Source organism: Podarcis gaigeae (assembly GCF_964106915.1).
Source record: "Podarcis gaigeae genome assembly, chromosome: 3".
NCBI classification, from domain to species: Eukaryota; Metazoa; Chordata; class Lepidosauria; order Squamata; family Lacertidae; genus Podarcis; species Podarcis gaigeae.
This window is the reverse complement of record NC_139680.1, coordinates 110,560,480-110,848,837: the sequence shown is the minus strand read 5'-3', so window position 1 is coordinate 110,848,837 and position 288,358 is coordinate 110,560,480. Positions and strand designations below refer to the sequence as shown.

General features: G+C 44.7%; 2 protein-coding genes across 12 annotated transcripts; one reads left to right on the top strand and one right to left on the bottom strand.

Annotated features, from left to right (window-relative positions):
- The first annotated feature begins 54,833 nt into the window (after positions 1-54,833).
- Positions 54,834-118,799, top strand: RTN4 (reticulon 4). Of its 6 annotated transcripts, none has more exons than XM_083733090.1 (9): positions 55,108-55,998; positions 70,884-70,940; positions 72,416-74,752; positions 97,239-97,446; positions 102,263-102,401; positions 112,431-112,500; positions 114,006-114,052; positions 114,955-115,013; positions 117,617-118,799. In XM_083733090.1, the coding sequence occupies exons 1-9, from the start codon at positions 55,479-55,481 to the stop codon at positions 117,657-117,659; spliced, it is 3,480 nt and encodes a 1,159-aa protein (XP_083589216.1). In that variant the 5' UTR covers positions 55,108-55,478; the 3' UTR covers positions 117,660-118,799. The 6 variants fall into 6 exon arrangements, with proteins under 6 accessions (XP_083589219.1, XP_083589216.1, XP_083589217.1 ...); XM_083733091.1 differs by having other exon boundaries at positions 55,312-55,998; positions 72,524-74,752; positions 117,617-118,094; XM_083733092.1 differs by lacking the exon at positions 72,416-74,752 and having other exon boundaries at positions 55,326-55,998; positions 117,617-118,094.
- Positions 118,800-119,792: 993 nt separating this feature from the next.
- On the bottom strand, positions 119,793-287,370 carry EML6 (EMAP like 6). Of its 6 annotated transcripts, XM_083732978.1 has the most exons (44): positions 287,244-287,370; positions 282,972-283,861; positions 238,457-238,616; positions 229,752-229,850; positions 228,121-228,189; positions 224,177-224,362; positions 222,962-223,097; positions 213,719-213,920; positions 207,818-207,955; positions 206,463-206,719; positions 203,598-203,810; positions 200,500-200,667; positions 199,086-199,192; positions 195,765-195,883; positions 193,998-194,184; positions 191,788-191,893; positions 188,548-188,641; positions 183,728-183,828; positions 182,739-182,941; positions 179,742-179,853; positions 179,280-179,407; positions 178,284-178,425; positions 175,499-175,651; positions 173,656-173,787; positions 172,766-172,854; positions 171,106-171,282; positions 170,774-170,975; positions 169,521-169,647; positions 157,591-157,716; positions 145,318-145,396; positions 142,995-143,124; positions 142,317-142,415; positions 139,351-139,371; positions 138,800-138,973; positions 138,283-138,491; positions 137,641-137,798; positions 136,663-136,777; positions 134,743-134,931; positions 132,544-132,716; positions 131,233-131,395; positions 128,418-128,521; positions 126,711-126,864; positions 124,999-125,099; positions 119,793-122,334 (listed from the first exon to the last, which is right to left on the bottom strand). In XM_083732978.1, exons 2-44 carry the CDS (start codon positions 283,166-283,168, stop codon positions 122,310-122,312), a joined length of 6,024 nt encoding a protein of 2,007 aa, XP_083589104.1. In that variant the 5' UTR covers positions 283,169-283,861; positions 287,244-287,370; the 3' UTR covers positions 119,793-122,309. The 6 variants fall into 6 exon arrangements, 5 of the variants coding, with proteins under 5 accessions (XP_083589104.1, XP_083589100.1, XP_083589101.1 ...); XM_083732974.1 differs by lacking the exon at positions 157,591-157,716; XM_083732975.1 differs by lacking the exons at positions 139,351-139,371; positions 157,591-157,716.
- Between the last annotated feature and the right edge of the window lie 988 nt (positions 287,371-288,358).

Below are 288,358 nucleotides of genomic sequence, written 5' to 3'. Positions count from 1 at the left end.
GAAAACCATGGGAGTTGTCATCTGAGCAGCATCTGAATGAAGGCATGTAGGCTCCTGAGAAACTGAGCTGATGAACAGTTATACAAAAAGGCTGGGAAGGAAAATGCATCTGGAATAGAAGAATTTTTGAAAAAAGAAAAAGATCCCAAAGGAGAAAAAAGACCGACTGAATGAACCCATAGAAGAAGAAGAAATACAGCGAGCAATAAAAGATTTAAAAATGGGGAAAGCGCCAGGACCGGATGGATTTACAGCAAAATATTACAAAAAATTGAGTCAAACCCTAATTTCACCCTTGAAAGGAGTTATGAACAACATATTAGCAAAGGGAGAAATGTATTAGAACGTAAGACACCATGGTGGCTCTCGCCACTTGAGGCAATGAGTGTAAAAAAGACAAATATGAGTAAAAATTGGGCCACCTATGAACAATTAGTAATAGAGATGGAGAACAAATGGAAGCTAAAGCCATATGAAGGTGTAAAATGTATGGTGAATGATTGATTGCATTATCATCAAGTTTGTAGGGTTAAAAGTTTTGTAAGGAGTAATATATAAATTATTGAATTAAGAATAGGTATTAAGATTTGAATTTATAGCAATAACTAGTAACAAAATGCATAATTAGAAAGGATTTTAGAAAACCATCAGTTGAGGTTGAAGGAAGTCATAGGCTGTGATAGCCAAAGATTTTGAAATGATGTTTAAAAGGATGATATGCTGGAAAATGTGTGTAAAAACCAATTAAAAATTATTATTTTTTTAAAAAGAGAAACTGAGCTGATGGGAATTCATTGCAGATGAAGAGGTTCTTCCAGCGTAAACAACTGAGTGCAATAAATGCACACACACCCCGCTTTCATTGATAGCTGACAATTCACCGCCCACCTTTCGAAGCATATATTAGCTCTGAACTGAACACATCTTAACTTGGGGAAGAGGCTAGACAGAAATGCAAAAGGAACATATGACATTGGGATTCTTGTCCCTGAGCAAGCTCAGACAGTTCAATTAAACTCCACTGAATTATGCCCTCCATAAAGTCGGTTATTACCCTCGTTTGTCTTAACTTTTAATTACTTGTTTATTCAAATATTTATAAATTGTGCTGAGCACAGCCGAGCCTGATCGAAAACTTCTGAGAAATCAAACAAGGGAGTCGGGGTGAGCGGTGGACCCCTTTGCAGCTGAACCTAAAAATGCTTACTTGGAAGTAAGTCCCACTTCGCTGAGTGAGACTTACACTAAAGTACGTGTGCATAGCATTTAAGCTAAGGATAACAGTGTGAGGGCTTTCTTAGTTGAAGTATGCGTAAAGGAACCTAATCATGTGAAATATACTCAGAGTCGAGTGTGAATTTCATGCTCTTTATTCAGCTCATAGTAGCAATGAATGAAACTTTCCCCAAAACGTCTAGCTATATATACATTATTTATACAATGAGCCCCGCGTGATTTGCGAATTCTGGGCTGCTCCTGTAGGCCAATCAGGTTGCGGATTCACCCCCTCCAGAAGCCTGATTGGCTGCTCCTGCAGGCCAATCAGGTCGCTGATTCACTTCATCCAGGAGCCTGATTGGCTGCTCCTGCAGGCCAATCAGATCGCTGATTCACTCCCACCTGGAGCTGGATTGGGTGGCTCCTGCGGACCAGTCAGACTGCTGCATTCTGGATCCTATTGTTCTAGGATTCAGCTCAGTACATAACATCATGGTTACTCAGAAGTCAGTGACATTATCCTATACCTCCTGTGGCTCAGTGAGTCAGTGCGTCTGGCTGTTAACCAGAAGGTTGGTGGTTCGAGCCCACCTAGGGATGGCTGTGGGTAGGATTACTGCTTTCCAGGGGGTTGGACTGGGTCACCCTTGGGGGTCCCTTCCAACTATACAACTCTATGGTTGTGTAATTCAGTTCAATGCAACTTATCAACTACTACAGGGGTGAGGAACCTCAGGCCTGAGAGCCCTCTATCTGGTCCTCAGGACTCTCTCCAGGCCAAAGAAGTTCCCCAGCCACCCATACTAGTGACTCTGCTTCATACCCCACCTTGAGAGTTTTCATCCAGCTAGACTACACCCTTGAATTCTGATGCTGCCTCCTACTTCACTGGATAGAGGGCAGAGGGGGTTGTATGTAGAACTATAGAAGGGGAAGAAATGGAGGCAGTGAGAGATTTTACTTTCTTGGGCTCCATGATCACTGCAGATGGTGACAGCAGCCACGAAATTAAAAGACGCCTCCTTCTTGGGAGAAAGGTGATGGCAAACCTAGACAGCATCTTAAAAAGCAGAGACATCACCTTGCCAACAAAGGTCCATATAGTGAAAGCTATGGTTTTCCCAGAAGTGATGTATGGAAGTGAGAGCTGGACCATTAAGAAGGCTGATCACCGAAGAATTGATGCTCTTGAATTATGGTGCTGGAGGAGACTCTTGAGAGTCCCATGGACTGCAAGAAGTTCAAACGCATCCATTTTGAAGGAAATCAGCCCTGAGTGCTCACTGGAAGGACAGATCCTGAAGCTGAGGCTCCAATACTTTGGCCACCTAATGAGAACAGAAGACTCCCTGGAAAAGACCCTGATGCTGGGAAAGATGGAGGACACAAGGAGAAGAGGACGACAGAGATGGTTGGACAGTGTTCTCGAAGCTACCAGCATGAGTTTGACAAAACTGCAGGAGGCAGTGGAAGACAGGAGTGCCTGGTGTGCTTTGGTCCATGGGTTCACGAAGAGTCAGACACGACTAAACAACTAAACAACTAAACAACAACAACAACAACTGTTGCAAATGTACCCTTTGGCCGGCACTCGGGGCCAGTGGGTTCAGCATCCTGGGGATATTCTTATTTAATTGAGTTCTGGCTCAAGCCTCCACTTTAGGAAACCAGCGACTCCAGTTTGGATATCTGAGTGGCAGTCTTCTCGCACATAATACGCACACACTCCCATTGAACGCTGCTCAACTAGCAAGCAGCCACGGATCAAGAAATGAATGATGCAGCAAAAAAATGTATTTTAGTCTGGAATGTCCCATCTTTTCCCAAGGTCCAGCTATGGCACAGGAAGTCTGTGGGTACTCCGACCAGCAGGCGGCAGCAGAGAGGCTGCAGCAGCAACTCTGGTACATTGCAAGAGAGAACTCCAGCAGGTGGCAGCAGAGAGGTTGCAGCAGCAACTGAGGTGCGTTTCAGTAAGGCACAGCAGGTGGCAGCAGAGAGGCTGCAGCAGCAAGGTGGGGATGGACGTGTTGAAAGAAAGAACTCCAGCAGGTGGCAGCAGAGGCTACTGTGACTGCAGCTCCAAGCAAACTAAGGCCCAGGGGCCGGATCCGGCCCAATCGCCTTCTTGGTCTGGCCCACGGACGGTCCAGGAATCAGCGTGTTTTTACATGAGTAGAATGTGTCCTTTTATTTAAAATGCATCTCTGGGTTATTTGTGGGGCCTGCCTGGTGTTTTTACATGAGTGGAATGTGTGCTTTTATTTAAAATACATCTCTAAAATACATCTCCCTGGAAAAGACCCTGATGCTGGGAAAGATGGAGGGCACAAGGAGAAGGGGACAACAGAGGACGAGATGGTTGGACAGCGTTCTTGCAGCTACCAGCATGAGTTTGACCGAACTGCGGGAGACAGTGGAAGACAGGAGTGCCTGGCGTTCTCTGGTCCATGGGGTCACGAAGAGTCGGACACGACTAAATGACTAAACAACAACAACAACATCTCTGGCTTATTTGTGGGGCATAGGAATTTGTTCTCCCCCCCTTCAAAATATAGTCTGCCCCCCCACAAGGTCTGAGGGACAGTGGACTGGCCCCGTGCTCAAAAAGTTTGGTGATCCCTGCTCTAAGGTTCCCTCCACTTAGCTGGAGTTCAGCAATTCAGCCAGTAGAGTTTAGCAATCCTGCAACAAGCATTCAGCAGGAGACAAGTTCATCTCTTCAGTTGCCTCTCTCCCCTTCACAAAAAGAGTCTCTCCCTTTCACCTGTGTGGCATAGTGCTTAGAGTGTCCGACTAGGCTCTGGGAGACTAGGGTTCGAATCCCCACCCAAACATGAAGCTCCTTTGGGCTAGTCCCTGCCTCTCAGCCTAAACTACCTGTGGCGATCACACAGGGTCACTGGATGTTTGACGGTTTATTGATCCCTGTGCCACCACTGTGATCGCAACGCGTTACTCTCGGGTACACAGTGAGTCCAGGGAGTTGTTAACATTAAACCAAATAAACAAGTTTATTTTATAAGCATTAACAAGTTTATGGTTTCAGATGATTTTTCTTGTCAGTTTCTTAACCTTAGTTTCTTTACCTTCCTAGATTCCAGATTCTCTCACTCTCTCACATTCAGACTATCCCAACCCACAGACTTATCCTCCCTCTCTCTTCTCCAACTTCAGACTGACTTCTTAACAACTCTAACTCTAACTCCTCCCCTTGGGTTCCTATAGGTTAGTCCTTTTACAATTAGTTAACCCTTTCCTTGTGAACCCAGTATGATGTCACACACCTAGGAGGGCAAACGCCACACTAACACACAAGGTTGTATGGCTAAAATGAGAAGAGAGAGCACCATGTTCACTAGCTTGAGCTCCTTGGATGAAAACAGGTGGGTTATAAGTGCAATAAATAAACAAGGAATAAAGTTTTCCCTCTCCCTGACCAGATCTGTGACCCCTGCTGCCTAGAGGTCACTTAAAGAATATTTTGCACAACACAGGGCTTGAACCCACAGCCCTGAGATGAAGAGTCTGAGGCATTTCTGCATGGTATGGTTGGCACAAACCAGCATCAGTGCTCTTACTGAGGGTAGCTATCTCACAAAGAAAGCACAAAGGGTTTGTTAATTTATCTCAACAGTTACAATAAAACACAGGAGTGCAACTCTATCCAACGTGCAAAGAATACAGTACAGTGGCACCTTGGTTCTCAAACGCCTTGGTACTCAAATGCCTTGGTTCTCAAACACCTTGGTACTCAAATGCTTTGGTTCTCAAACGCCGAAAACCCAGAAGTAAGTGTTCTGTTTTTTGAACGCTTTTCGGAAGCCGAACGTCCAGTCTGGCTGTTGGCTATTGTTTCCGGGGCACCTACCCCAATCAGAAGCTGTGCCTTCGTTTTTGAACATTTCGGAAGTCAAACGGACTTCCAGAACGAATTAAGTTTGGTGCTTTTGTTTTTGCTATTTTGCATTTTTGTTTCGGAGGCTTTTTTGGTTAATTTGTTTTTGTGACTGTGTGGAACCCAGTTCAGCTACTGATTGATTGACTGCGGAAATGGATATAAAAGCAAACTGACTATCATCAGTGCAGGTATGAAAAAAAAAATAATTTTAATTTTTATCGTCTACAATACTGTCTTATTTATTTTATAGTACAGCACATTGATTTATTGCTTTCATTTTATGGATCAATGGTCTCGGTAAGTAGTAAAATTCATGTTAAATTGGTGCTTTAGGGGTTGTTTTTAAAAGCCTGGAACGGATTAATCCGTTTTGCATTACTTTCTATGGGAAAGTGCACCTTGGTTTTGGAATGCTTTGGTTTTGGAACGGACTTCCTGAAGGGATTAAGTTTGAGAACCAAGGTACGACTGTACTGGCTTCTAGGTTTCCTCTGTACTTTCTTGCTTTCACCACTTGGTGGAGGGTAACTACTGTATTTTTCGGTCTATAAGATGCACTTTTTCCCTTCTAAAAAGTAAGGGAAAATGTGTGTGCGTCTTATGGAGTGAATGCAGGCTGCGCGGCTAAGCCAGAAGCCAGAACAGGGAGAGGGCAGCTCCGTCTCGCTGTTCTTTCTTCAGCTTTAGCGGCGCAAAGCCTCCGCAGGGCAGCGGGGTGCCTCCGGAGGCCTCGCGGGCTGTCCCAGAAGCCTCTGCAGGGCATGGGCAGCCCATTGTGTAAATAATGTATATAAAGCAGATACTTTGAGGGGACTTTCATTCCTCCTCACCACTATGACCTGAATAAAGAGCATGAAATCCACTCGCAACTCTGAGTATATTTCAGATGGACTTTGGAAGGCTGTTATCTCCCTCTTGTCAAGATCAAAGAAGAAGCCCCGTTGGTTTTAAGAGAAGCTGGATTTCACCCTGCGACTTCTTCTTGAGAAATTCTGTTTGCGTTGTATCAAAACCCTTGGAAGCCTAACCCGTATTTGGGAGGGTGCGTGAGGAAGTCGCACATGACCTATTTATGGCTCTTGCTGGAACTTGAGCTAAACAAACAATTCCCAAAGCACTCCAGAGCAAGGAAGCTAGATAAACACAATGCAAGGTGCCAGAAGGCAGACATCTGATTGCAAGCAGTTCTCAGCATTCCTAAGCACACCCAACTAGAAAGTGAGTTCTGTTGAATTCAGTGGGACTTATTCTCCCCCCACCCCAAATTATTTTTATTAAGGATTTTATTGGGTAACAAAAGTACATGCAGTGTCTCTGCTTTCAGACCTTTCTACAGATCAGTTACATTTGATATGAGACAATAATGTCATGGAACAGTGTGAGGGGTGGAAGAGGGAAAAGGGGGGGGGGGTAGTAAACTATCTTTCTTTTACATAGTGCTTTTACATAGTGCCTGGGACGCAGGTGGCGCTGTGGGTTAAACCACAGAGCCTAGGACTTGCTGATCGAAAGGTCAGCGGTTCGAATCCCCGCGGCGGGCTGAGCTCCTGCCCACCTAGCAGTTCGAAAGCACCCCTAAGTGCAAGTAGATAAATAGGGACCGCTTTATAGCGGGAAGGTAAACGGCGTTCCGTGTGCTGCGCTGGCTCGCCAGATGCAGCTTCGTCACGCTGGCCACGTGACCCAGAAGTGTCTTCGGACGGCGCCGGCTCTCGGCCTCTTGAGCGAGATGAGCGCGCAACCCTAGAGTCGGTCACGACTGGCCCTGACGGGCAGGGGTACCTTTACCTTTTTTACATAGTGCACAGGGTTTTTGTGTCAGCATCATGTGGGCAGGATCTTTTTCTATTCATTTTTTAGTTTTTGCTGGTAGTGAGAGAGATTTGGTGGGGGGGAGACATGATTGGTTGCCTTCAGTTGACTGCAGTGAGTTGTGTTTGTGTGAGGGGGTTGTTGGGTCAACCATATTGATTCATATGCTATCAGAGGGTTTCTGTTGTTGTCTTGTTGGGCTGTGCATGTCCTGTTGTGCTGTAGCCTCTCAGCACAGCAGTTGTGTGGGGAAGCATCTCTGAACACCCAACAGAACAACAGAAAAAACGTGCGGCCGTTCTCGTACAAATCCACCAGGAATGCACTATTATTGCACCATTTAAATGTTGCAGAATATACCTGCAAAAGGAACACCCGTCTGGAGAGACTCCTTATCTTCCCCTTCACTGGCTAGAGCAGGCTTCCTCAGAGTCGGCCCTACAACTCCCATGATCCCTAGCCAGCAGGAAGGGGGACTTACTTTTGTTATGCATACATATGCACACACGGAACCAGAAGCCAGACTTCCCACAGGTATTTGGTTTGCAACTGCAACAACACAATGCTGGACTAGATAGGCCTCTGGTCTGATTCTGTAGGACTCTTCTTAAGTCCTTATAGGATTAGTCTGTTCCCCCAGAAGCTCAGAGAACACATAGCTTTACTGGTTATTTGGTCAGTATTTTCTGAAGATTGCTTCATAAAATCCTGGAATTGTAGAGTTGGAAGGGACCCGAGGGTCATCTAGTCCAACCCCCTGCGATGCAGGAATCTCATCTAAAGCATCCATGACAGACGGCCATCCCATGGACTGCAAGAAGATCAAACCTCTCCATTCTGAAGGAAATCAGCCCTGAGTGCTCACTGGAAGGACAGATCCTGAAGCTGAGGCTCCAATACTTTGGCCACCTCATGAGAAGAGAAGACTCCCTGGAGAAGACCCTGATGTTGGGAAAGATGGAGGGCACAAGGAGAAGGGGATGACAGAGGACGAGATGGTTGGACGGTGTTCTCGAAGCTACCAGCATGAATTTGACCAAACTGTGGGAGGCAGTGGAGGACAGAGGTGCCTGGCGTTCTCTGGTCCATGGGGTCACGAAGAGTCGGACACGACTAAACGACTAAACAACAACAACAACATCATATCTCCTCTCAGTCTCCTCTTTTCCAGGCTGAACATACCCAACTCCCTCAACCGTTCCTCATCAGGCTTGGTTTCCAGACCCTTGATCATCTTGGTCACCCTTCTGTGCACACATTCCAGCTTGTCAACATCCTCCTTAAATTGTGGTGCCCGGAACTGGGCACAGTATTCCAGGTAACCTGTGGCCTTACAGATGTTGACAGACTGTAAGCCACATCTGCTCCAACCAGTGATGGTGGGAGTTGGATTCTGCCCATGTAAGGAGGGCCATAGGGACGCGGGTGACTCTGTGGGTTAAAGCACGGAGCCTAGGAATTGCCGATCAGAAGGTCGGCGGTTCGAATCCCTGCGACGGAGTGAGCTCCCATTTCTCGGTCCCTGCTCCTGCCAACCTAGCAATTCAAAAGCACAAAAAAAGTGCAAGTAGATAAATAGGTACCGCTCTGGCGGGAAGGTAAACGGTGTTAGCATGCACTGCTCTGGTTCTCCAGAAGCGGCTTAGTCATGCTGGCCACATGATCCGGAAGCTGTACGCCGGCTCCCTCGGCCAATACTCTCTCTCTCTTTCTCTTTCTCTCTCTCTCTCTCTTTCTCCACCCACAGTATCTCAAAGCAAGGGGCTAGGAACCTGACGTGTGGCACCAGTGACACAAACAGATGCATGAGCACATCTCTGGCAGCCTAAACCCACCAAAGGGTTAACGAGGAACAAGGCAGCTGCCTTGCTAAAATAGACCCCATCTGCTAAAGCCATGACTTATAAATCATGCCAATTGATACTGCAATGGCATTTGCTCTGATACCAGGACAAACATGGCTTTATAGCTACTCTGTAAGGACCACATGCTTCCGGTGTTTTTATTTCAACTGGGGTTAAAGCCCATGGGTGTAGCCAATGCAAGATGGGGGGGCAGCTGCCCCCCTAGATCAAGTAAATCAATAGAAATATTTAAGTAACTGACCAATCAGGTCAGTTCTGCCACCCCCCCCCCCAAAAAAAAATTCTTGCTATGCCCATGATGGACAGAGCCTGGGCACAGTCAGGAGGAGGAAACTAGATGCAAAGTTTCTCATGAGGTTTGCTGGTGTATAATCGATCCTGTTTATGAAACAAATAACCAGCCTGGTGAGGGAGCCAGATCGGGATTATGGCAAAAGGACAAAGAAGCTTTAACCTAGTCAGGGAAGGGGTTGTTTTCAGGTTCCAGGGGCCAAATGCAGCCCTTGAAAGCTTTCTATCTGGCTCTCGGGACTTTCCCCAAGCCATACCCCTTCCCAGACCCTGCTTTGCATCCTCTTTCAGTGGCTTTGCCTGGGTGAAATGTACCACTGAACCCTGATTGTCTCTCTTGGTTGCCTGGAAGGAGCATAGAGGAAGGCTGTGTTTGTGTGTGGAAACCAGCCTAATGCAAAAAAGTAAAAACCCACAGGTCTGCTGAGAGCAACCCTGGTTTCTTGGTGCTGTGGTTAATCTTCTTGATCACAGTGTAAAATGCACCTCGGTTGTTGTTGTTTAGTCGTTTAGACGTGTCCGACTCTTCGTGACCCCATGAACCAGAGCACGCCAGGCACTCCTGTCTTCCACTGCCTCCCGTAGTTTGGTCAAACTCATGCTGGTAGCTTCACGAACACTGTCCAACCATCTCGTCCTCTGTCGTCCCCTTCTCCTTGTGCCCTCCATCTTTCCCAACATCAGGGTCTTTTCCAGGGAGTCTTCTCTTCTCATGAGGTGGCCAACGTATTGGAGCCTCAGCTTCAGGATCTGTCCTTCCAGTGAGCACTCAGGGCTGATTTCCTTCAGAATGGAGAGGTTTGATCTTCTTGCAGTCCATGGGACTCTCAAGAGTCTCCTCCAGCACCAGAATTCAAAAGCATAAATTCTTCGGTGATCAGCCTTCTTTATGGTCCAGCTGTCACTTCCATACATTACTACTGGGAAAACCATAGCTTTAACTATACGGACCTTTGTCGGCAAGGTGATGTCTCTGCTTTCTAAGATGCTGTCTAGGTTGAGAAAAGCAATAACAAACCTAGACAGCACCTCGGTAACAGGTTACAAACCAAACGGTTCTGAATTTATTTTAATTTCTGTTTCAAGTACCCTTTTTCACATGGTTCCGAAAGAGCAACAAGAGGAGCGTTTATTTGAAGAGCTTGCGAAGCATAACGAAGTGGCGCGTGCCTTTGCCAGAACCCATTCATCATGACAATATCCTGGCAACTGCTCACCTGCAAGCTGACCAGCTTCTCAGCGCAGCTGGGCTACCTGAAAGCTTGGCACCGGCAGGTAAGCCTCGGAGAATAGATATCTACAGGGATCTCATTATCTCTCATTTCTAACGTTGCTTGTTGAGAAACATGACCACGCAAACACCAGAACCGCCTCGCTGAAGCAGACAAAGGCCTGTCTAATTCACTGCTCTGTTTCCTTCTACAGAAGCTAACTCAATGTCTTGAGGAAGCTCCAAAACAGGGGATGGAGCTGATCGAAGCAACCCTCCCCACCACTTTTGCAGAATAGACCTAAAAAGGTAAAGGGACCCCTGACAATTAGGTCTAGTCATGGCCGACTCTGGGGTTGCGGTGCTCATCTCGCTTTATTGGCCGAGGGAGTCGGTGTACAGCTTCCAGGTCATGTGGCCGGCATGACTAAGCTGCTTCTGGCGAACCAGAGCAGCGCACGGAAACACTGTTTACCTTCCCGCCGGAGTGGTATCTATTTATCTACTTGCACTTTGACGTGCTTTCGAACTGCTAGGTTGGCAGGAGCAACAGGACCTCACCCTGTCGCAGGGATTCGAACCGCTGACCTTCTGATCGGCAAGTCCTAGGCTCTGTGGTTTAACCCACAGTGCCAATAGACCTAGGGCCTACTAAATACTTGGACCAACCCTGCCCACTCCCATTGAGAAGGTAACAAATGAATGAATAGCAAGCATGAATATAAGAAAGCAGAATTCATCTCCTTCTCTCTCTATCTGTGCTTTCTGTTTATTTTGCCATGCTGTTCTTCCTCACAGTTTCAGACAGCTTCACTTCCCACCCACTACTGAATCTCACAGCACTCTGGATCCAACTGCTCGAAGCAGGTCTGAGGCATCAAGATGGAGATTGGAGAGATGGCACCATGCTGCTTGTTCAGCTGTTTGGTCCTTTTGCAATATTTATTAGAGGTAGTTCTGAAGAATTCAGAAAAAATACAACCCTCGTCTGCACATGTATTTTCTTGGGAGCTTTACCGTTTTTTTCTCACCACAGCTCTTCTGTACGTTTTTAAAAATTGTTTAAGTGCATTGTGACTGCCATTTAATTTATTTGAAGCATTTTACTCCCAGTATTCAGCTTTTTTAATCCCAATATTCAGCCTCGAAAAGGCTCCCAGTGCAGACTGAGATTCTCAGTGAAAATGCAGCTCCTGCTCTCAGGCTTACACTCTAAAAGGAATCTAAAAGGAAAAGGAATTGGGATGGGGAGGGGAGGAAAAAAGAAAGTTCAGGTACAGTGGTACCTCAGGTTACATACGCTTCAGGTTACTAGGTGGAGAGAACCTTAGAGCAGGGATCAGCAAACTTTTTGAGCAGGGGGCCAGTCCACTGTCCCTCAGACCTTGTGGGGGGCCGGACTATATTTTGAAGGGGGGGGAGAATGAATTCCTATGCCCCACAAATAACCCAGAGATGTACATTGGTACCTTGGGTTACATACGCTTCAGGTTACATACGCTTCAGGTTAAACACTCCGCTAACCCAGAAATAGTGCTTCAGGTTAAGAACTTTGATTCAGGATAAGAACAGAAATTGGGCTCCGGAGGTGCAGCAGCAGCAGCAGGAGGCCCCATTAGCTAAAGTGGTGCTTCAGGTTAAGAACAGTTTCAGGTTAAGAACAGACCTCCGGAACGAATTAAGTACTTAACCCAAGGTACCACTGTACCTTGTTGAATATAACAGCTGAATATAACACCCAACATTATGAATGATATGCTTATTTTTTAAAGTAAACATCTGGCAGTTTAACCCCTGCAGACACATGCTTCTTCTCCTATATACATAACATCATCACACAGCCTCCATGGGCGGATTTGTAGTTTTGCATCACAGTCCTGGATTTCCAAAATGTTAAGGCAGGAGCAAAAAGAGCAGGAAGGTTTTAAAATGGCTGTTGTGAACAACCGCAGATGTTTGACTCAAGCAAGTATGTAGGAACACAGAGCAGCAGTCAGGATCTGGCTTCCAGGAGATGTGGGGATATGGGGGGGGGGTTGTGGGGGGTTGGCAAGGAATGCGAGCTGCAACAGCCCCTTGTAATAAGAATAAAAAGAGATCTTTTACATTTCAGTTTCATTTCCCAAACAGCTGCCCTTCTTGTGCTGCAAACTGCAAAATCAGATCCAGCTACCCCATGTTTCAAAAAGCCAGCAGACTCTCAGTGTTATCCCCCACCCCCCAAAAAAATAACCCCCTACCACTGTTAAGCACCACCCACAGACAGAGGGCCTACCGAATAAATAAAAGTGAATTTAAGGCATGGGTAAGCTAATGCAGCAAGATGGTGTTCCTTAAAATAAGGGATGTACTGTACAGTGATCCCATCTGCAACATGCACTCACAGGTCAATTTCTAGCCGCGATGATGAGGGTAGCCCTGATGTTGTAACAAGCAGGTTTAATGTTCTGGGAATGCATTCAGTTGTGAAACTCAGACATGGCAGGAGGTCATTATCAGTGGATCATTGCACTTAAAATAGGCCGGAGTTCAGCCTATGCATCAGTGGAACAAACAAAACCCCGGCTCCTATTTTCTGCTTGTTACGTTAATTTATTTCAAGCCGCTCCTCTGCGTATAGCAACTCGACAAATGCAAATGTTGTTTCCTCCGCATTTAGAACCGTGTACCAAATTTAGAGTGACTCCACACTTGGGGGAGGGGGCAGTAGGTAGCTCAGCCGTACAAAACACGCTTTTGCATGCAAGAGGTCCTGGGTTCAGTTCCCAGTATCTCCGGGTAAGGCTGGGAAAGACTCGGGCTGGATCAAAAAAGCGCTTCAGGAAAATGCATTATAAACTTCATTATGGGAAATCACGTTGGTGAAAGACGGGACTCCACAGCGCCACCTGGTGTCACAGTGTTATAACGCATATTTAACGCTTTTTCTTTACTAATGTAGCTGAGTCCTCAATGCCTGGAACCCTGGATAGCTGCTGCCATTCAGTGTAGACAGTACTGAGCCGGGTGGGCCAGTGGTCCAATGGGGGGTAAGGCAGTTTCTAATGTTCAGGCAGCAAATTTGATAGTTGCCATCGATGCACTGATAATGCTGCCCACTGCAGACACATGAACTGCGGGTGACTTATGCATGTCTTTGAGCACATGGATGCACTTGTCAAAGGGCCTCAACTTCACAGGTGTCTTCACAGGTCTCATGTAGGTCTAGGAATGAGTGAACCTGCCAATTTCAGTTTCTCTCGCTTTCCCATTGCTCCACTCTTAAACTCAGTTGTCCTCAATCCGTTTTGCAATTTAAAAAAAAAGTCCTCCAGAAAATTAATCAGCACAACTTTCTGCTAAGATACACACTATTTTTTTTTTGCAAAGCAATTTCCCCACATATAATGCTGTTCTGCATGTTATTCTCACTAACATATGCATTTCAATGCATGCTTATACATATTATGTGGCTGAAGAATTGCATTGCAAAATTCGGAGAAGTGCGAATTTTGAAGGATGGCTTTTTATTCAATTCATGTAGTGTTTCAGACAGTGCAAATTAAAGGCAAAGTGAATCAAATTTCTCTGCTCTGCCATATCCCTAGGTACATTAGCCACTCAATAATGTTTGTTCTATTGCATCTGCAATAATTGTGCTGAACATTTGAAGCTCCTTTTTATACTAAGTCAGGCCTGGGCAGGTCCTTCAAGTCTGACTGATCATGGCTTTCCAGAGCCTCAGAAAAAGACCCATCTCCCAGCCCTGCTACCCTGAAATCCCTTTTTCGCTGGAGATGTTGAGCATTGCACTGGGATCTTCTGAATACACAGCATGAGTTCTACCATTGAGATATCGCCTATGCCAGTATGACATGTAGAGTCACCCAATATGGGACGTGCTGAATTCCTATAAAGCAGATGCGATTGAAAACACAACAAGGATGTGCAAAATGCAGTGCTGTACATTTTGGGTGGGGAGAGTTTGTTTTAGGGGACAAGTACTTATTCCAGCACTTTTGAAGATCCCCTCTCCCCAGTCCATAGGGATTCTGCAAGCCGTGACCTGATTCTTCTCAAAGCATCGGCCGCCATCACGTTCAGTCTGGCTCTCCGTAGCGGCATTTAATTGGAATTAATCAAATCACAACGTTTGCTTCGATTCAGCTTCACGCACGGCACGGCTTCCTCTCCCGTCTCTTGAGCGCTTGGCTGGGTGTTGACACAACACGCTCCCTCACCCCTGAGCCGAGCTGAAAGTTTCTGAAAACTTTCTGTGTCACGTAGGAGTGTGTAAGGTGAGTTTTGCTGTTTTAACACATCACACAGCACCGTTTTGGAAGGAATTAAGGAAAAGCGCTTGTGAACAGGGCGCCCTGTGTACTTGGCAATTAAAAGTTTGTTGTTGTTTTCCCAATCCTGCTCTGTCACTCAGTCATTAAAAAAAAGGGGGGGGAGCTGTTTCTGTCAGGCTGGCAGGCGGGGAGCTGTTAATGAAGGAGTTATGAATGAACCGATTGTGTTACACTTTGCATAGGTTCCCCCTTCCAGTACCAGGCACAGATCCCAAGAATAATTCCCCCCCTTCTCTCCATTGTCCTTTCTTCTGCCCCCTTAGCTGACCTGCGCTGGCAGATTAATCGCTGGCTTCAAGAAGAAAAAGGCCCAGCATATTTTGTCCTCCCTTTGCCAGGGCAGAACAACATGTTTGTGAAAGTGTCAGTCAACATCTCCTGACAGTGATGGACACAGTTTTGAACTTGAGATGACCAGATTCAAATCACCACCAGCCACTAATAATGCTTTTTTTTAAATATAAATTTTTATTTATTTTCAACATATCATTTTCAACAGTAATTAAACACACTTTCATATCTTATACCATTTTTTTGACTTCCATCAATCACATCTGACAATTTTCCAATCTATTCACTTAATATACATTTCTTACTTCCACTATTACATTTAAATCTCCTAACTAATATCTCTATTCTTCCGGTACTTTGCAATGTTTCATGTATTTTTCCTTACAAAACTTCTTGTAGCGTAAACTAATATGCTAGGTAGAGAACTTGTCTGAAAATCTCTCTATGGAGCCAAGAGTCTGTGGTCTCACCTCCTCCCAAAATAATTGCAAAAAGCAATTAATTCCGATTGCCAGAGTTATGTACATTGCAGAAGGGCATTCTGTGTAATAATACATTTTGATTTGTGTTTTCAGGTAATCTGGAATTTGGTGGGAATGAAATGAGTTCCATAAAAAGAGGGAGAAAGGACAGAGGTGTTTTTACAGCATGCAAGAGGACCAGAAATGTGATTTCTTAATGAGTATCTTATGCCAGATAGAGTTATTGCCGTGAGTTTTGTTGTTGTGTTTACAGTACAAAACAACAACAACAACAACTTGTAGGGTTTGGGAATTACTGCTTCTCTCCAGCGGCCCCACAATCGTTTGATTTTCTTCCAGCCAGTTTTTAAATAATAATAATAATAAGAAGAAGAAGAAGAAGAAGGTTGCAAGAATGCATCCTTTGTACCATTCAGGAAACAAACCTCTCTTTTTGGAATGCTAGCAGAGGTGGATACTCAGGGCCTTTATGCTTCCATCTTTCCCTCGCTTAAGTCGGCTGCTCACAGATGCCCATTGAACATGGTCAACATTGGCGGCCGCTATGACAACCTATGACTTCATCCGTGTGACTCCGCATGCGGTTTTCTTCCTCTCTTGTTAGCAGGAGGCTCTTTCGACACATTGACAGTTCCATGGCGCAGGGACAACAGAGGATCCCTTTGTGAAAACATCTGAGCGTTGCACAGAAGCGCCGCAAAGTGGCCTTTCGGTTTCAAATTCCCCCACACTCGCACATCCTCCCGCATTCACGAACCCCCACGAATGTTTGTGCTAATGTTAGAAATCAGATTTCTACACGGACATGCAAAATCAGAAAACTTCGCTAGCTAATTTCACACAGCAGCAGTTGCTATCAATAGCTGCTAGCCATGACTGCAACGTTCTGCCTCCATGGTCGAAGGCAATATGCCTTTGAATAGCAGTCTCTGGGACTCAGGAGTGGAGAGAAGGCTGTTGCACCCGGGTCTTTGCTTCTGGACTTCCCAGTGCCTGATTACTTTTTATTGCAAATATTTAATTTAATTTATTGGGAGAGGACAGTGCTCATGCATGCCCCTAAAAATTCAGCGAGTACTTCCAGTGCGGTCAAGACGAGTTGGCAGTTGGCATCTATCTGTTTTGGGAGACAATGGAGGAGTGAGCCTTTGGGGGTGAAGTCAAGCCGTTGGAAGGTTGTGGTTCCTGCTGTGGCTGTAGAGGCCGATGCTGGAAAGACATGTTTTGTTGCAGCTGGGGCAGATGGAGGTATCACATTGTGCTGGACCAGCACAACAAATATGGATTTGAGGCACCAGGCCACGTTGGCCCGAGTCATTTGCTGCTTTGAGGCAACAGACAAGATTCCCACCCCACCTTACTTCAGACAGTGACTATGGGACTCCGGTTCTGTTTTGTTGTTTTTTGGAACTGGGGCCACGATTAAGAGGGACGGCAGGGGGAATTCGTATTGTGCAGCTTGAGGTGAAATTCTTGGATCAGCACAAGGTGAACCAGAGTGAAAGTATTTGCTAAGAATGTTTTCATTAGTCAAGAACGAAAGTCGGAGGTTCGAAAGAAAGAAAGAAAGAAGGAAGGAAGGAAGGAAGGAAGAAAAGAAAGAAAGAAAGTGTCTATGAGACAACACCACCCACTGGGTTTGGGGGCTCAGAGGCTCAGAATTCACCACCTGAGTGTTATGGGAAAATCTAGGTGCGAGGCTGCTCAGTCACCCAGCTCGTCGGGCAGAGCCCGCGGGTCCCTGCGGAATAAAGGAAGGAGTCCACCCACCAACCAGAGCAAATAGCTGTAGACCAAAGTTTATTGCGCAACAGGTTCAAAGAGGAATTTTGAACCCCGAGGATGGGGTGACAATGACTTTTAAAACTTTCCCACCATAACCCAGAATACAGTTCGTACAGCATCATTGCTACATCACTGACATGTCACAAAAGGGGAGGGGTAGACAGGGATTACACTAGTTTAACCTTGCCAAACATGTCCAGACAAGTCCTTGGTACAAGATTAGCATAAGCAGACATGTCAGGGCAAGACTCAGGTATAAGATTAGCATAGGCAAACACCTCTGAAGTCCCACCACCCAAAGTACAATAGGACTTCCTTTGCATGTCTGGACCCCTTGGCAAGTCTGGTGATGGGATTAAGCTTTCCTTGGCCAACAATCAGCTCAGCAATTGTCACCTCTGGAAACTTCCTGGAGTCCTTTTTCAAGGACAAAATAGCGTTGGAATGGAGGAAACTGGCAAAGGAGCCGATTTTATATGATTTTTAAAGCTAGGTAACTTTCCTGAGCTGTCAAGTCGAAAGGATGTTGTAGTTGTTGTTTAGTCGTGTCCGACTCTTCGTGACCCCATGGACCAGAGCACGCCAGGCACTCCTGTCTTGCACTGCCTCCCACAGTTTGGTCAAACTCATGCTGGTAGCTTCGAGAACACTGTCCAACCATCTCGTCCTCTGTCGTCCCCTTCTCCTTGTGCCCTCCATCTTTCCCAACATCAGGGTCTTTTCCAGGGAGTTTTCTCTTCTCATGAGGTGACCAAAGTATTGGAGCCTCAGCTTCAGGATCTGTCCTTCCAGTGAGCACTCAGGGCTGATTTCCTTAAGAATGGATAGGTTTGCTCTTCTTGCAGTCCAGGGGACTCTAAAGAGTCTCCTCCAGCACCATATTTCAAAAGCATCAATTCTTCGGCGATCAGCCTTCTTTATGGTCCAGCTCTCACTTCCATACAACACTACTGGGAAAACCATAGCTTTTACTATATGGACCTTTGGATACACTTATGCATTTTATTTGTAACATTTAACAACTTTAAAGATGCGCCCCCCCCCCCGTAATTTCCATAATATGAGGAACTTCCCCAGTCCGTCAGATGGTAGGGCCGGCTCTCTGAGCCGGTATCTCATCTTGTGGATCCTCAAAATGGCCTGCTACCTAACATCTTGAGAAACAATTGCATCGGCATGAAGCTTGTGCCCCTCTGCTGTGTTAAACACTTCCTGACTGCCCTCACGACAGGGAACAGAAAAGATTGCTTAGTGCTTTTTGTCCTCGTGAACCAGACCTGCTGAGTTCTTTAGCCTCAGCCGGTTCCTATAAGTCTGCATGGCTGATGGGCAATGGCAGACGCTGTGCAGCCTCCGAGGTTTATCTCCGGGCAAAAGAGTCAAGCAAATGGGTGATTTGGCTCCCGGCTGGCAGCACTGAGTTCGAGGCAAAACGCTGCTGGCCCGGTAACAAAATGGAGCCCGCAGAAATGTCCAGAGAGGTCAACAAACAATGGTTACCTAACAATCTACTTTGGAAATGGTGAATCATCTGCCCGAGGCGTGATCCTAACTGCTATTCCCTGTGCTGGAATGTGTACGAAACTGTCTCTCATGCCAAGCTACTCTGCACATGTCCTGCCTACCGGCTTTGTGCAGAACAGATAACACCCCTTCCTAGAAGCTAGATAATGGAGTGTAATTGTCATCCTCCCCCCTTTCCTTTTCAGACCACAGTCAACATTTGCTCAGGAGCAATCTCTGGCAATCATTAGGTATCTATTTTGCTTCTTCAAAGAGGAGGGAGAAATTCAATTTGGTTTGCATTTAAAGGTGAAAGTAGCATATGGTTACCAGATTTTTTTCAATGAATCCGGGGACACTTTATTATTATTATTATTATTGTTAATTATTATTATAATTGTTATTATTTTGAAGCTGAGTAGCAACAGTGGGAAATCAGCCCTGAGTGCTCACTGGAAGGACAGATCCTGAAGCTGAGGCTCCAATACTTTGGCCACCTCATGAGAAGAGAAGACTCCCTGGAAAAGACCCTGATGTTGGGAAAGATGGAGGGCACAAGGAGAAGGGGACGACAGAGGACAGATGGTTGGACAGTGTTCTTGAAGCTACCAGCATGAGTCTGACCAAACTGCGGGAGGCAGTGGAAGACAGGAGTGCCTGGCATGCTCTGGTCCATGGGGTCACGAAGAGTCGGACATGACTAAACGACTAAACAGCAACAGCAGCAGCAACAACAGGGAGTCAGTAGTGGGGATGGTGAGGCAAAAGACCCTGGGCCGAAACACACATGTATATTGTATAAAGGTGCAAAGCCCTTCTTTCACACTCTGTGAAACATAAATGCGCAGAGTTTTTAAAAAACTAGGGACATCTGGTAACCCTAACGTAGCACTTTCCATGACAATACATGAATCAAAACCCAGTCATCCTTCCCTGTTGGCACTTTACGAATTTGCAGCTGATTAGATTTCTGCGTGGAGAGACGAAATCAGATAATTTCACAATGGGAGATGCTCAGGCAATTTCACAACAGCAGCTATCAACAGCTACTAGTCATAATGGCTACGTTCTATCTCCGTTGTTGGAATACCAGTCTCTGGAAACCACAGGAGGGGGAAGCGATGTTGCGCTCCTGTGCCTCTTGCAGGCTGGCCTCTTTGAGAACCGGATGCTGGACTCTACGGGCCCTTGGACCTATTCAGCACACTCTTCTTATCATTGAATCACAGAGTTGTAAGGGACCCCCAATGATAATCTAGTCCAGCTCCCCCTGTTCTCACAGTAGCCAAAGGGATGCCTGTGGGAAACCAGCAAACAGAATTCAGGCACAAGAGCTGTCTCTCCTCCTGTGGTTTCCAGCAACTGGTATTCAGAATTATTATTATTATTAATAATAATAATAATAATAATAATAATTTATTTATACCCCACCCATCTGACCCCGCCCCAGCCACTCTGGGCGGCTTTCAACAAAATATTGAAAATACAGTACAGTGGTACCTCAGGTTAAGAACTTAATTCGTTCCGGAGGTCCGTACTTAACCTGAAACTGTTCTTAACCTGAAGCACCACTTTAGCTAATGGGGCCTCCTGCTGCCGCCGTGCTGCCGGAGCACGATTTCTGTTCTCAACCTGAAGCAAAGTTCTTAACCCAAGGTACTATTTCTGGGTTAGCAGAGTCTGTAACCTGAAGCGTATGTAACCTGAAGCGTATGTAACCCGAGGTACCACTGTAATGCATCAAACATTAAAAGCTTCCCTAAACAGGGCTGCCTTCAGATGTCTTCTAAAAGTCTGGTAGTTGTTTTTCTCTTTGTCATCTGGTGGGAGGGCGTTCCACAGGACGGGTGCCACTACCAAGAAGGCCCTCTGCCTGGTTCCCTGTAACTTGGCTTCTCGCACTGAGGGAACCGCCAGAAGGCCCTTGGTGCTGGACCTCAATGTCCGTGTAGAATGGTGGGGGTGGAGACGCTCCTTCAGATATACTGGACCGAGGCTGTTCAGAAGCATTGCTGGAGGGGCAGAGCATAGCCACTGTGTCTAGCAACCATGGTTAAATCTCTCCTCCTTGCATCTGTCTACTCTTTTAAGGTCATCCAAGTTGGTGGTCCTCACTGTGTCTTGTGGGAAGGAGTTCCACAGACCGGCTCCCTGAGGAAAATGTTTGCTGACCCCTGGCATAAAGCAATACTTTCTTTGATCTGTTCTGAACCTTCCCAAAGTCTGCTTCCTTGCATGTCCTTCTTAGAAGGCCCCACAGCAAACCTAGAGACATTTCACAGGTCCAACCACTTGATCATAATTGGATTTTGGGGTTGCGTGGCAGACAAAGATGGTTGAATACGTAGAGTTGGCAAAGCTGACAGGAAAGATCTGGAATTGGCGTGACGAACTGTTTAAAAGGACTGGAGCAAATTTATATTTTATACGAAAGAAAACTGTAAACATTTGAAAACGTTTGTAGGTTTGAGTTGAAATGTTTGTTAATGTGAAAATAAGGAGCTGACTTACATATAAGGAGGTGAATGTCAAAAGAAGATATAAGGTAAAAAAGTGGCTATAGAAGTGTGAGTAAAAGATGTTTGGAAGTCAGAAAGAGGGAGGGAAAGAGGTTGATGCTATGTTTGAGCAATGTTTAAGTTATGGATTTGTGTAATGAAAATATAGATATATGGAAAACTCAATAAAAAATATGTTAAAAAAGGTGTTATGTACTGAAGTTCTCACGCTGGGCCAGCAGGGGGATACTGTAGATAGTTATGCAAATAAGGGATCGAAAGTGACATTCAGTGATTGGATAGTTTTAGAAAATTGTTACAGTAACGTTGTACTGGAGCTCTATATAAGCAGGCTGACTGAACCCTTCAGTTCAGTTCTGTTCTGGCCTGTGAATAAACAACAGATGTTTGAACAATTGCTGTGTTGTCTGATATGTTCACCCACAACGTAACGAAAGGATTTTGGGGTTGCGGCGTGTGAAAAACACCAGAAGAAGTGTATGACTGACAATGTTGTGGATATAAAATGTGATGATTGCATGTGTGTTTGAGAGGGATGCTGCTGGAGTGTGCTATCAATAAGCTAGTTGACTGCGGAATGAAAACAGAGGCTGCTGCACCAGCAGAAGAGTTATCCTTTGGGGAAACGAAATGAAAGCGAACTTGGCAAGGAGGGAGGGATGGATGGAGGAGAGTTAAAATTACACAGCATTGTTTTGTGGTCCTGCTGAGTCATCCCCCTCCTACCCAGCTGCATTTTGGGAACTGCTATCAAAACCTGAATGTCCCGTGGCTCTTCAGCAGAAGAGGAATGCCAATGGCACAATGCTCTATAAATAGCTCAAAAAAAGCTGGAGACTTTCCAGGGTCTTTTTCTCTCATTATTTTTAATGCTGCTCAACTCAGATGTTCTGATACTGTTCTGGGGGGAAAGGCTCTGTTGTGGATAGAAAGGCAGAGCCGTGTGATATTATGGGGTGGTTAACAACAGTCTCCAGACTCATCTGTATGTCTCACTGAGCTGTCTGACCCCAGGAACAAAGGAGGGAAGGAACATTCATGATCTTAATAGTAGGCTTGTCACTCTGATGGTGTTTCCTGCTTGGCAGGGGGTTGGACTCGATGGCCCTTGTGGTCTCTTCCAACTCTATGATTCTATGATCTGTTTTCCTCCTGCCAAAGTAATCATTTGAGATTTATTTGTTTTGCAGCACCTAAACTTGGAAACTCCCTGCCTATTGACACCCGGCAGATGCCTTCACTGTACTTGTTTTGGCAGATGCTGAAAACATGGGGTTTTTTTAAGGCAGAGTGACCCAAATAGGTAAAAGGATGCAGTTGTTTTAGCTTATCATCAATTTAAATTATTGTTTGAATGTTTTAAATAGCTGTTTTTAACAGTTTTTTTTTTACTGATAAATTGTTTTGTTCTTTTTGTTGAAGGCTTCAAGTTTTTTTTCTTTCAATCAAGAGGTAACATAAGTGTGTGTGTGTGTGTGTGTGTGTGTGTGTGTGTACAGTGCTTTTTCTATAAAAAATGTTTAGGGGTACTCTCATTTTGACTCAAAAAAATCACCATTTTATAGTTCAAATCGGGAAAAATAAATACAGTAAATGGACAAAAGTACAAAGAACATGCATTACCCATATTGAAATACGGCCCCTCAGTGAGGGCAAACTTTCATCAGTAATATACCACACATCCACATTCCACACTGCTTCACTCATTAAACGCTCGCTTCCGTCTGAGACTCAGAAAACACAGGGAAAGGAAATGAGGCCGCCATTGGGGCGTAGCGTGGGTTGTCAGCACCCGGGGCAAGGCAAGTAATTTGCACCCCCTAACCCGTGGATTTGCGCCCCCTAACCCGTGGATTTGCGCCCCCAACCTGTGGATTTGCACCCCCTAACCCATGGATTTGCGCCCCCTAACCCTAACCCCCAGGTGTTGCATCCGGTGCGGCCGGCCCCCCCTGCACTCCCCACGCTACGCCATTGGCAATGGAACAGACAAATCGCCATCCTATTCAACAGAACTGGTGATTCACTGTGCTGGAGAAGAAACTAAAATTGTAATTTCTTTCAGTTTCTTCTCCCGTTAGATTCATAAAATGTTTTGGGGTATGCATCCCCCTGTGTCTTCCCAGAAAAAAGCACTGTGGGGGGGGGGCATGTGTGTGTATATGCACATGCAAATATATGCATGCATGCCTTTTGGTCCACAAGTCTAGTAGGTAACTCCCTGATCAATTAAAATTCAAAAGCATAATATTAAAACAAAACAACAAATGTTAGAAAATGTTTTAGCTGATTAGTTAACTAAACAATCAACCAGCCCAGTCTTGCAACACCGACTGGCAGCTACTCCCCCAGGGGTTCAGAAGGTGAACATTCCCAGGCCTACCTAGAATCATAGAATCATAGAGTTGGAAGAGACCACAAGGGCCATTGAGTCCAACCCCCTGCCAAGCAGGAAACACCATCAGAGCACTCCTGACATATGGTTGTCAAGCCTCTGCTTAAAGACCTCCAAAGAAGGAGACTCCACCACACTCCTTGGCAGCAAATTCCACTGTCAAACAGCTCTTACTGTCAGGAAGCTCTTCCTAATGTTTAGGTGGAATCTTCTTTCTTGTAGTTTGGATCCATTGCTCCGTGTCCGCTTCTCTGGAGCAGCAGAAAACAACCTTTCTCCCTCCTCTATGTGACATCCTTTTATATATTTGAACATGGCTATCATATCACCCCTTAACCTCCTCTTCTCCAGGCTAAACATGCCCAGCTCCCTTAGCCGTTCCTCATAGGGCATTGTTTCCAGGCCTTTGACCATTTTGGTTGCCCTCCTCTGGACACGTTCCAGTTTGTCAGTGTCCTTCTTGAACTGTGGTGCCCAGAACTGGACACAGTACTCCAGGTGAAAGTTCTTAGCTACCTGGAGTAGCTAAGAATTAAACTTGAGATCTTCCGCATGCAAAGCAAGCCCGCCACCACTGAGCTATGACCAGGGCCTTCTTAAGTATATCCGGTGCCATGGTGCAAAGATTTCCCCCCCCCCCATTTCCTAGAGTTGCCGGCCTTTTTACGGTGCTGTCGGAAGCTTTGGAGGCTGGAGGAGGCGGGCAGCGGCTGGAGGGCAGCTCCTCTGGTGGGGAAGAGGCAGGGGATGCAGGCGTGGCACTGCTTCAGTGAGATGGTTGAGGGTGGCAAGCTGATGCCAGGAGGCACCATGCCCAGCCTCCACCTCTTTCCTGGCGCCCTCCAGAACTTGACGCCCTGACGCCCTGCGCCACTAGCCTCTATGGGTAAGACGCCCCTGGCTATGACCCTTCCTCAGTAAACAATTTTAGTCATTATTTCTACATGCAATGGACTGGCTGAATGTCGAGGAGTGGTGGAAGGCACCAGCTGGGGACCCTGAACCCTCCCACAAGGGCAAACCCCAAGGGAAGAAGGCTCAGAGCCAGGGGATTGGTGGTGGGACGACATTGAGTGGTCAGAGGGAGCAGATGGGGAGGAGAAGGTGTCTGAAGCTGAAGAGGTAACAGGGTTTAGTGAGCAGGAAGAGGCTGGGGCAGAAAGCAGTTCAGAAGCAGAGACAGAAGCAGAGGCTGGAGATGATGAGGGGGGTCTTAGGCTGCCGGGAAAAGAACCAGGGGAGGAGCCTTAGAGAGAAATGGGAAGGCGGGGACCTCCAGTCTTCAAAACTGCTTCATTGCGGCAAGACCTACTGGGAAGAGTTGCTGCGATCACTAGGCATTCGCTGTTTCAGTTTCTTTGAATAAAGAGTTGACTTCACAGACACTGGTGTTTTTACTGCTGATGAGCTACTCCTCATCCTGGCTCCTGACAATACACATCTTCAATAAGCTTTAAGTAATCCTTAAGCCATTTCTTACTTATTTGCCCATGGGATTTCACACACTCCAGGGCTGGGAGCAGGTAGCTATGGACAACCCTGTTGTCTTAAAAAAAATATATATGGACATTTGCAATAAAAGAGCCCTGATGGGGAAGAGCTTGTAACGAGAGATAAACAAGACGTTTTGTTTTAAAGGCCAACTTCATGTCAGATTAATTGAACTTAATTACACTCTTATACTTGCCTCCTCAAAGGTAAATCTCCTTAAATTAAATGTGGCTTACTCAGAGGCACAGGTGTGTACAGGGTTGCCAAACAAATAGTTTTTTTGTGTACAGGTTTGCATGAAAACACAAATCAAAATTGGTATAAGAAGGGATTCAGGGATCCCTATATACGTCTGGGCTTGGCCAACAAGTTAAGTTCTCAAACCCTTCAAGCAATTTATTTTGGGCAGATTATTTGAATGCCTTGGGTGTATCCAATGCATGATTATTCTCACGCTTGTCTGCACCGTGGTTCGAAAGTTGTCGGAGAGCTAGGATGCTTAAGAAGAAGAGTTGTGAAACATAGCACACCTTGGCTGTGATTCTTGGCTGCTTTGGGAAGTCTTAAGTTTGGAAGTCTTACGTTCATGGGAACCTGGGGCACCGACAACAACAACCTCAGTAAATTACTGCAAGACAATCGGTAGCAGGTGACAGGTTAGATTTGTTCTACTTATATTTGTGTTTCACTTCCAGCTGTTGAGATTTATTAGCTTCAGTCACAGTCGACCAGGAAGTTCTCCAGGGCAGGTTCCATGGAAATAAATACAGTGGTACCTCAGGTTAAGAACTTAATTCATTCTGGAGGTCCGTTCTTAACCTGAAACTACTCTCAACCTGAGGTACCACTTTAGCTAATGGGGCCTCCCGCTGCCGCCGTGAGATTTCTGTTCTCATCCTGAAGCAAAGTTCTTAACCTGAGGTACTATTTCTGGGTTAGCGGGCAGCAAGGATACTCATCGCTAAATGCTGGAAAACTCAAGATTTGCCCACACTGGAAGAATGGCAGATGCAACTGATGGACTATATGGAACTGGCGGAGGTGACTGGTAGAATCCGAGACCTGGGAGAAGAACTGGTGGAGGAGGATTGGAAGAAATTTAAGGACTATCTACAAAAACATTGTAAATTGTATGAATGTTAAGAAAGATGTAAGATCGGTAATAAGATGGCTCCAACAAATTAGTTATAAGGAATATAAGTATAAATGCAACGGAAAGATAAGACAAATTTTGGATAAATAATATTCTAGAATTAAGATTTAAAGAATAAGAGTGATTTAAATTCTAAAATTTGAGACCTAATATTGGACAATTACATAATATAAATCGAAATAAGTAAATAATTTGCTAGAAAAATTTATGTGTTCAGAGTGCAGGAACAAGAGTTGTGGGGAAGTCCAAAGATGAGAATGAAATGTGGTTATTGAAAAAGAATATGTATTTATGTACGTTGTTTATTGTTTAAAAATTTAATAAAAATTATTTTAAAAAAATATATTTCTGGGTTAGCGGAGTCTGTAACCTGAAGCATCTGTAACCTGAAGCGCCTGTAACCTGAGGTAACACTGTATTTAGCCCACAGAATCATAGCACTGTAGAGTTGGTAGTGAGTCTCCAAGGGACATCAGGTCCAGCCTCCTGCAATGCAGGAATCACAGTGAAAGAATCCTTGACAGATGACTACTCAACCTCTGTTTAAACACCTCCAAAGAAGGAGAGACCACAACCTCCCAAGGGAGTCTGTCAGACAGCTCTTACAGCCATCAGGTTCCTCCTAATGGTTAGTCGGAATCTCCTTTTTTGTAACAAGAACACTCTTTCCTCCTGTGGTTTCCAGCAACTGGTATCCTATACTCAGGTTGTAAAGGTAAAGATAAAGGGAACCCTGACCGTTAGGTCCAGTCGAGACCGACTCTGGGGTTGCGGCGCTCATCTCACTTTATTGGCCGAGGGAGCCGGCGTACAGCTTCCGGGTCATGTGGCCAGCATGACTAAGCCGCTTCTGACGAATCAAAGCAGTGCACAGAAACGGCGTTTACCTTCCCGCTGGAGTGGTACCTATTTATCTACTTGCACTTTGACATGCTTTTGTCTCCGGTGACTGACAGCAGCTCTGGTTGATCTACTTGCACTTTGATGTGCTTTCGAACTGCTAGTTTGGCAGGAGCAGGGACCGAGCAACGGGAGCTCACCCCGTCGCGGGGATTCAGACTGCCGACCTGATCGGCAAGTGCTAGGCTTTGTGGTTTAACCCACAGCGCCATCCGCATCTGTCAGGGGTTCAGGAGCAGAGGCACAGGACTGGGCGGAGATGGAGAGCGAGGAGGAGGAATCCGAGGGGGGTGGAGGCAGTGACAGCGGTCAGAGGGATTCCACGAGCCTCTCCAGCGAATCGGAAGATTCACAGAAGGGAGCGCCGATGGCCAGGGCAAGGGGGGTGCCAAGGGGGAAACCCCAGAAGGAAGGGGCCAGCGGGGACTCCCAGAGCAGCAGTTGGAAATCAGGACCAGCTTCCCCACCAGAGCGCAGTGGGGGGGAGGAGTCCCAGGAATTGGGACCAGTGTTCTCACTACCAGCGAGAGGAGATGAGTCAGGATTGACCACGCCTCCATCGGAGAGCGGGGAAACGGTCAGGAGGAAGGTTACCGGCTGGGCGCGCGCGCCAAGTTCAAATGTACAGGCGAGCGGCACAGCAGGTAGCCCGGATAGGGAGCCAGGTCCTAAAGCCCGCCGGAAGGAGGGGCAAGACTCAGGGGGGTCAGCGTCAGAAGAGTCCAGAAAGGAGGAAACCCCAGGGGGCAGGAGGACCCAGAGGAGGAAAGAACAACGGAAGAGGTGGAGTAGGGCTAGGATCTTAAACTGGTGCAGAAGGGGTGATGAGTCAGACGGGACTTCGCCGATCTAAGGTTAAGACGTAGGGCTGCACGCTCTGGCGTTGGAATGGAAACCAAACTTCAATAAAGACTTTTGTACATTACATCAACCTGGCGTTGGTCCTCTGTGAGCTGGGACCTAGAGGCAGCCCTGACAGCATCCATATGCTCAGGTTGTATACATGTGTAAATGAAGCCATCTGTCCTAAAGATACCACAGCCTCCACATACTGTATTGCATTAGATAGATTGTTATAAGATGTACATTTTTTGTTTCTTCAGCTTGTAAACCGCCTTGAATATTGTAAGATAGAAAGAAGGTATACAAATTAAAAATGATGATGATGATACTTTCACTCCCAGGTAATTGAACCCTGCGTAAGTGCCGGCACCTGGAGTCTCTTGCTGAGATTGGGGCTCACACAACAATATTTTCCCAGAAACTCCAGCGGGTGCAGAATGCAGCAGCGAGGCTCCTCACGGGGTCTCTGCCATGGGAGCATATTCACCCAGTGCTTTTCAAGCTGCACTGGCTCCTGGTGGAGTACAGGGTCAGATTTAAGGTGCTGGTTTTGACCTTTAAAGCCCTTCACGGCCTAGGACCCTTGTACCTACGGGACCGCCTCTCCCGGTATGCCCCACGGAGAGCCTCAAGGTCCATAAATAGCAACACCCTAGTGGTCCCGGGTCCTAAGGAAGTTAGATTAGCCACAACCAGAGCCAGGGCCTTTTCAACACTGGCCCCGGCCTGGTGGAACGCTCTGCCTCATGAGACCAGGGCCCTGCAGGATCTGATTTCTTTCTGCAGGGCCTGTAAGACAGAGTTGTTCCGCCTGGCCTTTGGCTTGGAGCCAATTTGATTCCCTCCCCCTCTTTCTTTTTCCTTTCTCCTCCTGCGATGAGGCTGCATTTTAATATTTTAATGTTTCAATATTTTAATGTTGTATTTTAATCTTGTTTTTAAGTTGTATTCATTCAACTTGTTTTTATTATTGCTTGTTAGCCGCCCTGAGCCCGGCCTTGGCTGGGGAGGGCGGGGTATAAATAAAAATTATTATTATTATTATTATTATTATTATTATTATTATTATTATTATTATTATTTTCTGAAGTTGGTACCTTTTAGAAATGTCTCCAGCCTTTGCTAAATAGCTTGTGAGCGACAACATTGCTTTAACAATGGAACTCCTGGCATTGGTACACTGCAATTGCGCAGGGGAACACATTTAATAAATGTGGTTGCCAATGAAGGCCTGCCGCAGGTCTCCTTATCTGTGCTGAGCCTGACCGGCAGCCTTTGAACACTCTTGTATCTGCATGGCTTGAATATCTGACCTCATTTCAGAAACCTTAGTGCTTAAACAAGACCTGTCCCTAAAAATAAATATCCTGCAGACTTTCCTCAATCGCAGCAAACAAAAAACCTCCCACTCCAGAACCTCTGTCAAGTGCAAAATATATTATATCCTACTGAACGTTTTCACAACCCTCAAATTGATTGGTGGTACATCGCGGCTGCCCTGCACATAAGCCTCATTGCTTGTGTTCTTTTGACATTAATTTCCTATTAATGTCACCACGCACTGATGGAAAACTCGGCTGAAATGAGGAGGCGCAAGAAAAACAGAGGCTCCGACATAAATGTTAAAGAACAGGAACGATCTCATTTTCTTAACAGGAATTAATTGGATATTTCAGGGAGCGAGCTTGACGGCTGATTAGGAATGGCTAATTGTAGCAACAGTTGAAATTGAACCAACATGTTGGGTAGGATGGTAGTGGCGGGGAGCATGGAGATAATAGAATCATAGACTTGTAAAGCAATGACAAACCTAGACAGCATCTTAAAAAGCAGAGACATCACCTTGCCGACAAAGGTCCGTATAGTTGAAGCTATGGTTTTCCCAGTAGTGATGCATGGAAGTGAGAGCTGGACCATAAAGAAGGCTGATCGCTGAAGAATTGATGCTTTTGAATTATGGTGCTGGAGGAGACTCCTGAGAGTCCCATGGACTGCAAGAAGACCAAGTCTATGCATTCTTAAGGAAATCAGCCCTAAGTGCTCCCTGGAAGGACAGATCCTGAAGCTGAGGCTCCAATACTTTGGCCACCTCATGAGAAGACAAGACTCCCTTGAAAAGACCCTGATGTTGAGAAAGATGGAGGGCACAAGGAGAAGGGGACGACAGAGGACGAGATGGTTGGACAGTGTTCTCAAAGCTACCAGCATGAGTTTGAGCAAGCTGCAGGAGGCAGTGGAAGACAGGAATGCCTGCCGTGCTCTGGTCCATGGGGTCACGAAGAGTAGGATACCACTAAAGGACTAAACAACAACAACAGACTTGTAAAGCTGGAAGGGACCACAGGAGTTATTTAGTCCAACCCCCTGCAATCCAGGAATCTTTTGTCCAACATGGAGCTCCAACCCGTGATCCTGAGATTAAGGGCCTCATGCTCTACTGACTGAGCTATTTGTTTCACCCTTTTTCAATCACTGGCATATTCAGGTAGCCCTGGAAAAGACTTGTCTGGGACCCGCGTCTTCTTGTTTTTTGTTAGCCGTAGTTAGCCATGTGGCAACCAAAACATTAAACTGCGGCTGCTAGCATCTTGCCTTGAAACCACAACGTGAAACCATGGTTTGTTTGTGAACCATAGTCTCAAAACTAGTATGCCAGTCCAGACATTATGGTAAACCATGGTTAACAGAAACCAGGAAGTGTAGTAAGGAAGAATAAGAATAAGAATAAGAATAAGAATAAGAATAAGAATAAGAATAAGAATAAGAATAAGAATAATACAGCCGATCGAAAGGTCGGCGGTTCGAATCCCTGCGACGGGGTGAGCTCCCGTTGCTCGGTCCCAGCGCCTGCCAACCTAGCAGTTCGAAAGCACGTCAAGGTGCAAGTAGATAAATAGGGACCGCTTACTAGCGGGAAGGTAAACGGCGTTTCCGTGTGCGGCTCTGGCTCGCCAGAGCAGCGATGTCACGCTGGCCACGTGACCCGGAAGTGTCTCCGGACAGCGCTGGCCCCTGGCCTCTTAAGTGAGATGGGCGAACAACCCCAGAGTCTGTCAAGACTGGCCCATACAGGCAGGGGTGCCTTTACCTTTACCTTTACCTCAGGTTAAGTACTTAATTTGTTCTTGAGGTCTGTCCTTAACCTGAAACTGTTCTTAACCTGAAGCACCACTTTAGCTAATGGGGCCTCCTGCTGCCACTGCGACGCCGTTGCATGATTTCTGTTCTCATCCTGAAGCAAAGTTCTTAACCTGAAGCACTATTTCTGAGTTAGTGGAGTCTGTAACCTGAAGCGTATGTAACCTGAGGTATCACTGTATATTATTTATACCCTGCCCATCTGGCTGGGTTTCCCCAGCCACTCTGGGCGGCTTTCAACCAAATATTAAAATACAGTAATGCATCAAACATTCTGTGCATGAGGCAGGAGAAGGAAGAATTAGACATACCTCTAGGGGGCCTACTGATCACTAAACCTTGGTTGGGTGTTTCACCTGAATTGAGCGAATGGAGGAAGGAAACGGGATTGCTCTATGTCTAAAACCATATCTTAAAAATATCTGACAGCAACACTAACTCCTTCGATCAAAGTGCAATCTGCAGCGTCATGCTAGCAATGGGAAATAATGGGCAAAAGGACAGCGTTCAACTGCCTAGCAATAGAAGCTCTGTCTAGACATCAATATGCTGTGTCTGATGGTCCAGTCATCCAAGTGCTTGCTCATACCCTCCAACATTTCTCTGATGAAAATAGGGACGTCCTATTCCATGATGATATTTTTACTATTTATACCCCACACATCTGACTGGGTTGCCCTTCCCACTTTGAGTAACCAAAATAATATGCTGATTATTGGGAGTCACATACCCACCAAAATGTCCTAGAATGTTGTTGTTGTTGTTGTTGTTATATTGTTTATACCCTGCTTCCAAAATAAACAGCCTCAGTCCAGTATACCTGAAAGAGCATCTCCACCCCCATCATTCTGCCCGGACACTGAGGTCCAGCGCTGAGGGCCTTCGGGCGGTTCCCTCAATGCGAGAAGTGAGGTTACAGGGAACCAGGCAGAGGGCCTTCTTGGTAGTGGCACCCGCCCTGTGGAACGCCCTCCCACCAGATGTCAAAGAGAAGAACAACTACCAGACTTTTAGAAGACATCTGAAGGCAGCCCTGTTTAGGGAAGCTTTTAATGTTTACTAGGTTATTGTAGTTTAGTGTTTTATTGGAAGCCGCCCAGCGTGGCTGAGGAAACCCAGCCAGATGGACAGGGTATTATTATTATTATTATTATTATTATTATTATTATTATTATAACATAATAAAACATTAAAAAAAACCTGCCCTGTACGGGATTGCCTTCATACGGCTTGGGAGTCAGATAACTCCATACCCTCCAACGTTTCTCCAATGAAAATAGGGACATCCTAAGGAAAAGTGGGACATTCTGGGATCAAATCATAAACCGGGACGGCTTCTCTAAATCAGAGACATCGCTGGAAAATAGGGACACCTGGAGGGTCTGCTAGACATTTAGCCCGGCTTGTTCTTGGGACAACATGTAGCAACTGGATAAATTCTTGAGGCACTTGGGATTGCGGTATTCCAATGGCCATTTTGGCTTGAGATTTCACCTGGTTTAATTGGTCACAAGGAAGCACCTTAAAGCTACATGACGTTGTCTGGCAGCCCAGGCTAGTTGAGGCAGGAAGAGAATTAGGAGCTCACCGCAGCCGGTGCCAACAGGAATCTTGCCAGCATCCCCTTTCTGCCGCCACAGAAAATGAAGCTTCTTGAATCCTTCTGTTACTCACAGAATAAGAGATCTGGAGGGAGTGGGGGAGGCTGGAAAAGGAACAAAGCAAAGGCATAAATGAGACATCATTATCAAGAAGCGGCAAAGTGTTAGCCTTTAATACTGAAAGGTGCGGGAATTCACCTTGGAGCAAATATCGCTTTTAATTTGCAGCACTTTAAATGGTGGTTGTTGTTTTTTATAATATTATATTATTTCATTATTTTATTTTTGCTTGGGGTGGGATAAGCACTGAGTCAGCACTATTGTTCCTTGCTTTGTTTTGTTTTGTTCTGTTCTGTTTTATTATTATTATTATTATTCTGTTAAATTATTATATAGTTTGTATTTTGCCTTTTAAGGGGAAGGGTCATGGCTGCCTGGGAGTGGGCCTCAGCCAATAGATTGGGTGGGGCAGGTTCCACAGGGGGAGATGTATTGGGACACCCGATCTCAGTGATCACGGGCAGGAGGAGGAGTTATGCTAAGACCAGACCATGTCATTACCGAGGAGGCAGGTTTAGTCGTTGTTTGAGGACTATCCCTGCCTCCAGGTCTGGTCCTGACCGGAGGGATACAGTAATCAGCAAGGGAAACCCACATGACCTGAAAGTGTTGCTGTGCAATGCCAGGTCAATGATGAATAAAACCACTGCCATCCACGACCTGATTGTGGATGGAGGATTTGACCTGGCATGTGTGACAGAGACCTGGTTGGATGAAGCAGGTGGGCCTGTCCTTGCCGCTGCTTGCACACCAGGTTTCTCTTACGAACAGCAACCCAGGTCATGTGGGCGGGGAGGGGGGGTTGCAGTGATTTTTAGGAAGTCATTAGTCTGCACCAGGCGTCCTATTGGGAAGACCCAGTTTTCTGAGTGCATGTTCTGGAAGTTGGTCAATAGGGGCAGTACAGGATTCCTACTGGTGTACCGACCTCCCCGCTGCACCAAGGATTCCCTGCCCGAGCTGCTTCAGGTCGTGGCGGATATGCTCCTGGAGACACCTAGCTTGGTTGTCCTGGGGGATTTTAACATCCATGACGACACGACCTTACAAGGGGCCGCTCGGGACTTCGTGGAAAGCATGGCCTCTATGGGGCTGTCCTTGAATAAGTCTGGCCCAACTCATAGCCACGGACATGCCTTAGACTTGGTGTTTACCTCTACGGATGTTGGTGATCTGACATTAACTAAAAGCGAAACAAAAGAAGTGCCATGGTCAGATCACTTCCTGGTGCAACTGGACTTCTCCGCAACCCTTCCCCTCCGCAGGGAGGTGGGACCGATTCGGATGGTCCGCCCCTGCCACTTAATGGATCCAATTGGCTTCCAGAGAGTGGTAGGGGATGCTTTATCCCAAGTTGATGGCCTTTCAGCTGATTCCCTGGTGGCACGCTGGAATGCGGAGTTAACCAGGGCTATTGACTGTCTGGCTCTGAAGCGCCCTCTCCGATTGCATGGAGCCTGGACAGCCCCGTGGTTTTCCCCAGAGCTGAGGGTGATGAAACAATCGTTGAGACGGCTAGAGCGCCGGTGGCGGAAAACTCATTCTGAATCAGACCGGACACGGGTTAGAGCTCAACGTCGAGCCTACCAAGTGGCAATGGCAACGACGAAGAGGGCCTTCTTCGCCGCCTCCATTGCATCTGCAGAAAACAGCAGCAGGAGACTTTTTCAGGTGGTTCGCAGTTTATCGGAACCACCTGTACCACCGGGGCCTAGTAGGGACCCCAAGATCTCCTGCAATGCTTTTGCAAAGTTTTTTGCAGATAAAATCGCTCAGATTCAGAAGGAGGTAGACTCCACAGTGGGAGCAGGGCCAGGGCGGGAGAGTGCTAGAGTTCTGTCTGGTCCTGTTACATGGGATCAATTCCAAACTGTTGCCTCCGAGGATGTGGACAGCCTGCTTGGACGAGTGAAACCGACCACCTGTCTCCTTGATCCTTACCCATCCTGGCTGATAAAAGCGAGCCGGGAAGGGCTGGGCGATGGGCTTTGCGGGGTGGTGAATGCTTCCCTCTGTGAGGGAGCCTTCCCAGACCCGCTGAAAGAGGCGGTCATTAAACCGCTTCTTAAAAAAACATCTTTAGACCCGGCCAATTTGGCCAACTATCGCCCAGTCTCAAATCTGCCATTCTTGGGCAAGGTGATCAGAACCAGTGAAGGCGGTGAAGGTCCTGTGTGAGTGCCTGGAGGCGGTTGGAGGTTGGATGGCGGCTAACAGATTGAGGGTGAATCCTGACAAGACAGAAGTACTGTTTTTGGGGGACAGGAGGCGGGCAGGTGTGGAGGATTCCCTGGTCCAGAATGGGGTAACTGTGCCCCTGAAGGACCAGGTGCGCAGCCTGGGAGTCATGGAGCTGTCCATGGAGGCGCAGGTTAAGACCCTATCTGCCTGCGGACTGTCTCGCCAGAGTGGGGCATGCTCTGGTTATCTCACGCTTGGACTACTGCAATGTGCTCTACGTAGGGCTACCTTTGAAGCTGACCCGGAAACTGCAATTAATCCAGAATGCGGCAGCTAGACTGGTGACTGGGAGTGGCCGCCGGGACCACATAACACCGGTTCTGAGAGATCTGCACTGGCTCCCAGTACGTTTCCGAGCACGATTCAAAGTGTTGGTGCTGACCTTTAAAGCCCTAAACGGCCTCGGTCCTGTATACCTGAAGGAGCGTCTCCACCCCCATCGTTCAGCCCGGACACTGAGATCCAGCGCCGAGGGCCTTCTGGCGGTTCCCTCATTGCGAGAAGTGAGGCTACAGGGAACCAGACAGAGGGCCTTCTCGGTAGTGGCGCCCGCCCTGTGGAACGCCCTCCCATCAGATGTCAAAGAGATAAAGAATTACCTGACATTCAGAAGACATCTTAAGGCAGCCCTGTTCAGGGAAGTTTTTAATATGTAATGCTGTACTGTTTTTAACACTGATTGGGAGCCGCCCAGAGTGGCTGGGGAAACTCAGCCAGATGGGCGGGGTATAAATAATAAATTATTATTATTGTTGTTGTTATTATTATTATTATTATTATTATTATTATTATTATTATATGTGGAACTCAGAAACTCATACTGAAATTAAACACTTACCAGTAGTAAATACAGATTGCATTCTCTGTGGGAAATGGACATGCATTCCTAGCAGCTCCTCAGTCCCTGTCCCCCCCCCCCCCGCTCCCCATCCCAGCTAACACATATGAAAGAGCAAGGAAACTCTAATCCCACAGTCCAGTATCCCAGGCCCTAGGCAGTGTACTTTGGGTCTACAGTGGTACCTCGGGTTACATACACTTCAGGTTACAGATTCTGCTAACCTAGAAATAGTGCTTCAGGTTAAGAACTTTGCTTCAGGATGAGAACAGAAATCGTGCTCCGGTGGCGCGGCAGCAGCAGGAGGCCCCATTAGCTAAAGTGGTGCTTCAGGTTAAGAACAGTTTCAGGTTAAGAACGGACCTCCGGAACGAATTAAGTACTTAACCCAAGGTACCACTGTATGTAGCAGTGATGCCCTCTATCAGACCCTCCATATGTCCTGGATTTACAGAAGCCATCCCAGCTTCTGACTTGATCCCGAAATGTCCCACTTTTCCTTAAAAGGTAAAGAGACCCCTGACCATTAGGTCCAGTCGTGGCTGACTCTGGGGTTGTGGCGCTCATCTCGCTTTATTGGCCGAGGGAGCCAGCGTACAGCTTCCGGGTCATGTGGCCAACATGACTAAGCTGCTTCTGGCGCACCAGAGTAGCGCACAGAAACACCGTTTACCTTCCCACTGGAGCGGTACCTATTTATCTACTGTGGGTTAATCCACAGAGCCTAGGACTTGCCGATCAGAAGGTCAGCGGTTCGAATCCCCACGACAGGGTGAGCTCCCGTTGCTCAGTCCCAGCTCCTGCCAACCTAGCAGTTCGAAAGCACATCAAAGTGCAAGTAGATCAACCAGAGCTGCTGTCAGTCACCGGAGACAATTCTGATCTAGATGGACCACTGGTCTGGCTCAGTGTAATTTAATATAGGTTTACTTTATATAGGTGAAAAATGCAAGTAGTTGTGTAATTTTCCATTGGATTTGAACCAGTCTGTATTGATCTCTTTCAGAGTGCATTCCTGAGAGTTAGATGTGGCTTATTCCACTCATCAGTTAAATTCTGGCCGTAGCAGCGAATCTTCTGAGGTCTCTTGGATGCGATTCTTCTGCTGATGGGTCCTAAAATAGCATTTAGTCTCATGTTAATACAGTAGATCCTGCTGACTCACGCCTACTTTGTGAACCACTGCATAACATCCTCCTCTCTGCTGATGCTGCACCAGAAATGATGTGCAGGATTAATGTGCTTAATTTTTCTCCCAGTATGCAGCTGGCGGTGGATAATTCTTGTTCTTCACATCAAGGGTCCCCAAAGATTGCACAGAAAGATTTAATATGATACTAAAAAGTATTGATGTGGGGGGACGGGGATGGGACGGACAACCCACCTGAGTGACTTATTTATTGCACCTTCCATTTATTGCACCTTCTCCTTGTGCCCTCCATCTTTCCCAAGATCAGGGTCTTTTCCAGGGAGTCTTCTCCTCTCATGAGGTGGCCAAAGTATTGGAGCCTCAGCTTCAGGATCTGTCCTTCCAGGGAGCACTCAGGGCTGATTTCCTTCAGAATGGATCGGTGTGATCTTCTTGCAGTCCATGGGACTCTCAAGAGTCTCCTCCAGCACCATAATTCAAATGCATCAATTCTTCGGCGATCAGCCTTCTTTATGGTCCAGCTCTCACTTCCATACATCACTGCTGGGATTGTGTTCAGTGGGAAAGTGTGAACAGGACTGCAGTTAAGCAATGAAGGCATGGCCAGTCCTAGACCCCCAGGCAAGAAGCATCTTCAAGTCCCTTTTTCATTTGTTCATTGTTTCAATATGCGAATGTCAGAGCTGCCCGAGGTCCCAGCTCACAAAGGACCAACGCCGGTTCTTATATATACAAAAGTCTTTATTGAAATTCAGTTTCAATTTCAAAGCCGCGGCGCGCAGCTCTACGTCTTGAACTCTAGACCGCTGAAGCTCCGTCTGAATCTCCTCCCCCCAGACACCAGTTTAAGACTCTAGCCTTGCTCCACCTCTTCCTTTGCTCTTTCCTCCTCTGGGTCTGCCTGTCCACTGGGGTCTTGCCCTTTCTAGACTCTTCTGATGCTGAGTCCCCTGAGTCTTCCCCCTGCCTCCGGCGGGCTTTAGGACCTGGTTCCCAATCCGGGTTTTCTGCCATCCCGCGCCCCTGTACATTTGAACTTGGCGCGCGCGCCCAGCCGGCAACCTTCCTCCTGACGGTTACACTGCTCCTGTCACTGCTTCCCCCTTCGCGGGGGCTAGCTGGACCTGACTTCCCCTCCGTTCCCTCACTCTCTGATGGAGGCGTGGTCAGCCCGGACTCATCTTCTCTCCCTACTGGAGGAGACGCTGGCCCTGATACATGGGACTCTTCCCCCCCACTACGCTCTGGTGGGGGAACTGGTCCTGATCTCCCGCTGCTGCTTTGGGAGTCCCCGCTGGCCCCTTGCTTCTGGTGCGTCCCCCCTGGGACCCCCCTTGCCCTGGCCATCGGCGCCCCCCTATGGGAATCTTCTGAATCGCTGGAGAAGCTCATGGAATCTCTCGGGCCACTGTCATACACCCCTACGCTGCCCTCGGATTCTTCCCCTTCGCTCTCCGTTTCCTCTCTCCCCTGTGCCTCTGCTCCTGATATTGATAGATCCACGAGTGCACATTTATCATATTTTCTATTAGAGGGATGAATCATGAACTTAAATTATGCAGCAAAGCCGAGAAATAAGATACACATACAATTAAATGTAATGTGACTTGGGAAACACTGGTTTTAAATAGTAGATTTCATACTGTAAGGCTGCAGTGTTGAGATCAAAGCCCCTTCCCCATAAATCCATCCTTTGAATTCCACTGGGTTGCTTTTGCCGTTCTTCCACGGAAGGTGGATCAGTAATAGCTCTCCCACAGTGACCGCATTAAATGCCTTCCCGTCTCTCTCTATTGTTCTCTCTCCGCACATCAGCAGGAGAAAATATTGGAAGGTATTTACGAACTCACACAAAGGGCGGGGGGAGGGAAAGGATTATTGTACTATTTGAGTAGGAGAGGATCGGTTGCTTCTGAAGGATGCCTCTGCAGGCTCCCATGACATCACAGCACTAGAAAAACATGTACTTTGGAGGAAAGACTTCTACAGCAGACATAGGTGGAATCTACACACATATAAAAAATGCTGTGAAACGTTTTAAACGTTTTGAAAAATATATTGAATTTGCCATAGCTCACTTTCGCCATCTAGTGTCACATTTGTATACTGCACTTTACAAACACACTTGAAACGTTTTATTTGCAGCTGTATAGCTGAGACCACAGTTGGTCTACTGCCTGATATACTGAGGTTAAACCAACAGAGCGAACTCCCATCTCATCAACCCCAGCTGGCCTAGCCCACATGTGAACCATGAAGAGCCATGTAGACCTGGGTTTGAATCTTTCCTCTGCTCCCCAACTCAAGAGAATGCCTTGCAGGGAAGACATGTGATTTCCTCAGTCCCCCTCCTTCCTCCCTGGCCCACATATTTACAGTAGAGTCTGAGATCCTCTCAGCTGCCAATGCTATGCTGAGGATTAAACCTAGATAGAACCTTGTAATGTAGGACGCTGCCTTGCCCACCATCAGACCATTGGGCTACCTAACTTATTATTGCCCCCATATGATATCACAGATAGTCCAGAGCACAATTCAAAGTGTTGGTGCTGACCTTTAAAGCCCTAAACAGTCTCAGCCCAGAAGACCTGAAGGAGCATCTCCACCTCCATCATTCTGCCCGAACACTAAGGTCCAGCGCCGAGGGCCCTCTGGCGGTTCCATCGCTGCGAGAAGCCAAGTTACAGGGAACCAGGCAGAGGGCCTTCTCGGTAGTGGCACCTGCCCTGTGGAACGCCCGCCCACCAGATGTCAAAGAGAAGAACAACTACCAGACTTTTAGAAGACATCTGAAGGCAGCCCTGTTTAGGGAAGCTTTTAATGTTTAATAGGTTATTGTATTTTAGTGTTTTGTTGGAAGCCGCCCAGAGTGGCTGGGGGGACCCAGCCAGATGGGCGGGGTATAAATAATAAATTATTATTATTATTATTATTATTATTATTATTATTATTATTATTATTATTACTATTATTATTATTATTATTATTATTATTAATGGCAACAGCTGGGGGTGCATCATCATCTCAGGGTGAACCTCAGTAGATATTTATTTGTGCACTTTCTTATTTTGAAATACTAATAACAATAATAACTGTAGTCAAAACAAAAAAATTCCTTCCAGTAGCACCTTAAAGACCAACTAAGTCAGTTCTTGGTATGAGCTTTCGTGTGCATGCACACTTCTTCAGATACCTTCTGCATGCACAAGGTATCTGATACACACTTCTGCATGCACACGAAAGCTCATACCAAGAACTGACTTAGTTGGTCTTTAAGGTGCTACTGGAAGGAATTTTTTTGTTTTGACTATGGCAGACCAACACGGCTACCTATCTGTAACTGGAATAATAACTGTAGCTTGTTAAGGACAGACCCTCAAATGCCCCTGTTTTCCAGGGATTTATAGAAGCCGTTCCGGTTTCTGATTTGATCCTGGAATGTCCCACTTTTCCTTAGGACATCCCTATTTTCACCGGAGAATTGTGGGAGGGTATGGAGTTATGTGACACACACCCAAGCCAAGGAGATATGTAATTACAACCTATAGAAGACATCTGAAGGCAGCCCTGTATAGGAAGTTTTTTTTAATGTTTAATGTTTTATTATGTTTTTATATATGTTGGAAGCAGCCCAGAGTGGCTGGGGCAACCCAGTCAGATGGGGTGTAAATAATAATAATAATAATAATAATAATAATAATAATAGAATAAAAAGGTAAAGGGACCCCTGACCATTAGGTCCAGAATAGGACATCCCTATTTTCATCTGATAAATGTTGGAGGGTATGCAAGGGTGCTCTGTAAGGGGATATAGTTCTTAGCATTTTTTGGGGGAAGCCATGCAATTTAAGTGTGCTTTGAATGCCTGGTGTAGATATGACCCTAATATCCACTGCCTATCTCCAGTGTTGGAGGGAGTGTGGATACCAGTGGAAACCAGTTGCTTGAATTTCCAAGCTGGAGAACACTGTTGCACTCAGCTCCTGTTAGCGGGCTCCAAAAGGCTGTTCACCGTGAGAGCAGGACGTTGGATTAGATGAGCCTTTGGCCATCAGGGCTCTTCTCATGCCCTTATCTGTGCTGTTACAGCTGCAATGGATCATTCGTGCATTGCGGTCATCGCTTGACGTGGTTTGTCGTCAGCCAACCGGCTGGAAATCTTAGGCAAAGGGGGAACCTCTGACTTGGAACTGCTTAGACTGGAATCTGTTCTTCTAGGGTTCCCATACAGTGATACCTCAGGTTAAGTACTTACCGTATTTTTTGCTCTATAAGATGCACCAGACCACAAGGTGCACCTAGTTTTTGGAGGAGGAAAACAAGAAAAAAAATATTCTGAAACTCAGAAGCCAGAACAGCAAGAGGGATCGCTGCTTTCACTGCGCAGCAATTCCTCTTGCTGGTCTGGCTTCTGGGATAGCTGCGCAGCTTGCATTCGCTCCATAAGATGCAAACACATTTCCCCTTACTTTTTAGGAGGGAAAAACTGAGTCTTATAAAGCAAAAAATACGGTAATTCGTTCTGGAGGTCCATTCTTAACCTGAAACTGTTCTTAACCTGAAGCACCACTTTAGCTAATGGGGCCTCCTGCTGCTGCCACGCCGCTGGAGCACGATTTCTGTTCTCATCCTGAAGCAAAGTTCTTAACCTGAAGCACTATTTCTGGGTTAGCGGAGTCTGTAACCTGAACCGTATTTAACCTGAAGAGTATGTAACCCGAGGTACCACTGTATTTCAAAAAATAAGAACCAGGACACCCCAAAGGTTTTATGAAGACCCCCAAATTGTTGAGCTTTTTTAAAAGAAACCCACCATAGTGGGTTGCTGCTTTTTATAAACATGTTTTCCGGTAATTCCCCCCAGATGGGCACTTCTGCCTTTGAAATCCCAGCCTACTGAAGCATGCGACCACTGTCTCGAAAACCAGCAGTGCCTGACTGACTGAGCCACAGGCATGAATAACCAATTGAAGAAGAAAATTGTCATGGTGTCCAAAACACTACAGCTGCTACACTTCTTTCTGTGATACTAGTTGGCTTGGAGAGCTAACCTATTGCATCATCATAATAAGGCCCTCTGGAGCCCCAGAAAATTTTTCAACAATTATGTGCATCGCTAATTATGTTTTGCACACATCTATAAATATGCCCTGGGAGGGGACAATGAAAAGCCTCTAGGTATAAACCATGTCAGCAGACTGGTTGGGTTAGTCTGGTTTTTAAGGAGGGGACTTTGACATCTGATGGTGACTAAGACAGCAACTCCATAGAAATAGCTGAAGAGCACTGCAATTTCATGGGTATTTGCCTGTGAATAAGCCCAAGTCAACACGGTAATTGGATCAGATTTGTTTATTTGTATCTAGTCATTAGACCATCACAAAACAAAACTTAATAGTATGAAAGTAATGCCAAGTAACTTCAATGTAAACTACAGCTTGAACAAACTTAAAACTCCAGATTTCCTTGCCAGATCACAACACGCCCATTTCAAAAGGAAATGTTGTTCCTCTTTTAGCAAATATTAAAATGAAATCTTAAAAACTGAGATGCAATAAAATTAATTTATGCAGATCTGAATAGTATTATGCAAAATCTATGTGAATAACAACATAAAATAGAATTCTGAGTCACCCTGACAAGACACAATATTCTCTCTTAGTAACTTTCTCATTACTTCTGTATTAGGGAGAGATGGGGACGGGTCTGTCTTTGAGTCCGTAATTTATCTAATGGGTGGGACACAGACTTATGTTTGCATTTAGGATTAGGTTGCATATAGAAATGTCTTGCAAGGAGGGGCAGAGCTGCTACCCAAGCTTCTAAGCTGGTGGGTTGCTGTTGCTTCCTGGGGGCAGGAGGTGAATAGGTGAGATGTCAGAAAGGTCAGCACACTGCAAACACACCAACAGAGTGAATCTGGTGTTCCTGTGGGTGTGTTTGCACCATGCTGACCTCACTGCTGCCTTTCTTCTTCCACCTTCTATCAAGCAACACCTGCTGGGAATCTAGCATAGCTTGTTGGTAGGAGAAAGGCACTTAACTTGAAGGCAGACTCCCAGCAGGTCCAAATTCAGCTCGAACCCAGCTTCCTGTCCAAAGCATTGACGGCTGGGATCTTTTGCTTTTGGAATACAGTGGTACCTCAGGTTAAGTACTTAATTCGTTCCGGAGGTCTGTTCTTAACCTGAAACTGTTCTTAACCTGAAGCACCACTTTAGCTAATGGGGCCTCCTGCTGCTGCCGCACTGCCAGAGCACGATTTCTGTTCTCATCCTGAAGCAAAGTTCTTAACCCGAGGTACTATTTCTGGGTTAGCAGAGTCTGTAACCTGAAGTGTATGTAACCTGAAGCATATGTAACCCGAGATACCACTGTACTGTCATGGCTGATCTTGTAGCACACAGTAGACGCTGACCCATCAGTGGGGAATTCCATTCAGCTTAGTGGTGTCTTACAATAGTGGGGAATTTATTTACAAATAGAAGTTGGATGGGGGGGGGGAGCAAGTATCATCAGCCAGTGTATCAGCTGATCTGGGCCAAACTGTTGTTCCCCTGCCAAATACAAAGCGGGAGAGGGAGAGAGAAACAGAGAGGCAGAGAGAGAACATCTGTCTCTCAGCCCCTAACTTTGCATTCTTGCTGGCGATGCTCAGGAAGTAAACATTTTCAACTATCCAACTATCATGGAGGTGGGGAACCTTTTTCAGTGGGAGAGTTACATTATCATCATCATTTTATTTGTACTCCAGCCAACTGACTGAGTTGCCCCAACCACTCTGGGTGGCTTCCAACATATATAAAAACATAACAAACATTACACATTAAAAAGCTTTCCTATACAGGGCTGCCTTCTAAAAGTTGTATGGTTATGTACTGAAGTTCTCACCCTGGGCCAGCACCCTGTAGATAGTTTTCACTCAGGTCCACATATGCAAATAAGAGATTGAAAGTGACGTTCAGTGATTGGGTAGTTACAGAAAGTGTTACAGTTGCATTGTAGTGGAGCTCTAGATAAGCAGGCTGGCTGAACCCTTCAGTTCAATTCTGTTCTGGCCTGTGAATAAACAAGAGCTGTTTGAAGAATTGCTGTGTCGTCTGATATGTTCACCCACAACCTAACATGTATCTTATCTTATCTCCTTGACATCTTATCTTATCTTATCTTATCTTATCTTATCTTATCTTATCTTATCTTATCTTATCTTATCTTATCATCTTATCTCCTTGACATCTGATGGGAGGGTGTTTCACAGGGCGGGTGCCACCACCGAGAAGGCCCTCTGCCTGGTTCCCTGTAACCTCACTTCTCGCAGTGAGGGAACCACCAGGAGGCCCTTGGAGCTGGACTCAGTGACCACGCTGAAAGATGGAGGTGGAGACGCTCCTTCAGGTATACAGGGCCGGCCGAGGCTGTTTAGGGCTTTGAAGGTCAGCACCAACACTTTGAATTGTGCTGGGAAGCATACTGGAAACCAATGTAGGTCTTTCAGCACCGGTGTTACATGGTCTCTGTGGCTGCTCCCAGTCACCAGTCTAGCAGCCGCATTCTGGATTAGTTGTAGTTTCAAAGCCACCTTCAAAGGTGACCCCACAAGGAACACATTGCATGACCTTCTGGGAACCTTCAGAGGGCTGCATGCCAGCATAGGGTGGAACCAGTGGGTGAAACTACAAAAACAAATTTTTACATTGAAGGAGGTGGGATTAGATTCCAACTCTACAATTCTATGATTCCAAACCCTCCAAGTGTCCCTATTTTCCAGGGACAGTCCTGGATTTACAGAAGCCATCCCAGCTTCTGACTTGATCCCAGAATGTCCCTCGTTTCCTTAGGACGTCCCTATTTTCATTGGAGAAATGTTGGAAGGTATGGAGTTATGCGACCCTGAGCCAAGCAGATAAGTAACTATATAGTCGTACCTTGGTTCTCAAATTTAATCCATTCCAGGAGTCCATTTGACTCCCAAAACGGTTCAAAAACCAGAGCGCGGCTTGCGATTGACTGCAGGAGCTTCCCGCAGCCAATCAGAAGCCACGTCGGATGTTCAGCTTCAAAAAAAAAATGTTCACAAAACGGAACACTCAGGAGCTGATTTGTTTGACAACTAAGGTGTTCGACTACCAAGGTAGGACTGTACAACCTTTAGAAGACTTCTGAAGGCAGCCCTGTAGAGGGAAGCTGTTTTAATGTTTAATGTTTTATTATCTTTTTATATATGTTGCCTGCAGCAACCCAGTCAGATGGGCGGGGTATAAACAATAAAATTATTATTATTATTATTATTATTGACATCCTAAGACATGTTGGAGGGCAAGTGATTCCCAATAATCAGCATATTATTGCGGTTTCTCAAAGCATTTTTGCTAGCCAGTTCCATAAATTCTTTCTTGATCCAGGATACTTTAAAAAAAAACAACAGACAGACATAGGTGTGTTATGTGTGCAAAGATAAATAAATAAATAAATGTGAGGTTTGCTCCTTGATTCAGTTGATCAATATTTGTTGTTAGAAGACTAGGTTTTTCAGGAAGGCGAAATATGGCTCATAACAGCAAGTTATGTTCTGTTGTCTGCTGGCGCAATCGGGCAGGATTTATTCCAGACCCTTTTCAAATTCCTTTCCCCTTAAAAGCACATGAGCTTTGAGGAGTGGGTGAGGCGTGCTGCAGATTATCTTGCGGAGGTATCAGTGAGGTTCCAGGGCTGTTAGACGGAGATCTGGTTTCGATAAAGGACTATTGCCAAGGCAAGATGAATGGCTATCGCATTAGCAGTAGCAGAAACCTGATCTGAAAAAGCACCCGTCTGCGGAAGATTGGGTTACAGGCCGCATTCTCTGACAGGAGATTTGCCTTTCCCTGCTTCTTCAGGCAAGAGAAGATACAAATCAGAAATAGCCCATCAAATATTGGTGAGGCCTTCTGCATGCTTCCCGTGCTTGCTTATTTTAAGGGCAAAGTTCTAAAGCTGCAGCCTATAAACACCCAACTGTGAACGTGATGAGGCACCTTGTGCCCAGGGGATGAATGCGGCCCTCCAAGCATCACTACCCGGCCCTCAGGACTTTCCCCAGGCCATCCCCCCTCTCCCCAGGCTTCTGCACTGCGTTGCCCCACGTTTTTTCCAAGTGCTTTTGTACAAAGCTAAGAGTAACATCCGTTACTCGGGCCACTTTTACCTCTGTCAACTCCCGCCACTAGCATGCGGCCCCCAGAAGGCTGCCAGGGAAGCCATGTGGCCCTCAGGCTGCAAAGGTTTCCCTACAAAGGTTTCCTTTCAGTATACCTGAAGGAGCATCCCCACCCCCATTGTTCAGCCCGGACACTGAGGTCCAGCGCCGAGAGCCTTCTGGCAGTTCCCTCCCTGTGAGAAGTGAGGTTATAGGGAACCAGGCAGCGAGCCTTCTTAGTGGTGGCACCCGCCCTGTGGAATGCCCTCCCATCAGATGTCAAGGAAACAAACAACTATCTGACTTTTAGAAGTCATCTGAAGGTAGCCCTGTTTAGGGAAGTTTTTAATGTTTGACGTTCTATCGTGCTTTTAATTTTCTGTTGGGAGTCGCCCAGAGTGGCTGGGGAAACCCAGCTAGATGGGAATGGTAATAATAATAATAATAATAATAATAATAATAATAATAATAATAATTATTATTATTATTATTATTATTATTATTATTTCTATGCCGCTTTATCTTTTGAATAAAAATGGCAAAGCAGCATAAAATCAACAAAACAATAAAACAATAGCCGGGCGATGTTCCTCCGGCCTCATGAGGACCCTCTTCAGTAGGGCTGGTGAGTGTGGGTCTCACCCCCTAGGCCAGGTGGAAAGGGCCTTGAGAAGAGCAGCCTTCACCCTTCACAGGCAGCCGATGTTCCTCCGGCCTCATGAGGAGCCTCTTCAGTGGGGCTGGTGAGTGTGGGCCCTGTCCCCTAGGCCCGGTGGAAAGGGCTTTAAAGGGAGCGGTCCTCACGCCTTACAGCTGGGCAATCTTTCAATTATTGGTAATAATCAGGCAATTACAGTGGTACCTCTGGATGCGAACGGGATCCGTTCCGGAGTCCTGTTCACATCCAGAGCAGAATGAAACCCACGTCTGCGCATCTGCGTGGGTCACGATTCGCTGCTTGTGTACATGTGCGTGATGTCTGTGCATGTGCGAGTGGTGAAACCCGGAAGTAACACGTTCCGTTACTTCCGGGTCGCCATGGAGCGCAACCTGAAAACTCTCAACCTGAGGTGTGACTGCATTACTCCTGCTCTAGACATTCTGCTCTTTAGGCAGCCATTCTTTACACCATTACCTGGGAATAAGTGATGCTTCACTTATTTTTTACGTCCGTAGATAGGCTTCAGATTGCATTGTTGGAGGGGTGGTGAAATTCCCTCTTGCGGCATGGTATCCTGGTTGCTTTTAACCAGGCAAACATCTGTAGATGTGAGCGTGCAAGCTTGCTGCTTTCCAAACAGCTCTGCGTAGCTCTTAAAAACCTGCGTCCTGAGCATCGGCCCATTAGCAGCAGAAATCACCACCTTACCTGTCGGAAATTCACGCTTTGCTTTTGGCCTTTGAACATTAGTGCATTACATTGACATGTGCTGATTCAGGGAACATGCGCCTCCTTCCTTTGTTTTATAGCTAGCTAGACATTTGTAAGCCCGTAAGATTCAGACCACGTTGTCTTTCTTCAAAGGTAGAGGTGTGACCCAGCTGTGAATTCCTATTGCAAGCTTTCGTGTTTGTGAAGTTTGCTGGTTGGTTGACAGGCCTTGATATTATACTACTTCGCGACAAGATTAAGCAGGAAATGATGCGTGAGCTTGGCAAGCTTGTAAAAACTCAAGCATAATAGAATCAGAGCTGTAACTAGAAATTTTCTGTATGTGGGCAGTGGAGAGAAACTAGAGTGTTATGTACTGAAGTTCTCACCCTGGGCCCGCAGGGGGATACTGTAGATAGTTATGCAAATAAGGGATCGAAAGTGACATTCAGTGATTGGATAGTTTTAGAAAGTTGTTACAGTAACGTTGTACTGGAGCTCTATATAAGCAGGCTGACTGAACCCTTCAGTTCAGTTCTGTTCTGGCCTGTGAATAAACAAGAGCTGTTTGAAGAATCGCTGTGTCGTCTGATATGTTCACCCACAACTTAACATAGAGCACAAATATTGTGGGGAGAGGCACAGTAAATCAGCTCAAAACACAAACATCTAAATAGGCTTTTTTTTGCAATTAAGCTTCATTCATTCACAAAAGATCAAGAGATTAACCCTATACACCAGCTGACGTAAAACAAGCCGACACCCATAAAGCCAAATTATGCCTTAATTTGGGTGTCAAGTCTCACCCAAGCACACTCATGCGGAGTGAAATATATTGCTCAAAATTAAACTGGGTTTGTTTTTATGCCACATCCTTCATGCTGTGTGTTTACTGCGGTCTGTTTGATGGAGACAGAGAATCGATATCCAGCTTAAAGAGAAGCGGAAGAGCTTTTCGTCTAATATCAGAAGGAGGGAAGTGACTCAGTACAGTATTGGAGATAAGAGAGAGGGGAAGAGAGCCAAACAGATTGAGCAATACAAGGCATCAAACTGAAAGGACGAGCGGAAGAAGCTCTTGAGGACCACCAGTTCCAGACTCAACAAGCAGCACTGAGATATACCTCCGCCTGAAACCCTGCAGCAGCTGCTGCCAGCCAGTGTTGACAATACTGTGCTAGATGGACCAAGGATCTGACTTGATTTAAGGCAGGTTATTATATTCCAGTTCACTTACAGGCAAAAGCAGAGGTACATTTTCAAACATTTGGCTTCAGCTGGTGGTTCACGGACCCCAAATCTGGTTTCAGACTGGAGCCTAAATCAGCCGTTCAAACAGGTGGCTTATTTCTGAATAAGCATGCACAGGCTGGCAGCCCACCATTGTCTTTGTTGCCTCACAAACAAAGGTCTGAGCTGTTAAGTACGTTTCCAAGCACGATTCAAAGTGTTGGTGCTGACCTTTAAAGCCCTAAACGGCCTTGGTCCTATATATCTGAAGGAGCATCTCCACCCCCATCGTTCTGCCCGGACACTGAGATCCAGCGCCGAGGGCCTTCTGGCGGTCCCCTCATTGCGAGAAGTGAGACTACAGGGAACCAGACAGAGGGCCTTCTCGGTAGTGGCACCCTCCCTGCGGAACGCCCTCCCATCAGATGTCAAAGAGATAAACAATTACTTGACATTCAGAAGACATCTTAAGGCAGCCCTGTTCAGGGAAGTTTTTAATATGTAACGCTGTACTGTTTTTAACACTTGATTGGGAGCTGCCCAGAGTGGCTGGGGAAACTCAGCCAGATGGGCGGGGTATAAATAATAAATTATCATCATCATCATCATCATCATTATTATTATTATTATTATTGGTTGGATTCTGTCTGTCCCTTGCAACCTGCCCTAAATCCGAGTGGGGCAGCAATAAATCTGCTAGTATATTTGCAAAGCTAAGCAGGGCCGGGTTAGGTTTCAAAATGGATGGGAGACTATACGTTGAGACTCCTGCACTGCAGGGAATTGGACTAGTTGATTCCTTGAGATCCCTTCCAATGTTACAATTCCAATTATGTCAGTAAGATTTTGATGTTTGCACTAATTATTATTAGAAAGCAAAGTTCTGCCTGTGTTTCAGCCCCGGAATGTCTGTCAGTGGTGTGTATCCATGGAAACGGACCAGTCAAGCAGACAAAAGATGGAGCTATGAACACCTCCCACACCCCCCACATTTTATCCAGTGGAGAACCAGTTGCCCTGTGTCTGCCGGACATTTTGAATTTTGTTGTTGTTTAGTCGTTGAGTCGTATCCGACTCTTTGTGACCCCATGGACCAGACCACGCCAGGCCCTCCTGTCTTCCGCTGCCTCCCGCAGTTTGGTCAAACTCATGCTGGTAGCTTCGAGAACACTGTCCAACCATCTCGTCCTCTGTCGTCCCGTTTCTCCTTGTGCCCTCCATCTTTCCCAACATCAGGGTCTCTTCTCATGAGGTGGCCAAAGTATTGGAACCTCAGCTTCAGGATCTGTCCTTCCAGTGACAGGCAATTACACCAAGGCCGATTCAGGAAAAAGAAATTACATTTTACAGATCCAATTATTCATATTGGGACGCGGGTGGTGCTGTGGGTTAAACCACTGAGCCTAGGGCTTGCCAATCAGAAGGTCAGCGGTTTGAATCCGCACAACGGGGTGAGTGCCTGTTGTTCAGTCCCTGCTCCTGCCAACCTAGCAGTTCGAAAGCATGTCAAAGTGCAAGTAGATAAATAGGTACCGCTCCAGTGGGAAGGTAAAGGGCGTTTCTGTGTGCTGCTCTGGTTCTCCAGAAGCAGCTTAGTCATGCTGGCCACATGACCCAGAAGCTGTACGCTGGCTCCCTCGGCCAATAAAGCGAGATGAGCGCTGCAACCCCAGAGTCGGTCACGACTGGACTCTGGAACGTGTCCAGAGGAGGGCAACCAAAATGGTCAAAGGCCTGGAAACGATGCCTTATGAGGAACGGCTAAGGGAGCTGGGCATGTTTAGCCTGGAGAAGAGGAGGTTAAGGGGTGATATGATAGCCATGTTCAAATATATAAAAGGATGTCACATAGAGGAGGGAGAAAGGTTGTTTTCTGCTGCTCCTGAGAAGCGGACACGGAGCAATGGATCCAAACTACAAGAAAGAAGATTCCACCTAAACATTAGGAAGAACTTCCTGACAGTAAGAGCTGTTCGACAGTGGAATTTGCTGCCAAGGAGTGTGGTGGAGTCTCCTTCTTTGGAGGTCTTTAAGCAGAGGCTTGACAACCATATGTCAGGAGTGCTCTGATGGTGTTTCCTGCTTGGCAGGGGGTTGGACTCGATGGCCCTTGTGGTCTCTTCCAACTCTATGATTCTATGATTCTAATGGTCAGGGGTCCCTTTACCTTTATTATTCATATTGGGGGCGATCAATGGCTACTAGTCCCGATAGCCTATATTCTGCCTCCCTAGGAAGTATACTTCTGAACGCCATTTGCTGCTGTGCTTGGTCTCTGCTCGTAGGCTTCCTATGGGCGTCTGACTGGCTGCTGAGAGAACAGGATGCTTGAACCAAGTGGGCTAAGAACTGACCCAGCAGAGCTCTTCTTATGAGATTTACCACATCAGTCTCACTGATTTTAATGAGACTGGTAACTGCGCTTAAACCTCTGCTCATGGAATGAATGGGGCTTCAATGCACTTAGCTGAGCTCCTTTCCTTGGTTAGCAAGTGCTACTGGTATTAACAGAAGAGCGCATTCTCTCTCTCTGTCTCTCTCTCTCTTACACACACACATCCTTCCAGTTCAGAAGACCAGCACCATCAAGCTCCGTATCTGATTTTCACAGGTGCCCATGGAGTCTGGAGGAAATAAACTTTTCTTCAGGCAAAGCGGAGAGATCAACTAATCTGCAGCCAATATAAGCTTCTGCCAGGGGCTCGTTGCCAGACACGGACAAGCTGGTGCAGATTCTCCTATTGCTTCGGATGAAGTAATGACACGATTTGCATCCCTCGCTTTTCACTGTGGACTTTATAAATAGTGGAATGAGTCAGGGCCATGAATGACACGGCTAAAAAAAAAACACAATACCTTGTTTAACTAAGGAAGTATGTCTTTCTTTTCTTTTTAAATCACAAAATCCTTGGCCTAGATGTCTAATACCTTCGGGCGGGTGTGTGGAACTAGAAATTTAGCACTGGCACTCTGTACTAAGGCTACATTCACAATATATATTTAAAGCAAATGACTTCCCCCAAAGGATTCTGGGAATGGTCATTTCTCTATCACAGGGCTACAAGTCCCCTTATCAGATTAGGTAAAGGTAAAGGGACCCCATTAGGTCCAGTCGTGGCCGACTCTGGGGTTGCGGCGCTCATCTCGCTTTACTGGCCAAGGGAGCCGGCGTACAGCTTCCGGGTCATGTGGCCAGCATGACTAAGCTGCTTCTGACGAACCAGAGCAGCTCACGGAAACCCCGTTTACCTTCCCGCTGGAGCGGTACCTATTTATCTACTTGCACTTTGACGTGCTTTTGAACTGCTAGGTTGGCAGGAGTAGGGACCGAGCAATGAGAGCTCACCCCATTGCGGGGATTCGAACCGCTGAACTTCTGATCGGCAAGCCCAAGGCTCTGTGGTTTAACCCACAGCGCCACCCGTGTCTTATCAGATTACAGTTCCCAGAATTCTTTGGAGGGAAGTCATGTGCTTTACATGGATGTGCACATAGCCTGAGTAGCATAATCTGGGTCTCCACATCCCTACCCCCATTTCTTCCTGGCTTGATGGGCCACTGGAAGTGAGTGGTCCAGTCAGAAAATTTTAGACTATGGATTGTTAAGAGGGCAATGTGTATGATGTCAATAAATCCAAATGCAGTAAGCCAGCCTTGGTTGTGCTTGTGCATTCTGCTAAGTGCCACCACTGATGTCTGAATCATAGCCCTGGTGACACCACTGGCTATGAGCACATACAGCCAGCCATGGACATTGCCAGACAGGGCATTTCTGTCCCATTAATTTGTCACCTAAAATTAAGTCACAATGTGGAGAGCACCAGTGTTCTGATCCTCCCCGTGTTCTTCAAAGCAGGAAACCAAGCTGTTGCTTCTCAGTTATCGGGAAGTAACATGAAAACTTAAGTCCTCCCACACAATGTGTGTATAATAAAGTTACAGGACGGGGTGTGGGTGTTAGTCTGGATGTCCTACCCGAGTCCCCTCCAGGCTTGTAGTTCTATCATCTGTAAAACAGGATTGTGCAGAAGGAACTGTAGAAGCAGTCAAACCAGTCTCCTTGCAGCCATAGCCAAGTCTGATAAGTATCTCTTTGCTTGACTCAAGAGTTGGCCAAGCATAGGAATGTTGCCAGAGAAACTACTAGCTACTGATGCTTCCAGTAGGGGGCAGACTTTCACCCATCACCTGGGCTGAGGCAATGTCATCTTGGATGAAGGAGAACAGGTCAGTGGCCAATCTTATACTGGCTGTAGCTGGGAAGGATGCTTGGGAGATTAGGGTGCATGTAATTATCATCAAGAAGCTGTAACATTAGTCATGTCTGTTTGGACAGCGCTGGAGATAAAGAAACATGGTTTTGTTCTGCCATTTGAGGCACAGCCGCAGGGAGACCTCTCTCTCTGCCCTGGCACAGCAAAAAGGCCTCTAGTCTGGGTAGAGAAGGAAAACACCCTTTTTTAATAATAGGAAGTGGTGTTTTTTGAGGAAGTGGTTGTCCTGCAGCACACTAACTGTGTCAGTGGGAATGAGGCAGCTACCATCCTCTAGGGCAGGAAACCAGTGGCCCTCCAGATGTTGATGGACTACATAGGGGTATTATATAAATGAAGACTATATATATAATGTTTGTGTGTGGTTGGGGCGGAAGAGTCCACCCCAGAGGCTAGAGATGGTCCTGCTTCAAGGCTCTGCAGAGAAACACGTTTCTGAAAAGCTTTAAACATATTTTTAATCGAAGGGTTTCAATTGCTTAAACAATTTTGTTGTACATATTTTATTAATTTCCATCCTCAAGGAATCCCTAAGGCCAGCTCACTCATCAAAGGCAGGGTGGAAATAAACCAAAACACAAGAAATGCTTTTCGTCAATTATAATAATGTCCTCTTAAACGTTAGCTATTACCCCTTTGTAATTACCTGCTACGTCATCTTATAATCGTTTATCCACCTCTGTTTATGAAAGCCTTCGTTGCAAAGGCATGTGGTAACCCAAATTCTGAAGCAATGGGATTTGCCACCACAGATAATAGTAAAGGGCTCAGCATACAGAGCTGGCCAGGCCTGCACAGAAACACTCACATGACAACAGAACTACTTCTGTTCTATAATTTTCTTGACTTACAGATCAATGCACTCCTTAAAATATTAAATTACTCCAGGCAACAGGCGATGTGGAACTTGTGGCCCAACAAATGTTGCTGGACTACAGTACCCATCATCCCTGACTACTGGGCATGCTGGTTGGGGCTGATGGGATATGACATCCCCCAAAAAACCATCACGGAGGGCCACAGGTTTCTCACCGCTAGTGCAGACGTTCAGTAAGTCAGGCTTCTCCTGGTCTGCAGTAAGATGCACTAAAGAGATCTTTACCTGAAGAATTCAGAATAATAAAACCCCCTGCAGCATACTTGGTCTCCCATCCAATTTGAAACCATACCAGACCCTGCTTAGCTTTGCAACTGTGCTAGCAGTTTTAATTCTGCACCACTTCTTTTCTTAATCCTAGGAAGAGCCTGCTGGATTAAGCCCAAGCCCCATGGAGCCCAGCACTCTTTTCTCATAGTGACCAGCCTTATTATGCCCAGGGGAATGTCAAAGGGATGCTAAGCCGGCAATTTAATTAAAAATCGCCAAGGAATGTCTGAATGTTTTTTCCATGGCATCTCTTTTGAGCCAATTAAAGGGTTGCGTTCAGTGATGTCCTACCTAGACAAGGCCTATTAAAACTAAGTCAATCGTGCCTATTAACTTCAGTGGGTCTACTCTGAGCAGCGCTACCCACTGAACGGCTGTCAAAGTTTTCCATATCAAAAGTTTTTTTAAAAAAACGAGTCACGTAAAAAAAATATAAAAGAAAGAAAGCACCTCTTTTAAGCGACGACGTCAGCTTGGATCTGAAAACAAGCAAACTTATAGGAAAGAAATCGCCAGCCAACATTCCCCTCCCCGAAAGGCACGAGGTCTTCCCCGGCTCCTCCTCTGAAAGATGCTCGGAAAGGGGAGGGCGAAGGGTGGCTGGAGTCCATTCCGGTCCGGACCCCGCCCTCGAACTTTCCCCCACTTCAGGACCTCCACCTCCACCTCCCCACTTCCACTCTCCGCAAAACCAACCACTTTCTTTGCTGCACAATAAAGAGGAACCGTAGTAGCGCAGGGCGCGCGCCTGCCGCTTCATCTTCCTCCCCCTCCTCCTCTAATTGGTAGCGCCTTCCCTTGCCCCCTTCCTCACTGGCCTGTTGGGCTGTCCCTTTCGTTCCAAAGCGCGCCCGGGGGGTGGGAATAGAACGCGGGGGGGGGGGACGGGGACTGAGACTTGGTTCAGGTTCAGCCCGATCATTGCGCGGAGGCTGCGAGTTGCGCCTTCTGTGACTCAACAGGGCGTGGAGACACTGGTGGCGGCGGCGCCCCTTTTCCCCTCCCGAGGCATCGCGCCGGCTCCTCCGGAGGCATTTGCGCAGCCGCCCTCCCTCCCCCATTTTTTGTTGGGTCCTCCTCCTTTCACTTTCGCCCTCCCTCTTTCGCTCCCCCTCCCTCTCCGACGGTGCGCGAGGCGAGCTCCAGCCTCCCATCCCTCTCGCTCGCCTCCTTTGCGCCCAAGCAGCAGCAGCAGCAGCAGCAGCAGCGAGTGACTCCCGTTCCTCATTGTTCTCGCCCAGAATCAGAAGCAAGGAGCCATGGACGACCCCGACCAGTCCCCCTTGGTCTCTTCCACCGCCACCTCGGGGGGAGCCGGAGGGCAGGACCAGTGGAAGCCTCAGCAGCCCCTGTTCCAGTACCAGTTCGTCGCGGAGGACGACGGCGAGCCCGAGGAAGAGGACGAAGACGACGACGACGAAGTGGACGACGAACAGCTGGAAGTGAGGGAGAGGAAGCCCGCCGCCCCGGCCTCTGCCCCGCCTCTGGGCGAGAAGCCCCCGGGGCCGCCGCCTGCCCCCCACCAGCCGGCCTGGACCAGCCACCCGGAGGCGCCCTCTTCCACCACCTCCCCTTTCTCTCCATCCGCCTCCGACTTCTCCCTGCCTGAGGGGAAGGGCAAGGACCCCCCGCGCAGCGCCCCGCCGCCGCCGCCTCCGCCGCACCGGGAGGAGCCCCGCGCCCCCGCCGTCCCTCCGCGCAGCGCCCCGCTGCCGCCCAAGAGAGACGAGCCCCCCGCCGCCTCAGCTGCCAAGAAGGGCGCCGCCTCAGGCTCGCCTGGTGAGTGTGCGGGCGCGCGCGCGGGGCAGGGGGAAAAACTGAGGAAGACTTGAGGTGGGGGGGGGCAGGGAAGCTCCGAGGGAGATTCCCCCGAGGGGAGCTCAGGGGTGTGGCCGATTGGCTTTGGGGCGATGGGGGGCCGCGTGGGAGTGGGCTCAAACTTATGGGGGGGTTGAAACTGTGGCAGGAGTGGCCTTACAAGGCTGTGGGGAGAGAGTTTCCTGGGGGGGGGGGGAGGGAAGGGAAGGGGCAGGCTGGGGAGCCGTGAGGAAAATGGCGGGGAGGTGGGGTGTGGGGCATGTTTCCTTTTTTTGGGGGGGGGAGGTGTCTGTGGCGGCGATGGCAGCCGTGTCGGGGAGCCAGGAGGGATCGGGGTTTTCTTTGCGGGGTGGGGAGCTGGAGGACTTGTTGAAACGGAAGGCTTGAGGCAATAACTTGGGGGCGGGGGGGGCGGGCAAGGGACGAACTTGGGGGGCGGGCATTGCAGGTAAGGGTAGAGAAAGGCGGCGGGAGCTCCTCGAGGGCGAAAGTGGGGAAGGGGCTTAGGAGGCAGGGATGCGGAGGAAGAGTGGCCGTGGGGAGTTTGGGGGTTCGGGGGGTGATCGAGGCGCAGCTGGTGGCCAGGGGAGGAGTAGATGTATTGGGGAGCCGGGAGTGTCTGATTGTGGGGCACAATGAGAAGGGGGTCCCGGGGGGGGGCCGTGATCAGGAAGAGTGACTGGTTTTTCTGAAGGGAGTGGCCGGTGTGTGTGCATGTGTGCTCGCTCCCGCGCTACGGAGACTTCTCCGTTGGCGAAGGTGAATAACTGTCCTAGCCCAAGTGGCCAAAAGGCGGGGGTTCTTTTTCTCGGGTTGTAAGGTGATCTGCTGGAAATGCAGCGAGGTGGATCGGGCTGGCGTGGGGGGTGGGCTCTGCAATGGAGCAGATGGGAGTGGCAGGCGCTTTGTGGGGTACACGTGCGCGTGGACGTAGCAGGTCCGGGAAAGGCTTTGCTGCTAAGCGAGCGCGTTACGCAGCCTCTCTCGCCACTTTCCCCTAAAGAATACTTAGGGGGGCCGTAAGCAGCGCTTTGCCATCTGTCATGGGAAGAGCTGAGATCTTCCTTTGTGTCTGGAACCTGTTGTCGACCAGTCTTTTTCCAAAGGCATTTTGTTTGACGGACTCCGAATGCCAACACTGGAGAGGAGAGAGAAAAAAAAATCTAGGGTGTTACAGGAATAGTTCCAGCGCAGGGAAGAATTCTTGTGTGCTGAGAAGGTGGGTGGGGTAACTGCCATTCCGCCCCCCCCCCTCTTTTGACTTTTGGAGACTTTTCAATTTCAGTAGCTATTAATGCAAGAAGCTGGTTCAACACCCACCCACCCCCATGTAATTCATGCTGCTCCTCTTTGCTTATTTCCCATTCCTGGTGCTTTTGCGCCTTGTTCTTTTCTTGATCTAGAAAAGTCGCCCCCCCCCATTTTCATTCAGGATTAAGAAGGGGCTTAAGTGGGGGGGGCCACCCCCGTCCTTCCCACTGTCTAGCATAGGCGTTGGAAGTATCTTTTTGTCTGCAGGCTAACTGAAGCCTCTACATCCAGCCCGTCTATTGTCACAGAGAGCCCGCCTTTTCCTTGCACACACTGGATCTAGAATAGATGAGTGATGGCTCTGGTCCTCCTTACAGCAGGCAGGATTCAGAATGAGCACCTCCCTTCCTGTATATGGAACCAGCAAACTTGACTCAGCCTTCTGCCACCGCCCAGCATTCGCCGCACCAGACGGGAGCATTATGCAGACTTCTCTCTCTCTCTCTCTCTCTCTCTCTCTCTCTGTCTGCCTCTCTCTCTTTCTCTCTCTCTTCCTTCTTTCAAAGATTTCTGCGCCTTCAGTCTGGAAATTCAAGGCGCTTAGCAAAGCCAGTGCACATTGAAATGCAGATATCTGCCCCTTAGAAACATGAAAAGGATTTGAAAAGCATTTGTTCTTAAGTAGAAACAGAGACTAGGGGAATGATTTGGGCAGGAGAATGTCATCACCAGATTCACACAACACTTTATGGGGAGACTTACTGGGAGGATACAAATGCAAAAATAATATTACAATTCTTTTAGGATCATGTGCTAATTTCATTCATTGTGCATTTCACGCTTACATACTGCACTCCCTTTGGTATCATTGATTGTTGTTAATATTACAGAATCAAAATAAAATGTTAAAGAAAAGAGAAGCAGCAGCTGCATAATAAATATAGCACTAAATTCCCACCAAGTTTCATGCTGTTTTAAGGATTTAGAATAGTATTTTCCAGTCCCCTTTGTCATTCTTTGTAGTGCCTTTAATAATGCAGAAGCAAAAATGGATGCTGCAGAAATAGTGCAGTATTAGTTTTTAAAGGCATGTCTGTAGATGTTCACTTTCTGTGTATGAGATGGGTATGCTATGAGATGGGTCTTAAAGCCTCTGGATATTCTCTGACAGTGCTGCATTCAGAATGAACTCAGAATGAAGTAGTTCTTGATAGAAGTATATGATAGGAATCTGGGAATAGATGCTCTTTGCCCTTTAGCCATCCTAGGGGATAAGTGTAGTGAACGTAGTTTCTCTGCACTTGTGCACAATGTATTAAAACATGTTTAGTGTATTTATACCTTGCTTTTCTTCCAAATTGAGAATCAAGGTGGCTTACAACATTTAAAAACAACATTATAAAATACAAAGCAATAAAAACAAACTAGTTAAAAAAATAATTAAATTACATCAGAACATATTTAGCACCAGCAGGGAAAATACAGTTGCCCTAATAAGTAGGCCATTGATTAGCATGCCAGTACCTTAGTTTTCAGAGTCCTGTCTGAGCAGGAAGGTCTTAGCTTGCTAGCAGAAGGATGATAAAGTTGGAGCCAGTCTAACCTTTCTTGGGAGGGAATTCCACAATATGGGAGCCACCACAGAAAAGGCTCTCTCTTGTGTCACAACCAACTGTGCTTCTGAAGTTGATTGGGTTGAGAGAAGGTGCTCACCTGAGGATCACATTGGGAGGTTCATATAGGAAGATGCAATTGTTCAGGTAGCCTAGGCTGTGCCCAAGATTCCTGGAATTACAAGAAAGAGAATGATGTATCAAAACACTCTGAAGCTTAATAAGGTACAGTCTCAAAGTAGGGCAAAGAGGAGTGAAAGGAAAGACTTCGGTAGAAAGAACATTGTATAAGCATCAGATCAATCACAAACGGACTTGATGTGTTTTAGCTACAAACTTGATTCCCACAAATGAGATGCAAATAAAAGTGGATTAATAGTTAAGATAGTTAAAAATGACAGCAAGAAATCCTTGTCTTGTGTTGCAATCATTTATATAGTAAGAAGGTGTGTGTGTGTGTTTCTGTGGAAGAACTTGGACTTCATATTCTGGCCAGGGTGGGAATTGTCACAAGAATTCTGCGACTGCTTGGGAGAGTGGCTGGTGGTTTTATTATTTCTAAATGAAAAGCGACTTCTGAAAAATAGAATAGTTAGAATTAAATGGAACCAGAAACTTGCCAAAGTCCTGAAGGGAGAAAACATTTGTGGAGCTGCTGTCTGATCTCCAGAGAATCTTGAGTATTCATCCAAGTATTAACTAGGTGTATTCTTTTTGTTTATGGAATATACAGTTAACCTCACTTTGCTACTATTATCTATCACATATTTGCTACTGTGCTGTCAATCTCTGGTTGTACATTCCTCCCCTCTTTTTTCCATTAATAACTGGGTGTCTTTCCTCCTAGTATTTCTGTCTTACACTTCCCCTTCATTTTGGAAAATGCTACTATTTTCCTTTCTCCCCAAATTCAAAACAAGGGGTGTTCCGCTTCCTGTAGTTTCATCATTTCTAGAACCCAGTGATTCTTTCATTTGATCCCACTGAAATGTTGGTCTTTTCATATGCTGATTAGGTAGGTCTCCCCATTTCTGCAGGTATTCCCTCCCCCCTTTGACAGCAAGTGGGTGTGTCCCATTTGTGCCTTGCCATATGAAACACTACTTGCATGTTGTAAAGTAACCCATCAGGGAGATTACTCTATTGAAACCTGTCTCTCCCTGATACTCTGGTTTACTACGTACAGAGAGGTTTTTGCATGTGGGAAATTAAAAACATATATGTCCCCTCACCAACCACAACTTGCATTCTGAAGTAACACAGGTCCGGATTCTGTCAGCTCCCTTCTGCAAAATGCTTAATTACACAGTAATTCTCCAGTAGCACAGGTATATAGGGGCAGGTCGATTGCGTCATGGCCCTTAAATAATAATGTTGATACATTTTGGCATATTTCTGCAGCTACTTAGTGTAGCACTGGAAATACTACTTAACTTTTAATACATCGGTGTATACAGAATTGAATTTTGTGAATTTAGCACAAAGAATTTGGATATATTTATGTAATGCAAGCTTTGCTTCCTGTTTGAGACGAGCAAAGAATTTTGAAGTGTAGTTCTCTGTCAGTGGAATGTTGTTTCATACTACAGTGCTCTGTGTGTGAACAACCATGCTCACTTGAAAAGTATTTGGCTGTGTTGGCAATCCACATGTCGAGAGCAATTTTTGAACTTCTCTTCATGCTGATTCATTCAAATGGAGTGTTTGTGTGGGTAGCCGAGGCTTGCCTGTTAATGCAGCACATGGTTGGATTGTCTCGTGGAGGAGGAGTCTAATGCACATGGCTTGACAGCATGGTTCAGAGCTTTGCACTAGCAACCCCAGCGGATGAGTACATTTGAGCTATCCTAGGGCTTGCCAATCAGAAGGTCGGTGGTTCGAATCCCCACGATGGGGTGAGCTCCTGTTGTTCAGTCCGAGCTCCTGCCCACCTAGCAGTTTGAAAGCACATCAAAGTGCAATTAGATAAATAAGTACTGCTCTGGTGGAAAGGTAAATGGCGTTTCTGTGCGCTGCTCTGGTTCACCAGAAGTGGCTTAGTCATGCTGGCCACATGACCCAGAAGCTGTCTGCGGACAAACGGCGGCTCCCTTGGCCTATAGAGTGAGATGAGCGCCGCAACCCCAGAGTCGTTCACGACTGGAGCTAACGGTCAGGGGGTACCTTTACCATTATAGCCTTTGAATTGTTTCTTTGGCTGGAGTTGCTCTACTAAAGGCTGGTGCTGGGATGCTGGGATGTAGGAGCCCAATGAACAATCACTAAGAACTGATAAAGCTCTAACTCTGAGCATCCTCTATAGTTAACAGCTATCTCTGACTCATTTCTAATAGTTTGTCCTCCCGCAGCAGATTTTTTATTCTGTTATTAGTAAGAGAGTAAATATGGACTATTAGCACAGGAATTGCATTATGTGTTCACTGTGCATATTATTTAAATGCAGGAGTTCAGTTCTAGATAGATTGTGAAGTGCTTGGCTAAAAACTGGCTTGCGGTGGATATAAATGGAAGTATGCATTTTCTAATTGAGGTGCTTGAAATCCTGCTCAGTCTTTTGACCTTGGCATCTCGCTTTCATGGTGTGTAACCAGATTCTTGTTTATGAAGATGCTGCATCTAGCCATGACCTTAACTTGTAAAAAACAAGCTCATACCCCGCTGTTTGCAAAAATCATGCAGTTTCAGCAAATTTGCATTATTATTATTATTTGCCTAATTTTGCAGTTAGTCTTTTGAACAACCTGGGATGTGCTAACAAGCAGTGAAAATAATCGGAAGGGAAGAAGTAGGTTGGTGCTAGGACAGGTTGAGGTGAGTTCATGGCACAGAAGAAGTAGATAGAGGTTTTTCTCCCTTTTTCATAAATATACAGCTTGTGGAAATTTAGTTGGAAAATACAGGACAGGTAATAGAAAGTACTTCATGCAGTGCATAGTTAACTAAGGCTGTCAATGGCCACTAGCCAGGGTGGCTACGCTTTTCCTCTATGGTTGAAGGTATCAATGCTTCTAGTTGCTGGAGGCCATAGGAGGGCAGAATGGTCTTGTGTTTAGGTTCTGCTTGCCAGTTTCCCACAGGCATCCGGTTGGCCACAGTGAAAACTTGAATCCAGGAGTGCTATCTTCCCCGCCCACTTTGAGTCTCCATCAGATGCTGACTGCCTACATGTTCTCAAGTTTGCTTCTGCAGCCATAGGGACTAGAAACTCATTATTTCAACATGAAAGCTGGGATTCCCAAGTTGCTGTCCTCCGCCACATAGCCAGATCTTATAACAGCACAGTACAATGTTAGAAACTCAGATATATAAGCTAGGTGTTTGTTCGCCAGGGGGTTGGACTAGAGGACCCTCGGGATCCCGTCCAATGCAACAGTTCTACAATTTCTATGATCTCTGCTGCATTGCTTGATGGTAGCTTGCTCTTACAACAGATCACTTGTCCCAGTATGCAAGAAGGAGAAACACACACACACAGTGGAAATGATACTTTCAACTCTGGTCGTCAAGTTGGCGCCCTGCCATGTGATGCCCAAAATCTTTCTGATACACTGCATATGGAAGGCTGTAATTTGCCTATGACTCACTTGCATAAAGCAGCGTGCTCAACACGCAAGCAGGTAGACCTTCATTGTGATATTGGTTGTTAGCATCACATTCTCCCATGCACTGTTTAGGGAAGCTTTTAATGTTTAATAGGTTATTGTATTTTAGTGTTTTGTTGGAAGCCGCCCAGAGTGGCTGGGGAAGATGGGCGGGGTATAAATTATAAATTATTATTATTATTAAACCCTTTTGGGAGAGGCAAGCCATTGCCATAGCTGCTTTGCCAATAGGCTTGTCGAGCTCAGAGCCGATGGAGAGGTTGCTGGTTATGGTTGAGCCCAGGTAGAAGGGATTGTCTACCACCTCTAGTGTGTGGTCCCCAGTTCTGAAGGGTGGAGAGCTGGCAACATCATAACTGGTCTTCGTCAGGCTGAACTCCCTGCGTTATTGGGCAAAATGTTTGAGATGAGTCTTTGTAGAGCTTTCCCGGAGTGCGTTGTCAAAGCTGTGTCATCTGCAAACAACATCTCTTGGATAAGAAACCGCCACATTTTTGTACTGGCATGGAGTTGTGCCAGGTTGAGCAGACCCTATTGGTCCTTGAATGGTGATACAGACTGTCTCCAGTCAAGCTGAAGGCATAGCAGAGCAACAGGGAGAACAATATGCCAAAGTCATCAAACTAAACTATGGTTTAGCGTGAAAATGTGCGAGGGCCCCCCTAGAAAGGAGATTGTGGCTACTATGGTCCTGCTGGGAGCTAAGTCATAGTTTTCCTTGGTGCTTCATCGGAACGTGAGCTTGTGGTTTGTCTTGGTTACCGTTCGTGATTGACCTGGAGGGAGACTGGGATGTTGTACTACAGCTTACATCATCCAGCATGGCTGATTATCTGGAAAGATGGGAGCTGTAGTTTACCACCAACATCTGGAGAGCAGCATTTTGGCTCCCCCACCTCTGGTGGATACATAGAGAATGCACAACTTTAATTAAGGCTTGTTAGGCTTTGCACGTAAATGCCTTCTTGAATTGTATCACATTTTCCCTTCTGGAAACAAGGACTGCAGTTCCGGTAGGGTTTCACCATAAATCCTATTTCTATTTACAGTAATATTAAAGGATAACAACTTTAAAGTTTTGGCAGCAGCTGAAGAGTATGTCACTGGGTGTTTGCATTGTTCCCAAATGTTTACCTGAGAAGGTGGGCTGTTGGAAACTTACCTTGAATACCTGTCATTCTCTCCACATGCTTTTAGCTCATCTCAGCTTTCATCTGCTGTTGGGATGAACTCCCTTTTCTCATTGAAACAAACCCCTGTTAAACCCTCCCTCGTTTTCCCCTCTGTACTCCAGAACTTGCTTCTCTCTGCACCACTATAACACACAATTATCCTCCTGCTTTCCCTTCCCCCAATTCTCACAACTTTTACTGGCTTCTCCATTTACCTGTAGTCAACTTACCTTCGAATCTGTTCTTCTCCCCCTTTATCTAAAGCATCTATCCCATTATTTCACATCAAAGACTTTCTAGAGTAGCTTAAAAAGATCAGATGTAAGGCACTCCCCTGCCTTCAGGATTACAATGTGCTTCTCATCGTGGAGTTGCAGTTGGATCTCTCCCAGTCAGGAGGTTTGTGCCTAGGAGGGTCAGTGCTTAACCCTTCATGTCCCTTCTGGTTCTTCCTAAAGACCATATATCCACATGTAGCTTCTCCACTGCTGACCTTCAAGTCTCAGTGCTTGGCCTGAAGGGTGGGTGGGAATATGTGCTTATTTGAAAAATAAGAATGCCAAGCAATTATTATTATTATTATTATTATTATTATTATTATTATTATTATTATTATTATTATTGGTTTCCTCAGCCACTCTGGGTGGTTTCCAACAGGAGATTAAAAACACATCAAAACATCAGTCATTAAAAAACTTCCCTAAACAGGGCTGCCTTCAGATGTCTTCTGAACGTCAGGTAGTTGTTTATTCCTTTGACATCACCAGCTCAATATGTACTCAACTTTGAACTTCCACAAGGCTGTCTTGAGTCAATGCATCGATTGGTGTAGAGTCGGACCCTTTCTGCCACCTGCCAATCTTCCCTGCACATGCTCCTTCAAAACACATCCTTCTCTTTACACTACCACACATCTCTCCACATGTAAATCTTTCAATTTCTAAAATTTATTCTTTCCCCCTGCATTTGCGTGTCTCTCTGTGTTCGCTCTTTCTTAGGGATTCAGCCTTCTCCACTGGTTCTCTTTTCTCTCTCATTTTCCCTTCCTTCAGTATATGGTTTTGCTTGCATCCCTCTACAGTGCCTTGCTGAGAACACATGGGGCTTTCTTCCCCCCACACAGAGCTTTTATTCCCCAGCCAGTTCACGCAGGCTGAGAGCCTCAGACAGGTGGGCTAGCCACACTGGCAGCCTGCCAGCAACAGCTTAGCAAAAACTGGCACAGACTTCCAACATGGGCCTCTGAACCCAAGGCGTTGCCCCATCCCAGCCCATACTTTCGATGAGCTTGAGAGAGCCTTACATTTTCCCAGGCATGAGTGGGAAACAGTTGCAAACCGTGGGGCCCTGGGAATTCTTCCAGAGTACAGCAAATAAGACAGGGATTGGGCTGTGACTTCTCTTTTGCAAGTCTGGTTGTATGGAGACCTCAAGATTGTCAAGAGCTTATGTGTTTTCAGCTTGATAGCTTTGGCAGCGTGTAACTGTTCTGATAACATTGTTTCGGAAGACTTCTGCAAAATGGCTTTTGCCCTTCTCTGTTATTGCACTGGGCGTATTTTCTTGTTTAGAAATGTATGCAGATTCGTTGAAACAATTTAATATTTTTGAAGGTTATGATTTGAGTTCCAAAAGGTTCAAACGCCAGTATGTAGGGAACAGATATTAAATCATTACCTTCTGTTCTCAGGCAAAACAAGCTTGATTTTATGAAAGTCTAGTCATTATGGAGGGGGAAAGCCAGTTGTAGCTGTACATACTAATTGTGCACGGCAGCGGGGAATGGAAGCATCTGGGAAGTCAGCGGATGCAACTGTTGTACAAATGTCCGTTGTTTATTTCACTGTTGAATTTGCATAATAGTTGTAAGTTCGTAATGGCTTTGTAATAATGCCAGAATGGCTGCAAGTAAGTTTTCGGCGGCCTTGTTTCTCATTGTTTTCTCATTGTTTTTCATTCCAGTGCTTGTACTAAAGTTTTTGTAGTAAAAGCTGGACTAGTATTTAAGCCACTCTGTGGCCAGATTATGGAGACTCCTACTTGCCACGTTTTAGTACAGTCCTGTGCACCTGGCAAGTAGAAAACTCACCTCTCCTGTTATAGTGTTACAGGAAGCCTCACTTCTCCTGTTATAGTGTTCCAGGAAGCTGAGAAGGGTGGTGGTGGTGGGGTGTGTGGGGTTGTGTGCCACTGTTAATACTTGATGATCCGTCCTAAGTGGCGATCAACTTAAATTCTAGCTCTTATCTCCCTAGGATGGATGATTTCTCTTGGCAAATCATTTAAGATATTTATACTCTTCTTCTTTTGTAAGCATTTGAAAGCAACTAAATGATAAGTGTGAATCTAAAACGTATCCTTAAAGGGATTACCACTTGCATTCCATTTTTTAAAAAGCCTTTGACAATAACTAAATTACATTGATCAATAAATTGGGGCCTAGGGGCAAACAGGGCCCCTTCCCATTAATCCTATCTTCTGAGATACTCTTCTATGACATCTGAACCCTTCTCTCTCATGTATCAACTTCTTGTGAGTGTGAGGGTTCAGTATTTCAGTCTTGGAGAACCACTGCCAATAGGAGTTAATACACCAGTGTGAGATAGTTATGTTTGTATGAGATCAGGAGTTAAGATACTTTGAGCAGGATTTCTGTTGATTGTGGAATCAAGGGTTTTGAGGTGTGTTCCTGTGCATCAGAACAAATAATTCCTGTTTTGCCGCCTCGTTGACTTTAGGGCTTCCTCTCCTTAAAGGGGGTGTGTCTTCTCTGAAATAGTAAATGGATGCATAACTTCAGTATTAGAGTCTGCATGCCCACATTTCATATTTGTATGCCATTAAGGGACAATTCTAGGGACGCGGGTGGCGCTGTGGGTAAAAGCCTCAGCGCCTAGGGCTTGCTGATCGAAAGGTTGGCGGTTCCAATCCTCGCGGCGGGGTGCGCTGCCAACCTAGCAGTTCGAAAGCACCCTCGGGTGCAAGTAGATAAATAGGGACCGCTTTCTAGCGGGAAGGTAAACGGCGTTTCCGTGTGCAGCTCTGGCTCGCCAGAGCAGCGATGTCACGCTGGCCACGTGACCCGGAAGTGTCTTCGGACAGCGCTGGCCCCTGGCCTCTTGAGTGAGATGGGCGCACAACCCCAGAGTCTGGCAAGACTGGCCCGTACGGGCAGGGGTACCTTTACCTTTACCTTAAGGGACAATTCTTAAGGCAGTTTTGCATTTACAACTTTAAATTAGCCAAAAGAATAGATATTAACGGTAGCGTTGTCTTCTGATGATAAGTAGTTGCTACTTTGCAATTTAATAACTTGGAAAGGTTTTGATAACATGCACATTTAGAAATGATCCATTAAAAAGGCTGAGATTCCTGCATTGCAGAGGGTGATACCATGAGTTTATGTTTAAATAAATAAACATTTCACATGTCTGACAGTCCTCATCAATACTATTTAATTGTTCTCATTTCAGCCAGCAGATTTTCGCGAAGGTCAAATTTTAATGTGGAAATCCATCTCATAACTCATTGTCCAAAGTGATGCTTGTCTAGCTATGCATAAATAATTAAAATGTTCCAAACGGACATTATGGTGCACACTTTCTCAAGCCCTTTTAACAGATAATAGGGTAGCAGTATAAACTGAAAGCAAAATATGTTGTATCAGTCTGCACCACTCTCTGCCTGCATGAGCAGCACTTATAGTCTGCAGCATCAATTTTGTAGTAGTAACCTACAATATAGGGGCGCGGGTGGCACTGTCGGTTAAACCACAGAGCCTAGGACTTGCCCATCAGAAGGTTGGTGGTTCGAATCCCCGCGACGGGGTGAGCTCCCGTTGCTCGGTCCCTGCTCCTGCCCACCTAGCAGTTCGAAAGCACGTCAAAGTGCAAGTAGATAAATAGGTACCGCTCCTGCGGGAAGGTAAACGGCGTTTCTGTGCGCTGCTCTGGTTCACCAGAAGTGGCTTAGTCATGCTGGCCACATGACCCAGAAGCTATACGCCGGCTCCCTCGGCCAATAAAGTGAGATGAGCGCCGCAACCCCAGAGTCGGTCACGACTGGACCTAATGGTTAGGGGTCCCTTTACCTTTACCTTTAACCTACAATATGGAGAAAGCTGTTTTTCAGATGCCATGTAGCAATAAACTTTGCATTCTGCAGCTGCCCACGAAGTGCTTCAGCCATCCTCTTAATAATTCCCTTTACACAATTTTGATAACCCAGGGCTTCTTCAGGAGGGAGGCCATGGTATAAATTCAATAAATAATAATAATCTATCCCTTAAAATTTGGAAATCAGGCAATGTAAAAACTAGGATGAGATAATCACCCACACCATTTTCTGTATCTTGTGCAAATAAATGCGTGCATTAATAGCGCCTTGGTTTTGCAATGCACATCTTTGTTCTCCTCCGCCGGATCTCTGCTTTGTTGAGTAATCATACAGAGGCAGACTAGCATTCCTTAATTCTCGGATGCTTTACTTGGCAACCTGAGCAGTGCAGTAATCTGATCTCTTTGTGCGGCTTAATACTTTCAAGAAATCAAAGACCAAATAAAGATTGGCTCCATTTTATACTTGATGCTTTGGAAGTAGAATGTGTACGTAACAGCAGGACACTATTTAAGGGTAGGTTGCAAAGCATCTCTCCCTTTTTGTGTTCTTCAGCAGTTTCAGGGCCAAGAGGGTGTGTGGGTGTGTGGACGTGTATGATGTAACTCCACACAACCCTAAGAAAGTTGGGAAATGTTAATCATAGTGTATCTTTGATGTTTTTAGGCCACTGTCCTGGTAAAAAAATAACCAGGTTCGCTAATGAGGACAAAGCCATAACAGAATTAAAAAAGTGGACTATAGTAAAACTAAATAGAAATATAATTATTTTATTTTAAAATACAAGAGAGAGAAAGCAGCTGCAGGAAGCAGGAAAAGACCCACTAAATGCAGTGGATGATGATAATAATAATAATAATAATAATAATAATAATAATGTCTCCAGAATAGTGATAATTGGATGGCGTTCTAGAGCAAAGAATTCACCACTAAAAAGTCATTCTTCCTGCTTGGAATTATGGTACTTATTCGCCAGTAGAGATTGACTGTATGGCAGCCATGCTATCTAGTATGGACAAAATCGGCACCTTGAATTGGACCCATAAAAATACTGGAAGCCAGGGCAGATCTCTTAAAACAAGTTCCGTTCAGGGTGGCATAACTCTAGGCAGAGGTCTGGCTCCCATATTCTGAAATAACTGAGGTTTCAAATCAGTCTTCTAGAAGGTAGCCCAGTATAATGCATTATATTCATGTTGGCTTCCTTGGCCACCCAAGGAATTTTCAGCAAAAACATGTAGGTGGTATGCACTAAAAACAGCAATGGTGATGCTTTCTGCAGCTGGCACCTGAAAACAGTCCCTTTGGGCATGCACTTGCGAGTTTTGGGAGGTGCAAACAACATCCAGCAGGCTTTATTTATTTATTTATAAATTTCTATACCACTTTATAGGGACGCGGGTGGCGCTGTGGGTTAAACCACAGAGCCTAGGACCTGCTGATCAGAAGGTTGGCGGTTCGAATCCCCACAACGGGGTGAGCTCCTTTTGCTCAGCCTCTGCTCCTGCCAACCTAGCAGTTCGAAAGCACATCAAAGTGCAAGTAGATAAATAGGTACCACTCCGGCAGGAAGGTAAACGGCATTTCCGTGCGCTGTTCTAGTTCGTCAGAAGCGGCTTAGTCATGCTGGCCACATGACCTGGAAGCTGTACAACGGCTCTCTCGGCGAATAAAGCAAGATGAGTGCCGCAACCCCAGAGTCGGTCACAACTGGACCTAATGGTCAGGGGAGGGGTCCCTTTACCTTTACCTTTATACCACTTTATATTTTTAAATAAAAATTCCATCGCTGTTTACAGCATATTAAATCAATAAATCAATGAAACAATAGCTGGGCAATGTTCCTCCGGCCTCATGAGGAGCCTCTTCAGTGGGGCTGATGAATCTGGGCCTTGCCCCCCAGGCCAGGTGGAAAGGGCTTTGTAGGGAGCGGCCTTCGTGCCTCACAGCCAGGCAATGTTCCTCCGGCCTCATGACAAACACAACACCGTATAGTTCATAATTCAAGCCAGCCATTCCCTATTGTCGATGGTCAGCTGCTATGGTGTGTGTTGCTCAGCTTTTGCATCATCTTAGATGTGCACTGGCTTGCTCTTAGTCCTTTAATCGCTTTCCCACCAAGTTCACATGTTGCCTCATTAAGTGAGGCTCTGGCAGAGCTCTTCTGCGGGGCACAGCTGGTGCCCTTTGCATAACACTTTTCTTTGCTTCTTGGATCAGTCAGGAAGGATAGCTAGTAATTATCCTGCCGATACTACGCTCTTGAAATAGTTGATCGCAAGAGGTGAACTGGAGGGCGTATAAGACTTGGGCGAGGGCTAATGGTTAAATCAAAGCTCTTTTGCTCTTTGCTTCAGTGGAAATATGTTAGCTCAACCTTGGAGTAAGTGGATATACATGCACTCTTGAGACTGTTAAGTCAGTGCACTGATCCTGCCTATGCTATTTCATGATTTTATACAACCTGCTTTGCTTTTATGTAGCATTTAAAACAGTCCCAACTATTATATTAAAACATATTTTCCTTGTTTCTGCAGTCAATTAACAATAGCTGTCCCCACCCCCCGAGAGATTCAATTCCTTAATGTACTTAACGTTCATATGTTTAGGGGGCGAATGTGTGAAGGGGAAGCGTGCTAAAATTAGGGACTCTTGATTCTCATCTTAGGAGAGTAACCGTGTGAAACACATCTGCTTGTGTGGAATTCTGGGTGGAGTTTTAAGTGACCTGTTAATAACCCACATTAGCAAATAAGTCTAGCGGATGAAACGCCCTGGAATTTTTTGGCTGGTGGATCCTGAGTCAATATTCCTGGGCGTTCCTATTTAGGACTGCAGCTAAGATTGGGGCAAGTGGCTGGGGGGTGGGGTGGGGTGGAATGGGGAGGAGTGTTCCTCAGCAGAAGCTTTTCCACTTTGTGACAAACAGAGTAATCCTGCATGCGAATTCTCTCGTTTCGTTCTTTTTAAATATGGGTGTAAAATATCTGCTAAAAATATGAATGCTGAATACTCTCTTCTCCCTCTTCCCCTTCTTTAAGCTCATTTTCCACATTTATTTCTGCTGAGGTCATACTGTATTTGTTTTTCAGATGAGACCCTTTTTGCTCTTCCTGTTGCATCTGATCCTCTGATGCACTCTTCTGCAGGCAAGTTATTTCAGCTAGCCTTTTGCATTAGAGTATGTCCCCACCCCTCCGTGCCCTTTGCGTTTTCCTTTCCCACTAATAGTTTCTAGATGTATTTACTAAAAAAAAAAAAGTTGTCGAGGATCCAAGAATACTAAATTCTCCTAAATTTGCAAAACATGTTTTGTTTGTTTTGAAGTGGCTCGAAATTCAAACTTGGGCAGTTTGTGTTTTGCAGTTAAACTGCAGCTGTCCATGAATTCTTGGAACTTTCCCCTAGGAACACCTTGTAGCTACTATTAACAGAATAACTATTAAAAGTGTAGTTGCTTTTGCTGATACAGAATTGGCTCTAATTGGTTACAATTAATGAACTGTTAGCATTAATGCAGTTTAATTGAAATGGCTTCGTCTTTTCACCTGTCGGGTGTATGATGAAGGTAACACTGCCAATCTCTTAATTACCGTATTTTTTGCTCTAGAAGACTCACTTTTCCCCTCCTAAAAAGTAAGGGGAAATGTGTGTGTGTCTTATGGAGCGAATGCAGGCTTCGCAGCTATCCCAGAAGCCAGAACAGCAAAAGGAATTGCTGCTTTCACTGCGCAGCGATCCCTCTTGTTCTGGCTTCTGAGATTCAGAATATTTTTTTCCCTTGTTTTCCTCCTCCAAAAACTAGGTGCGTCTTATGGTCTGGTGCGTCTTATAGAGCAAAAAATACGGTATATAGTTAAGAGACTGGGCTTCAGATTCTTTGAGTTTTCCTCTTCCTCCTTGTATTTATTCCCCATTTTACTGTTAACATTCACACTGGCTCTTAACTATGGTTAATGCTAAGCAGGATTCCCCTTGTTACCCAGGCTTGAAGTTGGTTTGCAAATGCTGATTTAGAGGGAACCTACTTCGTCTTAAGCACAGTTGGTGTTAAGTAGGGTTGTGGTGAGTCCTCTCTTCCTAGGACACGCCCTCTTTCAGGGGTAAGATTTGAGACAAACTGCATTCATTTGCTTTTAATGGCCGTCATAGCGTCCTCTTTTCTCTCTCTTCAAAATATGGAAACCCTAGTTGAAGACTTGGGAGGGAGAGGAAATGCATTACTTAACGCCTTCTCCTACTCTCTTGGCTATGGTTAAGAGAACATCAATATTATTTCTTCACGGGGTTATTATTATTCACTTGCTTCCCCCCCCCCCCAAAAAAAAAGAGGGCATAGGAGAATGAGACCTATTTCTCAGGCTCGTTCTGTAAAACCTGTGTATTTTGCATTGCTGCAAGCTCTCCCCTAACCTTATTGGATTGCACAACATTTGCTGCTTCATTTACATTTACCCTCTCTTAGCTTTAATATTGCATGCTTTCCCTACTAACCTTTCTAGCTGTAAGCGTTGAGAGCTAGCTACTGTGCTTTTTTGGGGACGGGATCTTGTTGTTGAAACTTGCCTTAACTTTCAGACCACTTGCACTCTTCGCTAACTTTCCTTTCTGTCCACGGCCACAGACAAAGGTATGGACTTGCAGGAGCAGCTGGGTCGTGCATGGCGAGAAGATTTCGCTGCAGCCCCCCTTGACGCTACCGCTTCTCTTCCCCCTCTCTCTCCTCTCTCAGCCAATCCTTTTAAAGACTACACAGCCCCCAACACAGTATCAGGCGGGCTATCTACAAAGGGCAGTTACGGTCAGGTTGAAAGCCAGGCATTTACCGCTGCTACCAAAAATGCACGTAACCCATTCCTTGAAGATGCTGGAGGTTCAGAAGTGAAACCTTTGGAAGCAGTGCCCTCTGACACTGGGACAGGGCTATTCTTTTCATCTCAGACCAAGGAACCAGTAGGCACCAATGAAGTGTTTAATATAGAAAAACTATCTGCACACCAGCAGGACTCTTCTCCAGAATCTCCTGTCGAGCTGTTTGTGAAGCATGATAACGATGCATCTCTTGAAGATCGAAAGCACGATGCGGACGAAAATATGGCTTTCGTAGACCTTTCCGCAAGGGACGACTATGTGGATTTCAAGCCTTTTGAACCATCGTGGGCTAGCAATGAAAGCAGCAGTTTGAAAGAAATGGCTAGGAGTCAGATGGATGGTGTAGGTAAATATGACACGGAGGAGGCTCAGACTCTGCAGGTAGAAAAAGACTTTGGAAAAGAGAGCGAGAAGAAGCATGAAAGCAGCAATGAAGATATTTCTTTCCCCAGCACTCCAGAAGCCTCAAAAGAATTTTCAGAAGCTTACATTACTTGTGCCAAGTTTGAATCAGCTGTGACAGTCGAGGGCAGCACAGCCAAGTCTCTGGTGGAGGAGCAGGCCTCTGAAAATAAAACAGACGAGAAAAAGATAGCTGAGATGAAGGCCCATTTTGGATCGGAACCAAGCGTTGCCCACAATGAGTTGGCAAGTGGCCAGGGCAAGAATGCTGAATCTGATAAAGCCGAGAATCTGCTGGCGTCTACTGATGCTCTGGCCAATATGCCCGAAGGTCTTACTCCTGATTTAGTGCAAGAAGCATATGAGAGCGAACTTCATGATGCAGTTAGCCCCAAACTTGCTTACGAAACGAAGATCAATTTGGTTCAGGTGTCCGAGTCGTCGCAAGAGCCCTTGAATGTGGCCGTGCAGCTCTGCCCCTCCTTTGAAGGAGGGTCTGAAACAGCTCCTTCCCCTGTCTTGCCAGACATTGTCATGGAAGCACCGTTGAATGCAAGCGCTGTTGGGGTGGTTGCTCCTGCCGTTCAAACCGAAGCCTCCCCTTCGGAAGCTTTTGCTGGCGATTACGAGAACGACTACGAGAGTGTAATGGAGAAGTCTGAGGAGCCTCCCTCGTATCAGGAGGCAATGAATGTACCCGCAAGTCAAGCACAGGAAACCAAGGTTGATGCTGCCGATAAAGAACCCGGACATAAGAATGGTACATCTGCGGAAGACTTGGAGAATTCTTATATATCCATTGCATGCGACTTAGTTAAAGAAACAAAGGTTCCCAATGAATCTGCTTTGCCGGCCGTTGCAGAGATATCCAAGGAGGTGATTTCAGAATGTGTTTCCCAACCTGTGCCTGAATATGCCGAGCCTGACGAGAAAGCACCTGGGAAAAGTGACTTATTTGGTAGTTGTCAAGAACCTGTCCTTGCTCAGAAAGAGAGGGAGGCTGTGAAAGAGAAAAGCACCGCATCTGCTGCTAAGATTGTATCCAAGGAAGTTTGGGAAGAGAAGCAGAAGGAGTTGCCTACTTCCCTTAGCAAGCCTTACTTAGAATCCTTCCAGCCTCAGACTGAACCCTCCAAAAATGCACCCACTGTTTGGGCTCCAGAAGTAGCAAAGGAGGAGAAGACATGGAAGGAACTAGACATGGAAGAACTACGTACTGGTGCAGGTTATTTTCCTGTTCCCAAGGAGCTCAAAGTGGGAGACAAAATTGTGTTGTCCGCAGAATCCTCTCCAGAGACGGATGATTTCCCCACAGCTCCTTATCAAGCTGCTAAGTCGGTGATGGAAAAAGATGTGTCGAAGGAGATGGAAAGCAGAAAGCCCCCTGATGCATTTGAATCGGAGGCAAGGCAATCTCCTTACCAAGAGGTGGCCCACGACCTTTCTTTGAAGAATGTGCAAGTCAAAAATGAAGAGAGAGGTCCTGCCTTAGGAAAACCCTCCGTGAAACTGGACAGAGAAGTGCCTGAAGCAACGAAGGAGATCTCGCCCCCAGCTGATGTTACTCCTTTGCCAGCAGAGAAAAAGTTAGACAGTGTAGGAAAGGGAGCTGAGAGAGGAGTTGCTTCTGTCAAGGAAAAGGAGAAACCTGCCCCTATGTTATCATCAAAGCTGAGTAAGCCTTCAGGTAACCTCCTTTCACTTCCTTTGCATTTCACTAATCAATGTGTTTCTTCAGCATGCCATGGCTTGTGTCCCTCTCGAAAATGTGTGTCTCACGATCTGGCTGTACATCTCTCTGGTGACGTCTGCTCAGAAAGCGGCCGTCTAGATTTCCTTCCTCTCTGCCTGCTGCCCAGCCCTTCTTCCCAACATAATTGCTTGAGGTTGAGATTTTATGCTGCACATAGAAGGAGGTGCTGCTGCTTGCTTCAAAACTGTTGCCTCTGTTGGGTCTTCTGTGTAGGAATTGTGTAAGCCAGAAGATGCCTTTGGGTGATGCTTGCTGATGGCACTTCTAATCTGGATACTCTAGATTCCCAAACCTGGGTCTCTTAACTTGTGCTGCTAGCTAGGGATGATAGGAATTGTAGCCCCAAAACAGCTGGAGACCCAAGTTTGGGCAACCCTTCTCTAGACACGGTCTAGAGAGTTGAGCCTCGTTTAACCAATTCACTTCCTGTAATTATTGGTGTGCGATGATGTTGAAAATATAGGAATTTTTAGGGAAAAGTTTTATATAAAGTTTTTGGGAGAAGATTCAGGTAGGTAGCCGTGTTGGTCTGACACAGTTGAAATAAATAAATAAATAAATAAATAAATAAATAAATAAATAAATAAAATTGTCCAGTAGCTATTTTTGGTCATCTGCTTATTATCCCTAGCTTTTTCCTTTTGGACTAATTGCAGTCATTAACAGTCATCAACAGGTTTACCATACCCATTGAGTCAATCATCCATCTCCTACTACCCTTCTGAGAAAAAACCCACCCCACCCTCCCACTATATATAAGAGTCTGGTGACTTGTGTATCAGTGTATCTGAAGAAGTGTGCATCCACACAAAAGCTTATACCCAGAACAAACTTACTTGGTCTCTAAGGTGCCACTGGACAATTTGTTAATTTATTTTTTGGGAGAAGTGAGGGTTTATATTATAAACCTATATTGTGGCTGTATTTGAAATACTCTGCACAGTAACTCTGTTTCAAAACTGGTATCTCAGAACTGGAAAAGAAGAAAAAGGCAACCTAAATGATCAAAACTGGAGCACTGTATGAAGAAAGGCTAAAGCCTTTTCTTGTCCTTTTGGAGAAAAGATGACTGAAAAAGTATGGTAGTATGGTGTGCTGAGGGTGAATAGAGATTTTTCTTCTCCTCCCTATTAGAATGCAGATAATTAGCTTAAAGAATTTGCTTCCATAAGGTGTGGTGATTGATGGCTTTCAAAGTGGGGTTGACAAATTCATGGAGGATAAGTCTTCATCTGCCAGTTAGCTATAGTTCTCCAATGAATTCTACTTATTGAATGCAACAGCTAGACATAGAGGCCACCTGAATCCAGGAGGGGGTTCTGGTCTACCTTCTCAATAAAAGTTGCTGAGTGGGAAACAAGGAGAAACTGTTGGCTTCAATGCTGCTGGAGCCCTTTGCCTAAGTGTTTGGACACTTGCACACTGAAGGGTTGATGGATCATGGGCGGCGTCTAAGGTTGGGCTAGTCAGCACAACCTACTGGGTACCACGGGGAAAAATCACCTGTATAGAATTATCATAGTTTACCCAGGGTTCAGATAAACATGCAGAATTTATTTTAGAAAATGTGTTTTATTGATTTCCAATTACAAATGAACTAGATAGAAGAAATAATAGTATCTAGGTTGAGGGACATGGGCCACTGGTGGGCAGCACCAGAGGCGAAAGTGGGGGGCAGGAAGTGATTTCAAATGCCATCTTTGTACAGGAGACTGGTTTCTACGCTCCCCTTTCCTCTGGTCTCCATCCAGACAAGGAAGAGGTATTGTTAGAGTTCAAGAGCATATTCCAGCCATGCAGAAACACTTGGGGTAGGGCATAGGGCCAGGGCCTGAATATAGAAGTTTGGAGGTTTCCGAGGGCCATGTAGAGAGGCCTGGAGGGCTGCATTTGACCCCCAGGCCTGAGGTTTCCCACCCCTGCTTTAAACCAAGGATAGAGAGCATGTGGCGTTCCAGATGTTGCACTCCAGTTCCCATAGTCTTGGGCCATTGTTGGCTGGGGTTAATGGGCACTGGAGTCCAATTGCGTAGTGAAGACCACAGGTCCCAACATCTGGATAATATAATAATAATTTATTATTTATACCCCGCCCATCTGGCTGAGTTTCCCCAGCCACTCTGGGCGGCTTCCAATCAAGTGTTAAAAACAATACAGCATTATGGCTTTAAACCTTTTCTATGATGCCTTTTCCTGGGTCATTACCCAACTGAAACAGCTTTTGCACAAAGCGCTAATAATAATAATAATAATAAATTTTATTTATATCCCGCCCTCCCCAGCCGAAGCCGGGCTCAGGGCGGCTAACAACACTAAAACAGTACAACATTATAAAACATTATAAAAATGAATTAAAATCAAAATTGATGGCAACCATAAACTAAAGTCTTTTAAAGATTGCCAAAGGAGGGAGTCAGGCTGCACCCTGACCAAAGGCCAGGTGGAACAGCTCTGTCTTGCAGGCCCTGCGGAAAGATGTCAAATCCTGCAGGGCCCTTGTCTCTTGTGACAGAGCGTTCCACCAGGTTGGAGCCGCAGCCGAAAAAGCCCTGGCTCTAGTTGAGGCCAGCCTAACCTCTCTGTGGGTTGGGACCTTCAAGGTGTTTTTATTTGAAGACCGTAAGTTCCTCTGTGGGGCATACCAGGAGAGGCTAGACTTCCCTGTTACTCTTGCTCACCCATCCCGCCTTTTTAGAATCTCGCTTCCTTCGATGCAGCTTTCGCAGGCCCTTTGGAGCAGAAATCTGCCTTCTGTTTTTAGCTTTGTAAGTACCAAATAAATTGATGGTACCATGTAAGTTAGTAACAATCTTTCCTGCCAGGGGCCAGAATGAAACTGGTATGGCTGAGTCTTGAAGGAAGTTCACAGTCCACCCAGAACATCTCTTGACGATGCTCTGCTGAACTAAGAGGAGGAGGACGAAGAGCTTATTCTTGGTTCTTATCACACGCCAGTGCCCTCTTATTCTACATCATACCCGTATCCCCCTTTTTGATTCTGAGTTAGACAGGAAGCGTCAGGAGTTGATGCTAAGGAAACTTGGGGACAAAAAGGAACAGCCACCAGAAAATCCCAAGAATCTGTGTTGAGGTGATAAGGAAACTTTCGGGTGTTCTTGTTCAGCAGGACCTGGAGCCTAGCAACAGAAATTGTTGCTTTGCGGGGGCAGTCAGGGAACTGTGTCTGGGCAGAATCTTCCCCCCTGCCAGTCCTGTTGGGTCTCCTACCTCTCATTGTTGTTGCGCAGAATTGTTTGCCACATTCCAGTTGTGTGTGACTTTCCACTTCAGGACACTGTGCCCCTTGTTGAACGATTCCTGTGAATTATGCATAAACCTCTGACTCAGCGGAAAAACTGCTTCTGGCACAGAGCAGAGCCATTCTTTAGCCTTGATGTGGGATACCTCTGAGTTGCCTATTGTGATGTCCTTTTCAATGCTTCATTTCTCTGCTTATGGTTTAAAAGCAAAGGCTTAATTCTGTGCAAAGGTGTCTGCTTCACGCCACTGTTTTATGCCGTCCCTGTGCTACACTTGAAGAGCTGGGTCCTGAATTAGACATACCTTTTCATAATTTCCTTTCTAAAGTCAAAAAAAAATAAAAAAAAATCCTTCCAGTAGCCCCTTAAAGACCAACTAAGTCAGTTCTTGGTATGAGCTTTCGTGTGCATGCACACTTCTTCAGATACACGGAAAGCTCATACCAAGAACTAACTTAGTTGGTCTTTAAGGTGCTACTGGAAGGAATTTTTTTATTTTGTTTTGACTATGGCAGACCAACACGGCTACCTATCTGTTCCTTTCTAAAGGTTTTTGTGTTGTTAGCTTCCCAAGCGGATCATGTTAATCTATAGTACAGCGACAGCAATAATTTTTGCATCGCTTCTGAAACACCCGCTGTGTTAGAAATCTGAAATTTGCAGCAGTCCTTCTCGGTACGGCAGTTCTGATTTTATAGATATTGGTTGATATAAAATCTTAGTAATGCCTTAAGTGGAGCCATTGAAACCAATAAACCTACTTCAAGTAAGAGTAACATATGACATAGGGATGCGGGTGGCGCTGTGGTCTAAACCACTGAGCCTCTTGGGCTTGCCAATCAGAAGGTTGGCGGTTCAAATCCCCACGACGGGGTGAGCTCCCGTTGCTCTGTCCCAGCTTCTGCCAACCTAGCAGTTTGAAAGCACACCAGTGCAAGTAGATAAATAGGTACCACTGCAGCGGGAAGGTAAACGGCGTTTCCGTGCACTCTGGCTTCCGTCACGGTGTCCCGTTGCGCCAGAAGCTGTTCAGTCATGCTGGCCACATGACCCAGAAAGCTGTCTGCGGACAAACACCGGCTCCCTCAGCCTGAAGCAAGATGAGCGCTGCATCCCATAGTCACCTTTGACTGGGCTTAACATCTAGGGGACCTAGCATTCAATACTACATAAATATTTTAACTAGGGCACAATTTTTGTATTTAATAGCATCAGCCAAAGACAAGCATAGAATAATATGAATGTGTTATGCATAGTAAATGAATTGAGTGATACCTTAAAATTAACTAATCAGATCAGTCAAACTGCAGTAAATTACAGAAATTATAAACAGTTGTATTTGGTAGTCGATAACTCTCCATTTTGCTGATGCTGATGGAGAAGTGATACATTAAGAAGCTTGAAATATAAATAATACAAAAATGCTCTGACATTTTAAGTTCTAATATACATTTTTATATTATATTATATTATATTATCTAATATACATGATCAAATTGGTAAAGGGGTGAGCTGGGCTGGCACTCACCTCTATGCCACTTCTAAACTGGTTTTAAAATTGTGTTCCACAGCTATGGTTTCTTCTCCTTAATCTGCCTTCTGCGCTACCAGCTTTTAAAAATAGAAAACACTTCTCTTGCTCTCCATTTGAACTCTGTCAGTTGTTTATTATGTATAACATGTTTAAAAAACAGACAGGTATTGTGCTGATGCTGCCAACAACAAACAGAGCAGAAGGCAGTTGAAAAGGAAGCCTTTGTTTTCCTTAGCTCTTTCTGACTGAAGTTGAAGGTTGCGGCAAGCATTTAACAGCAGTTATGTTGCTGCTGAAAAAGTATGACAACAAAAACCACCTTTCCGCTTTGAAATTGTGGTATAGGCATGGAAAGAACTGCCTGTTGTTTTGAAAGGCATGGAAAATCTGACCCAGAAACGACTTTGTAATCAATGCGCACGGTCCCAGCGGAAGATAGGTGAGCTAAAGTAACAATGAAGAAGTAAATTGAAACTCAAGAGCTGAGTAAATTGAAACTTCAGTGGAGTTGTAAGTGAATGTTCTCTGGATTGCATCTGCTAGCATGACCTTCCACTACCTTCCATGGCCTTGTAGTCCAAAACATCTGGAAGACCCCAACTTGGTGAAGGCTGCCCAGCAGTTAAGAGACCCCCTAATTAAGTTTTAAGAAAATGTAGGGTGGTAATAAATACTGGAGTGTGGGACCATAAGTCAATGGTGGAACACATGGTTTGCATGTGGGAAGACATAGGTTCAACCTCTGTCATCTACAGTACAGTTCAAAAATGGATTTGGTAGCCGATGGTGGGAAAGACTTCTCTGCCTGAAATCGTGGAGAGGTGCTGTCAATATAATTATGGGGAAAGCTCCTGCTGTCATTATCCCTGTCAGACATTTTATTTCGTGCCCTGTTTTATTTTGGGAACCTTTGACCCCCCCACGCAAAATAATATAAATTGGATATAATACAAGGTACTATATGCATATTTTATACACTTCTGTGTCCTCTTTTGCAAGAGGGCAGAAGGCCCAATCCACATGCAGAAAACTGGGCTCTGAAATCACAAAACATACATTTTCCCCATTACCGTGAAGAATGCTGCTCTGCTGAACAAGACAGGCTGCAGTTTAATAAGCTAGTTACAAAAACAATAATGTGTACTGTATGGTCTGGAAATGCTTTGCCTTGGCAGTGTTCAGAGAATTAGCAACCCCCTACACCACTTTCTGTTACGGCTGTGATAAAAAATAGACAGTTCCATCTCCGTTTATAATAACTGCAGTTTATTGTAAACCGTGCTGAAAGATTAGTGTAATGTAAACTCTGTTACAATTAGTGAAAGCAACCCTGCTCCTTCCCAACCTGTGGATTGCAGTTGGCTTGTTTCCACTAACTATGGTTAAAATAAAGCGGTGTTTGTCCACTTTCACACAGAACAGCAAGCTGTTGCCTTGTAAATTTATAATGTTAAATTGTAGTTCAGGGTTGCATCCAAACCAGCCCTTTTGTGTTAGCCCTGTTATTCATCTAGCATAGTTGCTTATTAGGGGTGAGCTCCCGTTGTTCAGTCCCAGCTTCTGCCAACCTAGCAGTTTGAAAGCACAAAGTGCAAGTAGATAAATAGGTACCACTCCAGCGGGAAGGTAAACGGCGTTTCCGTGTGCTGCTCTGGTTTGCCAGAAGTGGCTTAGTCATGCTGGCCACATGACCCGGAAGCTGTCTGTGGACAAACGCCGGCTCCCTCGGCCAATAAAGCAAGATGAGCGCCACAACCCCAGAGTCGGTCAGGACTGGACCTAATGGTCAGGGGCCCCTTTAGCTTCTTAGACACTGTCACTTCTCAAGGACTCTCAGACACAATGTGTTTACCAGCCCTTCCATGAGAGAACCCTTAACCAGAGATCAAATCTCCCTGCCTTTTTAACATTGGACAGGCATTGCTATAGTATACACTATACTAAGACAGCTATTGCTATACTGTCTTAGATGCAAGCTGAAACCAGTTTTTCCCCAGCAAACATGTTCAGACACATGATTTAGTTATGCATACTTATCTCTAGCATAGTATGCTTTTATCTGTGCATCTTTGACGATAGTTTTATGTTTTACATACACTTTTTCCATTGTTGATTTCTAAATGTTTCTCAACTAATAAATAATGCTTAGCCATAAAGTATAGTTTATTAAGCCATGAGTGTTCCTCATTTGCTTCTGCCTTCCATTAGCAGCTAAACAAAGCAGACTGCTAGCTTAAGTGTGATGTCCAAGCCCAGGATTGTGGTTTTGTTTCGCCTAAACAAATCATTATTGCTAAGCCAAGAACATGCCACGCATGCATTCACTAGTCAACACATTTAAAAAAACACAGTTAAAACTAACCAGAGATTCGGAGAAGAGCACTAAAGCACTCTCCCTACAGCTCGTCAATGTTCCTTAATTATTCCAGCGTATTAAGTCAGTCAGTAGACACCTGTCACTCACTCACAAGGTTAGAAGTACAGCAACCCTCTTCACTGAGGCTACAAAGAAATGGTTGGGGTTCAAAGCAGTAAGGCCATAAGAGACCTGGGTTCAAATCGCCCATTCAGCTGTGAAGCCCATCAGGTGAATTATGGAGAGGGGTCCATTTTACAGACTGCCTGCCTGCCTAACAAGGGTGATTGTTGAGGATGAAAGAGTACCATATTTAGTATCAAATTTAATAACTGATAATACACAAATTTAATAAATAATACAGTGGTACCTTGGGTTACAAACACCTCGGGTTACAGACTCTGCTAACCTGGAAGTAGTACCTCGGGTTAAGAACTTTACCTCAGGATGGGAACAGAAATCGCGCAGCAGCAGCAGGAGACCCCATTAGCTAAAGTGGTACCTCAGGTTAAGAACGGACCTCCGGAATGAATTAAGTTCGTAACCAGAGGTACCACTATAATACATTCTACAGCTTTTAAAATGTGTTTGTGGAAATGGGTTATTGGTTTTTGTTTTGTTATGTGTATTGAATTTTTCTGTTGTGAACAGCCCTGGAATCTTCAACTGAAGGGCGGTATAATAATAATAATAATAAATAATAATAATAATAATAATAATAATATAATACCGCATATGCACCACCAAAAAAATATTGAGCTAAGGTTGCGCTAACTCCAAAAATGCAGCAATATAGGGATAGCCCCTCTTTTATCAACCAGCAATAGGCTTTTAGAAGCGCAGCTGATGTGAACTGAGATGTTTCATTTATCGGAGCTGATATAGTGATTGCTTTGTCTTTTGAGTAATAAAAAAAATGTTTATCTAATCTTTGCTCTTCCCCCCAGAGCTTAACTACATTTGTGGGCTATCAATCTGTCTCGTGGTACTGAATTTCTAGGTTAATTAATAATCCGACTGATTATCCAGCTGTAGTATTTATGCTTTCCACAGTGCATAAGTGGCTTTCTGACCTTTTTGAAAAGGTAAAGGGAGGCTGCTTGTCTTCAGAATGATTTCTGGTTGAAAACAGCAGTCAGCTGTGTTTTTCTCCCTCACGCCAAAAATGTCAGCTGCTTAAGCACATTCCCTTTCAGTCCCAATGTATAATTTAGGCCCTGCCTAATTAATATTTGAAGGAGTGTCTCAAGTAGGTTCTAGGAAGAAAAGCATTAATATATGCATTAGGAAGGCTGCTTTTCTAAAGGAGGCTCATGTGTTTGCCCCATGAAACCCCCAACCGTGAATTATGGGCTGCATCCAACACAATGTCATACTCTGACCCATTGATACCAATGGATGTAAGTTAATTTCACCAGTTGATTTCAGTGGGTTTACTCGTGAGTTTGACTTGGGATACAACCCGAATTTACTTTGCCTGAACTTCGTCAATTTGTCTTCTTATTTTTAAGTGGATAGGGACATGTGGATTTTGTAGAACTGTGTTTTTGAAGGTACGGAGTTATGAAGCTAGCTGGAGAGGATTGCTCTTGAAGCTAGAGAACAGTTATGGGTAAATGATGAACAGGGAACATGGCTGGAGAATACAAGGAGAAAGGCACCAAGCTATAAATATTCTGCCTCTAAAACAATGGAGGATTTTGTAGGTGCTGCTTGCTTACTTTCAATTATATCCACAACCACAGAGACAGCGAGAACTTGAAAAACCTGTAGATAGTGTGTGTTTCTGTGACAGGTATATTCTATATGGAATTCAACAGAATGTGGAACTACAGAAAACATGCTGCCATTTTAAAAACGTATTTCTCCAAACCAATGCATTACTTTGCAAACTGGACTGCAACAGCCGTGAACTCTGAACTGCAAGCCCACCTTGCCAATGCAATGGTTGCTGGAGCACAGCAATGTCTACAGGGACTCGGATTAGTCAACCCCTTTCCTAGGATTCAAAAGACCCTGGTTGAATAAAGAAAGCCTTGACTTGATGGGGAAAAGACCATAAAGGAAGCGCCAAGCATGGTTCTCTGGGATCTGAGGTGCCACAACCAAAAAGGCCTTCTCTATTGTAATCACCAGCCTCGCGTCACATGATGGCAAGAGGCCTCAAAAGAGGACCTTCAGCTTCAGGTAGATGGAAGATGTGATATATTTTAGGGAACCCAGTTTCAAGTCTTAAGATCCCCAAATTCTCTTTCTTGTGTTGAGCTTTAGCCTCAGTCCAGAAGACTTAGTAATTGTAGGGTGATCCGAGAGGTGGCTGGGGAGAGTTTGGAAATGAGAAAACTCCGTTCTTCAGCTTTGAGATTCTGAAATAGGTACAGGAGGATTTGAAGGAGCATGGCATGGTTCTCTCCAACTCCCTTCCCAGCCCTACTGAAATGCTGGTGATGTCTGAGTCAACTTGTAATCATTCTTCTCATCTGTCAAATGTCCATGCTTACTCAAATGCACACTCTGCAGGAGGCTATTCTTCCCACACCATCGTCTGCTGGTCACTGCTACTGTTCTTCTGCTCCCTTCCCTAATGATCCTGGACTTCTCAACAAGGAAGAGGGATCTGTGTCCTACTTCTGTAACACTTCGCTGCCATAAACGTTGCTCGTACATTGCATTTTCCTCTGGCAGAGCTTGGAGTTCAATATATTGAGTTTCTATCCTGTCTAGCTTTTCCTGTAACTAAGCAATTGCAAGTCAATGCCTGTAGCAAGTAGGGCCTTATTGCTGGTGGCCCCCAAATTGTACAGTTTCCTTGCACCAGAAATCTGCATGTTGACCTTCCTTGTTACTTTTTTAAAGGCCAGCAAAAGCCCTTTGCTATTTTATTTGTTTGGATTTATAACCTGCCTTTCACCCATGGAACTCAAAAGTATCCCACATAGAATTCTAAGTTCCCATCTAGGTACTAACTCAGAGCAGCTCATCTTTAGCAAGGTAGCTGAATTATGGACTTTTCATGTACTGAGGTTGTATTTTTTAAACAGGCATTTCTGCTGCAAGAGTTAACGTACAAGCACCTGTTGTAGGGTTATATTGCCCAATAATGAGCTTTGATTGCTTCATTTGGAAATAGATTTTATTATTTGTTCTTGTTTAGTCGTGTCCGACTCTTCGTGACCCCATGGACCAGAGCACGCCAGGCGCTCTTGTCTTCCACTGCCTCCCGCAGTTTGGTCAAACTCATGCTGGTAGCTTTGAGAACACTGCCCAACCATCTCGTCCTCTGTCGTCCCCTTCTCCTTGTGCCCTCAATCTTTCCCAGCATCAGGGTCTTTTCCAGGGAGTCTTCACTTCTCATGAGGTGGAAGTATTGGTGCTGGAGGAGACGTCCCATGAACTGCAAGAAGATCAAACCTCTCCATTCTTAAGGAAATCAGCCCTGAGTGCTCACTGGAAGGACAGATCGTGAAGCTGATGCTCCAATACTTTGGCCACCTCATGAGAAGAGAAGTTTTTATTATGCTGCACCCTAATTGAAGCTCATGTGGAAAAGAGGCCTACTGCTTCTTTGATACCTTTTGCTGGAAATCTGAAATACTCATGGTTATGGCTGGTCTTTTTGCGTAAAATTTAAAAAAATGCATCAACCTTCGTTGGAGCTTTTCTGCTTGGTAGTCAATAGGTAATTCTTAACCACCCTCAAAAAGTACCGATTTACAAGCCTGCCTCACTTCCGTAATGTCGTTCATAAAAAAGTGGCTTTGCTGATTCTGCACCATTACTGCTGTTCTCCTGCCAAGAGCTTGCTTTTACTGTATTTGAAAAGAAAAATGTATCCACAAGAGCTGTCTTAATGCAGCTTTGTATCTTGAGAATATTCCCAAGACCAAAGCAGAGCACTGCAGCCACCTAGTGTTTGCAAAGCGAAAAAGTACTCTCCGCAATTGTATTTTACACTTGCAAAAGTTTGACAGCTATGAAGTGTTGTTATTTCTGTAGCCTTTCCCTAAATGGCTTTTTATTTTACTCATTTATCACAGGATTTATATGCTGTTTGATGGCTCCCAAGTCCTCTTCTGGAGTTTTTTTTTATTTTATTTTGAATACTAGAGTTAAGCATCTTAGTCAATTCCCATTGTGATATTTGGACAATTAGCAAATAACAGGATCTATTTTAAGGCAGGGGAAGCCGGTGTGGTCCCTTCCAGATGGCTAATGGTCAAGCATGATGGAAGTCGTTGTCCAGCAACATCAGGAGTGCACCAAATTGGCTATCCCCATTTTAAGACATCTTTGACACTTTTGCACATGTCATACGATGGTGGCAGCTGTATCTTAGATGAATGGTGTTCATTCTGTCCTGGATAGCTCTACAGTTACTTGGTCCTGAGCAGCGCTGGCCCACCCATGAGGCAAGGTGAGACAACTGCCTCGGGCAGCAGAATCAACAGCTCTTGTTCCTGATGTAGATTTTCACTTCCCTCTTCTTCCTTTGGGGGATGCCATTTTGTGGTTTGCCACAGGTGCCAAAATGTCTTGGGCCGGCCCTGGTCCTGAGGCAATTTTTAACAGCTAAGAAACCTCATCAGGGAAAGAGTAACCCACAAAGATGTTTAGCAGCTGCTTTTAATTGCCCAATCCCCCAAGACTCCCTGGAAAAGACCCTGATGTTGGGAAAGATGGAGGGCACAAGGAGAAGGGGACGACAGAGGACGAGATTACTCTCCTTACACCTTGGTTCGTTGCCTGTCTTCTCCTCTTCCTTCCTCAAGCCCCCCACCCTTGGGTGAAAGATTACCCTGCCTTCCAGGGGGTTGAACTAGATGACCCTTGTCAGTCTTTCCAACTCTGAAATTCTATGAAGAATTCTGGAAACCTGCTAAGCCATGAATATTGCAAAAAATGGGGACGACGACGACCCAAACCCACCCTCAACCAAATTAAGGCAACATAACAAAAATCACTGCTGAATATTGCATGGTTCTGCACATGTGTTATGCAAATTTCTATTTTTGTGCTGCGTGTGGCATCTACAACCCTTGTAAATTCTAGTTTCAGCATAGGGTTCAAAATGTATAGTAGCCGATCCCTGATACATGGTTGTGGGTGCAGGACCCCACTAGCTATGGCATGCAACTTCAATACAGTAGATGCTCAGGTTGCGAACGTGATCCATGCGGGATGCATGTTTGCAACCCGCGCCCGTGCACGCGCCGGTTGCGATTCAGTGCTTCTGCCCAGGCGCAAAGCGCGATTTTGTGCTTCTGCGCATGCACAACCACTGAAACCCGGAAGTAACCCGTTCCGGTACTTCCGGGTTTTGGTGCTCCACAACCCAAAAAGACACAACCTGAAGTGACTATAACCCGAGGTATGACTGTATTCTGATTAGCTCCTTCCCTTTTCTCTAGCTGAGTAAAATGTGAGTCTGTCCAGTTCTGTAACCTGTGCAAAACCTCTACTTTTCTTGGCACAAGTAAGTGCTGAGCTTTGCCATTAGTCACACTTCCAGGCTTTTCTCTGCAGAAGCCACAAGGACTAGACGCTTGCCCTCCAGTTCTAAATCACTGCACTGCACTTGGGAATCTGCCCACAGTGCTGGCACAGTGTGCCGTGCAGTGCTGCAGCACTGACAGGGCTTTGCTGTCGTGGCTTCCGGTGTATCCCAACTCTAGATACTGAACCAGGAAATTCACGGTGTCAGTTCAGATAAATGCTGGTGGGGCTGGTTTTTAAAACAAGGCAAACAAAAAGCCCTGCGTCTTGCCATCAGAATTACTTACTGCAAGCACAAATTGAGGAGTGGCTGGCATGCTCTGCAAATCCTTCCTAACTGCGTGGAGTGGTGGCAAGGCAAATTGTGGTCTGTACTTTTAAGAAGGAGCAGCAGGCTGACCAGATGCACGGTTCTGCCTTAAAAAAAAGAAATCCATTTTAAGGTGGCTGGCTTAGGTACACAGCAGCCAAAAATTCGGCTCCCTGCAATTTTAGCATTGACATAGTCAAAAGTACTTAAAAAAAAAAATAGAACCTGGAAATTGATCCATGCCATATGCCAGTCAGCAATCAGGCGTCTGTAAAATACCTGCAAAGGCTGAAAGCTGATGCAGCGTAAGAATAGTTTGCAATGGAGCAAGTCCCCCAGTGTATATTTCACCTCTGACCTGAACTCACTTGATGGGCTTTGACCAGGTGTGAGGAACCCTTGGCCTGCCAGATGTGACTGAATTGCAACTCCCATCATCTCTAGCCTTCAACCATGCTTGCTAAGGCTGAAGGGAAGCTGTAGTTCAGCATCATCTGCAGGGTCCAAGGCTCACCACACTTGGCTTAGGCTAATCGCTGCAGGACCCACCTTACAGGGAGGTGGTAACTATGGTTAAGTGTTTCGAATACTTGAAATGCTGTACATAGATGTACAGTGGTACCTCTGGTTGCGAACGGGATCTTTTCCGGAGCCCCGTTCGCAACCTGAGCGGAACGCAACCCACGTCTGCGCGTGCGCGGGTCGCGATTTGCCGCTTTTGCGCATGACGTCATTTTGAGCGTCTGCACATGCGCAAGCAGCAAAACCCAGAAGTAACCCGTTCTGTTATTTCCGGGTCGCCGTGGGACGCAACCTGAGAACGCTCAACCTGAAGCGTCTTTAACCCGAGGTATGACTGTACATTGGTACCTCGAGTTACATACGCTTCAGGTTACATACGCTTCAGGTTACAGACTCTGCTAACCCAGAAATGGTACCTTGGGTTAAGAACTTTGCTTCAGGATGAGAACAGAAATCGTGCTCCGGCGGCGCAGCAGCAGCAGGCCCCATTAGCTAAAGTGGTGCTTCAGGTTAAGAACAGTTTCAGGTTAAGAACAGACCTCCGGAATGAATTAAGTACTAAACCCGAGGTACCACTGTATTATTTGCCTGCCTGCATTTACTGGGCTTAAATTTTCATTTAGACCCTGTTATTTTCACCTTGGGTCCTTTCTTGCTGCCTGTAAGACCTCTTTGCCCTGGTGTGATTTTTTTACCCCACAATGCTCCCTAACCATCTGGCAACCCACGAGTTATTTGGATATACACAGTATTAAAAACCTGTGTGTGTGTGTGTTTTCTGTCTTGCATCGTCGAGTCTCTTTCCCCCTGCCCTCCCCATCCGTTTTTGGTACGGGCAGCAAGCAAACGGTTGCCACGGTAAGCAGATTGAAGCGAGGAATTAGCGCGGGGAATATCAGTAGCCTAGTTACAGATTGCACTGCGTCAGTCTGCTCCACACCCAGAAGACAGTCAGGTGACTTAAGTCCTGCAGCAGCCGTGCAGCAGGCAGGAGACTGCAGACCTCTGCTGGAGGAAGCCTGATGTGTCATCTCTCGGCTGCTTTATTTCTCCAACTGCACCCTTTCCACTGGTATGCATAATTGATAATCCCAGCTGGAGGGGCAGATCCATTGTGAAGAGAGATGGACAGCCAGCCGAGCAACTGGAAGGATAAGGGTATTTGCAGTTTTACTGTCAATTCTTTTTAAGCTTTTAACGATGCTGTGGGCTGCCCTCTGTACAAAAGAGGCTTATAGTGTGCGTTTTTCTCTAGAGGAGCAGTTTTTCTAGGAATGGGCATGGGGGCTAATGGCAAGAGTGTGGAGGGTGGGGAGTCCTCCAGAAGATCAGCGATGAGGAATATCTAAATATGGGGGAGCGTGGGGTGGGGGAAGGGTCATTTGCCTGCCGCTCTGAATGTTTTAGTGGATTAAGTCCTGCCATCTGACGGCACAGGACAGCTTGCCTTTGGTATGTCCTGGTTGTAGAAATGTCAGGGCCAGCTTCCATTTAGCTGATGTACTGGCTCAGAGAGAGAGAGAGAGGAGCTTTTCTAATAATAAAAAAAGCAACCCCACGAATGCTTCTAGTGGTTAATGTAATGTAATTTGCTAAAGTAATAGGCTTTCACCTCTGGATACAGTGCCATCCCATTACAAAGCAGAGTCCAGCAATACAGTTTCAAGTCTCCCTTGTTTTCACAGCCCCTCGCTTTGTGACGCTATTTTTAGTTGGTTGTCTTAATGTTTGATATTGGGGTTGTGGGTTTCCATGACTTACGAAACTGTTTGCCTGCCTTTTAATTGCAAAACCGGCATTGCCAATCTGAAGCACGCTGGGATAAAATAAGTACCTATAGTTAAAACGGTTGACCTTCGGCCCTGCAGCCACCATTCTTTGTAATCTCTGTGTTGTGAAACTGTAAGAATTTTAAGTCGGTGCTGCACATTTAAGCTTTGGCTTGTGCCAGTCGAACAAAACAGGTTCTCTTTCTCTTTCCCTCCCCCCCCCCCAGCTTTTAATCCAGCTATCCAAAACAATACTTTTCTTAAAGGGGTTGGGTGTGCGATGATGGGGCAACCCAGCCAGTCTGATACAGAGTCCAAGGTCCACAGTTGTGTGTTTCAAAAGCATATGTATGTACGTTGCTTTCAGAATTTGCTTCAGTCATGCCCTCCCCTCTACCTCTTGAAGTGTTTGGCGTCGCCAAGTGTGGATAGATGCATATTAAGCTGTTTTAATGCAGAGTCAAGCTATTGGTCCCTACAGCCCACTGTTACTAGCTCTGCTTGGCTGTGGCACTCTCTCCCTCACATGTGCCAAGCTTGCAGTGACCAACAAATTGTATATATGCATGCTGTTACTTCCCTTTTGGTGACGTATGCAATCCCAGTCTTGGCAAGTAAGGGTTACATTGGGTGGCGGATTAAAATTGCGTCGTTCTAATGAGGTAGGAAGCTTTTGATTTCCATTTAAGACTTATCCAGAGGGGTGATTTCCCATGCTCAGATCCAGCGCATATGACACACATAAACTTCGTGGGGATTGAGCTGATCCTCACCAGTCCAAATGGCAGAAGCAGGCTTAGTAAGGTCAGTAGGGTGGCGTAGCTCAGTTAAGGGGCTGCCATTTCCCTTTTTCTCTGTGATGCTTTCTCCATGTCTGGTTTAGTGCTGAAATCATGCAAGCTACCATCTGTAGAAAGCTTAAAACCAACCTCCTTATCCCTTTCAGCACTTTTCAAATGTTTTTTCCCCTTTTGACTTCCATTGCCATGGCCGCCATTTTGTTTGAAGACCAAATGAGGCCTTAGACCAGCCTTTGGCCACCTGGTGCTTTCCAGATTATTATTTTTTGGATCACAACTCCCATCAGCCCCAGCCAGCACAGCTGATGGGACTTGTAGTCCAAAACACGGGGAAGGGCATCAGATTGGCAAACACTAAGTTGGATGGTTTGTTGCCTAACAGAGGTAGCAGTGTCCTTGGTTACTACATGGGTGAATACCTTGCTGCAAGGAGGTAGCTTCCTCAGCTACACTAGAGAAAGGAGGAGGATTAAAATGGATTAGATTAGGTGCTTGCCAGTATAGACACACACAATGCTTCCCCACACACTTCCTCACAAGAAAGCCTTGTTGGGAATTAATGAAATTCTCTTACCAGTGGTGTACAAGTCTCAAATCAGCAGCTTAGGATATCCCCATCTTTCCCCACCCCCTAAAGGAGAAGAACCCCCTTTTCAAAGTTTTTTTATCATGAGCATTAAGACTGGCCTTTTGATTACTGTACTTGGCTGCATAATTCAGAACTGGGAATCTACCAACATAGAATTGTAGAATTGTATAGTTGGAAAGGACCACAAAGATCATCTACTCCACCTGCCTACAATGCAGGAATTTTTTACCCCAGGGGGACGCAGGGGTACACATACCCCTAAACATTTTGTGAATCTAAGTTTGGCCTCATTGAGAAGAAGTGTTTCAATATGAGTAGGAAAACAAGAGTACCCCTAAACATTTTTTTACAGAAAAAAGCACTTAATATACCCAATGTGTGGTTCGAACCCATGGCCCTGAGATTAAGAGTCTGGATTAACACCTGGAACAAGTAATTGTTTGTTAAATAACAAATAATAGTTTTGTTGTCCTAACTCAGGGGTCTCCAAACTGTGGTCTGTTGACCACCAGTGGTGCCCAGCTTCATTCAGGTGGCCCACAACATGCCTGTAGATTTGTGCCTCAGGGTGAGAGAGAAGGCACATCCGTTGCGTTAAATATTCATATTAATTTTAAATTGCATTTTATTGCCCCTTTTTATTGTGTCGTATGTTTTGTATTTATTGCAGCGCGATAAAACACAGAATGTGTAAGAAATAAAAGAAAGCAACACAAATAGAATGGGAACCCCTACAGCAGTTAGCACAGTGCATTGCAATTGCTGCAACAGGCAGAAAATTCGATAGGTGGTCCACCAAGACCCTCACTGGTCTGTCAGGTGGTCCATGGGGGGAAGAGTTTGGAAACCACTGCCCATACCTGATATAATTGACCCCCGCTTCTTTAAAGCTATCATAACCTTGATGTCTGTAATAGTTCTCTTTCCTGCTCTTTAGTACAGTGGTACCTTGGGTTAAGTACTTAATTCGTTCCAGAGGTCTGTACTTAACCTGAAACTGTTCTTAACCTGAAGCACCACTTTAGCTAATGGGGCCTCCTGCTGCTGTCGCGCCGCCGGAGCCCAATTTCTGTTCTTATTCTGAAGCAAAGTTCTTAACTATTTCTGGGTTAGCGGAGTGTGTAACCTGAAGCGTATGTAACCCGTATGTAACCCGAGGTACCACTGTAGTCCTCTTCTTCCCTCTTTCTCTCACTTCCCACCATACTCCCCCTTCACTTCACCCCCCCTAAATTTCCTAAAAAGAGCTGCACTTAATCTGGTGCAAGTGAACCTTTGGTAAATAGTCTCTTGAAACTGAAGCCCCTGCATGAAGTTGTTGCGAGGAAGAGGGGCATTTCTGTGTTGCATGGCTACTCTGGTGACGCCCCAGAGATAACTTTGGATCCAAACAGGTGTTGCACAAGCACCTTTCTCTCTCTCTGGCCCGCATTCCCGAGCCAAAAGTATATTTTAAAGAGAAGCTGGCGCTGCGCCCGATTCCCCAGCTGTGTTTTGTTTGGCTAATGTTTTAGGCTTGGGTGATAGGCGGGGGACACCTGTCGGACAAGATCCAAGGGGCTGTGCAAAGAGAGCAGCTTCCTCTCCTTTTCCGCCACGAGATGCGCCCGTGCATCCACGCAGAGCTCCACTCCCTGGCCTAAGAGGAGAATGTGAATTTCATGAGCCTGCATGCAAAAAAGCTGTAGGGCCAAATTAGGCATGGCATTAATTGGACGAATGCCATTAGCGTGGATTTTTTTAAAAAAAGAAAATGTAAATAGCTGCATCAAGGAGCCCATAGTTGCACAGTTGAACTCTGCCTCTCCCTTGCTATTTATTGTCCTGACAACGGCGCCACCCCAATGCTATTTTCATTTGGAGGGAAGTCCCTAGTAGAGCCTTGCCTCTTTGCCAAGCCCCTTGAGGTGAGCCCACGCTTGGTAATAGAGTTTGTGCTTGCATATTACTTGGTGGATATATTCCTGCTCGGTGAATAGATTGCTCCTCATGTTCTTCACCTTGAAATTCTGGCGATTTGCTGCACGACTGAAAAAAAATACTAGGTTTATTTGTTTTTGTTTACTTAATTTATACGCACTTTCCCAGCAAATGGATCCAAAGCGGTGTACAACAAAAGAACAGAAAGGTTGTTAGCCTGTTTTTAAAACATCATTAGCTTCAGGTTATTAGAAATGAATTAGTGATCTGTAGTATTCTCCAGATTCTCATTTTCCAAAGAAGGAAAGGGGAAAAATGTTGGTTGGTTAGCATACCTTTCATAGAAATTTGCCTATATATGAAGAAAAAAAAGACCCCTTTTTACTGTCTTCAGAGTTACCAAAAAACACTTGTTTAAAAGCTGCAAAACGTCCACTTTTTCCCAAGTGGGTTCCCAGTTTCCATCCTGATGCATTCTTGTCAGATGTGGAACTTGTCCAAAAGCAACGCTGCAATTGCAACCCTCTAACAAAACATTTGCTTCTCTTAAAACACCATTCAAAGAATTAAACAAGAAGAAGAGCATATGGACGGTGTTACAACCTCTCTCTCCTCAAATATATATACCTTTTATGTGGTTCCCCCCTGCCCTGTTTTTAAAGGAATGCCGTTTGACTACTGTAGCTGCCTCTTGTCTGAAATCTAAATGTAGAACGTAGCATATAGCTGCAAACATACGTTCTGCATTCCAAGGAATTACAGGGGAAACAGCCATTGGACGAGGGCTTAAAATACTGTGTGGTAGTCTGGGGTGTTCCTAACTGTGTATCAGCGAGGCTGCAGGCAGTTGCGTATATCAGATGACCTTTGAGTGCCCTAGCAGGAAGTGGAAAGGTTTGCTAGTCAGCTGTGCAAAATCTGAGTGCATGCAGGCAGCCCTGGCAAGATGGATGCCAGAAGTGGTGAGTATGCGTTGTGGTGTCGAGGCTGGTGTTGCTGCGAGCTCTTGCATTTATTGTTTGGTTTGCACTCGAGAAACAGTGTGGTTCGGAGTGCGTTTTATTTAATTCTCTAGCGGAGGGGAGAATGTTCAGGATAGACACAGAATCCTTATTTTGTGCAGCAGCTACAGTCTGCATTCCAGAGTTGTGCAGTGCTTTTTTATTTTTTAAGGTTTTAATAGGAAGACTGCAGAGCTCTGACTTATCCAGACAGTTGCATTAAAAGCGCAGGAAAGATTGTAACTGGATGAGCTGTGTATGCGAAGCACTGTGCTAGCACTGCTATTTTTAGATTCACCAAGTGACAGTCCTTGTGCTTACCAAATGTAGTCAGACATTTGCTTTGGAATAGGCCTGGGTTGTTTTGTTTAGTTCTTTGGAAGGGCAGAAATTGTAGATCCTTCACATTTGAAATGCATTTGCCTCTGGGCAGGTGGCTGTTCAGAATACCCTTCTGTGTAGATACGTTTGGCTTTCATTTTAAAAGGAAGCAAAAGGCAGTTTATCTTGTACGTATTACTCAAGAACTGTACCAGTTGTGACCTAGAAAATGACTGTAGTGTTGTAATTGTTCAAATAAAAAAACTAAAAACTAAAAAAAATAATCCCAAGTCTAAATGTTTATGCACAGCTCTCTCTCTCACACACAGGCTTGTATTTGGGGATTTGTGACTTAAGCTATAGGAGTTAATGGCAGAAAAAAACCAAACTATTCACATAGGTATACACATACTGGTTCAAGGCACTCAGTGACTGCTTTCAGACATAATACTAAACCATGGTTTCATGTTACAGAAGTTAGCTGCAGCCAGTCTCAGGTTTCTTGCTCTTCCCCTCCCTATCTCCTGCACAACCCAGAGGAGGATTTTGGCATGGACTACTTTCAATTTCCTTTAATCTCTGTTCATTGCATTAGAACCCAGGATTGTGGTTCGTCACTAATTATGGTCAGTTTCAAACAAGCTAACTTCAAACTATGGTTTCTGAAGCTGGTTCATTTAAGGGCAACCGCAGGCTGCAGCTCTTGTCATGTAGAACTCGGTTTAGTGTTGTGTCCAAACACAGCCATTGGCTCCCTCCGTATTTTCCTGAGTTAATTTGTCGACCAGGTGTGTTTGGAATCAGCCCTCGTAAGGCAGCCAGACGCTTGTGTTCTGGTTCTCGAGGCTCCTGTTTATATGGCTTCCATACAGTTAGAAGTGTATGCATTCCTCACTTTGCAAAAATAAAAAGTCATCTACGACTGGGTCACCTGTCAAGGCAAAGGTGTCTTTGAAAAGGCTTTTGGTTTGCATGCAAGCTGGTCCTATGGTGTGTTTGCTCTTGTGGTGTTTTTTTTTTTAAAGAAACCCTATGTTGAATTCATTGGTTTGGCTTTCGTTATACAATTGTTCTCAGTCATTATTAGCATCGGGGAGGAGTTCTAGACATGGTGTCACAGAAACATTTTTAATAAACAGAAAACAAAATATTCAGTGTGACAAAATCCTCTGGAGAAAGTTGGACCTGTTCCTTTAAACACTGCCTAATTTAAATAATGGAATGATTCCAATATTTGAGGCTTTCCTTTAACTGTAGTCCAATGTGGTTGGGATATCACTGATACTTTTACACGTTGTCAAGCAAAACAAAACATAAGCATAATTGCTGATACTGCTGTGACACACAGAGAGCCAGCAGTGACACTCATTCCCACTTCCTCTCTCAGTCCTATGCAATTTGCAAGGCTCAATTGAATTCTCAAGATTGTCTGGAAAAGTGAAATGAGCCTATGCTTGACTTCTGTTTCTCTGTCTCGAGGGTGGCCATAGGGAGTGGTGCCTGTGATTCAAAAATACAAATGTGCCCAAGGGCCTGTCCCTGGGGTACATGATTCCCGAATTTAATATCCAATGTGGCATTCCATACTATATTCTATACTCTGGGGTTGCTGAACTCTGCTGTGTGCTGTTGCAGTGGGAGAGAATAAAGTGGTAGGAATGTAGTATTCAATATGCCAAATATGGTTTGAATGTGAGATTTGAACTGCAGTTTCCCCTGTCCAAGGTTCTGTTTGCCATAACTCATGGTGGGCTTCATGACTTGGTGAGTGGGTTTAGACCTGACTTTTCCCATGTGCAAACAGAGCACCCTCTTCCTTACACTGTATTTTGCATAAGGGTGTTGTCGCTAATATACTTCTGTCTGCCCCTGGGAGATAAGACCTGTTGGAAATTGTACCCATTGTATTTTGGCCTTGATGATGGAAACCTGTTGTGCTGATAGGAGAGGAAAACAGCCTTGTTCTTGAGAAAAGCAGTTTTGAAAACCCCATCCGTACACTGCTAGTGCCAGCCTGCTTATTCCGATTCCTGGGAACCTCAGGCCCAAATGAGCATCACTGCACTGTGCTTGCTGCCTTCACCAAACCCATAACAAGAGACAACTTATATTGCTGTGATGGCGAGTGCGTTCTCCTTCTGCTCACCTGGGGCCAAGTGGTCTCTTCCTGAAGGAGCAGGTGAGAGAGAAATTATACTCCAGGCCTGGTGAGGGCAGCACCAACCCCATCAGGGTTAAGGTGCTTCTTTGGCTTGTCTGTTATCGCAGCGGCATATGAGGAAAAGCAAGCCCTGTGCTGTTATTCAGACTTCCACTTAAACAGGATCTATTAACTTTTCTGAGCCATCGTGGTGTTCGACACCACACACGTACTAAATTTCCGTGGGAAAATCGCCAACGTTCGATGCATGAGTGTGCTTTTATCTATGCATGTGTATTAGAACTGCATTCATATATACATTGTGTGTTTGTGTGTGGGGGAAAAAGTTGGGGCTATATTGCTTTGACAATGTCTTCTAATCTCCTTTCTCTTAAATCTCTCTAGTTGTTGACCTCCTTTACTGGCGAGACGTTAAGAAGACGGGCGTGGTGTTTGGAGCCAGCTTGTTCCTGCTGCTGTCATTAACGGTGTTCAGTATTGTGAGTGTGGTCGCTTACATTGCCTTGGTCCTCCTGTCTGTGACCATCAGTTTTAGGATATACAAGGGAGTTATCCAGGCAATCCAGAAGTCTGAGGAAGGCCACCCTTTTAGGTGAGTGTGTTACCCTACCCACAACCAGTTGTTAAGGGGAAATGATGTGAGGTTGTACACTCCTCTCCAAGCAAGACTTTGTTTTGCCCTTACCACAACTATTCATTTGTATACCACATATCCATAGGAATCCTTGTTTGAGGCAGCTCTCATCAATAACCTACAAAATTCACTAATGGGCGCAAGGCATAAAACAACATTCAAATAGCCATATAAACAATTACCGTATTTTTTGCTCTATAAGACTCACTTTTTCCCTCCTAAAAAGTAAGGGGAAATATTTGTGCGTCTTATGGAACGAATGCAGGCTGTGCAGCTATCCCAGAAGCCAGAACGGCAAGAGGGATTGCTGCTTTCACTGCGCAGCGATCCCTCTTGCTGTTATGGCTTCTGAGATTCAGAATATTTTTTTTCTTGTTTTCCTCCTCCAAAAACTAGGTGCGTCTTGTGGTCTGGTGCGTCTTATAGAGCGAAAAATACGGTAACTAACCTAAACATCTCACGTTGACAAAATTAAGCGACCCATTGATAATCTCTACTGAAAAATCCTTCTAGCTGTCCTGATGCCGGACACTAGTTGCCATGTGCCCTTGTAGCTCAATGCTAGAACATCTGCTTTGCATGCAGAAGGTCGTGGGTACAATTCTGGGGGCTGAGAGAGAATCCTGTCTGAAATCCTGGAGAGGCTCTGCTAGTCAGTATAGATAGTACTGAGCAAGATGGACTAATGATCTTACTCAGCATAAGGCTGCTTCCTGTGGTCTTATGACAATCATCATCTTTTTCTTTGGCAATCACTTGTAGCTGAGTAAGATTGTCTTCCATAAACACTGTTTTAACAATGAGTCCGTAAGCTTCATTGGCTGTGCAATCAAGGTTTGCATGTAGAGGCACTAGGGTCTCTTGCTACCCCCCAAAAAGAAGTAATAATAATAATAATAATAATAATAATAATAATAATAATAATTTATTATTTATACCCCGCCCATCTGGCTGAGTTTTCCCCAGCCACTCTGGGCGGCTCCCAATCAGTGTTAAAAACCGTACAGCATCACATATTAAAAAAACTTCCCTGAACAGGGCTGCCTTAAGTACCTCTAGCTGTCCTCCTGCAAATGCAAACACGTCTCTTTCACACACCATGGTTGGCCAAACTTGCATTTTGCAAAGGATAATTATAACATTAATGTAGAGCAGGGCCATTTAATCCCATTTTAAAGATAGGGAGGTTGGGTAGTAGAGGCTTTCCTAAGCCAGTCACCAGGGTCTAGCTAAACTGACTCTTGAGTGGAGATTTGTAGTGTAAAACAACAACAACAACATAAACTTTCTCCCACTCCTTTTCTATTCAGGGCTAGTCTCAGTAGGCTCCCCTATGTATCAATTGTGCACATATGTGTGATTTTCCTTTTCCTTTGCTTTGGTGTCTTCCCTGGGCTAACCATAGTCTAGGAGCAAACGCCAATTTGGGTTTCCCTTGGCTTGACATTTGCTCTGATTGAGCTTTAAAGAGCGGGTTTTTGCAGGGAAAGCTCTGGAGCAAATAAAAGGGACACTCAGAGAGCTTTAAATTGCGGGTCATGCCTGGAAAGAGCAGAGGACAGGTAAGTGTGGATAAGCTTTCAGTTCCTTTTCAGTCTTCCTGGGCTTTGGCACGGAGTAGTCTTGCAGGTAGCAGCTCCTGTTGTTGTTTGAGTAATCTTAGGTGCATGCAGAAAGCTGCCTGTTTGCTTCACTGGAGTGCCGTGACTTTAGTGTTGGCACTGAATTAGAGGGTTTAAATGTTACCTATCTTCCTTTGGATGCCTTGGTACCTTTGAAGCCTTTGGGAAGGATGCAGAGCAGGGCCTGAGCTGACAACCTTAAATAGCAATTGAAACAACAAACAGGTTGATGATACGACTACTGCAATGGACACAAGATAATATCACCAAGGCAACTATCTGTAAACAAACACTAAACGTCCATAAAAAAATGGCAAAAGTAGTTTCTTTCCCAAATAGGTTTTATCATAAACAATTGCAAACGCAGTAAATAAAGAGTTCACTTATCATATATCAGTGGTTCAGTGCTCATTTCTTCTCTTTCCAAAATATATTTTATCTTGAACAATTGCAAACGCTGTAATAAAGAGTCCTCTTGTGTTATACCAGTGCTCAGATGTCGTTCTGGTAATCCGACATTTCTCTGCTAAAGAGCTTAGTCATTGAGCTTTGTAGTAAATAGTATACAAGGGAGGACAGTATGTAAACAACTTAAAGCAGGGCTATGCCTGTCCCCATCTGCATGTTTCTATTGGGAGGAGCATAGAAAGAGGACAATATCCTTCAGTTTGTTAAACCTGCCTGTAAGCAGGCAGGCTCACAGGAGCAGTGCCAGCACCCTGAATTGGCCAGGAAGCAAATGGGAAGCCTGTGCAATTATGTGCTTCATTCATGAAACACTTCCCACAAGGCGTCTCTAAAGGATATAATGGCACACAGTATATTAAAGCAGGCAGAATCAATTGCATATAAAAACAATAACAACTGCTATATATTTTTTTAAAAAAAAGCAGTTTAAAACAACAATATTGATTCAGATCCAGAACAGTTGCCAACTGGGATAAAGATGTTTGAAGGCTTGTTGGAAGAGGAACGTCTTCAACTGGCACTGAAAATGGAGAAAGTTCCTGTCTATGTACAGAAGTTGTCACCATGTTGGTATTCTGTGCTTCAGCACTGGGCTTATATGTTAGTTGACGTGTAAGCTGACACATCAGCTATTAGTTGAATGTCTCCCCCTGTTATGTGCAGAGGGAGATGCGCAGAGGGAGATAGCTATGGTCATGGTTGTTTAGTCATTTAGTCATGTCCGACTCTTCATGACCCCGTGGACCAGAGCACGCCAGGCACTCCTGTCTTCCACTGCCTCCCACAGCTTGGTCAAACTCATGCTGGTAGCTTCGAGAACACTGTCCAACCATCTCATCCTCTGTTGGCCCCTTCTCCTTGTGCCCTCAATCTTTCCCAGCATCAGGGTCTTTTCCAGGGAGTCTTCTCTTCTCATGAGTATTGGAGCCTCAGCTTCAGGATCTGTGCTTCCAGTGAGCACTCAGGGCTGATTTCCTTCAGAATGGATAGGTTTGATCTTCTTGCAGTCCATGGGACTCTCAAGAGTCTCCTCCAGCACCATAATTCAAAAGCATCAATTCTTTGGTGATCAGCCTTCTTTATGGTCCAGCTCTCACTTCCATACATCAGCTATGGCCATAAAATCATAGAATTGAAGAGTTGGAAGCATCATCTGATCCAACCCCCTGCAATGCAGAAATCGCAGCTAAAGCATCCAGGACTGATGCCCACCACCCTGCCACCCTTGTGCACACTGTGTCCCTTGGGCTGCTTGCCATACAGTGGCTCTAGCTGATCAACATGCAGATTTGCTTCTTCCCCTTCCCTGACCCTATCTCTGGGCTGTAATACTCTTTAGAGCAAAGGTTTATGCTTAAGTTATTTGTAAAGCTCCCAGCCCCATTTTAATGAAAGCAATTAAAGGTTGACAGAGCAACAGATTTACTCAATGCTAACTGAGGAGTCTAATCCATTGGAAGATGGCTTACCAGACACCTAGCTTTCTTCACAATGCATGCTGGTATGTGCCCTCCTCCACATACCAACAGTCTTGCAGATCTCCATAACAAAAATTACGCACATTAGTGCAAAAAATAAAAGAAAAGAAGATTACTGTTTTCTTTCCTACTACTACATGTTTACCCAGGTAGGTTTGGATCCTTAGGCATTTATCATAATTTCACAATGCACTTCGGTTCAGTAATGTTTCATTACACCTATATTGCTTTGGTATGGTATATCAATAATTTCATAATCTTTGGCCATTTGAGAAGCATTGGAGCCCACATAGCCAACACTGAACCATCTCAGAAGCAATGCTACCACTTTTGAATTGGGCAGTTGTGAAACCTGCGGTAGCTTTAAAATCAGGTACCTTTCATGACATCGCTCAAACAGAATCGGCAGATGCTACATGCCTGTCTAAGGAGCATCTTGAAAACTTCAGGGATGCCACATTTCTGCAAATAGGATAAAATGGGAGGAATTTGACATTGTGCTAAAGTGGTGGTTCCATCGGGGCGAACATTTTAGCTTGCTAAATGCAACAGTCCCCTCCCCCTTCTCCTGCTGCGTTCTCTCCTGAGGGTTCTCTTAAACCCCAGAGGCAATTTTGAAGGGCTGGGCTGGGCTGGGCTGAAGCATTCATTTTCCCTTTAAAAATATTTAAAATATGTTGGGCTGATTGGCAAGAGGTTAGTGGGATGAAAGTAGAACTTTGAGGGTTGCGATATTCTGGAAAGTGGGTTTGCATAATGCAGCGAAGCTGTTTTTTTGTTTCAAAACAAAGGCTCTTCTTTGGACTGAGTAGTACATCATCTCCAGTTATATCTAGCCAAAAAGACATTTGATTTTAGTTGCCAAGCCTGCCTTTCCATGTGCAAAAAGGCACAGTCTTATTTATTTTTTTACCTTTTGTTTGCCTGCTTTAAGTGGCCAGACATTTGCTTCTACCATTTAAGTGCAGCTTAATGAACTAATTGTGCCGGTTCTTGGAAAAACCTGGTGTTTTAAGCGCGGCAGCTTCACTGCTGTGAATAAATTATAGAGCGCCTCACGCTTGGGTCTTTGTCCATCTGTACAATTCTTGAGCACCATGACCTTCCCTGTTGTTACTCCATTGTGCTCTGGCTGAGAGCTTGGAGAGCTCGAAGAATCTCGGGCTGCCAAGTCGAATGTTATGAACGGCGCTTTCCCTCTTTTAGGGCTTACTTGGATAAAGATGTCGCTGTGTCTGAGGAGCTTGTGCAAAAATACAGCCATATGGTGCTTGGCCACTTCAACAACACAGTTAAGGAGCTCAGACGCCTCTTCCTAGTGGACGACTTGGTGGATTCGCTAAAGGTAAGAGACTTCCATTATTTTCAACCTTTCCTGAGTATATACTTGCAGAAGGGGAGGGATCTCGTCCAGGTTGACCTGAAGGACCATCTGGTGTTTGGCAAATGCAATAAAGCATGTGAGGCAGGCAGGGATGTGGTTGTATGGTTTTAGGGCAGGGATGGCGAACTTTGGATGTTGTTGGGACTCCACCTCCCATCAGGCCCAGCCAGAAGGGGTGATGGGAGTTGTAGTCTAGCAACACATGGAGGGCAACGTTCCCCACCCACACGTTGGAGGTTCTAACGACCACTGGGGGTATGTGGGCCTATTTGGATTTCAGTTCCCTTGGTGTAGTGGCTAAGAGCAGTGGACTCGTAATCTGGTGAACCGGGTTTGCTTCCCCGCTCCTCCACATGCAGCTGCTGGGTGACCTTGGGCTAGTCCCACTTCTCTGAAGTCTCTCAGCCTCACTCACCTCACAGAGTGTTTGTTGTGGGGGAGGAAGGGAAAGGAGATTGTTAGCTGCTTTGAGACTCCTTCGGGTAGTGATAAAGTGGGATATCAAATCCAAATTCTTCTTCTTCTTCAGTATTTATGCCTATTCTTAAATTAGGCAGGCATATTTGAAATTTGTTGCCTTAGAAGCAAGGTTCATCTATATTAATTGTCTATTGGGCCAGAGGCAGGAGACATTGGATGCTTCCATACTAGTTATTTAAGGTGGAACTGCTATGGTTTGATCACAGTTTCGGTGGGTACCCACCCAACAGCATCATCTAGTATTGTTGATATTTGTCTTCCGTCTGAATTCCTAGTCCCTTCTTTATCAGTGCCCCCTCCCAGTTGAGGAAGGCTGCTTTAGAGCTGCTCTTCTGCCTTTTTAAAAGGGTGAATTTTGGACATGAGTTTGGACCTGTCACAGGTCAGCACACATTCATTATAAAATTTGTGGTGGGTGCCATTTCATGACCATGATTTTGACTTTTAATCCTTTCATTATTGCTAAAAACACTTCCCCAGCTATTTTTTTAAAAAAATATTCAGCACCATAATGCTATAATGCTTGTGGTTTAATTATTCCCACTTTATAGTGTTATGGTGTTTGAACTCCATTGCACCATAATACCAATACCAAAACTGGCATAATAGCATTATGGCGTTACAATGCTTTCAGTAAAGAAAAGTTACAGCTGGAAAAGGATTTCAGCAATTTGAAGTGTTGGCTTTTAAAAATGTATGGGGGTCATTAAAAATGGCCACCAAAAACATTGTGAATGTGTGTTGTACTTCAGATGGCCCCCAACCATGGATTCTGTGCAGACAGTATACAATGTTGTGAACACTGACAAAGCAGAATACTTCCAATAGAATAAAAGTCTTTGATCCAACTGGCAAAAGAGGAAGAAGAAACCCTCTGATATGAAAAATTAATTTCAACTGTCAGTAAAGTCTTCATTCTTGCCCTGAACAAGGGAATATTCTGCAGTTCCTTTCCAGCTCATTGATTTAGCATTCTGCCGTTCTTTCATGCTTCAGAAGACTTGCATAACCACGTAGGTTTATATGAAGTGGAGCACGTAGGAAGTGCTTCTGAAATAGAAGATAGCTTGGATATTTTCTTTACCCATCTAAAACCATGATTGGTTTTAGATCTAGGCTAGAGTAGCTGATACTGTAGGGCTGTGGACTTGACACCTTTAATATTTAACCACTTATTTTCTTATTTAACTACTTTATTTTCCATCTGCAAAAATGCCACCTTAGAGTGCATTTAAATGCCACTTTACAACTTCTTGCTGCTGGATAATTTCAGTTGAGAGGCTGGTGATCTGAGCAAAGTTTTCCAGTGTTGGTATAGCCACTTCTATGGGAGTCTTCAACAGCCCTGGAGGAGGATCAACTGTCTCCTTATCAGAAAATCTGAGTTACTACCTGACACTGTTGATTGACTGAAGCCTATCTGTTTTGCTTTACTGACTTATGGAATTTGCTCACTGGCGACTTTGGGGTGTTGAAATTTCAACTCCTTGACTTGGTTCAATTGCTGATGTTGCCTTAGCAAGATACAAGCCAGTGTCCTCTCTTGCTCTGCTGAATGCTTTCTCCCAGCAGTCAGCAGCATAAAGCAAGATTGAAGCAACCCATTCCTGAAATGTAAAAGGAAATTCCTGAAGGATGGTTCTGTGGAACTCAAGATGAGTTGGAACAAAATAAAACCTTTAGCATCGTTTTGTTCTCCCCACTGCAGTTGTTTGAGGCTTAGGAACACCGGAGGAATCCTGCTGTATAAGACCAGATAACTATCTACTCTAGCATTCCAGGTCAGGGATGGTCAAGATGGTATCCTCCAGATGTTGTTTGACTACATCTCCCATCATCATTGACCATTGGCCATGCTAGCTGGAGCTGATGGGATGGGCGGCGCTGTGGGTTAAACCACAGAGCCTAGGGCTTGCCGATCAGAAGGTCGGCGGTTTGAATCCCCGCGACGGGGTGAGCTCCCGGTGCTCGGTCCCTGCTCCTGCCAACCTAGCAGTTTGAAAGCACGTCAAAGTGCAAGTAGATAAATAGGTACCGCTCCGGCGGGAAGGTAAATGGCATTTCCATGCATTGCTCTGGTTCGCCATAAGCAGCTTAGTCATGCTCGCCACATGACCCGGAAGCTGTACACCGGTAAAGCGAGATGAGCGCCGCAACCCCAGAGTCGGTCAAAACTGGACCTAATGGTCAGGGATTCCTTTACCTTTAAACATCTGGAAAGCCATCAACCCAAAGTTGATTTAGAATTTTTTCGCGCTGAGGTGCATATTGTGTGTTTCTCCCCCCCCCCAAAGGGAAGAAGATATTTCTCTGAAGTGTGTGAAGTTTTTTTAATTAACGACTTTTGGATGAGTTTTCTCTGTGGTTTGCAGTATCTTTGGCATCCCACCCCCTTCTGGGGAAAGGCCTGCAGTCAGCCATACTTAAAATGCCCAAGAGGGAGTGGAAACTGCCCTATTCCTTAAATTTGGAAATTCAGGCAGCCTAGGAGATGCCAGTCACATGTGCTGGAGGGACTGCTCAACAGTTTCCCAATACCATTTGCCAGGTGATGATGGGCAGATCAAAAGAAAGAACTCCCAGCTATGCAGTGATGGCAAAGTAGACTTTTGAGGAGCAGGAGGTTTGCTGAAAAGCTTTCAGTCATACGGTTCGCCAAAACATATGGCTCAGCCAGTCTTCCATATGGCTTCTGCCACAGGACTCGCTCCTATCTTTAGTATCTTTAAACTGTGTTAAGGGGTCAGCTGTTCAGTGTTGGGTTTGGGGTTGATTATTTTTCTTGCTAAATATAGTAGGAGTCACTTAAGGAGGCATATAAAAGATCACATATTGGTTTTACGCAGCCTTTCTCAACCTTGGGTCCCCAGATGTTGTTGGACTACAACTCCCATCATTCTGGGCCACTGGTCCTGGTTGCTAGGGATGGTGGGAGTTGTAGTCCAGCACCATCCAGGGGCTCAAGGTTGAGAGAGGCTGGTTTAATGCCATTTAGCCCAATATGGCAGGATTAAAAGCCTTAGGCGCAAGGGCCAAATATGTCCCTCCATGACGTTTAGTCTGGCCCTTGGAATCCTCCCCAGGTTACACTCCTCATGGCTTTGCTACACACCCTCACTTGCCTGGCTAAACGTCTCTGGAAATGCCTCTTTCTTGTTGATGGAAGATAGAGGTGTGTGTATGTGTGTGTTGGGGGTGTCTGCTTCCTGTAGTGGCCCCCATGCTCTTAGCTAACTATATGGCAGAACCATATGGGCAGGGATGATTTTGCAGTGCTGTGTTGTCATGCGTTCATGTAACTGAGCCTGCTTGATGGACTGATTTTCCTGTAAGATGCACCCTGTCCTATCTCAGAAGAATTCTTGCTTAAGCTTACAGCCTTAAAAAGAAGACGACGACATACAAGGGCCCTTGCCTAGAAAGAGATTTAGGTATCTTATCTGAGCCTTAACATCTGCTAAGACTTGCAGCCGGTTCTGAGATAGGCCAGAGTACTGCAGAAACAGCCCTTTGCCCATAGTTGTATAAGTAAGACTTCTATGCAGTTTCTGAAATAGGGGCTGATTTTTTAACAACAACAACTCCCTAGTGGCTCTTAAGCAATGTGATGAGCAGCCAATTTGCAGGGAAGGCAAGGTTTCTAACCCCTTGGAGGAAAAAGCAAGCTTATGCAGCTGCTGGGAGATATCAGGAGGTTTGGGCTGGGTGTTCATCAGTATGCGGATGATACCCAGCTCTACCTCTCTTTTAAATCAGAACCAGTGAAGGCAGTGAAGGTCCTGTGTGAGTGTCTGGAGGCGGTTGGAGGATGGATGGCGGCTAACAGATTGAGGTTGAATCCTGACAAGACAGAAGTACTGTTTTGGGGGGACAGGAGGCGGGCAGGTGTGGAGGACTCCCTGGTCCTGAATGGGGTAACTGTGCCCCTGAAGGACCAGGTGCGCAGCCTGGGAGTCATTTTGGACTCACAGCTGTCCATGGAGGCACAGGTCAAATCTGTGTCCTGGGCAGCTGTTTACCAGCTCCATCTGGTATGCAGGCTGAGACCCTACCTGCCTGCGGACTGTCTCGCCAGAGTGGTGCATGCTCTGGTTATCTCCCGCTTGGACTACTGCAATGCACTCTACGTGGGGCTACCTTTGAAGGTGACTCGGAAACTACAACTAATCCAGAATGCGGCAGCTAGACTGGTGACTGGGGGCGGCCGCCGAGACCATATAACACCGGTCTTGAAAGACCTACATTGTGTTGGTGCTGACCTTTAAAGCCCTAAACGGCCTCGGTCCAGTATACCTGAAGGAGCGTCTCCACCCCCATCATTCTGCCTGGACGCTGAGGTCCAGCGCCGAGGGCCTTCTGGCGGTTCCCTCATTGCGAGAAGCAAAGCTACAGGGAACCAGGCAGAGGGCCTTCTCGGTAGTGGCACCCGCCCTGTGAAACGCCCTTCCAGCAGATGTCAAAGCGATAAACAACTACCTGACATTCAGAAGACATCTTAAGGCAGCCCTGTTCAGGGAAGTTTTTAACGTGTGATATTTTACTGTATTTTTGGTTTCTATGCAAGCCGCCCAGAGTGTGGCTGGGGAGGCCCAGCCAGATGAGCGGGGTATAAATAATAAATTATTATTTTTTATTATTATTATTATTATTATTATTATTATTATTATTATTATGCACCAGAAAATGTATTGTTATGGATGTGTGGAATGACCTGGCCTTGTCAACAACTGCAACAACTGTAGGCCTCAGATTGTAGTATACATGCTGGGGGGTAGGGAACCTCAGGCTCTGTGCTTGTGTGAACAAGTGATTGCAGCCCTCCAGGACTGTCTAACCTCACTGGCCTTTCTCCACACCCTCCTTCAGTGCTTTTGTCTACCTGGAATGTGGCCTTGAAGAATGGAAAGGGCTACGTGTAAAACCTCTGGTGTTTCTGTGACTGGAATGCATCCTTCTATGCCAAGGAGTTTTCATGCATTCCCTACTTTCATGCATCTGGCCACACCTTCTTTCCCCTGCTGCTGACATGTGGCCTCTGCAAGGTTGTCACTAATAATAATAATAATAATAATAATAATAATAATAATAATAATTTATACCCCGCCCATCTGGATGAGTTTTCCCAGCCACTCTGGGCGGCTCCCAATCGAGTGTTAAATACAGCATTAAATATTAAAAACTTCCCTAAACAGGGCTGCCTTCAGATGTCTTTTAAAGATAAGATGGCTGCTTATTTCCTTCACATCTGAAGGGAGGGTGTTCCACAGGGAGGGCGCCACCACCGAGAAGGCCCTCTGCCTGGTTCCCTGTAACCTCACTTCTCGCAATGAGGGAACCGCCAGAAGGCCCTCGGTGCTGGACCTCAGTGTCCGGGCAGAATGATGGGGGTGGAGACGCTCCTTCAGGTATACAGGTAACATGGCCCTCAGCCTGAGAAGGGTTCCCTTTCCCTGATAAATGCCACCAAGCATTTTCTGCTGCATTTTCTTGTCGGTGCTTCCCAGGGTGCTGTGTACGCCGTGCTTTTAAGTCAAAAGTACTGTGTCAAGGCAAGAATGCTCAATCTTAAATCTACATAGAAGCCTCTCCCAGCAGCCCCAGGTTGCATGCAGTAGTCAGAGATGAAGGGAGGTGCAGACCAGCAGCATCTGCAGGGCCACAGGTGTGCTGCTGCCTGCTTAAGCGTTCAGCAGGAGCCTCTGTTGCAGCTGCTGCAGCCAGTGGAAGAGGAAAAGGGGTATTAACTGGAGATGGGCCTTTGGGTTGCTGGCGCTTTGTCACCAGTACCCATTTTATAGTGACATTACCAGCATTTCAGGTGCCAAGCGAAAGCTTCTTTATATTCTCCTTGAGCAGTGTTTCTCAAACTTGGGTCCCCAAGTTTGTTGTTGGACCACAACTCCCATCATCCCTAGCTTGCAGGACCAGTGGTCAGGGGTGCTGGGACTTGTAGTCCAGGAACAACTGGAGACCCAAGTTCTTTTTTGGGGGGATTCAGGATACCTTTGGTTAACCAAGGGTCACAAGCAAGGGTTTCTTAAAAGGTAAAGGAGCCCCTGACTATTAGGTCCAGTTGTGATTGACTCTGGGGTTGCAGCGTTCATCCTGCTTTATTGGCCGAGGGATCCGGGGTACAGCTTCCGGGTCATGTGGCCAGCATGACTAAGCCACTTCTGGCGAACCAGAACAGCGCACGGAAATGCCGTTTACCTTCCCGCTGGAGTGGTACCTATTTATCTACTTGAACTTTGACATGCTTTCGAACTGCTAGGTTGGCAGGAGCAGGGACTGAGCAATGGGAGCTCCGCCCGTCACAGGGATACGAACCACCGACCTTCAGATTGGCAAGTCCTAGACTCTGTGGTTTAACCCACAGCGCCACCTGCATCCCAGGGGTTTCTTAGAATGCAAGAATTGAGAGATACAGGGTGTTGGGGAAAACAGTGCCCTTGAGTCTTTGGATAAACTTGCTAATTTGCCATTTTTTTACTACTTTTTGAATGCATTGCTGAACTTCTTTTTTTAAAATTAACTCAGTTCATAGTTATATCTTAAAGGCTTGTAACCTACTTCGAACATTATCCAATAAAAAAGAAAACCCAGCCCAAGTAATAAATACTTCTAAGTAAATGATTGTGCAAATGTGCCCTTAGTCATTTTGTTCAGAGAGCCCTTCCCCTACTGAACGTTTTGCCCTCAGATTAGCAGTGGGAATCAGCTGACCTGGGAACTCTCACCCACCGCCCCACATGCAACACATTAGTGATTCAGCACTTCCAGATCACACCCCCACACCCCTGCCCTTCTTACTTGGCAAGTAGATCTTAAACCCTCTGGGAACTAGTAGGGCTCTATCTCATCCCGGGACATGTTGGTCTCGTTCCCTAATTTCTCATGTTACATTTGGAATAGTAAAGGCGATTCTCCCCCACCTTCTCCAGTTTCACGTGGTTGGGGTTTAAAGAGCCACTAGTTCCTTGAGAAGAGAGACCACAGACCAAGTTGTTTCTCAAGTTCAGTCCCTGGTGAGCTGGGCAGAAAGGATGTCAAGGTAGCAGGACCAATAGAGACTCAATGCATTGCTGTATACCAAGCCAGACCACTCGTCCATCTTGCTTAGTGTTGTCTGCACGGACTGGCAACAGCTCTCCAGGGTTCCAGGCAGGGCTGTCTCCCAGCCTTACCTGTATGTGCCAGGGAGCGTCTATATGCAAAGCAGATGTTCTACCATGGATCATGGCTCTTCCCCAGCTCCCTGCCTGAAATAATAGAGAGCTGCTGGGCTGGATGGTGGACTGGTGCTTTGACACAGCAAGTGGGAACTGTGCACAGCCACAGTTCTGCAGTTAAAGATTTTGCAAAGCTGCTCCCCCCCCTTCTAGATTTAAGACCAGAGATGGGGAGCCTGTGGCTCAGTGCTACTGGACGGCAACTCTCATCAGCTCCCTTCCGACGAAAGAAGAATGGAGGATGAAGTTGATGGACTATGCAGAATTAGATAAATTAACAGGAAGGATTTGAAACCTGCGAGATCAGAGATTTTGCGAGAGATCTCCAGAGATCTCCAAAGAAGACTGGAGTAAATATATGAACTATTTGAAAAGTAATTGTGATGAACAGATTACGCTAGTAGGACTGCAAGAAGTTTTGTAAGGTGGATTATTTGAAATATTGCAAGAAAGACTATGGAGAGAATTATTAGTTAAGGACAATTAAATGTAATGCAGAAATTAAGAAATGCAGAATAAGTGATAAAGAACGGAAAATCATCAGAGGTGTTGACGGAAGTCTAAAATATTGTATAAGATGAGAAGTTATGTTGTATGACTGTTGGAACTGATATGTAAAAATAATAATAAAAATATGTGTGTGTGTGTGTGTGTGTGCGCGTGCGCGCACACACACACACACACACACACACATACACACACTCATCAGCCCCCAACCAGCATGGCTAATAACCAGGGATGGCACGAAATGTAGTCTAGAATCAACTGGAGGGCCACAGATTGGCTGCTGCTACTGAAGACAACCTTAACCCCACTCCTCCCATTAGCACTAGGTCACAAAGAACCAAGGCAGCCTTAACGGCTGCCACCATCTAATTTCTGTGTTCTGGGAACAGAAGCTTACAGTGTCTGGGAACTGGAACGCAAGGAAGGAGGCTGCAGTGGGGGGGGGGTGGAGAGAACAAAGGTTTTGCCCTACATCTGTGGTTTTCAACCTGTGTGCCATGGCACCCTGGGATTGCCTTGAATGATGGTCAGAGGTGCTGCGGGCAATACTGGCCTCTGTCCCTCTTTCCTTCCCTCCCTCCATCAGTCTCCGAATTCAATCCACCAGTCTCCGAAGAGAACTGTGCAACCCTCCCAAAGGCTTGCACATCTGTTTGTTGCAGCAGCGCTGGCTGCAAGCTCCCCAGGTGAATGACGCCTCTGGCGCTGGGCAGGGGGTGCTTCCCAGGCCCTGGTGGGGCCGTGTGAGGAGGCACATCTCTTTGGGGCAAGGGGGGCCAGCTCAAAGACCAGAGGCGGCAGCTGCAGACTCCCAATGAGAGGGGAGAGGAGAGGCGGCTGGGTGAACACTTCACAAGGGAGGGTGTTTGAAAAAGGGTGAGGGGCTGCCAGCTCTGCAGGCACAGGGTGACGTAACTGGGCTCCTGAGGCTCACAGAAAGAATGTAGTTGGTCAAGGGAGCCGTGGACCCCAAAAGGTTGAAAGCCTCTGCCCTATGTAATATATATCAACCTTGCTTGCTGCTTGGAGGGTATCTTGCTAACAAAACATTCCCCATGTGGTAAGAGCAGCTCATGGAGACCTTAAGTGCATGGAAGTAGCATAGGGAAGTTTCTAATGTGTTGTGGTTTGCTTCGGGTTTTATGATTTGCTGGAAGCCACCCAGAGTGGCAACCCAGTCAGACGAGTGGCATATAAATAAATTATTATTATTATTATTATTATTATTATTATTATTAGCCCTAAATCTAATGGCACAGGGCCTGTCTCATTGCTTGTACTTGAACCTCTTCTGTGGTTGAAATGGCCACATGAACCACCGGGAGATGGATCAGACCTGAAATCCTATGAGACTTTTCGTCATTCTCAGCACGGCCAGGGGACCTCAAAGCTAAAGTCTGTGGGATCCCATTACAAGTCCTTTTGGCTATAATTATCTCTGACATACGGAGGCTGGAGCGCTGCCTTTTCGCTGCCTGATCTTTCCATGCTGCCTTCAGTGAAGGCCACCTGAAGAGTCGGAACAAATGCCAGATTGCCACAGGGGATGCTGCTGCTGCTGCTGCGAGTGACATTCCCATGTCAACTTTCCCCATTTTCCACATGCAAGGCTTTAGAATGGCTTACTTGGGGTGTCTCCCATCACTTGGGTAGTCTCCAGGCACCTCCACTCCCCACGTAGCAGCCAGCCCATGGCAACTGCAAAGCCTACTTGAGCTCTAATAAATGGTCCACATTCTGCATTCCTACTCAGCTTTCTCTTTTTTTCTTCCAGTTTGCCGTGTTGATGTGGGTGTTCACCTACGTTGGTGCCTTGTTCAATGGTCTGACATTGCTGATACTGGGTAAGTTGGCCCTCTATACTACGTTGCACCTAATAACAAAGCATTTTGTGAGAAAAGCAGTACGTTGTCAACGATTTTGGTGTCATGGCACAGCATGATGCTGAGGCATCAGAGCAAATTGGCAAAGGCTGCAGAGAAAGCAGTAGAAAGTCGTAGAAACGCCATGTTTTAATTTGTGGGGTTTGCAGAGGAGGGCTGGTTCCATTGCGTTTGACTTGATCACAGTCATTTGCTTGATACACCAATAGTAGCGATCAGGATCAGTATTCTTGCAGGGCAAAGTAAAGGAAAGGCTGCAGCTCAGTGGCAGAGCATCCGCTTTGCATGCAGAAGGTCACAGGTTCAATCCCCAGCATAGACCTGCAGATATAGAGCAGTATATAAATTCAACCCATCAGCCTCTGAATAGAGCTGTGCAAGATTCCTTGCCTGAAACCTTGGAGAGTTGCAGCCGGCCACCGCAGATGATACTGAGCTATGGTTTGTATGGTCTGAGCTAAGGCAACTTCATAGAATCATAGAAGGAACCACAAAGTACCATCTCTTCCAACCCCTGCAATGCAGGAATCTTGCATGGCCCTGAGATTAAGAGTCTCGTGCTCTACTGACTGAGCTATCATAAGTAGCTCAGGTGAGTGTATAGGTGTCTGGATGATGTATTTGGGGACCTTGCTTTGCTTGTCCAGCTCAACATCACATGCCCAGTCATTGTTTAGGGGCATTGCACCCCATATTCACAGAATGCAGAGACTGCTGCCAGTTGCAAGGGCTATTTGCAGCAGCCTCGTATTTTTGTTTTAGCCTGGATTCGCACACCTTACTTCAGGGGTCAGCAACCTTTTCCACCATCTCTCAGACCATGTGGAGGGACACTATATTTTTTGGGGGGAAATGAACGAATTCCTATGCCCCACAAATAACCCAGTAAAAGGTAAAGGGACCCCTGACCATTTGGTCCAGTCGTGACCGACTCTGGGGTTGCGGTGCTCATCTCGCTTTATTGGCCGAGGGAGCCGGCGTACAGATTCCGGGTCATGTGGCCAGCATGACTAAGTCACTTCTGGCAAAACCAGAGCAGTGCACGGAAACGCCGTTTACTTTCCCGCCGGAGCGGTGCCTATTTATCTACTTGCACTTTGACGTGCTTTCAAACTGCTAGGTTGGCAGGAGCAGGGACCGAGCAAAGGGAGCTGACCCCGTCACGGGGATTCGAACCGCCGACCTTCTGATCGGCAAGTCCTAGGCTCTGTGGTTTAACCCACAGTGCCACCCACGTCCCTTTAACCCAGAGATGCATTTTAAATAAAAGCACACATTCTACTCATATAAAAACATGCTGATTCCTGGACCATCCGCGGGCCAGATTTAGAAGGCGACTGGGCCGCATCTGGCCCCCGGGCCTTAGGTTGCCTATCCCTGCCTTACTTGATCTTTTCTGCATCCCTGCATTTGCATACACTTACGGATGTTTCTTGTGTTTTGTTTTCCCCTGCATCCCATTCCAGCTCTGATTTCGCTCTTCAGTATTCCTATTATTTATGAAAAGCACCAGGTGAGTGTACGGTGTGGCGCATATTCTCTTGACAATTCTGCCAAAAATGTGATGGTTAATTGGGACGATTAAGAGTAAGTTGTGTACCAAAAAAGATTTGAGAGAGCTCTGCAGAACACAATCCCACCTCTTCTCCTGTTGATCTACTTAGCTGCTGCTGTTCCTAGCGCTCAGCTGGGGTTATGTAAGTCCCTGGAGGGTGTTCCTCTTAAGCTGACTTGGCAGGCTTTCCTGGTTGGGAAACTACTTTGGAGCTGATCAACTCCAAATGACCTGCTTTAGAGACACTGCGAGGCAGAGAGGTAGATTGGGGGTGGGGTGGGGGTGCAAGACTTTCAGAGAACAGGCTAGCAAAAATAAAATAAAAGAGCACCATTTCAAGTAAACAGATAGTGGGTCCTCTCTGCCCCCATATATGGATAAATTCCTCCTAGACCATCTTCAATGGTAGGGCTGCCACATTTCAAAAATTGGAAATCCGGACACAAAAGTTGTTGAGCCCTGTTCAACAGTGGCTCCAAATTTATATTTTGCTCTGTGGGCCTACAAGGAAGCTTGACAGATATTTGCCTTTATTTGTGGATGATTTGGTAAAACTGGGGAAATGAATAAAAATGATTTGGGGGCGGGGGCGGGGGAAAGGCACTGAAGATTCTGCAAATCTTTAAAACATCACTAATCCTATACTAAATAAAAAGCCTTGCACAGTTCTGAAATAGATACACATACAGAAGACATGATCAAGGCCTAGTAGAATAGGGATCAATGTTCCTTTTTTCTTAGGGTGGCAGGAAACCCCTGTCCCTGGTTATGGGGGGAATGTTGAGCAGAAAGTAAGTGTTAATGCACGGTGATTTCCTGTTATTGAAATGGTAATTCATCCTTGTGTCTTTACTTGCCAGGTTCAAATTGACCATTACCTGGGACTTGTGAACAAGAATGTCAAAGATGCAGTGGCAAAGTGAGCATATAGAATTTTGAAGATAATTTTAAAGTAGCTGATACCTTTCAGTGTTATTTTTAGTGAGAGATTACGTGTGTGTGTGTGTGTGTGTGTGTGCGCGCGCGCACACACACACACACACACACACACACACACAAAAACCTCTTTCAAGGCCCTGTAATCTGGAATGCTCTCCCCAGGGGAGGCACACCTGATTCCTTCATTGTCTGCTTTTAGGTAAAAGCATTTTTATTTACTCAAGACTTTAGAGTTTAACTCTCAGCTTATTTTTTTTTAAACGTGGTGGGGATTCAGTTAGATTTGCACTTTCAGACATATTACTGTATTTTCGCTTGTTTTTATTCTTCTTTTTAATCTTTTGTAAGTCACTTTTGGGGGGGAAGCAACTGATAAATATAATAATCTCACACAGCAGATTGCTGAATGTGAGTTGAATGAGCATATTAAACTTGTGCTCCTTGTAACTTTCAAAACTACCATCTGTGGATGACTTATCACTCGATATTTGAGGTTGCAAAGAAAAGTATTTTCAGGTCAAAACTGAAATTCACTAGAACCTCTGGGTTTCTGTATGGGAAGTTTTCCTTCTGCACATATGTTTTCCCTCTGCACATAACTGTTGCATTATAGGGAAGCATTGCATCTCTTTCTACACATAACTGTGGCCTTATGGGAAGTCTTGCTATGGGAAGTATTGCTTCTTTTCTTTTGCATTCTGGGAAGTCTCGCTTATAATCTTCTCTCTGTTTCTGCACACACTGTACGAACCTGCTCCAAACACCAAGACATTCCCTCATCGCTCCGTTCACCTAAAAGTTCATGGTGACTTGTACTCCATGCATAGCTGACCACATCTATAGAACTTGATTATTATATTCTTTCATGTTATGATCAATCATTAGTAATTGTTTCATGCCATATTAATCTTTAGTTAGGAGGTTTCATGCTTGTCTAGTCCCAACCTCGTTTCCCAGCCTTTAATCTACCAGTGATTAATGTTCACATGTAATTCCCACCCCTCACATGTAATTCCCGCCTTGCATTTGCATTAACCAATAGGCAATGAGTTTCTTTGTGTTTGTATCAACCAATCAGCCACAACCACACCTGTGGCAATGTTTGTAATATTCAATAAAAGAGAGTTCCCGGGGGTTCCCCGGCAGACGCCTCTCACATGACACCTACTACTCATCTCCCGTGATTTTCATTCCTACAACATCTCTTTATATCTCTCTCTCTTTCTCTTGTCTCTCCCTCTCTTTGTTCTTCTGCTTCTGTTCTCCTTGATCAGGCACCCCCAAACTCAGCCCTCCAGATGTTTTGACACTCCAACTCCCATCATCCCTAGCTAACAGGACCAGTGGTCAGGGATGATGGGAATTGTAGTCCCAATACATCTGGAGGGCCAAGTTTGGGGGTGCTTGTCCTTGATGGTCAGCACCCTAATCTCTTTGCTGTGCAGCCTCTTTGTCTGCTTTCACATTTTACACTGGACTACTTAGGTTGATTTGTTTGTTTTATAAAAAATACTTGTACATCCCAATTTGATAAATAAAATTTGAAAACTAAAGTGGTTTGCAGCAGCCACCATACAATAAAAAAGTGCAGATTTTAAATCGGAGATCATCAGCTAACTATTGCAGAAAAATGCTTTCTTAACTGGCAGGATAATTCTCTTTTTTTTTAAAAAAAAATTATTTTTATTAATTTTTACATAACATTTCCAAAAAAACATACAACATATTTTCTTATCTTATTCAGTGTTTTGGACTTCCATCAACCACATCTGAAGATTTTTCAATCTTTATCACTTAATCTGCATTTCATTAATTTCACTATTACCGTATTTTTTGCTCTATAAGACTCACTTTTTCTCTCCTAAAAAGTAAGGGGAAATATGTGTGCGTCTTATGGAGCGAATGCAGGCTGCGCAGCTATCCCAGAAGCCAGAACAGCAAGAGGGATTGCTGCTTTCACTGGGCAGCGATCCCTCTTTCTGTTCTGGCTTCTGAAATTCAGAATATGTTTTTTCTTGTTTTCCTCCTCCAAAAACTAGGTGCGTCTTGTGGTCTGGTGCGTCTTATAGAGCGAAAAATACGGTACTTTTAATAGTCCTTCACTAATAATTCTCTTCATACTTTTCTCTGCGACATTTCACATAGTCCTCCTTACAAAACTTCTTGCAATCCTACTAGCGTAATGTCTTGATTACAATTGCTTTTCAAATCATTCACATATTTACTCCAGTCCTCTGAGAATCTCTGATCCCACAGGTTTCGAATCCTTCCTGTCATCTTGTCTAATTCTGCATAGTCCATTAGTTTCGTCTGCCATTCCTCTTTCGTCGGTAATTCTTCTTGTTTCCATTTCTGTGCCAATAGTACTCTAACTGGCAGGATAATTCTCGGCCATCATTTAAAAGTTAAAACAGGAGATGCGTGTTGAATTTCTGTTGGGAGAGCATTCCAAACAGCTGGACCAATGCCACTTAAAGGCTTGGTTTTATGTCAAATGTGCTTCACCGACTCTGGGGGATTATGGGGTATCGGGGAAGGCAGGAGGCATAACATTTGAAACGGCTTGTTTTTGTTTCTTTGCAGGATCCAAGCTAAAATCCCCGGGTTGAAGCGCAAAGCCGAATGAAAAACCTAAAGCAACTTTTATTAAAAATAGGAGTTCATCTTTTAAGTGGGGAAGGGGAGGCATATTCATTTGGATTATGTGGGGAGGGTCAGGGAATAGCAAAACCTTGACATTGCAGTGCAATTTCACAGATCTTTATTTTTTAGCAACGCAGTGTTTTGAGGCGGGGGGAAATAACCTGTTCTTGACTGCCATGTGTGTTCATCATAAGTATTGTAAGCTGCTATGTATGGATTTAAACCTAATCCTCTTTTTGCTTCTCCCGTGTGCAGCACTGGTTAACATAACAGATTGGAGAGCTGTACATTTTATGCTTCAGCCAAGGTAGTCTTGCTGCGTTTCGAGACAGTGCAGTGCCGGTGAAGTGCAGGGAGAGCATTTCAGTTTAGCACTGTCTCTGGTCTGTGTAGGTTGACTGCAGATTTTCTTTAAAAACAGAGAGATGTGTAGAAGAATATGCCATTAAAGCAAGCTTAAAAAGCCTTGCCCGTTTGGTATCGAGTGTAGCCGTATTGTGCTTTTTAATTTTACTGTTTTATCAATTGCCAATATAAAAGTTATATAAATATATATATATAGTGTTTCACAGCAGCTTAGGATGTCCAGCTCCTCCACTGTGCTTGGAATATCGGAGAACAGAACTGGGTTTTGTTTTGGGTTTTGTTTTAGCTCCATTTAGCTTAAATCTTCAGAGAGAAAAAACACTAGCATCTATTAAAGAAAGAAAACACCCAACTCTCTTGCACATTACACAGTTTTCTGCCATAACATTTGCTGCACAAACCTCCTATAGTCTATTTTGAGTAAATAAGTTTACAGCCTCTCAAAACTCTGGATCTGTGGAAGGAATTTCTGAAGGTGTGACTCCCAAGAGCCTTGCGAGGCACTAGCAAGGAGTACCCAGCATGCTTGTTCTCCAATGTGCTCGGAATCCTCGGCGCCTGCGCATGGGTCAGCGGGTTGCGCCCCGATGCTGCAAATGTCGTTTGGAAATTTCGAACCTTGTGAATGCAAGAAATTGCAAATGAAAAAAAAATGTATACACTTGCGGTTCAAGCTGTATTAAACTAAGTCTGTGGAATGCATTGTGAAATGTAAAAACAAAACAATTTGAGTATCAATAAAGCGTATAGACTTAAATGGTTGTGTGTTGTCTAGCAAATTAAGCGTGAGTGCAGGCACCGGCAGATTACAGGTATTCAGCTTGAATGTGCGAATCCTCTCCAACGAAATTATGCTGAGTTGTTGCATGGTGGTAGATTGGTACATGTACTTTGCCACTTACGGCTCCAATTAACCAGTGAAAAAATACTGCAGCAAGTCCATTTCAGTCTCACAGGTGACAGCTCCCAGCATCCCTGACCCCACTGTCCATGGCGACTGGGGCTGATGAGAGTTGAAAGGCAGCAGCATCTCGCGGACAACATATTGGCTACCTCTGATTTAGTGTTCAAGAACAGCAGTTGGCAAGGTTTACCTCGCCTGAGCTGGTTCACTCCCGCAGAGATTGCTCCATGGGCTGGATCACATCTGCACCGATGTGATTTCCAGCATCTGCACATACATGATTTTCTGCGCTGCGGAAGTGAGCCACCGCTCTGCGCTGCGCCGGTTTAGTGCAGCACACGGGGACTCACTGAGTCGGTGCAGTGGCGTAGCGTGGGGGAGCAGGGGGGGGCCGGGCGCAACATCTGGGGGTTAGGGTTAGGGGGCGCAAATCCACGGGTTAGGGGGCACAAATTACTTGCCTTGCCCCGGGTGCTGAAAACCCACACTACGCCACTGAGTAGGTGGCTCGGTTCAGGGGCAGTTTGTGGGCCGTTTAAACCACCTTCCCTGGGCCACTTATGGCTATGGGCCGCAAGTTGCTGACCCCTGTTCAAGATCATGTGACAAAATAAAAAGGCAGCTAGTGTGTGCCAGTTCTACTCTCTTTTAAAAAACATCATTTTCCCCCAGAAAAAGTGTGTGAATGAGTCACTAGCTTTTATTTATCTGTTCTGGGAACTTTTGACAAATGAGATCTTTGCTGTCTACGACCAATGCGGCAAGAAGAAGGGGCAGCCGGGCAAAGACCAGTCTGCTTGTTTTGGGTGTGCGGCAAACCTCGAATGAAAAATCTTGACACGCAGCTGTTTTCAAATCATAAATCTTTTACTGGATCGCTTGAAAAATAAACTCATGCAAGTACTATTTTGATTTACATTATAATACAGCACCAGGAGCATATTGTTCCTAAAATCAAACCATATAAACAAATACAAACAAATCTCTTCCTGGCACACACACACACATACACACTCTATTGCTCTTAAATATTTTTGCACAATTTCACTACATAGCAATTCATTCTGTCACATTTTTTTTATTTAAAAAAAGAATTAGGATACAATCAATATGAAAAGGCCAGCATTACAACATAGGCAAACAAGGTGACCATCTGACATCAACGGCTCAATATGATTACACTGCCTAATACAGAAAGGCTTCCTTAACAGAGAAGAGTATGGGAATAAGACTGCATAGGGACCTGTGTGTCGGAAATCATAGAGGCATGTAAGGCATTAATATATTCTATTGATCGACTCTTGACAAATGGTAGCACTTTTGCACATTGATCCCCTCTCCTACCCCTCTGGAGAATTCTCCCGTTTTATTTTGGCTCTCTCTTAAACCTGGGAGTGAGCTGCTTACCCACGTGGCTTTCCTCAAGCAGAGCTTGTTGGAACAAAGATATTTGCACATCAAACCTTGCTGCTTGTCCCTTTGCAGGGAGGCTATCTGTATGCAGAGTATTGCTAGCAAAAGGAGGATGCAGTGGCCTCTTTCAGCAGCTGGTAGTGGCCCCTGCTTGACTTGGCGAAGAGGATAGGAGGAGCCCTTTCCCTTCATTGGCCAGCTAACTATTGCAGCCTTAACCATAGCACCCAAACCCAGTAAGGTAAAGGTAAAGGGACCCCTGACCATTAGGTCCAGTCGTGGCCGACTCTGGGGTTGCGGCGCTCATCTTGCTTTACTGGCCGAGGGAGCCGGCGTACAGCTTCCGGGTCATGTGGCCAGCATGACTAAGCCGCTTCTGGCGAACCAGAGCAGCACGCGGAAACGCCACTTACCTTCCCACTGGAGCGGTACCTATTTATCTACTTGCACTTGAGGTGCTTTCGAACTGCTAGGTTGGCAGGAGCAGGGACCGAGCAACGGGAGCTCACCCCATCGCGGGGATTTGAACTGCTGACCTTCTGATCAGCAAGTCCTAGGCTCTGTGGTTTAACCCACAGCACTACCCGTGTCCCAGTACCTTGGGGCAAAAGTATCTGCCGAGTTGTTTGCCAAAGCTTTGGAACAAAGGTGGAGGAAGGTTTATTTATCAAAGCATTGCCATTATTGGCCCCGAACCTAGAAACGCAGCGGGAAAAGGTTATTCTGCAAGTGGGAGGGGGCCAGAAAGAGAATAATCTCCCCCTTTTCCTTACGGAAACCTGAGTAGGAGTTGACCAACATCCAGAGGACCACAAGGCCCCCATTCCTATCCTCAAGACTGCGTTAGATATGTTGCAGATTTAATTTGACGGGCAGCTATTTATAAGAGACTTTCCCTGCACCCCACCCACTCTTGTTAAAAGAACCAGCTGAGACTCAAGTTAAAATACTGAGACAGATTAAATGCAAAAGAAGAGAGAATTGGAACATCGAGGGTGGGAGGGCAGGAGGGGGAATAACTTTGTCAGCCCTCGTCAGTTGTGGAAGTTGTAGCACCGAGAGTAGAAAGCAGACACAGGCAGGAAGCCTGTATCACTGGCAAAGCTTTCAAAAGGCACTTCATAGAAAACTGGCAAATGAACTTATTTTTAAAACCAGAAATATTTGGGGAGGGGAGGGGGAATGATAATTTGGTCAGTATAAAATTAGCCATGGCTCAAAGCTTTCTTTACTCCGAAGGCGTCCCTTGCCCAATAAGGTTTTGTAGTGGGTGGTTTCAAAATGGTTTGGTTTATGAAAAAACATGAATACTTTTAAAAAATAATCTTCAAATCACAACTCGTTTTGTTGGCAAAAAGGCTACTGAAGCTTAAGTTTGCACTATGGGCTAGGCTTTGCCGATTAGGACACTTGATTTTCAGCAAGAGAGGTTCAGAATCATAGAGTTGGGAGGGACCCCCCCCCCCAAAAAAAAATATCTAGTCCCACCTCCTACAATGCAGGAATCTCACCTGAAGCCCCCATGACAGATAACCGTCAGGGCAAACCAAACTGGGCATCCTTCAGTCTTAAGGACCAAATCAATTACCGTATTTTTCCGCCTATAAGACGCCCCCATGTATAATTCACATCCTATTTTTGGGGACTCAAAATTAAGAAAATTGGAAGGGAAAAGAGCTATCCATGTATAAGATGCCCCCAAATTTCAGACATTATTTTTAAGGGGAAAAAACCTAGTCTTATATATGGAAAAATACGGTAATTTCCCCTTCTTTCGCAATGATTGAATGGTTGGAGGGGATGGCTGTGGCATCCAACGTAGGTCAAGTTTCACATTTAGAATCTACGCAGCGTTTTGTTAAAAAGCCGCCTGCTGAAGTCTTGGGAGGCGTCCCTGTTTGGCACTCACGTGGCGGTGGTAGCAAGAGTGGCACTGGAGGAAACTGGCCTTCAAAGGCATCGCCATACAAAGACGCTAGAAAGGAAGAAATGTCAATTACCATCTGTGTGCACATGTGTGGTTGAAATCAAGACTTCTGCAAAACTAACTGGCAACCTGGCTCTGCCCTCCAGCTTCCTTATCTGCACGGTTATTCTAATTCAAGAAATATACCCCATCCAGCAATACATACTATATAGTCGGACCTTGGAAGTCGAACGGAATCCGTTCCAGAAGTCTATTCAACTTCCAAAATGTTTGGAAACCAAAGTTCCTGCAGCCAATCAGAACATGCAGAACTTGCGTCGGATGTTCCGGTTCCAAAAGAACATTCGAAAGCCGGAATGCTCACTTCCGGGTTCTGATTGTTCGGGAGCTGATTTGTTTGGGAGCCAAGGTGTTTGAGAGCCAAGGTATGACTTTATATTAAAAGTGAATCTCTACAGGCCATAATGCATCCTCTCAGACCTACATGCATCCTCTCAGACCTAGAATTTGTTCCTCTGCAGTAAATGGCATCTTCTCCATGCCAGACTCTTGCAGCTGTTTAGTGACTCAGATCCGCCCCACAAATTCCTTCCAATGACACAGGGAAGAAGACAGTTGAATATTACTTGGGGCATTAAGGCAAGCCAGGGACATGAAAGACTTCAAACCTGAATAGTGAGGGTTACTTTTTTATTTTATTTTTTACTAGTTTAACATTTCTATTTCTGACGTGGAGGCTCTTTGATAATCGCTGCAACTCTCATTCTTGTAAGAACCCAGACACGTACATTGCAATTTGGTAGATGAAGGAACAGAGGATGGCAGAGATATTGGCTTACCAGTGACCTGGGTTCACAAATCCAATTTTGCCTGCATGCAACATTCAATCCAGGCTGCCTAATGTCTTGAGCAATGCCCTTTGGTTTGCTTCCTACATGTTTACTGAGTTTAAGCATTTCCAACATTTCCTTGCGACGGTAACAACTGTTCCGTTTATTTATGGCCTTCTCTTTCGAAGGGGCCCTGCCGCACCCCTCCTGCTGCTCAATGCTGTTTTCCTGGCTTGCAAGAGGAAACAGAAGTGGCGCAAGCGCTCTCCTCTCACCCAGTAGAGGGAAGGCAAGGGAGGGAGAGGTGCAAAAGCAGACGGATCAGGCCCAAGGGTCTATTTTTCTGTAGCCTGAGGGCTCCACTCCCTGACTGGGGGCCACAATTTTGTACAGTAGGCAAGTTTCTCCCTCATCAGCCTCCATTCCGATGGGCAAGAAGCATGATCAGAATTCACATCCCAGCCAGATGGCGAAAGCCAAGGAAGGTGCAGCCAGGGAGGATCAAAGAGGATGTCAAGGGACCCGGCTGTGGAAAGGGCCTGGTCTGGGGAGAGTCACAAGGGCTGAGGGCTGCATGCGCCTCCCAAGCCTGAGGTTCTCTAGCCCTGCTCTGGAGGAATGGAAAAGAGGAATACAGTGGTACCTCTGGATGCGAACGGGATCCGTTCTGGAGCCCTGTTCACATGCTGAAGCGAATGTAAGATGTGACTGTGCACCTGCGCATGCGTGGATTGCGTTTCGTCGCTTCCACACATGTTCATGACGTCCTTTTGAGCGTCTGCGCATGTGCGAGTGGCGAAATCCAGAAGTAACATGCTCAGTTACTTCCGGGTCGCCGCAGAGCGCAACTCGTAAATATTTAAGCTGAAGCGTATTCATCCCGAGGTATGACTGTAAAATGCTTCACAGATGGCTGCCTTTCATTGAGGGAGATCATTGAGCCCATCCAGCTAAGTACTGTGTGAACTAGAGGTGAGGATCCTCAGGCTCAGGGCTGGAATGTGGCCCCTGGGCTTCTTTATCTGGCCCTCAGAAGTATCCGCACCCAAGTGCTTTTGCCTGGCTGGAATGTGTCCTTGCACTCGAATAATCACAGAATCATAGAATCTTAGAGTTGGAAGAGACTCTTGAGTGTCACCTAGTACAACCCCCAGCTTTGCAGGAACCTCAACTAAAGCATCCATGACAGATGGCTGCCCAGCCTCTGCTTTTAAATCTCCAAGAAGAAGAAGAAGAAGAAGAAGAGTTTGGATTTGATATCCTGCTTTATCACTACCTGAAGGAGTCTCAAAGTGGCTCACAATCTCCTTTCCCTTCCTCCCCCACAACAAACACTCTGTGACGTGAGTGGGGCTGAGAGACTTCAGAGAAGTGTGACTGGTCCAAGGTCACCCAGCAGCTGCATGTGGAGGAGCGGAAACGCGAACCCGGTTCCCCAGATTACGAATCTACTGCTCTTAACCACTACACCACATTGGCTCCCACACTGGTCCACAACCTCCCGAGGGAGACTGTTCCACTTGTCTGCATGGAAGATACAGAATGGTTTGTGAGGAATCCAGCCTACTGCAGAAAGGCAAAGTTTACATCCTTTGCTCTGCTCAACTGCTGACTTGCTCCAGCAAAGGGTTGTGTGCCATTTTGCCACTATTTCCTACAGCAGCTTGTAGGATCTGGTGGTTAGCACTGACTTCTTCCGCTTGATATTCTTTTATTCTTTTGTCCTCTCCACCACAAGAGCTCAAAGCAATATCTTCTCGCCTCCCAAGAGCCTTGCGAAGCGGGCTAAGTTGAGTGTGAATCTCCTAGCGGGGACCCAAACTCCGCTTTCTCACACCCAAACCCAACACTCAGCTCGGCATAAACAAATGCAAAAAGTTACCTGCAATCATCCCCTCCGGTGCTGATCACATACTTGTCATCGTGAGAGAAGCGTATGTTGGTGACGTGAGCTGAATGGCCGAAGTAACGCTTGTGTTTGGCCTGTTGGGAAAAGGCAAAGTTTCTCACACACACAAAAAGCACCATCTCATTCCACCCACGTTGGCAGCTGCGGTTTTTTTTAATCGTCAGAATGCAATGAAGACCGACTACATTGATCACGGGCATCTGAACACTTCTGAGAACCCACAATATGATTCTATATACAGGCATCTCCCTCCTCGTGTGTGTTTAACTTGAGCACAACTGCATATATGCGCAGTGACGGGGGTGTGTGTGAATAAATCAATCAATTTAAACTCCAAAAAGGCACAAAAGAGACAAAAACACCCTGGAAAGAGCGGAAAAGCAGCTAGTGATCCCAGGAGTCTACTTCTGAATCACAGCCAGGCACTTCGGGGTACTGGTCTACCTCCCTTGTTGTCATTTCCAAATCGTCCTCCTGTGATAAGGAAGACAGAGAGTCACCTTTGCTACTATTTATCCCCGTCTGGTTTTTTAAAGGGGTTTATCAAGGGTTTCCAGAAGTTTAGAGAGGGGTTTACAGGCTTTTTAGATGGTGTTCCCCACGATACATGATTTCACCTATATGCTGTAAGTGGGGAGACAGAAGCCTGAACCAAGGATTTGGGGGGCAGAATGCAAGTTGGTTTGCCTTTAAAGGTGAACTTATATAACTTGCACTGTTTGAAACAATGTGTGAACCGAAACAAGAGCCACCCTTTGAGATTCTCTGTTCCCCATCTTTTGCAATGCAACTATGCAGTTAAGTAGTGTGTTTCACAATGCATATGTTAGGATAAATATGCAAATATTCATGAAAATAACATGCAGGAAACGTATGGGGGGATTGCTTTGCAAAAATGTGCGTATTTGGGGAAATTAGCACCCCAAAATGTGTATATTGGGAGAAATTTACACGAAGATGCTGATGAATTCTCAGAAGGACTTAAAAATAAATAAATCACAAGATGATGTGGAGAATTGAACTTAAGACTGGGAAAAATGACAAGCTGAAATTCTCACATCTAACCATCTCTGGTAGATGCAACCAGGAATAAACTGGAGAGAAAAAGTTATCACCGTGTCCCAAATTTTTTATTGCTGTGCAGCACAGTTTGGAAACAAGAAATTCCTGTCTTGGGGGCAATAAAAATGTAAAGGTAAAGGACCCCTGACAGTTAAGTCCAGTCGTGAACGACTCTGGGGCTGCGGTGCTCATCTCGCTTTACTGGCCGAGGGAGCCGGCGTTTGTCTGCAGGCAGTTTTTTCCGGGTCATGTGGCCAGCATGACTAAGTCACTTCTGGCAAAACCAGAGCAGCGCACGGAAACGCAGTTTACCTTCCTGCTGGAGTGGTACCTATTTATCTACTTGCACTTTTGACATGCTTTAGACCTGCTAGGTTGGCAGGAGCTGGGACCGAACAACGGGAGCTCACCCTGTCACGGGGATTCCCTACAAAAATATATACTACTACAGTTTCCTCCTTTGCCAGATGATTGGCCTCCAAAATGCACTGGGCAATTAAAATATATATATATATATTTGGCATTCTAAGAAAATTTTCTCTCTCGTTTATTCATGAATTCAGCACCTCACCCCATTTTCTGATTCTGTGCACAGACACCACAAAGCTAGAAAGCCGACTTACAAATTTTTCAGTGCAGGGGAAGTCAAAGAGTTTGACTAGTCCAAAGTCGTCCCCGGTGACAATGTTCAGGCCAGCGTGGGTTACGCAAGCACAGTTGACATCTGCCTTATCCGCATTTCGAGGCCAAATACCAATGACTTCATCTCCAAGGATACTGCTCCAGTGGTGAAAGGTGAAAGAAAAAAGATAGTATAGCATTTGGGGCATGTGTTTCTGAAGACAGTAAAGCCCTTAGGGAGCCAGGTATGTTGTTGTTGTTTTAAAGAATAATATATACTGAGATCTCTCAGAGAAGATGCTTTTGGCAGCACAGAGGCGGCCAGCCCAAATGTGTTGGCATCCATCTGTCTCGAAAGACATTGAGTGTACCTCTGGGAGCGAAGTGAAATTGCTGGAGAATCACAGCGCCTGATGTGGCTGCAGAGACTGGAAACTCATAACTGCTGCCTCCCATGTCATTTTTGCTACGTTAGCAACACCAAAGTGACCTCTCTAGGGTGCAAGCCTGGATAGTGTATGGAGGTCCTAGGCTGCCCAGACAACAAGACCCTGCCTCGGCCTCACTGATGTGTATGAGATGTAATCCATTGGTACAGTCATTCCTGATTTCCCTAGCTGGGCACAGGCAGGGGGACATCCAGTCAGTGTAACTTTCTGTTCCACTGGTCTGGAGCGTCTTCCCCCTGCATGTGATCTAGGAGATGGGCATGGCTCTGGCTGACTCCCTAAAAGAGCCGAGTCTTGCAGCCATTTTCTCAGTCTACTTTTGTCTTTCTATTGTCTTGCTGTTCTTTTGCTGCCATGCTGCTCTTCTGCAGCCATTTTGCTATCTGAATGTAATTCTGCTGTCTGCTGGCTCTCAGCCAGCAACACATGAGTTCATTCTCCATATGAGATGAACTCACAGTTTGTTGTGTAACCATTAAGCAAAGCCTGCCTTTCAGGGATCAAATTGTGAACTGAAATGTGAGTAAACTTTCTGTTACTTTACTCAGAAAGACTTGTGCCTTTATTCTTTTAAGAAGGATCAAAGGGGACACCAGGTAATAATCTTAACTAGGAGATTCAAACGAATCTGCAATCTAGTTTCCAGCTTTATTGAAGGGGAATCAGCTCTGCTACATCACTTATTGGTGTGAGTGAAGGAAGGATATTACTTACTCAATATATCCTTTCCTACTGTCCTTAACAGCCCCACAATGTGGTCCAAAGGAAAGCAGAGCAATATGTTTGGCACCAGCTTGGCCTGCAGGAGTTGCGTACAAAGCGCTACCCAACTGTCTTAGGGACAGCACTCCAGATTTGTGTAGGATTTACTCCTCAGCCTTTTCTTCTCCCAGTTAGTTTCCAGCAAATTGACTGGGGTGGGGGACAGGGTGTACTTTTTGTCACCCATTACAAGTGGGTGAATTCTTACTGGGTGAAATTAGGAACATAGGAAGCTGTGTTATACTGGAGTCAGATCATTGGCCAGCTTAGTTCATTATTGTCCACAAAGACTTGCCGCAGCTCTTCATGGTTCCAGGCAAGGGACACTTCCAAGCCCTACCTGGAGACGCCGGGAATCAAACCTGTGACCTTCTGCATGCAAAGCGGATGCTCTACCACTGAGCTATGGCTCACAATGCTGCTCTCCTGCCACCCATCCCTTGTTTCTCTTCTTTCTGTACCACCGTGAAGCTCACAGCTCTTTTTGTGCCGCATCACCTTGTCCAGGTGGCCCAGGTGATCTTCCCGATGAAGGCTGCGTCCGTCACCTGCTTCCCTAATGGCACCTCGTGGACCTGGCGTTTATAGGCACCAGTTGATACCTGAGGGAGGCAAGAAATCATGATCGTCACACAGATGGTGCCAAAACACTTGGTCCCCATGTCTAGCATCTACCACGGCAGCTAGCAATGCCATAGGTCTGCAGCTTTCCTTAATGAAAGACGGTTCTCTAAAAGAAAATATGAAGGAATTAATCCGCAACCCGGACAAATGCATATGCTAAGTGGCATTTCTGTGTTGACAAATGCAGGCTCACGGATTATGACTCTGTGCCTGTTTTGCTTTATCTGAGATATAAGCAGGGAAAGGTAACAGAATCAGAGAATTGTAGAGTTGGAAGGGACCTCAAGAGCCATAATAATAATAATAATAATAATAATAATAATAATAATAATAATTTATACCCCGCCCATCTGGCTGGGTTTCCCCAGCCACTCTGGGCGGCTTCCAACAGAATATTAAAATACAATAGTCTATTAAACATCAAAAGCTTCCCTAAACAGGGCTGCCTTCAGATGCCTTCTAAAAGTCAGGTAGTTGTTTTTCTCTTTGACATCTGGTGGGAGGGTGCTCCACAGGCTGGGCGCCACTACCAAGAAGGCCCTTTGTCTGGTTCCCTGTAACTTGGCTTCTCGCAGCGAGGGAACTGCCAGAAGGCTCTTGGCGGTGGACCTCATTCCTGCAATGAAGGAATCTCAGCTGGAGCATCCATGGCAGATGGCCACCCGACCTCTGCTTAAAAACCGCCAAGGAAGGAGAGTCCACAACCTTCCGAGGGAGACCGTTCCACTGTCGAACATTTCTTACTGTCAGAAAGGCCACTACAGATCTTGAGTACCATGCCTTGCCACCCTGTTCTGTCTTCGTTGAGACTTGTGCCACAAAATGAGCTCAGCTCCAGGGAAGCACATTCACAGAGTCACGCACATTTTATTCCCATTTATACAGCTTTCTCTATATGTACGAAAGGTCATTTCACACATTCTTTAGAGAAAACCTTCTGACGTCCATGCAGTGTCTGCAATGCAGGAATCTGAGTAGGAAACAACGGCTAGGATTTGCCGTGCTGGCTGTAAGGCTACTTAATGCTCTATGTTTTTTCTGTGTCAAGTGTGAATGTGACAAATGTGATTGAAGCACATGCATCACATGAAATTCCTTGAAATGGCTTGTTCCCTTTGGCTTAGCTTTCACTTTGCCAATGAACTTTTGCCTGGACTGAACCATGTCAGACTGAAGTTAGGAATTCACTCTATCACATTAAACCCTTGTGGAAAAGCATTTCTGCACATTAAGAACAGGTATGTACAGGTCAGACCCATAGCTAGGTGATCTTGGCAGAACCATCCCCATCAGGCTTCCTCAAACTCGGCCCTCCAGATATTTCTGGCCTACAACTCCCATGATCCCTAGCTAGCAGGACCAGTGGTCAGGTATGATGGGAATTGTAGTCTCAAAAACAATTGGAGGGCCGGGTTTGAGGAAGCCTGGTCCAGATTGTGCCCCCTAAAGGTAAAGGTAAAGGTACCCCTGCCCGTACGGGCCAGTCTTGACAGACTCTGGGGTTGTGCGCCCATCTCACTTAAGAGGCCAGGGGCCAGCGCTGTCCGGAGACACTTCCGGGTCACGTGGCCAGCGTGACATCGCTGCTCTGGCGAGCCAGAGCCGCACACGGAAACGCCGTTTACCTTCCCGCTGGTAAGCGGTCCCTATTTATCTACTTGCACCCGGAGGTGCTTTCGAACTGCTAGGTTGGCAGGCGCTGGGAAAGAGCAGCGGGAGCGCACCCTGCCGCAGGGATTCGAACCGCCGACCTTTCGATTGGCAAGTCCTAGGCGCTGAGGCTTTAACCCACAGCGCCACCTGTGTCCCATTGTGCCCCCTAGCCATGGACAAATTAGCTCTTCTTTCCGCCTCTCCTCCAACCACCCTCCCTCCACCCATTCAATTTACCCTCTGTTTAAAACCTTTTCTTATGAGGCAATAATTGATATTTTTATTTATAGACATATTTATGGACATATTTTCAGCCTCCCCTCGCCTGTGCCCCTGACGGGAGCCCACCTCACCCCCCCCCCAGCTACGGCCCTGACATGCTAGTTTTCTATGTGCAGGGAATATCTGTACCATAGGCATTATAACAGCAGCATTTCGATCTATGAAACGTAAGGCTGCCTATTTTCATTCACTGCCTTCTTTCCCTCTCCTCTGCCTCTCTGCTTTTGTTTTATAGGCATTTAAATAACTATATACAGTCATACCTCGAGTTGAAGTAGCTTCGGGCTATGTATTTTCGGGTTGCGCGTTGCGGCGACCCAGAAGTAACGGAGCGCGTTACTTCTAGGTTTCGCCGCTCACGCACGCGCAGATGGTCAAAATGACGTCATGTGCATGCGCAGAAGCGGCGAATTGCGACCCGCGCAAGCGCAGATGGGGGTTGCGTTTGCTTCTGGATGCGAACAGGGGTCCAGAATGGATCCCATTCACATCCAGAGGTTCCACTGTATAAGCAGCGTATTCATATTGTTAATAAATAAATACATTTATAGCCTGGCCTTTCACCATGTGGTCCCAGAATGGGTTGCATGCAGCTCATTACAATTAAACCACCCGACTGCAAGGACGCAATATTTTGCATCAAGAATCCATTTCATCCGGGACACTATCACCAGCATGGAGCCTTCTATATCAGAAGAGCTGTAAATTTTAATTTCGAAAATAGAAAAGAGAAGAAATGAAGGCAAAAACCTACCTGAATGTATCTGCTGTCTGCGGAAAAATCCATCTGAATGACAAAGCTTGGGATGTCTTTACAGTAGCCGATGCGGTTCAAGGTTGTGCCTTGGGTGAGATCGTAGAAGTCAACGGTGTGTTCCTGTGAGCCCACTGCCAGGAACCGGTTATCAGGGCTGATTCTGCACAGCAAACAAGAAGGAGCAGGGATTTGTTAAGACAGCACTGGGCCATGAAGTGTTAGGAGAGTTCCTTGCTTGGGAAAAAAAACTGAATACGATGCTTGGCAAATGATACTTTAGAATGCCTTTCGTTCCTGGGAAGATCATCTGTGGTTTGTTGAGTGGTGCTCAGGTGGTTTGGAAAGCTGTTTTTAAATAAGATGTAGGTTCCAGTCAATACAGAGTTTTCATTTCTTTTACAGGCATGGGGAGAGGAAGCCAAAACTTGTGTGACATAAAACCCTTGAAGATATTTATCCAACCCAATCCTATCTCCTTAAGACAAGACCCTCCTACAGCTTCCAGATCTGCTCAAAAGCACAGCAAGAGAAGACTTCTCTCCCCCCACTGCCCAAATAATTCCCCCACTCCTCAGATTATCTGACATTTCAGTGCAACTTTATTTGTGGTCATGGGACCTGCAAAGGACAGGATACAGAGCGGAATGGAGTTTCTGCCTAATTAAATTTCCCTCGGAAATCCCTTTGCTCACCAGCTGCAGTATTTATTCCAGGGGAGATCTTATTTTAGAGATTGTCTTCCCTGCTATGAGGCTGCCCACCTGCTGAAGCCACCTTCAAGAAACCCCAATCTGTATTCCCTTGAGTCACAAATTGAGCAGCGCTTTCTTGGTGGTGGCCCTGTGATTATAAATAATATCACTCGAGAGATGTGGTTAGGGGTTCCATATGGCCTATCTGATGAGCCTCACTACTCTCAACTGCACTTATTGTTCTTTGGCTAGCGAGAACTAGGGATGGCAATGGAATATCTGTTTTATTAGCTTTACGGTTTTTTGAAGTTTGGTGTACGTTTAGAACAGGGGAAGCCAATGCGGTACCGTCCAAATATTGTGGATGACAACTCCCATTATCCCTGACCACTGGTCATCTTGGCTTGGAGTGATGGGAATTTAATCCACAACATCTGGAGGGCCCCACGTTACCTATCCTAGGCTTGCCACCTGGGCAATGCTTTCCAAAGGAGTACAGTCATCAATTCCGCAACAAGCCATTAGCAAGCGTCACTCGGCGCAAAACCAAATGGCTCACGAGCCCGTCAGTTGCACTTCAGCCCATCTTTGTCACCCCACAACCTAGCCAAAATACCTGATGTCCTGGATGGCAGACTTGCGATCTCTTTTCTTGCCCCACACTTTAAGGCTGTTCACGAGCAAAATGATGAACTCTCCGTTCTTCATGCCAATGGCAACCATTTCGCCGTCGGGGCTGTAGGCGGCACATCTGGCGGCATGGCCCAGATTCACTTTGTTCAGAAGTTTCTGTGGGATGGAGACGGCGACACTTTGCTTCAGGGCATTCTTTACAACTCAAGACACTTACACACACACACACACACCATCCTCATTCAGTTACACCAGTTTGTGCAGCTGAACAGTGCTGGCATCAACTTTATGACTGGGACTTTGTACCCAACCCCAGTTTCTGAGTCAGGAGTCGAACCATGCACACTGCATGGTTCTTCATGCAGTCAGGGATACAAGCGGGGAAGTTAGTTTCTGCATGCATACGCCCCTTAACTGGGTTGTGGCGATATTTACAAAGATATCATAAGAACGTAAAAAGAGTCGTACAGAATCAGTCCAAAGCAAGGCCAGATTTAGGCATAGCTGTCAACGTTTTCCCCCCTTTTAAGGGAAATTCTCTTATTCCAAATAGGATTCCTCGCAAGAAAAGGGAAAATTTGACAGCAATGGATTTAGGTTTGATGACGCCCTAAGCTACTGAAGGTAATGGGGCCCTTTGTATGTCCAGCTGTCCTTTGTCAACAACAAATTGTCGCTGTTTTTTTGTGTTGAATATATGCTATATGGTAATTTATGGACCTAATAAGTATCTAAAGCCATTTGCTCGTAACAAAATATGTATTTTATCAAAGTAATTGATAAAGAAATGAGCAAACCAGTGATATTTTAGGGAGCTGGCTAGCAGGCGGGGCCCATTACTTACATCATAGGAGCCTACACAAAACACTGTTGCTGTATGTAGGTTTTATTTTATTTGTTTTTTTATCTTATATTTTGGAAATGTACATCCAGTTGTTTTTTCCTTTAAATTTGTTGGGAGGGGGCCCAAAGGAGTGGGGCCCTAAGCTGTAGCTTTTTTAGCTTATACGTAAATCTGGCACTAAGGGACGCGGGTGGCGCTGTGGGTTAAACCACAGAGCCTAGGACTTGCCAATCAGAAGGTCGGCAGTTCAAATCCCCACAATGGGGTGAGCTCCCGTTGCTCGGTCCCTGCAACCTAGCAGTTCGAAAGCATGTCAAAGTGCAAGTAGATAAATAGGTACCGCTCTGGCGGGAAGGTAAATGGCATTTCCGTGCACTGCTCTGGTTTGCCAGAAGCAGCTTAGTCATGCTGGCCACATGACCCAGAAGCTGTATGCCTGCTCCCTCGGCCAATAAAGCGAGATGAGCGCTGCAACCCCAGAGTCGGTCACGACTGGACCTAATGGTCAGGAGTCCCTTTACCTTTAAATCTGGCACTGGTCCAAAGGCCTATTTAGTCCAGGAGCCTGTTCTCACAGTGACCCACTGGATATCAACAGGAAGACCTTATGCAGGTCAGGACCACACCTGCACTTTCTCCCCTTGTGAATCTGCCGCTGAGCCTGAAGGTGTTATCCTGGCAAGCAGCTATTGATAGCTTTATTCTCCACGAATTTGTTTCATTTTCTTTTGAAGCCCTTCGACACGGGACGCCATAACTACACACTGTGGTAGTTTAACTCTGTGATGTATGAATAAGTACCTCATTCCTACAATATCTGCCTTGTAGCTTGATTAAAACAGCAGGTTTGCAAACACAGTGGATACAGATCCCTTGATATACACTCTGGATTTCATTCTGTTGGCAGCAGAGCCAGTTTCAACCGACTGAAAAATGTCCCGACGATCTTTGTTAATCAGATAATCTGAAATGCTTTACATCTTTACATCTTGCTTGGAAAAGCCCTTAAATGTATATAAGTAATAATGATTAGTTGTGATAACTGGAGGTTTGCCGAGGGACCCCGAGTTCCAGAGACACCTTTGCAAGTCACCAGGCATGATCCAGGCAAAGTTAAGCACATGTGGCTCAAGTGAATCTAATTTGTACTCAACAGTTCACCAGTAAAATAGGGTTCATGTTAACCCTCTGCGTAGAGTTGCTGTCAGGGCAAACAAAAATTGTGAAGCATTTTGGAAATGAGAGGTGCAATGATAATTTCTAAGCTCCAACAACAGCAGTAGCCTATAATTTTCCTAAGTACACTGAAGGCTTCAATTCAACCGAAGCAGCTCTTACTTTGTCACAAAGGTCCCAGATCCTTGCGGTGCCATCATTACTAGCAGAGATGAAGATGTCTTTGGAGGGATGAGTAGCCAAGCCCCAAATCTCTCCTTCCATGTGGCTGTCAATCAGCAGGTTAGAAGCACCATTTTTTTCTCCAATTTCAATTATTTCTCCATCTTTGGTTCCCACTAAAATTTTGCCCTGTTGATATTTCAAAGTCCAAGTCAGTATTTATGTATTATTATTATTATTTTAAAAACTCTACTTAGAGAAGCACGAATTTCAAAAGACTGCTGCATTTCCCCCACATATTATTATTATTCATTTCATTTCTATACTGATTTTTTTTTTTAAAAACCGTCCAAGTGGCTTGCAACCTACATTAAAACATCAAATAAAACAATCCAGAATAAAACATTAGTGAAGAAAGTCAAACATAAAGTATACATTCAAAGCAACGTAATTAACAGGAAACTAAAATATTATCTCAAGGATTTCAAAATAAAGCACTGCAAAGGAAGCCAACCACAGAATGCACATGTAACGTAGCAAAGTTAACAAAAAAAAGTCTGATCAAAGGAAGAGAGAGGAACAGGAAGTACTGCATGCTCCTTCCTCTCTGGGGAGGAGGGGATGACATCACAGAGAACCCTCTCTACCAATTGTATTTCTATGGTCTGAGTATCTGCCTATTTAGCAATACATCTCTGTGGACTTAGCCCTTTCCCATGCTCGCTAGCAAGAATATGCATTTGTTAGGTTTGGCTGCTAATCTCCCACACATGGGAGCTGCGAGGTTGTTCCAACAAGTTTCCCCACCTACCCACCAAAATGTTAGGCAGATGCAGAGAATGCTGCGCTACTTCCAAGAAATTCTGTCCCTGCAGGAACCTTGGGCTTGAAGGTGGGCTCTGTGTCTAGGGGGCTGTGCCTCCTCTTTCTATCAACACACTGCCTCTCCTTGGGAGACAACACTAGCTCTAGTTATCTCTCGCTTGGACTACTGCAATGTACTCTATGTGGGGCTACCTTTGAAGGTGACCCAGAAACTACAACTAATCCAGAATGAGGCAGCTAGACTGGTAACTGGGAGCGGCCGCCGAGACCATATAAAACTGGTCTTGAAAGACCTACACTGGCTCCCAGTGTGTTTCCGAGCACAATTCAAAGTGTTGGTGCTGACCTTTAAAGCCCTAAACGGCCTCGGTCCAGTATACCTGAAGGAGCGTCTCTACCCCCATCATTCTGCCCGGACACTGAGGTCCAGCACTGAGGGCCTTCTGGTGGTTCCCTTGCTGCAAGAAGCCAAGTTACAGGGAACCAAGCAGAGGGCCTTCTTGGTAGTGGCACCCGCCTTGTGGAACGCCCTCCCACCAGATGTCAAAGAGAAAAGCAACTACCAGACTTTTAGAAGACATCTGAAGGCAGCCCTGTTTAGGGAAGCTTTTAATGTTTAATAGGTTATTGTATTTTAACATTCCATTGGAAGCTGCCCAGAGTGGCTAGAGAAACCCAGCCAGATGGACGGGGTATAAATAATAAATAATAATAATAATAATAATAATAATAATAATAATAATAATTATACCAGATATTCCTCCACCTCTGCATGCTTCTGCTGTGTCACATCAGGCTGTGCTCTGCTGTCTCATCCCTGCCATACATCACCCTCTTCCCCAGGTGTCCGCCACTCATGGCCAGAATAAGGAAACCCAGAGGGAATCAAGACAGATTGTCTGCTACATATTCAGAACCATCTGCCTCAAACACTTGCTTATTCCTACCCATTGGAGCTTCCTAGCTTCCTTTTCTCCATAAGCGGAATCTCTCTCTAAGTGCAGATCGCTTTTATTGTTTTGCTAAATGCTCGATCTTAACAAGAGTCCCTTGCGAGGAGAACAAACGGCAATGCGTTTTGTGTATCTCACGTACTTTGCCTCGGCACACCGAACGGACACACTCCACGATCTGCCCTGTCTCAAGCTGAAATGCCCGGCAGCGTTTCATCTCCTGATCCCACAGTTTCACAGCACCTCCTTCTTTCGTTCTGCGGAGGTAAAAGTATGCAGGATGTCATTTAAGATAGCTTCTGCATTCCCTTTAAAGGCTGGCTGTGTCTTTCCTGCAATGACTGCAAGGCATCTACCGAATTTTTAGCCGCGCGCAACCTCTTTAGCCGCGCGCAACCTCTCCAGCCGGGAGAGCTGCACGCGGCTTTGGCAGAAGCCAAGAAAGCCAGTGGGATGGATCCCGCTCTCTGTCTTGGCTTTGTTTATAGCCGTGGGGCTGGGGAAGCCTGAGCTTCCCCTGACCCCAGCCCCCAGAACAGGTCCAGGAGCAGTGGCAAGGTTGCGAAGCCTTTGGAGCGCAGCGCGAGTTCCCGCTGCACTCCAAAGGCTTCAGGTGGCTATCCCTGAAGCCTGGAGAGCGAGAGGGGTCAGTGCTCACCGATGGCTCTCGCTCTCCAGGCTTCAGCGAAAGCAACGCGTAGCCTCCGGAGCGTGGAGGGAGCGCTCCCTCTGCACTTTGGAGGCTTCGCATTGATATTGCTGAAGCCAAGGAGCCTGCATTTGCTCCATAGGACGCACACACATTTCCCCTTAATTTTTGGAGGGGAAAAAGTCCGTCCTATAGAGCGAAAAATACGGTATATGTCTGAAAAGTAATAGTAACCTCACCCACGCCACCCCAACAGGCTGGGTGCATGTTTAGCATGTTTTCAGATGCACGAATGCCCTATAATTAGCACACAAAAATGCAAGTCACCAAAGGTGGAGGTGTATTTTGTTGTAGCATGCAAAGCAGACTTTCTTCTTTGGGAATTAACAGTGATTTGAACTCCTCTCTGAAGAAGTGGAGCAATTGTCAAGCGGTGGCAAATGCAAACAGAAACAAGTTATAGTCTCTTACGGTCTTTCTTTCCCTCCAGTGACAATGAGTCCATCGCGAAGCGTTGTGTACATTGTAAAGACGGGCCCAGTGTGAGCTTTTGCCACCAGTCTGATTAGAAAGTGATCCTTCCAGACATAAACATCTCCATTTATGGCACCAGTGAAAGTAAGGTTATTCTGAAAGAAACAGTCATGAGCTGTTTTGTAAACGCCATTCATTAAAGGACTCTTGTCACTTCTCAGCATAACTAACCACAATCTTGTAGGTCACAGATTGTCAGCTACTTTGGCATCTATCCTGACCCCTCATGAATGGACAGATTCATGATGCAATCTAGCAGAAAGTCTCGATTCCAATACGTCTAGTTATACAACCTTTGGTCAAATGGGTGGGAAACGTTGGAGGTGGTTTGGATGGACCTGCTTAGCAGCGCAGGACTTCCTTGTTACCAGAGGCTACAGAAATGAAGAAGCAACTCAAATCATTGAGATAGAAGTGAGCAATTCTGAAGCCTGTTTACTTGTAAGTAAGTCTCTTTGCTTTCAGTGGGACTTACTTCCTAGGAAGTAGGTTTCAGATTGCAGCCTTAGTCATGGGTGGTGGGGGTGGAAATATCCCGCCTCCCTGCTGAAAATCCCACAAGTAAAAACACAAACTCACCGCTCCAAAGGCCACAGAAAGCATGGTTTGCATTTTGGCGTCTTCCAACGAACCAATGACTCCCTTTTTATAGAGCAAAGCGCTTCCAGCCAGAGTCCAGAATTTCATGTGTTTGACTCCAACAGAGACAAACTGGGTGTCTGAATCTGGACGGAACTCTACCACAAAGATCCTTTCTAGGTGGCCTCCTCTGCTTGCAATTTTAGCACCTGCGGAAATTGAAAGGGAGCGGCAAATCAGTAAACACAGCAGATGCATCAGTGTTTGTTAAAAGCACCACACACACTTAAAAAAAGTTGTATTAACATTTAATGTGTGGCTTTGCCTTTAGAATTCGTGGTTCTTCCAACTACCGTATTGGCCCGAATATAAGCCACACTTTTTCTCCCAAATTCCGACCGTGAAAAGTTAAAGTGCGGCTTATATCCCCCCCCCCAAATTGTAAAGGTATGTCTTATTTGAGAGTGCAGCTTATATTCGGGCCAATACGGTAGTAAGAACGAGACGGTGTACTCACCTTCCTGCCATCTCCACACTGTGATTGTATGTTCAGGATCAACTCCCACAGAGACTAGGAGCTTGCCAGTAGCGCTGAAGTTGACGTAATTCACTCCTTTGGAATGAAAGCAGCGCAGCATAGACAAAGTCTGCTTAGTCATAGCATCCCATATGTGGATAGAAGGGGTTGTACCTGATTTATTTTAAAAGGAACAGGGAATTAAGAAAGTTTCATTTAAAGTCATCGATCTTGAGAGGCAGGTGCATTTTATCAACAGTAAGGCAGCTAAGACGAAACCATCTGCATCCCTCCCCAAAAACCACATGTAGTATTAGCTCATGGAACACACATGGGGGGAGAAATATCGGACTTCATGACGGGAGACATGTTCTAAAATGATCATAAGGAAGTATTCATGGAAAGATGCACAAAACCAGGCACAAATAAATCCAACCTGCGCCCATGTTCAACTTGTATCTGCAGTTGACATAGATACAACAACAGGAGGAGCATGAAAAGGACCTGACGCGACTTTTCTGACTAGGACTCACAGGAGAGGAAAGCCTTACCTGAAAATTCTGTCATATCACCTGCATGGTGTGGGCAATGGCAAATGAGAAAGCACCAAGGGAAAACAATAGCGGAAATAAGTCACGGTTTCTAATGCTGACGCGCTCAACATCAGCACCAGAAGGAAGAAGCACCAAATAAAAATTAAATTTTTTAAAAAACAAATCAACATGAATATGGATAAATAAACAACAAAAACAAAAGAAAGGCAGGAATATAGTTGAATCATATATTCAACGTAATGCATTTCTGCTGATACCTGTAGAGAACCAAAATTGCCCCAATGCAGTAGGCTACTCTGCAAAAGAAGAATTTCCAGTGCAGACTGATGGAAATGTAACACTGGCTTTCTCTTCACTGCTGCCAAGAGATCATGAGCCAGTCTTGTGAATGTAGTTCTCCACTTCCCTCTCAGCAAGTACCCTCTTAACCACAGGAATGGAAAACACTGTGATTGACCTTAGCTTCTGTTAATATTAACCTGATTTTGAACCCTGCCTTAGAATCATAGAATCTTACGAGTTGGAAGGGACCAGGGAGTCATCTAAAGCATCCACGACAGATGGATGTTTAAAACTATGTTGTTAAATACTCCAAGGGAGGATCTACCCTCATGGTTTTTAACGTTAAGGAAGGGTTAAGGAATGGTTTTGATAACGTAGATGGACACATTGAGGTCCTACCTTTTACGTTCATAATGTGTTATTACCTTGCCTTTTTATTGCTTATTTTTATAGCTTTATACTGCAATATTGGTAAAACACTGCTCATACACCCCTATGTAGGGTTTTACCTTTTCTTTTCTTTTTACTGTATTTAAACTCCAACCCCTCTCCAATGGTATTTGAGGGGTGATGTTCAGGGAGGGAGGAAAATTAAAATGTGGAGCAACCAGCAACAAGAAGCAGGGAAAGAAACAGTGTTTTGGAATAGGGTGTGGCCGGGTATTACTTATATCTGACCCCTCCCCTCCAAAAAACAAAACAAAACCAAGGTAAAAAATGTTTTCATTAACAAGTATGGGTTAAACCACAGAGCCTAGGACTTGTTGATCAGAAGATTGGCAGTTCGAATCCCCGTGACGGGGTGAGCTCCCGTTGCTCGGTCCCTGCTCCTGCCAACCTAGCAGTTCGAAAGCACGTCAAAGTGTAAGTAGATAAATAGGTACCGCTCCAGCGGGAAGGTAAACAGCGTTTCCGTGCACTGCTTTGGTTTTGCCAGAAGCGGCTTAGTCATGCTGGCCACATGACCTGGAAGCTGTACACCGGCTTCCTCGGCCAGTAAAGCGAGATGAGCGCCGCAACCCCAGAGTTAGTCACGACTGGACCTAATGGTCAGGGGTCCCTTTACCTTTACCTTATGCCCTATGACGTTTTAGAACGGCATTATCTAATATTGTTGTAATAGGGGGAAATAATGTTAAATAGGTCCATGTAGATCCAGCCCAAGTTGTAAAATGACCCTACACACCCCCTACACACACACCCATGGTGTCAAAACATTGCCATGCCCTGCTCCACCACCCAAGAGAAACGGAACTTTCCACCGGCCAACCAAGCTGCCAACACAGCCAGCCAGTAAATATTCTCAGTTCCTTAAATATTGCAAAAAATATCGTGTGTGTTTAGATTTACTTTCCTGACGGATATCCACAAAGACAAGAGAGGAAAGGGAGATTTCCTTTGGAAATGTTGTCGAGAGCCTCAAGCCTAATATTTCATCGGCAGGAGAAGTTTCAACTTAAACCTCTCACTTTGTGAAGTGCGATGATTGTGTTAGGCCCCAAATCATCTATCTGCATGCAAGTAGCTTCAAGCTCTTAAAGAAACACAGGCGTTTTATTAGGTAGCTATAAATAGAGCGTTCCAGTGGAATTGCTGACTGAGACTGAATCAGAACTGGAGTTCCTTCCATGTGGCAGGTTAATGAGAAGGCAGCGAATTAAGGAAGTCGTGGTAAATGGCAGCACACCAAACAGCTGTTATCCAGAGATTCCCCAAAGACACGCAGGGGCTATTTTGATGATAGCTTTTTGCTTGGGTAATATCAAAGGCGCTAGCTAGCTTAGAGGACACATTTTGCATGTAAAAACTGTCAGAGTTAATGCCTAGCATTGCCTATCGAATCCTATCTCTTCATTATGGTCAATTACCAGTATTCAAAAGGGAAACTGAGGTCCGAAGAGATGAAATAGCACCCAACAAAGCACAATCGAGGACCATAGCAACGAAATAACTTGCAGCTGTTATGATAGTATAGAACGGCAGGCATAGAAAGCAAAAATTAAAGTTTGCTAAAAAAAATCAGTCCCGGGTGGGTTTTACATGCAGCAACATAGCATTTAGTCCAGGGGTTGGCAAACGTTTCCACTGGCGGGCCGGATCGCCCCTGCGCGAGAGCTCGCGGGTGGGCTTGCACCCGTGCACATGTGTACACCGCTCTTCCACCACTGGGAGGAGGAAGCTGTGGCTGCGACCCAGAAGTCAGTCCTGTGTAGAGCTAAACCAGCATGGGGAATGACCGAGCGGGCAGCAAGGACCGGGGGCCAGTTAAATGACCCCCTCGGGCCATATACGGCCCACAGGCCCTAGTTTGCCGACCCCTGATTTAGACACTCTGGAAGAGGGAGATGCGTTCTCTCCAGATTCACAGGGATGTTTCCCTTGACTATTTGCCTGAGACCTTAGGGAGTTGCTACATGTCTGAGCAGAAAATTCTGGCCTATGTGGTCTCCTTATATTGGGTTCGAAATGAAGATGCCCATCCAATAGCAGGGTGGGGGGAAAATAATTCAGGAAGGATAACTCTGTCTGGTTTCATACTCCCTACATCTAAACAGAGGGCCAGCATCATAGAAACATAGAATTGTAGAATTGGAAGGGATCCTGGGGGTTATCTAGTCCAGCCCCCTGCGATGCAGGAATCTCAACTAAATACTTCACTTTTAACTTGACTATGAACCTACCAATCTGGCTGGTTGCCACCACGTTTTTGTACTTTGGGTGCTGGTTGACTGTTAGGCAGAGGATGTCATCCGTATGCTCCAGGTAGAAAGTCTGACTTCCTATGCAATTCAAAAGAAACATTGGTTTTAGAAATAGAAATTGAAACAGAGGCGACTGCAATGTGCCGTATTTTTCGCTCTATAAGATGCACCAGACCATAAGACGCACCCAGTTTTTGGAGGAAGAAAACAAGGAAAAAAATATTTTGAATCCCAGAAGCCAGAACAGCAAGAGGGATCGCTGCGCAGTGAAAGCAGCAATCCCTCTTGCTGTTCTGGCTTCTGGGATAGCTGCACAGCCTGCATTCGCTCCATAAGACACACACACATTTCCCCTTACTTTTTAGGAGGGAAAAAAGTGCATCTTATAGAGCAAAAAATATGGTACGTACAAAAAGACAGTCCTAGAAAAAATGAACTTATCTGAAGAGGGGGAAAGGAAATTATCACTTCCGTTTGCATAAGAACAATTGAAACTTGATATAAGGTTAGCTTTTAGACCATTTCAACAATGATTTATGCTGCAGTCCTAACTTTGCTTATCTGGAAGGGTGCCCTATTGAATTCAAGAGGACTTACTTCTCAGCAAACCTGAGTTAAGATTGCACTGTTAGCGATTTGGTATAAACACCTGTTTACCTGTGGAAAGGTTTTGAACTATGCATGCTGCAGCAGTATGGAAAATAATATCAGCACCATCGTTGAGGTAATGAAGGTTGTTGCGACAATCGAATCCGCGATACCCGAAAACATGGTCTAAAGCCAATTCCTAGAAAGAAAAATGTACCAAGATAATAAAAGGGTTATATGCTACTTTTGGTGAACAATTCTTTTCCTCCCCTCAAAGGAGACACATCAGCAACGACATTTTAAAAAGAGACATTTTCTCCAGCCACCAACCACGAAAATGTAAAAATCAGAGCGGAACAACGTCCAAATTGTTCTGATGCTAATAATATTCGCAAAAGTTTATCCAAATCATACAAAGAAATTCTGAATCAATAAGCAACATGCAATTTAAAAAAAATGGTTTGCAGAACATTAACAAATATTTACCTCATTCACAATAAAGCCAGTTCAACATCGTAAGAAAGAAAAATTGTAAAGTAACAGCTTGACAGACACTTCTTGCTCTTCCACAAGTGATGGCACCAGGTTTTCTCCATGCTATTCTCATCCTTATTAGTACTCAAGAAGCAAAATATAAATCCCTATGCCACAAATCTGTTGATAAGTCTTCATGGGATGAATGCATGCGAGTTCAACTACATGTGGTGCAATGCAAGATACTGTAGCTTTTCACTTGGCATTTACCTTTTCATATTGTCAAAGGAGAAATTACACATCTAAGGGCTCATCCAAACCTATCTTTGCTCCATACTTCCTAGGCACTGGTCTGGATTTTTCAGTTCCACATCTGAGCAGACTTTTTGTTGTTGTTGTTCCAGTGCTTTTCTGGGGAAAACTACGTTCTACTGAACCTGCTGAATCTGAGCAAATGCCATTCATAAGGTCCCCAACTGCTGTTTGCTCTGATTTGACTTGGAGTGTTAAAAGGGACTTTGACAAGCTGGCAGCTGCCTTTCCAACCATGACTCTAATTTGGTCAATGCTCCTGGAAAAAACGTGTGTGGCGTAACAGTCTTTGCCCAGCTGCCACTAACAAGGCTGGGAAAACTCGTGAATCGAGAGGTGACTCGGAAGGTGGAAGAACTGAAGGACCGGGTAATTGTGCACCTCGCCATTACGTTCAGCAAAAAAGGCCTTCTTCTGTGCTGATGGCGTACATCTTTCCAATCGGGGAAATGATGTTTGATTGGCCGTGGTCTCTGAGGGCATTAGAGGCTGGTTGCAGGTGTGAGGGTATTGGTGGCGAGACTTTGGCTCAAGTGGCGGTTAAAAGGTAAAGAGACCCCTGACCATTAGGTCCAGTCGTGACCGACTCTGGGGGTGCGGTGCTCATCTCACTTTATTGGCCCAGGGAGCCGGCATACAGCTTCCGGGTCATGTGGCCAGCATGACTAAGCCGCTTCTGGCGAACCAGAGCAGCGCACGGAAACACCGTTTATCTTCCCGCTGGAGCGGTACCTATTTATCTACTTGCACTTTGACGTGCTTTCGAACTGCTAGGTTGGCAGGAGCAGGGATCGAGCAACGGGAGCTCATCCCATCGCGGGGATTCAAACTGCCAACCTTCTGATCAGCAAGCCTTAGGCTCTGTGGTTTAACCCACAGTGCCACCCGTGTCCCATCGAGTGGCGGTTAGGTATTGGTAAAACCTGGATTGGGGGAGGGGAGGTGTGGCCATCACCGGCTCCTCCATTCTAAAGGCATTCAGCTAAAGGAATCTGGGAGTCATGGTTCCTGTCCAAAGCCCGGGTGGAGGCTAGGGCCATGGCATGACCTTCCAGTGACCCTGGGGGCGCTCCGAGTTGACGTACATCAACAGGGCTCCCCCTACTGGTGGTTAACCCTTATGAGATTTCCTGCAGGCAGGCAGGAGTCAGATATAGTCGGTTCAATTCCAATGCCTAAGCCAATACCGCTCACATTCTGTAACCAACAAAGTTGTGGCCTAATTTTTGCCCATTAACCTAAAATATGGTGCCCACGTGTTATTATTCAACATAAGGGGGAGGCCTTGGGGTCTTGACATGCAAATGGCATACATGGAAAACACAAATGCTGTTTGCTCTGGCAGGAAGCATTATTGGGAAAACCGAGACAAAAATGGAAAGCAGCAAGAGGCCAGTAAGAAATTCATCGCAACTGCATGTGCAAATTAAACCTTTTGCATGGCTTGTGGAGAAGAACATCAAAAACAAATAAAAATCACTGAGGGCAAAGACCAGCTTGTTGCTTGTCCATAATTGCCACCGCACACAAAAACTCTCAAACCAAAGCAAAAAACCATTCAGCCCAGGTTGCAATTAGCATAAAACAACGAAGGATTAACCCTGACCTCAACCAGTTTCCTTTTTTTATTGATGTTATTCTTTTGCAGTTTCTCAGGTTGAGGAGCAGCTCTGCTAACTGGAGGCCTGAAAGAAGCACAATGAAAACACGAAGATCAGCACACATGAATGGGTAAGAAATAACCTACTGGATAATGAGACTAGCTAGCGGGAGCCTGGGTGGTGTATATCTTGCTGTCAAGGGTTTGAGATTATCTATGGTCGGAGAATGAGTTGCACTCTGCCGTGTTATTTCAAAACCACACTGGAGTAAATCTGAAACAACGCCAAAGGTGTTTTGGCTAGCATATGAAAGAGTCCCTTACATATAAATGTCAGGAAAAGCGGCTGATTTCATAAAGGAAGAAATCTGCACCAATCCCAAAGGTTCCTGCTCACTTGTATGGTTGTAAGCTACCTCAAAGGCTGCTCTGACCATCAGCAGTGGCTTCTGAAGGAGCTGGGTATGTTTAGCCTGGAAAAGAGGAGACACGATAGCCATCTTCACATATCTAAAGGGCTGCCACATGGAACAGGGAGCATGCTTGTTTTCCCTGCTTCGGATTGCAGGACTCGAACCAATGGCTTCAAGTTACAAGAAAGGAGAGTCCGAGTAAACTGTTTTTCTGACAGTAAGAGCTGTTCAACAGTGGAAGAGACGCCAGGGCGTAGCGTGGGTTGTCAGCACCTGGGGCAAGTCAAGTAATTTGCACCCCCTAACCCGTGGATTTGCGCCCCCTAACCCTAACCCCAGATGTTGCGCCCGGTGCGGCCGGCCCCCCCTGCACCCCCCACGCTACGCCACTGAGAAACGCCCTTGTGAGGTTATGGACTCTCCTTCCTTGGTGGTTTCTCAGCAGAGGTTGGGTGGCCATCTGTCATGGATGCTTTAGCTGAGATTCCTGCATTGCAGGGGGTTGGACTAGATGACCCGTGGGTCCCTTCCAACTCTACAGTTCTCTGATTCTCTAGGAGAGGGCCGTATTGGCAGGGAGAGGATGTGCACATAGAACACTATGTGTGGCCTTTTGCCTCCCGGCCTAAGGCCACAGCTCAGTGGAAAAGTATCTGCTCTGCCTTCATAAGGTCCCGGGTTCAATCCTTGTCGTCCCCAGGTAGCAAAGGTGGATTCTGGGCTCTCGGATTTCAGCTGTGCCCCGTGCAACATTAAACTTTGATAGCCCTTCCCTCTTATGCTCCGTTCTACAGCATTGCTGTGGCGCCTCCTGCAGCATGGCACCCAGTGTGTCCACAATGGTCGCGCTAATCTAAAACCGCCTCTGCAGGTAAGGCTGGGAGTGTCCCCTGTCTGAAACTCCGGGCAGTCACTGCCAGTCAGTAAAGACAGTATATAGCTAGATGGGCCAGCCGTCTGATTCAGTGTAAGGCATTTCTAAGATGAAACTTTTCATGATCTTTTCCCCTCCCAGCATTGTCTGCTCTGACTGGCAGTTCACCAAGGGCTCTTGTTCACTCTCCAAGAAGGGACTGGGAGTGGATGGAATCTCTGCAGACGCTTTTGAAAAGGGGGGAAAAATCCACAGCTACTCTGTCGTCTCTGATTGATTTTGCAAGGACCCAGCTGTCAGCATGAAAACAAGCGCTGCCAATTTCAAACAGCATCTCTGTATGAAACGAAGAAGGCATGAAGAATAGCATTTTATCATGTGCAATATAACTGGACGATGTTTATTGACTCTGTGGTTTGTTTTTAATAAGGCTGTGTGCTGTAGACATCTGACCCAAGTGACTTCTGAGTCCTCCTAGAACATGACTGTGTTTTCTGAAAGATTGGTTGCCAGACAAAGGCAGAATGTTTTTGTTAGTGAGGGCTCGGTTTTCTATGTTATTTACTGAGCATTTGTTTGGGGGTAATAATATCTGGCTGATTTTCTTCCTTTTCTTTGTTATGTAAGGATCAGCCAGCGACATTGACTCATAATTCTTTGTCTCTACTGCAGTAGCAATTAATGCCTGCAAAGTAAACAACTATAATTATTGGGGTGGTGGAAATAGAACAGAAAAGACAAATACAATGAGCTGTCAGATACAAAGCCCTTATTGCCGGCTTCTATAAATACTGCTACTCTTTCATGCAAATGGAATAGAAGTCTATGGGTTCTTTCAAACATGGGCTTAATATTATGAATAAACCACTGAGATATCACAAATAGGATGCTGGCAACAAGGCATTGTTGTTTTTAAAAGCTTTATCTGATTTCCTTTGGAAAGGATGAATCTGGATTAAATTGGGGGGGCAGATATGGGCTGGTGTTTCGGTAACAGTGATGTTAGTACTTGCTGCATGCATGCTTTTTGCAAAGTCCACACTGAGTTGCAAAAAACTTGCATGCAATGAGAAGCACCGATCCCATAATTAACACCCATCTTGAAGACGGTGGAAGAGCCCTGCACAGATTGGGTCTTTGTAATCTTAAACACAAAGAATTAGAATAATCTTGTTAATAAGAGGCCTCTTTTTTTCTTTTTGGCCTTCAGTGACTTGTTAAAGAATCCTGGTTTCTTGAACTTCAAGAAGTAGTTTGAGAACAACTTTTTAGGAGCATAACTTTCTAACCACAGGAACTGGGTTGTTGCACACAGTGCTCAAATGATGGCAGTAAAAATGGGGGGGGGTGCATAATGACATGATTAAGTCTTACGACTTGACTCCTTCCAGTTTTAATAAAATTATCACTCTCCTGTAGTCTTCTTAAAAACAGTAATGGAGAGGATTGCCACAAAAGTTAAGGGGTTTATGATCCCTTTGCCCCCACCCCTGTAATCTATCCATTCAAGTACACTGTGGGTAGCCATGAAAACATGAGCTTCATGGTGAACATTTTTTTGTATTTTAAAAAAGGATATTTCATTGTTAGGTTTGGTTATTCAGCTGAATCAAGCACACTCATACAAAAACTTGCTAAGACATAAATGTGCACATAAGACATTTCATGGCTTGCAATAATCTTGTGATATTAAGACCAAGGTCTTGAAAACGCTGGCAGCATTAAGGTGAACTCAAAAGTGTAAATAAGTTTTGATGGATATAATAATGGAATACTGAATGGTATAGTTTTTGTAAAATATGCTGGGATTTGTGATATGCAAAATGAACTATGAAAGAGAAGAAGGGAAGTCATTGATACCTTAAGGATGTAAAAATAAGTACTTTAAATTGTAAGGTCTAATATGTTTTTTCCCAATGCACTGAATGAAATATACAACAGATCAATTATTTTCTTTGGAGGGATGCCAAGCATATTATAGTAAAATAAATAAATTCACTGGAACAGCCTTTCCCAGCTTGGTGTCATCCAGATGTTTTCACCATTGGGAGTTGTCATCCTAGATATCTTGCAAAACATCAGGTTGGAGAAGGCTGCAGTCAAATGACAATCATAATGGAGGTACAGAAATATGTATCAATGACCTTGGAAGCAGAGTTTTAAAAATACAGGTCGTCACAAAGACGGCAGCTAATACTGACTATCTCACATTATTTAGCTATAAAAAGTTGCGGCAAAGTTATTGAGGAAACAGCGGCAAACCAAACGGCCACAACTCAGGTAGGTAAGTATGTTCAGTTTAAGCATGAGCAAAACACTTCAACACTGAAAAGAGTTACCTTGATCCCCTTGTAAGCAGCAAATAAAGCCAAGTGAGAAACTTAGTACAGTTCAGAGAAACAGAGTCAGGCCATTATAGACATTCATGCACAAGCCTCTTTTTGAACTGACCGGTCATTCCTGTGGGGCCATGCTATTCAAGCATGCCGGCAAGAACTAAAACAGAAATTAAAAGAGTGCACCAGTCCGCAAATTCAGAAAGATCATACCCTGACATCGTGGGGCAAAGTCTGCACTAAAGATCCTACAAGACAAGGAGAAAAGAGAGAAAGGAAGCTTTATCAGTGCTCCCCACATGCTCCAAACACCCCTGCAAAAAAGTCTTTTGGCATCTTGCACACCTAAAGAGAAGTCCAGAGTATAGCAACAGCTTCAAACAATAGATGGATGTGGGGTTTGTTTGTTTTTTTGCTCTAAAGCATCATATATAAAACCGGTTTGCCATGGAGTTGACACTCAGCAGGGAACTGCAGAGAATCACAACTCCTCGAAGAGTGTTCCTGTGCGATATAAGTGCTTGCAAACACAAATTTGTCACATCCCCCCGTGTCTATCTGAGGTGCACACTTAAAAAAATATTTTGAATGCACACCTAAATACGTAATATTTGAAGTGGTCCCTTGTTCCTTTCCAAAGGCAACTTTTCCCCCATCCCGATGCTCTCCAGATGTTTCAGACTACAAATCCCATCAGCCACCACCATGCTGGCTGGGGCTGATAGGAGTTGTAGTCCACAACCAATTGCCAGTCCACCCTTGGCACTATCCGTGTATAAGATGCCCCCTAATTTTTGACATTATTTTTTAAGGAAAAAACCTAGCCTTATACATGGAAAAATACGGTAAGTGAAAACCAGCAACTCGTGTCTCAGGAGCAATTTCCAAAAGGGGTGAAGAACTGAAGGATTCCTCACCCCACTCCCATTTTGCAGGGGGGGGGGGGATAGGAAAAAGCATTGTATGAAAAGTGATTTAAGACTCTTTTCCTCTGCCCACTAACCTGGGAGTAGGCCCCATTGAACCCAATGAGAGTTACTTCCGAGCGAGCATATAGAAGATGGTGCTGTAACACAGCGATCCTAGACACACGTACCCCAGAGTAAGCTCTGTTGGGCACAGTGGGACTTACATCATTCTAGGCACAGGAATCACCAGGACCAGGAGGCAATGGTGTGTGTGAATATCTTCTCTAACATCCATTTCCATAGGAGCAGTAAGGAACCTGCCTGCTGCTCCAACACTGAGTAGCCCAGCCACTATCAACAGAAATGTCCATGGGTCGGCAACCTAAGGCCCATGGGCCACAAGAGGCCCATGGGGGTCGTTTAACCGGCCCACGAGCCGCCCCTGAACTGAGCTGGCTACTCGGCAAGTCCTCGCGAGCTGCGCTAAACCGGCACAATGCAGCGTAGGGACTCACTTCTGTGGCGCAGGAAACTGTGTCCGCGTGGACGCAGACACCAAAAATCACATCTGCACAGATGCAGATGCTGGAAATCGTGCCTGTGCAGGCACCGGAAATCGCGGGTGGGGGTGTGATTCGGCCCACAGAGGGAGCTCCGCTGGAGTGAACCAGCCCAGGTGAGATAAACCTTGCCGACCCCTGGGTTGGAGCAATGTTCCTCTTTGCCCTTCTCCAGGGGTCAAGGAGAACGGGCAGGATGCTCCGTCGCCCTCTCAAAAGCAAAACACTCTCAGCATTCTGCTGCTTTGCAAAGGGAATACCGGAAGCAGTGGCAATCACGGATTGTGCTAGCACAGCACAGCTCCCAAAACTGCCCGTGGGTGAAAACTGCCTTTCATCAATGATAATTTACACACCCTTATATAGAAGAGGAACAAGGAGGTGTTTTGATTCGGCACTGCTTCTCCCTGCCCCCCCCCATTACAGCTGACTGTGGTTACACTCACACTTTACATTTAAAGCGCATGGCTCCCCCAGTGAATCCTGGGAAATGCGGTTTGTTAAGGATGCTGGGAGACGTTAGGAGACGCCCATTTCACCCAGAGAGCTACATTTCTCAAGGGTGGTTTAACAATCAATCCCTCTTCCCAGGAAACTCAGGAAAGCTCTATTCCCATCGCTGAGCTACCATTTCCAAACAACTATCAGCACCCTTAACTAACTAAAGTTCCTGGAGGAAGTCATAATTGTTCAAATTGGTACCGCTTTAAATGTGTAGTGCAGAGAGTTCACGATACTCAGCATCTATCACTCTTTGGAACTGCATGAACAGCATCAGGCATGCAGTGCTTGTAATTGCCAGGATCAGGGCAGAAGGTGTGCATGGAAATTTGAAGCCTTAGCAGCAACAATTTGGAAAGTACTCAAAAAGTTTCTCTCGAACCAGTTTTTCTCTTCTTTCTGTTTTAGTATAGTTTAGAAATGAACCGATTTCCACAGTTCTCCTCCTAAGGATGTCTGATAAAGTTTATGGGGAAAGCAAGGCAGGATTTGTGGAGGAAGCAAAGGTGAAGACAGATGTAACATTAAATGTGGGAGAAGAGCTCTGCAAGCATATCCACTGTCTCAAAACACACGGGTACATTATTTTGTCCTGGAACAAGATGTTGGGAGTGGGTGGGTGTCCATGTTTTTAGCATGCCAGGGAAGAACAAGCAAGTGCCAGGGTACCTATTGGCTAGCGCCTATGCCGTCACCAACCTACCTCTTCCATAACTCCCAGAGCAGCTCTGCAAATGTTTTATTTTGAAAAAGTTTGTGGCTTTTAAAATTGATAAGTAAAGAATATAAACATTAATAAAGGGCATATACTATTTAAAAAGAAGCTGGTCAGTCTGCCTGGGGAGTTGAGCCAGTCTTCTCTTTGCAAGACATGCATGAGTGCAAGGGAATTTGTGAAGCGAGGCTCATTACTGCGGGTTTGAGAAACCATCGTGACCTGCTTTTAATAATGTTACATCTGTTTTCAGCCCAGGAAGACACTGCTCACCATGACATAAGCCATATAGGAGAAGAAACACAAGATATAATTTGAAAATGTATACATACATATAAAATTTTGTAAAATTTTATATTTCTCTATGCACAGCACATATATGCGCAAATACTCAGTGTATTCATATATACATAAACATGTATATATGCACACATATGCCTTTTGCAGTCTGACAGCACCTCAAACATTTGTCTAAGAGATGTAAAACTAATGCCACATCACAAGTCATGTAACACTCCTAGGAAGTCTGGTGAAAGCTGGTTTGTGACCCCCAAACCGCTTCATTCTGAACAATAAAATGCCATGGATGTGAAATTTGTATGGTTGTTAGCAGAATATAGTCACCCTTAAGACATCTTAGTAAGCTGAATGGTACATTCACAGAAAGCTGTGTGGGTTTTATTTCCCTCCCCCCTCTGGGTGTTGCTTATACTTACTTGACAATTCCCTGCCTCCAAAGGAAAGCAAGTTAAAACATAATACAAGTATTAATGGTTTCTTTGCAGTAACATAACAAGGAAGTGCGTGTTTGCCACAAATGGCACTGAGAGAAAACTACAAGCATTCTCAAATATTTTGGAGGAATTTCCCAATGTTTTGCAAATGTAAAGCACCACAAAACTCAAACCTGGCACTCTGGCAACCCCAGAGTCTTACTCTTCAAGGAAGAGGGAGAGTTATTGGCCCAATATTTGTTATGTTGCACTGCACCCAGATTGGCGCTGTGGGTTAAACCACAGAGCCTAGGACTTGCTGATCAGAAGGTCAGCGGTTCGAATCGCCACAACGGGGTGAGCTCCCGTTGCTCGGTCCCTGCTCCTGCCAACCTAGCAGTTCGAAAGCACGTCAAAGTGCAAGTAGATAAATAGGTACCGCTCCGGAGGCAAGGTAAACGGTGTTTCCATGCCCTGCTCTGGTTCGCCAGAAGCAGCTTAGTCATGCTGGCCACATGAGCCAGAAGCTGTCTGCGGACAAATGCCGGCTCCCTCGGCCTATAGAGATGAGCGCGCAACCCCAGAGTCGGCCACGACTGGACCTAATGGTCAGGGGTCCTTTTAGTGCACCCATATAATGGCTAGCATTGCAGCTCAGCAGCCATTTGGGCCAGGTTATACAGTGAACCAACAAGGGACTAGTAGGAACTGAACTAAAATGGAAACTGGATTTGCAAACCCCAAAATTTAAATAAGTAATCATGGGGAATATGTTCATATGAGTCACCCTTCAAAGTGTAGATCGAAAGAGACCTGAGTAGGATTTAGTCGAATTAGCAGTGAAGAGGCACAAGTTACAAGAAAATATTTGAAGCAGGAATAGCTTGAGCTAGGCATAAACATTGTTCTGCATGGAATGAATGCTGTTTCAGCCAGAGGACTTACTAGAAGTTAAAGGCTATGGAACCCTGATTGAGAAACAGAAAATGCCAAGCCAGGTAAGAAGGGGAAGATGGCAAATTGACCAGTGCAGTTTGGTTGGAGAGGACAAGTAAAAGCAGAGAGCTTGTTCTGTTGGAGACAGAAGGCTAAGTGAGGACAGGTTTGTTGAAAGAGGAAGGGTGAAAAAATAATACCCAAGGGGACTTGGATCACTGGACACTTGTTTTACCAAGGATAGCGAAACCATGAATTCTCCAGCAAAACAGTTCTGCTACTTGAATGCTACTTATTGCATTCACGTGTCACTCTGACTCCGCTTGCAAATATGAGCAAGCAGAAAAGCAGATTAATATAATCAGAGCTGAAGAGGATTTAGGGGACCTTTCTTTTCAAGCTACCAATTGTTTTGCCGTGGGTCCTGGCATAGCAGATCAGTGATGAATGGGCTTGCTCAAGCCAAGATGTTTGTCTCCTTCTTAAACACTGATGTGCAAGAGTAGGATCCTTGCTATTTCAGGAGCACCGTCTCTCTCACTCACCTGATAGGGTGGGCATGGTTGGAACTGTACTGAATATTCCCCAAAACACACACCAATATGTTGTGGTGTAGATTTCCCACTGGCCCATTTTCATTGTAATACTAAGCGCACTATTGAACACAGATTTACTTCAGAGTCAATGGTGCTGGAGGAGACTCATGGACTGCAAGAAGATCAAACCTATCCATTCTTAAGGAAATCAGCCCTGAGTGCTCACCAGAAGGACTGATCCTGAAGCTGAGGCTCCAATACTTTGGCCACCTCATGAGAAGAGAAGACTCCCTGGAAAAGCCCCTGATGTTGGGAAAGGTTGAGGGCACAAGAAGGGGACGATAGAGGACGAAATGGTTGGACAGTGTTCTCAAAGCTACCAGCATGAGTTTGACCAAACTGCGGGAGGCAGTGGAAGACAGGAGTGCCTGGTGTGCTCTGGTCCATGGGGTCACAAAGAGTTGGACACGACTAAACAACTAAACAACAACAACAAATATCCATAGTTTTGCACTGTTAGGCTCCCATCGTGAATTTGGGCTCCCTCGCCTCTTCTGGAATAGCATCAAAGAGGAGTCCAGAAGATCTCACTTTGATTTCAGATTAACTTCAGTTATTTTTAATCATGTCCAGTTGAAAGAGGCCAACTTCAAACCACAGTTTATGAAGCTGGCTTGATTCAACTAACCATAGTTAAGATTAATATCACCTGAGGGTTTGGATGACATGCCAAACTGTGGTTTATGGAAATGGAAGCAGAAACTTCTTCTCTTTTGTAAAGTTTTTTTTTTTTAATTATCTCAAGAAGGAGAAACTTTGGAGCTCCTCACGATGATGCTCAAGGAGGAAAGGGGAATACAGGGGAGCTTATGGCTGCTTATAGATTTCACCCCCTGCCTGAATTTGCTGATAACTTGGATGATCTGGAAGGTATTTCTCCTGGCAGGCTGTTTTTGGAATTTGTAGCTGGCAGAGGAATCTCTTTCAAATTGCTTTACTGGCAGTATTTTATCAATTTAAAAAAGTAAATTGGATCAATGAAATATGACCAGCCCTTTGGCTGTGTGGGGCTGTTGCAGTGCATCAGTTGATTACATCTCACTTCTGGGCAAGCGGACTCTGCTTTTACGAAGGAAGGAACTTGTCTCTTCATCGTTTCCAGCGTACTCTGGTGTGCATTGAAATACAAATAGCGGACAGTCTTGTGAGCAATGCCAAAACACAAAGCAATATTCTGGGCCAGGCTGTCTAACTACTTCACTGGCTTGTAACTATTGCATACAATGACAGACTTTCCTTTCTGCGCAAAAGAAGCCTCGGCTGTACTGAAAAATGTCACAAAGGACTGACTTGCACCAGCTCAAAGTGAGACATTTCTGTAGGGAGCCTGATAGAAATCAGAAGCATTATAGTCCTCAGAATGTATACACCTGCCTGAGCTAAGGAATCATTGCACACACCAATCTTACGATTTTGCCAAGAGAAAGAACAAGAACAAGAGGGAGTGGTTTTCTGGAATTCTCAGTTGAGTTTGCACTGACAAGGAGCGATCATGGATTTTATAGAGAAAATAACGCGCGGCGCCCCCCCAATAATTGCTCTCATTTCTGGCTACTTCATTCTGTACTGAGCCAATCAATGTGGCTTGGCAGAAGCTGGCATGAGAGCAGCAGACTTGTGCCTTCTGAATAGCTGGCTCCCCGTGATCATGGCAGCAAGAATGTTTTGGAAAAAAACTTCCATATTGTGCAGGCAGAAGCAAGTGCAGAATATTTGTTACCAGCCCACACTTGAAAATATCTGGGTTGTTCCTTCTTTAAGTTCTCCCATTGTCCATTTTGTAGTATTAGCTTATCCTGAGCTGCCCACATTACCTATGCAACTGTTGGAAGCGGGAAACAGATCAGTTTGCTTGGAAAGGTTTGCATGGCGGTCAAGACAGTGAGAGTGGGAGACCTCCAGATTCCTAAACTCTATTTGCCCTTTGAGTTCTGTGCTGACCTTTCCTTTGAAGCTTACACTGATAGCTCTCAGGTTGCACCCTCTCTGATGTCTGCCTCCGTCCCACACCTTCCTTTCAGACACTGAAGTTGTTGAGATGCTGCCCTTTGGATCTCACTCTGAGAACAAAGGAAGCCAGCATGGCTGGCTTCGTTTCTCCAATGAGTCAGTTAGCTAGGACTACAAAACTCTTTCCTATCCAAGAAACATCTGATCCAAGCACAAACTTTCTTTTTTCGTACTAAGTCCCATTCTCAATGCATTACAGTTACGGTTGTGTGCCCCAAACAAGGATTCATTTCAGGATAGTTAGCTCCTTCTGTTGCATACGAACTCAAGCCATGAACAGTAACTTTGTAAGGTGCCGTTTATATAGATGGCACAGCAGCAACAGAGAGGAGATAGGGAGGTAAAAGCTCTCTTCAAATGAAACACACAGGTGTTTCATCCATGCAAACACCAAGGCTGTGCATCTCTCATGTATAGAGGGCTAGACAGACAGACAGACACTTCCTGTCCACCTGTCGGCACATTCCATGTTCTCCAGGGACAGATGAAGCAGCACAGAATGGCTCACTTTCTATATTTTTCTTCAGGGGTGGAGTCGGCTGTGTGAGAGCCCAAGACTTGCACGGGATTATATTCCTTCCTCAAAAGGGGTAAATGAGCTGGTCCAAGCTCCAGTAGGTGCACACTGCCATAGCACCCAAACCCTCCCCCTCTGTCCTCTGTCACCATCAAAAACTGCATGGGCGGCATTTCGAAAGCAGCAAATAAACTTAACGTGTGAACATCCATAAAGCAATTTAAGCATTTCTCTTAAAAGTACCTTCTGCACACACAAACTTTACATAAACCAGTTAGTCTCAAGAATTCAAGTAGCGATGCAAAAAAAAAAAAAAAAATGGGAGCCATTTTGAAAGGTAAGTCACATATCAGCTAGTAGTTAGTATTGTCAATAGCATAAGCGACTTCTGGAAGGTGCGGCGGTCCTATCGTTTGTATGCAGCATAAAAGGATCACAAAGAAATCTGATAATAACGTCTGAACAGGGAAATGCTGGAGGTGTTTTTCATGAGACAGGCTAGTGCCCAGGAGGCAACCCTTTTCGTCAGACACAGTAGGCCAACAGAATAGATACAGCAAAGCACTGTTGGTGGGGTTGCATATATTCTGCAAGGTGTATTAGAGTGGCGCTTAATACTTCATATTTGAGTTGAGGCATGCTTGCCAAAAAAGGACGCCCGTACTGCGTTGGTTGTATTACAGCAGCCTTTCTCAACCTGTGGGTCCCCAGATGCTGCTGAACTACAACTCCCATCACCCTTAGCTAGCAAGGCCAGTGCTCAGGGATGATGGGAGTTGTAGTCCAACAACATCCGGGGACCCACAGGTTGAGAACCGCTGTATTAGAGAAAGGCAGCAGGGGGAGAGAGCAGAGCAATTAATGTGCCTTTAATGAGCAATTAATGTGCAATTAACTTTCTGTTTAAGGGTCACTTCCCCACTGGTTAGCACAGAGGTTATTTGTGCACCCGGCCATGCAATTCAAAACAGTCGGATGCTTAAAACAAGGGATACAAATCAGGTGTTAGGTAAAAGGCAAAATGCAAAGGCTTTTTGCAATGCCCCACATATCAGTAACATCAAACAACTGCAGACATCAGAAGTACCATCAACAATATGGCCTGCTTGGTTAAAGCGATTCAAGTCTGGCGCATATAAATATCTTTCTCATCCAAGGTACAATTCATTCGTGTCCTAAATATAAAACTGTATGGCTTACAATTGCCCTGGCTTGTCCGGGACAGTCGCGCTACTGACCAAATGGTCCCGTGGTGTGGGAGCACTTCTCTTAGGACTCCCACACCGCGAGACTGTTCCTGTGGCTCCTTTGATAAGTGCCCCACTCCTAAATTAAGCAGACAGAGCAAGTGGCGGAGAGCCAATCAGAGGCGCAAGAGAAAGAAGGAAGGGGTCGAGAAAGGAGGAGATGGAGGGGAGGGAGAGATAGCAAAAACGAGAAGGGAAAGAAGAAAAACGGGGGGGGGGGGGGAGAGAGGAGAGAGAAACATCCATTAATTTTCTCAGTGAAATGCACATACTAAAATCACCGCAGGATTTATATGCCCAGACCCGCTTTGTTAAAACAATCGTTACAATACAAATTTCACTTCTCTCTTTCTGTTGTAGAGGAAAGCCCTGAATTGGAAGGAAACAACAAAACATTTGGAGAAAGAAGAATCAAGGTCTACGAAGTTTTAGGTAGGCACAAATGAGGCTCAAAACAGCAGCTCTTTAAAAACAATTCTCCATCAACTCCTAAAAATGGACCATGTTATGTACTGAGTTGAATAGGATCCAAAATGCAGCAGTCTGATTGGTCCTAGAACAATAGGATCCAAAACGCAGCAGTCTGATTGGTCCTAGAACAATAGGATTCAGAATGCAGCAGTCTGATTGGTCCTAGAACAATGCAGCAGTATGATTGGTCTGCAGGAGTCACCCAATCCAGCTCCAGGTGAAAGTCAATCCACAACCTGATTGGCCTACAGGAGAATTCCGGAATTGTGTAAATAATGTATATAAAACATATACTTTGAGGGGTCTTTCATTCCTCCTCAGCACTATGAGCTGAATAAAGAGCATGAAATCCACTCTTGATTCTAAGTATATTTCAGACCAGGTAATGGAACTCAGCTGCATTTTTTTTCCTTTTTGGATGTAAAAGGATGACCCAGCCTGGGATATTTTAAGGTTAAAACCCAAGTGTTTGTGGGGCATATTCAATGTAGCACTATGGCTAAGGTTACCTCAGTGTAAGGATTTCTCCTTGTGCAACAAAAAATTCTTCCCCTCTCCTCAGCACACTTCCTATGTTGGCTTTGGGTCCCACTGCAACTCTCCAGAGCAGATTTGAAAACAGCATGAGACTTGGGGGGGGGGGGGGAGCTTTGGCGTTCGTCCACCGCTTCATAAACTGTGCTTTATGAAGGCTTGGAAAATTAAATACAACCCCTAGGCGCCAATACTATTTCTCACAAGTATACAGTTCCTCTGCGCACAAACCACATTGCGCTGAAGATGGAGAGAGCTGGTGTCTTGTAGATTTGGTTTGTTTTTAATGCACGAAATTTCTAGCCCTCATAGTTGTGACCTATGAGGATCCAAGTCATTTTTCTCTTACTCTACAACCAGAGAGGCCCTCTGTGAAGACACCACCAAAAACTGAAGCAGGCCTTATGAGTCAGGGGATGGTCTCTTCTGTAGTGGCTCCTCAAATCTAGAAATAACTTTCCTAGGGAGATGTCCATAGCCTGTAAACTTCCTAAAGCATTTTTTTTTTAGTGGGGTTGCTGGGGCTAAATTTGCATCCAAATAACTGGTGGCTGGTTGAAATAATCTATTGGTCTCTGTTACATTTAACTTTGTTGAATATTACTGGATGGGTTTGGTTTGTAACACCATTTAGATTTGTTGCTAAAGCTTTTTTTTTTTTTTAAAGTAAGCTGTTGCAACAATCTCGTATTGTTAGCCAATTGAGCATGCTGTAAAGCAAGGTAAAAAGTCGGGAGAATAACTGGAAGGTTGCCCCTGGTTTTCCAGACCTGCGGGAGATCAGGCTGAGCTGGTCTCAGCTGGTCCACGTGTCTAAGAAGAGTCCACCATGGCAGCAGCAAAGGCTTATGAGGAACGGCTAAGGGAGCTGGGCATGTTTAGCCTGGAGAAGAGGAGGTTAAGGGGTGATATGATAGCCATGTTCAAATATATAAAAGGATGTCACATAGAGGAGGGAGAAAGGTTGTTTTCTGCTGCTCCAGAGAAGCGGACACGGAGCAATGGATCCAAACTACAAGAAAGAAGATTCCAGCTAAACATTAGGAAGAACTTCCTGACAGCAAGAGCTGTTCGACAGTGGAATTTGCTGCCAAGGAGTGTGGTGGAGTCTCCTTCTTTGGAGGTTTTTAAGCAGAGGCTTGACAACCATATGTCAGGAGTGCTCTGATGGTGTTTCCTGCTTGGCAGGGGGTTGGACTCGATGGCCCTTGTGGTCTCTTCCAACTCTATGATTCTATGATTCCAATGGCTTCTCCTTGGCTTCTAATGGTCCAGCAAACATTTTTTGCCAACCAGATGCAGCAGAAACCTAAATTTCAATCCGCATTGTTGGAGCTGTCTGAATGCTCCTATTGTTTGTAAGAAGGAGGGGAAAGAGAGAGAGAGAGAGAGAGAGACTCTCCCTCCTTTTCCAGCTTCTGGAAACTCAGCATTTAAAAACCCCAAGGGACAACATGGAAGATATTCTTGGCATCTAGCCTGGATGGCTGCTGCAGGCTCTGGAACTACAGCTGCTGTGGTTTATGAGGATTGGCATGTGTTCCTCCGTATAAGTGGCACATACAAATATTGGCTGGTGAGAAGAGGAGTGGATACAGATGGCAGATGCTTGCAGAGGTGTGAAAAGCAAGACTGTAGTGGGGTGTGGGGAGAGGAGGCTAAGACTCGAGGCCAGAACCTGGGCGTGGGGTGGTCTTCAAGAAAGAATGCATCAAGTCAGGGAAAGAGAGAAGTTGCTTGGCTGGGAGGAAACTAATCTCTTTCAAGAAGGTGGCAAGACACATCTCTCTCCTTCCGAAAGCAGAAACTGAACAGGTTAAACAGCACTGACAAATATGTTTTTGGGTGCCAGGAATTCAAATCTGCTATTATTTTAGTGACTGGACGATATTTAGCTTGGTTAAGTCTACATCTGATGAAGAAGCACATAAAATTCTTTCAGAAAACCAAATAATTTTAAAATTATATTTCTGAAAAATCCAGGTAAGGCTAAATAATAATATTAATATATAACTGCAAATACTTTGCAATCATTTTAATGATTTTTAAGCAATTTTACACACATACTACTTACCAAGCAAAACTAAATCATATTCATTTAACAAAGATATCTTTTGAATTCCCAAATCATGTTACAACTTTTTAGAACACTTTATTTTTGAAAGTTGAAACATTCAGCACAGGCAAGTAGCAGCTTGCTCATTGCTAGCTTGTTGTTATTTTACTCTGTGCAACGTAGTTTCTTATAGGAATCTGGTGACTTTGACAACCAATGCAGTGGGCAGACAGCTGGATCTGGAGAAGACAAATCTAGAGAAGACAAATCTGGATTTGGCCATAAACCTTATAGAGCAACCTGAGGCCAGTTGCTATGAGAAAAATTGAATTGCTACCAACCCACACAGAATTGTTTCTGTAGATAAAAGGTATGTAGAAGGGGAACCATGAACATCAACCTAAGTTATCTGAAGAGTGATGGGATACAAATGTTTTAAAAAAGTAATTCTTAGTAGTTTCCAGTAGACTTCTTGAAAATACACGAGTGGCTTCAATTAAAGGATCTCACTGTGTCTCACTGACCTGGTTCACACAGCATGGTAAGCCAAGCAAAAAATGTTAGCTGCAACTCGTGGTTCTCAAGGACTAAGTACAGTGGTACCTCGGGTTAAGTACTTAATTCGTTCCGGAGGTCCATTCTTAACCTGAAACTGTTCTTAACCTGAACCACCACTTTAGCTAATTGGCCCTCCCGCTGCTGCCGTGCTGCTGGAGCACGATTTCTGTTCTTATTCTGAAGCAAAGTACTTAACCAGAGGTAATATTTCTGGGTTAGTGTATAGCCATGATTCCAGGTTCAGATCACATACCAGGTCAAACTTTGGCTCTCCTCAGTGTGGCTCAGGAGTTTTTAAAAACAAAACAGGGTGGAGTAAAACAGCTGCAAATGCGTCTTAGGGAGTCCACCCATTTGAACAATCCCAGTAAGCCATAGTTCAGCTTGCCATGTTGCGCGAAGCAAGCCACTGCAAAGGGCTCTGCAAATGGATTAACACACTTTTCAGTTTAGGATGTGCTGACATTTCCAGGACACAGAATGCACTGTACCAACAGTGTAAGACAAGCGAGACCTGGAACAAAATGTTGCCGCGTATCGCGACGCCTAACAGGAGCACGCCAACTAGCCAGCAACCGTATCCTTCTCCTGGATTACTATAAGATGGAAAGAGCTCAAAGCAGAGCAAACCAGCTTTCCATTTTTATTTTCCACACTCAACACACTGTCTACTAAGCATACACAGTCATTACTGGGCCATCTGGAGATATATATTTTATTTTATTGTCCTTTAGAGATTTTTTAAAAATTATTTTTCATAACTCTGCACATCCCAGGATTCTCTTGAGCATGCTGTTGCTTCCTTCTCACCACTACTTAGTGGTGGCATTCAGGTTCAACTCCTGTGGGAGCTCACCATCCAAGTTTGCAATTAGAGGGAGAGATGCTTGAAAGGGCCTGATGCATTGATTCCAACGCCATCCGCAAGTAAGGACGTTTCAAAACAAAACAGCCAAGACCTGAGTTCTCAGCGTGGCCACGTAACCTATTGTAACAGTGGGTTGCATCCAACGAAGTCATCCAATTCCTGCAAGGAATATCCCTTGTGCAATGGAGCTTCCTTCCCGTCTCTTCTTCCTGCACCCCTGCCATCACCACCCCTTGCAAATCTGCTCCAGTGGGCTGGGGAAAACACTCATGAAGAGGGAGGAGAAAGAGGGCAAGTTCCATTGCACAACTGGACAACTTCATTCGCCATAACTCAGTCTGCTTATTTGTTCTCTGAAGATCCAATCTGTTTCTTTCATTTGGGGGCGGGGAGCCAAGGGGTTACGGCAAAGGTATCATATAATTAGGGGGAATCTGAAGAGAGGGAGAGGCAAAACCATGCAGGTGTCCTTGGAAGGAGAAGCCCCAGTCATTTGAAAGAAGAATCTGGTCAGGTACGGACTGCCAGGGGGACAAGCTGGGAACAAAAAGTGTGGGTTTTGTGGGCAAGTCTGGGTCTGCAGTTTGGAGAAGAGTCAGAGTTATGGAGGGGAGACTGTGAGGGGAGAGACTTCACCTTGCCCCACCCTCCAGTCTCTGCTTCTCAATTTGTATTGTATTATTTTATGCACTGTGACTTGCCGTTGTTTTATTGATTAAAGTTTAGAAACTATTTATTATAACTGTTAAGAGTGGATTTCTGTTTAATTTTTATATGCTGATATTTAATATTATTCAATGCTATTCTAATGGATTGTTGAATATTATTTTATGCGATATAAGTTGCTTATTTTAAAGTTACGTTTCGTTATCACATTTTTGTATTGGCACCAGAGCCTGCAATAAACCCAGATGCCAACTTTGCTGCCACATACACCCGGACAACACCATTACTGCCCCCAACAACATCACACATACCATCTCGGGACTATTTAATTGCTCATCGTCTAACATTGTGTATGCCATCAAATGCCAACAGTGTCCTTCAGCTCTCTATATTGGACAAGCAGGCCAGACCTTACGCCAAAGAATAAACGGACATAAATCGGACATCAGGAATCACAAGACAGAGAAACCAGTAGGAGAACACTTCAATCTCCCAGGACATTCTATACAAGATCTCAAAGTAGCTGTTTTACTACAAAGGAATTTCAGAAATAGACTGGAAAGAGAAGCTGCTGAATTACAACTTATCACCAAACTTAAAACCATGGAGAAACCTGGCCTGAACAAAGACCTTGGATTCTTATCTCATTATACATGACAAAGCCATTTTTCACCTTTTCACCCCTTGCTTCTTCCTGTAAGACCTATTGCAGTCGTTAAGAGTCGTCAACAGGCTCATCACAGCTATCTGCCAATCACCCATTCCCACCACCCTTCTGAGTAATACCCCTCCCCAACTTCTCACTATATAGAAGGGTCTGGAAACTTCTGTTTCAGTGTATCTGAAGAAGTGTGCATGCACACGAAAGCTCATACCAAGAACTGACTTAGTTGGTCTTTAAGGTGCTACTGGAAGGAATTTTTTTTGTTTAAACAAAGAATGTACACCTATAACAATCCAATACAAAACAAAAAAATTCCTTCCAGTAGCACCTTAAAGACCAACTAAGTCAGGTCGGAGTGAAACAATATAAACTGAAAGCATTTGCAGATGACTTGGTATTAACATTACAGGAGCCAGTCTCTAGTCTAGTTCTAAAAGAGTTTTAGAAATAATTTCTGATTTTGGTCGAGTGGCGGGATTTAAGCTGAACAAGCAAAAGACTAAGGTTTTAGCAAAAAATTTGACACCCACAGAAATAGATGAGTTCCAGAAAGAGACAGAATAAAATGTGGTTAAAAAAGTGAAATACCTAGGGGTATATCTGACCTCCAAAAATTTGAATTTATTTAAAGATAATTACGAGAAATGTTGGTCCGAAATTAAAAGAGATATGGAAATTTGGTCAAGATTGAAACTTTCCTTGTTAGGCCGAATAGCAGCTATAAAGATGAATGTATTGCCGAAAATGTTATTTTTGTTTCAGGCCCTACAGATCGTGGACAAGGTGGAATGTTTTGGAAAGTGGCAGAAGGATATTTCTAAGCTTGTTTGGCAGGGCAAAAAGCCCCGAATAAAGTTTAAAATATTAACTGATGCGAAAGAAAGAGGGGGATTTGCCCTGCCAGACTTGAGGTTATATTATGAACCTGCAGCCTTCTGCTGGATGAAAGATTGGTTTTTGCTGGAGAACACTGATGTCCTAGATCTGGAAGGGTTTGATAACGCGTTTGGGTGGCATGCATATTTGTGGTATGACAAGGTTAAAGTTCACAAACGGTTTAAAAACCATATTGTCAGAAGAGCAATTTTTATGGTCTGGATGAAATACAAAGACTTATTGGAGAGTAAGACCCCGAGGTGGCTTTCACCGGTGGAGGCCAAGGCACGTAAGAGACTTAACATGGAGGCCTATTGGCCAAAATATTGGGAGATAATTGAAAAAATTGGAGACAATTGGAGGTTGCAGAGCTTGGAAAAACTAAAATACAAGGTGCGAGATTGGTTGCATTATGCCCAAATTCAGGAAGTTTTTAAAGTGGACAAAAAGGTGGGATTCCAGGTGGAAAAATCGAAATTAGAGATAGAATTGTTAGAACCAAAAAATAAATTGCTTTCGAGAATGTATAACTTGCTGCTTAAATGGAACACACAGGATGAGTCAGTCAAATCCGCCATGATAAAGTGGGCACAGGACATTGGGCACAACATTATGTTTGAAGACTGGGAAAAGTTATGGAACACTGGAATGAAATTCACGGCATGTAGTGCCTTGAAGGAAAATATTATGAAAATGATATACCGGTGGTACATGACCCCAGTCAAGCTTGCTAAGATATATCATCTGTCTGATAATAAATGTTGGAAGTGTAAGGAGGCGGAAGGGACATTCTTTCACCTCTGGTGGACATGTCCGAAAGTGAAGGCCTTCTGGGAGTTGATTTACAATGAGTTAAAAAAGGTATTTAGATATACCTTACCAAAGAAACCGGAGGCCTTTCTTCTGGGCATGGTAGACCAGAATGTGTTAAAGAAGGATAGAACTTTTTTAATGTATGCTACTACAGCAGCAAGAATTCTTATTGCAAAGTATTGGAAGACACAAGATTTACCCACTCTGGAGGAATGGCAGACGCAGTTGATGGACTACATGGAACTGGCTGAAATGACTGGCAGAATCCGAGACTTGGGAGAAGAAGCAATGGAAGAGGACTGGAAAAAATTTAAGGACTATCTACAAAAACATTATAAGTTGTATGAATGTTAAGAAAATGCGCTTTATAGGAAATTTTAACCCCAGCAATAGCAATCAGGTGAAATGAAAACCAAGGTATAAGAAGTTTGAGGTGGAATCAAGAAATAATTTTATTGTGTTTTGACTAAAATATATAAGAATTGGTGTACAACATTTTGAATTTGATAACATGATAAACTGAAAGATACAATAAGTTATGAAACAAGATGACAAATTGCTGAAGTTTGTATTTTAAATAATGCAGGGTCTGGAGGATGTGGGGAAGTCCAGTAGTTTTGACAAAAGGTCTATGGAAATTTGAAACTTTTATATTCTTTTTTCTTCTATCTGTTTTTCTTCTATAATTCTGTTTCCTGTAAAATCAATAAAAATATTTTTTTTTTTTTAAAAAAAAGACCAACTAAGTCAGTTCTTGGTATGAGCTTTCGTGTGCATGCACACTTCTTCAGATACACTGAAACAGAAGTTTCCAGACCCTTTGTTTCTTCGGCTTGCAAACCGCCTGGGGATAGAAAGGCGGTGTACAAATTAAAAGTGGAAAAAATTGAGCCCATTTCCATGTTGCTCACAGGAAGCAGCAACAGCATGTTGTGACTATTATGGTGCCTCTGCTACACCAGAGGGCCTCCTGAGCCAGCTGATAGTGTTTCCATGGAGATCTGCCACAGCATATTAACTGCCTTTTGCTGGCAAGGAAGGTGCCAACGTGAAGGAGAGGACAGAGGAATCGCACGTATCCTGTATTCAAGGAGTAGCAGTGACTGCTCTGCACCCATCACAGGCAGTAAATAAAAACAACGCAGAGTGGAGGCCTCTTGCATCCTTGGAGAAACAGTGCCAGCTAGATCCACGAGTAAACTCTGAATCCTTTGTGCTGTTCCAGCTAAGGAAAACAACTCTAAGCCCCGCTTATTCAACACAAAAGCAGTTTACAGCCGCTTAGCAGCACTGGAGTGGCAAACAGCAGCACCCAAAACGTTCTGCTAAACCTATTATTTTTGCTCGTTGTTTTCTGAGCCTGCTTTCCACAGTCCCTGTTGTCGCTTTGCCTTCCTTTCATGTTCAAACAGAAATTAATAGGCTACCTTTCAAACAGCACGAAGGTACCGATTTTGCATCAAGTAAATACCCTAAGATTTTTTTATATAAAAAAGCCTTCCACAGAATCTGAAAGAAAAATGCACTCGCATCCATACTGTTGTTTAATGCAGACAGCAATCTTCCTGTACCTCTCATTAATTCTCCGTTGCACATATGACGTTCTCCTCCAAATCACAGCCTTCCCACTCGTCCCCATCCCTCAATCCTGATTTTATCGTAGCAGGGATACTCCGAAATGGAGAGGGAATGATAAAATGTGGTCTCCCAACACGTTTAGTCTCACATGGAGAGGAATTTCAAGATCAGGCTTGAAATGTGGCCTTGCTCGCTGACAAGGCTTTCACATGGTGGCAGGAAGAGATAACAGACAGAGCCAGCCCACTCGTGAGGCAGGGGGAGGAAGCTGCCTCAGATGGCAGAAGCCCGAGAGGTAGCACCTTCGCAGGCACCCTGCCACCTCCACTACCAGTGGAGATGTGGCTCCAGTAACAGTGCTGGCTTCCAGTGAAATTTTGCCAAAATATTCTGAGATCTTGACAAAATCGCATGAGACTTTGCCGGAGCCTACCATTGCTGCTGTGCCACCCAGGTAAGGGAGGCTGAGGTGGTGGCAGGACACCATGCCTCCCTTGAATAAATGCCATACTTATGTGAAACTGATGAGGTACAGTCACTGAGGATGCAATTGGATAACATAAAAATTGGGCTTCCGGTCCGCCTGCCTTAATGGAGGCAGCCCCCACGGCAGCGGGGGATCGTCGGTAAATGAAAAACAAGGATGACAGAGGGCAAATCATCCTTGCAAATTCCCCCCAAGGACGGGGGGAAGGGGCTTCACTCACAGTTCATCTTGGTACTTGGCTCTCGGTCCGGCATGGAATGCAGGAGGCAGGGAGGTGCTGAGTTCAAAAACAATTTGCCTGGTGAAAACCCTCCTACGTCGCCATTAAGAAGCAGGGGTTCTCTGTTTAATTGGATTTTTAACTGACTTTAAAGTACCAGCGCGTGATGGAAAAGAGCTGCAACAACATACTGCGGAATATATCAGCTACATGGACCAAAGGTTTGAACTGAGATAATATTTTCTTCAGTGTGAGGAGTGTGGGGAGAGGGAAGCACACGGTTTGTTTATTTTAAGTTTCTTTTATATATTTATGATTCAGCAACCCTCCCCGGAATGCAAGACAAAAATATATTTACAAGTGAGGAAGGGACGTCGGAGTAATATTGATATTAACAAGCAGAGATGGAAACTGTGTGTGATCTGAAATGAAGAAAGGAGGGGAGGAGAAGCTCAGGTATGACTGTGTTGGAAAGACAGAGTAATTCCCCTCACCTCTGCTTAAAAACAACAGACAGGAAAAAGAGACTGAGATTTGTTTGCGTTACTGATGGAATGTAATCTAAAATATAGTTTAATTGGGCCATAAATCTCTAGCTGGAAGGAAAAGAATCTGGGGGCTGTGATAAGAACGCTGCAGAGATTCTGAGTGCTGGAAAGGAATATTAAATGTTCAGCGGGTTCAAAAATTGCCCACCTTTTCCTAGGCTTAGGGGTAAATGGCGAAGATCTGTGACATGTTTTACTAGTGAGACAGAATGGTTTCTACCAGACTGTCGCCTGTTCTGAGACATTGAAGCAAGGGATGGAGAGAAACTTCAAGATTCAGTTCCGCCTGAAGCCACAATGGGAGAGAACAACAGCTGGGAAGTAACAGAGACAACACCATGTATGGACAGAAGGAATATCCATGGACATAAGAGTTTTCACACGCAGGGCAGAATAAAGATAAAAGTCTGAGTTCCTCACCTGAAGCTTTATAAATTTATATATTATAACAACACAAATGGAAATCATTAATTATGTAGTTGTTGACTAAGGGATTCTTATTATAACTGAAATGTAACTGACATTAATTAAGATTATGGAACACAGTGATATAAGATCAGGAATGCACCCAAACCACCATGCGGGAACCACTTTAACTAAAATGTATTAATTGGAAGTCAATTGGCAGTTTGATAATTGTATAATTTGGGAATTGTTATTGTTATAATTTGGCTATTATTGGCAGTACATTGGAAAAAAGATAACATAAGAATTGGACCTAGCAGATAAGATAGCCAGCTCTTGACAGCAACTTTTGTTTTATCAGCTCCATGCTATTTTTATATGCATTACTTCTATAGTTCATTTTATCCTTCAAACCACCCTGCCCCCTGCCTCTGCCTCCTGTAGCAAGCTTCTGTTCTGCTGCACAGATTGTGGAGAAAGGAAGGTGGGAGACTGGGCTGCTGGAGTAGAGGCTTGTCTCCTGAATAGTGTCTTGATTTCCCCAAGCTATTAAAATAATAGACAAAGTTGCCAGGCCAAACTCTGGCACCCACACTAAGGGAGAACCATAAACTTCGCGAGTTGATGAAAAGATCTGCAATGTAACTACAACTGAAAGTTGTTTTTTTTTTTAAATAAAAGAAAAATTACTACCCCAAATGAAAACCCAGAACCATGGGGAAAGGTTTTTCTTTTAAACTTTTGTTTGAAAGAAATACATGGTAGCATTCCTAATTATATGGACAATACAGATTGGTGGTACCTGGAATACATTATTTTAGCACAATATGTAGAAAAGCTAGAATTTAGATTTGGTAGATATGGCAGCTTCCAAATAAGGGAGATGACAGCTGTGGATTTAAAAACGCAATACGTATCAGTACCCACAGTGAACTTTAAAGTATACGCAGATGAACTTTTAAAAAATGGATGGTTGCAATATAACGCCTTGAAATAAACATGTATCATTGCAAAGAGGAAGTGCATTAGTTTGCAGAATAACGTGGATGTTTCAATGCAGGCTTTGGAGCTGTGTGGAACAGCAGGCCCCTTGATGGAACAACGAAGAAAAGTAACTGAGCGCCTCCCCACTGCCATACCTTTCCTCCACAGAAACCTCCTTCAGTTGCTGGTGCGGCTTTGTGCCCTCCATCTCTCGGATGCTCACGGCGTAGATCTTTGTGGTGTAGTCAATCGCTTTTTCTCTTGCAACGTCACTGTCATAACCTTTGTTGGATGCAAAATGGAATGCAACACTTATTTATGTGCTTGCAATATCGTAGTATAGAAATTAATGTGTGCATGGTTCATTAAGCACAAAGCATGATTCCTCATCATCTAAGGAAAAACAAAACAAAAAGCAGGGTGCCCATGGCCAATGCCATGACAGTTTAAAACTTGTAAATATTGGGGTGGTCCAAGGTATTAGAATTCCTGCTCCATGATTACAGTCATGCGATTTTTGTCTTTTACATGACGGCTTATGTTTTGACCCCACAGAGTGGGAAGCGACGGAGACAGGATGTTTGTGTTACTGTGTTCCGTGAAGTGGGACTATTGCCCTTTGCTTTTTCTCTTTTTGCTGTCTGATGCTAGAGAGAGAGGGAGCCATGTTGCAGTGCTCCCTGTGTGTTTATCTGTAAATAAAGTAGATTAGCCAAAATGCTGAGTTGCTGCGGTCTGTTACGCAAAGCTGCGAAGACTCTGCGGATCCCTAAGTGTGCCGATGTCTGTTGGCATTGGTCACTGTGATGTTCGGGCTGAAGAAACCTTTGAAGTTCCCGAATGATCACCCAGGAGGGAGGGAACATGCCAGTCGGGCATGTGTCTCTGCCAGGGTCCTACTCGAGTGTAGGCTGAGCTCCTTACACAAGGTCCTCTCTATCTATTTCGCAAACTTGGTAGTACAGCACTGACTGATCATCTTTTTCTTGTCTCTTGCCCATTTACACACAACCCGGGATGAGTTGGGACAATTCTGGGATGCGCCATTTTAGAATGCAGGGCTGGGCCAACATAGCTTTAAATGCTGCTCCAAATTGGGGGGGGGGGGGAAACCATCCTGCAAGTAGTAAACTAGCAGAAAGGTGACACACAGCCCTCATCCTGATATGATAGCTTATTACACAAACAGGTTTTTATTTTCACGGGGAAGCATTCAAAAATATGGCATCCCCTTGCTCACCTAAGAAGGCCTAGTTTATATGCCGCCTCCTCCTCCTCTTCCTGCATAATGTGTGGAATGACTCTTAAGTGAACAAAAAGCCCATAAATCCGGTTTCAACTGCTTCCGTATGGATGCATGGCGTGAAGTTTGGAAGTGTAACAAATAAAAAAACATAGACAACGTCACCTCCATCCTCTTCGGCATCCGTGTCCGACTCCTCGCTGTCCACTAGTTTGCTTTCTTGGGTGCCGACAAATTCTCGAGTCCAGATCATCAGAGCAGTGTCGGCTCCTCCCACCGTCAGAAGCACAGAGTCATTGTGTAACCAGCGGGCATTAGTCACATGGGCGCTGTGCCCCACGTACTTCTTGAACTTAGCGTGCTGACCCTGCAAGGAACCAAGAGGTTTTCTTCTGCTTATTTCCCATCTTCCCTTAAAACACACGATGCCTCCATTTGCCAGCATGCTTTTGGAACATGTATAGAGACTTCAAAACCTGAGCTGTGTTGTACATTACCTTGACCGGGTATCTGAAGAGCTTTACGAACCCAAAATCATCCCCTGTAGCTAAGAGCGTGCGATCTTTGGTGAGAGAAGCCGCGTTGATAACAGTGACGTCGCTGTGCATTGGCCAAATCCCTTCGCAGGTAGGACCAAGGACACACGTCCACGTGTCCCACTCAATCTTCTCAATCTGAAACAAGTATATATATATATATGGAATCCATAATGTAAGAGCAGCTCACATCCTCTAGGGAATTGATTCTTGCAGGATACACTTTTACAGAGTGGGCGAATTGTTCCTTCAGCTGCTCATTTTGTTCGGAAGATGTAGTGCAGTTAAATGTGCCTCGAATAAAAAGCAGTGATTGTAGCAGGCTCATTAAAAACACAAAATCACTGTGTGCTGTTCCATGCAACCCTATTTTTAAAACTTGAACTACTAAGCTCATGTCCGGATTTCTTTTCTTTGAAAAAAAAATAATGTCTTGCAAGAAACCCAAAGATTCTTTATTTCAAAGCAGAACCAAAGGTTAAAAACACACAATATGGGAAATGGAGGAAAGAACCAGACATTGCAGGTGCTTCCAGGCTATTTTCTGACAGGATTCGAATTCAGGATGCGGGATTGTTGATTCAGAGCAACAAACCCACTTCCCCTCCAAGCTGGACTTTTTGCGATCAGGAAACTGATGGGGAAATGCCCTGGAAAGTGTGGGATGATAATTGCTTGATACAGCATTGTCTAACCTCCCCACAAACAAATTGGAATGATACTCAATAAATAGTCAATCTCATCTAATCTCCCTACCAATTTTGGGCAAACCAATCACAATGAATGTCATACAAATATTATAATAATAACAACAGCAGCAGCAGCAGCAGCAACAACAACAACAACAACAACAACAACAACAACAACAACAACAACAACAAAACAACAGAAACAATTTATTATTATTATTATTATTATTTTATTAAACAGGTTGTCTGAAAGTGCACACCCATACGAGCCTACTGAGAAATATTTCCCACTGAGTGAAGTCAGACTTACTCTTGAGTAAACAAAGAATCAGCAAAATAATTCAGAGGAATACAATTGGGAGAGGGGTCATTTCACAAAGAAATTTCTCATCGCATTACTGGATCAAGTTCACCAAGTTTTGTTTGAATCACTGTTTCTTCCTAGGCATTTCCTCAAAAATATTTTGATTTCTAAAGTATCTTCTCACAATATACACATTTCAAAAGTTATACCTTCCCCCACCCCAAAATACAAATTTGGGTATGTTTTTGGGACAAGAACTACACTGTAAAATCCAGAGAAGTGTGAAACCTGAAGGATAGTTGCATTCCTTTCATTTCATACATTAGTCTAGGTTTTGCAGATCCGGTCAGTTCACAAGAAAACTGGCAAAAACCAAATTCAGGTGGCACTGCTGGGAGTTGTAGTAGAAACCTTTTGGAGGGCACTAGGTTGTGGAAGGCTAGTATAAGACAGCTTAGAGGACCAGGCTGATCACAAACTAGCTTTGGCGAAGGCAAATAGGAAACTCTGGAAACCAAGCTGTAAGCTATGCTCTTATTCTATTGGAGAGCAAGGAAGCAGCAACAACAATATATAAAACTTTGAAAGTTCAATTCGTGACATATTCCACCATCCCTTTCATTCCTACCTCGGTGGATCTGATAACATGCCTCTTTCCTCTCGGAGCTTCAAAAAAGAACTGTTCTTTGGCACCAGAATTGACTTGCAATAGCTTCCCTTGATCAAAAAGAAAGAGTATATTGTGACAAGGCTCTCTCACTATTAAATTAAGATATGGTTTGACAAAGAAGGGTAAATTCCCTTTATGGTTTGTTGTGACAAAGAACTAAAACCTAGTTATTCAGCACTTACAAAAATAACTGTAGTCTTCATCAAGGGGGAAATTACCTCTGGATTCCACTAAGAGCGAGGACAGGTGTAAGATTTTAGAGGAGTGGAGAGGCCCAGAAAGCTTTCTCAAAGCATTCCATCTAAATATACCGTCCGTCTTCAGAGTAGAACTTTGGGGAGAAACTGCCCTACAAGTTTGTAGCGGAAGTCAGCTGCACAAGCTGCTGATTGGCTGCCCTGCTGTGAGGTCACCAAAAAACCTCCGCCCACATTCCGACAGCAATTCTGCATTAACTTTTCCATTGACATCACTAGCTGAATTGTGCCCAGTTTATATAACACACACTCTGAGTCTGTAGGTGGTGTTAATTGGCCAGGGAAAGCTTGCATTGATGAATAATGATTTGGCTGCTTAAAATGAAGATTTGAAGTAACGGTTTCACCTCCCTCATCTGAAGTGTTTTACCCAATAGTCATATTTTTGTTTGTTTAAAATGTTATTTTAGGCCCTGGTGTCGAAATGCACTTGGCTCATGTTGAAATATGTAATATAATGTTGAGGTTGTCTGGATATTTTGGTTTCATCACTGGGCAAGCAGGAGACACATGTTTTGTAGCACGTCAAAAAGAACTTTGAAATCTGTTTCACTGGAGACCAGGCTAGGACACATATTCAAGGTTTTTTACCTCTTGAATCCCAGTCAATGTGCGTGACGTAGCTGGATGCCCCTTTACAGATGCCAACTCTTTTGCTGGTGAGCACATTGTAAATATCTACAAAATTATCATGGGAAGCCACTGCCAGGTATTTCCCCGCATCTGTAAAAGAAAGAATCTCAGGTAAATCATGGCATGGCATTCGCTGTGGTTTTCTTTTTATTTCCATTGCAGAAGCATGGGGGAATGTTGCTGAGTTACAAAATACAGTGGTACCTTGGTTCTCAAATGACTTAGTTGCCGAACATGTCAGCTCCCGAATCCCGCAAACCCGGAAGTGTTCTGGTTTGCGAACGTTTTTCGGAAGCCGGACGTCTGATGCAACTTGACTGCAGGTAGCTCCTGCAGCCAATCAGAAGCTGTGCCTTGGTTGTCAAACGGTTTCGGGGGTCAAACGGACTCCCGGAACGGATTAAGTTCGAGAACCAAGATACCACTGTAATGGAAAAGTAGCAAGCAAAAGGAAAGAACGTGGTAAAGGTAATGCAGTGCTACTCAGTTTGTTTTCGTTTTGTATTTTTATGCTGCAAACCACCCTGCGATCTGGATGAAGGGCGGTATACAAGCGTACTAAATTGTAATAATAATAATTTATTATTTATACCCCGCCCATCTGGTTGAGTCTCCCCAGCCACTCTGGGCGGCTTCCAACTGAATATTAAAAACAATACAGCATCAGACATTAAAAACTTCCCTAAACAGGGCCGCCTTCAGTTGTCTTTTAAAAGTAAAATAGTTGTTTATCGCCTTGACATCTGGTGGGAGGGCGTTCCACAGGGCGGGTGCCACTACTGAGAAGGCCCTCTGCCTGGTTCCCTGTAACCTCACTTCTCGCAGCGAGGGAACCTCCACAAGGCCCTCGGCGCTGGACCTCAGTGTCCAGGCTGGATGATGGGGGTGGAGACACTCCTTCAGGTATACAGGACCAAAGCTGTTTAGGGCTTTGTAAATAATAATAATAATTCATATTCCCCTCCCACCCACTGCACCGGAGTCTTTCACGTGTAAGTTTCACTTCATGCTGACAACAGTTTCCTTGCAACATTATGCCTGTGCATGTTTTATTACAAGGAAACGTAACAGTTGGGAGGAACTGAGATGTCACCCATCACTACAAACAGCAGAGAAAACATTGGGGACAATGAAGCACAGAGAGGAAGAGTTAACTGCTGGAGAGGGCTGAGAAATAGGATGTGGCCTGTGGTCTACCTGCTGGAGGAACAAGTGGGACCTGCAATAAAATGTTGCAGCATGGAGTGTTCTGTTCAGGGTCCCAGCCAGTCATGCCCTTTTCTAATACACTCCATTCTGTTCACTGCCTCCAGTCAGTCAGTGTTCTAAGCACAGTCATTTCTCATTAGAAGAAGGAGAAGAGTTTGGATTTGATATCCTGCTTTATCACTACCCAAAGGAGTCTCAAAGCGGCTAACATTCTCCTTTCCCTTCCTCCCCCACAACAAACACTCTGTGACGTGAGTGGGGCTGAGAGACTTCAGAGAAGTGTGACTAGCCCAAGGTCACCCAGCAGCTGCATGTAGAGGAGCAGAGACGCAAACCCGGTTCCCCAGATTACGAATCTCCCGCTCTTAACCACTACACCACACTAGGATTTTCCCCTAAAGACTTTTTGCATTTCTGCAAATCTTTGGGTTCCCCAAAGTCTGCTGCTACGTCTCTCTTGAACAAAGATGGTGCAGTTTTCAATTTTTCCCAATTTTCATAGAAACCCAAAGAGGAAAATAATTGGCTAAGCTCGGTATTTTGTAACACTGCATGGTAAAAGCCTTTCATTAAGCAGTTATTTCTTCTGCACCTCGGGAAAATTTGATGTCAGAGATCATTTCCTTTCTGTGATGGAAGGAAAGCATATCTTCTACGGTATCAGCATTCACTACCAGAAAACTCCCGTCGTTCAACCCGACAGCCAAGGCTTTCCCATCGGGGGAGAAGGCACAGCACCGTCCTCCTGGAAAAAAGACATTTAGCGAGAGTTTCTGTTTAGAGCTTCGATGCCGAGGAAGGCAGAAGTCAATGCAGATTACTGTATTTTTCGCTCTATAGGACGCACTCCCCCCCTCCAAAAATTAAGGTGAAATGTGTGTGCGTCCTATGGAGCGAATGCAGCCTCCTTGGCTTCAGCGATAGCAACGCGAAGCCTCCAAAGCGCAGAGGGAGCGCTCCCTGCGCGCTCCGGAGGCTTCGCATTGCTTTCGCTGAAGCCTGGAGAGCGAGAAGGGTCAGTGTGCACTGACCCCTCTCGCTCTCCAGGCTTCAGCAAAAGCAACGTGAATCCTCCGGAGCACAGCAGGAGCAAAACTATCCTGGCTTCAGCAAAAGGAACCTGAAGCCTCCAGAGCGCAGCGGGAACTCATGCTGTGCTCCAAAGGCTTCAGGGACAGCCGCCTGAAGCCTCCGGAGCGCACCGGGAGGTCCCGCTGCGCTCTGGAGGCTTCGGGTTCCTTTTGCTGAAGCTGGGAGAGCAAGACTCTCCCGGCTTCAGCAGAGAGGGAGAGCTGCGCAGCGCCCCTTCAGCCAAGCAGGAGGAGAAATGGAAGGGGCTCCATTTCTCCTGCCGCTTCACTAAGGGGCACTGAGCAGAGAGGGGGAGAATTTTTTTCCTTGTTCTCCCCCTCTAAAACAGGGTGCGTCCTATGGTCGGGTGCACCCTATGGAGCGAAAAATACGGTAATCAGCATCTCAGAATTAGCCAGTGTCTTAGGGGAAGGGTTGCAGCTCAGTGGCAGAGCATTTCCTTTCCATGCAAAAGGTCCCATGGTTCAATCCCTGACAACTGCCTGAAAATCTGGAGAGTTGCTGCCAGTCAGTGTAGACAACACTGAGCTAGATGGACCAAAAGTCAGACACAGTGTCGGAAAGCTTCCTGTGTCCCTAATAACTATGCATGTTGTTATTGGCATCCGTCTGACTTGAGAGACAATGGAGTGCACCGCCGGGGGTGAAATCAAACCGCTACGCTAGCAGCACCGAAGTGACCAACTCGGGTGCAAGCCTGGGCAGTATGTATGGAGGTCCTGGGCTGCCCAGACAATAAGACCTCCTGCTCAGCCTTTCTGATGTGGTCGAAAGGAAAGCAGAGTAATATGCTTTGAACCAGCTTGACTGCAGGAGTTTCAGGAATAATAATAATAATAATAATAATAATAATAATAATAATAATAATAATTTATACCCTGCCCATCTGGCTGGGTTTCCCCAGCCACTCTGGTTGGCTCCCAACCGAATATTAAAAACACAATACAGCATTAAACATTTAAAATTTCCTAAAGAGGGCTGCCTTTTAAAAGTAATATAATTGCTTATTGCCCTCACATCTGATGGGGGGGCGTTTCACAGGGCGGGCGGCACTACCAAGAAGGCCCTCTGCCTGGTTCCCTTTAACCTCACTTCTCGCATTGAGGGAACCACCAGAAGGCCCTCGGCGCTGGACTTCAGTGTTTGCGCTGAACTATGGGGGTGGAGATGCTCCTTCAGGTATACTGGGCCGAGGCCATTTAGGGCTTTAAAGGTCAGCACCAACACTTTGAATTGTGCTTGGAAATGTATGAAGCACCATCCAACCATTTTAGGGACTCCGTTCTGAATATGTTTCAAGGTTTTCTCTCAAATACAAGCCACAAGACAGTGGAAGTCTAGGAGTTTGCCTTCTCTTAGATGAGCTACCTTCCCAGGTTGATGAGCTGCATCTGCCTCTTACTTCCCTCTACAGCATGTGCAGAAACTGCTCTCTTGACCACTGGACCTGTTAGAATTCCTGATCTATGATTGCAGTCATGGGATTTCTGTCTTTCACATGACGGTATATGTTTTGACTCCAGTGGGAAGTGGCGGAGATGGGATGTTTGGGTTACTGTGTTCCGTGAAGTGGGACTATTGTCCTTTGTTTTTCTCTTTTTGCTGTCTGATGCTAGAGAGAGAGGGAGCCATGTTATAGTGTTCCATGTGTGTTTATATGTAAATAAAGTAGATTAGCCAAAATGCTGAGTTGCTGCGGTCTGTTACGCAAAGCTGCGAAGACTCTGCGGATCCCTAAGTGTGTCGGTGTCGATTGGCAGCAGTCACTGTGATGTTCAGGATGAAGAAAGCTTTTGAAGCTCCCAAACGATTGACCAGGAGGGAGAGAACATGCCAGTTGGGCATGTGTCTCTACCAGGGTCCTACTTGAGTGTAGGTGAACTCCTGACAGGACCCACTCTTGGTCTTATCTGTTCAATCCACCAGAGTCTGTCTTTGCTTACAAGAGAAGTCCCTAACTCATGGAAGGTTTGAGACCCATCAGATAAACCCTCACCTGGTTTAGCTGGTCAGTCGAAGCCATTCACGGGGTGTGGCCGCTGTCGCACGCTGACAGCTTCTAGGGGTCACAGGTGAGAGCTGAGTGCAGGGTGGGGACCAAAGATGGACAAACTACCCAGAAGGAGCACAACTATGCATGCAAACAGTTGTAAAACTGAGCAGTTCCTAAAAGGAGCAGCTCCAGGTGTGAGGTGCAAGGCTGGGTGTGGTGTAGGGCCTGACCCAAAGGAGGATAGTAAAAAGGTGCTGTATTGATAGCATATATAGGACTAAAGGAAGGTTACCTTTCTTAAGCTTTCTCACAGCCAGCATACGGTGTTGAGAGGAAAGTTCCCAGATCCTCAGAGTTTTATCATCACTCACTGTTGCACAGATAGGTAAGAGGGGATGTGCTGCCAGACCCCAGACCTCCCCTTCCATATGCCCCTGTTTATACAGAAAAAGAGTGGTTTGCAAAGAAAATCATGTACATTTATGCTTCAATTCCAAGCTAGGATTACTTTCGAAAGAGCGTTGTGGTTGTTTTCTTTTTTTACTGTGTTGCTTACTCATCCTCTTGCAATGAGGGTCCCTGTAATTCCCATTTATTCTCCTCCTTTCTCACCTGTGTACTGGTGGAGGGCTTAATAATTTAATAAACCATTTAGGACATTTTTGCCTGAACCTAGCCACATGGTCAGAAAGTGCTCTGCCACACATCCTAGAGTGTTCTCTATACAGTGGTACCTTGGTTTTCAAACAGAATCCATTCCAGGAGTTTTGGAAAGTGAAAATTAAGTAAGTTCGGTTTTAAGTGTGGTGAACTGAATTTCCCCCCACATTCCTACTTGAGTAGCACAGAACCAACTGTGTACAATATTAATCTAGTTGATTTAAACCATACTAGATGCATTCATATTTACTGCCTCATTTGTTTCATATTGATTCCAAATGCAACAAAAAAGGCAACCGTCCTTTTTCTCAAAATCACAAAACCCCACCCATTCAAAAGTGCACGAAGCTTGCTATTTTATTCATAATCATTCTTCTCTGGAACCATATATTTCTGAGATTAAAACCTGAGCAGCTGTCAACACATGCAACACCAGAACAAAGGAATTTTGAGGAACATTTTACTTTGCAACTTATAAACTCTGAAAACAAACTGATCTGCACACCAAGAGCCAAAGCAATCCGACTGTAAAAGAAAAGAGAGCGAGGTAGATGGAGACTAATTATCAATAAAGCAATAAAGATTGCATGAAAGTGAGGAAGTGTAGAAATGCTGGAAGTCATAGTACCTGCACAAGCAGAGTCATGGGGCCGCTTTTATCAATTTCAAGAATCTCCCCGTTTTTTGTTCCCACCAGTATATGCCCATGTCCTAAGGTGATGGCACGGATGGACGGGTTATCTTCCAATAGCAACCCTGGAGATTAGATTAGAGGGAAGGAACGTTCAGAAGAGTGTGGATTTTTTTGAAGAATGACTGTGCTTTGGTTCATACACTGTTTTGGGGTGTGCAAATTAGGCTAATTAAGCTTTAAATCAGAATTAAACAGAACTGCTCCCTGATCCCTACTTGCAGAACAATACAGAGCTGATGGTGGCTCTGGAAGATGCTTAAGCAGACTGCATAGGTTTTTCCTAATTTGACTAGATTTTGGGGAGGGACTGCATAGGTTTTTCCTAATTTGACTAGATTTTGGGGAGGGGGTTCTGCACGAAGGCGTCTCTCACCAAACTCACGTATGAGGTTATACCTTTGGAGCCAGGCGACAATGCTGCTCTTTTAATGGCATATGTCTTCAAGCACCTCTCAAAGGTGTCATCCCAAAGTGCCACCACACCATCCTTCCCACCTGTCACAAAGCCCTGCACAAAAGTAAATAATAATAATAATAATAATAATAATAATAATAATAATAATAATAATTTATTATTTATACCTTGCCCATCTGGCTGGGTTTCCCCAGCCACTCTGGGCTGCTTCCAACAGAATATTAAAATACAATAGTCTATATATATACTTAATGCATTAACATTAGAGACGAACACATGCAACTGGACTACAAAATGAAGGCTGCTTTATGTACTGAGCACATTATTGTACTATTTTGTCACACATGCAAATTCCCACTTCTGCAGCACACAACCTCACAAGCACCAACCGCAGTGAAGGTTTCTGAGACTCAGAGGATAAGCGCAGTCTTCAGTTAGATTTGTGGGAATAAAGACTAATCCAAAGAATATGAAGTGGACCAGGGTTGAAACGAGTGCATCTAAGAAAAAAGCTCATGGTCGTGGCAACGAAACAATAAGCAGTCATGAATTGGTGGCAGCCTGTCCAAATTTGCTTTGGGATATATTAGTAAAGTAATGAGAACCATATGGAACAAGTCGCAGCTTCTTCTGCCACAGGGACAGAGATCTGTTCTCCTGCTGACACTCCTCTTTTACACAACAGCATCTTTCTTATGTCCTGTCCTTAACTTTGAGACCTACCAAGAGCTACTGAGAGGGCCCTTTGGGGGGCAAATTTATGAAGGCTGCCTAAAATCCTGTCATCAACCCGGAAGTTGGTCAGCAGAGCAAAGCGCCTGAGTCATGGAGGATAGCAGGGGATGCAAAAGGTCAAGATCAGAAGGAATTAAGGCAGGATCATCCCAGCTGCCTTTAATAGATGGAAACACCTATCAATGACAATGCTTTCCCCAGGTGTAACAAGAGCCAACCAGCTCCAATAAGCCCATCTGATTTCCAAAGGCACTTTGTGATACAGCGCATGCATAGCATGCAAATGGACTTAGGTTGAACCCCTGGCTTCTCCAGTTAAAAGGACTAGGTGGCAAGAGAAATCTCAGTCTGAGACCCCAGAGGGCCACAGTGTAGACAATAGTGGGTTACATTATTGTTATGTACTAAGCTTGGATCCTACAATAGGCAGGTAGGATCCTAGAAGGCAGCAACCTCATTGGTCTGCAGGAGCAGTCCAATCAGGCTCCAGGAGGGAAGCTGAATCAGCCAATCACGCGGGACCCATTGTGTAAATAATGTATATATAGCCAGAGATTTTGGGGGAAATCACTCACTCACTGTTTACCATGAGCTGAAATAAAGAGCATGAAATCCACACCCAACTCCGAGTATATTTTAATTATGTGGCCTGGTATAAGACAGGCACTTATGTTCTTCTTTTTTAAAAGCTACAACTTGCAACCCGGAGTGACGGATGGATAAGTAAATCTTCTGATGAATCACCACTAGGAGACTGTATGTTTGGAACGAGGGGGGGTGGTGGAGGAAAAAAAACTATTTTCTTCTTTGCACGATGTGATATTAATAACCCTTCACCCCAGAAAGAAATAAGATCGTCACATTTTTACTAATCATAAGCAGGATTTTAAGAACTGTGTGGGATGGATTACAACAGGAGAGAAGACTAGTGAACGGTGAGAAAGAGGAAAATTTTTATGACGCAGTTTAAAAATGGTGTCTCGCCAAGACAGGCTTGCCGGAGAAAGAAGGACAGGGGGAGGAGAACCAGGATCGTTCGAAAGAGAAGGAGTGTTGGAACGCAAGCTTGACCTGACAGAGCCCAGAGCCCCCTGATTCATTTGATTTATTTGGCTAGCCTGAGAAAAATAAAGGACAGACCGAAGATTAACTTTGTTTATGGAAGCGTTGAACAGAGGCTGTCCCTGAACGATATGGTCTTTGAAGAGTACAAAACCCACACAGAGACGCCAGTTTTCAATCTGCTTGCGAGAATCATCAGAGATCGCAAAGAAAGGAATATATGATAACAACAAGATGAGAAAGAAAGTAATAAAGGACTATCCGGATCGAACTGGATAGAACTGTCTAATTAAAGCAGTAAAATAAGTGATGCCTGGAGTTATCCGGAATTTTGGACTCGTGCGGAGCTTGATGTATGGGTACCCTCAACAAAATTTAAAATTTGGCTGTATAATTTGGAACTAATGTGATTTGAATAATGTGATGTGATTGGCCTGTTATTTTTTTTTTAAAGAAGCTACAACTTGATAAGCAGAGATGCTGTTAACAGGGTACCCCACCCCAGTTTTCCATCCCTTTGACCATGGCGCGTTAAAACTTTCACAGAATTCTTCAAGCCAGATAATCCAAAATAATAGCAATCGGCTTGCCAATTCAAAGACTGCAAACCTCATAAAACTGTATTAGTAGCTCTCTAAATGACATGTGAGAGAAACTGTGGCACATGTGAATCCCAGTAACACTGGGGAAAAGCAACTGAGTGGCCTTGGAAGTTGGATTTGTATTGGAAACTGAAGTCCAAGGCTTCTGAGGTAGAATTTTCAGAATTGTTATGTTTTGACAACCACTGAAGACCAGTGAAAATCAGCAAGGGACTCCCATGTAAGTGAAGTTAGGATCTCAACTGGTGTCCATGCTCAGAAGTGGTGTAACTGAGTTTTAGGTGCTGAGGAAGAAACAGCCTACCTATCTTCCAACTGTCCTACCATAAAGAAGGCTTGAAAGATCTTTAATCTGATTCTGCCAAGTAATTCCTACTGGCATCACTGCTGTAGGTGCAGCAAATGATTCCTGGGCATCCAAACCCAAAGGATGCCAATGTGAAATTGTGTCTGTTTTGTGTGCGCATGGGGTGAGCTTGAAACGAGATAGGCCTATGAAATGAGATAGGTATGTGGCTCTGGTTTTGAAATTCCGAAGCCAAACAAAGAATATCTGGTGGTGACGCAAGGCATATATACCTTATCTAAGGCATGCATGGCAAATACAGGCCCGTCGTGAGCTTTCACCGTCTTAAGCAGTAAAATATCTTTCCAGATGTAAATGTCTCCTGTGGCAGATCCAGAGAAAACAAGGTCCTCTATTCGTCCGTACGAAACACTCATCATGGTTTCCTGCTTCCCGATATTTCCAAAGATGCCACGCTTGGAGGTGAAACCACCACCTGAATTGTGATGACAGAGCAACACACATTATTATGATTGTGTATGTGTCTGCATGTGTGTGTGTGTGTGTGAGAGAGAGAGAGAGAGAGAGGGGGGGAGGGAGGGAGGGGGAGAGAGAGAGAGAGAGAGAGAGAGAGAGAGAGAGAGATATGAATGGCCTAATGATGGCTCCTGCCCTGTTACGCCCTATGAAGGTACAGTGGTACCTCGGGTTAAGAACTGAATTCATTCTGGAGGTCCATTCTTAACCTGAAACTGTTCTTAACCTGAAGCACCACTTTAGCTAATGGGGCCTCCCACTGCCGCTGTGCTGTGATTTCTGTTCTCATCCTGAAGCAAAGTTCTTAACCCGAGGTACTATTTCTGGGTTAGCAGAGTCTGTAACCTGAAGCGTCTGAAACCTGAAGCGTCTGTAACCCGAGGTACCACTGTACTTTCAGATACTCCTTAGTTGACAAAACTGAGAGCCCAGCACACTGTTGACACCAATTCACACAAGTGCCAACAACCCTTGAGTATGGTGGTTTGAAAAACTGCTTTGGCTATCAGAGGAACGTAACTGGGAATCTGTTGTGTAGGGGCACACCAGCTCACATCCTGGGTGTGACTAAAGGAATGACTTCCAGCAGAGGTAGGTCAAGAGAAAGGTTCAGACTTGTGAACAGCATGGAATGGCCCAAGGGGAAGAAATAACTTACATTCTTTTCTTTTTAAACTAATTTTTATTTGTTTTTAAACAAATACAAATACAATAACCATTAAACATTCTTAATGCAACACCATACCTGCTTGCTGCCAGAATTTGAGGTGTTTCATTCCAACAGTTACCAGTTTATCAGCATGGTGGGGGTTGCATTTCACTACAAATATCTTGTCTTTATGGCCTCTGGAATGAATTAAAGAGTAAAGAATACATGAGTTGTCTAGCCATCTATTTTTTTAAAAAAAGATTTTGGTGCATTGTGAGATGTGTGTGTGTGTTTTTAAAAATGCATGCAAAAAAGGCACTGCTTTGGGATACATTTTTAGAAATTAGAAAGATTTATTGATCTATAAGCAAGCCTTAGACTCTAACGAGTTGTGACAGCAGCAGACCTGTTTTACAACGAAAGGACACAACTGAACAGGTGTAGTATGCGTTGCTACTGCAGGACAGACATTGAAGAGAAATTTAGTATACATTCTGGTTGCTGTAGGTTTACATCCCTATTATTGCCAATCCAAACAGAAATATTTAAAACTCATACGGTATATGAAAATGGTTCTTGTAGTCTTAAGGTGCTTGAAACTGTCACTATTTTGCACTATTTTGGTGCTCTTGTGCAACAAACCTGCTTCTCCCCTCAATTTTTTTGCAGCAAGGAAGGCAATGGGGAACATATGGAATACCAATCACTTGATGCAAAGTTGCATAGATCAGAATGAACGCTCAAAAAACAGCAGATGTCACACAAACTCCCTGCAAACTTTTTGCAATGAATCAGGATGAATAGTCAAAAAACAGGTCATCTGGAAGCGAGGTCAGAGTCTGGAAAAGTCTGAATTAAGTTCCTCTGACAAGCCATTTTGGTTTTATCTGCTATGACTGAATGGAGTTCTAACATCCTCTGAGAAGTTAGCACAGCCTGCAGAGTGAACACAGATCCATCTCAATATGATCAATATGATCTATGACATATTAAATATTGCTGAATCCGGTTCATGCAGCAAGTGCAAGAAGGAAGCTGATGTCTGCCCAAACAAGCATTATTCTACAGCAGGCTTCCTCAACCTCGGCCCTCCAGATGTTTTTGGCCTACAACTCCCATGATCCCTAGCTAGCAGGACCAGTGGTCAGGGATGATGGGAATTGTAGTCTCGAAACATCTGGAGGGCTGAGGTGGAGGAAGCCTGCTCTACAGGATTCATATAAATATATATTGGTACATTTCACCCTTGTTATAATTCCTCCAGTCCTGTTAATTCTCTTCAACTGCTAAATTACTTTCAGTCCATGAAAAACTGCCAGTTGCAGTGTGTTTTCAACACTTGCTAAAAACATACATGTTTGGCCAAGGATTTCTGGTCATTGATATCCAGCCTTTGTAAAACTTTCCTAGTTCCTGTACTTTTGTTTTAATGCCAATTTAATTGAATCTGTTTTGATATTTTTGTGAATTCTGGATTTTTTTAAAAAAACAAAACACGAAAGGCAGTATCGAAGTGTTTTAATTTAAATGAACAAAAGGGAACAGGGAACAAACTGGAGTTATCCATAACAGCTCCAGTCAAAGTTAAAGCTCTCTCTTCGTTCCCATAGTTTGTGAAGGTGACCGGTAAAAAAAAAGTATCAGTATTTTAAACTGATCAGCAGAGCTCAATGAATCTCATTGTGGGTCCTGTCAATTATGTATTCACTGTTTCATGAGATAATAGCATACACCCCAAAATCATAGAACTAATAGTAGGAATGAACAGGAACAGAATCAACAGGAATGGAGACATTTATTGGAGTTGTACTGTATGGATCCTTAGTTTAGTAGGCAGTCACTAAAGGTAGTCGTTTCAGCATTATTCACAACAATTTCTTGAGGAAGGCAGCCCATCTTGGAGAAGGAAAACTCTGATCCTAAACTTGAGGGCTATCTTCAGGAGAAGAAATTGCTAAGGAGTAAACCCTACACATATTCCTCCCTAGATGGCTCCTTGTACACCTCCTTCTGGCAACTTCCGCAGCCAATATGGTGTCAAATGTATTGCTCTGCTTTCCTTTGGACCACATCAGAAAGACCGGGGGGAGGGTCTTGTCATCTGGGCGGCTCAGGACCTCCATAAACACTGCCCAGAGCCCTAGAGAGGTCACAACTCAGCAAAAACAACATGGGAAGCAGCAATTACACTCAAGTCCATCAGTGGCTACAAGATGCTACACTTGATCTTAGCCAAAAGGCCGAGAAGTGACAGCTACAAACTATCATGGCGATACTCAGCCTCCAGAGTCCAGTGGTTCTCAACCTGTGGGTCCCCAGATGTTGTTGGATTACAACTCCCATCATCCCTGAGCTCTGGCCTTGCTAGCTAGGGGTGATGGGAGCTGTAGTTCAAAAACATCTGGGGACCCACAGGTTGAGAAAGGCTGCTCCAGACAATTACGGATGTCTCCTGTATATCAGCCTAACAGGAAAGTACCTGGATCTGACCAAATGAAACAATGCTACATAATTCTTATTCAGCAAATCTTCCCCATTTTGAGCAGACTCTATTTCATATAGAGAGCAGTTTTCAGGAAACGGTTGGCAAAGTAATTCATAAGGGGGTAAAACAAACCCACACAGCTGTGCTTCAATGTATTCAAGATAACAGAGGGAAAGGCGACACAGGTCAAATTAATTAAGAGAGCTATAAAGAGCACCATTTAAACCACTAGGCGATAAGCAAGTTGCTATTAATATTTAAGCAGTCTCAGAAGGAGGACTGGAAGATCCGTGATAAGTAATTGCAGCACATTAGATGGATAATTAGAAGGGCAAAAATTAACACAATATTTCAAAGAACAGTTAAAGCCAACAGAAATAAGGCATGAAATATAGATTTTGATTAATTCGTGTTAGTTATTTCAGTGGGTCCTGGGATTTGCCCCACAAAGTTTTAAATCATCACAATACCGCTAGAATATTTGCAAGAAGTTATTAGGCTGGTAGTTGTACAGGGAGGAGAAGGGCTGAAAGGCTCTGCCTTTTCATCTTTGCAAAGGGATATGGCAGCCCATGCATGAGAAATGTAGCTTTCATTGTAAAAAAGTTAAGAGCATTCGCCACCTCTGGGTTCTGCATGGTCCCTGGAGGTGTTTTTAAAGTATAGGCTCAAAAACTAAAATTAAATTCAAAGGGGATTCTAACTTTGCAGAAGACACATTGATGCAGCAGATTAACTGAATGAACTCTGATGTCTTGTCCATTATCAAGGGGGGGGGGCTGGGGTGCGTTCCAAAAACCCACCCAGCCTTCGCTTTTGGTTGGAGAGCAAAGGACTCAAGCTCAGAAGTTTTCAGGTGTTTTGAACCAGTATGTAACACAGTTCAACTGTATGCAAGATTTCAGCCAAATACTTTATACTGAGATAAAAAAACACCCTACTACTGCTTAATAATAGACAAAGCAAGTCCTGGGCGCAGTCCTTATTTTATAAAAAAAGGGAAGCTTCTATTTAAAAGTGGAAATGAGAACATCCATTAGAGAACCAATTAGATAAGTGACCAAACTGTTCCTGAATACTTCCAGTGTTCAGGCAATCACAAAAGCTTCTTTGCCCTTGTGAGGTTAACAGATAAACTCCCAGGCAACAAATGGAAAATTTAAAACTGTATTCCAATTTGAGATGGAGAAGATGGGAGTGGGCCCAGGAGAGGTTGTCTGACATTATCAGACTTGAAAATCTATTTATGTTATACCACCAAAACTGCAAAGGAGGTTCAGGCGGAGAAACAATCTCCCCTCCGACCGCAATGCTGTCCACAGCAAGAGGGCAGCTATAGGTGATTTGATGCAAACACTGCAGAATAAAGACACAGAAGAGCACAAACTAACATTTTGCTTTGGCAAAACAGGTGGAATTTAAGTTGTTTCCTCCATTCACATAACGACACCCCCCCATTCTACCCAATCCCCCTTGTAAGGGTTGAGAGAGATGGGTCCAATAATCAACTTACAATTATTCTGTATACAATCAATATAGGGAAAGACCTATATTGCTCATCACAAACTTAGGCAAGAATGGGGGTGGGGGGTAGAACCACGAATGTAAACTATAACTGGGTTGTTGTTTTTATTTTGATTATGTATTTTGCAGTTTTATATCTTGATTTTATTCTGTGAACTGCCCTGAGAACCTCAGGGTGGTATATTAATACAGTAGTAGTTGTAGTAGTAGTAGTAGTAGTAGTAGTAGTAGTAGTGGTAATAGTAATATAAGGCTGAAAATGCTATTACCACCATTAATGTTAGGGAATACAGCGAAACAAAACAACAAGATGTACCTCCTATGTTAGTTAGGACAAAGCAACAACATCTGGAATGGAGCGACATAGGTGGAATAATGGTGAACATGCAGGTGTCGATAGGTAAAAAGATCAATATGTCATTCAAGATTAAATACCTCTCCATGAATTGAGTCTACATATTTTGTAGGTGTGAACAGGGCCGTGAAGTGCACCAATCACACAACTTTTCATGTTGGTCTCACATTTTTTAGGCATGCATCATTACGCAACACAGTAATTCAGTTTTACTAGCAAACCAGACGTTAAACTAACCTCTTTCCAGCCCCAGGAGAAGCATGGAGAATGTTTGCGCGACACACCTACACACTGCAGCCACATGTCGCGACACACAGTTTGGAAAGCTCTGCTCTGATCAACGCATAGAAGTCTGGCATGTGAGAAGGTGGGGCATTGATGAAAATCCCAATCTTCCCCTCTCTCTCTTGTCTAAACATACAGGTTTAAGGTATGGGGAGGAAGGTGGTATTTTGATCTCTTAAAACAGCATCCTAAAACTTGAGCCTGAAAAAAAATATATGCATGCAACTCAAGCTGTTAGAGAGCATGCCTGCGTGACAACGTTCTTACCTGGTTGCCGCCATCTTTTCTCCTTTTTTCCAGTCCCAGAGTACGATGGTATGATTGTCATCTAACCCAATAGACGCCAGACATTTTCCATCAGCTGCACAAAAGCAATTCACAACATCAGAGGTGAGAAACCCTTAACAGAAATCTGACAAATGCTGCATTTATTTATGTCAAATTTAAAGTACAGGTACTAATAGCAATGCAGATGGATGCTTCGCAATAAACATAGTTTTTCACTGGGGTACAGGAGCAAATCTTCTGCTAACTGTAGCATGTCAGTCACAGCATGTACAGGTCAACCTATCAGGTTCCTAAACTTTTTCGTAGCTTATTACATGACACCCACATCACTATCTAGCTCTCTGCTACCCCTCGCCCCAATATCACCAGAAGTTACTGAGAAAAGTAGCAAGAGGCAAATTAAGATAAGGAGAAATTGTCAGTTTGCATTTCTTAGTACAGAAAGTATTGATCTGATGTGTAGAAATCTTTCCAATTGTAATTAATTCAAGAGGGTTCTGGAAGCTGCTCTGTGTGAAAGAAACAAGCAGATGGTTCCTGATGTTTGGGTTATTCTTTCAGAGAAGCTGAGAACAATGGCTTAAACTGGTTCTCTTATATCTTCTGTCAAGGTCATGCCGACTATAAAAATAAGGCCAGAAGGAGCCTGGGTTTCACTCTTTTCCATCTCACTTCCTTCTGGTGTGGTGTTCTGTATATAGTGTTAAGGTTTAGTCTTTTTATGAGTTATTGTAAGTTTAAGTTAAGTCTGCTGCAACTGGATTTCTTATGGACAGTTCCAATCCTGAATGTATTGGATTTGTGACCATGATGCTTATTTGCCTTCAGTAGCAGTAAAGCTCTGCTGGATGAAATATTAATTGCCTCTGGTCTATTTTGGGGGGAGTCCTGCAACGTGTTTAAGTTTTCACTCTGCTAACTATACGTTGGAGTTCTGCTCTGGAGCAATGCTGAGTAGAATACATGACAGAAACACCGTTTCCTTCTTTCACAGGAATGGTAAGGCCCACTACTAAAACACACCTCATTTTATTGCACTGCGCTTCACAGATATTGCGCCTTACAAAGATGCAGCTGCAGCAAGCCTAGGCACTTCCAGGGGAAGGAAGTCCCACCCCCTACCCCTCTTCTGGCCATGAGAGTGCAGCTGGCTTGGGCTGGAGCCAGGTTTACCCTCTCCTGTGCCTGCAGCTCACTAGACTACACTATAATATAAATGTAACGTTTATATCATGGGTAGGCAAACTAAGGCCTGAGGGCCGGATCTGGCCCAATCGCCTTCTCAATCCGGCCTGCAGACGGTCCGGGAATCAGTGTATTTTTACATGAATAGAATGTGTCCTTTTATTTAAAATGCACCTCTGGGTTATTTGTGGGGCCTGCCTGGCGTTTTTACATAAGTAGAAAGTGTGCTTTTATTTAAAATGCATCTCTGGGTTATTTGTGGGGCATAGGAATTCGTTCTCCCCCCCCCCAAAAAAATATAGTCCAGCCCCCCACAAGGTGTGAGGGACAGTGGACCAGTCCCCTGAAAAAGTTTGCTGACCCCTGGTTTATATGTACTGGGAAACCCCTAAAATTGTGTGACGCGCATTATTGCAATACAGTCATACCTCGGCTTACAGGCGCTTCAGGTTGCGTTTTTTTGGGTTATGGACCCGCCGAAACCTGGAAGTACCGGAACGGGTTACGTCCGGGTTTCAGTGGTCGCGCATGCACAGAAGCGCTAAATTGCACTTTGCGCATGTGCAGAAGCGCCAAATCGCAACCCGTGCGTGCGCAGATGTGCCACTGCGGGTTGAGAACGCTGCGGGTTGTGAATGATGTGCATCCCGCACCGATCACGTTCGCAACCCAAGCGTCCACTGTATTCACTTTATTGCAATGGTCTGGAACCGAACCCACAATATCTATGAGGTATGCACGTACAGTAGTGCCCCGCAAGACGAACGCCTCGCAAGACGGAAAACCCGCTAGACGAAAGGGTTTTCCGTTTTGGAGGCGCTTCGCAAAACGAATTTCCCTATGGGCTTGCTTCGCAAGACGAAAATGTATTGCGAGTTCCTGCGGTTTTCCCCCCCTCCCCCCCTTTTTCTAAGCCGCTAAGCCGCTTATCAGCTGATCCGCTAAGCCAATAAGCCGCTAAAAGCCGCTAATAGCACTAATCCGCTAAACCGTCAATGGGCTTGCTTCGCAAGATGAAAAAAACGCTAGACGAAGACTCGCGGAACGGATTAATTTCGTCTTGCGAGGCACCACTGTACTCTCCTTCAAGGAAAGCACAGAATAGGATAGTGCAGCCTCTCTAACCACCAAAAGCACCCACATCTGCTTAGCTTCAACTGTGTTCGGTGGCAGAAGAACCTCCAACCCAACACAGGCATAAATCAAAAACTAGCCTGATTGCACCGAACTGTTGACACTGTCAATCTAGACTGTGGTGGTGGTTCCTGGCCAACAGAACATGTGGCTTGAAAACAAAGGGGGGAAGGCTATCATGGCATGTGCTCCCCTGGCTTACTGAACTCATCAGGGAGGAAAGCAGACTTAGGAGGCAGCTACTGTGAATCAGATCAGCAGTTGCTGAGCAGATTCAGGCAAAGGTATAATCTCCCACGAAACTTACAAAATATCTAGCGTCACAGCACCATGCGGAGAAGCTGTAGCTAATGGGATTTGCACTCAAATGAAATGTTTCCCCGGCAGTCAAAATACATTCTTTAGGGAACAAAAACTATATTTTGAAGTATAGATTGTGAGAAACTTGCAACCAACTCAACACATCAATAACAGTGTGAAACAGGTAGTATTTTAGGAGTGCTATTTATTTTTCATACAACACATAACCCCCACAACTAGGCACCCTACAAAAATTAAAAGGGAAGCAGTCCTGGCCTGCCAGCTTAAAGTCTGATACAATATAAGGCATATTAAGGATGGTTTGCACACAGCATCCATTAGGAACATCCCTCTGTAAATTCCACTGTTGCTAGCCTTATTGATAAATACTGTTACGAAGAAAGGAAAAGAACAGTGACATAAGAACTTGCTTTAAGGTTTACGCACTCATGACCTGCTCCAAAGTGGGAACTGAACCTATTTATTTGGAAACTGATAAGGAAATGTGGCAATACTAATATTGGAGAGAAAAACAGAAATTGACAGCAACCCAAACTGATGGATCCATGAGACCCTGGTTGGCAGTGGATAGCTGCTTACCTGAAAAATCAAGGGCACAGACGCCTCTTTGGTGTTGGCCTCTTAGCAGCGACAAACATTTGAGTGCTTGAGTGTCCCACACGTGAATGGCGGCATCTCTCCCAACCTAAATCAGAACACCTGGTGTGAGCGGCTGTGCGTAAACAAAAAACTTGACAGTAATAATTTCCACCCAACACACTCTTCAGCCAGGAAACACTTCCTAGTTTTCTCAACCAGATGTCTCTTAAGTGTGGTTTACTTTGATATCTCAGGTGCTGACAAGAGGCTTCCTGCCTGTATTGTCATCTAGACTTGGCCACAATCCGTTGTTCATAATCTTACTTCCATTTTCAAAGCTGTCATCCTTGCCCTCCTCTCCTCAGTTTCACTACGCCCCTCAAGGACAAAATATATCCATGGAGCACCTAGTTATTGGCTCTCCCATTCAATTCCTTCTTCTTGGGCACCCTCTGGGGTCAAGGGGTCTTCTGACACACACCTACCTTCACGCTTCCTGTTCCTCCAATACCTTTTACCAGCCAGCATTTGGATAACAACAGACTGCAACCTTTTCCTTGAAGTCATCCTCAGTTTGCCCTTCCTATCCTCTTCTGTTTTCCCTCCTGTCACTCTTAGCAGCCTCTCCAGTACTTTGCCTTCCTCCTCCTGTTTGACTTTTGGGGTTTGCTCCAATGAGCTTTAAGCCTTCAAGCATTTCTCTTCTCCTTCCTGCATTCTATTTCGGGGTGATCCTTTGACCAGCGCTATCACACTGATGATTCATACATGTATCATCGTCTTCATTCCTACTTGGCTCCCTCTAGCCAAACTAAAAAAAATAAACACGTTTCTCTGATTTATACTCTTGGATGTCTAGCCATCACTGGAGTCTAACATTCCCCAAACTGGAACTCTATTTTATTTTAAACTTTATCCTATGTTTTCCTTTCTTGATGCTGCAGCAATAGTGGGACATCTGACCTCCTGAAACCTTAGTCATTGCTGCTTATCAGGACAGATAAATAAACCTCACTGCTCCCCATATCGTTGGCTAAAGGTAAAGGGACCCCTGACCATTAGGTCCAGTCATGGCCGACTCTGGGGTTGTGGCACTTATCTTGCTTTATTGGTCAAGAGAACCAGTGTACAGCGTATAGGGTCATGTGGCCAGCATGACTAAGCCGCTTCTGGCGAACCACAACAGCGCACGGAAACGCCGTTTACCTTCCCGTCAGAATCTACTTGAATCTACCTATTTATCTACTTGCAGTTTTGACGTGCTTTCGAACTGATAGGTTGGCAGGAGCAGGGAACGAGCAACGGGAGCTCACCCCGTCACGGGGATTCGAACTGCCGACCTTCTGATCTATACTATAAATGGTATACATTCCCTGTAACATAAGATGTATTTTATGGTTTGATGCCCACATCCTGCCTTCTGTTGGGGAGATGCTCTCCTATTTTTCTGCAAGGATACGGGTTCTTTACTATCAGCAGAGGCAACATTTAACTTTGTCTTCCTTGCACACACCCCCCCCCCCCCCATTTTGGCCATAGGGATGTTTGAACATGGACATCCCAATGAAACCATTATGCTGAAAGTTATGCAGACTACCTTAATATCCCTCCCTAAAATGTACACTCAGAAATGGAAAACTAAAATAGTAGCTGCAATAATAACTCCTTCTAGAAGCAAACAGTACCCCATGCCAACAGGATTGGAGCCAAACAGAGAAACAAGGGGGAGGTATCAGCATGTCTGGAGGACTCCAAGGTTTGCAGCAATACAAAAGAAACATTTTAAAATAAAAGTTTGAAAGAGCCCCCAAAATAACAGCCCCCCCCCAAACTCAAACCAGCCAAACAAGGACTGAGCATGCTCAGTGGCCTCCAGGAATGGTGGAATATTGAGTTGCCGCTGGAAAACTGAGGATGGGAATGAATTGGCTTGCTTGAGCCTCTTACAGCTTATCATATCTCACAGGAAGGCTGGGTGAACAGCAGCAGACCTGTTAAGGTGTCAGGAGAAACCAATGCAATATTTTCTTGTAGGTCCAATTTGCAATATACTAAATCACACCATTCCTTAGGAGGTTGGTATGGTGTCTGAATTTTACAAAAAGCAAAGTGCAACAATAAGTAAACAACAAAAACAATAACAACACTGATAATAATAATAATAATACATTTCCATTGAATTGGCAAGCATTGTTTCTCCAAAATCTTACTTGTCCAGTAGCAACATAGTCTTTCAGAGGATGGATGGCTAGACTGAGGATATCATCATCGTGACCGAGATACAGTCTTTGGGTGTGTTGCTGTCTATTGTAAACAACAGCAACAGCAGCAATGTGGTATACCACCTCCCCAGTCTGTGTGTAGAACAAATTGTTTCGGCAGTCATAGCCTCTGTAACTGGGATGAATGAAAAACAGCAAAAGGTGAACATTTTAGCAAAGTGGCCTGCAAACTGTAGAAGTAAAGGATATTGTGCTATGATCCTAAGTGCCTTCAGATTTTGCTGAAATCAACCAGACTCCATTTCTAAGTAATATTTAGGATACAGATTCAACATGAGAAACAGTGGATTAAGAATAATGCTGGGTGGTATTCCTGGCATGGACAAAAATGCCACAAGCTAGCTACTTAGAACCAGGTAGCTGGTTTCATTCAGTCTACAACAAAGCAGTCTTCCAGTTTCACCTTAAATCCTGAACTAAATCTGAGCTTTCAACACATGCTAAAAAGGGCTTCACTGGAGAGTCCTGCGTGCAGATGAACTGATATTAATGGATATTTTCAAAGGAATTCATTTCTACAGTGGTGCCCAGCAAAAAGCCTGCACGACTTCCATTTTATGCAAAACAGCCAGTCCAGCCAAGAGTTCCAGACACTTAAAATTATTACTGATCCTGAAAATAACTCTGAAAGCCAACTTTGACGTGAAGATGGAAAAGGAAAAGGGAAGGATTTGCCTCCACCTTCCTCCGTATGTTAAAGCAAATGGGTGGACTGGTCCTTGGACCATAGCTGTCAACTTTTCCCTTTTCTTGCGAGGAATCCTATTCAGAATAAGGGAATTTCCCTTAAAAGGGGGAAACGTTGACAGCTATGCCTTGGACACTGCTGCCTGTGGGAAGCAGTTACCCATTTTTGTGAACGTTGTATTTCCTATGGCGAACTGATTTTTTTTGAATACTGTTCCTTCGGTAGCCTAGACAGCACCATCTGTGCAGAAGAGAGAGGTAGAATGTGGCTTGGGGGAACCCCAAGGTCTGCATAAACACAAACAATACTTTTGCTTGGAATTGCCCCCTAAGGGAGGGAGGGTCAGCTGCTAAAACAGCTCACAGAGGATGGAGCATGTTAAGAGGACATGGAATGCTGGTTCTTGCAAGGTGGGTGGAAAAGGAAATGAGAGCCATTGAGGCACCTGAGAGCCAGTGCGGTATAATGGCTGGAGTGTTGAACTATGACCTGGGAGACCAGGGTTCAAATCTCCACTCAGCCATGAAGCTCACTGGGCCAGTCACTATCTCTTAGCCTACCCAACCTCACACAGTTGTTGTGAGGATGAACTGGGGAGGTGGTGAAGCCACCACCTTGAGATCCTTGGAAGGAGAGGTGGTATAGGAATGTAATACATATATACCGGTAAATGGAATGACGTCTCCTTTAGGAAAGCATGAACAGGAGCAATCCATACGGCACCATTTTGTTACAGGTTTCAGTTCTCCATACTTAACATAGGCTACAGCTGATGTGTTGTTGACTTGGAAGCAGGCACAATGCAAAGCTACAATGCAAGACCCTAACAGGAAACTCCATTTCCCTAAACTGAGAACGCGTTTCTTGGTTTTCATGATAACTTCAGACACAGTCTCTAAATCTAGGTGCTGTTTCTGGTTTTGCCAAGAACAGATTACCTTTTTCTGCAAATTGTAGTCTATAAAAGCGAAAAGACAAGAGTAGTCACTACTGAAAAGTTATTATACCCATGTATAAATTGCAGCTTTAAGCTGTCCTCGGGGGCTCGCTCTCTTTTAAGAAAGGGCACTGAGTGGTTTTTCTCTTTACTTTGCTGTTTCAGTTGAGGTAGATCTTCTTTGTAAACCTAAAATAATTGAGAGTTACATTGCATTACACATCCCCAGTCCAATAATCCATGTGGCTTATTGCTATTTGCGCCACGACGGGGCCTAGTAATTTGCAAGATCAATGTCACTACCCTGTAATGCATGACAAAAATCTGCCTCTTTGAGAAGTCTGAATTCTTTGTATCAGAAGCACCAGTAATGGAAGATCAGGCCAAGCTCATTCGATTACTGCACAAAAAAGTCTAAAAACTATGTGTCTATGTCTCTGTGTGACACTTGATTCCCCACCCCCCACCCCACCCCACTATCTTAATTCTTTTAAATTAAAAAAAACCAAACATATGTAGATCCTTCCTTCATTCGTTCAGGGAGTTTTTGTGACATATGCAAATGACACAGGAGATTTAAGCAGTTTGCGAGCGCTGAAAGAACTAGGAGATGGATTTACACTGCTAACAGGTACACCAGATATTAGGCATTTAAAGCTTTTAAAGAGATGGTTAGGAACTCAGATACTGTGACATCGGTTTAATCCAGTGGACAGCTGCAAAACAGCTTCCAAAGATTCCTGTGTGGGTGTAAAATTTCCTGCGTTTGGGAAGCTGCAAGATTCTAAGGCACTGGAAATCTCTGCAAAGTACATGTCCGAGTTGTTTCTATCAATCACGACTGCTTGCATACAACTCTGTTCCTTAATAGATGGCCTCTGAGCCATAACAGCTCTACATATACTCTCCAGCTGTCCCTCCAAGCCATAGCATCTTCGTTTCCCATCATCACCGCCCGACCCCCCCCCCCCACGATTCTCTGGCTCCAGGCAGCAGCCAATAGTATCTGTGTTACAGCTGATATAGCCCCTTAGCACAATGCTATGCACACTGATTCTTAAAGAAACATTGGATTGAACATCCCATCACCATATGGTGATGTTTAGGGTGCCCCTGAACTTTCAATCAATGCTTTTCGGCGAGGGTATATGTAGGACTACTATTGGAAGTTGGGAACAGAAAAAGCCCCCTTGTGGAAGAGGAGGAAGGAACTTCAAACTCTTGTGCCCAAGACTCGCCCCAAGCTAAAGTCACAACACAGGACAAATGAATTAAGAGTCATAGAGTTGCAGAGTTGGGATCATCAGGGTCATCCAGTCCAACCCCCTATAGAGCAGGAATCCTTTGCCCAACAAGGGACTCGAACCCATGACCCTCAGATTAATAATAATAATAATAATAATAATAATAATAGTTGTTGTTAGCCGCCCTGAGCCCAGCTTCGGCTGGGGAGGGCGGGATATAAATAAAATTTATAATAATAATAATAATAATAATAATAATAATAATAATAATATATTATTTATACCCCACCCATCTGGTGGGTTTCCCCAGCCACTCTGGCAGGCTTCCAACAGAATATTAAAATTAAACATTAAAAGCTTCCCTAAACAGGGCTGCCTTCAGATGTCCTCTTTTAGTCTGGTAGTTGTTTGTTTGTTTGGTTTGTTTGGTGGGAGGGTGTTCCACAGGGCGGGTGCCACTACCGAGAAGGCCCTCTGCCTGGTTCACTGTAACTTGGCTTCTCGCAGCGAGGGAACCGTCAGCAGGCCCCCTTGGCACTGGACCTCAGTGTCCGGGCTGGACAATGGGGGTGGAGACGCTCCTTCAGGTATACTGGACTGAGATTAAGAGTCTCATGCACTACTGACTGAGTTATCTCCCCATAACTGCAAGGTCAGGTCCAGCAATCTGCAGAGGAAGCCTGCCTCACAGTCCATTTGGTGAGTGTAATGCATTCTGCAGTGACCAAGGCGGGGCCTTCTCTATGGGGGCCCCTCCATTTGCAGAAATACCTGCTTATGGAGATAAGACTACCTTTAACTTAAAACATCCATTGTTTCACACAGGCATCTGTAAATGAACTCGACCATTTAGATGCTGCTGCTGCTGCGCTGAGCTGTTTTCAATATTTTTATTAGTCCACGTGAGTTAAATGATGATTTAATTAATTGTTTATTGCTTTGCGGCGTACACTACATTTAGCTCCTTAGGATCCTACAGAATGAGAGGCAGCTTAGAAATGGAAATAATAAATAAACACTCACATAAATGCAGAGAAGGGTGCAATTGTTGAAGCAATATACTTTTTCTTTTAGCTTCAACAAACAGATTGGAAAGTAAGAGATTTAGGGTCATTATGGCAAAAACATTTGGAAGGCCACTTATGTCTTAAACAAATGCATGCTTAGGAACTTCATGCAAATCTTCTTCCCTACGGTGAAAATGAAATGCAATTCCTACATATTTATTCAGCATTTTTATGTCGTATAATTCCTTGCTTTATTGGGAGCCCTTTAATTTAAAGGACGATTCCTGTATTGAAGAGGGTTGGACTAGATGACCCTCAGGGTCCCTTCCAACTCTACAATTTGATGATTCCATGAGAATAAATTAACATTAATTATGGATTTACCGGCTAACGAGAGCGGTGGGTTTGAAAATCCTGTGCATGATGCTGTAAGAGACTTGCAGAAGAGCTGCATATTTTTTATTTTAAAAGGCAGTATCTGGAAAGAGGTGCACCTGCTCATTCAAAGATTTTCTCATTAACTGATCTAAAGGGGTGGAATGATCAGTCCCATGATTAACATGCAATGTCATCTCTCTGACCTCTGGCTAAAAATAAGACCGCTATCCACATGACAATGGCAACAAAAAAACCTCCACTAATATATTATGCAAAGAAAGAAAGCTTAATGCCCCCTCTTAACTTCCTGTCTCCCCCTCCTAACTTTCTATTTCTCTACTTTCTCCCCCCCCCTCTCTCTTTCCCCTCCTCAATCCCACATTATCACCAACAAAAAATGTCTCCAACTGACTGCAATTCATTTGTACGAAGGATGCTAAGACTTAAAAACAGAGACACTGAATGTATTTTTGTTACCTATGGAAAATCTTTATATGAAAATAATAATAATAATAATAATAATAATAATAATAAATATAAAATGTCGGGGTAAGAAAGCTGAGTACAAATACAGTTTGAATACCACAGTTCATATTTTTAGCCTTAAATTTCCTTAAATTCAACGTGGTCTCTCATTTAAACTCTCAAGCTCAGTTCTTTCACTTAACTTTCCCTTCCTTCAGCTTTAAAATCCCTCCGCTGAATATGTTTCGGTGGGTTTCCAGGTTGCTGGGTCTAATGGCCTCTTTCCATATTGCTCACCTGTCGGGTGTAGTTGATTTGAGATTCTTGCTCTATATCTGAGTCTAACTCTGGCACATCAGATAAATCGGAGTCAGATTCTTCGCTGTGTGAATCTATGCCACTTTCTGCACATGGGAGAATGCACCAGAGGACATTTTAATAAAGGCAATTAAAAACTAAAGCCACATCCCCGCAAATAATGAATACAAAAACTTGTGCACGCACACGAAAGCTCATACCAATAACTAACTTAGTTGGTCTCTAAGGTGCTACTGGAAGGATTTATTTTATTTTATTTTATTTTGTTCAAACAACTGTTTCTGATTTGGCAGTAGAAACATGCACACTGAACCTTACCAAAGATGCAAGTAGAGCACAGTATTCAGTGACCCCCTTCCATGAATTTTCAGTTTATTACTCTTTTCCATTATGGCCATAATTCTACAGAAGTATGCAGTTCTTCACTGAAAATTGGCTTTTCTGTTCAGGTTCAAATACACCTCCAGCTGCTCATATTGTTCTCTACTCTGTGCACATACAACTCTCTAGGATTCTCACCGACATCTATTAGTGACACGCTAGAAAGCTGTGTGTACACAGTGTTTCCCCATCTCCTCTCCAGCAAATTCAAACCTCCCCATGTCTCCTATTTCAACTTTTCTTCATTGGCCCTAGCTAAATATTCCTGTGGGTCTCTGCAGTTTGAAATGATTTTTATAAGTTACTGATTTAAATGTGTGGACATCCCCTGATGCACAGCGAACATTGTGTACATGTATTATTTGAGCAAACTGCACCCAATGAGAACATGGGCCTTTAGGAAAGCAAAAGGCAATGTACATGTTGGATTCAAGTATTCTGGGGGATAATGATTAAAAGAAAACCCATTCAATCCATCAAAGCTATCTTTTCAATTGCAACTTCTTTCAATGCTTGGCTAAAGCACCCAAAACAAGTGAAGGTACCGTATTTTTCGCTCTATAAGACGCACCAGACCACAAGACGCACCTAGTTTTTGGAGGAGGAAAACAAGAAAAAAAATATTCTGAATCTCAGAAGCCAGAACAGCGAGGGATTGCTGTGCAGTGAAAGCAACAATCCCTCTTGCTGTTCTGGCTTCTGGGATAGCTGCGCAGCCTGCATTCGCTCCATAAGACGCACACACATTTCCCCTTACTTTTTAGGAAGGAAAAGTGAGTCTTATAGAGTAAAAAATACGGTATTTTGCTTTGAGGGGGCCTATGTCTTTTGGCTGAATCTATACTGCTCAGTTCAAGTTGGAACAGTTTGTAGGTTTTTATAACTGTAGCTGTTCTACAACTGTGTATTATGTTGCTGTAATAACCCATCCTGGGACCATAATGGTGAAGGACGTAATTCAGTGAAAGAACCAACGAACGAACGAATAATAAAGAAATGTTATTTGCATTACCTTGGGGTGCTGTTTCATGGATTCCATTTGTTAAACCTTCTGGAATAAACCGCCACTGAAAAACAGAGTGATCTGCACCTCCAGTACTTATTACCCACTGAAAGTCATGCGACCAACGGACATTAGTAACATGTGCAGAATGGCCAACGTATTTTCTAAATTTAGCTCCTAGAATAATAATAATAAAAAAACCCATATTGATAATTGCAAATAAAATTCATGAAATGTCAGAAAAAGCATAGTTACTTTTTAAATATATATATATACCGTAAGTTCTTTTAATGCAGCCATCATGAACTCACAATAAATTATATACCTGATCAACACAGACACACAAAATGTGTTTTCCTTTCCCAATTATGGGCAATCATTTTCACTAAAATGATTGCCCTGTCGCCTACCCTACTCAGTCTTCGTATCATGGTAGTCAAAATGGTATATTCATTTCCCCTCATTTTGTAGGTTTTGTTTTTGTCTTCGGTACTGGCAGATATTAGCTTGCTGGTGTTATCATATTAGATACTACTTCTCAATAAACAGAAAATAACAAAGAATCCTTATCTGAAGAAGTGTGCATGCACACGAAAGCTCATACCAAGAACTGACTTAGTTGGTCTTTAAGGTGCTACTGGAAGGAATTTTTTTGTTTTGACTATGGCAGACCAACACGGCTACCTATCTGTAAAAAGAATCCTTTGTTAGTCCATAAAGCTGTTTCCTCTTTTGCTGCAGTGGACTAAAACATCTAACACTCTGGAAGTAGTTATTGAGAGTTTATGATGGAAGTTGTTTGCATAAGTCAATGCAAATATCACCAGTGCTTTTTTTTTCTTAAAAAAATGTTTAGGGGTACTCTCATTTTGACTCAAGAAAATCACTATTTTATAGTTCAAATCAGGAAAAATAAATACAGTAAATGGACAAAAGTACAAAGATTCACAAAATGTTTAGGGGTATGCGTCCCCCCAGAAAAAAACACTGAATATCACATAAGCTTAATGACAGAATCGTTCTATTTCATTGCATGTTTGAGTTTCATATTCCCCCTGCTCATGCATGTTTGATTGCAGTTTCCTTGGGGCAGAGCTTTCAGGGTATTTATTTTTTTTATGTCAGCTGTGTGGCGTGATATAAATAGTAAATCGGAAGAGAAATCCTTCCACTGCTACTGTAAGATGCAGCCAGAAGGCCTTTGTCCTCTTGACTCTGAAGTTTGTTTTATAAAATAATTGAAAAGACATTGAAAGAAAACCGTTCTGAAAGCCAGCAGACCTCAGAAGGACAGAGGATGCTCAATAGCTTAGCGTTCAGCAACTTCTAATATTGTGTTTCCTGAACAATATGCTATGGGCAGCTAGCGTCCAAGGCAAATCAGGTATTGATTTGTGGGCTTCCAGTGGGCATCTTGTTGGGCACTGTGTGAATAAAATGCTGGACTAGATTGTTGACATTTCCATTCCACCTTAAGGAACAGGCATGTGGAAATGTTGTGTGTCACATGTCTGTTTACATTCCAGCACAGTATGCTGGGAACTTCCGTTTGTGCCCAGCTTTTGCTTTTGCTGTTCTCTCTGAGATGACATGAGAGAGAGACGACATGTTTCTTTGTTCTGATTTATGATTAAGTTATGTACTGAGTTGAATAGGATCCAAAAAGCAGCAGTCTGATTGGTCCTAGAACAATAGGATTCAGAATGCACCAGTCTGATTGGTCCTAGAACAATAGGGTCCAGAATGCAGCAGTCTGATTGGTCCTAGAACAATGCAGCAGTATGATTGGTCCGCAGGAGCCACCCAATCCAGCTCCAGGTGAAAGTGAATCCGCAACCTGATTGGCCTACAGGAGAATCCCAGAATTAGCCAATCACGTGTAACCCATTGTGTAAATAATGTATATAAAGCAGATATTTTGGGGGAACTTTCATTCCTCACTACCAGGAGCTGAATAAAGAGCATGAAATCCACACTCGGCTCTGAGTATATTTCAGATTAATAAATCTGTAGCTGAAGTATGACTTCAAAAGCCTCATGCCTATTCTGTGTGCGCAGTACACTCTGCTAATAGCGTGCTCTGGCTTTTGAAGTCCAGGTCGCTGATTTACGTCGGAGCACAGGCCGATGGAAGGAGACGTCCAAGCTGGGGTCTGCCAGCTGGCCTCCCGGCGCTCTGCATGTCGATATAGATGAGCCTCTGCTGTGATCTAGCATGACTTTTTATGCTCTTTACGTTATTTCTACCAATCGTAACAAGCAAAGTCTTCAGGATTGGGGAATGACCTGACTTGGAGGGGATTCCATTGGAATCCACAGCCAGTCAAAGACCAGTATATCTGAAGGAGCGTCTCCTCCCCCATCGTTCTGCCCGGACACTGAGGTCCAGCTCCAAGGGCCTTCTGGCGGTTCCCTCACTGCGAGAGGCCAAGTTACAGGGAACCAGGCAGAGGGCCTTCTCGGTAGTGGCGTCCGCCCTGTGGAACGCCCTCCCATCAGATGTCGAAGCGATAAACATCTACCTGACATTCAGAAGACATCTGAAGGCAGCCCTGTTCAGGGAAGTTTTTAATATGTGACATTTTAGTGTATCTTTCATCTTTGTTGGAAGCCGCCCAGAGTGGCTGGGGAAACCCAGCCAGATGGGCAGGGTACAAATAATAAATTATTATTATTATTGATTGATTGAGAGTTGGTCAAGGCCTAGTATGTCCTACAGTGAAACCAGGCAGGCAAAGTGAACTTTATATATTACCAATGGACTACTGACCTGAAGGTTCTTTGGTAGAAGCCACCACCAACCACTAACAAGCTCAAGTTAAAGACATCAGACCACTTTTTCAGCTTTCCACTTTCCATTTCACTTCTACATACGAGTATATTTTGGATATTTTCCATGTATGTGCCAATGAAACAGATAAATTATTGACATTGGTCCATCCAAAAGGATTTGACATGGTTAGGGAGCAGGGCGGACAAGTGAGGAGGTACTGGGCAGTCTCTGGTGCTGAGGCCCACCTGAAAGTGGCTCAAGATCTACTATGGAAACTAAATGATCAATCCCAACTGCAAGCGAGCAATCAGTTATGCACAGGACAGGGTCTTACCTTTCTTTAGACAAGGAAATCTGAACAATTTAACAAATCCAAAATCGTCTCCAGTCACCAGAACTGCATTATTGTAATTTCCATCCACAGAGTTGATGTCTGTAACGTTGCTATACTTCGGCCAGATCCCATTCACTTCTGATCCCATCACACACGTCCAGGAAGCCCAATGAATCCCTTTGATTTCATCTTTGCTTGTTAAATGCTTTCCAGCTGAAAAGAAATCAGGTTAATAAGCTGTTTAACCATTTGCGTTTCAGAAGAAGTAATGGAACGGAAATTTCTACCTCGGCGGCTTTCAAATTTCCTGTTTTAAGGGATTAGTTCCATATCAACCTGCCTGCTAAGGATTTCCTCCATGTCAGCTGTGGGATGACCACAGTTTATTGGTAAATCTTCATGTGCAGAAGGTCACAGGTTCAATCCCTGGCACCTCCAGGTATGTATGGATATTTCACTACCAGTTTCCTGAGAATCTTGTCAGCAGTTTGATTTCGATTGTACACAATTAATTTTGGCTTTTACTCTTTTTCTTTCTCCCCCCCCCCATTTTTTTTATTCATTTTATAACACAACTAAACAACACAAACAGAAAAACAAACAATACAAACAAATTCTTGTCTTATCCTTATTTTTTCTAAACATTGTTAGATGAGCTTCCCCAAGTCCCCCCTATCTGATTTTCATTTTACCTCATCTTTAGCAGTTTACATATATCATTATTTTTAACCATTTTTTTTATCACGCTTACTTTTACCATAAAAATCTTCACATGTTATCACTTACAAATAATACTATTTTAAAATACACTATCTTCTACTTCTAACCCTACAGCCGATATCCACTTCCAAGGCTACTCTAGACTTTAAATATTAACATATTTTTTCAGATATTCTTTAAACTTCTTCCAATCTTCTTCCACCATCTCTTCTATTCTTGGGCACTCGCCATCATCACTGGCCGCTCAAAAAGTAGGGCCGGGTGTAGCAGCAGCACCGGACTCCTTGCCTGATCACAAAAATGTGCCACAACTCCTTTGTTTATATTATCACTGTAAGCCTAGGGTTTACAAATCTCATAACATCACTGTTGTTTCAGAAGAAGCGGCGTTCATCTGCGCTGCATGCTGTCCCCAGAGAGCTCTCCTCTGGAAAAGTGCAGAGAGATGGAGTCTGGCTTCCACACTCAATAGGAGTGAACTCTGAAACCGCTCTAAACTTCCTGCTCACTAGCTGCACATGTACCGTATTTTTTGCTCTATAAGACTCACTTTTTCCCTCCTAAAAAGTAAGGGGAAATGTGTGCGCGTCTTATGGAGCGAATGCAGGCTGCGCAGCTATCCCAGAAGCCAGAACAGCAAGAGGGATCGCTGCTTTCACTGCACAGCGATCCCTCTTGTTGTTCTGGCTTCTGAGATTCAGAATATTTTTTTTCTTGTTTTCCTCCTCCAAAAACTAGGTGCGTCTTGTGGTCTGGTGCGTCTTATGGAGCGAAAAATACGGGTATGTATGTGTGTGTGTACATTAAAATAAACACATATATTTAGAATGAGCAAGCCACCCCTCGCCACCCCCTGTAGGCACCCCATGCAACCCTTCCCTATTTTTTAAAGACTTTTCAAAAGACACCCCCCTCCCAAAGTCTGACTCTAACCTGCATGCATTTTGGACCCATTTTGCAGACACTCCAAAATGATCCCAAATGAGCACCGTGCAGGCTCAGAAGGCATGGAATATAGAATGATGGCTGGAGAATAAAAATAGAGGAAAGGGAGGAACAGTGGAATGCTCTGCTTGGAGGAAATGGCTGAAATGGAACTCTGGGCAGGGGCACTCACTTTGGCAGCTAGGCTATACTGCAACATTTTGTTGCAGATTCCACTTTTAACAACGGCCTGTGTTATTGTTTGTTTGCTTGTTTAAGTAATTCCAAGGTGACCTGATTACAGTTTCATGTTCTACTGCGGGGAAGATGATGGCAATGTTGATGATTTAGAAACCTGAGTTAGTTTTGGAGTTGTTCTAAATTCTGATAATGGCTACTCCATTATCCTTTCTGCTGCATCAGGTCAAATCCTAAACCTTTCCCACCAGTTCCAAAGTAATTGTTAATGAAAGGATTTAGGAATTTTTCTTTAAAAAAGTTTTCTGTTACATATTTTATCACATTTCTTTCCTGAATCAACACATAATGATTTCAATTTGAGCACAACCTAGGACGTAATTCAAATGGGATAGTAAATCTGACTAGGACAAGGAAAAGTCGGGTTCAAACCCCTGCTTAGCAATGAAGTTCACTGTGTATGTGAACTTGTACTAGTCACTATTGTTAGCTCATATCAAGCAAGTCAAGCAGACCTGCCTGAGGACTGCAGAGCAAGCAGGGATGGGAAATAAGTTAAACCCAGGTTTGCAGTTAAAGAACTTCCCCAAGTCACAATATTCCTAAGACATTACGAGAACCAAAACACAACCATCCTTCAAAACTTGCACTTCTCTTAATTTTGTAATATCCGTAGTTCTCTAGTCAAGTATTGTGTACAATATTGTAGACACTGCGGTAAAATGTGCATCAAAATATATATATTAGTGAAAAAAATAAATTTTATTTGAGGAAATTTCTTTGCAAAAGAAGAAATCCGCACTAAAATGCTAGTGAATTTTCCTGAGGACTTTAACAATAAATCACAGATGTGAAAATGTGGAAAACTTAAGACTTGAAAATGAAAAAACTGACTAGAAACTGAGGCTGACAGATTTGCCTTTCCCTGGTACCAATCAGCTTTTATACCTGTGAAATTTAAAACTGGACAGTTCTATTTACAGATGTTTAAAAACCAGTGCAAATCTAAATGAGAGGTCTTACATGGCATCCTGTAGAAGAAGCGTTCTCCCGCACCATCATTCGTTTGCAAGAATTTGCTGTCCAGAGACCAGTCGATATGAGTAATAAAGCTAGAAGACTTGTTGCATTCTCCAGTTTTTTTGTACCGTTGAGCAACTGCATAGATATCCACGGGGCCATCATTGGAACCCACTGCAAGATAGCAGCCATCTGGCGAAAACTTCATTTCATGAATTACTTCTTTCCGGTCTTTGATATGAACTACCTCTGTCATATCTCTGCAAAGGGGTGGAAATAATGTATTGTTTTGTTTAATCTTTCTTTTTTCTTCTTCTTTCTGTAATCTTTAAACTTTTAATAAATATTATTTTTTTAAAAAAGGAAATGACAACATCAGGCCTGAAGATGCAAAATGTTAAAACCAAAACCAAGCCCACGCCACCTCAAAAGTCCTGACTTATTTATTACTTCGATTAAAAAGAGCCCACCTTTCAGTTCCCAAAATGTTTAAAAAAATAAACAGGTACAATTAAAACAGAGGTTTTATTTCACTGGAGCCTACAGGCAGAACAGTGTGCACTGGGTTGCAGCCTTAGAAGAAGTGCACAGTGTCAGTAAGCCGGAACAGATTATTACCAGCAGGTATCAGAGAATGTGACTTTATTAGGGACATTATGTACGTTGTCAGGTTAATAAATAAGCACAGCCTCCAACCATACTTCCTATATTACTTGGGTAACACTCGCAATTCATAACCAGATAATGTGTACATTGACAAGCTAATAATGTGCACAGTATCTTATTGAGTATTCTGTTTTGTACACTATTCAACATCATTTGGACACTATACATGTTAACTGAAGAATGTGCAAAATCTCCTCTTCCATTTGTGTACATTCCCAATGCTTATATCTCCAGCGAACTCAAATTAACCCCCACTTACACAAAATTAACCCAATCCAAAAAGGCCCATTTCAGTTCAATTAATGATAGTGTATCAGGCTGAAAGCAAGCCTTTTGCTGATTTGCTGTCTCTTCAGCTCTCGTCTTTCTTGCTCAGCTCATGTGCCCAGCTTTAAAGACAATATTATGGTATGTTAAAAATATTCCCCATGCTGTCTGAACTGGGAAACTGTTGTTTAAGGGCCGCTTAAAAACCAGGTTTTTAAACTAGGATCTGGTTACTGGAGAAAGGGAGAGGAAAACTTGTGGCACACACCTCGTTCTCAGGCAAACAAACCATGGCTTATAAGAAAATTATGAGCTGGGCTATGGACTTGTTATAGAATGGTGCAAGGAGCACCCACAATTTCAGATTTGGTCCGAGTTTTTAGAACATGCTTGCTTTCGTTAGATTAATTTTCTTTTTCTCCTACCTTACTCTCAGAACAATGAAGGAACCATCCTTCATTCCCAGTGCCAGCTGAGATCCGTCAGGGCTGAAAGATACACTTCGCACAGCTTCTTCCATATTGCAACGAGCAATCAAGGCGTGGTCAGCAAGGCTCCATAACCTGAGCAAGAACGAAAAGGACCAGAGAAAACCTATCATTGCAGAATATGCTAGTTAATTTACTTGGCAGCAGAAACTTTTGTTGCTGCTCTCACTTCCTATTACACTAGCCTATTCCCAAATGATGAAAACCTGCATTTTTAATTGTATCATTAACACATTGACAAAAAACCCTCAATAATCACTTGGGTGCTACAAGTATAATATAGGTGTTTGAGACGTTGGAGGGGTTTTGTGCACTTTTGGACGGTGGCTTCTAACCTTAAAGGTAACGGGACCCCTGACCATTAGGTCCAGTAGCAGACGACTCTGGGGTTGTAGCGCTCATCTTGCTTTATTAGCCGAGGGAGCCGGCATACAGCTTCCGGGTCGGGTGGCCAGCATGACTAAGCCGCTTCTGGTGAACCAGAGCAGCACACAGAAATGCCGTTTACCTTCCCGCCGGAGCGGTACCTACTTATCTACTTGCACTTTGACGTGCTTTTGAACTGCTAGGTTGGCAGGGGCAGAGACCAAGCAATGGGAGCTCACCCCGTTGTGGGGATTCAAACCGCTGACCTTCTGATCGGCAAGTCCTAGGCTCTGTGGTTTAACTCACAGCGCCACCCGCATCCCTAACCTTAATGACTGGTAATAGGTTACTGAGTTGTTTAAGCTACCATTTCCCAGGGCTTTCTTCTCCAGAGCTCTGGAATGCCTATCAGTAGGTGAGCTGCAAGATTTAATTGCATTAGGAACTGGATAGGAAACAGAGTGTGTGCTTACTCCAGAAGCCTCAGGCCCACAGGACAGAAAGTAGGAACACTCTCATGGTCCATGGATTGTATCCAACAAAGTCATCTTTTTGGTGCAAAGAATTCTGGCTGCACAACAGGACTTCCTCTCTTTTTCCCACATGCCCCATGCACATGCCCCATTCAGGGTTGGAAGAAACCCTGGACAAAGTCAATCCTGTGTGTATGGGGATCTAGATCCATGGCGAGAGAGAAGTGGGAGAAGTCCTGTTGTACGTGCAGAAGTCCTTGGGCTAATGGGATGGTTTTGCTGGGTGCAACCTATGCTGATGGAGAACAGTGAATGTACTGTTATGTACTGAGTTGAATAGGATCCAAAATGCAGCAGTCTGATTGGTCCTAGAACAATAGGATCCAAAATGCAGCAGTCTGATTGGTCCTAGAACAATAGGATCCAAAATGCAGCAGTCTGATTGGTCCTAGAGCAATGCAGCAGTATGATTGGTCCACAGGAGCCACCCAATCCAGCTCCAGGTGGAAGTGAATCCACAACCTGATTGGTTTACAGGAGAATCCTGGAATTAGCCAATCACGTGCAGCCCATTGTGTAAATAATGTATATAAAGCAGATATTTTGGGGGAACTTTCACTCCTCCTCACCACTATGAGCTGAATAAAGAGCATGAAATCCACTCTCGACTCCGAGTATATTTCAGTACGCTTGCTGCTTCCTTGTCCTGAGTGATGAAGTCATTCGCCCTGTGTTTGTCTGTGTGTGTGTGTGTGTGTGTGTTGTAAATCGCTTTGAATTAACTTGGTTTGTTTTTAAAGTGACCAAATAAATTTAAAAATAAATAAAATGACAATGGGGCTTACCCGATTGGCAACAATATATTTTTAACAAGATGTGATGATGGGGGCCATGTAAAAGGTAAAAGTACTGCTGGGACAGAGCAACAGGAGTTCAGCCCGTTGCGCGGATTCGAAGTGCTGACCTTCTGATCAGCAAGCTGCAGAGGCTCAGTGGTTTATACCATAGCGCCACCCGCTCCCACTTGGGGGTCATGTATACACCACAGTAACTTAATGTTTCCAGCGAAACAAAGCAGAACTATGGTCTGTCTCCTGGTTGAGTCTTCCACACCCAGAACCAACAGAGGGCCTTCTCAGTAGTGGCACCCGCCCTGTGGAACGCCCTCCCATCAGATGTCAAAGAGATAAACAACTACCTGACATTTAGAAGACATCTGAAGGCAGCCCTGCTCAGGGAAGTTTTTAATGTGTGGCATTTTAATGTATTTTTAATCTTTGTTGAAAGCCGCCCAAAGTGGCTGGGGAAATGCAGCCATATGGGCGGGGTACAAATAACAAATTATTATTATTATTATTATTATTATTATTATTATTATTATTATATTACCTACTGTTACGGCAAAATCTGGGTGCGAGGCTGCTCTGCCACCCAGCTCATCGGACTAAGTCCGTGGGTCCCTGCGGAGGAAAATGAGCTCAGCCGTAGACAGGAGCAAACTGCAGAAGATCCAAGTTTATTGCGCAACAGGTTCAAGGCGAGATTGAACAGTGAGAAAGGGGTGACATGAGTTTTTGAAACTCCCTCCATGTCCCAGAATACAGTGCAAAACACGTCATGAATACATTAAAGAGAGGTTTGGTTACACAGATTACATCATGAATATATTAAAGGGAGGTTGGGTTACACAGATTAACATATGGAGGAGGGAGGGGGGAATATGCAGAGCTGGAGATATGCACAGATAAACAATTCCTGGGGATGAGAAAACAATGGTCCCAAATATGCATAGTCTGCCACCTGACATTGTCTGGAGGAAAGGCTGATCAGAGCAATTTGAAAGGATTAGGGTCTTGACACCTTGCTTGAGGGATTATGCTGGACAGGGGAGGTGTGATGGAGTCCTAGAGTAATTGAGCAAACTGGCACGCTGATTTTCTATGAATTTTATAGATTTTAGTCCCTTTGACAATTGGAAATAAATTGATATATTGTAGCGAAGAAGAAGGTGAAGAAGACATGCCCCCCCCTTCCGTAACACTACATTACACCAAACCCCCCAGAACATTGCACCAGGAACGCTGGCAGCTGCTTGTGCCAAGTTAAGGCTATTTGTCCACCTAGACCAGTGTTATCTGCTCTCATTGGTTGTGGCTGCGTAGGGTTTGCAGGAAAAAATATTTTTCCTTGCCTGCTACCTAATCGTGTTAAATGGAAATGCCAGGAACTTAATGTGGGCCCTTCTGCATGCAGAGCATGTGCTCAGCCACCCAGCTATGTTCCAACCCCAGTACACTGACAAATCTTTCCACCAGGAGCGAACACCAGTTTCTGCTAAAGTAAAAAATAAAATAAAAATGCAATATGCAAATGATGCCACAAAGCATATGCAAGGCATGAATCAGAAAATCACAGATATTTCAACATGTTCAGCACATCAAGAATAGTTAGTATCAACTGCTCAGAATGGTAAAAATGAGAGGGAAAGACCCGTCTCCTAGGAAACTGGCTTCCTCGGCTTTTCCCGTGAATTACAGAATTACCCTGACATCAAACTGAAGCGATACAGGAATGTACTAAGTCAACCAGGGAGATCAGGTTTAATGCAGGAGTTTGTCGAAAGGGTTTGGTTTCATTAGGGGGGGGGAAGCATGGCAGACTTTGACAAATGTGACCCTGCCCTTATATTAACAACTATGCTCAAGACCAGGCAACCTGTGGCCCTCCAGATGTTTTGGCCTACAACTCCCATGATCCCTAGCTAACAGGACCAGTGGTCAGGGATGATGGGAATTGTAGTCCAAAACATCTGGAGGGCCGAAGGTTGGGGATGCCTGCTCAAAACAGTTTCTTCAGATCAACCGTCTGAAAACGCAAGGAATATAGGAGAAGGAGAAAGGTTCCATATTTAAATGTTTAGAAAAATTAGGAAGGGGCATAGGTAGCTGCCTTTTAACAAGTCAGACTACTAGTCCATCTTGTTCAATGTTGTCTGACTGGCGGTGGCTGTCCAGGGTTTCACACAGGGGTCTCTCTCAGCCCTAATGTCACAGAGCGTGCTGGTCAGTAAATCACACAGTTCCAAGTTTATTAGCAAAAACACAATCTTCACAGACTTGGCACTAGTGATCAGGTGGGATTGCTATGAGGAATTATAAAAAATATAGAGTAAGCCATCTGTCAGCAATGAAAGCATTGCGTTGACTGGGTTTAAACTATTTTGATATGATTCTTGATCAGTCCACACCTCTGCATCCCTGTTCCATTTCTCTTTCTTGACCAGTCATGTACACTGCCAGTTGCCCAGGCAGGCATCCTGGGTCATCAAAGACAGTGGGCAGTTTCTTTGATGTAGCTTTTCTGATATGTTAATCTTAGGATGTTAATTTTGGGGCCAGGAAACAGGTTTCACATAAAGGTGATAATGATCGCTGTCCTCCTGGCCATCCTTCTTATCATGTATATTGTTTGTTTATGACCTCAGGGGTTGCCAAATAGCTCCTTTGTAGTTCTGTTTTGTTTACCCCAGAAATATGTGTGCTTAGTTTTGTTAGTTTAACTTTGTCCCCATGTGGGGTTTGTTGAAATGCTCAGAAGAAATCTGATTGGTTCTTACGAACACTCTGTAAAAGTTCTTTTGTGAATAAAACGACCTGGGCCGAGGGGTGGAGACGGCGAGATTATTATACGCACCCTCCCCAGAGTCCTGCTGGTTCAAGCCTCTGTGTGTATTCTTATTAATCAGAGTTCAATCCTTCCTTTACTTTGTGAACGCCTCATTGGCTGAGTGTCAGGTCTAATAAGCCCAGCAGCAGCGTTCTCTGTGGGTCTTACTCCATGAAATCAGTTGCTGAGACTAAGGTCCCCGGCTCCCCATAGCTGTTTTTGTGCTATCCTGTGAACTGCCCTAAGGCCTGCAGGTATACGGCAGCATACAAATGAAGAAGTCGTTGTCTCCTCCTTTCCAGGGCTTTCCCCAAACAATTGGAGACTGTGCATGTGTGCAGCTATTCTCTCCTCTGCCCCTTTCATGCCTCTTCTGGGCCAGGGAGACAAGGGGGGAGGGGAGCTTGTAGCAGTAGGAGGGGAGACACAGATGCATGCTTTTTTCTAAGCAGAAAGTTGTCAAAAACTAAGACTGCTTGAAATCTAGCAGCTGCTCACACTTCTCAGAAAGTCTGCTTCAGCTTCCTTTGGAAGCTCTGTTATTCACTTGTCCAAAACCCTGACTTCTGCAATCCTTAACCAGCCCAAAGAATTGTGCTTTCTTGGAACTACTCCAGCTTATTCTATCAGACACCTGGCCACCGAGTTTATTTACTGGAAACTTATGCTGGCTGCTGCATCCCCTCGCACCCAAAAATTGGGTTACTTAGCAACCACCTCACCAGTAAATTAAGGATCTCATAAGCTTTACTGGTGTTTCAGAACAATTAATGCTTGAGCCTTCCTCTGAGAAAAATTTAGCAGAACAGGAATAGTTTTCAGAGCCATAGTTCAGTGGTGAAGCATCTGCTTTGATTGCACATCCTTTTTCATGATGCCTGTTTGTGTGTGTGCGTAGAAACCTCTGACTTTTACAGGGCTTGACGCATACATTGCTCTACAGTGGTACCTCAGGTTAAGTACTTAATTTGTTCCGGAAGTCTGTACTAAACCTGAAAATGTTCTTAACCTGAAGCACCACTTTAGCTAATGGGGCCTCCTGCTGCTACCACGCTGCCGGAGCCCGATTTCTGTTCTCATCCTGAAGCAAAGTTCTTAACCTGACGCACTATTTCTGGGTTAGCGGAGTCTGTAACCTGAAGCGTATGTAACCTGAAGCGTACGTAACCCGAGGTACCACTGTACTTACTTTGTGTCTCTGGGCCCACTCCCCACTGGTGTGTCCCTCCGTGGGATGTTTACCAACAAGGAAATGCCACCATCCCCATTTTAAAGCATGGCAGCTCCCCAAAATGTATGTGGCGACAGTCCATAGGCCATCTTCTTGCCTTACCTCACGGATCGATCATCGCTGCCGGTAACAACTAACGGTTTCTTGGGATGCACCGCCAAGGCCCAGAGCTCTCCTTCGCAGTGACCTTGCATTATGAGTATGGGCTTGTCTCTTTCTCTCACGATGACCTCAAATATTTCGCTGTCCTGAGTCCCTGCTAAAAGCCGGTCTGCTTTCCAGCACACGCTTCGGATGGACAAACCTGAGAGAGGACAGAATAGCCTTAGAATGACGACGGCTGATAGGTGAGGATATTAATAGACAAGATGTTAAGTTGTTTTTATATGCAACAACAGCAGCAAGAGTATTGTTAGTGAAGAAATGGAAGCAAGAAGAAATTCTGATGAAAGAAGGGTCAGCATCGCCCTTGAGCCAGTGCCACCAACTGGACTCATCCACTTCAGCCCCGACTGGGCTAGGCGAGCTGGGTAGCACTTCCAGAGACCACTTTCTGCACAGGAACAGGTCAAAGTGCTGTGGACTCACAGCTTAGAGTTGTGAGCACCGGATTCACTTCCACAAGTAGACAGTCATCACACAGCAGAGTATAGCAGAGTCTAGCAGAGTATATAAATGACTCGGAGAGCAGCTCTGTAGAATATCTTCTTTATTCTATCTACAACTACTATACAAGTATATACAGAGCTTAATGGGTTCTCTAAGCATAAAGAATGCTACACTACACTGAGTGTCTGCAGCTGCTCTTAGCAGCAACCTTATCTCTACACACGATCTATAACACTCAGTCTCTCTCTCTCTCCGACACACTGACTGACTGACTGACTGACTGACGTGGTGCTGGAGTAGAATAAGTAGAGAAGCAAAACACGCCTCCTTCTCTCTGGAGAATCAGCAGAGATCATCAGGAGATCATCAGGAGATTCTTGGATATGGGAGGGGTGAAATCTCCTCAAGAAGAATGGCAGACAAAATTAATGGACTACGCAGAATTGGATAAGATGACAGGAAGGATTCGAAACCTGCGGGACCAGAGATTCACAGAAGATTGGAAGAAATATACGAACTATTTGAAGAGCGACTATAATCAACAAATGATGCTGGTTGGACTACAAGAAGTTTTGTAAGGAGAAATAAATGAAACATTGCAAAATAGAGAAAGATTAGAGATATTCATTATGAGAGTTAAATGTAATAGTGAAAGTAAGAAATGTATATTAAGTGATTAGATTGGAAAATTTTCAGATGTGAGTGATGGAAGTCAAAAAAGACTGTATAAGATGTAAAAGTATGTTTAATTATTGTTGAAAATGATATGTTAAAAAACATATTTTATATATATATAAAATAGAATGACGATGGCTGGCTATCAATCTGTTTCATAGAGTTGAAAGGGACCCTCTGGTCCACAGTCATCCCTGGGTGGGCTCAAACCACCAACCTTCTGGTCAACAGCACGACACACTGATCCACTGTGCCGTGATCCAGTGAAAGTTAAGCCCTTAAGTTAGGGTTGCCTCAAACTCAGGATGAAAGGGGAAAACGTGCTGAAGGCACACTTGGCAAACCCTCACCGTAATCAACTCCCACCTAGAAACCTATGTCCCCACTGTGGAAGGATGTATGGATCCAGAATTGGCCTCCACCGTCACTTACGGTCTCACTGTTAAGACCGTGTTTATAGAAGACAATCTTACTTGACTACAAGTGATCGCCAAAGAAGAAGATTCTGAAGAGCCTATAAGAGCATGTTATGACGACTCTCATTTTAAATATTTCTACTATATGTAGGCTATAGAAGCTGTGATATATTGCTGAGGGGGAGCAGGAGAAGAGAAGAGGAAAGCAAGTCTTCAACCTATGTCTCATCCAGAAAATATAGCTAGAGACATTTGGCAAATTAAAAAAATCCACCCAGACAGAAATTTTACCCCTGAAAAAAAAGGATGTGTCCTGGAAAAAGAGGACATGTGGCAAACCTACTTAAGTTGCACTGTTTCCTGTGGGTGTTCCAAATGTGCACTGAAAGCAGTGAGACTTAAAAGCACTCAGCCCTGGCTAACTTCTGCCTGCAGTGTACCAGTGCTCCTTCAGTTGGTATTCAGTGCAACTCACAACACTACAAGGAATAAGAATACAGGTACCTAGCAGCTTATGTGAGGTTTTGGTTAATGGGAGTCCATGCATAATAATGTAAAGCCACTTGTTTCCTGCTTGTCTCATGATTTCTAGGCACGGGTCTGAGAAGTCTTCTGTTTGCCCCACTGCTTTCCCCCCAGGGAAACCCTCTCTTTACTGCTGAATCGGAGCAAACATCCATCCATGGAAAATCTGATGGACATTTGCTCTGATTCAGCAGTAAATAAGAGAGTTTTCCTGTGGGGATGCAGCAGGGCAAATGGTAGCATGGACAAGCTCACAGCTGCCAAGTCCAGTGCTGTCTATCAAAGATGAAAGGCAGCTCACCTGGGGCTTGTTAAGGCCTGTCTGCCAAGGTCTGCAAAAAACAGGGCCCAGGAGGCCAGGAAATACCAATATGCCATTGGTGTACTATATATCTCTCCATGGGCCGCAAGGTGGAAAGACCTCATTTCGGATGCTGATTTTCTGATTCGGCACACACATATTATTTATTTTTTTAAGGAACCTGCTGACACCTGTTCACAAAACATCATTCTTTCCATTCTTCAGCTCGTGTAGTAGCTAAAGGTTAATATATGTAAATGCACACGCCGTTCTTTATTAAGCACTCTTAATTGAGAGGTATTTTATCTGATACGAATCAGATATCAGTCCTTTTCTCTTTCCAGTTTACCATCACTGACTATGTTAACAAAGTGCAGATGGATGAGCACTACAGAACAGTTAATTCTCGCTGCTGGCAGGCTTGCAATCTGTTTTGTCAGATAGAGCTCTCTTCTACTGTACAATAAGCAGATGTGCCCTGCTTCCAAAAATACAAATATAAAACTGACTTTAATCTCATTCTTCGATCAAACTACAGGTTTGCTATGTTTCATGGGGATTAAGTCACTACATGGCATGGTCTAATATTAATTCCTGGTTCAGACTCTGAAAAATCTTTCACATATGAAGAGCCTGGCTAGTTCAGCCTAAGGGCCTAGTTCAGCCCAGCATCCTGCTTCTGTAACAGCCAACCAGATGCTTACAGGAAGCCCACAAGCTGGTCATGAGTGCAAGACCTGTCTCCCATTCCTCAAGCAAGGCATGAAGGTTCCAGCTTTTTCTCGTTAACGCAGAATTATGTCCTCAGATTGTTTTCGGGGGGGGGGGGGGGGGTTCACTCCCTCTAAAGATTGTTAGGATATAGTTCAGAAAGGACTCATTCAGGTGTCCTACATGCCAGGAAACGAAATTCCTGCAGATCTGTTGTCTAAGGCTGTTAACAGAGAACACCTTAAGGTTTATGTACAGAGGTTGCAATTGGGTTGAACCACAGGTACTACAGGTTACACGGAAAGGGGGAAGATGTTAGGATATAGTTCCGTTCCACCTTAAAAGGGTACAGGCAGGACTGTTGTGTGTCACATGCCTGTTTACTTCCAGCACAGATCTGCTGGGAACTTCCGTTTGTATATAGCTTTTGTATTGCTGCTGTTTTGCTGGAGACGAAAGGAAGCAGACATGTTTTCCTTTGTTCCTGAACTATGCTGAATAAAATGCCAGTAAATACTGCTTACACATCTCTGTCCGCCTCTTCTGCTGCAAAGAGTTATTATCTCTGCTGGTTTGCATGCTCAGAGTCTCTAAAGATATCTGAGGCTTGAGTCGCAGTTTTGATGCTGTTCTGAGAACCGGAGTATCGCCCGGCTCCCGGCCGGTGGCTGGAGCCAGCTGGGGGGCTGCCAATTGCCCCCGACTCCCAGCAGCATCCCAACAAGATGTGGTCTCACAACTCAGAACTGATCCTGGACACTACACTGTGAAGGTGCCACACACTTCTGTGTAGACAGAGTTTCCCAACTTTAGGGGTGGCCCCTATTCTGGGTCACCACCCTCCTGAACCTCCAAGGGTGGGAGAATTACCACGAGGGCCTTCCCTGCTGATCTTAATACCCAAGAGCTTCTGCGCTCTCAGATGTTTAGAGCTGAAGGCGTTTAGGGCTTTAAACACTAGTGTGAAGTTCTTAAACTGCACCTGGAAATGAACAGGCAGCCAAAGCAGTTGGAAGAGAAGTTACATGAGTTCTAAACCTAACCCTAGTCAATAATCTGGCCACTGCATTTGAACCAGTTGAAGTTGCCAAGTTGTCTTCAGGAGTAGCCACACTTAGAGCTCATGAAGCATCTTGATCAAGTCATTTCTGCCCAAAAGCAGCTATAGACCTGGCAAATCAGAGGGGGCTGGAAACAGGAACTCCTCACCACTGCTTTGCCCTCCAGTGACAATGCTGGATGCTGGAGTATCCGCAAAATATGAAGCAGCTTCTTCTAACAGAGTGCAACCCTGACCAGAACAGGTTGTCTCCAAACCTCCTGGGCTTGAGAACTTGGAACACAAAACTTTTCCGGTGTTTTCAGGACATTTGCATAGGCACTTACACAGACATTCCCGCCGGAGCGGTACCTATTCACCTACTTGCACTTTTTGTGCTTCCGAACTGCTAGGTTGGCAGGAGCTAGGACCAAGCAAAGGGAGCTCACCCCGTCGCGGGGATTCAAACCACCGACCTTCTGATCGGCAAGTCCTAGGCTCTGTGGTTTAACCCTATAAAGTGGTATAAAAATTTATAAATAAATAAATAAATAAATAAATAAATAAATAAAGCCTGCTGGACGTTGTTTGCACCTCCCAAACCTCACAGGTGCATGTCCAAAGGGAGCACATGATTCCCCCCTCCATGGATACAAAAGGAGCCAAAGTGCATCTGCACAATTCTCTGCAAGTGGAATTCTGTCTCAATGAGCCAATTAGTATTAATAGTTTATACCTCTACATCAGTGTGCTGCAATTTTCTTTGCCCTTGTGTGCTTCTCTCCAAATGTCCTCTACTCAGAATCAATGGCTAATAAATGACATTAATTTGATGAACCCCTAATGAGATTCCCCCCCCTTTAAGCTAAAAAGATTTTAACTTCCTTCAAGGCTGGAATGCGTTCTAGACCCCCTGTGAGAAACTGACATGCCTTTACAAGCAGCACATTAGGGGTAAATGGCATTTATAAATAAATGATGGCATCCTACTGCTGCCTATCATTCTGAAGGGAAGATTTTTGCCCCTCCATAATTGTGGTGACCGTCGCTCTCCTGACAATTGTAAAAGTATACAGTCATACCTCGGGATAAATACGCTTCAGGTTGAGCACTTTCGGGTTGCGCTCCACGGCAACCCAGAAGTAACGGAGCACGTTACTTCCGGGTTTCGCCGCTTGCGCATGCGCAGACGGTAAAAATGACGTCACATGCATGCGCGGAACCTGTGAAACACGACCCACGCAGACGCGTCTTACGTTATGTTCAGGAAGCGAATGGGGCTCCGAAACGCAACCCGTTCGCATCCCAAGGTACCACTGTTTATGGAAACTGGAATTGCTCTAAAACAAAAGGATAGTCCACATGTTTTTATGTGATTCTTACCCTAGAAATTAGCTTTGTCATTCCCCACTCTCTCATTCTCTCTCATACAGCCACATATATAAATACAGGTATATATGTGGACATACACACACACACACACACACACACACGTGTTTGTGTAGGAATAAAATACATCACTCTTCCTGAAACATTTTCTGCACCCACCCCTATGAGCTATACCCCAAATGTGCTTGGTTTTCCTCAGCTAAACTGATTCGGCCGGGCTTTAAGACTTGGAGTTACTGGAAATTAACAAAGTTTTCTTCCTTAGATAAGGGCTGGAAAGAAGCTGGAAAATATATTATCTGCTACACTGCTTTTGACCTTGTAGGGTCTTCAGACAAAATAATGGTTGTAGGAATCTTTTGCAATGTTTCAAAGCACAACACAACATCCCCACTCTGTCCATGCCAACAAATATATATTTTAAAAATCTGGGCTGAGTTCAAGTGACTCATCCAAATTTACTATGGGGCGTTTCTTATTGATACATTCATAGGTTCCTTGAAACACCACAGGAATGACCAGGTCAGCTTCTTCTGAGAAAAAGCACCCACACACCCATTTATTCAAACATAACCTTATATATGCACCTATGCAATATTCAGCTGTCTACAGATCCTGCAGAATTTGCTTATTAGCTAAAGAACAAGCCTTATTTTGAAAAACAAAAACAATGAAATGATGGATTGGATTGATCTTTATTACGGCCATTGGCCCATCACACGACAGTTTCCCCTACCACCATAATGTACTTGAACCTCCAAATTTAAAACTGCCAAAACTTACAAAAAACAGACAAGAACCAAAGCAAAACAAAAACAAAAGACCAACAACATACATTACAATAAATTTGTAACATAAACATCGCCCTCTGCTCATAAATTAATAGAAGACATCAATGGCGAAATGAAATGATGAAAACGCCCCTCTGATCCCAAATATATTCATCTGAGTCTGTCTTCTTAGCAGTGGCGGAGCAAGCCAATTGGGCGCCTAGAGTGGCATGCGTGCCCTGTGCCCAAGGGATGGGGCCAGCCACCCATGGAGTGGGGCCAACCGGGGAAGAAAAGCTCTGTGGGGCCTCCGAGGATTCTGCCTGCCTCCTCCCACTCAGCCACCCTACAGCTGAGGGGGAGGCAGTTGGGTGGACCATTCTGGCACCGCAGAGCCTGTGCTCGCTTAAGCCACCATGTCTCTCCCAGGAGAGACGCGTGGCTTGGGCGCACTGCAGGCACGTCGGTGAGTGTCACCCGGCATTTTGTCACCCCCCTCAGTGGTGACACCGAGGGCGTACCACCCCCACCGCACCCCCTTCCTCCGCCCCTGCTTCTTAGGTCAATTAATTAGTTGGAGGTTCTTGAGAAAATGTTTTCCTCGCTTAGGTCTCTGGGCGAAAGCTGGCCTTTGTGAGAAGAGGATACTGCTGGGGAGACGGGGGCATCAGGCAGGACCCCAGCTGGCTCCAGACGACCACCAGTCTCCTGTGGAACAGCACCAGTCAGTCAGTGACACGAGCCTCAGATACGTTCCAAGACCCGTGCACACTCTGTCAGCAGAGTGTATAAATCATCCACAACGGAAGAGGAAGACAGAGCATATTTACAGCATTTATTCAGCGTAGTTTGGGAAGAAAGGAAAACATGACTGCTTGCCTTCGTGTCCAGCAAAACAGCCATAATACAAAAGCAACATACAACAGAAGTTCCCAGCAGACTGTGCTGGGAGTAAACAGGCATGTGATACACAAACATCATGTTGTTGTTTAGTCGTGTCCAACTCTTCGTGACCCCATGGACCAGAGCACGCCAGGCACTCCTGTCTTCCATTGCCTCCCGTAGTTTGGTCAGACTCCTGTTTGTAGCTTCGAGAACACTGTCCAAACATCATGCTTATACCCTTTTAATGTGGAATGGAACTATATCCTAACAGATACATTAGAGTAACTAGGATGAGATCATTGGGTTGAAGTGCCTGTGTTATCTTGTGCTACGGTGCTTCAAAGCCAGAGACTAACTAGAAAGTGATCTCAGCTGTGTGGGAGCACACATATATTCAAGTGCTAGAAGATTCTAGATTGTACACCTGATTGGCTTAGGGGATTCGCCCCACTTGCAATGCATTGTACTATGAAGCTAGCTTGCTATTGTCCCTCAATCTCCATTTCATCTCTGCTGTGTCTCCATGTTGCCTTCTGTGCTTTTGTACCTATTTCTTTGCACCACTCGAGAGATCCTATTGTCTGTGACTTCTGAAATCTCTGTCATGTGGAATGTATAGAAGGATAAGGGTTAGGAAGATAGCTTTTGTAACTTTATTCTGATTTGTGATTCCCAGCTATATCTCTTAATTGGCTGTGGCTATTTTTATCCCCATCATTTTGAGGTCCTCTTACACGCCGAGTACACAGGTGCTTCAACCTCGGAGAAATGTCAGTGCCCATTTCTATGGATTTACTGCTGTTAACGCTGATGAAGCTCAAACTGTGTCTGCAAAGGAGGTCCTGCAGAGAAGTTATCCGGAGAAATTTAAATTTAAAGGACAAACCACTAACTACAAAAATACAATGGCATAAATAGCATCAAAATCACTATTTATAGAAGCATAAATGGGGCCACATTGCCATCATAATGGAGGCGAGTGACACTAAAACAAATGAATGGAGAAGATCTCTAGCATTTTCAGGTAGCAGGGGCAAGAAAATCTTTTTGTGTGTGACAGTACAATGGTATTCTAGGAAGCTATTAGGAAAGAATTTTATGCCAAGCATAATTTCGCACACATATTTCCAGGAAGGTTCACTCCATTGAGATACGTGGGACTTACAACGTAAGAACTCTCTGGATCAGACTGGGATCCATCCAGTCAAGAGTCCTGTTTCCAGCTGGATCCTTTCAGGGTACCCACAACTTAGAGCATCTTCACATGAGCACCTCAGTCTGTAACACTTGCTAGAAAAGAAGCCACTAGGCAGTGCTAGTCAAGTTGCTCACTAGGAGCTATCCATGGTCCTGCAACTTCTGTCCAGCCTTGACTCCTTTTCTGTGGGATCCAGCACTGGACCAGAATATGACATCATATCCCATAATACTCCCACACATAGCATTGCTAGATGCAATCACGCAGAGTGCTGTTGCTAAGTATTGTCCTGCACTGCCACAAGGTAATCCCACGAGGGGTTACCGAGGAGACTCTACAAGAGAGCAGCTTTCTCTGGACCCCCTCAAAACTGAAGTTGGCCCAGAAATACTGAGCTTGGTGGACAAATATTCTGACCTGCTATAAGGCAGCTTCCTACATTGTCTGTTAAGGCAGTTTGAGTATCAGAGTAACACACACACATCGCAATCTGCAATCCAAATGCTATACCCATTCATTTTGCCACCTCCAATTATTTTGTAGTACCACCCAACATGAAACGAAGGAATTGGTTGTGCTTCACTTGGGGAAGAGGTAGTGCCGTAAGCTAATATTGTAGGAAAAAAGGCAAAATCTGAAGGGCAGATGTGCTAACTCTTGTACGTATTCCACTGCCTCCTCAGGATCACAGCGATAAGGATTAAATTCAAACTCGGAGGAAGAGAAAAAGAACAAAAATATTCATGTTTTGTATTGCATTAAATACATTACAAATAATTTCATAGAATCACAGAAACATGGAGTTGCGCAAAAAGTATTTTCATTACCTTTATAGCCTTGTTCATTTTCCCTGAGATCAATTTTAGTTATTGGCTTAAAAACAGTGTCCCACAGTCGAATGCAGCCATCTCTCCCACCGGTGGCAAAACCTTCTTCACATGCATACATGCTAAAAATGCCAGCCTGCGAATGAACAACATACATACTTGAACTGGATTTTTAACAAAAGGCATTTCAAAGCCCAAACCTTTTTTCAAGGTCTTAAACATCATCACACTTAGGTTGGCTTCACATCAGCTTGTTTTTCTTATGAAACTCCCATTGTTCATATAAACCCAATGATTTGATGATTCCACCATATATCGGGGTCAGAGGCAGAACCTTTCCATAAGTGGGGGAGCGAAAAATGAACATGATCATGTTTATCATGTGATGGTCGCCAAGTGAACACCTCCCTTGTCATGATTTATAAGTCAGGATCTCCAAACAGAAAACCTAACTTCTTTTTTCATCAACAAACAACAGCCTCATCCAGGGTTTGCCACCGTGGGACCCCCAGATATTGCTAGGTTCCTACTCCCAAAGGTCCCAGTCCTCCTGACCAATGGTGAGCTGGATGATGGGTGATGGAAGTTGCTGCACTGAAGCACTCCCAAGTCATGGTTGGTGGACAGGAAGTAGCGTAATGCTCTCTCTGTAGCTTCTCGCTTGCTGCATTTCCTGGCAAAATCCTGTAAAATATGTGGAAACCTGCTCCTGAAAATTTTGGAGAAGTTTCACACACATACCTGCACAAAAAAGCAGTTGGAAATGTGCCTCTTTTCACAGGGTAGAAAGCTTTTGAGAACCAGAGGCAAAGGTAGGATTTCAGCACAGTCTTAATTCAGAATATAAAACCTACTGGATTAATGTAGAAGAAGAAGAAGAGTTTGGATTTGATATCCCGCTTTATCACTACCCTTCAGGAGTCTCAAAGCGCCTAACATTCTCCTTTCCCTTACTCTCTCACAACAAACACTTTGTGAGGTGAGTGGGGCTGAGAGACTGCAAAGAAGTGTGACTGGCCCAAGGTCACCCAGCAGTTGCATGTGGAGGAGCGGAGAGGCGAACCCGGTTCCCCAGATTACAAGTCTACCGCTCTTAACCACTACACCACACTGGCTCTCCTTCCCGAAGGGCCTCTGTGGTGCTTCAGAGCGAATTCAGGGAAGACGCTTCGTTATTTTCACAAAACAGAACCGAGAAAGTAGAAGGCAACTTACACCATGAGCTCCTTGAATCGTGCGGGCTAAGGTGAGCCCTTTCCAGACATAGATGTCTCCGTTTAAAGCACCAGAGTATGTGACGTCATCTTTTGCGCAGGACAAACAGAGGATAGTTTGCAAGTCTCCTGTTTTACCAAATATTCCTCTTTTGGCTGTCAAGGCATTTCCGCAAAGCGTCCAAAACTACAAAGCAAAGTACAAAAAGGAGTCTGCGAGACTCGTGATCTGAGATCACCATAAAGGCAGAACATATCTCCACGTTGCTTGAGAACCTTGCAAGAGGACCCAGTTGCTTCCGCTTACTTTATGCCGTGCATTTATCAGGGTGGCCTATATGCATAAGCCACTCTGGGAGCCCATTCAGTTGAAGTGTGGGGTTTTAAAAATGCTTTGAACAAATAAACCCATTAAAATACATAAACACACACAAAAAAAAACAAATATTAAGAAAACATGCAGGAGGAGCATAAAATCACATGGTAGAGATAAAAATCAGATTTAGACAATGGTGAAAGCAATAATAAATAAGTAATTAACAGCAACCACGCAGAGCTAAAGGAAAAACATTTTATGGAAGGGTATGAAAGTGAAGGATAAATCCATTATTTTAACCGCTCCATTGCTTCACGGCCCTATCATGTATCACCTGTCTTAATGTTAGTGGATCAGTAAATGTTAAGGACACACCTGCATCTGGTGACCTTTGCATGATTTCTATCGGCATTTGGAATCTTCTCTTTTTGCCTCTGCTCACAATCTCAGAGCTCAAGAAAAGTCACCTCCCAAGAAGAAACTGAGGAAACAGAGTCTTTTTGCTGGTAGCCCATCTCCTCATCTTTGTTCTCTGTTAACAACCCATCTCTCCGGTGATCTTTTGAACACAGCAAGCTGAGTCCAGCTATTAAGAGTTAGACTTCCAGTTTAACTCTCTAAGCATTGATTAAATTCTAATACAGTGGTACCTCTGGTTAAGTACTTAATTCGTTCCAGAGATCCATTCTTAACCTGAAACTGTTCTTAACCTGAAACTGTTCTTAACCTGAAGCACCACTTTAGCTAATGGGGCCTCCTGCTGCCGCTGCACCACCGGAGCACAATTTCTGTTCTCATCCTGAAGCAAAGTTCTTAACCTGAAGCACTATTTCTGGGCTAGCGGAGTCTGTAATGTGAAGCGTATGTAACCTGAGGTACCACTGTACTTACTAAATCAAGGGATTACGGATGTCTTGCACCCACAAACTCAAAACAATAATAATAGTAGAAGGGGCCAGGTTTGGGTGTCGTCATGTACAAACAAACAAACAAACAAACAACCAAACTTGTTCTTAAGTTTGCCAATGTTTTGAGAACATAATATCAATAAAATCTATTTTTATGTTAAAATGGAGTCATTCTGAACTCTGCCATTAACTGCATTTCCAGAAAGGACTTTAAGGGGGTCTTCCTTTGCAGGCTAATACAGTTAAAATAAACTAAAAAGGGTTTGCAAGGGTTAAAAAATTTCTTTCACCAAACGTGAATGATAATTCCTCCAGATAACAGCATCTCTAATATCAGAGAGCTTCAAAAGCCCTGCCAGATTGGATAACTGATTGCCTTCAGACAATATTAGTAAATTCTGGCATGCCGTTGTTTGTTTGGCTTGAATGATGATTGCTTGGGTTAATCAGAACATCGATTTTACAGATCCCAGGTGCCAGAATAATAAAAGCGGATGCTCAGCTTCCTGTAGAGAACAACAAACAGCAATTCTTCTCCTAAGGCCTCACCTTAGCAATCTGAACACAGCGCCATGTTAGAGGTGCAAGACTCTTGGCAGAAAATAATCATTCTGGTCCTCACACCCACTTAATTGAAAATTCCATTTTACTTAAAATTATATCCTTCCTTACATGTAATAATTAGTAAAGGTAAAGGTAAAGGTAAAGGAAGCCCTGACCATTAGGTCCAGTTGTGGCCGACTCTGGAGTTGTGGTGCTCATCTTGCTTTATTGGCTGAGGGAGCCGGCATACAGCTTCTGGGCCAGCATGACAGAGCCGCTTCTGGCGAACCAGAACAGCGGACGGAAACGCCGTTTACCTTACCGCTGGAGTGGTACCTATTTATCTACTTGCACTTTGACGTGCTTTCGAACTGCTAGGTTGGCAGGAGCAGGGACCGAGCAACGGGAGCTCACCCCATTGCGGGGATTCGAACCTCCGACCTTCTGATCAGCAAGCCCTGGGCTCTGTGGTTTAACCCACAGCGCCACCCGCGTCCCTTAATTAGTAAAGTAAGTGTGGACAAAAAATTGAATCTGTAAAGAGTCCCTGGCACCAGGGGCATAGGAAGGCGGGTGTGGGGGGTGCGGTTCGCCCTGGGTGTCATCCCTGAGGGGGTGACAAAATGGCACACTGCGAGGGGCGGCAGTTACCACGGGGCCTGGCCTTCAGCACACCTGAGCCATACATCTCTCCTGGGAGTGACACGGTGGCTTGAACCCCCCGAGCTGCCTGAAACGGCAGCTTGGGGCTTGCGTCCTCCAGGCGGACACCTTGGACAGCTCGCCGCCCCGTCCCTGGGCGCGAATTGCCATGGCACCCCGGGAGCAGCTCGCCCCACCCCGCCCCTCTGGATGCCGGAGCAGCTAGCTATAGCTACGCCCTTGACTGGCACATGCCACAGATTTAAAGCACATTTCTCTCCATGCAAAGAATACTGGAAATTGTAGTTTCCCCTCCCAGCACCCTAAACAAGCGACAGTCCTAAGGATTATTTGGGTGTGTGTTCTTGAATGTGCTTTAAAATGATGGTGTGTGCACAGCACTTGTCTATTCCATATTGCTGTAAGCACAGATCCTAGGATTTGCCAATCAGAAGGTCGGCGGTTCGAATACCCGCAATGGGGTGAGCTCCCGTTGCTCGGTCCCTGCTCCTGCCCACCTAGCAGTTTGAAAGCACGTCAAAGTGCAAGTAGATAAATAGGTACCGCTCCAGCAGGAAGGTAAACTGCGTTTCCGTGCGCTGCTCTGGTTCGCCAGAAGCGGCTTAGTCACGCTGGCCACATGACCCAGAAGCTGTACGCCGGCTCCCTTGGCCAATAAAGGGAGATGAGCGCCGCAACCCCAGAGTTGGTCACGACTGGACCTAATGGTCAGTGGTCCCTTTACCTTTACGTGGTATTAGAATATTGCATTACTCCAGTCTTGGGTGTCGCATTTAAACAAAGTGAATTCTACAGGCTAAAAGGGGCCCATCTTTTGGACTTTGACAACAAAATCCGACAAGTTGGTTTTCATGCTGGGCTGCAGGACTGGCTACAGCTTCCGTTCCCCAATGCAGAACTAATTATGCTTAATTAATAAGGCTGAAATTGTTATGCGATATAATTGCTTAAATACATGTGTGTGTGAGTGTGTGTGTGTGTGTGTGTGTGTGTGTGCATGAGAGGGAGGACATCAGTAGATGCAAGTGCTACCCTGAGAAACAAAGAGAAATACAGAATAACATGGAATTTAATGTTGGTATTGGGTATATGATATGTTGGAATTGGGTATAGCAGCCAAAGAAAAAACGGCCTTGGAGAAAAAAATGAAATACAAATGGAAAAATTGATTAAAATTGGTGATTGCAATTTAACGTTTTCCATTTTGTGATTATTTAAATTGCTGGTTCAAGTAATCTTCACTCCAAATCAATTCATCTTGGGGGAAAATGCAGAAAGAGAGAGAAAGCCAAGCAGGAAATAAATATTTCCTAAACTATACTATGTGTCCCTTCTGCTTTGCTTGATAAGCACTCCGTCACTGCAATCACTTTATATTGAATAGTTCTGGAAGTTTGCCACACTGAGCTGGCTACATAACAGTCACTGCTTTAAAAAAAAATGTAAAAGAAAATATGCCAAGGAATTATAAAGAGTTTCTTTCATTGGCAATGCAAAGCATCAAAACCAATTTACCTTGATATGTTTCACTCCACAGCTAGCCACTCTGTTGGGTTGATAGGGGTCCCAGGAAATATCAAAGATCTGTCAAAAAATATTCAAAACTGCTACACTAAATTAGAAACCACATGCATTCATATCAGATATGTCATAAATTCAGTAAACGTATGCCTGGTTCTCTATAAAGTCCTAACGTTCTATTACCAATAATATACGTGAATATAGCTGACTTTCCATATGGATGAAAAATGTTTACGGGAAGCGCAAACAGCATCATGAAGACCATGTAAGGCATACAAACCTCTTGGCAAGTGTTTGCCTCAATTTCATTTATGTCTCCATCCCTCAGTGTCAAAAACAATCTACACATGTGACGGCAAAACTGACAATGGCTGGAAAACGCCAGTATCTAACACAGTTAATAACAGCACAGCTGAAGGAACTGAACAAGCCTTCAATAAGTCCCACTGGAGAGGGACAGGGAGATACAATACGTGTACCATATGAGGAATGGTTGAAGCAGTTGGGTATGTTTAGCCTGGAAAAGAGGAGACTAGGAGGGGAGATGATAGCCATCTTCAAGTATCTAAAGGGCTGTCACACGGAAGATGGAGCAAGCTTGTTTTCTCCTGCTCCGGGGGTAGGATCTAAACCAATGGATTCAAGTTACAAGAAAGGAGATTCCAGCTAAATGTCAAAAATAACTTTCTGACAGAGCTCTTTGACAAGTGGATCTGACTCCCTCGGAACGTAGTGGACTCTCCTTCTTTGGAGGTTTTTAAGCAGAGGTTGGACGGCCATCTGACAGGGATGCTATAGCTGTGATTCCTTAATAATAATAATAATAATAATAATAATAATAATAATAATAATAATTTATACCCTTCCCATCTGTCTGGGTTTCCCCAGCCACTCTGTGAGGCTTCCACAAAGACCAAAAATACACTAATATATCATACATTAAAAACCTCCCTGAACAGGGCTGCCTTAAGATGTTTTCTGAATGTTTATCTCTTTGACATCTGATGGGAGGGCGTTCCACAGGGCGGGCGCCACTACCAAGAAGGCCCTCTGCCTGGTTCCCTGTAGCTTTGCTTCTCGCAATGAGGGAATCGCCAGAAGGCCCTTGGCGCTGGACCTCAGTGTCCGTGCAGAACGATGGGGGTGGAGACGCTCCTTCGGGTATACTGGGCTGAGGCCATTTAGGGCTTTAAACGTCAACACCAACACTTTGAATTTTGCCCTAGTCTTCGCCACTGCAAATGGCAACTTGAAAAGATGGAAGGGGGGTGCTTGATTAGGGAAATGGCACAGGGGGAAAATAAACATACACACTTCCTGCCCGTGTCCCTTCTCCAATCAAATTAGCAGCCCCTGTTGTGGCTTTCAAGTAGAGAAAAAATTGTTGGGAGATCCTATCACGGAAGTCCCACTTATGAATTTCCCTGTCTCTATAATATCACGAAATATCATCTTCCCACAATAATTTAATAAACTAAATTATAATATTTTATTTCTGTGAGCATTGGCTTAATGGGGGGGGGGGGAGAGAAGTTAACAGCTCCATCAATGCAACAAAAAGGGTTACAAGAAATATTTCAGAAATATTACAAAAAACGTTTATGCCAAACGCATTAGCTGATTACCCTGTCTGAGTGGCCAGTAGCTGCTGCAAGAAGTTTTCCTTTTCTCCATTCCCAAATGCAGACTGTGTTTTTGGCATCTAGTCCCACTGAAGCTAGACGCTGAAAGAAGAAGAATGATTTTGTTAAATGAACACCCACTCAGGAGTTAGCTATTCACTGCAGTCATAAGAAGCATCTTTATTTGCATTAGCGACTAGCCAAAGCAATAAAATAAAATACAACGTACTGAAAGATAGAGGTAAAAAAAACAACAACCCTTAACTATGCAAAATACATTCTGGAGGTTTACATCAATAACCAAATAACAGATCTTATTCTAATTGCCCCAGCTAAATTTTTCTGCAGTTTTTACTGTCACCTGCAAATGGTTGAGTGACCTGTTGTGGAAAGTAGTAGAGGGGTAATAACCTCACTCCTCAGTTCTCAAATCTTCCTCAATAAGTTTTAAAATACTTTAACATTGGTATCCTGCATGCTGCCATCACTATTCTAATGGTCTTAGAATTGAATTAAAGAGTTGGTTGAAACATCCCTGGAGTTAATTTGATTCCTCTATACTCTGTCAGTGGCAGCTGAATGCGTGAACTGATTCCATCAAAAAGTATTGTATTTCCAGCTTCAAAGTGGTTGGCAGATTTTAATAATGATGAAAATTAGCTACTGGAATCATATTTCAAAAAGGAAAGTTGCTGAGCTTTTTCAAAAATGCCCAAAAAACCCCCAACTTTTTCGATTGACGTATGGCAGCCCGACATATATAATGTAAGTTTAAATATTGTTTACCCTTGTTAAATTACAATTGCTCCTGGTTTTGGGAGTATATAACTGTATATTTTATTTCATGTTAGTGTTTATTTTATGAAGACAATTAAAATATTAATTATTAAAGGAAATATTTTTTCCCCCTGGTGAAACATAGGAATTTGCCTTGAACTGAATCAGACCTTTGATCTTTGACCTTTCTAGCTCTGCATTGTCCATAGCAGGGTTTCCTAAACTTGGGTCTCTAGTTGTTTTTGGGCTACAACTCCCATCATGCCTTGCTAGCAGGACCAGTGGTCAGGGATGATGGGAACTGTGGTCCAAAAACCGCTGGAGACCCAAGATTGGGAAACCCAAGTCTATAGCAGCCTTTCTCAACCTTGGGTCCCCAGATGCTGTTGGAATACAACTCCCATCATCCCTGACCACTGGGCCCTGCTAGCTGGGGATGATGGGGGCTGTAGTCCAGCAACACCTCAGGAGGCCAAGTTGAGAAAGGCTGGTCTACAGGGATTGGCAGCAGCTCTCTGGAGATGCAAGCAGAGGCCTTTTGCAGCCCTACTTGGAGATGCTGAGGATTGAACCTTTTCTATCACTCAGCTATAGCCCCTCCCCAAATTAAGGACTTCATTTCCCTGCCCAAATGGACTTTTCTGGGATAAAGGTAAAGGTAAAGGGATCCCTGACCATTAGGTCCAGTCGTGGATGACTCTGGGGTTGTGGCGCTCATCTCGCTTTATTGGCCAAGGGAGCCAGCGTACAGCTTCCGGGTCATGTGGCCAGCATGACTAAGTTCTGGCGAACCAGAGCAGTGCACGGAAACGCCGTTTACCTTCCCGCCGGAACAGTACCTATTTATCTACTTGCACTGGTGTGCTTTCGAACTGCTAGGTACTGCTGCACAAAATGTCTATTTGCCCATTCACACACATTGCAGCCATAAGGTGATGAATATGCATGTGGGAAGGATGGCACACCACTTGTCTGGTTTAATATGCACCTGAGTTGAAAACCTGCTTACTAATTTGTTACTTGTTGGCACAATAATGGTCCCAAGAAAATAGTCTAGAAGGACAGGAAACGTTCAAAGCTATTAATTTCAGTGCAAATGGAGAATCTCCTGTTACACTGAAATATCTTTGCTCTGCAAGACAGTGGCCTTTGAAATTTTGAAACCATTTCCTCAAAGCCTTTCTGAGCCTGAAAACCGTCGGTGCCCTTGAAGCTTTTCAAAGCACTGCCAATCACCAGCAATGCAAAATTAATGGGGCTGGTTTAACTGGCATGGTTCATTAGAAATACGCTCTGATGAAACTGGAATGGATAACCCACTGATAGGCTCCAACTAATGGGCACATGAACATTGGTGAGGCAATGCGACAAAACCATTTGCCGTTACAGAAGAAGATGCTGGAGCTGTTCATTCATACAGGTGAAAAGGTCCTGGGGCAAAACACAGCAGTGAAGACGGACAACACAAAAAAGACTGCAATCTCTGAGTGAATAACAAAGATTGTGGTCTCCCAGAAAACAGATAAAGGGTGGCGTCTGTGAGCAACATGTCACCTTCAGACAACTCCTTGACACCCATCAAGATCCCCTGCCACCCCATTTTTTAAATTGGGATGTGGATTCTTTTGGTTATGTTGTTGTTGTTGTTGTTTAGTCGTTTAGTCGTGTCCGACTCTTCATGACCCCATGGACCAGAGAACGCCAGGCACCTCTGTCCTCCACTGCCTCCCGCAGTTTGCTCAAACTCATGCTGGTAACCTCGAAAACACTATCCAACCATCTCGTCCTCTGCCGTCCCCTTCTCCTTGTGCCCTCCATCTTTCCCAACATCAGGGTCTTCTCCAGGGAGTCTTCTCTTCTCATGAGGTGGCCAAAGTACTGGAGCCTCAGCTTCACAATCTGTCCTTCCAGTGAGCACTCAGGGTTGATTTCCTTCAGTATGGAGAGGTTTGATCTTCTTGCAGTCCATGGGACTCTCAAGAGTCTCCTCCAGCACCATAATTCAAAAGCATCAATTCTTCGGCGATCAGCCTTCTTTATGGTCCAGCTCTCACTTCCATACATCACTACTGGGAAAACCATAGCTTTAACTATACGAACCTTTGTTGGCAAGGTGATGTCTCTACTTCTCAAGATGCTGTCTAGGCCTGTCATTGCCCTTCTCCCAAGAAGCAGGCGTCTTTTAATTTCGTGGCTGCTGTCACCATCTGCAGTGATCATTGAGCCCAAGAAAGTAAAATCTCTCACTACCTCCATTTCTTCCCCTTCTATTTGCCAGGAGGTGATGGGACCAGTGGCCATGATCTTCGTTTTTTTGATGTTGAGCTTCAGGCCATATTTTGCGCTCTCCTCTTTCACCCTCATTAAAAGGTTCTTTAATTCCTCCTCACTTTCTGCCATCAAGGTTGTGTCATCTGCATATCTGAGGTTGTTGATATTTCTTCCGGCAATCTTAATTCCGGCTAGGGATTCATCCAGCCCAGCCTTTCGCATGATGAATTCTGCATATAAGTTAAATAAGCAGGGAGACAAAATACAGCCTTGTCGTACTCCTTTCCCAATTTTGAACCAATCAGTTGTTCCATATCCAGTTCTAACTGTAGCTTCTTGTCCCACATAGAGATTTCTCAGGAGACAGATGAGGTGATCTGGCACTCCCATTTCTTTAAGAACTTGCCATAGTTTGCCGTGGTCGACACAGTCAAAAGCTTTTGCATAGTCAATGAAGCAGAAGTAGATGTCTTTCTGGAACTCTCTAGCTTTCTCCATAATCCAGCGCATGTTTGCAATTTGGTCTCTGGTTCCTCTGCCTCTTCTAAATCCAGCTTGCACTTCTGGGAGTTCTCGGTCCACATACTGCTTGAGCCTTCCTTGTAGAATTTTAAGCATAACCTTGCTAGCATGTGAAATGAGTGCAATTGTGCGGTAGTTGGAGCATTCTTTGGCACTGCCCTTCTTTGGGATTGGGATGTAGACTGATCTTCTCCAATCCTCTGGCCACTGCTGAGTTTTCCAAACTTGCTGGCATATTGAGTGTAGCACCTTAACAGCATCATCTTTTAAAATTTTAAATAGTTCAGCTGGAATGCCATCACTTCCACTGGCCTTGTTATTTGCAGTGCTTTCTAAGGCCCATTTGACTTCACTTTCCAGGATGTCTGGCTCAAGGTCAGCAACCACACTACCTGGGGTATACGAGACATCCATTTCTTTCTGGTATAATTCCTCTGGTTTTTGGTTTTGGTTATAATACTATTTATTAAATACACCCCATGTCCGCAGATCTCAGGGTGGTTCACAACATAAAATTATAATGGTCGTATGTCCATGGTTTCCTATTGGTGGTCCCAGAGGGTCTGTGACACCATTCACATCACAAAAGCTGCCATAGAGATATCAAAGTTTTCAAAAGTAGGGGGTCCACAGCCTGGCTTTTGAGAAACAGAGGTTCTGCAGCACCTAGCTAATTGGCAACAACTGCCTTAGGCAGTGCTTCCTGCTTTTTTTGTTTGTGTTTTGTTTGGTGATTGAGGTGTGGCGGTTGTGAGCTCTGCCAGTTTTTCTTGTATTAAATGAGTATTTTGTGGTGCCTGCAACAACTCCTAAGATGTCCAAATGTGCCCTGGGTCCAATAAGGCTTCAAGTTACAAGAAAGGAGATCCCAACTACAGTGGTGCCCCGCAAGACGAACGCCTCGCAAGACGAAAAACCCGCTAGACGAAAGGGTTTTCCGTTTTGGAGGCGCTTCGCAAAACGAATTTCCCTATGGGCTTGCTTCGCAAGAAGAAAGCCCATAGGGAAATCTCCGGGGACCTCTTTTAAATGCTAGCGGTGGGGAGCAAAGCCTTTCCCCCCCCCTCCGGCCTTCAGAAGAGGTCCAGGAAGGCCGGCGGGGGCCGAAAGGCTTTGCTCCCCACCGCCAGCATTTTAAAAGCAGTCCGGGACAGCAGGGAAGCGCTTCCCGCTATCCCGGACGGCTTTTGAAGGCAGGCGGGGGGAGCAAAGACTTTTGCCCCCCGCCCGCCTTCAGAAGAGGTCCTGGACCTCTTCTGAAGGCCGGCGGGGGGCAAAAGTCTTTGCTCCCCCCTGCCTGCCTTCCCGGGGGCTTTTAAATCGCCCCGGGACAGCGGAGAATTCCTCCGCTGTCCCGGGGCGATTTTAAAATGCTCCCGGACGGCTTTTGAAGGCAGGCGGGGGGGGAGCAAAGACTTTTGCCCCCCGCCGGCCTTCAGAAGAGGTCCAGGGCCTCTTCTGAAGGCTGGCGGGGGGCAAAAGTCTTTGTCCCCCCCTGCCTGCCTTCCCGGGGGCTTTTAAATCGCCCCAGGACCGCGGAGAATTCCTCCGCTGTCCCGGGGCGATTTTAAAATGCTGGCGGGCGGCAGCGCTGCCGCCCACCAGCATTTTAAGATCGCCCCGGACAGCGGAGAAGTCCTCCGCTGTCCCGGGGTTTTTAAAAAGCTGGCGGGCGGCAGCGAAGGCTTCGCTGCCGCCCGCCAGCATTTTAAGATCGCCCCGGGACAGCGGAGAAGTCTCCGCTCTCCCGGGAAGGCAGGCGGGGGGGGGAGCAAAGACTTTCGCCCCCCGCCGGCCTTCAGAAGAGGTTGGGGGACAGACTGTCCCCGGACCTGGTCTGAAGGCGGTTTCCATAGGAACGCATTGATTGATTTTCAATGCATTCCTATGGGAAACCGTGCTTTGCAAGATGAAAAACTCGCAAGACGAAAAGACTTGCGGAACGAATTAATTTCGTCTTGCGAGGCACCACTGTAAACATCAGAAAGAATTTTCTGACAGTAGGAGCTGTTCGACAGTGGAATGGTCTCCCTTGGGAGACTGTGGGTTCTCCTTCCTTGGAGGTTTCCAGTCAGAGGTTGGATGGCCATCTGTCTTGCGTGCTTTAGCTGATATTCCTGCATTGCAGTGGGTTGGACTAGATGACCCTTGGGTCCCTTCCAATTCTATGACCCCATATATATATTTCCTCCCTACTATCCAGAAATAACATGAAGAAATTGTGATCCATCACTGTAATTGCAAAAAAACCTCAGCAACCTTCATGTCCGGGTGTTCACCTTTTGAAAGATGGCAAGCCTACCACATGCACCTTACGATGAGGCTATCTTCTCCCTAGGCTACATAAAAATACTGAGCTGGGAACCTCCTATAGGCCCTGGAAACAAATTATTCTGACACATCAATGGAAACAGGGGAAATGTTAATTCTGTCTTGCACGCTAGAACTGGCCTCTAGCAGGGCGTGCACAAGCCCTCAAGTCTTATGGATTAATTAATTTTCTTAGCTACCCTTGCTGGAGAACGAGAAATTAAAACCTGCCACACAGTTCAGCAAACAGAATTATGCCTCACATTTTTCAATAGCCCTTATTTAAACACCACTGAAATATAGCTAACTCTAGCAGCCCCAAAGGTGCATCTAGCTACCTCCCGAAAGAATTTGGGGAATTGTAGTTTGAAGAGGATGCTGAGGTTCTTAACTCCCTAGTTTCTCTCCTCACAGAACTGTAATTCCCAGGAGAGGGAATGACTGTGAAACTAGGTTCCGTATGCAGTGTAGATATACATTTAGAGGTGGCAATAGCTCTTGTCTCTTAGTGCTCCTGCTAAACTTTTCTATGGAAAAGGGAACAACGGCCTGCAATTAATCATAAAGCTTACTGCAGATAACAACTGGGATGATTTAAACCTGCTGGATGCCTAATGCTTCTCTCATTTCCTTCCTCTGGACAGAGAAGTATATTTTCAAGCAAATAAATCAGATTAGCTTCTAATTTCCTCCTTACTGCCCTGTGCCTGGCACAGATGAGAACAGAACAGCAGAACAGAACAGCAGAACAAGCAGAACCAGCTTGGATGGTTTACAGGTAGTATTAAACTCACTCATATAAAACAGAGTATTTGGTTTACGCCAGCAGTGATACAAAATGATAGCTTTTAAAAAGTGACAAAGCTTACCTTTTCCTTTTTTTGAGGGGTCTCTAGACTAGTGTTTTATTGCAGGTATATTCTGCAATAGGTTCCCGACACAATAATCCCTTGGTCTGAAAGCAAGATGAGCACCGCAACCCCATAGTCGCCTTTGACTAGACGTAACTGTCCAGGGGTCCTTGACCTTTTATTTTTTTGACCTTTTTTAGTGCATTAGTTGTAGATTTATTCTGCTTTATTAGCTGCTCTGCAATACTACCACATATTGCTTTCTGGAGGGACTACAACACAACAAAAGCAGGAGAATAAAAAAAACCCAGAATGCTTGCGGTATGAAAAGTTGTGGGACGTGCACCTATTGGAAATGAAACAGTATGACCAACTCCAAAACATTTCCAGGTGCAAACAGTATTGAAAGTGGGGTTGTGTTTGACTGCCCCAGTATTGTCAAAAGTACAAATCATCATGAATGCACGAGGAAAAGGATGTCTGGAGAGGTCCCTAGTGAAGAAGCATACAGTTCCTAATGAGAAAACAAGAAGAGGGCTAAGAAAGCAGGCAAGGGTGGCAGGAAGGGCATTGTATACTGGCTTGTGAAATGCCAACATCAGGTGCCCCTCTATGAAATATTTTAAATGGCATACAACCCTCTGCCCACAAATAGCAAAGTGCTAATGGTGACTTGATGAACTGTTCCTACTTATTCCATTTTTAACCAGCTTCTTTGGCCCCAGCAGAGCTTTCAGGTAGCTCACAATGCACAGTGAGATACCTTGGTTCTCAAATGCCTTTGTACTGAAACAACTTGGAACCCAAACACTGCAAACCCAGAAGAAAGTGTTACGGTTTGCGAACATTTTTCGGAAGCCGAACGTGCTCTGTTTAGAGTGTCATGCTTCCAATTTGAGTGCCACACTTCCATTTTGAGTGTTACGATTCTAATTTGAGTGCCTTACTTCCATTTTGAGTGTTACACTAAGGTCTGTCTGTTTTTGCTATTTATTTTTCGTTTTTGTTTCTACGGCTCTTTTTTGTTTTGCTTTTGTGACTGTGGGGAACCCAGTTCAGCTACTGATTGATTGATTGATTGATTGTGTTACTGCAGTACATTATTGCTTTCAATTTATGGATCAGTGGTCTCTTTGGTAGTAAAATCCATGTTAAATTGCTGTCTTGGGGGTTGTTTTTAAAAGTCTGGAACAGATTGATCCATTTTGCATTACTTTCTATGGGAAAGCGTGCCTTGGTCTTGGAACGCTTTGGTTTTGGAACGGACGCCCGGAACAGATGAAGTTTGAGAACCAAGGTACCCCTGTATATACACTTGAACCACTAAAACCTCAGTTACAAAACAATCCAATGAAAACCATGAAAACACAGCAGGGTGGTATATTCAAATTTCAAATTCAAAATCCTTTATTAGGCATAACACACCACACATTAACTAACAAGCATCATATACAGACTGTATAAAATACAGGCTCAGCAAACACAATTTATCCCAGTCTTATTCTTAACTCCAAGAAATAAATCGATGAACATAGATAATATAATACAACATAGCAATATCACCTACCATTAAAAACCACTAAGTCTCTTTATCATGGCCCATTCTTTCTTCATGGACAGCACTTAAAAATTCAGCCGCTATTAAAGTAATTTGGTCATCACTGTCCGCCAGCAGGTCCTGAACAGGTTGGTTGTGTAAAAATCTGTCTATTAAATTTTAGGGCCTCAAATAATTGTCCTCTGGCACAACTGCCAAAATCACAGGAAAAGAATATATGCTCCAGAGTATCGGGTTCCTGCTTTCTGCATTTGCAGAGACGCTCTGATTCTGGGATAGCTAAGTATCTTCCTCTCACTAGGGTGGTATATTAAGGTGGCAACAAAGAGAAATGAAAGATGCTGCTAAGCCATCTCAGCCTGGTACTCCAAAGGCCTTCTGAAATGACTAGGTCTTAGCCAAATACTGTAGATACATACCTGGCCGTCTGAATCAAAAGCCAAGCAAGCAACTCCGTGGGTATGAGCATCCTTCAGGATGGAAACGGTCTGTATGTTGTAGGAGTCCCAGATGCAAATGTAAGGATCCTTCCCAACTTGCCCTGTAGCAACCAGGGTTTTTTCCGGGTGCAGAGCTAGACTGGGGGAAGATAGTTCAAAAATAAGGGTTCAGTACCACGTTATCAGAGAATGCACTCATTGTTATTTTTGTTTACACATTTTCAGTAACGCTCTCAACGGTTATTTTATCAGTGCATGAATCGCTGACCCCTAACCCCGTCCATACTCATTCTTTTTGTGAACACGGAAGTGGGACCTGCAACAAAATGTTGCAGTGCATCCCGGGTCTCAAACAGTAGTGCTCTTGTTCAAGGTTACAGGCAGTTGATTGCTGCCCTGCTCCACCTCCAGTTTTTCTTTTGCAGTTGGCACTGCAAGGGGTGTCATCCTTTAACCTTCATAAGGTCTCACTGTGTGATCCAAGGGGCCTCTGAGGATCTCTCTACACTGCATATGCTAGAAGGAGACCAGAAGAGCAGAAGTCAAAGCACATGCAATTTCAGGTGTAAAAATACCCTCTCTGGTCCAGGAAACCAGGTTTGGCAACAGACGCTTGATGCTGCTTTTGTCTTCCAGATCTAACTACTTCTCCCTTTAGACATACAAAGGCTCTCAAGCCCACACAAAGATAGAGGGAGTTCTTGCCCCACAATTCATAATAGCTACTCTGAAGGGCGATCTTGCTTTGCAAGAGGAAATAACTACACTCTCCCCTATAACTAAAGGGACGCGGGTGGTGCTGTGGGTTAAACCACAGAGCCTAGGACTTGCTAATCAGAAGGTCGGCGGTTTGAATCCCCGTGATGGGGTGAGCTCCCGTTGTTCGGTCCCAGCTCCTGCCAACCTAGCAGTTCAAAAGCACATAAAAGTGCAAGTAGATAAATAGGTACCACTCCGGCGGGAAGGTAAACGGCATTTCCGTGCGCTGCTCTGGTTCACCAGAAGCGGCTTAGTCATGCTGGCCACATGACTTGGAAGCTGTACGCCGGCTCCCTCGGCCAATAAAGCGAGATGAGCGCCACAACCCCAGAGTCGTCTGCGACTGGACCTAATGGTCAGGGGTCCCTTTACCTTTACCTTACCCCTATAACTATACCCTGCCCTTACCAATCACATACCGGTAGCAAGACAAACTCAACATGGAATTCCAACAGGAGAGAATAACAGTTCTTCTATCATTCTTATTCTTATCCAGTGCTTTTTTCCCCTGGGGGTACACAGGGGTACGCATACCCCTAAACATTTTGTGAATCTGAGTTTGGCCTCATTGAGGGGCAGTATTTCAATGAGTAGGAAAATGAGAATACCCCTAAACATTTTTTTTTAAATAGAATAAAGCACTGTTCTTATCCAAAGTGACTTACAAACAAATAAACACCCCCCCCCCCACACACAGATACAATAAAACCGGGGGTGGGGATGGGATTCATTAAGAACATCCCACCCACTTCTAAAAGGCCACAGATATTTGAAGGCCGAAAGTTCTACATTAAGTGCCCAGACTTTTATTTATTTAAAGTATTTTTACGCCACTCTTCACCAAAAATGGTCCCAGAGTAGCTTATATGAGTTACAAGTAAGGCAGTTCCTGTCCTCATGTTTACAATCTAAAAGATACAGCACAAGAAGAAAAATGGGAGGGGAGGGAAAGGGAAAACCAGCAAACACAGGCACTATTTCTTAAAGTTACAAAGTTCTTATAACGACCAGCTTGAATGGAAATAGTTCAGTGAAAGTAGGAGGCAAATGGCAGATGGGCTTTCAACTGAGAGAGTGAGGTGACCCCATTTCTCGCTCTGCTGCAGCCGTATAAATTAAGATTTGTGAAAAGTATTTTTTTTTAATCGTATCCACTGAAATAACAGTAACTCCTCAAACTGAACAAACTGAAAGTCCACGAAATAACAAGTTTGCAAATACAGATAATTTAAAATGTTGCCCTGATGCACCAAATACTTGAGAAATCACTCGCAAGGCAACAATTTGGCTAACATGCTTTCACTTTTACTAATGTAATGAAGCACAGTGACTGGGACCATGACTTTTTACCTTCTAAAAAGCATCACTTATATATTTTGTATCCAAGGCAGTAGTATCTGGCATGCTCGTTCTTAATTTGGAATAATTAAAGATGCCAGTCACGCCTTTCAGAAGAGCCTGATTGAATACTATATAGGAGCCATTAGCGAATCCAGCTGGCTGAGGGTCTTTGCCAGATGGCAAAACTTGCACCACCTCCGCAATTTCTGTCGCAGTACTCTGTGCATTGCCCAGAATCTCCTATCTTGCTAAAACTCTGCTTCACTGAGAATACACAGTTTTGTTTCTGCTGCTATTTCTGTCGTTCTAACGTATTTTCAAGCTTTACAGCAAAGTCTGGGGCGAGGGAGGGAAGACCCAGAACCACCTTTAAATTCAAATAAAATTTGATAAGCTACAAACTTATATCGTATCTTCTCCGAGAGCCAATTCAGTTCAGAAGATGCTATAAACTTTCCCTGTTTATGTTCTGTTTAGTTCCTTGTTTTCGTAGGGCCGTTCCAGACAACCTGCTTATTCGTCCTTTTGTTTCCGCAACATTTGCACGGAGGTCGAGAATTCATTTCTGTTTGCAGTGAGGTTGTAAAAAAATGCATTGAGCAACGGTCAACTCAGTTCCCAAGGCATTTCCCTATCATTTTCCTAACCACAAAAAAAGTCTGAGGGTTTTTTGTGACAATGGCAGCACCGCCAAAGAGGCAGAAACGCATCTTGCTCTTGCATTTGAGAGCAGAAGTCTTGCTACACAACTGAGTCCTTGCTTACTTTTTCACATCTCTAGTTGCCGTTTGGAAGTTTGCTTGCGATGTTTATGCATTTTTGAACTTGTCCAAACTACGTCCAGAACAACACATTGTTAGAATATGTATTTAGAAAGCCAGTGTAGTGTAACAGTTAGCTGCTGAGTAAGGACTGCAGTTCAGCCATGAAGCTCTTTCAATGAGCCTGAAACAGTCGCACAGTTGTGAGGATTAAAAAAAAGGGTAAGGGTTTTTTGTAAACCACTCCTAAACAATTTGGGAGGGTGGGTAGAATTTTAAAAATAATAATAAACATTTTTAATTCAGTTATTTAATATGCCACTTAATATTTGGTATTTCTTACTGCTGTACATAAGGACTTTAAAAAAACACACACAGAGAGAATAAGAGCAATTAAAATTCACCCTAGAAATGGATAGATTTTCATCTTGAGCTCATTGAATTATATTCATAGAATATGAAAACACAGAATTTTTAACTTTTAATGGTACATGACTTTTGAGCTGTTCGTACCATAAATAGAATTATGTTAAAATGTTTCCGTTATTTTCTGGACTTATTAAATATGCTCCCTTGCCTGTCGCTCGCCAACTCTTGCTTGCTATTCCTAGGGTTGCCATATCTTGAAGAGCAAAAAGGACGACAGCTTGAGCTACTACCAGCCCGAGCCGGGGAAAGAGGCATGCAGGTGCGGGCCTGCCACTGCCATGCCTATGTGCCTCTTTTCCCAACTCGGGCTGGCAGCATCCGCGGCGTGCAGAGCAGCCCCAGCCCAACCCCCAAACATTTCATAGAATCATAGAGTTGGAAGAGACCACAAGGGCCATCGAGTCCAACCCCCTGCCAAGCAGGAAACACCATCAGAGCACTCCTGACATATGGTTGTCAAGCCTCTGCTTAAAAACCTCCAAAGAAGGAGACTCCACCACACTCCTTGGCAGCAAATTCCACTGTCAAACAGCTCTTACTGTCAGGAAGTTCTTCCTAATGTTTAGGTGGAATCTTCTTTCTTGTAGTTTGGGTCCATTGCTCCGTGTCCGCTTCTCTGGAGCAGCAGAAAACAACCTTTCTCCCTCCTCTATGTGACATCCTTTTATATATTTGAACATGGCTATCATATCACCCCTTAATTCCCTTTAAATTGTAAAAAAATCCACCCGAATAGGCATGTTTGCCATCAAAAAGAGGACCTGTCCTAGTTTTCCTGGACATATGGTAACCCTAGCTATTCCTCTCTATTTGCAAAGGGTTTCAAGTGTGGACTAGCCAAGCCCTGTTCACATAACAACAAATGGAGCTTTGCCAAATGAAGGGAACCTTGCAATCTACGCCATCCGATGGCCATGTGAGAGAGGCTCCTAGGCATCACTTTGCCACACAGCAAAAAGCTAACCAGGCCTCCTGTTCTTCTGCCGTTCTGCCACATCTTCCTGCTTCCATCTCTCATTTAACTCCCTCATTTATTGAGCGAGGAAGCCAACAATTGCAAACCAGTTCCTGATAGATGGTTCCAACAAATGTTTAATCAGATGCTAAGGTGAGTATATGTATACCCCTAAGACACTTTGGAGAATCCTGGGATTAAAAAAAAGCAAGCCAAAAGCACCATCCAGGAATGGCTGCTTACATATTTATAAGTGTTACAACAATATATATACATACATACACACACACACACACACACACACACACACAGTAATGTTGTAAATGCATGCTTTTTTTTCCTATGCAAAAGACCTTCCCTGTTTCTAGGCTTCAGTGAAAAGCACTCTTTATCTTCATAGGAACCCAAAAAAAATTATTTGTAAAGCTCTGTAGAAGCTGAAAGGCTACATGTTAGGTTCTCTACAATATTTTATACAGCAGACTTGCTTAATGTGGGAGAATAAAGTATTCACATGCAAAAGGCACCACTTAGGAAGAGAACTGCTGGGATGCCATTTACTTTCCCCTTGCTTTATGTTTGCAACAAAGAGCTCCAAGTGGAAGCATACAGTTACCCTTAATGCAAACTATATTTCATTCAATAACTACACAGAACAGTAATGACTTCCTCCTAGGAGAGCATAGATCTCTTAAACGTGCATTTTCAATTGCAGAAATGACAACGGAGACCTACCATGCATGATTTCTTATTTAACGTGTCGTTTTTTTAGATTTATTACGATCCACTTAAATGGGTCCTCAAATACCCAACAGGGAATGTCCATTAAAGGGACTATTCAATCAAATTGTCAAAATTATGATAACTGTGTTCAACTTTGAGCTGTCAGCTAATGGAATGACTGCTATTCAAGGAAGATATGCTGGATCAATTTTCTTCTTCTTAAGATTCTTACCAATCAAGCTACCACGGGTTGGTTCCATAACATTTTTGGAGTTACACACAAATCATTGCTTACCGACTGACACTCTGATCCCACCTAACAAAAGCAAACAGTGATGATTCTGATGTGACAGTGAGACCTTTGCAGCATCCATGTGCTCTTGGCCCGCCCAAAATCCATCAGAAAAGTAGTCCTGGGTATTTTCCGAACTATGCATTGCCCCCCTTTCTTTCTCCCTACAAAACCTCACAATGCCTATGACAGCAGCATCTCACACCGAATGTAACTGACCCATAGAAAGGACTCTATGAATTGAAAACATGGATGTTTTCTGTACCTTAATCATCTACGAAAATCTTTCAATGAAAATATTTATATCTCTTGGACCTACCAATGCACAGCCTGCTAAAAGACCTACATGACAGATATTTCTACTGCATTCTAACTCCGCACCATAAAAATGTAGTGTTTTCTTTGATTACTATATGTAACTTTGTGTTGTGGGAAATGTTACGTGTGTCGTTCTCACATGCCTTATGCTGCCATATACTGGACATGCCAGCAACCACCGCAGAGAATATACAGTGGTACCTCAGGTTAAGTACTTAATTCGTTCCGGAGGTCCGTACTTAACCTGAAACTGTTCTTAACCTGAAGCACCACTTTAGCTAATGGGGCCTCCCGCTGCTGCTGCGCCACCGGAGCATGATTTCTGTTCTCATCCTGAAGCTAAGTTCTTAACCCAAGGTACTATTTCTGGGTTAGCAGAGTCTGTAACCTGAAGCGTATGTAACCTGAGGTACCACTGTATTTGCAGGATTCCTGCCTCTCGGAAAAGCACTCCCGCTGCCAAGGACCCACAACTGGAAGTTACAATTGGTGGAAGACGACTGCCCCTGCCCATTGCATGCAAACAAGGCAAAACCGCTGTCCGGATCTCCCTTTCTTGATAGACACTAAATGGATTTTCACCTGCCACCTACCTTTCCCAAGAATGGGCTTGCATGCCTTGTTATATACCTGCTTCCTTCTTTTGCTTGCTAAAACCTCTGCATGCATGCACCGGATTTCCACAGGAATGATATATGCTGCTTCACTGCCTTGATTTGCAATCAAACATTCCCTGATAAAAAAAGATTACTCTGTCCTTGTCAGTTTAATATACATGCCCTCTATTTGAGGACTTTGTATTAAAAGGATTTTGGGGACTGAGAGATGGAACGGGGAGCCAGAACCGCTGCTGATTTATTGGTGAGGAGCTGGTGCTTGGAACTGCAGCTTCAAGACCTTGCGCTTCTGCTTCCTTTTTCCTCCTCCCCATTCATTTCCCCTTAATGTCCTTTTAGACTGTAAGCCTGGGGGAAGGGACACTCTTAATACTGATTTTTTTGGTAAGCTGCTCTGAGAGCCTTTTGGGCTAAAGGGGAGGAGAGGTATAAATGCTGTAAACGGCTTCTGTCTTCCAAATGCTCTGCAATGCATTTGCACCTCAGGAATTCGGCTCTTCATACACAAACATGCATATGTCCACCTTTTCTAATCTGCTTTTCTGGCCAAGTACTGCACTGGGATGGCTGGAAAGACCAGGCTGGTGGCATTTGTGGGTGGCAGTAGTCGGACCTCAAGCTGCTGAATGGGTAAAGACATGCCCAGGCCCACCACAGAATTAAACATATAGGGTGGTATTCAACCAAGAGCAAACCCATTGAAATTAAGGAACATTTGGGATAGTATCCAAGTCCAACTCAGGCCAGGCCACTGAAATTAGTGGACCCTAAGCTAGGGATGTTTATTGATTTCAGCAGGTCTAATCTGAGTGTGACCTACTGCCCTGAATATTTTTCTCGGTGCCATCGCCAAATGCCTGCTGTTTCTAGGTAGCACAGTTTGCATTGCTCTCTCCTTCGCTTACAAGAGCACACATACAATTGTCCATTAAAACAGGAGTGGAGAACCAACAGAGGCTAGTTCGTGAAGGTGGCAAAAAGTAAAGGACCCCTGGACAGTTAAGTCCAGTTAAAGTCGAGTATGGGGTGTGGCTCTCCTCTCGCTTTCAAGCCGAGGGAGCTGCCAATTGTCCACAGACAGCTTTCTGGGGCAGGTGGCCAGCATGACTAAAACGCTACTGGCGCAATGGGACACCGTGACAGAAGCCAGAGTGCATGGAAACGCCGTTTACCTTCCCGCTGCAGCGGTACCTATTTATCTACTTGCATTGGCGTGCTTTGAAACTGCTAGGTTGGCAGGAGCTGGGGCAGAGCAATGGGAGCTCACCCTGTCGCTCATATTCGAACTGCTGAGCTTCCTATCAGCAAGCCCAAGAGGCTCAATGGTTTAGACCGCAGCGCCACCTGCATCCCTATTACGGTGAGTGGGGCAGCCAGCCCCCACCTGCCTGCCTTAGTTCCAGTATTGCCCTTGCAGAACTCAAAAGAGAAGATGGGATCTGCTTAGCTTTGCTCAATGTCTCCATTTAGTGCTGGCCTCCCTGCCTTTCCACCCAATGGGTACCAGAGCCACCAATGTGGGGAGTCCATATTTGCTGGGGGTGGGCAATGAGCATTGTTTCTTATTCAGAAACTGAAAAATTAAAGTATAAAAATAGTAATACTTGGGGTTTTCCCAGTACTGATGTATGGATGTGAGAGCTGGACCATAAATAAGGCTGATCGCCAAATAATTGGTGCTTTTGAATTATGGTGCTGGAGGAGACTCTTGAGAGTCCCATGGACTGCAAGAAGATCAAACCTATCCATTCTGAAGGAAATCAGCCCTGAGTGCTCACTGGAAGGACAGATCCTGAAGCTGAGGCTCCAGTACTTTGGCCACCTCATGAGAAGAGAAGACTCCCTGGAAAAGACCCTGATGTTGGAAAAGATGGGGGGCACAAGGAGAAGGGGACAGAGGACGAGATGGTTGGACAGTGTTCTCAAAGCTACCAACAGGAGTCTGACCAAACTGCAGGAGTCGGTGGAAGACAGGAGTGCCTGGCGTGCTCTGGTCCATGGGGTCACGAAGAGTCGGACACAACTAAACGACTAAACAATAACAACAACAACAACAATACTTGGGGGGGGAGGAGGGGACAATGGTTCTGGTCTTGCCCAGATTGCATCAATCTGCCTCACAGTGATGAAATTACTGTGTTGTATAATTATTATTTTTGCTGTACATATAAATCCCATTTTAGAAGCACCAAATTCAATATGGAAGACAAAAGCCAGTGTAGATCTTTATTCTAATTTCCCCAGCTTATTTGACCTGACGCCATTAGTTAATGCTTGACGTATCAAAGGTGCCGTTGTAATTAATACATGATTTTTTTATTTTTCTTCAAGGTGCATGTATAATAAAGTTTTCCCCACAGCTATCTACATTAGATTGCCCCCTCCTCACCACATATAATCTGTCCCTTCCCTTTGTGTTTAAAAAGCTGCATTGGCAACTTGTTGAAAAGATGCTATAAAAATAGAGTAAACAACTTCACAGATTGTGAGCCTGTAGACAGAAAGTATTTTCAGTTTCACCTTGATTTAGAAGAGCACAATAAAGACCCATAGCATTTCTTTCCCCATTACTGAGCCCTTTTGAAGTATGTGTCCACTTCTGTAATTCATCCCTAAACCACCTCCTTTTGGTTTCCCAATAAAAAGAATAAATGAGTCTAGCCTGAAACAATAACGAACATTTGGAAGTTCTATCAGAATCATGGCAATATTAATAAAAAACTAATTGGGGGGGGGGACAGCTTTTGGATACAATGAGCTGCTTATTTTGTTTCTTTGCTATCAGAGAGATCGTTTTTGGAGCTGTAAAAAGATAAAAGAGAAAGCATTCAGAGCATCTGGTTCCTGACATTTGAAAGGGAAACATATCAGCCTGCTTTTCCCAAAGATAAAATTTTAGCTCTTGGAGCAAATTGTATTTCCTATGCTCAGTGCAACTTATTCTAGGCATGCATGCTCAGAAGAAAGTCTCAGGGTTGCAAGTCAAATCTAAGGTCTTCTTTTCATGGGGCTGGTAAGACTGCATTTGGGCTTTACCAATTCAGATTGCAAAGTGGGGGCTTGCCCCAGCTCATGACTCAATCTTCCTCCGTACAAAAGAATCATTTCCACATAAAAAAATAAAATGCATGTCAGCCTGCAAGCATGTTTGTGACAACGGGCTTAATTGTGTTGTGTGTGTATGTATGCACAGTGGCGTAACGTGGGGGGGTGCAGGGGGGGCCGGCCGCACCGGGCGCAACATCTGGGGGTTAGGGTTAGGGGCGCAAATCCACGGGTTAGGGGGCGCAAATCCACGGGTTAGGGGGCGCAAATCCACGGGTTAGGGGGCACAAATTACTTGCCTTGCCCCGGGTGCTGACAACCCACGCTACGCCACTGTGTATGCATGCATTTTATATACAGCTTTAGTTTTCAGCAGGAATTTCTAAGCGTTTTACATAGCCTTAACAGAAGTGTATCAATATATAAGAAATGCAATACAAATTCCACTTTCAGAACCAAACAAGGCTACAGATACTAATAATATTGGTTGAAGGCAATGCTAATCCTACTCAGAACAGACCCATCAAAAGTTATATGACATAACCAAATTCAGTTCATTAATTTCAGTGGGTGTACTCTGACTCAAACTTAGCTGGATGTAATCCAATAACTCAACATTTTACACAACATAATTCAACATTGATTAATGGGAGGAATTCAAGATGTACTCTTTTGATCGTTATGTCAGCACAAACATGTAAGAATCATTATTAGGCCTGCATGTACTACTGAACACAATGTAGGAACTGGCAACTTATTCATCTGGTGCACCAGTTCTGGATTTCACAGAACTGTTGGTGAGTCAGAAGTGTGCAACTCAAACTGCGGTCCAGAGTTTCGCATCGCTTATTTGCGGGTGTGTATAGAACTGCAGCCTCGTCCACATACTAAGAAGGCTGGAGGCAGACTATGGTAGGTTTTGTGTCCCCCCCCCCCACAAAAAAACGCTGAAGTTGGGTTTGAAAAATGGGGGGGAAATGTTCATGGGGGGGTGCGCTCATCCTACTCTCACAGCTGTTAGTAATGTCTCCCAAACTCTGCAAAGTCTCTTTAATCAGAGACAACACGGACACAAAAGAAGTATGTCCCTGTATTATGGGAAGCCTTCTCTCTCTCAAAACAGCTTTCAACTCTTCAAAACTATAGCCTGGCAGGGTCCTAGAGCCCTACCTCTTCCTACCCAAAGCTGGGAAGGTGCTAACAAGGCTTTGTCAAGGAGGTAGGAGGACTCTAGGACCCTGTCAGAGTCCTTGCCTTACCTTCCCAAAGCCTAGGTCTCACTTACCCAGCTTTGGGAAGGACGGGACAGAACATCAGATGTTGCTGAGGGCCACACAAAAGGCATTGAGGGCTGCATTGGACCACCCTGGGTTAGGGGGTGGCCCCTGGTGACAGGGAATCAGTCTGTGTTTTCTGGCATGAGCATTGGAGCTTGGAGGGTGATGGTCCATTTTCAGAGAGAGAGGGGAGCAGAGACAGAGCAGAAACAGGACCTTGGGAGTTTTGAGTAGGGAGATTGGCAGAAGGAGAAGCACTGTGGGGTTCAGAGTCTTTCTTTGGGTATCTGATGATAGGTAGTGCAACTGCTGCTGTGCAGCCGGGCCACTTTACTCCCCACCCACCCAACATACACTGCTACTACCTTTGTAAATAAAACATATATTACAAAGACACCTTATGTGTCTGGAGGTCTGTTCTTAACCTGAAACTATTCTTAACCTGAAGCACCACTTTAGCCACTGCCACCGCACCGCCAGAGTGTGATTTCTGTTCTTATCCTGAAGCAAACTTCTTAACCCGAGGTACTATTTCTGGGTTAGCGGAGTCTGTAACCTGAAGCGTATGTAACCCGAGGTACCACTATACTCTCTTCCCCAACTGAAACCCAAACCTGGTTGTTCTGTCACTGGAACTCCTGAAGGAGGTGGAGAATGCGTAGCCGAGCATTTAAATACCCAAACTAATGATAAAATCTGAAGCAGCGGCGGCACTGTCTTAGCAAGAGGGAGAATAAAACAAAACTCAACTAGAACATGGTTGGAAGCTTGCCAAAAAATCAAAGCCTTGGCAGCTCATCTCTGCAGGCCCTGCTCTCAGATCTGGCGAATCTCAAGCTCTAATGAAGCTTTCAAAAAGTAGGGCTGCAGTAGAAGTAAAGGAAAGGAAAAGCTCTACTGTCAAAATAAATACAGGAACCTGACTTCCAGGAGCTCAGTTGTGACTCCTGGCCGAACCTTCCCAAGTATGGTTTCAAGGCACCTGAGGCCACTACGTTGCTGAAGCTTAGGTGGTTTGGGTTTGGCCAGGACTTGAGCAAGAGGCATTACCGTATTTTTCGCCCTATAGGGCGCACTTTCCCCCTCCCAAAATGAAGGGGAAATGTGTGTGCGTCCTATTGGGTGAATGCAGGCTTTCGCTGAAGCCTGGAGAGCGAGAGGGGTCGGTGCGCACCAACCCCTCTTGCTCTCCAGGCTTCAGGAAGCTATCCGCAAGCCTTGGGAGCCCGGCGGGAATACCCACCAGGCTCCCAAGGCTTGCGGACAGCAGCCTGCAGCCCGAAACCCGGGGAGCACAGCAGAGCGCACCCCGAGCTTTGGGCAGCTCTCCGCAAGCCTTGGGAGCTTGGGAAATAAAATAAAATAAAATTCTTTATTTCCCCGCCCCCCCAAAAAACTAGGTGCACCCTATGGGCCGGTGCGCCCTATAGGGCGAAAAATACGGTACGTGTTCCCTGCTGCAACCGTGCCAGTTCCACTCCATGTACTGTGCTCAGGGCTTCTTCCATCTTCAGGAAAACATAACTCTCTTTTTCTCTGTTGCTCCTATACGCCGATCAAATAAAAAATGCAGAGCCACAGTCGTTAGAAAACTGTAGCTGAAGAAGAACGTGAGTTATATTTTGCCTGTAGAGGAACGAAGGTGTCTGAAATTGGGGGCACAAAATTAATGGTACGTTTTGGTTATAATTGGAACGGTATTTGCTATTTACATGGCAGGCAAGAGAAACGAGAGATTCGGCTTTTGCCGCAGCCCAGATGAAAATAATACGAGCGACAAAGGCGAAGCAATGTTAAATTAATTTAATTTACATTTATATGGTTCTTTGAGATAAGCATATTGATTTTGGGATGCCATGAATTATGCAACATAGAGGAAGGGAAGGGACTAGAGGAAGGGAAGGGAAGACGCTTGCCACTTTGTTTTTAAGCCAAGTCCTATTACTAAATAGATGCAAACATCTGAGGGATGCAAAGCATCTCTTGAAACAAAAGGTTTTTTTCTTGCCACCCACAATAATAAAAGGCAATGCTGAGCCTTCCCTCACCCCACCATTTGCTGAAACTAAAAAAAAAGCATTAACAAGTTAACAACGGCTCCACTTCACTATTAGCTATATGACATAGCCAAATAAAAATCTAAAATATTCACAAGAATTAGGGCAAATTCTGCCAGCTAAGGAGCCACCGGATTTGGCAGAAACTGTTTTGCACCACTAGAATGCCAGATGTACCAGTATCATAACAGATACACCAGCAGAACAGTCAGACAGTGCAGCTGTTCTGCCAGCAAATACTTTGTGTGTTCATGTATACGGTATGGGCTTGTTTTGTTCTTGTTCTTTTTATGTTTTCATTTTGTATTTTTATGCAGTGAACCTCCCTGAGACCTTTCGGTGAAGGGCAGTATACAGATTTAGCTTTTCTGCTGGTATTTATTTTATTTATTAAAACAAGGCAGAGACATCAGTGGCTGCAGGGGTGTTGAAGCCAATCCAGCCAGCCAGCCAGCCATCATTTTATTTGTATGCGGCCTTTCCAAAGTTAGAACCATGCTCAAGGCGACTTACAACATATTTTAAAAAGCAACTACAAACGAAAGAAAAGTAGTCATTAACAACAAACCAAACATCAAAAAGTACACAACCAAACTGAAGAATTTCCATATTTTTCACTCTATAAGACACACCTGACCATAAGACGCACCTAATTTTAGAGGAGAACAAGAAAAAAAAATATTATTTCACTCTCTGTGCAGCGCCTCTCCACCAAAGCGGGAGGAGAAATGGAAGGGGCTCCGTTTCTCCTCCCGCTTTGCTGAAGGGGAGCTGAGCAGCTTTCCCTCTCTGCGCAGCGCCTATTCAGCACTGAAGTGAAGTCAGAACAGCAAGAGGGATCGCTCTTCAGCGCAGGGGGAGCATTCCTCCCGTTGCCCTGAAGAGGCTTCGCACAGCTATACCAGAAGCCAAAACAGCAAGAGGGATCGCTGCTTTCGCAATCCCTCTTGCTGTTCCGGCTTCTGGGATAGCTGCGCAGCCTGCATTCGCTTGATAAGATGCACACACATTTCCCCTTACTTTTTAGGAGGGGAAAAGTGCATCTTATAGAGTGAAAAATACGGTAATGACTGGGGCATGAGCACAAGTCACATGAAGCCTATACGTGTATAACTTGCATGACTGTAGGCTCTGTTCTCAAACTGTCTACATGTGGAAGACAGGACAAGGGATTATGGGCCCAATCCTTTCTCTCCATGCTTTCAGTATCGCCATACTTCCGACATCTAAAAAAAGGCTACTGTTCACATGAGCAGGTCTCTCCTTCACGTTCCTGCATCCTTCCTAGCAACCTGCCTTTTGTGCCACTGGTTCCTGAAGTGCATAGGATTTTTTCCAGCAAAAAAACTCAACAAAGTTTCTTCAGCTGCTCCGCCTTGGGGAAGATTATTGACAGAACAGCCCCACACAGGGATGCAGTGTGAGCCCAAACGGGGAGAAAACGACAGCAGCCCATAAAGGTGACACAGCACACAGAGCAAGGCAGGCCCAAAGGGGGATTTCTAGGGAGAGTAGTCAAATATTCCAAATTAATTAGCCCACCAAGTAGGGTTGCCACCTGTCCTGTATAATACAGGATTGTCCTGTACTTCAATGTAAAATGCTAAGCCTTGTATTGATAGTTTTGTGCGCTTTCTCTCTTTCTCTCCCTCCCTCTCTCTCTCTCTCTCTCTCCCTCTGCCATGTTAGAGATCTTCTCCAATGCAAGGGTTTGAAAAGTCATGAATATTTAAGCTTTTGGTAGCCAAGCACCAGCAGATCTACAAATTCATATGTATGTGTGCATGCGTGTGCGTGAGCGTGTGAACAAATTCCAGAGGGACGATGCTGCAATAGATTTTAATGGATTGCTTTGAAGTCACTTCGATGCCAGATGGGGAGAGGGGAATGTCCACCCTGCTCTATCCTGTATTTTGCCAGAACAAAGGTGGTGACCCTACCACCACGAGGGGGCAAACCAAGAAAAAAAAAATGCTGCATTGGATTGAACATGGAGCCTTGTGCATGCAAAGTATGCGCTCTACCACTGAGTTCTGGCCTTTCCTATCAATAATATGGTTGTTCCAGTTTTATATGCTTAGGTTTAGTTACACCCCAGAGGACAGGATCACACTTCAAAATGACCTTGACAGATTAGAGAACTGGGCCAAAACAAACAAGATGAATTTTAACAGGGAGAAATGTAAAGTATTGCACTTGGGCAAAAAAAAAATGAGAGGCACAAATACAAGATGGGTGACACCTGGCTTGAGAGCAGTACATGTGAAAAGGATCTAGGAGTCTTGGTTGACCACAAACCTGACATGAGCCAACAGTGTGACGCGGCAGCTAAAAAAGCCAATGCAATTCTGGGCTGCATCAATAGGAGTATAGCATCTAGATCAAGGGAAGTAATAGTGCCACTGTATTCTGCTCTGGTCAGACCTCACCTGGAGTACTGTGTCCAGTTCTGGGCACCACAGTTCAAGAAGGACACTGACAAACTGGAACGTGTCCAGAGGAGGGCAACCAAAATGGTCAAAGGCCTGGAAACGATGCCTTATGAGGAACGGCTAAGGGAGCTGGGCATGTTTAGCCTGGAGAAGAGGAGGTTAAGGGGTGATATGATAGCCATGTTCAAATATATAAAAGGATGTCACATAGAGGAGGGAGAAATGTTGTTTTCTGCTGCTCCAGATCCCCTGCTCAAGGAATTATGGGCCCAATCCTTTCTCTCCATGCTTTCAGTATCGTCATACTTCCAACATCCATATGTCAGGAGTGCTCTGATGGTGTTTCCTGCTTGGCAGGGGGTTGGACTCGATGGCCCTTGTGGTCTCTTCCAACTCTATGATTCTATGATTCTATACAGCAGGATTGGAACTTGTTTTAAACGGATTTTAAGATTGCGTTTTTAAATTGCTGTAACCCAACCTGAGACCTTGCGGTAACGGGCAGGTAAGGAAATCTAATAAATGCTAATAAACTAAAATAGTTTTACAGAGCCCTCTCCAACAGAAAGTGCTCTTAACACTGTCTGCACAATCCTCATTACATTCCAGAGTTTTCTGCTTTCTTATATCCCGTTTCATGTACTTCTCCGCTGGAGAAAACGACAATTAACCATGACTGTCGAAAACCGTGACATTATATGCCTTGATCCTTGTTTGTGCTCTTGGAGGCTCCTTCTGCTGATGTACCTCTCTCTAAAAACGAGCAACATAATCTTCCTGAGAGCCAAGGTGGTGTAGTGGTTAAGAGCGGTGGACTCGTAATCTGGTGAACCGGGTTCGCTTCCCCGCTCCTCCACATGCAGCTGCTGGGTGACCTTGGGCCAGTCACACTTCTCTGAAGTCTCTCAGCCCCACTCACCTCACAGAGTGTTTGTTGTGGGGGAGGAAGGGAAAGGAGAATGTTAGCCGCTTTGAGACTCCTTCGGGTAGTGATAAAGTGGGATATCAAATCCAAACTCTTCTTCTTCTTCTCCCTGGACAGCCTCCAGGTGTACAGTTGCCTGGATTTCTTTTTTTATTGGCTTCAGCAAATTTTGGAAGTGCAGCAACAAAAGCATACTGAATTCTGAATTAATGATTTGTTCCCAAATGTGCACATTTGAGCATAACTCAAGCAACTATATATATATATATATAAAACTATAAACCATTCAGCCTTAAAAACTGGTGGCAGTGATGAACTGCTAGTGCATATGCAGTAATTAAATGCCTACAGCATGATAATGTCAATCAAATCTCACTACAATTTGTTCTGTGCTTGAAAACACAGGGGAGGGTAATTCTCCCCACCCCCTCAGGCTGAGTGAGTAATTAACTGCTTTGGGATTCCCTGGGCCTACTGTACTCTTTGTAAAATTAACACATGAGTGCGCATAGGCCGTATCCAGGCAGGGCAGATGAAGGCAGGGCGCAAAGAAAAGAAAAGCAACAGCAGCAATGACTAAAAAGGTAAAGATAAAGGACCCCTGGGCAGTTAAGCCCAGTTAAAAGCGACTGTGGGGTGCGGCACTCATCTCGCTTTCAGGCCGAGGGAGCCGGTGTTTGTCCACAGACAGCTTTCCGGGTCATGTGGCCAGCATAACAAAACCGTTTCTGATGCAATGGAACACCATGACGGAAACCAAAGCACACAGAAACACCATTTACCTTCCTGCCGCAGTGGTACCTATTTATCTACTTGCACTGGCGTGCTTTCGAACTGCTAGGTTGGCAGGAGCTGGGACAGAGCAACGGGAGCTCACTCCACTGAGGGGATTTGAACCGCCGAATTCTGGTCGGCAAACCCAAGTGGCTCAGTGGTTTAGACCACCCGCAAGAGAAGAGAAAGGGAAAAGCATGAAGGAAAAAAGAGAAAGGCAATGAAGGTTGGCATAAAATAAAGAATAAGAAAACAGCAGCAGTACCGTATTTTTCGCTCTATAACACGCACCTGACCATAACACGCACATCGTTTTTAGAGGAGGAAAACAAGGGAAAAAACATTCTGAATGAAACAGTGGATGTATCATTTTTGTGCTTCATGCTGTGGCCACAGACATGTGATCTGATGGTGAATTTGGGCTGACCCAATGCAAAAATCCTGAGAATCCCTGTGCATCCATGGTTTGTAACCACGTTTTTGCACCATTGCAGCCCCAGGCAACAGTGGGTGCGTGATTTTGGGGGGGCAGGCTGTAGCCATGGACATGCTATGTGCTCTGATGGTGAATTTGGGCTGACCCAATGCAAAGATCCTGAGGATCCATGTGGATCCATGGTTTGTAACCATGTTTTTGCACCATTGCAGCCCCAGGCAACAGTGGGTATGTGATTTGGGGGGGGCAGGCTGTAGCCATGGACATGCTATGTGATCTGATGGTGAATTTGGGGTGACCCAATGCCAAAATCCTGAGAATTCCTGTGGATCCATGCTTTTTAACCACATTTTTGCACCATTGCAGCCCCAGGCAACAGTGGGTGCGTGATTTTGAGGGGGCAGGCTGTAGCCATGGACATGCTATGTGATCTGATGGTGAATTTGGGGTGACCCAATGCCAAAATCCTGAGAATTCCTGTGGATCCATGCTTTTTAACCACATTTTTGCACCATTGCAGCCCCAGGCAACAGTGGGTGCGTGATTTTGGGGGGGCAGGCTGTAGCCATGGACATGCTATGTGATCTGATGGTGAATTTGGGGTGACCCAATGCCAAAATCCTGAGAATCCCTGTGGATCCATGCTTTTTAACCACATTTTTGCACCATTGCAGCCCCAGGCAACAGTGGGTGCGTGATTTTTTTGGTGCAGGCTGTAGCCATGTACATGCTATGTGATCTGATGGTGAATTTGGGGTGACCCAATGCAAAGATCCTGAGGATCCATGCTTTGTAACCACATTTTAAGTGGGGAGCGAAGGAAAAACAAAGAAGGGACATTAGAGGGGTGTGCAGAGAAGCAGCTGGCTAAGAATGCAGGAGAGGGATTTAACGGGAGGGAGGAAAGAAAGGCAAAAGTTTCCCCCCACCCAAGCCAGCCATCTCTCTCTCTCTCTCTCTCTCTCTCTCTCTCCCTCCCCCTCTCTCTCTCCCTCCCCCCTCTCTCTCTCCCTCCCCCTCCCCCCTCTCTCTCTCCCTTCCCCCCTCTCTCTCCTTCTCCCCCAGCAGCACCGGAGCTTGCCTGGAGGGGAGGGGCTTTCCCTGCTCTTTGTTCCGTTTCAGCAAACACAGCAACGAAACAGAGGAGGGTGGGCAGTAAGACCCTGAGGCAGAATGCAGGAAAGCAGCCGCTTTCTCTTTCGCTTCTCCGTGCAGCGTGCAGCGCCGCAATTTGATTTTTGCATGATTTTTCGGCTCCAGGGACCACACATTCGCTCTATAACACGCACAGACATTTCCCCTTCCTTTTTAGAAGAAAAAATCTGCGTGTTATAGAAGGAAAAATACGGTAATTTGGAGGGGGGGGGACACAAAACAGCTTCCTCAAATGTCCAATATTCATTTATTTTCTCCATTACATACGGATTCCATCCATTCTCTAAGGGGTTTGGGGCAGTATGTATTGTTTCCTCACCCCAGATTGTAGCCTCACAACTGCCCTGTGAGGTACATTAGGCTGGAGTGCGGGGGAAATGTCTGGCCTACATTTAGCCGGCAAGCTATACTAATATGGTTATTGTAATGGGAGTTGGGGTTGCTTGTGCGTAAGCCACAAACTGCTCCACGCTGGTTGTATGGCTAAACCTTTCCCTGGCTTGACAGCCCTTAAAACTCGACTGTCTCAGTCACTGGCAGAATCCGTCAGTGGGCGTTTCCTGAACTTTTTCCAACATAGAAATTCCTTGACTCCCAGTCTCCTCCTAGCTTCTCTGCGCGGAAGCTTTCTGCGCAGTGTAGGCATGCCAAGCGGAGGTCCTGTGCTCTCCCCGCTGATCTCACTGGAAGAGTCTCGGAGCCTTCCCTCCGAAGTACTCTCAGCCTCCCCTTTCTTCCTATTGTCACCTTGATTTCCTTCCCCAGCGGAAGCTCTCCCTCTCTCCTTGCTAGTTCATCATTGGGGAGCCTTACCTCTCCTCTTGGCTCCGATGGCAGTTCCCTGACAGTTATTTACTAAATTTCCATACCACCCTTCCGCTGAAGATCACAGGGTGGTTTACAAGAGGAAAACACAAAAATACACACCCTAATAACAAACAAAAACCAATATCTCTCTCTCTCTCTCACACACACACACACACATTTTTTTAAGGCCATAGATTGCTTAATTAGCCAAAGGCCTGGGAAAAGAGGACTGTTGTTGCCTGGCACCTAAAGATAGGTAACAAATGTGGCAGGCTAGACTCCTGGGAGAGCATTCCATAAATGGGCAAAAAAGGACCTCAGGATGCAAGTCAGCTCATATGGGGAGAGGTGATTCCTGAGGCAGTCCTTTATGGCTGAAGAACATAAGACATTCCCTGTTGGGTCAGGGCCAATGGCTCATCTAGGCTAGCGTCCTGTTCTCTTAGCCAATCAAGTACCCTTGGGAAACCCACTTCCCTCCTCCGGCCTCCAGCAACTGGTATTCAGAAGCATGATGGGGAACGAGGATTTGAACTTCAGCCTACTCCATAGGAATGTAAGAAGGCCTTGCTTTCCATTTTGCCCTGTACTTGTTCCATGCAGTGCTGTTTCTGTTCCACAGCACTTTGTTGTCCACCAAAAACTCCATTACAGTATTCATCTCATCCCCTCCCTGCTGTGTAATTATGTAAATCACACAAATTACATTGTCATTACACTATTCCAGCAGTTCTCAACCTGTGGGTCCCCTGATGTTGTTGGACTACAACTCCCATCATCCCTCAGCTCTGGCCTTGCTAGGTAGGGGTGATTGGAGTTGTAGTTCAACAACATCGGGGGACCCACAGGTTGAGAAAGGCTGCACTATTCCACTGCATTCATTTCAGTGGAAAGGAAATGGTGGCTGTAGGCTGATCAAGGCTGATTCAGTTCCAGACCTGGTCCTAAACCAAGACTGAAATCAATTAAGAGAATATGTTTCCCCAGAAACGCTTTTAGTTGCTATGCTGTGACACACTCCACCCTCTTACCCCAAAAAATGGAGTATTGATGACTTCCATCCAGCTGGTCGATCCCATTGGGAGAAAGTTTCAATGAACTCAGTACTTTTTGAGCAGGCTTGTATAGGATTGCTTTGTAAACATACAGGATGAATAAAGATCTTGTATAGTCACATACCCTCCAACACCTTGAAGCCAAAATCCTGGATGCCATCTTCCTGCTTTTTATTCCAAGAGCATGGCAGCCATTCTGGTTACCATGATCTCATTTGATCTTGCACCACAGTTCCCGCCCCCAAAAAAGTGCTTTTGGGGGGAATTGTGCTGCAAAATCACGCGAGAGCAAGACAAGCAAAATGGCATCTGCTCCCTTGCAATAAAAAATGGGATGTCCCAGTTTTTCAGGGACACTTGCGTTGTATGTAGTCATATCTGCAGTAAAGTAATAAATTGTATGCCTGGCTATGCAGTGGAATACCAAAGATGTCCAGCAGTTAATTGACATTCTGAGAACATGAAAAATCTGGGAAGGGTGGGCATGCAACCTCAGACAGCAATACTACAGAGACCTGTACTGCACTTTCCTCAGCCCAGACAATTTTATCTGGTTTCGTTGCTATCGTTCTCTACCGTCAAGGTTTGCCAGATTCTCAAGATGCTTGGAATCTGTGGCAGCTGCAGTCTCTTGACTTGTGTGCACTGGTGTACAGCCTCGTGAGGATTTAGCCTAGATTGGAGTGCATTCGTCTTAAACTCGTGACTGTGCTTCTTGGCAGCACATTTAATACGAGGGTGCTTGCCTTTTTTATAAAAAAAAAAACCTGGGACGTTTCTGTTTGCGAGTATAATCCATGCCAAGCTAAGCTTGCATTCAATTACATGACAGCACGGCAAGATAAAACAACTGATTTTGAATAGTGAGAAGTAGTCTCAACAAGCTATTTAAATATCAGAACGTAGCCTACAGGCTAAAAAAAAAAAAAAACCTGGCTGGCTAGTTTATATTAGCATTTTAATTTTCAGCTTTACCACAGCTTGCTTCTTATTCCTGGTAATTACCCCTTAATTGAGTTGCCAGTTCACTTCTGCAGCAATGAGGGTGGAATCCACAATTGACAGGATTCCCCAACCGTCAGCTCTAGACCTAGTGATCCTGTGCCCTCTTCTGGCTTCCAAACCCAATTTATTTTAAGAGAATCTGCATCCTTCTTAATTGTAAAAACCTCAAAATGGTTTACATAAAATATACTTTAAAAGACATTGCTCTTTCTCTCTCTCTCTGCATATATCCAGCAGTTTTTTTTTAAAAAATGTATATTATAAAAGTGTGCATTAAAATTGTCAGGGGCTTAGGAGCAGAGGTACAGGAGAGGGAGGAAATGGAGAGCGAGGGGGAGGAATCCGAGGGGAGCGTAGGCGGTGACAGTGGTCAGAGGGATTCCATGAGCCTCTCCAGCGAATCGGAAGATTCACAGAAGGGAGCGCCGATGGCCAGGGCAAGGGGGGTGCCAAGGGGGAAACCCCAGAAGGAAGGGGCCAGCGGGGACTCCCAGAGCAGCAGTTGGAAATCAGGACCAGCTTCCCCACCAGAGCGCAGTGGGGGGGAGGAGTCCCAGGCATCGGGACCAGTGTTCTCACCACCAGCGAGAGGAGATGAGTCAGGATTGACCACGCCTCCATCGGAGAGCGGGGAAACGGTCAAGAGGAAAGTTACCGGCTGGGCGCGCGCGCCAAGTTCAAATGTACAGGCGAGCGGCACAGCAGGTAGCCCGGATAGGGAGCCAGGTCCTAAAGCCCGCCGGAAGGAGGGGCAAGACTCAGGGGGGTCAGCGTCAGAAGAGTCCAGAAAGGAGGAAACCCCAGGGGGCAGAAGGACCCAGAGGAGGAAAGAACAACGGAAGAGGTGGAGTAAGGCTAGAGTCTTAAACTGGTGTCTAGGAGGCGGAGACTCAGATGGAGCTTCGCCGGTCTAGGTTCTAAGACGTAGAGTTGCACGCTGCAGTTTGGAAATGGAAACTAATCTTCAATAAAGACTTTTATACGTTATTACTGACTAGCGTTGGTCCTCTGTGAGCTGGGACCTAGAGGCAACTCTGACAAAAATATATGTCAGATTTACACAACTGGATAGGCTTGCATAATGAAAAAAGTTTTTAGCAAGTGGCGAGTACAGTAAAGGCACCTGTCTGATATCAATGAGCAGGGAGTTCCACAGTTTAGGCGCTGACACGCTGAAAGATCATCTCCTTACTCCGCCTTGAGTACCATTAGGGGAAAAGGTGTATAAAGAAATATGTAACAACAACAGGCATGGAGAACCTCAGGTCTGTGGGCAAAATGCAGACTACCAGCCCTGTCTCTATGGCCCTCAAAGCTCTTCCCAGGGCACAGATGTCCCTAGCCCTGCTTTGTACACTCCTTGATAGCTTTTGCCTGGTTAGAGTATACTCTTAAACTACAAAGATTCTTGTTTGCCTGGGTGAAAAATGGAGGGTGTGTGTGTGTGCAGAAAGGTAAAATTTACATTCATTGTTCCACCCACTTGTGCCTCTGGCCCTGCCCACCATTGCCATGTGGCCTTCAGAAGGTTGCTCCAAAGAGAATGTGGCCCTCAGGTTGAAAAAGGTTCCTCATCTATAAGACTGGCTCCTTATCTTGCCTGCATATCTCCTCCTATCTCCAGGTCCCGTATGCAGTTTTAAGATGCGGGTGGCGCTGTGGGTTAAACCACAGAGCCTAGGACTTGCCGATCAGAAGGTTGGTGGTTCAAATCCCCGCGACGGGGTGAGCTCCCGTTGCTTGGTCCCTGCTCCTGCCATCCTCAAAGTGCAAGTAGAAACAGCATTTCCGTGCGCTGCTCTGGTTCGCCAGAAGTGGCTTAGTCATGCTGGCCGCATGACCCGGAAGCTGTACGCCGTGCTGGCCGCATGACCCGGAAGCTGTACGCCGGCTCCCTTGGCCAATAAAACGAGATGAGCGCCGCAACCCCAGAGTCGGCCACAACTGGACCTAGTGGTCAGGGGTCCCTTTACCTTTACCTTTACTTCCTCCTTGGCAACCCTCTCTGCAGTGGGTCTATCACATATCATTTCTCAAACCCATTTCAGGTACCTCTACTTTCTCACTATTTTGCAGGAGGGATTCAAGGGCGTTCTGGAACTTTAGATTTGAGCCATTAAATTGCTTTGCTGCAAAAAAACCAAAAACAAATCCAGTGTGTTTTCTGTGTGGGAGGAGGACGAAACTCTGACTTTTGCTGTTAGAAAAGTGACAGAGAACTACGCTGAAAAATGTGGGACAAATTAACAAATGATTAATGGGAAGGCGCGTAAACACCACCATGAAACCAAATTAAGATGGGTGCTCATTGTGATAAAGGCTCCCCACAGAAAAATAAAAATGGATGCTAAATAAAGAATGGATCCAGCCTAAGCTCTGTGTAGGGTTTGTGCAAGCAAATCACAATGCGTGGCAAACAGGTTATCTGGATGGCGATTTTGCCCTGTTTCTTTAGCAATTTTCTGCCAACTCCACTGTGAAATTTCTCCATTGTCTCCTTTTCGTGATGTTTCGCCAAACGAAGGCCCATGGGGTGCCTTTAAATTTTTAACACAGCCACCTCATCATGCCTTGTGTCCTTTTATATATGCCTGTGTTCTTTTTGCCCCCTTTTTAATGAGATGACCTGCTTGACCAACCTTTAGGGAACAAATTAACATAATGAGCAGTAAATACAAAACAGGAAAATTCCTGCAAGCGGTTCTAGCTGCTATGCTTTTTAAGGGCACACAAATGCATATTCTATGTTGACTTTCTGAAGTGAGAGAGTCTGAGTCTCAGCCCTGGCTAAATGTCACACCCTCTGACCTGGAAGAACCCCAATCCTTTTAATATATTGCACATGCAGCTTAATGAAAGCAGTGTACCACTTCAAACTGCAGATAGGGCTAGTTACAGATAGGTAGCCGTGTTGGTCTGCCATAGTCAAAACAAAACAAATTTCCTTCCAGTAGCACCTTAAAGACCAACTAAGTTATTTCTTGGTATGAGCTTTCGTGTGCATGCACACTTCTTCAGATATGTGTGCATGCACACGAAAGCTCATACCAAGAAATAACTTAGTTGGTCTTTAAGGTGCTACTGGAAGGAAATTTGTTTTGCAGATAGGGCTATCACACTTTTTAATTCTCTCCCTATGCAAAAAAATAAATAAAAATAATCTCCTGATCTGTAAGGTTTATTTTATTTTTACTTTTTGGGTAGGAAGTTTTACAGGGGGAGAATTTAAAAATGTGATTTCTTTTCATGGTTGGCCAACTTGGGCAGGGAACTGCCACCATTCTCCTTGGCACAAACCAAGTGCATTTTTTCCTAACGTGGTGCACTGTGATTGACTCCATATTGGCTGGGAAGATCTTGATTTGGGCCCTTGCTCCCCTCTACTTCTGCATGTGAGAAACATGCATACCTAGAGCCAGTGTGGTGTAGTGGTTAAGAGCGGTGGATTCGTAATCTGGTGAACCGGGTTCGCTTCCCTGCTCCCCCACATGCAGCTGCTGGGTGACCTTGGGCTAGTCACACTAATCTCTGAAGTCTCTCAGCCTCACTCACTTCACAGAGTGTTTGTTGTGGGGGAGGAAGGGAAAGGAGATTGTGAGCTGCTTTGAGACTCGCTAGGGTAGTGATAAAGCGGGATATCAAATCCAAACTCCTCCTCCACCTGAAGTCTGGAGTGGTGTAGCCAAGAAATAATTTTATTACAGCTGTTTGGTAGACAGGACAGCATACATCAGATTCTACGTTAATGCTCTTATTTATTTATTTGTTTGTTTGTTTGTTTGTTTGTTTGTTTTTGTTAGTTGCTTAGGGCAAGACAATCTCCAGGAACCTTGCAATCAAGTTTTGTTTTAATTCAAATTCCGTCAATTGCTTGGGTGAAGAGATATGCCAAAAAAAATGTTAGCATCACCACCAGGATAGCCTTGTTCAGGAAAGCATTTCACAGGTGCTATCACCTCCTTGCAGATTTCTACACTTCCTCTGCACAAATTAATTGCAGCTTTCTCCCAAAACAGTTACCTTGTTTGTACTGTTGGGTTGTTTTACTTGCAATTTTTCGCAATGCCTGAAATGACATAAAGTTAACACTGGATGTGCCTGCTATTTGTCACCTAACGAGAGAAGACAACAGGATCGTTTAAAATGTAAAATCCCAAATCGTTTTGCACTTTAATATTGTTTAATGAAGTTCCAGTTGAAAATAACAACTGAAGGAGGTTAAATTAGGCTACAAATAATACAGATGTCCAGCCACCCAACATTTCTTGCCAGGATGAACATAACCAACGAGAACACCCAATCCTTTAATTAAAAAAAGGCTGACAATCCTACCTCCAAGTTATCTGGGAAGCAAACCCCATTGAATTCAATGGGATTTGTTTCACCATACTACCCTGAACATGCCCAATCTCATCTATCTAGGAAGCTAAGCAGGGTCAGGCCTGGTTAGTACATGGATGGGAGACCACCTGGGAATACCAGGTGCCGTAGGGACGCGGGTGGCGCTGTGGTCTAAACCAGTGTTTTTCTTTTTTTTTTTTCAAATAATTTTTATTAATTTTACAACATAAGAAACATAAACAGAACACAACACATAAAAACACAAAACGACTTCCCCAGACCTCCCCTTCACTGCATCCTTATTTAAAAAAAAATTTTTAGCAATTCTTTGTCCAATTTTTTATAATTAAAGTCCTTTAAAAGCTTTTCTTAAAAGTTAATTTTTAACAGCTGTAATTCTCTACATCCTATCCCCTGGCATCTATCATTGCGAAATTTTACAACAATTTTCAAGATAAGTTTTAAATTTTTTCCAGTCCTCCTCCACCGTCTCTCTCCTCTGGTCACGAATCCTGCCGGTCATTTCTGCCAATCCCATGAATTCAATCACCTTAGTCTGCCATTCTTCCAGAGTAGGTAGTTCTTTGGTCTTCCAATACTTCGCCAAGAGTATTCTTGCTGCTGTAGTTGCATACATTAAACCAGTGTTTTTCAACCTTTTTTGGGCAAAGGCACACTTGTTTCATGAAAAAAATCACGAGGCACACCACCATTAGAAAATGTTGAAAAATTTAACTCTGTGCCTATATTGAGTATATATAAAGTAATTCTCTTGAATAGGAATCAAATAAACACAAAGAAAGTATTTTATAATTACTTTATTATGAAATAGTAAGTAAACAGAAATATGAAAAATCATAAAATACTTTATTTTTAAATCTTTCGAATTTTTCAATTTTCCCCACGGCACACCAGGCAACATCTCGCGGCACACTAGTGTGCCGCGGAACAGTGGTTGAAAAACACTGGTCTAAACCACTGAGCCTAGGGCTTGCCGATCGGAAGGTCGGTGGTTTGAATCCCCGCGGAGGGGTGAGCTCCCATTGCTCGGTCCCAACTCCTGCCAACCTAGCAGTTCAAAAGCACATCAAAGTGCAAGTAGATAAATAGGTACCACTCTGGCGGGAAGGTAAACGGCATTTCTGTGTGCTGCTCTGGTTTCACCAGAAGCAGCTTAGTCATGCTGGCCACATGACCCAGAAAAACTGTTTGCGGACAAAGTTCAGCTCCCTCAGCCAGTAAATCGAGATGAGAGCCGCAACCCCAGAGTCATTTGCAACTGGACTTAACAGTCAGGGGTCCTTTACCTTTACCTTTTAGACACAGTTAGGACTCTGCTGGACAGTGTTAATCCAAAACCAGTATTAATCAAAATCCCAAACAAATAAGTGGTAAAGGGGGGTTGCATTATCCAAGACACTAAAAAGCATGGTTACTTGCAGCAGTTTTTCCTCTGTTTTTCTTCATAACGTGGTTAAAATATTTGCATTCAAAATGGAGAATGAGAGCATAAGTAACCATTTCTGTCCAGTGCTCTGAACTGTCAGTATGTATAAATGAATCATGTCAAACTAACTGACAGAGGAAGAGAGCAAGTTACCTTGAGGTGGCAGGGAAACCCATGGCTTCAAAGAGAAAGCTGGAGGACACCACGAGAAAGAAATGAAATGCAATATTCAAGCAACACAGCAAATTCAGAACAATCACAAATGGCAAGTACTTGTGGTTTATAACCTGATTCGTTTAACTGCAATCTCACTTTTAATCACAGCTGTATTTTCTAGCTTAAACGTGCCTGACAAAGTGACCATACAATGTCAAAAATAATGTAAAAAATATATTTTTAAAAGTCAATATCTGCAACCAGAGCCTCTTGGGTTGTTGGGATGTAACACCAAATCATGTTTTGGCATTATGAGCATGCACGAGCCTATGGTTTGTACACTCCCTACTCTCCAACACCCTCTGAGAAACTTTTAATCAAAGTTTGCAGCAAACCATAAAATACTGTCCCCTCCTAAATTGTCTTGGCACCAACTTTGTCAGATTTTAGGCGCCAGGCAAAAACATGACTGTTTCCGCAGACATTTGGATTTTGATGTGGGTTCATTTGGGTGTTGTTTTTTGGTGTGTTCTAACTGTAATCAGATACATTTGCAAAACCAAGATCCATTTTGTCTGTTAGGCAACCTTAATGGTGCTTTGATTTTCCCACAGATCTGTGTTCTTTCCATGCTTTACAATTTTCAAACGCAAAACATGCTCTGAGATGCAGAAGCATTACAGCTTGACCTCTACAACTTAGATAAGTGCTCTAAACAATGTTTACATGTAATGCTGAATGGAAGACTGCATTAGCCATTTCATCTTTGCTTCCATTAGCTCCGCAGCTCAGTTTTTACAGAGGAAAACGTATTGATAATAAACTAATTTCTCTATTCATGCCAAACATTGACACCTGCCCCTATGCACTCATGTGCATTTGCCAATACATATTCATTAGCGGCCCCCAAAACAACACCTTCTGTTTCTTCATACTGTCATCCAATATGCATCAAAAACGAACAAAATGTTCCTGTAACATATTAGGGATGTATAGCTACCACAAAGACCTTGTCCAGCATAAGTAAGAATCCACCATTACTGCTGCCTTGGAATCACAGAGTTAGAAGGGACCAGAAGAGTCATCTAGTTCAGTGTTTTTCAACCTTTTTTGGGCAAAGGCACACTTGTTTCATGAAAAAAATCACGAGGCACACCACCATTAGAAAATGTTAAAAAAATTAACTCTGTGCCTATATTGACTATATATAAAGTAATTCTCTTGAATAGGAATCAAATAAACACAAAGAAAGTATTTTATAATTACTTTATTATGAAATAGTAGGTAAACAGAAATATGAAAAATTATAAAATACTTCATTTTTTAATTTTTTTAATTTTTCAATTTTTCCCACGGCACACCAGGCAACATCTCAAGGCACACTAGTGTGCCACGGAACAGTGGTTGAAAAACACTGATCTAGTTCAAACCCTTGCAATGCAGGGATCTTTGGCCCAATGTGGAGCTCGAACCCACAACCCGAAGATTAAGAATCTGATGCTCTACCAACTGAGCTAATCCCAGTGTGGATGGATGGGCAGGTTGGTAACATTTTACCTGTAAGGCTGATCAAAGCTGCAATCATATTAATACTTTTCTGGGAGTAAACCCCATTGAACTCATGCTCAGGATTGAACTGTTAAGAAATTTTGAAATTTGCACCAACACTGGCCACAATCAGGACAAAGTTATGATCTTGTATTTGGATTCCATTAACTTCAGTGGAGGATAACTCAGTATATGGCCACTGAGACCATATAACACCTGCCCTGAAAGACCTATGTTGGCTCCCAGTACGTTTCCAAGCATAATTCAAAGTGCTGCTGCTGACCTTTAAAGCCCTAAATGGCCTCAGCCCTGTATACCTGAAGGAACATCTCCACCCCCATCGTTCTGCCCAGACATTGAGGTCCAGCTCTGAGGGCCTTCTGGCGGTTCCCTCACTGTGAGAAGTGAGGTTACAGGGAACCAGGTAGAGGGCCTTCTCGGTAGTGGCACCCGCCCTGTGGAACACCCTCCCATCAGATGTCAAGGAAATAAAGAACTGACTTTTAGAAGACATCTGAAGGCAGCCCTGTTGGGGGAAGATTTTAATGTTTTATCGTGTTTTTAATATTCTGTTGGGAGCCACCCAGAGTGGCTGGGAAAACCTAGCCAGATGGGCAGAGTATAATTAATTAATTAGTATATAACACTCTCATAGAGGATCACTAAGACTTAAAAGCACTTTATGTTGACTCTATCATGTCACTATTTAGTAGTGCACTGGGTTTCTAAATATGCCCAGAGCCATCGTATGGGCATCATGTGCTTGAAGGCAGCATGTGAATTTGTAATGTCCTTCGCTATGTCCAATACTGCCTGAAAGGAAAGTCCGACTTTATTAGCACTGGTACGAGATATAGTCAACAGTACTAATAATTCCTCTTTAATCCAATTAACTTTCTTACCAATGGCTATCAAAGACCTATTCAAATGACCCGTCTGCAAGGCAATGGAACTCAGTGTCCAGACTAAAACAGAGAGCTGATAATGACTGCACATAATCAGATCTTTTGGGACATAGCCAAATAGTAATTCCACACACTTGAATTTAAAGCAACATGTAAAAAACAGAACTTTGATTAAGAAGGTTCCTTGATAAATTTTTTGATTACTGATATTTTATTATGGGACTTCTTGTTCTGCTTCATCTCCCTTGGCCTATATTTTTATATATATATATTTTTATGCTTCTACTTTAATATAATTTAACAATCTCTTACTAACGGCAGTGACTAAATGTTTGCAAAGCATCAATACTCTGCATTTCCTCCAATTTGTTAGGTTGTCCAACCATATGTTCTGCTTTTTTTGTAAGGACAATTACCATCCTGTTGACATTGTCTCAGCCTGCTTATACAATCCACTGAAAATCAAGTCAACAAACAAACAAACAAACAAACAGATGAGCACCTCTGCCCCCTGAATATCAGTTACGGAGAAACTACAGCAGCCAGGAGTGAGTTATTCAGATGCGGTTTTAGGGTGGCGTGATCTGTTTGGCCTCACTGCATGCCACAGCATAAAGGTAAAGGGACCCCTGACCATTAGGTCCAGTCCTGGCCGACTCTGGGGTTGCGGCGCTCGTCTCGCTTTATTGGCCGAGGGAGCCGGCGTACAGCTTCCAGGTCATGTGGCCAGTATGACCAAGCCCCTTCTGGTGAACCAGAGCAGCGCATGGAAACGCTGTTTACCTTCCCGCTGGAGTGGTACCTATTTATCTACTTCCACTTTGATGGGCTTTTGAACTGCTAGGTTGTCAGGAGCAGGGACCGAGCAACAGGAGCTCACCCCGTCATGGGGATTCGAACCGCCAACCTTCTGATCGGCAAGTCCTAGGCTCTGTGGTTTAACCCACAGCGCCACCCGCGTCCTTCCACAGCATAACACTGCTTTAAATAGAGAGTGAAAAGTGGGGGGGGGAGGTGCACCAAATTTTAGCATCGCATAGGGTGCCACTGAAATTAGAGAGCCCAATGTCCGCCACTGAATTATCGACCTCGTGTTCTGTTTCTACCCTTCCCAGGGGCATCTGGTTCTCATTCAGGTCTTGAGTCTGATCTAGCAAGATTCTTCTCATGTTCTTATGCTACGTTTTTTTTTGCCGGGCTCCAAGTGTATCTAGCTAAAATGCTGCTCCAACGACGGAGGAAGTCAAAAAGAGAGAGAGAGAGAGAGAGTGCTGTGTGCCTTGTCCTTTTTGTTATCTGGATAGGTAAGGTCACACTCACCTCTAGTCACATGCAAAGGAAGTATGTCCCAGCCAGGAGGAAACAGGAAGTTTTCGACTGGCTGGACCAAACATTCCCCTGCATGTACACTCTAGGAAAACAAGGAATGTTGTACTTGACTGCTACTTACGTATCACATCCCACATATATCAAGGGTGGGCAACCTCAGGCCCAAATTTGGCCCTCCAAGCCTCTCTGTCTGACCCTAGAAACTCTCCACAGGCCACACCCACTCTTTCCAAGCCACACCCCCTTGCTTCTCGTTTCAAGCAGTTTTGCCTGGCTGGAACAGATGGGTGGAAAATGTCTGAGTATCTGTTGAAACTAGTCTATTGTACAAAGGTAAAATTTTGCATTGACTGCTCCACCTACTTTTGCCTATGGCCCCATGCATTATTGACATGTGGCCCTCAGAATATTATGTGGCCCTTGGGCTGAGGTTCCCCACTCCTGTTCAGCACAGACTGCACAGTGGGTACTGGTCCTGCAAGTACTTTATCTTTTGTGTTTTTATGCTGTGAACCTCCCAGAGACATTTGGATGAAGGGTGATATACAGATTTAATAAAAAAATAAAGAAAATTTTAAATTCTATGTGCCAGTTTTTTCTAAACAATAATAAATGGTCATTGTTTGGGCAGAACACAGTATGCAAAGGTAACAGTAACCTTGATCTCTGCATTCTTTGATATTGTTAGTATATAGCTGGAAAACAGGGAAAGTGAACGGGGAATAGTCTCTGGCTATTTAGGCACAAAATAGATAAAATACTTGTATACAAGCTAAAAACAAGACAAAACACTCCCACTGATTTTTGAGCCAAGCATTTTCCACAGTTGTAATTTAGAGACCATTTTTCCATAACAGTGCAGAGATAATTCTCTCTGATGTGCTTATCTGCAGGAAAAGAGACTCTTTAGCTGACTGAATTACCAGGCTCAGGTGAGACACTCACTTCAGGAAAAAAAACACAGCAAGGAAAACACTTGGGGCAAACGATAGAAAAGCGATATCATTACTAGCATAAGTAACAGGCCGGTTCGTCAAGCTGGAGGCCTGCAATTTAAAAACAGTGCATAGACCAACACTCTTGACAGCTGTAAAGCAAGTGCTCCTTTTCCTTGATGTTCTTTTGGGTGCCAATAAACACCAAAAGAAGAAGACTGTGCTAGCATGAATTTTCAGTACCAAGTCCCCTGCAAAGAAAAGCCCTGCACATCCGAAACAGTGTTTTATTTTTATATAGAGATTTGCACCCCTCATTCTAGTACCAGTGCACTAATCAGAATTGCCTCACAGTAGTCATGAGCACTGTGGGTTATACCACAGAACCTAGGACTTGCTGATCAGAAGGTCGGTGGTTCGAATCCCCGCGATGGGGTGAGCTCCCGTTGCTCAGTCCCAGCTCCTGCCAACCTAGCATTTCGAAAGCGTGTCAAAGTGCAAGTAGATAAATAGGTACCGCTCCGGTGGGAAGGTAAACGGCATTTCCGTGCGCTGCTCTGGTTCGCCAGAAGTGGCTTAGGCATGCTGGCCACATGACCCGGAAGCTGTAAGCTGGCTCCCTCGGCCAGTAAAACGAGATGAGCACTGCAACCCCAGAGTCGTCCGCAGCTGGACCTAACGGTCAGGGGTCCCTTTACCTTTACTTAGTCATGAGCAAAGCAGATTCTGGCACATTTTCTAGGGTGCACATTCCAGTTCTGCAGGCCAGGCTGGATGCACCAGATGGGCCATGTCATCACACCACCTGAAGCAAGAATAGAACTAGAACATGCCCAGTTCTGCTGCCGTGGCTGCATATCATCAGGGGAGCTGAGTGATGGGTGTCAAATTTGGAGAAGCTTGTGCTCCACTGCTGGACTTCTCACTGAAGAGAAACCCTGGTAAGAACTTTTGGAACCTGAGAAGTCCCTAGGACAGTGCCCTACCTAAGCTTTGCAAGGGACAGCAGTTTTCCATTTGTTTAAAAAACAACAAGTACAGTTATTCAGAATCCCATCTGCATTCTAGTTTGATCTTCTCTAGTTTGCATCGTTCTGATGCATTACGTGAACTTAAAGGCAGCTGTCCTTCAAAATTCACACTTTTGGGTTTTGCAATGCACTCCTCCTACCAAATAATGCAGCTAGACACTTTAGTTGAGCCTCCTGCATTGCTGGGGGTTGGACTAGATGACCCTCTGAGATCCCAGATTTAAATTCTTCCCTGGTCTCCTTGCTGGCCCTAGTAGGACCAACTTGACCAGTTAGCCCTGGTGATCATTTGATGTCTACTGACTGGTTTTTGTCCCCCCCCCCCAAAAAAAATGACCCCTGAATTTTTTGAATTTTATTGATACTGATGCTGCATTTTTATGTTGTGTTTTATGCTGTTTTAAAGTTGCATTTTAATCAACATTTTATATTTGCTGTTAGCCGCCCTGAGCCCGGGTTGTTGTTGTTGTTGTTGTTGTTGTTGTTGTTGTTATCTTCCAAATCTACAATTCTATGATATGTGTATCTCAGAGGAAAGTAGGCATAAAAATGGAAACACTAGTGAAAATAGCATAAACATGCATTGTAGGAGGGGAAACGGCTTACAAAACTGTGTAGTTAGGCAAAATTGCATCAAAATGTTTATTATGTTAAATACACCCCCACCTGTCATTTCTTAGACCTGGATATCTGCTCTCCCCTCCCGCCCACCAAAAAAAGGCCTGTTTAATTCATGGGTCATTCCAGGTTATTTAATAAAAATAGACTTCCCAAGCCCCCGAGCAAAATATTCTCCATGAAATAATTAGAATAAGGGCTTAAAACACAAAGGGATATGGTCACCACTATTAATGGGTAGCTGACTCCAGCTCACGATGATATTGACGGTCTTCTTGTAATTTGTCGGACATATCCTTTGAAAAATATGTAAGGTCACCACCACTGTGAGGACTACAGTAGTCTTGACTACGAGCCAGAAGCTGACATACTAATTGCAACTGGAGGTATCAGAACCTTGAGACAATTCGGAATTTGCCTCTTTCTTCTCTGGTGTAACAATGTCATTGTATGCACATAAAAGAACTTCCTTTGGCAAGGAATCAGTAGATGTCCTGAGCTGTGTGCTGAAACCTGCAGTGACTTACCCTTCCGTGACTTTTCACAGAGCCTCATCTTGTAACCTAGCCTGTAATTAGCAAACATGCGACAGACAGATATTTGCGAAATCCTATGCAGCCTTACTCAGCAGGTGCTGCTTCTGAATCACCATCCCTCTTAGGATTGCAATGCTTGTGGATTTCCAAAGAACGAAAGGTTCAGCAGCAAAATTGTGCTATATAAAAGGGGAGGAGGACTGAGATGGGTGCAAAAGTAATTTATCTGATCATGTAGAAGAGAAGAAGAGTTTGGATTTGATATCCCGCTTTATCAGTACCCGAAGGAGTCTCAAAGCGGCTAACATTCTCCTTTCCCTTCCTCCCCCACAACAAACACTCTGTGAGGTGAGAGACTTCAGAGAAGTGTGACTAGCCCAAGGTCACCCAGCAGCTGCATGTGGAGGAGCGGAGAAGCGAACCCAGTTCACCAGATTACGAGTCTACTGCTCTTAACCACAACACCACACTGGCTCCACACTGTAGGCATTGTACAGCTGATAGGCATGATCAACAAAGTCTATTTTCCATAGCAATGCATATTCCGATAGAAAAGACTGTGCTCTCTACTGACAGCAAATTCATTCTCTGAGTACTGATCCTTAGGTAGCCAAATGGCACTATACAGGGATTTATTTTTCAGCTGGAGCTCACCGGAGCTCAGCTCCAACACCTCTCTAGTGGGGACCACTGCCATTCTAAGAGAACAAGGGAGAAGTTCATGATGAGCTCCTGCACATCTTCTTCTAGAAAAATACCACTGGCACAATATATACACGCACACACAAGTGAAGTTTTAGCAAGCCTGCAGCAACCCCAAACTTTCAAGAAGTGGGGAAAAAAACCTTTAGGGGAAAACCCCCCAAACACCCTCTTAAGATACTAGCATGGACCTCTAAAGCTTTAAGCATCTGGAGGAGGAGAGGACAGAAGGTGAAGAAACAGATTTCCCCATCCTTTGGACCCCCTGGGAAACTCAACAAACCTGCTGTGCCTGGATATGGATAGTGCAACTGAATGGAACACCTCTTAAATATATATTTTAATGTATTAAGCAGCATAGAAATTAAGTAATCAAAATTAAACGGTTCATACACACCTGCCCAAGCTCTAAGATTAGCATCTAAGACCCTCCCGTTCTGGTGAGATCTGTCAGATTAAAGAATACTAGGGACAATGCCCTTTTCTGTGGTAACCTCATATACTGGGACTATCCTCCCCAAGGATATATAAATCATAGAATTGGAAGGGACCCTGAGGATCATCTAGTCCAACCCCCTGCAATGCAGGAAAATGAGATTGAACTTGCAGCCATTTGTGTTATCACCACGTTCTCAACCAGCTGAGCTACCCAGGATGACGTCTTCTTTTCAGTCTCTAAAGGTAAAGGGACCCGACCATTAGGTCCAGTTGTGGCCGACTCTGGGGTTGTGGCGCTCATCTCGCTTTACTGGCCAAGGGAGCCGGCGTACAGCTTCCGGGTCATGTGGCCAGCATGACTAAGCCGCTTCTGCCGAACCAGAGCAGCGCACGGAAACACCGTTTACCTTCCCACCAGAGCAGTACCTATTTATCTACTTGCACTTTGATGTGCTTTCGAACTGCTAGGTTGGCAGGAGCAGGGACCGAGCAACGGGAGCTCACCCGTTTGTAGGGATTCAAACCACCAACCTTCTGATTGGCAAGTCCTAGACTCTGTGGTTTAACCCACAGCGCCACCCGCATCCCAATTCTCAGTCTCTAGATAATTACTTATCCCACTCTGGATTTCGGAAATGTTACTGTGCTGTGTTTCAGTAAACACTCCATCTGCTATGTCTGCTTTTTAACATTATATGTTACTGGAATTGGGAGTGATGTCTACTCTTACATGGCGTTTGCACCTATAGCTATTGTAAACTGCCTTGGGAGGCTTGGTACTGTACAAGAGCATTACAACCTTTCTATTTAATATGCAAACAAGCTACCAATTAAGAGTGGCTGGGACATGGAGCAGAGCCCTTATTCAAACAACAGATGCATTCATGTCCCAATATCCCTTTTTATCTGCCCACCTCTCTTCATTCCACTGTATGGAAGTTGCCTTACGGGATTCATTACTAACTTTCTATCCTGCCTTTAAACAAGGTTTTCAAGGACAGCAGCAAAAAGATATATTTAACACTTAACAATAAAATATGGCAGTGCCCTTGCAGTAGCAAATCCACTACAGTGTGGTGTAGTGGTTAAGAGCAGCGGACTCGTAATCTGGTGAACCGGGTTCGATTCCCCGCTCCTCCACATGCAGCTGCTGGGTGACCTTGGGCTAGTCACACTTCTCTGAAGTCTCTCAGCCCCACTCACCTCACAGAGTGTTTGTTGTGGGGGAGGAAGGGAAAGGAGATTGTGAGTCGCTTTGAGACTCCTTCAGGTAATGATAAAGCAGGATATCAAATCCAAACTCTTCTTCTTCTCCTTCTCCTCCCCTCTCTCTCTCTCTCTCTCTCTCTCTCTCTCTCTGAGTGGGCTGCATTGCCAGCACAACTGCTGTTTGGTAGATCCTGGGAATGTTTCCAGGGACAGTGGGTCTGCTATTTTTCCTAACATTTTTGCATTTTCTGCTTGTTTCACTCACCCCAGCTGAGTGAGTACTCTCTGCTAGCGTAACAGCAGTGTGTTTCCATCCACCAGCATAAATACGAGCACAGGATTGTTCTGTCCATTGCCAAAGCTGAGCTGCAGCGAATGATTGTAACTGGAGGACAGTTGGTACCGTATTTTTCTGTATACAGTAGTACCTTGGGTTACATATGTTTCAGGTTGCATACACTTCAGGTTACGCACTCCGCTAACCCAGAAATAGTGCTTCAGGTTAAGAACTTTGCTTCAGGATAAGAACAGAAATTGGGCTCTGGTGGCGCGGCGGCAGCAGGAGGCCCCATTAGCTAAAGTGGTGCTTCAGGTTAAGAACAGTTTCAGGTTAAGAACAGGCCTCCGGAATGAATTAAATACTTAACCCGAGGTACCACTGTATAAGACTAGGTTTCCCCGCCTAAAAAATAATGTCAAAAATAGGGGGCATCTTATACATGGGCGCGTCTTATAGACGGGAAAATGCGGTATGTAATAAGAATGCCAGTAATAAGGACACGGAAGGGAAGAGGAATAGAATTGCTATTTAATTTCGTGTATCTTTGGTTGTCAGTGTCTCGCTGCAAAGAGGGCACTTAATTGTCCACCATGGACTTGATTTCCTGGCTCTGTTTGAAGCTTTTCCTGTGAAATAACATCTATGAACCCATCAAAGGATGACATTGCTTCAAGCATGGAGTTTCTTCCCCTCAATTGTGTCAAGAGAGCAAAACGCAGATATCCTCCAATATGGTTTCTGCCTGCTGAGATAAGCAGTGCAACAACTGAAATGAAGAGCCACTCTACTCATAACAACCCTAAACCCCAGCGTTCTTTGTGCATCAATGTGTGTGTGTGTGTGTGTGTGTGTGTGCGCGCGCACACACATACAGGTGGAACATATAAACCAACATCGGGACCGGCAGACTGACCCTATTCTGGGTTATTATTAAAGTTTCACCCTGATTTACATGGCTGCTCAGAAGAGATTAGCAAGCTTGCTGGGTAGTTTTAATATCCCCAAGACAAAGAATTCCACAATAAAACAAGAGATAAGACCTTAATCCCACTGCATTATCTTACAGTCAACCAAATTTGCATCAAATAAAATACAGGTCTGAACTTGCAGTTGATCTCATCTAGAGTAACTATCAAATTTTACTCTGTTAAATAGGCAAGCAAATAAAACTTGAAAAACGAAACAGGGTTTATGGAATGGAATAGAGAATATGATTTATGAAATTATGGAATATTTTGTTTAGGAAGTTATTGTAATGTTTCTTAAAAGTCAGGTCAGCTATGCAGCTATTTTTTAAAAAAATAAATAAAAACATTAGTAACTTGCATAAGGAAATAATACAAAGGCAACTTCCAGGTGTTTGTCCAATTAATGCGTCTTGCTCTATTTTGGCTCTTATCCGTAGCTCTTCCGTGTGCATTTCTCCTTGTGTTACTTGATTTAACCTTAGTATCCATATGAACCGAAGCACAGATAGAGCAAGCAGAGGTCAGCAGAAGCCCAATGGAATAATGGCTGTGTGCATGTACTGTATTGAGATGGAAAAAAGGGGGAGAAGATGGAGAGCAACACCAGAACACAGGCATATCAAGGGAGAAGAGGGTCTTAAAATGTGTGAAGAAGCGGTTTACTGAAATGACCTGCTGTGACCCAACGCTGTTTGAAGAAAACTTAAGAGGGACTGCTTGTCAAAAGGACTGAATAAGCAGAGCTCTCACTGACTTGGGCTTCAGTCATTTGTTTCAATAAAGTGTTCAGATGTGAAGGAAATAAGCAGGTATCCTATCTTTAAAAGACATCTGAAGGCAGCCCTGTTTAGGGAAGTTTTTAATATTTAATTCTGCATTGTTTTTAACACTCGATTGGGAACCGCCCAGAGTGGCTGGGGAGGCTCAGCCAGATGGGCAGGGTATAAATAATAAATTATTATTATTAGTAGTAGTAGTAGTAGTAGTATTTTCTATTAGCTTATGGCGGTTACTCAGGTCATGAAGCAATGCGTACAGAATGAGCCCCATGGAATTCGGCAGAATAACACAGGATTGGCCTGCCTCGCTACTGTTTCTCAACACGGTATTGATATTTACCAAAAAAGCGGGCCTGCAACAAGATGTTGCAGTGTGAAGCGCTCCTGTTCAGGGTTCCAGCCGGCCAGACCGGCTTCATTACCCCCACCTCAGTCAGTCAGTATTCCATACCCACCGAGCATGCTCAGTCCTACCTGACGTTTTTGGGTGAGTGGGGGATTCCAAGGATGTTTTGTCCTGCATATCTTGGGAGTTCTGCCAAGCCTGCTCATACCTCCCTCTTGCATGTGGATGGTGCTGTTCTGGCTACATAAAGAATGTACGCTCACGGGGATGTGTTTGCGATTAGTGGGTGTGGGTGGGTGTATATAGGATTATTTCATCTAGTGGATCACAACAAACATAGAGGTAGAAGTGAGCAGCCTTAATTGTGCGAACCAGTCTTGTGCATGCAGAGGCATTCCAATCCTATCAATGAAATGAACTCTGTCCATTGGCTAGGAGATAACATGGAAACTTCACAGAGACAGCAGAGATATGTCGGTGATGAACAGCAAGCGGCAACTATCCTCACGCCCTTCTCAAGGCTCCCTAAGTAGATATGGAATATCCAGGAACATACAGGGCACTTCCAAATGAGCTGCTTATTCAACATTCGCCCTGACTGGTTTGCAGGTGGATTTGACAACGTTGGCTATTTAATGAACATCCATTCTGATGTGTCTGTGCAGAGTTTAGAAAACACTGTGTTAAAGAAGCACTGTTCCAGTGCTTTCCCCCGTCGCTTCCCCTATAAGAGAGCCAGTGTGGTGTAGTGGTTAAGAGCGGTAGACTCGTAATCTGGTGAACCGTGTTTGCTTCCCTGCTCCTCTGCATGAAGCTGCTGGGTGACCTTGGGCTAGTCACACTTCTTTGAAGTTTCTCAGCCCCACTCACCTCACAGAGTGTTCATTGTGGGGGAGGAAGGGAAAGGAGAATGTTATGAGACTACTTCGGGTAGTGATAAAGCGGGATATCAAATCCAAACTCTTCTTCTTCTATAAAAGTTGAATCTTTTGCATGACCTCCCACCACCCATGTCCGTCTCTCAATACAGGACAGTTGGGCCAACAACTTCATTGTTTAAAGAGGTAGAGGTTTGGCACAGGCATGGCACCAGCAGCATCCCTGCTGGGGTATACCTGTTAGGGGTCAATCCGGGGTGAAGGGGGCCTATGACACACAACAAGTAGGTCACCGCCTTGAGAAGTGCTATGGCCTTAGCCCCTGCTTGGGCATTTGGACAGAAGCGACTCCTTCCAGATCCTTTTAACGGGATACCCCTGAAGCCTGAGGGGCAGGCAGAGGCTACCAAATCCAAATCCAAACTCTTCTACAGCATCCCCTCCACCAAAGACTTCAGGCATGCCCAATGCCTAAACCGTCACTTCAGCCAAAAATGAGGAGGTGGAAAGCTGAGCGGGTTTAAATATCCAAGAGGTGGACCAGAGTGAAGCCTAGAGCCTCTGTCCGACCCACATCTGGGGCGGAGCCAGCTGTGCAACTGGCTTGTGATTGGACGAATATGGGGCAGGCTATGATCCACTTCCCAGGCTGGTGCAAGGCCCATTTGGCAGTCATATCGGCCTGGGGAACCCCCAAAACTGGTCTCCCGCTAGCTCATGGTGGGGTGCTCAAGACACCGCCATGCAAAAACGCTTGACCATTAAAGGAAAGCATACTGGGCGAAATGGATTTGTTGTGCAAGACGTCCCAATAAACTATAATTGTGTCACCAGAATTTACGGGTATGTGACTGAATCCTATCCAAAACCCAGCAATAGTCTGGAAGTGCCCACAGAAAGATGTACTTTCAAAAAGGGGGAACATGGGGAATTAAACAGACAGCGTATGACTTTTTAAACCTTTGCACATAAATGTTACAATAAGCTTGTAAAATTTGCCATTATGGACGCTGCAGAGAATCCATTACTACGGTGACCCCACATTTAAAGCGTTATGGCAAATTTACTTATAAAAAAAGGAATGCAAAGAATGCAGAGATTTATCAGAAAGGCTTGAACTTACTAAAAGGTAAATGTCAATACCATGTTGAGAAACAGTAGTAAGTCAGGCTAATGCCATGTTATCTGGAAGTTTCACTGAATGTTGCTGGGCTTACTCTAAGTTCATTGCTCCATGGCCTTAGTTACCTTCTGCAGCAATTCAGATGTATTTTCCAACATGAAAAAGCTAATAGAAAACAGTTCCTTGAAACAAACGACTGAAGCCCAAGAGCTCTGCTTATTCAGTCCTTTTGACAAGCAGTGTCTCTTACATTTACTTGAAACAACACTGTAGTAACAGGAACTGACTCACAGAGTCAGAATTTTCTTTAGTTCCAGGTATATTTTCATATATAACATTAGAGACACACATAAGCCTCTCTCATGCTTTCTGTGTCGCTTGTAAGTGCATAATAATATTTGGAAGACAAATAACTGTGTTCTGCAGCCAACAGCATTTTAATGATCAGTTAGGAACCAAAAGACTATTTATGCCTCAGTTTCTTATTTATGCATTGTGAACAGACACTACTGTTGTCAGAAAGGCTGAAACAACTATGAAGTATTCCATGACCATTTTTTTAGAAAGTTGTAGGGCAAATAATAGTTTGAAGGTGACCTGGAAACTATAACTAATCCAGAATGCGGCAGCTAGACTGGTGACTGGGAGCGGCCACCGAGACCACATAACACCAGTCTTGAAAGACCTACACTGGCTCCCAGTACATTTCCGAGCACAATTCAAAGTGTTGGTGCTGACCTTGAAAGCCCTAAATGGCCTCGGTCCAGTATACCTGGTCGCCAAGCTGAGAGGGCACAAGCTAATAATAATAGTAATAGTAATAAAAACAAAAACTGCACCAAAAATAACTATTGTGTGTGGAGGGGGGAAATATTGGTGGGAGGAACCCAAATTTTGTCCTCGCCCAGGTTGTCATATTACCAAAGTCCGCCACTGATGGAGGTCTCCACCCCCACCCCTACCCCGACGCAACAGAACCTTTAGGGATGCATTTTTTAAAAAAAGACTGCAGCAGGTGAGGGATGCTACCTGTCCATTCGCTGTGTTTCTTGTTGCTGCTCAGTACCCCTGCAGATGCTATTCACACTTTTTAAAAGTGTACATTAACTACAATGGTACCTCGGGTTACATACGCTTCAGGTTACATATGCTTCAGGTTACAGACTCCGCTAAGAACTTAAGAACTTTGCTTCAGGATGAGAACAGAAATCGCGCCCCGGCGGTGCGGCAGGAGCAGGAGGCCCCATTAGCTAAAAGTGGTGCTTCAGGTTAAGAGCAGTTTCAGGTTAAGAACAGACCTTCGGAATGAATTAAGTACTTAACCCGAGGTACCACTGTAATTGCAACATCAAGTATGGCCCACAGACTCAGGCACATCCTAGCTTCGCCATCCTGTATCACCCCGCTGACCATGCTAAAAAGTAAAGTCCCACCTGACTGCATATCACTGGGATGTTCTAAGATAAGCTTGCTGTTGCTCTTCCTTTTTGCTGTCTTTTATTGTTGTTGTTACAATCAGTTTCCAGTGCTTTGCAGTTGTTCTTCTACCTCACCAAGTATTTGGACAGACAGCTGAGTTGTAATTTTTTTAGAGTGGAATAAATACAGATTCATCAAGAACTTCCTAAACTTGCTATTCATACCTCCACTGTCAAAGAAAGCATATTTCTGAATTCCAGCTGTTGGAAACCACAGGAAGGGAGAGTGATCTTGTGCTCAGGTCCTGTTCGTGGGCTTCCTGGACAGCTCAGCTGGTTAGAGCATGGTGCTGATGATGCCAAGGTTGCAAGTTTGATCCCCATATGGGACAGCTACAGATTCCTGCATTGCAAGGCGGCTGGACCAGATGATCCTCAGGATCCCTTCCAACTTTGCAATTCTGAGATTCCCACAGGTATCTGGTCAGCCACTGTGCCACTGGCCTGATCTAGCAAGCTATTATTACATTCTTATTATGGGAACAATCCAGAGTGAGCTGAGGCTCATGTACACCTCACTCCCCTCTCCCCCTCCTGTGTTCAAAAGCTTCCACTTTCCTTTTAAACTAACCACAATCAAGCATTATGTTTGAACCCAGATAAACTGTGGTTAGCTGGGTAAATCAGCTTGTAGGGTTCAGATGCAACAGCAAACCATGGCTAATTGAAATCAGAACCAAAACCTTCTGATTTTCTCAAAGTTTAACCAGAGCGGAGAATATATACCATTATTTGTTGTTGTGTCCAAACCAGGCCAGTCTGTGAGCTTGACCCTCACTCTCACAAACCAGGCCTTAACTGAAAGCAAGTCTTACGGATTTCAGTGAGGCTTACTTCCAAGTGAATATCCTTAAGAGTGGGTTACATGGAATGAACATTGAGCTGTACGGATCTGAGGGATTTATTTTCACAACAGCTATGATCTTCCAAGGGAGTAAGTGGGAAATACCACTTTTTTTCCTGGAAAAATCTAGAAGCTTGGTGAAAAATCTAAAGCAGGTAAAATGATACTGCATAAACTATGCATATTATTGTCATGCTACAAGAAACATTCTGCAAATTAACATGCTTACATGGAAGAGCTGCAGATATGTCAGTCTAATCCAAATAATTAGAGGCACAATGATAAACCAGAAACAAAATGAAAATAGGAGCCACATTTGGTAGATGGGAACTTGCATACATGATAAGTTAAAGGAGGCAGCCCCACTGGTGAATATCAAGGAGAATCCAGAACTGTAAGTCAGATTCCAAACTAGCCAGATTCTACTAACAGGAAAACATGCTGTCCTTTAATACAAAGTTTCTGAATGCACAGGAAAATTTGAATGAAATTAGGACGACCCAGATATAAAATCCAAGTCTTTATACACTTGGGAAGCGCCGAGAGAGAGAATAGTAGAATGGGATTAGGAGAATCCCAGCTGCTTCCCTGTATTACTTATACAACTGTGTTTTGAAATAAATGACAATATAGCAGCAGCAGCACAGATATGCCTGTTTCATGATATAAACTTGAAAGCTCCCTTGTATACACAGACAACTCTCAAAAGCAAACAAGTAGATTATCCTTCTGACATTCTGTGGCCGCACTGAGGCTTCAATCCAATGTCAATTTTCCTGAGAACAAGCACCACTGAACTGAATGGGGCTAACTTCCGAGTAGACATCTACAGGAGGCACCGTGAGTCTCCAGCCCCCTCAAAAAACAACAACTGACCCCACAATCCTAAACAAGCTGGAGCAAGTCTTAGGTGGAAGCAAGTGTTACTTCCAATAAGTGTATTGAGGAAGAGGACATAAGCTCTACCCAAGTGGTGAAATATTGGGTTCAGGAACAAAACCGACTGGAGGGAGAAAAGATGTATTACAGATTTATGTATCAGTGTCCAGATGTTACTGAGGGAACAGCATCATCTATACCTCTTATCACTGTACAGGCATTAGTTTTCAAAAACCAAAATAATAATAATAATAATTGGACCAATGAGAAATTAAGTCTAGTTTTCCAGGAACATTGAATGACCTTCCCGATTCGGGGTGCAATTAAACTTAACCTCCACCAAGATCGTATGCCACACAAGAGGAAAAATACAGAGCAGATGAGATCCAGGTGAACACAGCAATTTGCATACACATCTTTGGATACATTTGCTTTCCTAAATTGCAAGAGGCATGTTAAAAAAAGAAACCGTGAGAAGTTGTGGGCTGCTTTGCCAAACCTTCCCCCCTCCTCCCCTCCCTGCCCTCCCCCCCCCCAGCCTGCCAGCCCACCGCTCCTTACCTGATAATGTCATCGTTGTGCCCCAGGAAAAATTTCTGGCTATGCTCTCTGGTGTTATAAACCACCCCGACTCCGGCCACGAAGTAAACCACTTCCTTGCCTGCTGTGTAGTACAGGTTGTTGCGGCACTGGTGACCCCTATACCCATATACCCACTCCAGGCGCAGCTGGCATCTAGGAGCTGTCCGATCCGCCATGATAAGAGACGACCCCCCCCCTCCCTAGAAACACACAGGGAAAAAGCTGGTGGTGCTGCCCTCCACCCCTGCTGTTCCTTGCCAGTTCCCGGTTCCTTTCCTTTTACGAACGCTTCCAATTCCTGCTTGGCTGCCAAGTCTGGGGGCTGCACTTTGCAATGCTGATGGTTTTCAGGGGAAAATGCATCCGGGCAAAGTCGTGCTCTGCTGCTGCTTCAGCCACCGCCGCCACCGCTGCTGCTTTTGCTAGTGCCGAGCTGCCACCATAATCTTCTACTGCCAAAGATGAGCAGCTGCTGCTTTCTCCCTGTTTTGCAACCCAGGCAACTTGGGAGGAGGGGGGCACCTACACAGATGCAAATCAACGCTGTATGGAACTATTGCATGCCGATTCCACCCAAAGGAGCCTGTTCCGGGTGTCACAATCGCCCAGGCGCAGGACGCCGGTGGTGTGCTATGCTTCTTCTGCCCGACGCATCTTCTTGCAAGGGGAAAGTCACTGCATTTTTTAAAAATATAGTTTTTTAACGGTGTGGAAAAAAGGTGCAGCTGGCGCAGGAATCCGCCCGTTCTTTTCAAATGCAAGCAATGAGCTTTAATTCACTGTGTGATGGCTCTGAATGTGCGACAAAGTGGTTTTCTCTGGCTTGTCATCTTAATGCATTTGCAACTTAGTGCAAAGACAGGAAATTTCTAGGAGAGGGGGGAGGAAAGATAAGAAACCTTAATTAAAGCAAGCCATCCATACAAGTTGATCAATTTAATCACTCTACAGTATCATTTTTTTAAAAAAATGTGTCAGTTCCACCTGTCCCCCCCCCCACTCCAGAACTAAAGGGAAGCATGTAGATACCGATGAAACCATTTTTTTGCATATAGGAGAGCAATGAAATGGTCCTTATTTATCAAATAAAGCATATTAGAATTCCCTAGAGTACATTTTGTAAATCAAAATAATGCATTCCGCCCTTCTCACTCTTTCTCATAACAAGAATATTTCCAGTGGGGAGGGGGGAAACACGTATGCCAGTCTTGTGGTTTCTCATGATAACAAACCCGTCTCTACTACTAAATGCGAGGGGGGTGTTTTCAGAGTATGCACACATGGCACACACAAGCACTGCCCAATGGAGGTGAATTAATGTGACACCAGGAAGCAGTGACAAACATTATGGAAATCAGGAGGGGGGGGATGGGGAAGTGTTCCCACTAGCTAGTTACATAAATGATACCACACAGGCACAGCACAACTGCTCAAAGCAGTTTCCCCCCAATTTGTGCAGGGAGCAGGAGGCACGGGTACCTTGAAGTCTGAGATACCACTAGGATGGAGGCAGAGAGTTGCCATCAGTTGCTAAGAATTCGCAGCTTTACTTAGAAGGGGTTATCCCACCCTTTCAGAAGACATCTGAAGGCAGCCCTCTTTAGGGAAGCTTTTAATGTTTAACAGACTATTGTATTTTTGTGTTCTGTTGGAAGCCGCCCAGAGTGGCTGGGGAAACCCAGCCAGATGGGCGGGGTATAAATAATAAATTATTATTATTATTATTATTATTATTATTATTATTATTATTATTATTACCAGCAAAGCAGCAACAGGAACTGAACGAGTTATCTTGCCCATCTCAAGTTTTTCCTTGTTGCTGTCTCCCTTGTCTGCTGTGCCCTTGGGATTCCACTGCAAAAATACCATCATCCCCATTCAGCTCAGCTCCACTTCTTAACACTGAATGGGACCTTGAAGGTGACATCCAAACTTAGTCAGATATTCAGGTATACTCTAAGTATGACCAACACTAGATCTCACCCCAACAGGTCGTTATTTTTACCATGTCCTCTGAGAATGACTTAAGTTGGATATCACCCTCATTTTATAATCCAAAGACTCTAGCCTTGCAGCCAGCCACTATCACACCCAGGGCGAGAAACTATTTCTTCCATGCAAGATCCCTCAGCTCACACTTCCCTGTCAAGGTGGAGCAACCGGTAATTTCATTAATTGCAAGGTTGCCATGCAGGTGGTTTGAGACCTTTCCTGTGAAAAGAACCTAGTAAACAAGAAAAGCAAGGGAATTAGAGAGAGAAAAGGTCCACAACTTTCCCACTTTTGAGAACCGTTTCTTCTACAGGTAGTTTAGAACAAGTTGATGAAACCTACGGCACAACTGAGGCCACAGAGATAAGCCCGATTAAAGGCATGGTGGCTATAGGTTAAATAAAAGCAGTGTGTAGCTGAGGAGCTGGATTTTAAGCAGTAAGGGCAAAATATTACAAAAACTACTTTCCCTGTGTGAGAGAGAGCTTACAAACCACACGGAATGAAGTGGCAGCTGTGCAAAAACAAACACAATTTGTATGTGCTCAGATTTCCCCCTGCTGCAATTATATCAGAATCTACAGAGCAGTCACCTTGACAATCAAAATGTATTCTGGACCTACCTTATCTTACTCTGGAAAAGCAGCCCATACACTGAGGGTGACATATCAGGCAGGGCTTACTATTTGACTGCAAAATTCTACTTGCTTCCCTTCCTTCCACACTTATTTTCAGGATTATTATTATTATTTTAAGTTTCATTGACAAAATAGAGAATTACAACTACAGAACTCTGGCCAAGTCTTCCACATGGGGTTGTAAGGGCAATCTGTGAACGATGCGAGATACTTCTCAGCAAGCATGACCAAAGGATCAAAAACATTGAAAACAGATGAAAGATCTACCTCTGATTACTCAATGGTGCACTCTAGCCATGCTCAACAGAACTATTCCTTTCTCCTCTGCATTTTCTGCTGATTTTTACTCTATGAAAACATCAACTACGTAGCAATGCTTAGCATTTTACTGCTTCACAAGTTCTACTGGTTAAGCAACGGTATTTAAAATAGACCCAGAAAGAATATTTCTATCCTCCCTCAGGATCTGAGGGTCGTATGTGCAGAGTTAAGCTTTTCCTCTCTCCTCTCACCAGTGGGCTGCCATTGCCTGCAACTGAGCAAAGAGGTAAATGGCAGCTTCAATGGGTTACTTAACCCCCAATTTATTTCATTGGGTCCACCGTAAGCAAGACCAAATTGACACCTAACCCATAATCAAGCAAACAAAATATCCAGAACACCTAATCAGCCAGTATCCTTGGAAGACCCTACTTCCCGGTATTAAGAAACAGACCTTGGGTGGGAGACAGACTTCTATTCCCTTCAAGGCGCAATTCTATAAACTGAGACCATGTCCCCTCTCCCCCCACCAAAAAGGAGGTTTCAATCCTGTACACTCTTATCTGGAAAAATGCCCCACTGAACTCAGTAAGGGCTTAGTGCTCAATTGGTAGAGCATTTCAGGGTCGTGGGTTTGAACCCAGAGTTGGGCAAAAAATTCCTACATTGTGGGGGGGGGGTTGGACTAGATGACCCTCGTGGTCCCTTCCAGCTCTACAATGCTATGATTCGAAGCAGAGGCAGTGCCTCAAACAAGGCTGCTTCAAGCCATGCCTCCTTCCTGCTTCCTCTCTGCCAAACGCCATGCCCTTTAACAGTGCAACGGTAATTATTAGTATTATTAATAACGGCCATTTTTCTAGGGGCGGGAAAGGGCAAAGCAAAACGCTTGGGGCTGTCTCCTCATAACATAGCTGTTTCCCTTTTCTTGCGAAGAACCCTATTCGGAATAACCCTATTCGGTTTTTTTTAAAAAGGGAAATGTTGACAGCTATGCCTCATAAATCTATATACAGAGGGGAGCGCCTGCACATTTTGCCTCCTCTCGCAGGTCCTACAAACGCTAGAAACTTCGTTTAAGGAAAGCTGAGAATCCAGGATTCTTAGAATAATGTACGCGATAAGATGTGATTAATATACCAATCGCAGGGAGGGAGGGAAGTCCAGACTCGGCAGAGTCAAAGGGAACAGATGGTAATTAATAGGAAGGATTGTTAGAAAAAGAAAAGAAAATAATAAGAATTTACTTGGGGGGAAAAAGAGAATCCAGGATTCTTATCACTAATAATAATAATTTCGGCCGGGCTACCCACACGACTCCCCCCACCCCCCGTCACAAGACAGTGATTTTGACTGTCACCTGTCAAGAGCAGAAGGGACGCCTATGAGACTGGAGCCCAGGAGAAGAGGAGGAGAAGGAGAGCAGGAGACCGCACGACAAGGCGAATGGACCTTCATCGCCCTCCTCCTCCTCCTCCTCGGCCGCCTCAGCTCCCCCCCCCCCCCGCGCGTCACGCCGCCTCGTCCCCGCCCTGCCCTCCGCTCGTCTCCTAGGCAGCCCCGGCCAGAAAGCGCCTCATCATTCGGCGGGAAAGGGAGGGAAAGCGCAGCTGCGTCACCATCGCCTCACCACCAGCAGCAGCAGCATCTGGCGCATCCCCTTGGAAACCCCGCGGATTCCCACGCGCCCGCCCGCCCGCCCGCCGAGCAAAGCCGCCTGTGGCCAAGAGGCTCACGGGAAGCGCAGTTCCAAGCCCCGCCGGCCGCCGCGGGGAGAGTGCGCGGGGGGACTCCATGTCCCAGGGTGCCGAGCGCAAGCGGCCGCGCCTCGCCTCGCCCGGCTGAGCTGCTCCGCGGTCCGCTCGTTCCCCGTCTGTGCGCGAGATGCCTCGGGGCGGTTTCCTAGCGGGGGCGGCTTGTTTGGAGAGGGGATCGCGCGCAATGAATAAAAGGGAAACCCGCGGAATAAGGTTCAGTTCTGGCCGCCGACTGCAATGGGTTTTCTTGATGTTGCTTAGTCGTGTCCGACTCTTCATGACCCCCTGGACCAGAGCATACCAGGCACTCCTGTCTTCCACTGTCTCCCGCAGTTTGGTCAAACTCATATTAGTAGCTTTGAGAACACTGTCCAACCATCTCGTCCTCTGTCATCCCCTTCTCCTTCTGCCCTCCATCTTTCCCAACATCAGGGTCTTTTCCAGGGAGTCTTCTCTTCTCATGAGGTGGCCAAAGTATTGGAGCCTCAGCTTCAGGATCTGTCCTTCCAGTGAACACTCAGGGCTGATTTCCTTCAGAATGGAGAGGTTTGATCTTCTTGCAGTCCATGGGACTCTCAAGAGTCTCCTCCAGCACCATAATTCAAAAGCATCAATTCTTCGGCAATCAGCCTTCTTTATGATCCAGCTCTCACTTCCATACATCACTACTGGGAAAACCATAGCTTTAACACAATGGGTTTTACTTTTGAGTAAACGT

What these genes read in the sequence shown, in the direction of transcription:
- RTN4 (XM_083733090.1), top strand. Translation starts at nt 55,479, where the DNA reads ATGGACGACCCCGACCAGTCCCCCTTGGTCTCTTCCACCGCCACCTCG. An exon ending in ACTTGGTGGATTCGCTAAAG is followed by an intron (nt 102,402 to 112,430) that starts GTAAGAGACTTC and finishes TTTTTCTTCCAG; the next exon opens with TTTGCCGTGTTGATGTGGGT. An exon ending in TTATTTATGAAAAGCACCAG is followed by an intron (nt 114,053 to 114,954) that starts GTGAGTGTACGG and finishes TTTACTTGCCAG; the next exon opens with GTTCAAATTGACCATTACCT.
- EML6 (XM_083732978.1), bottom strand. Translation starts at nt 283,168, where the DNA reads ATGGCGGATCGGACAGCTCCTAGATGCCAGCTGCGCCTGGAGTGGGTA. An exon ending in CCGGACAAGCCAGGGCAATT is followed by an intron (nt 145,397 to 157,590) that starts GTAAGCCATACA and finishes TGCTTCTTTCAG; the next exon opens with GCCTCCAGTTAGCAGAGCTG. An exon ending in AGTTCAAAACCTTTCCACAG is followed by an intron (nt 142,416 to 142,994) that starts GTAAACAGGTGT and finishes TGAATTGCATAG; the next exon opens with GAAGTCAGACTTTCTACCTG.